This window comes from Aythya marila (assembly GCF_965140915.1).
Source record: "Aythya marila genome assembly, chromosome: 3".
Taxonomy (NCBI): Eukaryota; Metazoa; Chordata; class Aves; order Anseriformes; family Anatidae; genus Aythya; species Aythya marila.
In genome coordinates this window covers 60,915,634-61,201,986 of record NC_139044.1, presented here as the reverse complement: position 1 = coordinate 61,201,986, position 286,353 = coordinate 60,915,634, and the positions used below count along the sequence as shown (strand labels likewise).

General features: G+C 42.2%; 10 protein-coding genes and 1 long non-coding RNA gene across 32 annotated transcripts; 5 read left to right on the top strand and 6 right to left on the bottom strand.

The window, feature by feature from the left end:
- The first annotated feature begins 30,657 nt into the window (after positions 1-30,657).
- On the top strand, positions 30,658-47,569 carry AKIRIN2 (akirin 2). 2 transcript variants are annotated; one of them, XR_014317263.1, is made up of 6 exons: positions 30,658-31,195; positions 42,258-42,401; positions 42,956-43,105; positions 45,832-46,025; positions 46,868-46,939; positions 47,245-47,569. XR_014317263.1 is itself a non-coding variant. In XM_082757664.1 (5 exons), exons 1-5 carry the CDS (start codon positions 30,979-30,981, stop codon positions 47,253-47,255), a joined length of 594 nt encoding a protein of 197 aa, XP_082613790.1. In that variant the 5' UTR covers positions 30,660-30,978; the 3' UTR covers positions 47,256-47,569. The 2 variants fall into 2 exon arrangements, 1 of the variants encoding a protein (XP_082613790.1); XM_082757664.1 differs by lacking the exon at positions 45,832-46,025 and having other exon boundaries at positions 30,660-31,195.
- Positions 47,570-53,199: 5,630 nt separating this feature from the next.
- ORC3 (origin recognition complex subunit 3) lies at positions 53,200-88,465 on the bottom strand. 2 transcript variants are annotated; one of them, XM_082756624.1, is made up of 20 exons: positions 88,366-88,465; positions 86,257-86,311; positions 83,664-83,761; positions 79,431-79,575; positions 78,025-78,129; positions 77,107-77,258; positions 75,974-76,107; positions 74,327-74,486; positions 73,421-73,534; positions 71,406-71,539; positions 70,843-70,906; positions 67,417-67,533; positions 66,450-66,529; positions 62,583-62,716; positions 60,442-60,527; positions 59,858-59,955; positions 58,814-58,955; positions 55,597-55,713; positions 54,446-54,525; positions 53,200-53,410 (listed from the first exon to the last, which is right to left on the bottom strand). In XM_082756624.1, the coding sequence occupies exons 1-20, from the start codon at positions 88,387-88,389 to the stop codon at positions 53,305-53,307; spliced, it is 2,145 nt and encodes a 714-aa protein (XP_082612750.1). In that variant the 5' UTR covers positions 88,390-88,465; the 3' UTR covers positions 53,200-53,304. The 2 variants fall into 2 exon arrangements, with proteins under 2 accessions (XP_082612750.1, XP_082612751.1); XM_082756625.1 differs by having other exon boundaries at positions 60,442-60,524.
- Positions 58,809-67,231, top strand: LOC309876404. 2 transcript variants are annotated; one of them, XR_014317168.1, is made up of 3 exons: positions 58,809-58,948; positions 61,960-62,127; positions 67,093-67,231. It is a non-coding gene; the product is annotated as an uncharacterized lncRNA (long non-coding RNA). The 2 variants fall into 2 exon arrangements; XR_014317169.1 differs by lacking the exon at positions 58,809-58,948 and adding an exon at positions 60,449-60,563.
- Positions 88,466-88,535: 70 nt separating the features above from the next.
- Positions 88,536-139,093, top strand: RARS2 (arginyl-tRNA synthetase 2, mitochondrial). Of its 8 annotated transcripts, XR_014317167.1 has the most exons (22): positions 88,536-88,600; positions 89,124-89,197; positions 89,830-89,935; positions 93,224-93,307; positions 96,586-96,683; positions 97,933-97,988; positions 99,546-99,629; positions 103,296-103,372; positions 106,473-106,628; positions 108,523-108,629; positions 109,228-109,323; positions 110,727-110,787; positions 114,513-114,589; positions 115,897-116,021; positions 119,543-119,610; positions 119,684-119,793; positions 120,373-120,468; positions 122,006-122,080; positions 122,973-123,036; positions 124,175-124,292; positions 128,585-130,680; positions 131,190-131,782. XR_014317167.1 is itself a non-coding variant. In XM_082756630.1 (21 exons), exons 1-20 carry the CDS (start codon positions 88,562-88,564, stop codon positions 124,259-124,261), a joined length of 1,740 nt encoding a protein of 579 aa, XP_082612756.1. In that variant the 5' UTR covers positions 88,536-88,561; the 3' UTR covers positions 124,262-124,292; positions 139,046-139,093. The 8 variants fall into 8 exon arrangements, 7 of the variants coding, with proteins under 7 accessions (XP_082612756.1, XP_082612753.1, XP_082612752.1 ...); XM_082756630.1 differs by lacking the exons at positions 128,585-130,680; positions 131,190-131,782 and adding an exon at positions 139,046-139,093; XM_082756627.1 differs by lacking the exon at positions 128,585-130,680 and having other exon boundaries at positions 130,842-131,782.
- SLC35A1 (solute carrier family 35 member A1) lies at positions 124,908-138,181 on the bottom strand. Of its 2 annotated transcripts, none has more exons than XM_082756634.1 (8): positions 136,368-136,498; positions 133,746-134,016; positions 132,641-132,800; positions 132,263-132,415; positions 131,797-131,863; positions 128,121-128,297; positions 127,598-127,732; positions 124,908-126,311 (listed from the first exon to the last, which is right to left on the bottom strand). In XM_082756634.1, the coding sequence occupies exons 2-8, from the start codon at positions 133,787-133,789 to the stop codon at positions 126,181-126,183; spliced, it is 867 nt and encodes a 288-aa protein (XP_082612760.1). In that variant the 5' UTR covers positions 133,790-134,016; positions 136,368-136,498; the 3' UTR covers positions 124,908-126,180. The 2 variants fall into 2 exon arrangements, with proteins under 2 accessions (XP_082612760.1, XP_082612759.1); XM_082756633.1 differs by lacking the exon at positions 133,746-134,016 and adding an exon at positions 138,077-138,181 and having other exon boundaries at positions 125,310-126,311; positions 136,368-136,545.
- Positions 139,094-140,350: 1,257 nt separating the features above from the next.
- Positions 140,351-172,543, bottom strand: CFAP206 (cilia and flagella associated protein 206). 4 transcript variants are annotated; one of them, XM_082758333.1, is made up of 13 exons: positions 160,426-160,499; positions 158,523-158,602; positions 154,647-154,730; positions 154,227-154,317; positions 152,941-153,129; positions 152,532-152,690; positions 151,387-151,595; positions 150,319-150,438; positions 147,954-148,152; positions 147,087-147,224; positions 144,885-145,078; positions 143,706-143,849; positions 140,351-141,190 (listed from the first exon to the last, which is right to left on the bottom strand). In XM_082758333.1, exons 2-13 carry the CDS (start codon positions 158,598-158,600, stop codon positions 140,960-140,962), a joined length of 1,836 nt encoding a protein of 611 aa, XP_082614459.1. In that variant the 5' UTR covers positions 158,601-158,602; positions 160,426-160,499; the 3' UTR covers positions 140,351-140,959. The 4 variants fall into 4 exon arrangements, with proteins under 4 accessions (XP_082614459.1, XP_082614460.1, XP_082614461.1 ...); XM_082758334.1 differs by having other exon boundaries at positions 160,404-160,472; XM_082758335.1 differs by lacking the exons at positions 158,523-158,602; positions 160,426-160,499 and adding an exon at positions 172,421-172,543.
- GJB7 (gap junction protein beta 7) lies at positions 164,334-197,517 on the top strand. 5 transcript variants are annotated; one of them, XM_082758341.1, is made up of 5 exons: positions 164,643-164,656; positions 168,187-168,271; positions 190,071-190,132; positions 192,370-192,453; positions 193,842-197,517. In XM_082758341.1, the coding sequence occupies exon 5, from the start codon at positions 193,869-193,871 to the stop codon at positions 194,661-194,663; it is 795 nt and encodes a 264-aa protein (XP_082614467.1). In that variant the 5' UTR covers positions 164,643-164,656; positions 168,187-168,271; positions 190,071-190,132; positions 192,370-192,453; positions 193,842-193,868; the 3' UTR covers positions 194,664-197,517. The 5 variants fall into 5 exon arrangements, with proteins under 5 accessions (XP_082614465.1, XP_082614469.1, XP_082614467.1 ...); XM_082758339.1 differs by lacking the exon at positions 190,071-190,132 and having other exon boundaries at positions 164,334-164,656; positions 168,146-168,271; XM_082758343.1 differs by lacking the exon at positions 190,071-190,132 and having other exon boundaries at positions 164,607-164,656.
- On the bottom strand, positions 173,815-182,766 carry LOC309877166 (uncharacterized protein C6orf163 homolog). Of its 2 annotated transcripts, XM_082758337.1 has the most exons (6): positions 182,639-182,766; positions 181,210-181,235; positions 178,084-178,178; positions 177,410-177,517; positions 175,624-175,826; positions 173,815-174,335 (listed from the first exon to the last, which is right to left on the bottom strand). In XM_082758337.1, exons 1-6 carry the CDS (start codon positions 182,737-182,739, stop codon positions 173,837-173,839), a joined length of 1,032 nt encoding a protein of 343 aa, XP_082614463.1. In that variant the 5' UTR covers positions 182,740-182,766; the 3' UTR covers positions 173,815-173,836. The 2 variants fall into 2 exon arrangements, with proteins under 2 accessions (XP_082614463.1, XP_082614464.1); XM_082758338.1 differs by lacking the exons at positions 181,210-181,235; positions 182,639-182,766 and adding an exon at positions 180,375-180,924.
- Positions 182,719-185,257, bottom strand: SMIM8 (small integral membrane protein 8). Of its 2 annotated transcripts, none has more exons than XM_082758344.1 (3): positions 185,004-185,257; positions 184,155-184,320; positions 182,719-183,059 (listed from the first exon to the last, which is right to left on the bottom strand). In XM_082758344.1, exons 1-3 carry the CDS (start codon positions 185,165-185,167, stop codon positions 182,901-182,903), a joined length of 489 nt encoding a protein of 162 aa, XP_082614470.1. In that variant the 5' UTR covers positions 185,168-185,257; the 3' UTR covers positions 182,719-182,900. The 2 variants fall into 2 exon arrangements, with proteins under 2 accessions (XP_082614470.1, XP_082614471.1); XM_082758345.1 differs by having other exon boundaries at positions 184,179-184,320; positions 185,004-185,075.
- A 1,195-nt stretch (positions 197,518-198,712) lies between the features above and the next one.
- Positions 198,713-257,178, bottom strand: ZNF292 (zinc finger protein 292). Of its 2 annotated transcripts, XM_082758331.1 has the most exons (8): positions 257,003-257,178; positions 227,979-228,133; positions 226,837-226,915; positions 224,613-224,748; positions 214,875-215,077; positions 211,882-212,018; positions 210,054-210,195; positions 198,714-208,370 (listed from the first exon to the last, which is right to left on the bottom strand). In XM_082758331.1, exons 1-8 carry the CDS (start codon positions 257,159-257,161, stop codon positions 201,183-201,185), a joined length of 8,199 nt encoding a protein of 2,732 aa, XP_082614457.1. In that variant the 5' UTR covers positions 257,162-257,178; the 3' UTR covers positions 198,714-201,182. The 2 variants fall into 2 exon arrangements, with proteins under 2 accessions (XP_082614458.1, XP_082614457.1); XM_082758332.1 differs by lacking the exons at positions 210,054-210,195; positions 224,613-224,748; positions 226,837-226,915; positions 227,979-228,133; positions 257,003-257,178 and having other exon boundaries at positions 198,713-208,370; positions 214,875-215,014.
- A 22,569-nt stretch (positions 257,179-279,747) lies between these two features.
- CGA (glycoprotein hormones, alpha polypeptide) lies at positions 279,748-283,901 on the top strand (the record flags this gene model as incomplete). Its single annotated transcript, XM_082755963.1, has 3 exons — positions 279,748-279,850; positions 282,211-282,395; positions 283,824-283,901. Exons 1-3 carry the CDS (start codon positions 279,751-279,753, stop codon positions 283,899-283,901), a joined length of 363 nt encoding a protein of 120 aa, XP_082612089.1. The 5' UTR covers positions 279,748-279,750.
- Between the last annotated feature and the right edge of the window lie 2,452 nt (positions 283,902-286,353).

Here is a 286,353-nt window from a genome sequence, read left to right as displayed (position 1 = left end):
TACAGAACAAAACCATCTGAACCTCAGTCAGAGAATCATATAATGGGTTGGGTTGGAAGAGATCTCAAAGATCTTCTATTACCAACCCCCCTGCCATGGGCAGGGACGCCACCCATCAGGTTGCCCAGGGCTCCATCCAAACTGGCCTTGAATATCTCCAGATTTGGGACATCCACAGCTTCTCTGAGCAACCTGTTCCAGTGCTTCACCACCAGCTCTGTTATATTTCATCATTATGGCATTGCAGCATTTTGGATTTTTTAAAGTTTGAGGTTAACACTACTATAGATGGAAAATAGAGAACCAGCTTGAGAAACCATTTCTGAATTTAATCAGTACCCTGGAAATGAGGAACTGACTAAGTTTCTAGAGCTGTCTCAAACTACAGCATCATTTCCTATTACGAGCTGGTTCAGAGTGTCAGAACATCAGTGGGAACCAGACCCAGGTTTTGAGGCTCTTGCCAAATCCTACCATTCTCCTCCAACTTTCTGTAGCACAAGTTGCCATGACATGCTCTCTGCACACCATCAGCTGGACCACATAGAGCAAATTCAGACAAAGATGCTGTTAGTCCATCCCAGAAGACCACTAACCCATTTCTCTGGCATGAAGTTGCAACAATATTACTGAGCATAGAGTTAGTTTGATGATGAGACCAAACAAACCCTAGAGTTATGCTAGTGGGACTGGTAAAACAAGACATCCTCCTTCTTAGGGGTCTTTACGTCAAGCAGATCCAAGGGACAAAATTGTGTATAAGCACCAACCTGCAAATATCAGAGCCCTTCCAGGGTGTGAAAGCACAATATATTCCCCTTTGTCCCCATCATGCTTTCCCAGAGGCTAAGCATACCAGCCTGGCCATGATATTGGACTTCTCCAGCTGCTCTGCATCTCTTGAGCAGGAAATGATAGAACGTAAAACCAGAAACGTACCACTGTGACTATCTTCTCTGATCCTTTCAGCATAGCTCAGTGAGCCTCCTGGAAATGATCAAATGTCCACCTTTAAGAAAAGCAAAATGGATGTTAAGTTTCCTGTGAGGGAGGAAACTCCACTTCACTCTTGGTTGATCATTCCAACGGCTATTGCACTTACACCAAGAAAACACATCTTATTTTTTTCTAAATTTGCTTACTTTCAGCATTCACCCACTGTTTTTTTCTGTTCATCTACTAGAATGAAGAGCATTCTACCATCAAATATCTCTCCTCAACCAGACAATGGTAAGTAGTGACCAACCCACTTCTCAACCTTCTTTCCAATAAGCCAGATAGAGGGAGGCTCTTGGAGCCTTCCCAATGTGCTGCAACCTCTGTTCCCAGATCTGTGGCTTCATGTCAGACACATGTTGGGCAGATCATGTTGTATGTTTGTGCCCAGAGGAACATCTGATCGCCCTGTGACCTGAGCTCTTTTTTATCCACTCCTTAGCCGTTCTCTGATGCTGATGTTGTTCCACAACATCAATAATGTTCAATAGAAACACAGCTTCTGGATAATTATTTGTATCCATGCTCATGGTTTGATTCCCAGCAGTAACTGGAGATAAATCTATTGCTGTTTAGGCAGACCAGGAACAAAGAAAGTAGGTGTTTCATACAGGATGAAGGACTTTGTCTTGGAAGCAGTGATCCTAAAATGGACATGAGACAAGGAAGAAGGCTGAACACCAGTTCCTTGGGATGCTGTGACCACTGCTAGCCAACCTGATCCCTCTTTAATGATGAGAAAGGGTAGATCTTGCCCACCACCCTGGAGGTAGAAATCTGGCAGGGCTAAGCCTGAAGCCCTGCTCCCCTCATGGCTTCCCCTCAAGAACAACCCCTCCTCCCTACAGGCTGGAGACAGACCAACCTGTGTGAGGAGGATGTGGCCAGTGAGGTCTCCCCTGGCCTCTGAGGCTCAACACGCTGTTCCAGATGAAAAAATGAAGCCATCCCAGCTGCGGAAATGTCCCTCATGCAACTAGCAGTGTGCATGGAGGCTGGCAGCAATGGCAAGCAGCTCAGGAGGGAGGGGGCTGTGTTAGTGCAACGTGATGAGAGTAGGAATTACACAGCACCAAGCTTTGATGTCTCCCCTAATAACCTCTCAAAAACATTTTTTTTTCTGATTTCCTTTCCAGCACATTTACACAACTAGATTAGATTTTGCTTACAGACAGCCCAACCCAGGGTTTACCAAAACTCAAGGCTCTGTGAACAGGACACGCTGGAAGTTCGTTAGTGTAAGTTACACTTCAGCAAAGCTGAACATTACATAAAGCGCCTTTTTTTTGACCAGTGCTGAATCTGAATGAACTCCTCTTTTGACTCAGCTTTCATTCCCTGGAATCTAAGGCCTTATGTCCCTGTTTTTTTTTTTTTTTAAAGGACTTAGTTCCCTTTGCACTGAAAGTGAAATCAGGGCTGATTAATTCTGTTGACTTGGGTGTTGTACTGTGAACAGGAGATGTCTTTTAATGTAGCTCAAACTTCTTTTAAAAGTGTATCTAAGGAAGAAAAGTGAATGATGAGGTTGTTCTTATGTATTCTTAGTGTTGCTAGGGAAACCATTTCCTGCCTGTATTTATCCCAATTCATCTCTGTTTTTTCAGGGAGGGGAGGAAAACCTTCCAAAATAAACAGACAATACCCTGGAATGAAGGTGCTTATTAATGAGATGAAGTACCCATGAGATACACAGCATGGGATCTGGTACTTTTCCAGTTGAGGTCAACAGTTGAAATGCATCCCAAATTAATAGCTACTGAAAAGGAAAAAAAAAAAAAAAAAAAAAAAAAGCACCCTGATATAATGACTGATCTGTATTGCTGGTGGTCTGTGTCTAGTCCCTCTTGGACTGGGGTGTATCTGGAAAAATAAAAAGGCATTAATCAGTATTGGTGTGTGCAGCTGGCTCTGGAAGTCTGTTCCTACCTAGAGCTGGTTCTTCCAGACCAGACTTGGCAGATGTCTGGAAATCCCTGCCAGGGCTTGGCAGTGCTGCGAGCAGGGAGAGGCGTTGTGGTGATGGCCCTCGCCAGAGCACCTTGCGGAGGATCTGAACCCCAGGCAGGGCCCACAACACTGCTGCCTGCCACAGACCAACCTAACGTGGCCACGATCCTTATTCCTCATGAATAAACACAACATTTCCTTAGAAAAATACCAGAGAAGGAAAGAAATGTGTGCCACTGCCATTGGATGGGTGGGAGTGACCAGATTTGGAAAAGGCACCTACCTCTTTCTCTCTTCCCAATGATGAGTCCAGTGCTGCAGGGGGGTAGTTAGTGCCGTGTTTCTGGTATTAACCTAGGACTCAGTTTCTCTCTTTTCACGTGCTCTGTGACCTCAGGTAGTCCACGAAAGTGAGTAACAGCACTGCTCTGTCACAAAGGGGTAAGTACAGAAAAGACAGAGGCGCAGAAATATCTTCTGTACGACTAAAAACATACTTTCTAAGGCCCTGGCAGCAAGAAGAAGAATGGGATCCCCCTTTCTGGAGATCTGGAGATCCACCCAGTGCTGGAGAAAAAATAGCTGTGGGGCGCTTGGCCAGAGATGTGCATGCAAGCTTGGTGCAGACCCAACGTACGCTGCGATGTACATGAGCAAGCACAAGCATGAGGAACAGGCTACCACCAGCATTTCCTTTGGGGTCACCATGGAGTACCTCCGGAAGCAAAAAAGGATGGTAATAGGGCCAGAAGGAGGGAAAGCAGAGTGGAGAAAAGCTAATGATGCTTGCCCTTCTCATCTGTGTTTAGGTGTTCATCTCTCTCTGCTGTGTTTTCCATTTTGCTGCCTTAAACATTCCTTGTCATGTCAGAGCAGGAGTTCAGTGGGAAAACCCTCATCAAGAAGATTATATGCAAATACATTAAAATCAGAACAGATTGCTGGAGATGTATGTTTTGGATCCTGTGGGTGTGTTTGGCCCGTAGCTTTTCAGCTACAGAGCACTCATTAGGCTGAAATCCTAGCCCTGTGAAAGCCAGGGGCATTTTTCCAGTGACTATGGATTTGGGAGTTAGCTCTCCATGTTCAGTACCCAAGTACCATGCTCAAGTACCCAGCTGCTGATCTGGGAAGGAGGTGGCTCATCTTGCAGGCACTCTGCCTGGCAGCTGGGGTTTGCAGAACCCTAGGATGGGAAATGATGAGGAGATGATGAAAGTTTGGGGAGGAACAACCAGAGCACACCACAATTTCTTCTTTCCTCAAAGCGTGATCCGGTGCACAACCAAATCTCTCCTAGGCCTTCACCCGGCCATTGAAAGACAAGGTTCAGATGTCTGCAGGGGCCTTTTCTGTTTCTGGGAGGGCTTACTTTATTTGTCTTGATTGCCGGCAAATATAGACTATGTCTCATTAAGCCAGAAGAAGAGTGGCGACAGTCTATAAATGGTCAACTTTTCAAGCACTCTAAATGAAAAGGATAAAACAGCTTCATGGAGATGGGCCATCCATCTGCAGATGTCCCAGGCTGGGTTAAATCAGGCGGTTTCACCACACCCCTTCATTTAAGATAGCTCTGAGAGATAGCTGAACAAGTATTTAAACCCAAAACAAAAGCAAACACCGAGCTGCTCTAAATTCTGGGCAGAGGAGATTGGCCAAGGGTGGAGTTGCTGCACATTTTCTTGGAGGGTGAGACTCCCTTCCCATGCCCTGGGCTGGTGGTGGTTGCCCTAGGGCAGTGACCCGGGGCTCAGCAGGGGAAATGAGCAGCCAGGGGCAGGGGTGGAGGGGGAGTTTCTCAGCCTGGCTCGGTATGAAAGGGAATGCACAGGGTGCTGCACCCTGAGCATCACGTTGAGCATGGGGTGTGTGAGGGAAAGGAGCGGTGAGACAACAGGCAGAAGCAGACCTGTTGGACTTGGATCAGAAAACATAACCGGCTGTAGAGCGCTGCTGGCTCGGAGTGAGAAAAAACTCCTGCTTCCCAACCCAGACAAACCTGGGTGTGCACACAGCAACTTCAGAGACCTTTTGTCAGCTTATTTCCAAAGGAGATCATAGCCGATAGCTGCGCCGCAGACACCACTTTTGGAGACCTTGGCTGCAGTGCCACCATACCAGCCTGGCTCGATGCCGGGTGCTCGGGGGCAGACCAGGAGTATTCTGCTCTTGGGACCTGGAAAGGAAGCCTGACACGTCCTGAACCCTGGCTGTGTCTTAGGAAAAGCCAAGTATGCTCTTGTAAGTAAACATGAGTGACCTAACTTTATCGTGCTTTGCACCTCCTACCTACAACAACCTGCATGATGCTCAAGACTAATAGCTATTTGGATCCTAAACATTGTTTGGAAGGACGTGTTTGTCCCAGCTATAGCACTGACTTTGGTCCCAGCTTCTTATACCAAGGAACTATTACACTTACAGTGCAAGTACTTTGAGCATATAATATTTAACTATTCAAATATTTCTGGTTTGTGGTATTCAGAGCCTGTCTCTTGACAGGAGTATCTCTGCAACTTTCTGGTCAGTGGAAGGATGACATATCATTACTGCTTCTTGCCAACGTGCAGTATGATGCAGTTAATTAAAGAAACATAAAATTCATGTGTGATGCTAAAGATCACCTCTGCGACTCCGAATGCACACTAGCATTAAATCAGCTGCGTAATGAAGGGATAATTTCGTTAGCCATTTCAAGCTCGGGCTTATGCAGTCCATTATAAGAAGGAAATGTCATCGTGTGATTTAGCTGAAGGTGATGTCACACTGTATGGTCTATAATTTAGGCCAGATTTCCAATAATATTTTGATTTGATGTCTCTGACATATGGACTTGAATGGTCAGACTTTGGCTTCTGAGCACCATTAAGCATGGGAGTGCAAAAATAGCTGGAGATGCCAAGGGAGCAGCCGACAGCCTTGCTGCCCCGTACATCTCCTCTAGCTGTCAGAACAACTTTTGGGGTGGTATTTGCTGTATTTGCACAGGTAACAGCTGTACACACACAGCAGCCTCACCCTGACCAGACCCGAGCAACAGAGAATAGGAAGCGTGAGAGCAGGTGTGTGCCCCGCTCACCCCACCACTCTGAGGGAAAACCGTCAGGAAAACTGGCTTTTGAACGGGCAAAGGCGGTAGGGTAGAGTTACCCCCCGTAAACACACACCTGCAGAGAGACAGGCTGCTGTAGCCAGAGCATCAGAGGTTTAATGCAAAATGTTGCAGGAAACAAAACAAAACAAAAAGTTTGCATCACTTAAGCATGGCAAATTTAAGGTTCCCTTTGAATTAAAAAAAAAATAAAAAGACAAAACTTTCAATTTCACATTCAACTTTCAATTTAACATTCAACTTTCACTGGCTGTGCATGATATTATCACATAACAGAGGCATAAATTACTTTTGAAAGGAACAAAGATACACAAACCATGCACCAGCCACAAGACCTCAGAACTCAGAGGACAACATTTCACTTGCCCTCTGTCTCCATGACCTCTGCTGGGAAGCCCATTTCAGCAGTGTCCTGAACGCAACTGGCCTGTGCTGTGAGCCAGGGAAATCACTTCTAGGTCCTATATTCCAGCCTGTTGGTGCCTCATTAGCTATCAGTAGGGTTAACCACCTCAGACCTCAGTTCCCATCTCCCTACCCTGTCAGCCTTGCACACCCCAGCTCTCCAGCCTCTTGTATTTTGAAATCATGGGATCACAAAACGGTTTGGGTTGGAAGGGACCTTAAAAACATCTACTTCCACCACCCTCTGCCATGGGCAGGGACACCTCCCACCAGCCCAGCTTGCCCAAAGCCCCATCCAGCCTGGTCTTGAACACCTCCAGGGATGGGGCATCCACAGCTTCTCTGGGCAGCCTGTGCCAGGGCCTCACCACCCTCACAGTGAAGAATTTCTTCCTCATAGATAATTTATCATACCCTCTTTCCGATTAAAACCATTACCCCTTGTCTTATCACTGCATTGCCTGACTGAGTCCCTCCCCAGCTTTTCTGTAGGCCCCCTTTAGGTGCTGGAAGGCCTCTGTAAGGCCTCCTTAAGTCCGGAGTGCAAGCAAAACTCTGTGGTGAGGAGGTCCTTGCACAAGATTTGGAGAGGAAGAAAAATGAAAACCCACAGAGGAGGGGCAAGCCAGTCCACCACTGGGTGCGGGGTCAGAGCAAGAATCACCGAAAATGGGAGCGCTTCCAGAAAGGGCACCAGCCGCATCATTCATCCCTGACACAGTTATGCAGCTGTTACTTAAGCCAGTCCTTGTCATGCCATAGCTCCCTGATAGCATCAGGAACTGCACGCACATTTGTCAAAACAGGATGACATCTAAAGATAGCATTGAACCTAAGGGGAAGGAATTTAAAAGAAAACAAGTCACCATGGCTACGGGGTAGGGTAAGAACAGTGTTCCCCGTGTGTGGAAATCTGACTTCGGCGACCTTCGCCGACATGGACCCTGGAAGCAGCACCGATCTCAGCCCAGACAGCAAACGGGAAACGATGGAGTCCCAGCAACAAGTGAAGATATTTTAATGGTCAGGGTTGCACAACGCAGCTGGTGCAGGCCCGACGCTGCTGCAGAGGCTGGGGTTCAGCCCGGGGGGACGGGGACTTTTAGTCACGGCACCAGCGGCACCAGCAGTGCAGGTGAACACGCCGAAACCTCCACCCCAAGGAGAGGCACCTCCACCAGCCCTGCAGGCACCACGGCCAAGCCTCTGCCACAGCTCAGGGCCACGATTCAGCAATATCCCAAAGCCAGCCTCAACATGCCTCATGCCAAGCCAAGTGCCACACAGTGAAAAGCTTGGATAAATCAGCTCTGGCTGCTCATGTTTGTTTAAAAACGCTGATGGGTTAACCTTGCATGGCCATACCTGGTGCTGGTGGAGGCACTGCTTGCTCCTCACTCACCCCCTGTCCAGGGCAAGAGGGGAAAGTGTCAGGGATGGTTCACACCTTCCACAGCTGCTCCATCTCCTCCTGCTGCCACAAGCATTGCCGTGCTGCTCTGGTTTGTGGTCTCCTTGGTGCTTCAGTGGTCTCAGGTCTGACCTGGAGAAGGGTTTCTGACACACCTCTCAGTCTGAGAAGATACCTTACACCTCTCCACAACCCTTCAGCATCACAGGTAGCTCTAGGGGAGCACCTCAGACATAAGGTTTCTGGAACAGATGAAGCTGGCTGTATTACCAAAGTAAAAATGCATTTGTCCACACAGGCAAATCCAAAGCAAGTCCATCAGGAAACACTTTTTCCTGTGAGGGTGGCTGCCCACTGGCAGAGATTTCCCAGAGAGGTGGTGGAGTCTTCTCCTTGGAGACCTTCAGAAGCCACCTGATGTGGTCCTGGTCAGCCTGCCCTGGGTGTCCCTGCTTGGGCAGGGGTTGGGGCAGGTGGCCTCCAGAGGGCCCTGTCAGCCTCAGCCCTTCTGGGGTTGTCTTCTCTTCCCTGCCTGCTGCATGCCTCCATTTCAAACCTTGCAAGCACTCAGGTACATCAGTATCCACCACTCCTGTGTGATGACATGAAACACAAAACAAGGATGTTTAAGTAGGAACTACTGGTGCTATATGTCCCCCAAATTCTCCTGACCTGTGTGGCCAAGAAAGCTCTGCTTTGGTGACTTTGAAGAGAAAGTCCCTACAAATCCTCTATCTCCTGAATTTTTCATGTAGTGTTTTGGGTGGTGTGGCCTTCCCTGCCAAGGCAGCCTGTGCCAGGCTACGGCCAGATGGGGTTCCCTGCAAATTTTCGTAAAAGTGTCACTTCCACACCGAGCTCAACACACTGTCATGTCGCCTATAGCCAAACTGTGATGAACTGATGAAAGTTTGTTCTGATGATGTAATCCTGGCTGTGTTAGGTAACACTGAAGGGTGGCATTGCCATGGAAACACAGATTTTGCAATCCTCCCTTTTCTAGCTTACTCATGCACTTTAACTTAAACACAGCTGTATCGTCCCTTTTATTTTCAGTAAAGCCCCTCTTTGTGTTTATGACTGGTCTCTATCCTCTTACTGCTAAGGAACAGTACATCCCGAAAGTTTTATTTTTACTGCACACAGGTAACAGACAGAAACAACAGGCTGAGTATACAGCAGTGGAAAATTACTGTACAGAAGAGAGGGTTCACACTCGTGCCTTGCTCTGCAGCCAGCAGTGGGTTTCTCTGTGAATGAGGAAGGACGCTAAATGTGCTTTAGCTCTCTAAAATGTACCTCTGTTCACCCAGGCCAGTGCAGGCACTGCTCTGAAGTCCCACATCCTTTCTCCTAAATGCTAGATCATCATTTCAGCTATGTAGACATTAACCAATTAAAAAAACTAACTAAATAAAAAATCGACTTCAGCTTCAACTTCAAAAACCCCTTCAGCTTTCACTTCCCACTCTTCTGACATCATCCTTCCAGCCATCACAGAGTCCAGCCGGAGGAAGACCTAACAAATACAGAAACAGACAACGAACTTTCCCAGAATTTCTTTATCTGTTTCAAATAAGTCAGCCAGTAAAACGTGGTGGAAAAGGACCAACTTTTCGCTATGTTTTTAATTTGTTACACACCTCCAAGACATGAGTTAAAGCTACAAATGGTTATACTGTGTATAATGGAACCAAATGGATGACCGAGACCACAAACAGGTTTTATTGTTTACATGTGGGCACTGTGTAATGTAAAGCACCCAACCATTTATTTCCCCAAACCAGCTATATCAATTCATCAGAAGGCAGTGGGTATTTTGCAGTTGCTGATCATTTTTATTTTTTTTTTCAGAACTATGTTGCAATGCAGTTTTTAGCAGGGAAATTTATCAAAAAGTATTTACAGTTGGTTGAAAGTTCAAAGGGGCGAGATAGGAATTCAGATTAACGGGAAATCTAAACAAATGTAAAGGAAAATAAGGATTGGATTCCAAAAACCTTCCAGTCTACATTGCAAGCGTAACAAATGTTCTTGATTTGTGTTGGTTGTTAAAGAAGTGTAAATTCCAGGATAAATTGATGTAGCTCCTGGGATGAATAAAATCAATAATGTAATAACATGGAGTTAATACCAAGCTGACATTGATTAAGAATGAGTGCGTTGAATTTGAGGTCTCCTTCCATGCACAAGGAGATACTAGTAAATCAGAGCCAGATTGCCAATTAAACCTTGTTATTTCAGGGCAGAGCAGAATCAAATAATGCGTGATGAAGAGAGTATCCTGAGAGTAAAGCTATCCAGGTGGAAGCTGAGCATGCAGGAAGCCTGTGATTTCTGAGCAGCAGCATTTGGAGAAGTCAATAACGCTCTCGGAAGGCTTGCAGAGCCCGACTGTGCATAGTATCCTTTCCCATAGTTACTTGTATACAAACAGTGCTAGCGGGGTAGGTTAGAAGCAGAAGAACTTTACCCCGAAGAACGGGGTCCCAGATCACAAATTAGGCTTTGCAATCTGTCTCTTGCATTATTGCGTTCCCTTAGCGTACGGTGAGACTGGTTGATTAATGGGTCTGTTCCAGCTTCCACTAGTCCTGCTCCCTGGGTATGTTCAGCGTTCCTGCTGCATATACTTCAGTCCTGTCAGGGTGCAGAGTCAACACTGAGTGAGCTCTGATCCCCTCTGGGCACCCTGCTGAGAGCAAATGAGGACTAATGGGAGGAGTTTTTGGTTGCTGGTGTACCTAATTACACTTCAAATCCCCAGAAAGGTTTAGATAACTAGGTTTTGATGAGAAATCAAAAACAAAACCCACATTGAACATGCACAACAGAATGAACAAATAAGGCCTGATTTCTTACGTGTCTCTCTGTCCCCCTTTCCTCTTTCCCACTGGGATCCTCTGGTATCCGGCAAGACTTCTCTTTCAGCAGAGGTAATATTTGAAGCATTACTCACTCTCCTCTACTCAGTTCCCAGTTTTCTGGAAACTTGATTTGACTTTGATGTTACCGAAACCTCTACACTTCAGTGACTCTTGGCTGGAGCTGGGCATCAGGGTCACAAGTCACTGGGAGGAACAAAGAGGCAGATACACAGGCACAGGGCATGAACTGTGAGCCAGGTTTAAAAAAGTGTTCCCTTTATTATGATAAATGGAGCAGATTAATTTTGAGGCAGGGAAGGGGGAATGACTGTGGAAGCTCAGGGTGCTGTGGTGTCTCCGCAATCGCCTTTTGGAGCAGACAGGTATGCAGAAAGCCATCACTGAGCCTAACCTTAGACTTCTCGCTTCTAGCCCTCTGCCTCAAGAAAACACAAACTAAACTCTCTTTTCCTACAGCTGTAGGACTTGCACATCAGCTGGATGACTTCTCTGATAAAATGCATAGACATTTGTCCAGAGAGATCACAACCTCTTCTTCCAAAGCAAACCTCTCCCAGGCAGACCATCTGATCTCGCTTCCACTTGGATCCGCTTCAGGTTTGGTCCCCAGCTTCGGCATCAATGGGAGACGAACCCTACATGCTCCTCGGGGTTTCGTGTCAGATCCCAGCGCCTTCTAATTGCAGCTCACTGCTGCGTATAACGATAGAGGCTGGTGAGTAACGAGGGAGAGAAGATGTCAGACATGAATGCCCTTGAAATAGGCTATTCTAGCGCTATCGTGTTGGGATCAGGAGAAGCGCATTATCCTCAAGTTTGTGTGAATGAACCAGGGCTATTTGGCAGCTCTGTAATTCATTCAGCTCTTTTTTTTTTTTTTTTTTTTTTTTTCTCCTCAGAGTAAAACACCAAACTCATTCATTATAGTTGGCTTCAGGGCTCTTGGGAGCCACCCTGAAAGCTCTCCATCTTCAGCATGGACAGCTAATCTGGACAAATAATTTCAAACAGTTTAAGAAACAGTTTGACCCCCCAAGGAAAATAACTGAAGGTCAAAGGGACATCTCAGTGTGTATCTGTGGAGAATATAAATCGAGTTGTTTATTCCTTCTCTCTGGAGCCCAGCAAGGTTCAAATTCAGTTTATAAGCTTATCACCAAAATTCATTTTATACAGTACCTTAAACATAAACTCCCACTCAGCCCGATCAAAGCTTTTCCAGCACGAAGCAGCTGAGCTACAATCAGTCCCCTTGTTCAGTTGGCCAAGGCAGGGTTCTTAATCAGTATAAAAACACAAGGAGTCAAATGGGAGGTTTTAATAAAACGGGTTTGATCGACTTCCAAGGAGGTGGCAGAGGTCTGTGGAAAGAAACATTCCTGCCAGCTCCTCCAAAATGCGTGTGTGAGCCCCGTGGAGTGCCAGGGAGTGAGAGGACCCCGCAGCTCACTGGTGACTGCCCTCATTATCCTCGGCAGAGGGTGCACCCCCTAACCCTTCGCTCTAATCCACCTCCAGCCTCAACTCCTCGAGTTCCCTACTCCCAAAAACTCATTTATCTCAGCTCCTTCCACTGGGAAACAACCAAGCCCCTGGGCTTTGCCAGAGACCAAAGTGTGATTGCTCCAGTTGTCTCGGTTTCCAAATCTATTGCTTCTTTAGATGCCGTTGCTGCTTATTCAGACAAAGCAGCTCTGTGCTGAAAGGAAAGTCCACAGCAGCTGCAGATTAGAGACTGGGCAAAGTATAGGAAGTGATGCATGCAGGACAGCATCCTTCTCTCTTCCTGGATGTTCGCTCAGTTGCTTAAGTGAGAGCTGAGGTACCCCAGGAGCACCACAGGGACGTGGCTGTCCCCAGCAGCCTTGTTGGTGGCGCTGCTACAACGCTCTTCCAAATGCAGGACTGTGGATGATAGCCTCTGCTTGGTGGTGATGCCACATGCACCCAGACGTGCCCCGCAGACCCGTGCATCTGGCTGGAAGCTCTTGCCCTCTTTTGAACCGGAGTTAACATCAGTGGGGATGCATCGATCACCCTGAGCACACAGGGAGATCGGTTTTGTCAGGGCCCAAGGCTTCAGTGTGGTTTGGGGTTGTCACACAGCTGGATCTCCCTGCATTACAACATGGAAGAATCAGGACAACGCCGCCATCCTGTAATCGACTCCCTGGTGATCTCCCAGCCTTTCCGAATTTTCTGTGCTACAAATTGTGTTATTCCAAAAAATTGCAAGCACTGACTGCCAGAAACCATTTTGCTTCCCTAAGAATAGCTCAGATGTCTGTCTCTAAATGGCTAAAATAAAGACCGTCACAAAACATTCGTGGCACAGAGAATAAGAACCAGTGGGGAAAATGAGGCTGTAATGAAATAAAATGATTCTTTGGATTAGCTCTGGACTTCAAACATTTAGGGCCAGAAAATTAATGTGAATTAAATTCCGATCCATGCAATTAAGTTACAGTAAGAGGGCAGCAAGGCCATTTTAGATTCATGTACTGGTAAAAAGGAAAAGAAATAAGTAATGAAGATGTACTTCTGCATTCATGAGTCCTCTCCTCTCTCCAAAAGGCTGTCAGAAGAAGTTAGCAATAAAACCAATGTAACTGAGATTGTTTGAGCAAGATAGCTCGCTGACATGACCTATTCACACATAAAAGTCATCAGCAAACATTTCAGCCTAGAAAATCACTCAGATTTGGCAGGAAGACCTTTTCTCCCTTTGGAACTGTGCTTGAAACTAAGCATCCCTTGCAGGCATCAGCCTTGTTAGATGCATTACTGTCCCAAGGAGTTTAATCACTGGAGCTGTAATCTCTCTTTGGGATAATTTGGGCAGATTCTTCTCTCGCTGAAGAGCCATTGGAAGAAATCTCTAGTTTCAGGAACTACATGCATCATCTCCATTTTTGAAATCACCTCTCTGTTCTATTTCTGTCTTTATGGCATCGTTATCACTTTCATAAATAGAACAGAGTCTGCTTTTCATTGTTGCTGTTTGTTTGGGTTTGTTTTGTTTCAGATCTTCAGCAGAGAAAGTGAAATTGAGTAGATGCATATGGAAGTAGCCAAATCTCGTGAACCTCTCCCCGGGAGGCTGTCTGGCTGTCTGCTGGGGATCCGTCCTCTCTCCAGCCATGTCACCACGATGTCTGCAAGCCTACAGAGGTCTACACACAATGTGCAAAGCATCTAAGTGCTGCAGCCAGTGCTTTCGTATACAAAGTATTCTGTTTTAAGGAAAAGCTAAGTGAATTACTAGATAAAGAGATAGAAATGAAGTACTGTTATCTCTCATTTCTGCCTCGTTAACTGCCCATCAAACTTATGCTTCTTGTGCATCCACCTCTCTTTTCCCCACCCAGTGACAGGCAGCTCAGATTTCCCCCTGCAGTCCTGACCACCTTGCCCACATCACTGGCCTCAGGGCCCCGACCAGGTGTGATCTCCACCTTGGCACCCCCACAGCCCATCTTCATCCTGGTGCTTCCAACCAGCTTCTTCCTGCTTGCTGACAGAAGTGTTCTTCTGTGCAGTTACAACTGCCATGCTACTGAATCACTGACAGATGCAGGACGGGACTTGAGTCAGGAGATTTCTAGGAATAGCACATCTTTCCCGTGCTGCTGAACTGCCTCCTTCTGAATGCTTGTGAACTAGGGATTTGAAGAACTCTTCTGTTTTTTAATTTCACCAAGCAAGATGCATCCTGATTCTGGGTAATGAGATCTCACCATTCACTTTCCTAAAAATTAAAAATAAAAATGCCTTGTTCACTCAGTTCTTTTTAACACTACAAGTTTTGTGTGTGTGTGTAAAGTATTGCTCACCTGCATTTTTCACCTCTACATACAGTGACAGAAAATGTTTATACCGGGTAGTTTGCTGTACTGCCACTGAAGAAGGCAGCTGACAGCCTCATTCAGCTCCTGCAAAGCCTTGCCAGCCAGACTTAGAGATGATCAGTTTTGACGCACTGCTCAGTCTTAGTCACGATATTAATCGCGCTCCGTGTGAGATAACAACAGGTTTGATCCCGCACCTTTGAGAACAATGAGAGGTTTGTCATCGGTTTCTGAAGGAACAGGATGGAGGTTTCATTCTTTCCTCATTTTTGTTTCGTCCACGTGAGAGGAATCATGTAGGACAGCAAGTGGAGTAGTTCAGCGTAAAGCCCTCATTCTTCCCAGCTCATGCTGGTCACCAGTTGGTGACATGGTTAACTAGTGACCTCGTTATCAGTAGGACAGTGAGAAATGTTCACAGTGAATGATTTCATCTGTTTTACTACAGCATTTATGTAGTATATCACATAGCAGCCAGTGCTCATTGTTGTCTGAAGCATGATACCAAACTTCATCAGTCTCGACTAGCACAGCAGCCGATGGCTTCCTATAAATGAGGGCACATTTTTTCTTTGCCTGCCAGGCTGGATGCAATATCTGTGAGAATACTCACCAGCTTGCTCCCTCCTTGCAGCCTCTGCAAAAGTGAGCCCATGATTCACCCACGCTGGCCAAGCATGGGAATAGGCAGCCCAGGGAAGTGGTGGAGTGCACGTCCCTATTTAAATGATGTGTGGATGTGGAACTAAAGGACAAGGTTCAGTGATGAAACTCTGTAGGTCAGGTTGATGGTTGGACCTGATGATCTTGAAGGTCTTTCCCAACCTAGGTGATTCTATGATTCTGTGATTCGTGTACTTGCAGCGTGGTGCCCTGTCTTCTGCTGCGTGACCCCAGACATCCTGGGTTGTCCAAGGAAGCAAATTCTGGAGGGCAAAGCGCCGGAAAGGCACAAAGGAGACAGGGAAGTGTAGGGGTTGTCTCACCCACCATAAGGTCAGCTGCAGGGTTAGTGGTACCCGAGCTTCATCATCTGCAGGGCTGAGTGCTGTGTTCCTCCCCATCCAACATGGAGAGAGAGCTGCCCAATGCGCCACTGCCAAAGAAACTTGGGGGACCTGCACTTAAATTTGGACAGAGCAACTTCTCAGTGCTGGCTGGGGGATTTAGACACAAGCACGAGTAATTATGCAAGGGACAGGAGTCATGAGACCTCTGGTGAAAGAAGGAAAAGGAAGAATAGTCTGAGAACATAACGCCCAGATCCCAATAAGAGGATTGGATTGTGTTAATGTAGTTATGTGAATAGTGTGAAAGATGATTCAGGCATTTCCATGAGCCCCATCCACGTAACCACACGCTGGATAGAGCTGACAGATCTGTGTGTGGCTCTGTTGTGCTTTAGGGCATTGTCCCACCCCTGATGCTGTGCTGGGGAGGAAGGTGACATCCCCCCCGGGGGACGCCTAGCTTGTCATGCAGCAGCACCTATATTTTCCCAACCAAAGCCAGCACCAGCCACTTTGCCAGGAATGGGAGAGCCACACCCCATCTCCAGAAGAAGAGGGGATTGCAACAAGCATCCCTGAAAAAATGTGCAGCTCATAATGGCTGCAGGCCACAGCAGGCCATTTGCTATCCTTCAATTAGCGATCTTCCACATGAGTCACCAGCGAGCACGGCAGCAAGGGACCTGCAATCTGCAAGGGCCATATCTAAGTATTCATTGACAGGACTGGTAGCACCACTTTTTTTTTTTTTTTTTTGCCAGCCCTTTATCAGTTCCAAATCACATGTTTCAAGCTTCGTGCTCGCCTACAGCTCATTGCTTGTTTGTTGGGTTTGGGGGTTCGGTTTGGTTGAGTTTGGGGAGGATATTTTACTTTCTGTTTAACCAGTTCAGCTGTTTCCAAGTGTGATCTTTGTTTAAAAATAAATAAATAAATAAATAATCAGATGGTTTTCTTCCTACAATTGTTCCCTGTGGCAGAGTACTGATATTTATCACGTGGATGGTTCTCAGGTTGTGAATTTGTTGTGAAAGACCATGCCAAATGATCTCCTGGTGGTAATGAGATCACAAACAAGCCGCTGTATGGGGTCACAGTAGGTGAGTAGGTGACGATGGCCCTTCCTTACCATGGCTACTCCCAACCGCACCAGCAGCATGGGAGCAGCCATCTGATTGCAACTCTGAAAGCCCAGCAGCGAGGCTGTCCCAAAAAAAATGAATGAGGGAAGGCTGAGGAATCTGAGATGAGTGCTGGAGCAGGAGAGAAGGGCTCGGTGACTTGGGTCTTCATGCAGAAGCTGGGGACACACGAGTGTCTGCAAACCAGAGAGTGCACCCTGAAGGCATGATGTGATCCACTCCTTCCCTGCAAGGGTGAAGTCTACTTGGATTGAAAGAATGACCCGTGAGCCTGTCGTTGCTATCTGCCTCTGTCATCAGCTTTCTTTTAGTTCAGAGAGACGAGCCCTGCCAGCTCCTACAAACTAATTTAGAAGAGGCTCTAACTAATTTCGGGAGGTTAATACGTTCCATATGCTCCGGGCAGATACGTGAGAATGATAGGCATGTGGCTGCTTTTCGGACCTGGGAGATTGTTGTGCCAGAAAGCCACCATCAATCAATCAATTAGCATTGATTAATTAGAGGGGAGATGAAGGACAGGAGAGATACTGTAATCCTGTTTTCTGAACAATGGATCTGAGCACGTGTTAGGTCCGAGCATTCCTGAGCCAGGAGGTGTTTGGAGCAGGGTCAGAGACTGCCTGTGGTGGGAACAGCATCTGAGGGGAAGAGGAGGTGTGTCTTGGAGGAAGAAAAAGGGATGAGGCTTTCTGCAGTGAGATCAGGCAAATATAAAGAGGGAACGGGTGGTAGAAGAGGGGAAAGGAGCTAGAGAGCTAAAGATAGGGAAGGGGAGAGAGTAAAGCAAGGGGGAGATAGATGGGGGTAGAGGTGGGGGGCAAGCCTGTCCAGTTCTCACTTTTCCCCATCACTGACTGGAACAGGACTAGCTTTTCCTGCCTCCCAGTCCCAGTCCCACCTGCACCGTGTCATACTGGTGGGCCCCTACCACAGCCAGGCTGCAATGGGGAGAAAGCAGATAGCAGTTCACAAATCCCCCCTTGGGGTACCTGCTGGTCCCCACACCTGCACAAGGGTGTGATGGGATCAGCTTGGACAGGTCTTTGCAGCACCAGAGGGCACCAGATAGCAAGGAGCAGGTGTCAACTGGGCCCTTGGGGCTACAGGGCTGAGGGGGACGAGCTGGAAAAGCAGACATGAAGCGCAATGTGCCACAGGTGGCAACGTCAAGAAGCATACCTATTTTTGCATTTGTTCTTTTGAACCAACTTGGAATAACTCTCAAGGTGCGTGGCTCCTGGAATTTCTCTCTCTGCCCTGTTAAACCAAGGAAATGAGGCTACAACATAAATTTAACTCGACCTCCTCTGAACTGGGCATGCCTATAACGCATGTACCCCAAACATGGCTTTGCAGAAAGTGTAAAACACTTTGAAGAAAAGGAAACCACCAGAGCTACTTCTCTTTGCAAGCATGGTGAAACTTGTGCTGCTGATCTGTATGGTCAGGACTCATTTACAGCCCCAGAAGCAATCAGACACCTGGGAAAACCTTTCAGCCTTTGCACTGTCTCTTGCAGCCCCCTCAGCCCTATGCAAAAGACACCATCTGCACTCTGGGGGTGTCTGTCACTGAAAACATCGGCCTCAGTCATTTTCCTTTCTTCTGTTAACAAGCAGGGTGGCCAGAGGGCCCAGAGGCACTCCAGGTGACACACATCCAATACCATCGCTTCAGCTCTGGAAAAATCAGGCTTCCTTTTTTTCCCTCTGCGTCCTTGTACTTCTGAAATTAGATCTCCTTAGATGTAGGGTAATTAATATGAGTCCTCTCCTCAGAAAAGGCACTTTAGTCAGTCTGCAGACCTAACTCTCCAGCTGCATGGCAGAGACAAGCATTACATCTTTCATACACAGCCTGCTCCAAACTGAGACTCGGGACTCTAATGGACTCTTGAAGAGAAGCAGCTGTGGACGAAGCAGGCTCCCAGCCTGCAAAACAGTCAGGGGAAGAGAAAATACCCTACCTGGCATGATGATTTATGGATGCGTTCAGAGCAAGACTTTCAGCTGTTCCCCAGCTACACAGCTATCTTCTCTATCTCCTCTACAAACCGTATCTTCTAAATCCCCCAGTTAGCCTCTCTCCCCCTAAGCTCTTTAGTCAGGTCAATTCATTTTTAGCCTTGGGTTTTGTCACAGCGACTGCTCAGAGCAAGGGAGGCCTCCTTTGCAGAGGTCACCTCGGTGTCTTTCAGCCAAATTATCTGCTGTGGCTCTGACAGCTCCTCATTTAAACTCAGTTTCCTATTGCTCTGCTTGAGCTTCACAGCAAGCGGGGCCACCAAGAGTGAGAGGATGTGGTTTACCAATCACATCAGCGATTAGAAACACCTTGTTTTGGAAGGAAAACTAAGAAAAACATGAGGATGCTGCTGAATAGCAATAAGCACTCAGAAAACCTTGATGTGTCATCTTAATCATCTTCCTATTCATGAAAGCACTTGAAACCTCTTGCAAGGTTATGATAAGGAGTCACTCACCAGCGTTACCAGAAGACAAAGCGTTCTGTTTTCTCAGAGCAGCAAGTTACAACACGCGAGCGAACGCTGTGTGCCGAACACTTTTCACCTCCCCGTTCCCATCCAGAACTGTATTTACCCCTGATAAACGATGAACTATGTCCTGCAGCTGCGCTACATATTTCAGCCTCACAAGGGCAGGAGGAAGGTCACCGCGATTCTAGAGCGCTGTCTATCGAGACAAGGGGACTTGGGCTGGATCGTGTGCTCTGTGTTTTGTGCTGCCCAGCTTTCTGCTGTTTCCCCTGTCCCTCGTTTCCCTGGGGACATATCAACAGTTTACGGGCACTGCTCTGCTGCTAGGCTTGGCCAGCTCATGCGCTTCTCCCTTCTTCTGCCGAACACTGTCTTGTTCCTTTAAACCCTGCTTAACCTTGCTTTGGTTCCTGTTTCTGTGCAGGGCCCGCACGTCAACAGAGAAGTGAAAGCAGCTATTTCTGCTTCTTTTCACAGCGCTGAGCAGTGTCTCTGAATGGCTAAAAATGAGTAAGGGCCAGAGACATCGCTGAGAGGCTGAGTGGACTTCCAGATCCACCCAGTTCCAGCTCAAAACGAAGGGGACCCTCGTAGGGACACTCTGGTGCAAAGCTTCAAGCGTTCCTCTGGTAATGGGAGGTTGCTTCACTGTTAACAACACATGGGCAGGCCCCAAGGGAGCTGAGCACCCAGGTGGGCCTCACCTCGATGAACACAAGCTGTCTAATAAGTTCAGGTCGTCATCGAGGCCTCCTCTGCACACAAAGCATGAAGACAGAAAAAGAAAAGCTCATCACACCCATTTTGTGCTTATTCTGGGCTGGAACTAACTGTTCCTGGAAGGTGCCTCTTTGTCTCCACAGGGAGTGGAGACCAGCTGAGGCTAGATGGCGAGCTATCAGATGGCTGGGGTTAGGCGAAAGGAATCTAAACCATCCTGAATGGCTGTGTTTATCTGGGTCTTCTGCCAGTCCACGCATCTGTATTTAGGATCTCCTGGTACTGTTACTTGCAAGGCATCCAGAGGGGGGTTAGGTGGTGCCTCCAGTGACCTGATGTCTCTGTTGCTTTCTGGATGGTTTTGTTCTCTGGGACTTGAGTCCCTTCAACCAGGAACGTAATTCTAAGACCAAAGAGGATGGAGAAGAAAGAGAAGAGGTTGCATCTCCCCTGTTCTTAATGGTGTCTGTAGAACTAAGGCCCGAAAGTGCCTTAAACAAGTGAAAAGTGTATCTGGTGACTCCTGATTTCCTATGGATTTGTGTTTATGACATATTTCTGATGCCTAATAGTGTACAAATGCCAATTAGAGCTTCTCCCACACTTGGGGAGGTCATGATGTTCCACTCCCACATAAATTGTCTGATGTCAACCACGGGTTCTGCTTGAGCTTTTCTGCCAGAGGAGGCATGTGCAGGGTATGTCTCTTCTAGAGAGCCAGCTATTTTTCTGACTGGAATTGGCCTTTGAGTTCAAAGATCTGGGCAGGATGGCAGAAATATCTAGCTAGACTTCCAACAAGTACAGCAAGCCTCTCAAAAACACAAAAAGGGCCCGTTTGCCCATTCATACTGTGAAAAGTAAACAAAGAATGCAAATACTATTTCCCCCGCACAACTTCCAGAGAAAAGATTTCTTCACCTCTGCCTTTTTTCCCCGTTACCTCACACCTTCGAAGGCATGGGCTTGGCATGTGGTAGGAAGAGAACAGTTGTTTTTGTTATTTAGATGCAAGGGAACTTAAAGTATCCTAGTTACTGCTGAGTTGGGTGGAGAGGGCTTCCGGATGGAAAATAGTGCCTCCCTTTCCAAAGGGGAAAAAAAAAAGGTAGGTACTTAGAAAGGTAAAGGGCAATTCAGTCCTTTGTGTGCTCATATCATAAAACTGAATAAGAAATAATTACCATAAGTGAGGCAACCAGTTCCTACACCCTCTGCAACCTGGATGACATCCTTCTGTGTCATCGAAATAAAAGTTACCTGCACAAAACACATTACTGACTACCTTATCTCAGTCACCTGATCTCGCGCACACAAAAGGAGAAGACCAAAGTCTTCTAAATCATGTCTCTATGCAAAGAAATGAATTACAAAGGTTTGAACTTCATTTCTTTCTCCCAAACTATTGGCACTAGGACAGGCATGTGATTTTATCCCTAAACAGGGTGTTCCTTAGGCTCTTTGCCAATTTAATTGGCTTATTCATATCCTTCCCTTCCAGATTACCTCAGGGTGATTTACATGTTGGAGGCCTATAAACACTGATGATTCAGTGCATGAAAACCGAAAACATTGTTCAGTGCCTGACAGGGTCCTCACCGCCTTTTGCCCCCAAATTAATTGTTCTTATTGGGACAACCTAACTAATAATCAACCTCTGACATCATCCTAATGTTATACAGAATAGTTTCTAAAAAACAATGGGACTATTGTCATGTTTGTTGTTGTTGTTGTTTGTTTGTTTGTTTGTTTTTTTACTGGTGTTTCTAGGTACTCTGCAGGAGCAAACAACAGTCGAGGTTGTCAAATGAGGTGCTCCCAGCCCAGCTTCTTCAGTCTACTGGACATTTTGAAGATGGCCTTCTTTTGATTTTCCATGAATAACAGTTCGGATTGAGCTCTAAAGAGACGCAGTCGCAAAGGTAATTTCATTTTCTCTCCCTACAGAACATAACTTTCCTTCCAGCAGTTCAACAGACACTTAATATGGTGTTATTTAGATTGAGCAGGTGGACATCTGTCAATTTGAAAACAAATTTCCTTCACATGTTGAACCTGAACTCTACATTTAGGAAATTTTTTGCAGGCCAGTTCATGCCAACTTTACCTTCAACGAATAACAAAACAAGCAGAGGTTTATATTCTTGCACAAAGAAAAGGCTGAGAGAGGTTTGTTTTGCCTTTGTGCTGATTAAAGTCTTGCACTGCCATGTACCTTCTTCTTCCTGCAACATGAACAACTTTGATAAAATGCAGCAGAAAACTTTACAGGACGCATCTCTCTACGTTTTTGGTAGCAATTTACTATTGTTTCAGTACTCTCACAAGAAACAGTTGCTCAGTCTCCCTTCAGGGGGAGATTACTACAGTCCATATTCTAACAACCCCATTCTCTTCTCATGCTGCATAGCCCTGCAGTGTCTTTCATAGGAAAGCTCTCTGCTTCTGATCTAACCCTACTACCAGATACATGGATACTGATGCAAATCCACCACCCCTCCTGTACATTTCCATTTTGGCACCTAAAAAACTCTCTGTGCTTAACACTCAGCTCCCTGGGACCATCAACCCTCTCTTTTTAATCCATTTCCCAGTAAGATTTACATGTCTTTAAACCCACAGCTCGCCTCATAAGGCAGTCTCACTGTTCAGATACCTGTTTTCCCAACGTCTCTGGTATATCATCTGCTAATAAAGTTTGTATTCTTTAATAACAGAGTTTATGCACTTAAATACCTGCCGGAGGACGAACACATCTGCACCATGCCAGCTGAAGTATTTCAAAGTCCAGCACTTTTAAATCAGCTCAAATGCCTTAAAACTAGTTTCCCTGTTTGCACTGACAGTTGTGGTTACAGGTGTTACGCACTTAAAAGCTCTGCCTAGATATTAAAACTTGCACACAGCTTCATTCATATTTGCAATCACTGACTGTGTTTATCTATGAAGAATCTGCAATACATTTGTCATGCCCACACTGCCTTTATATAACATGTTCATGCAGAAGTTCCAAGCAACATCACAGAATCATTACCGTCCACATATGTAAATGCAAGCGAACCAGTCCACAAGGCATTTAATATATAAAACACAGGGAGAACGAGCATGTAATGAAATGGTGGGAAGAACGAGGGGTGAACTCCCTGGAATTAAAGCATACATGTGTATAATTTTTGTAAATGCAGGAATGCTTCACTCCTACTGAATGCTTTTAAAATATTTATACCACATACAAGCCAGTAAATAAGATTCAGATCTCATAAGAAGTCCATTATAGGACCTGATCATCTAGAGTGTTTGAGAGATTGCCCAACAGAGAGAACTAAGCCCAACCTGCACCAGATTCACTGCAGGAAACTGGCGAGCTGGCAGCCCTGAGAATTCCACCTCTTTGATCCACAATGAGCAAGGATAATAAGGGTGTATGTACTCACCCTCCTCTACTTTTCACTTTCTTCAAGGAAAAGAGTTCTGCTGATTCAGGGCTCCGGCCATGGCCTGAGAGAATTTTGTTCTTACACTCCCCACACATCAAACCTCTACTTTTTAAAAAGTTCTCAAGATTTTCTGGCTCTTTACTTAATTCAAGCAATTATGGTAACAGGCATTTCTTTGTTGCCTGTCACCGAAGTATTTTAAGCGCTTTGAGCCCTGTCTCATTTTATACTTCTTTCTGAAGGAGTCAGTTCTGGCCTTCAGCTCTTTGTTTTCTTTCAAAACCTTATTGAACGAGCTGTGCTCCTCTGCGTTCACTTCAAGGACAGATTGTTTTCTTTTGTCAGGATAACTCCTATTCTGAAATGTCTCAAACTTACGATCGAATGCAAAAACAAAGTTCTCCCTTCCATTTATTCCCGCTAAGAGCATCCCGATGATGGCTGTGCCTTTCAGATAACCACTAGAAACTACATGCTGCGGGTAACAATGTAGGAAAGAACGCTGAATACTCGCTCAGGATAACTCAGGCAGGAAAAGTCATCAATGCACTTTACTTGGGTATGCCCAGGTTATGTTTTATGTTACGACAGGGCTGGAAGCTGCAGTAGGTTTGCCCCACTTATCCGCATTGGTGCTTTCCCCCAAACCATGAGGGTGAGCATGTGTCATGCCAGTGCAGGTATTGCACAGAAAGCCGGCTTCCACCGAAGTCAACAGGAAAACAAAACAGCCTAGGAGTCAGAGCTTCCCTTTCTTTACTCTTATTTAAATGTCAACCAGCGTTTTATGTGGTTGTTTATTAAATAATAATAACACAATAATGCCCAGAGGCTCCAATTAGGACCGGGAAGTCGCTGCAGCCGGATTGTGCAAATACCAGGGAAGGGATAGAGGGCTGGGAATTGGACGCCTCCCCAGCAGCTCCTCTCGGCAGGCGGGGAGAGCTTCTCCCAGGGCTCCCCGGCACCGGAGCAGCTAATCCTGTTGTGTGCGTGGGAGTTTTATGCTACTTCAGTTTTTGGGGTTGTCTTTTTTTTTTTTTTTTTTAACGTCAAGATATAGAATAACCAGGAAGGCATGCCAACAAGGTTTTCTTCAAAGTGGCCGAGCCCACAAAGGGAAAAAAAAGAGTGCATGGAGATGTATATGCTAATTCTGATTAATTAAAACCAGAAAGCTGGAGTGAAGCTGGGCAGTCTTTATTAGCTAATGTTAAAACAAAGGGGTGATTCGCCTTCCTTTCAGACGAATGCCATCATGGCAAAGTTCAGCTCGCTGCAGTGACTTACTCCTCCTTGCTTTACACCAGTGCAAGCACGGGATCCGGTCAGGCCCCGTCAGGAAGGACTCGGAAACTGATAACAAAACAAAAGGACAAACACGAGGCACAAGGGGAGGACAATCCGAGGAGTGGGATAAGAGCGAGCATGTTGCTCTTGGCAGAAAGCAACTGGCAAAAATTAATCGTGTACTCAGCCTCTCGCTCGGTTCTTTTTGTTTTGTTATGAAACAGGCTTTGTTTTTCTTATAGAGGAATGGGATGTATTTCAGCAGAGCAATCTGAGCTGGGTAGGCTTTATGGCAGAAGTTTGTTTTATAGGGAGATTTGACTTTAGACAAAGCGGATTTGGTTCACCAGATGAGTGCAGTTGTTCCAGGCTGGAGTGAAAAGGGCGGCATGAATGAGAGCCGTCAGAGGAAAGCATGAGGAGGTAAGGAAGGAAGTGATCAGAGGAAAGCTGAGGTGGACCAGAAGCACAGACACAAACCCTGAATTAAAGCCGTGGCAGAACAATGCAGGACCACAAAGGCAAGGCCTGAAGCTGAAGAGAACATCACAGCCCAAGAAGGGGCACGAGGGTGGCGAGGTGCTGCTGCATGGCAACGAGAAACAGGGAGGAGGGTAGTGAAAGCTTTATCTGCTGTGATGGGGAAAAGAAGGACCCTGAACAGAGAGCAAAGAATTTAGGGTTGTGGAAATAGTGGAAGAAGAGCACAGCCCTAAAGCAGCTTTCACATGGGGAAGAAAAGGGAACAAGGAGCTGGGAGGATGTCACTTTTCTCTGCGGTGGTGGAGAAAGGACAAGGAAGGGATTTGCCAGCACAAGGGAACAAGTTTCTTGTTGTGAAACAAGAAGAAACTTTTGTGAACAGAAAATGTACATTCAGTGAGGGGTAATGCATGGGACTGGCAGGGCAGGTAGAGGTATGGAAGTTCAGGGGTGGATAGATGAGCAGAGGAGAAGAAGGTTAAGCATTAGATGTGGCTAGATGGTACAGCATGCATATCACCTGTAAAACCAGGGAGGATGCAGGGAGGATGAAGCTGTAGAGGAAGAGGAGGTTTTTGAGAACAAAATGTAGCCAGATACTAAGTGACAAAAAAAAAATTAAAAAAATAAAATAATGGTGAAGACTGAAAGATACTGAAAGAGAAGTTGAACACTTAGTAAATGATCTGGGAAAACAAGAGTTTGAATTGAAGACCTTGGTTTTTCATTGTTCTTTGTAGAAAACTTGAGTTTAAAAAAGTAAAATTTTCAGCTGGCTTCCACGCAAAATTTCCAAAGAAGCAACAAGTTTGCAACTACAAGTATGAGCCCATTTCTTCAATGTGCACACCAAAGTAGAGGACTAGGTGTCGTGAGTGAACAGGATGGAAGGTGTCTATACTGATGAAGGAGCCGTGTGGTTTCTTCCACCTGAGGAACATCCAAGCATCTGCCTACCAGCCTCAAGGTTAAACACACTTCTGAAAAATGAGAGTATCCCCAGAGTTTACAGCTTGGTTGATGCTCTAAGAGGTCCCACTCCTGTGCCTAGTCCAAGTAATTAGTAGGAAATGGTTAATAAGTCTCAGTTGAGACTGTATCTTACGCTAGTTTGTTCACTAACATATTTGCGTGGAAGAAAAGCCCGATCTTCACATCTCGGCCTTAAACAGCTGCATAAGGTCACGGAGGATCTGGGCTCCGCCCCACCCCAACAATTGAGACATTGACAACTCTAACCGTGTTTAACTTCAACAGCCCATAGTTCACACGTTCGGTATTACTCATCTGATTAACATTTGGCCTGTAATTTGTTTCAACATTCCAGTTCAACGTATTTTTAGTTGACTTGATTCTACTCTCCAGTTAATACGCAATCCCATACTGCTCCCTTACCAGTATAATCATTGATGAGCAATTGTCTTACAAAGATGTAATCAAGTCTTCTGGAAAATGCTTTGTAGGAAAAAAAATGTGGTTTTCATTTCTGCTGAACACCGTGGCAGCTGCTTTTGTTTGTTTGTTTGAAGATCAGGAGGAAAGCAGAATTCAGTTCGGTGCAGTATTTCTCCAAAAATGCAGTCAGGGAACCTTTTACATGAACTTTCAAAACACGAACTCTTTAGGAGGAGACGAAGGAGGGAAGATAAGAGATAGAGGTAATGCAAGCATTGATTTTTAATTATTATTTTGTTTAACTATTGACAGTGGAGTGTGAGGGTGTGCAGGACACGGGGATGTAATGCATTTGTTCTTCAGGTTGCAGTAACATTTCCAGCACCTCACAACACTGCCCTCCCGATACCACCTTACCCCGGTATTCAATGGTATGATTCACAGCAGATGGAAAATTGTTCCACCTTTTGCCAGTGGTGACACTTTCCTGAAACTGTAGAGGTAATTGCAGTAGTCAGAGCTGCAAAATTTTACTCACTGCTTCCTAATTATTCTATATCCAGGTCTGCTAGCACAAGTCACACTTATACACCAGTGAGTTCAGTAATTTTCTTTTTATAGCCTCAATGTATTGTCCTGAATATAGGTGAACTGACTCAAATGGGTTATTACTGTTTCCCCTCCTTGCAAGTAAAAAGTTCTGTTTCACTATGACTTCATGGTTGCCACCTTGCATCACAAAACGACTGTGAGGGCTGCCTGGGTCGTTGAAAGCAACCACACCACAGAAACCCTTTTCTTAAAGCATGAACCCTCATCTAGAGATTTGAGTTTGATTTTACTTTCACCCATACCACTGTTACTGGAAGAGTGCTCTGGAATCTCATTCCTCTCTGACAACTAAAAGTCTTTTTCTTATTTCCAGTTTGGGTGAAATAACTGCCAGTTCCAATGTATTCCTTATCACTAAAACACACCTTAAAATTTACCAAAATATAGCTCCTTACACTTTTAGAGAAAAAAAAAAAAAAAAAAAAAAAAAAAAAAAAAAAAAGATGTTAACAGTTATTTGGGCTAAACATGTCCTAATCTTTTAGTTTCTCGCAATAACCACATTTTCTACTCCTATTTTCCCAAGCAGCCCACTCACCTTTTTCTGGTGAAGTTCTGGTTTTAATTAATCTTTCCTGAATACGTATGAGTGGAATTATACACAGTATTTCAACTGAAATGTGTTTTCAATGCCTCTCATGCTGGCAAAGATACTTTCTGCTAGAAATACCTTAATACCCCAGATCTGAGAAATGCATTGTCCTATTGAAGGTTGTTCCATTTTGCAAGTTCAGGCCGTAATTTTTGGTACATTTTACCAGCGTAAGTCAGCGCTGAAATATGCACAGGTGACCTTCACTGACCTCTGGCTTTCATTCCTTTTCCTTTTTATCCTTTTCTCTTGCCAGCACTGTGCAACTGTGTAGCAAAGCAGATTGAGAAAATCATTTAATTTTTCTTTCAGCTGATTTTTTGCCTTGCATTTTCTGCACTAATTCCCAATTTTCTTAACTAATCTTTTTTATTATTTTTTTTTTTCATTCAGCGCTACATAAACACTCCACTGAAATCCTGACAGATAAGTTTTTCTGCATTTTACCTACACAATCTGCAAACATGGTGAGTGCTTGATACATCAGTAAAAAACCTTCAATATGTATGACCAAATTGGAGCGGAATGATAGAGACTGCTCAAGATGACTTTTCCTCACCCAGGGTGAGATGGAACAAGGCCTCGAAAAGAGCTCAGCCAACTGAAGGTCACTTGCTCGTGAGCACAACCTGTTAATGAGAAACGGGACACTGTGAAGTGGGAGGAATACAGTTAGACAGCACAAAAGAAAAGGACGGTGATGTGGACCCCGCATCAAATGAATAAAATGTCTCAAGGAAAAGGAAGAAGCAGAGTCAAGGTGAAGTTAAAGAGAATGAGAGGAAGACAGGGAAAAAAAAGCAACCCCAAAACAATGGGGGAGTGGAACAATTGCAGGAGGAAGGGGAAGATAATACTCAGTAATACTCAGACAACTGAATTTTTACCACAGTGCCGAAGCAATATAGTGGAAGGGCTACTCCATTCCGAACTGCATGAAGGTCAAAATGTTGTCCTGCATTTGGACTTGTCCTTTCAGCAGGTGTCATGCTTGAAGTGCGGATCCAATAAAATTTAGTACAAGCACTGGCTGTAAATAAGCTCTTCCATTCCCAGTATTAATAAAATTTGTGGATGTTATTTAAAAACATGCCCATAACAGGGTTTAATTTTAAAGGCACCCTACGTGGCACATAATGGGACACTGCAAATTGGTTATATAATAAGTAAGTAGAAGAAAGAACAATATAAACAGTGGTTTGCAGCCTTGACCCTATGGTGTTTCCTGCCACAATGAAAGTAAAAACACATGTTCTCTGACAACCATCAAACACTTTGTCACTGCTGTTGGACATTTTGCTGCCTTAGGGCCTGTCTACATGCAAAGCTACATTGGTTTAGCTGGGTTTAATTTGCTGCAAAGGGACGTGTGAATTCTTATTTTGACTTAAATCAGAATTATTTCAGTTTAGCTCAACAAATTAGAGGTCAGATAAAGCCCGAGTAGCTCTGTTGATTAGGACAATCATGGTTCTAATCAATTGCTTACAATTACAGTGCTGCCTGTGCTGGCAAAAGCTTGCTTTCTAGTAGCTTATCTTGATGAAGTTTTGCCCGATTCCTCAGACTCTTAATTGACTTAAATTGTGGCTGAATGGTCCTTAGGATCTGGCGTCACATGAGTTAGCAGAAACCAATCTTCTCTGCTGGGGAAGGCAGAATATCTACAGAGATATCTATACAGAGATAAAACAGCACCAATTCTAAGTGGGAAAGTGGTGGTTATTCTAAAATTGGGGTCAACTTTTTTGGTATTGCACCCAAATGCAGACAATCAGCAAACAGATGATGGCAGAAGTTGCTGTGTCAGCCTTGTGTGGGCTCAAAGCGCTCTTGGCCTCATTGACACAGCGGGAGACACGCAAGGTTTGCTTAATTCAGAGTTTGTAGGGAGAACTTCGCCTCAGCCTTCCTGGGAGAAACGCTTTGGTGAGAATACTTAAGACTGTTGCATGAACACAGGGAAACTTATCTGCTTAGGGAAATGTAAATGGGAATTAAGAACTAAATGAATGGAAAACCAGACATCATTATTCCTAAGAAGAGCATCTGCGGAAGGAGTTATACCGGTAGAGTAACAGGAGGGCAATTACAACATAACAACAGCCCTGCCTCTCCTCAGCCTCGCTATGGAGCGCCTCAGCTGTAGGAAAGCTCCTCAGCACCCTCCTTCCTGGGGAAATACTTCAAGCATTCCCTCCGCAGGGGCAAGGACAGCAGTCGAGGAACCATTTTTGCTATTTTTTTGCTATTTTTTTTTTTTCTATTTTTTTTTTGCTAACTGTTTTTAGGCCAGGGCAAGCCGGGTAAACCTAAGGAGAGCGTCCCCTAATTGTCCCCATGCTGTTATGAACTCCTCCGTCACAGAGAACGCAAGCCATTAATTAGTATTTCTATTTTTATTGGATTTTTTGCTGCGGGAAGGCTCTGCCAGGTCACCCCAGCGCTGAAAACCTGGGTTACACCGGGCATCACCACACGGCCAGGTGCCACCACAGGCACGGCGCCGCGTGTGAGCGGTGATCAGGGGCTCATTGAGCTCGGGCTACCCGCCCCAGGCCGCTGGGGGGCTGCTGCCCGCGCCCTGCCCTCATTTCGGGGCTCAGCCGGGGTTCGGGCCCCCCGGGGGCGCCGCCATCTCAGGGCCGGCACCGCCATCCCCCGCCGAGGGGGGATTTAAACCGGCACCCCGGAAACCCCGCGCGGGGCACGCCGGGATTTGTAGTCCTCACAGCAGCACCTCCTCCATTGCGTCAAACGGCGGAGAGGGGCGGGCGCGGACTACACCTCCCACCTCCCCCCCCTCCCCCCCCGGCGGCGCGTGCGCGGTGCGGCGGGCTTGCCGTTTGAATCCGCGGCGTTGTTATTGACGCCATCTTGCCGGCTGCGGGAGGCAGGCGGGCAGCGCAGCGCAGCGCCGCCGCCATCGCCCCTCATCGGCGGCCCCGGCCCGGCTGAGGGGGCCCGGCCCCGCACCCGGACACCCCCCCGGCACCCCGCTGCCCGCCGCGGCCGCTATCGGAGCCGGGGGAGCCCGCCCGGCCGAGCCGCAGCCCGAGGAGCCGCGGGGGGGGCCCGGGGAGAGGCCGAGCGGGAGGCGGCGGAGGGCGCTGAGGCGGCGGCCGCCCCCCCCCCGTCCCCGTCCCCTCACCGCCACCCCCACCGCCACCCCCTCCCCGGCGCCATGGCGTGCGGCGCCACGTTGAAAAGGACTCTGGATTTCGACCCGCTGCTCAGCCCGGCGTCGCCGAAGCGGAGGCGATGTGCGCCATTGTCAGCCCCGGCCTCGGCCGCCGCCTCCTCGGCCTCCTCCTCCTCCTTCGCCGCCGCCTCCTCCCCGCAGAAATACCTGCGCATGGAGCCCTCGCCCTTCGGGGAGGTGTCGTCGCGGCTCACCACAGGTGAGGGGCTCGGGGGAACCCCCCCCCTTCCTTCCTTCACGAGTTTAGACCCAGTCTTTATTTTTTTAAGGGGAAAATGGGGAGGTTGGGGTGGGCGCGGCGCCCCCCCTCCGGCCATTTTGTGTCGCAGCCGGGGGTTGGGTTGGGTTTGGGGCTGGGTTTGGGGTTTGGGGGTTGGGGGGAGCCCTGCTCGGCTTGGCACGGCGGCGGCGGGGAGAGACACAATAGAAATGGCCGTTTGCAGCAGCGCAGGGGGAGGAGGGACGGCGAGGAAGGAAAGGAGGGGGGCGGCGCGGGCGGCTGGGGAAAGGGGAAAGGGGATTGGGATGTGTGGGGGGGCGCTGGGGAAAGGGGGACCCGAAAAGGGGAAAGGGGGGGGGGAGGGGTATGGGGTTAGGGGGTGGGGGGAGGCTTGAGCCGGTGCCGAGGCAAAGGAGGGGGGGGGGGGGGCTCGGCAGGGAGGGTTGTGCTTCATTTATTTATTTATCTTCCTATTTATTTATTTATTTATTATAATTACGGCTCGTTTTATCTTACTATTATTTTTTTTATTTTTTCTCCTGGCCGGCAGAGCCGCAGGGGCGAGGACTGCGGAAATGCCTTGGGGGGGGGGCTGGGGGAGGGGGCGGCGGGGCCGGGGCTGCCGTGGGGGGAGGTTTGGGGGTTGTGGGGGGGCTGTGCCCGTTCCCTGGGGGATCCCGATGGGTCTGGGATCCCCCCCACACATCGTGTCCCCCACCCCCGGGGCCGTTGTAGCCGTTCCCGGGGGCCCGAGGCGAGGCGCGGCACCTCCTCCCCGTGCCCAGACGGGGGGAGGGAGGGAGGGAGGGGAGGAAAAGAGGGAGGGAGGGAGGGCGGCCTGTCATCAATCACCCGCAAAACGCCAGTGGGAAAAGGCAAAAGGCAGATAAAACAAAGGGGGGATTCCGCTCCCAGCCCCGCCATCCCGGGGGAGCCGTCCTGCGGCATCCTTCGAGTTCCCTGCGAAAAGCGAGCGATGGGAGCCATCGGGTGCTGGTGTGAGAGTTGCCTTTAGGGCAGAGAAAATGGGATCGAGCAGGCTGCTCGGCTTTCCCAGATGCTGGGCGAGAGCGAAACCCTTCCCCGAGCTTAACGTGCGAGAGGGATGATGATGATGATTCAACTGGTGGCCTTGAAAGCTTCGGGTCGGCTTGTGTAATTGTGTCAATTAAAAATCAACCGAGTTCGTTTTACCAATGAGTAGGAAGAGAAGAAAGGACTGGATCTTGGCTGGGCACGCAGGGCTGATTGGCCCTTCCTCTGGTTAGGCTAGTGGGTGGCTTCCAGTAACGCACTTGAGAACGTTTCTGCTTGCAGCCATGAGTGGTTGCAGCGATGAGGTGTGGGTCTGTGTCCTTTGTGTGCAGGAAAAAGCCCTCTGTAATTGGTACAATGGAATTCCTTCTGCTTTCGCATTCATTACGCCCTTCTGTACAGAAGTTTTGCCCCAGATAGCTGCCAGTGTTGACCAGGCAGTAAGTCTGAATGCGTTTTCAGACTGTCATCTCCTCCGTGTGCCTTGTTTCTGTGTTCCTAGTTCTGAAAGCTGTACAGGAGAACGCTGCTTTTTCTTTATGGGTTCACAAAAATGAAAAAAAAAAATGCTCTGAGGGAAGTGTATAGAGGGCATACAAAGTACTTACACTTGGCATCAGCGCGTTGATATTTTTTGAACCTCTAGGAAAAGATCTTGAATGAGTCAGCGGTCTGGGATGAGAGCTGTGATGGATTGCACTCCCCGGTACAGTGAGGCATTATACGTGCTTTGAGATAGACCTTTCACATCAGAAACCGTTGGATTCTTTCTAGAAGATAAGCGTCGCTTCATTGCGATGATTTATTTTGGCTTGTTTCTTCGGGATTTGGAAAGCTCAGGCGATGAATATTTAATATAAATATTGTCTGGCCAGTGCATGTGCGTTGCTGAAAGGAGACAAATCAATAAAATTTCCAGCAGAGATTATACCTACAGCAGTATTTGGGGTAATGCCTCCGCTCTTAATGATTGAAGCCCTTAAAAACGAAATCGTTACTGCGCTTGAGCAGATACAGGCCTCTCTTGAAAAAATCGGAGGTGGAGGTTGTAATCCATGCGAAAAGGTGGTTCTGCACCGGCGAGGATGGTTTATGGAAGGCAGCATGGAAAGTAATGAGAAGTGAAGGGCACTGAAGCAAAATGTCTCACAGGGCACCGATTGCTCCTGAGCGAGGCTGGATGTGTGTGCAGGTTGGGCGCATTTACGTGGCTTTTGTGTAAAAGCTCCCTCTGGTTTCTGTGACAAGGGAAAAAAAAAAAAAAAACCTTTATACAGTGCTAGTGCAAATGTCACCGTAAAGGAGGTAGCTTGCTTTTACCTTTCGGTTGAATTCAGGGCTGTAATGACATTGGGTGTATTTAATTTCAGCCATCAGCGGACAAAATAAAGCTTATCATTTGAAAGGGGCCGCAAAGATTCTGCGGGATTGGTCCAATCTAATTTTGTAAACGTCCATCTGACCTAATAATTTGTGGTCTTCTTGATAGGCAGTTGGAAGACATAGATGGTTTGTTCCAGGGCTCTGCCTGGGGTTGAGGCAAAGCCTGCTTTAGAAATATGTATGGCTTCCCATTGACTGTAAAATGAATTTATGTGGCCACTTCTGATGCAAATGTCTCCATTTGGGTCGGATAAATCTTGCCCTCTGTCTGAAAAGAATTCCAGGCTGATTTTCAAAGTGTTCCGGGCTGAGTCACTGTTTTGTTCGGTTTTATATTGAGAAATTCAGCAACAATAGCCAGAATTCAGTTGACTTCACTTAGGGTTTTCTCGGGGTGCAGCTGTAATGCTAAGATCACCGACACTTAGCAGGTATCTGTCTGAATTTTATGCAAGGAAAATCACTTCGGTATGAAAACAGAGGTGTGGACATAAGGCCAGATGCCAGTACTTCATTTTAAGTTAATGTTGAAGTGGTTTTTTCACCCTAATACCGTGCCGTGGTACTGTTTAACTTGTCAGCACCAGAACTGCTTAGCGCACGGTTAATCATTTCAGGAGCGAATTATCTGGAAGCAGAATAGGGATTGATCGGGGGGGGGTGCTGAGAGCCACGAGCGGTGCGGGCAGTCAGATGAGAAAACAGCTGTCTTTGTGGAGTGCTCGCAGACAAATAAACGATAAGGCTGCCTGAGACAGGGAAGGCTTATTCAAGATGAAATTTATCTCTCACAAGAGTGCTTTAATATTTTGTGGTTATTTGAACAGCTGTTAGGTCACTTCCAGTTTCTCAACGAAGCTGGCAGCCAAGCTGTAATTGTGGCTTCGCCATCCATGTTTTCTGTGGGGTTGACCTTACGCCTACAGGAGCATGCTCCGTGAGGACGTCTGCTAATTTTTGGATGGCACTGTTAGCATCTGGAGTTATCTCCTGCAAAGTACGCTCGCCATGGGGAGGGCCTGATCCCGAAGCAGTGTGTCCTCTGAGGAGTTTCCTCCTGGTCGGATCCCACAGATGAGTTTGACTTTGGTGTAAATCCTGGCTGTGGGTTTACCCTGAAGAAAGATTGCAGTCTGGGCAAGAAAACTTTATAAACATATGAATAAAATATTTAATTTGAAATAAGATCCATATCAATACATGAAGAAATGACATTCGAGGCCTTTCTTGAATTGAAAGGCACAGGAAGCCTGCATGCCTGGGTATTTCTGAGACAGAAGCTGCAGTGGGAAACGCAGTCCAGATAAAACCATGCGGCCAAGGGTGAGAGGGGATAATGTTGGCAGGAGCTGAAATCCCCTTGTCCGTGGTACACAGTAGCTGAGAAGGCAAACCCAGCCCAGCAGCTTTCTTGCCTACTGCTATTTCAAAATCTGAGGTGAAGTTGCAGCCAGAACCTTGTAGAGTCCAGAAGAATGCTGCATTTAAAAACAAGTTTGTGAAATCTCTTAAAAATCCCCAAGCAAGCTCTTGCATCTGCGCGTGCGACGCTCCTCTCCATCTGAAACATCCGTCTGCTTGAACGTTTCCCCAGTAACTCCCCAGGGTTGCAAACCCAAAACTGCACGGCTGGGGTTACGGAGAGAAGTCTTCACCTCGGGTCACCGGCCGAAAGCCAGGCGGAGGTCATGTCAGGAAGGTGGCAGGGGATAGGAATGGGGGAATTGGTGCTTCATGGCAGCCCCCTGGCAAACCTCTGGTGGGAGATGGCACAGAGAGGGAGGTGGAAGAGCCCGCCCTCTGGGAGAGGACCCAAGATTTACAAACAGAAAATAGAGAAACATCTTCCATACAAGGCCTTTGACAGAAGAATCGGAAAAAGTGGCCTAATTAGCACTAATTTTCAAAGGTAGGCAAGAAGATAGATGACTTTGACCTTTTGGAGTAGGAAGAGCAGTTGGCCTGCCCCGTGGGCTGTCCTCCCCTGACCTTTCTGTCGCCCTCTTGAGCAAACTCAGAGGGACTTCTCTCTGAAACTTGTGCTTGGGTAGCGGCCACGTCCAGGTTTGCATTTTAAATGGACAAACGTAGCAGCCTCGCAACGAGGAGTGTAGGTCCTGCCGCATCGCTTTCTGCCTCATTTCTGTTTTGTTAACATCTATTGGCATGTGTATTTATTGCTAAATTGCCATGGCAAGGTGCCAGGCTTCTCATTGTGCTCCAGTTTTTGCAGAAACCATCAGGATTTTAAAAACAAAACATTCCCACCCCTTAAAAAAAAAAAAAAAAAAAAAAAGGCAGGGGGAAGGATCCTAATGGCTGCATCTGGTCTTGATCATTTAATTTATATGAGAAATTTCTGTATAGATGCCTGTGGTGTCTATAAATGTTAAGTACCCTTGGACTTAGATGTTGTAAAATGTCAAAGCAGTTTTTTCATTCCAGTGGCGAGTCTGATAAACGCAACGTGACATTTTCTGGTGCACGAAGAGGAAGACCTAATTGCTGTATCTAATACATTTTGCGTTGCTTGATTTATTTTTCGCTGCTCAAGCCCTCGATCGGGAGAGCTGGGATTTCCTGAAATAGCGTGCTGGCAGGATAAGCTCACGGCTGCTGTGGCAGAACCAGAACCTTCATCGGGCTGGGAAGGAGAGTAATTGGATCTCGCAGGACCCGGCACGAGCTGCTTCTGGAGCTGGAAATGCCGGCTGTGAAGTGTCAGCACGGACCCGTTACAGGGTTTTCTGTCTTGGAGCGTGTTCCTCTGAGACGAACGTGATTTCCAAAAGTATTCGTTCGATTACCGGAGCCTACCGCACCATGCCTAATTAAGAAACGTAGCTGGAGTGATGGATGGCTGTGACCAGAGCGAGAAGAGGAGTAGAATAGCTGGATCATTTTAATTTCTCCGCCGTGTCTGCGGACACTCTGTATGAGATAAAACAGTGAGGAACGCTGTGAACCCACCGCTCTGCGGCGGCGCTGTCCTTAGGGGCAGCGAGCTGCTTCAGATCGATTTGGTGTGTCAGGAGTGCGGTGGGGAGATCACAATGAGGAACGTGGTGGCAGCAATGAAATGCTGAGTAAGGGAGAGGAGGCTGAAGTAGGGCACTGGTTATACTTCAGGACCCAACGCCCTTAAGATGCGCGCTGCTGCCGTGGGGGTAGCGCTTGATGGATTCGCTTGGAAGAAAGCTCAGGCACGGTTCAGGTCCGAACGCGTACGTTGAACGGGGACACTGCAAGCAGAAACCCGAGCTGCAGGTCCCATTTCAGGGCAGGAAAACTGCTGCTCTGATTGCAGCCCACTGAGTCACCTCCCTCCCTGTGCTGCCAACGTTTCCCTCAGCTAAACGAGAGAAGCTGGGAGCTGCGATGCGAGACTGCCGGTTTGAAAAGCAAGCCAAGAAGAAAAATCCTTCAGGGGAAACAATCAGCACCTTTGTAGTTGATAAGAGGTTATTAAAATGGAGAAAATAATTGTTTGCCTTGTTACCTTTTCAGATTGAACTGCTGCTTCCCTTGTACATAATTTCTGGGTAATTACAGGTCAGGATGAAGTAATTAGATGACAGAACTTGGGGGAAAAAATAATTTCTCGTCTTTTTGTCATGAATTAGAGGAAGTGAGAAGTAGACATCACTCCCAGGAAGTAAATATTTGGCTTGGTAATGCATCAGTGTGACAGATCATATTTCAGTTGTCAAACGTGAATTCTGAATTGCCCCTTCAGCTTTTCACCTCTCGTCGTTGCGTGCGAAAGCAACTGCAATGTGTAATTCTGTTTCCCTGAATCATAGCTCGGATTTGGAAAGGAGGCTTGGGCGAGTGCCATCCGTCACCCGAACGCGAGATTCCATGAAGAAAGATTTCACATGATGCTCCTAGCAGGCAGCACTCCGGATGAGAGAGAGTATCTGTGCATTTCATTGTGTTCCAGGTGTTTGTGGCCAAATCCCCGTGCTGTGCACAGTCACGGTGGCCACAGCAGTCTTATCCTTTGTCCTGGCATTGAACCCGGCCTTCTAGATGAGGGTGAGAAGGGAGGGCACGGTATGGTCTTGCTTAACTGCTGGCTTCCACAGTCCTCTTGAATTGGGAGCGTCACTTAGGAGTGCTGCTTCATTTCAGCGTGGACTTGCCTTGCTGCTGCCCTGCCTTCAGCAGGCCCAGCTTTCACTTTCAGCCCCTCTGCCTGGGGTTTCCTGGAGCTCTCTTTGTGCTTCCGGAGCTACCCCTAGCCTGTGGGAAACACCGAGCATGGGAGAGATGGTGAAGTTAAAATGAAACCGAAGGTGGGCCACCATGCTGTAGGTCTGATTCTGTTAAGTACATTCCGTTTGTTACCTCATACATAACATTGCTGCCTCAAACACAATGAACTTGTGTCCAACTTGAACTTCAGCACCAATAAGATGGATGCAAGCGTTGTTTAAAACACCTACCCAATTCCCATACACATGATTCAAGTTCTCAATTCTGTTTTACAGTCTTGGAGAAGCTCTAGAGAAGTCTTAGAGAACCTTAAGCTTAGGTTTTCTCTAATTAGTGCACTTTCAGGTTCTAGATTTCTACGTATAAAGAAACTTGTTAATTAAAATGCATGCCGTTGTTGAAAAAGACGGTTTGGGCCTCCATATTTAAGGAGCAAACCTGTCGGGTCTTTGACACCAGTTAAATGAGTGCTTTAATTTAGTTGTCAGTGCAGAGAGAATAGCTAGAGCTAACTGGAAGTGAAGAAACTGGATGTGAAAAGGCAGGAAGGTTTTCTGGAATCCAAAGTAGGTTGGAGAATGAGATCTGCTAATTTTTAAACTTAAACTGGGCCAGAGTTTTAAAGGGCTTGACACTCAGATGTCAGCTTTGTAGGTACTGTTCAGAAGTTACTTGCTTCTCGCTGCCTTAGGATTTCCTGGCTGCTTTCATGTGCTGATGCTCTATAAAAACTGCTCTAAAGAAAATGTTTATTCCTCAGACATATTTGTCTGGATTTTTCTAAGCAAAGCTGTAAATGCTGGAAGTGGCTTGATGCATTTCAACAGCTACTTTTACTTTGCTAGGTTCAGTTAAAATAAATACATTTTAAGGTCAGAATCATGCTTTACACTTTATGTAGTGCTTGTGTAAATGCACTCTGGCAAATCCAGAATGCTTCATTCACTTTCATAAACATAAATGCAAATTAAGAATGTGAATAAATGTGTGTTGCCTGCATTACCTCTGTGAATTTGGACATACTCTTAAGTCTTCTATGCTTTTCTAAAAATAATGCATTAGCCCATTAGTTGCATCCTTCAGTAGTTACTTCAAATGTTTGTTCTTTTTACAAACAAGTGTAATCTAGGCCAGTTTTAATCCAATGGTTTAGCGACTTCAATTTGTTAAGATTTTCGTTTAAGATCAGTTGTGAATGTTTGCAGGTTTACACCTCACAGTGAAGTCCTTTAGCTTGAAGTCATGGATTTTATGCCTCTGTATGCTAGTAAGGAATGTACCAATGTGGTCCTGGGTGCTGCAAGAATGTGCCTGTGTAATTTGAAGTATTACTAGTCCAGACTGAGCGGCTTGACGGTGTGTTAAAGGAGCCTCTTGGTCTCCATGTCACAAATGGTGGAAATGGGGAAGCCTGAGGCATTCTCACTCGCTTTCCTGTGCCCTATGCACTGACCAGCGGGGCTTTAAATCCCCCGTTAGACCAAATAGAGGAGTGCTGGTAACCCAGGGAGCTCAACTGCGTGCTCACGTGTGCAGCCGGGACTTCAACTTCCAGCCTTTTTTTCCTGCTGGCTGTTTGCAGTGCAGACAGTGCATTGTCATTTCTTCTTAGTGCTCTTCTCCCTCCCGTATTTGTTTAGTTTTAGCCCTTTCCCTGAAGTTAACAGCTGTGCAAGCCATCAAAGCAGCTTTTTATTGAAGGGGGGAGAGCCGTCCCACTGTGCCTGTCAGTAGCTTTTCTTAAGGCTTTTGGTTTTTTGGTTGTCAGAGCAAGATTAGAAGAAAGTGAGTTTAAAAAAAAAAAAAAAAAAAAAAAAGAGTATTGCCAAATTAGAAGTAGGTGAAATCAGTCAATCAGTCTAATATCATTGAGATTTCTGTGCACACTATTCAAAAGAATTTTGAATAGAATTGTGTGTCCTTGGTGCGCAGCCCTTCATTTCCTGGCCCAGTTGAAACTTTTCCCAAAATCAGCACATAATTTTTATTTTTTTTTTTCCCCTGCTTGTATATCTTGCTTTTGATCCTTCTTTTCTGCCTGTCATTTTTAATATTTTCTCTGAATTATTTTCCCTTTAATTTGTAGAGGTTTTTAGGGCTGGGAAAAACCTTGCTGATGATTGTTGCTTTAACTCTTGTGATCTTGCTAAACAGACTCTGGTCAGTGGAGTTCTCTTAACAAATTTGGAGGTCAATCTGGTTTGAAAATACATCTGCGTAAATATAATATTAAGAAGAGTTAGATTTCTATCTTTACACCCCAAATTCGGCTTACATTTTTGCAGTTCATACAGAATTTGGAAAGCCTGCCCGAGACCACGCAGTCACAGTGAAGGCAGCACGTGGCGCGTTGCGTTGGTCTGTTGGTGTAGATGCAGCGTGCGGCCTTGCGGTGTGGACATGCTTTAGGACAGATGTTATCTCAGGAGCTAACTCACTTCCCGCTCACAACTAAGCAATATCTCCTTGGCTAGAGCAGCACAGGATTACGAGGAAAAGTACTGTTTGGTGGCCATAATGCTGTTGAGTAAAACATGGCAACGCTGCCTCTGAATGTCTGATGTGGTGTGTATGCACGGGACAAACCCTACATGGGATTCTGCTTCGTTTTGGAAGCCGAACTTTGTAGTGGTTTAACCTGATTTACCTATTTCTGTACCACAGTGGAGGTATGTATATATAAATCCATCCTACAAGAAGTATAAATCCTCCAGCCAGCCTTGAGTACATTTCTTCCCCCCCTTCCTCGCTTTCCTTCATTTCCTGATTGTATTTCTTTATTATGCCTTCTGCAGCTGCTGCTGCTTTCAGCAGAGTTACTGTTCTCCCTGTAGGAGGCTGGAAATTGGGCAGGCTCTGTAGGCACAGGACTGACAAGGCAGAAATTGCAGGGCTCTTCACCAACGAACAAAATCCAAACAAGCTTCTTTGCTGAGAAGGCGCTGATGTTCCCGTTGACTGCAGAAGGTTTCCTCTCTAATAAACTGGGAGCTCCTGGATTGATTTATGGAACTGGAGACCCACCACAATCGTTAAACCTCGGATCTAGGAGTTGGCAAACATTTGCTTCTGCTTGTGCTAGCGCAGGCTTCTGCCACCAGCTGAAAAAGCTGTGTGCTGAAGTTAACCTGCTTCGGCTGGTTGCTTACTGGGAAATGTGCAAACATGGAACCTCAAGGACGGTCTGTTCTCAAACGCTGAAATTTGGTAGAGAAATTTCAACAGTATTGGTGAAATGAACAGAGGCAGGAAGGAACCAAGTGGAGTCCTTTGTAGCACTGACACAACGATGCTGATTCGTGTGGCTGTGAGCTTTGGAAAGCTGTCTGCCAGAAGCCTGGATGCTCAGTCCCGTGGAAGCAGATTGCTTAGGGAAATGATTTTTCAAAATGTATTTGAGTGGTTAAGAGCTGTCACAAGGAAGAAGTCTCTTTCTGTGAAGGTCCCCTGGAAGGTGAGGGGGGGTAGAAGGCATTTTAAAAATATTTGATGTAGCCAGGGGATATCCGTTCAGGGCACTGATGTTCCCGGGAGCTTTTGTCACGTGGAATTGGAGAGAGAAAGCACGCAGGGCTGATGGTTTTATTGCAAGGGTTGTTTTTACCTTGACATTTCTCATTTCGACAGAAATGAGGTTACTGAAAGCACCTACTGCATTTTTCACAGTGTGATCAAATGCTGACCTACAAATGGCCATGCTTCATTTAAAAGAGGCTATTGATCCATCCACAGGGTTTATTTGAGTAGATCTGGGGCTATGAAGAAACATTGAGGAATATATTCCTATTTTGCCCGTTGGTTTCCAGTTCTTGGAGGTTTTAAGCAGTAGTTGCTTTAGATATACTTTGTCTAAATGGTTTCCCTCTCTCCTTTGCTGCCTGTGTGGCAGTAACTGCACAGAGAGGAGTGGGATTTCTTGGAGATGTGTTACTCTGGAGTCTTCTGTTCCCCGTAGCTCTGTGAGTGATACCCGTGGTGTGTGGAGGAGAAAGGTGATTGCAGATGAAACGTTTGGAGGGCAGGTGATGAATGCCAGTGGAAGATCCACAGCTTGTTTTTTACCCACGTGTGCCGTACAGTTGATGGTTCCTAAATCTCAAAGTTCTGCTGTTAATTTTTGTTAGCAGTACTCTGGCACAGATGTTTGCCCCTAACTAACAACACACTTTGCTAGTGTTTTCCTTGTGAAAACAGTCTGGAGTTACCTTCCTTTCGGTTAAGTTCCATTATTTGGCTTGCGTCTTAGGTAAAATGGTGTCGTTTTTTCGGACATGTTTTTAAGAGTCTAGCTCTTATCATCTGTTGGTCATCTACAGTATTGGGCGTTTGAGTGGAAATAAACTGAAGTAAAATCCTGAAGTGTAATTATTTTAGCCTTGTAATTCTTTTATTGTTTTTCTTCTAGAACAAATTCTGTACAACATAAAACAGGAGTATAAACGCATGCAGAAGAGGAGACACTTAGAAAATAGCTTCCAGCAGACAGATCCTTGTTGTTCTACTGATGCACAGCCACATGCATTTCTCCTTACTGGACCAGCTTTGCCAGGTACCCAGAAAATTCTGTGTAATTTTCTATATGTTTTCGGATTCTAAGTCAATAATTTTCCCTGGTTGTCTCATGTTCTGTGGCACCTTCTCATCACTCGTTTCTTTTTTGGGCAGTACTCGCATTGATCTGGAAGATTGTACCCTCTTATTTTAGCAGTCAGTGGGATGCAAAGCTTTTAAGGTTTTCAAGAGACCATCCTGCTTACCCTGCAGCTGATCTTCTAATAGGCTTTTGTGGAACAGCTGTCTTTGCAAAAATATGCCACAATTTTAATACAAAGCAGGAGCTTGAATGTAAGGGGCGGTGGCCATTTGTGTAGCATTGTGGAACAACACTCCTGGTGTTTCGATACCAATGCCTATTATCAATCAGAGAGGTCTTCCTTTTGAGTGTTCAGTTAAATTTTACTTTAATGTGTGCAAATGACACAAACTTTTCTCCAAATGTTTTGTAAAGTTTCTTTAATATAAAAGATGTGATGAAAACTGATTATAACGGTGGTTCTGAACTGCTTACAAGTGGTAAATTGGTATACCCAAATATTTTCTTAGGTACTTCATCTGCAGCATCATCACCATTGAAAAAAGAACAGCCTCTGTTTACTCTCAGACAAGTTGGAATGATCTGTGAACGTTTGCTGAAAGAGCGTGAAGAGAAAATCCGTGAAGAGTATGAAGAAATTTTGACCACAAAACTTGCAGGTATTTCATAGTTGAAAATAATGTGCTAGGATGGGTTCAAAAGTGTCATTTTTTTTTTCATTTTTGTGATATGCTGTGTTTTTTTTCTGACCTAATCTGATTAAGGAATGAGATTGTATATGGGACAGACAAAAAAAAGTGTAGTCTCTCTGATAGGATTTTCTCTTCTATGCTGCCTTGGATAGAAACAGTGACTCCTGGGTATTACCAATCAATGGAAACAGAGGTTTTATTTTGGATAGAATTTTCTCTTGCTATCATGTTTGAATTGACCATTTCCTCTTCATGTTTTTTTGTCAGAAAGACTTTCTATTTTACTGACTTAAGAGCTCTTTGTGAAGGACTTTTTTTTTTTTTTCCCTGCTTGGGAACTGACTTCCTTTTTCTGGAATTTGGCAAGAGACAGTACCTAAGATTTCCCTTTCTCTTCCCAGTTACTCACATTTTGCTGCTGTCAGTGGAGTAGTTTGGTTGCTGCTCGAGCATCAGTAGTTGAGATGCATTTCTGATCCTGTGTGTTGAATTCTTGTACTTCCTACCACTCAGCTGATATTTTTGGTGCCTGATGCCAGCTTACCTTTTGTTAAGGATCATGTTCATGTCAGCACTGAAAAAAGGACCTTGCTTTAGTTGTCATTTTCCTCTACTTCTGAGCATTTTTGGTAATGTCTGAGCACCTAAATTCTGGTGCATTCAGAGGTAGGTGCCTTCACAATATGATTTGGTGTCTAATTTAATACTTAGTGGTTAGTGTGAATACAGCAAGTATCTTCTGAGTGCACTCTTTGGCAGCAAACCTGCTTTAAAAAACCCACCCACCACCATTGCGCATCCCACCTGAAAACACCTCAGGATTAAAGTTTGCAAATCTATCCAGGCACGGGAGCAAAACCTTCTGTGGGTATGGCCACGCAGAAGGTCACCAGGTTTGTGGGTTGCCCATGACAGTATTGTCTCTGCACCCGAGCCTGTGTAAAAACTGGCATAGTTCGAAGCCCCTCTTAAATCCACATCTCTTTAATACATAACTAGCCTTAAATACTTAATTTTCTTTGGGCCTAATGTTCCATTTCCACATTTTTCTTTTTAACCTGCTTCAGACTGGTGAACTAGGATTCTGTAGAGTTTTCTTCTAGTCCGTGTGTTAGGAATTGGATAGCTTCTTCTGTTCTCTTAAAAGATCTTTCTGTTAACAGATCTTTCTGTCTCTTCCAACCCCTTCAGTTCTGTGATTCTGTGATTATAACCAGTTGAAGAGCAGATACGTTTGTAGATTTGCCCCAGACACTTTCTGACGCTTTCTGTATTTCTTTGCAGCAGGAACCCTTCTGGCAAGTTCCTTGCATGTGCTCTTTGTGTCAAAGTCACTTAGGAAGGAGGGGTGGCTTCTGCTGGGGGGCATGGGGCAGTTTACAGTGAGATGAGATGAGGTGTATTTGTTTTTACAGTCACTGCTGACAGAGGTCAAGTTGCTGCATCCCATATATCAAGCTGTTAGTAAATTTTGAGCATTGTATAGGAATTTAAAGAGAGACTGCCAAAAGAATTTAGACTAATTCCTTCCTTAGGCAGCCAGTAACGTTTTTCTGCTGACAGGGTGATTATATGCTTTTCTAAACTTTGTGCAGTAAGGTGATCCTCGTTCTTACAGACTAGTGAAATCAATGGAAATGTAACTGGAAATTCAGTAAGGGATCTTAATTGAATAGCTTCTTTCAAGTGACTTAACCAAATGCTTGGATCTCAGGTATTTTCCTTGTTTCCTGTCTGAATCACAGTTTTCTTGTAAGTAGTTAGCCAGATACTGCCTTTTTTCCCTCTCTGCCCTGTTCTTTTTGAGCAGGGCCTTTCTTACAGTTAGCGTTTGATGAATGGAAAACTCAGATCGCTGTAACGCCCTGACTTCCCCTTCTGTCTCTGTTACTCAAAACCTCTGTGTTAGCATAAAGTTGGGTTTGCAAAATCCTTTGCAGGTTGGAAAGCCAGAGGAGGGAGTGCAAGGGGCTCTGTGAAACTTTAGCTTGAAAGCTGTTCTAGAATCTGCTTGTGAAAAATGGCTCTTCAGTACTGTGGTTCAAGTTCTAGAGTAGTTAGTCTAGCAATAACATTTGTATTAATTGTCTTTTTATGGCCATCTTTTGTCTTAAATTGTTAGAACGTGTGCTATGGGATTCCAGCTGCACAAGCATCTTTCCAGTTGTTCACTTTGGTTTTCAAACACTTCAGTTTAGTTCGCTCTTGCCTTTGGGTTGCTTAACTTCCTCAAGCTGAATGCCACAGGAACGGGGATTTTTAGTGACCGTGGACTCTTCACATTGCCAAAGCCATGCTTTGACAAAGATGATGCTACAGGAGTGGCAGTATGTCTTGACTTAAACCATTCAGGAAGAAAGGTTGCGAGATGGTTTCTGGCCTTTAATACATAACTTTTAGGAGAAGTTCTGGTTGCTGTTGTTTTTGGAAATGGTTTCTGGGCAACAACTCCTTCAATCTGCTCTTTGTGTTTTTCTGTTGTTTGGCCAAGATCCTCACATGGCTGCAGCAAAGCCATCAGTCAGAACTGCACTAAAGCAGAGCTTCTGCTTGTGGGCAGAGGGGAAGTGGCTGCCGTGACACTGGGCCCGCTCAGGCAAGGGTGAATGTGCTTAGCTCCCTGAGTCAGGTCCGTAATGGGGCTGCTGCTGCTGCACTACTTGCTGATTACTGACACGCTGTTTACTTCAAAGGTGAAGCTCATCCCTGCAAGAGGATGGGGACTTTAATGGGGCAAACCTGTGGGACTAGGAACCACTACCAATGTAACTGCATTTTTGGTTGAAGATTGCCTTCTTTGACCTTGCCCTTTTCTCAGAACACCCCACATTGCTGCACATGTATTTTTCCACAAGGGAGGAAGGGGAATGGAGAGGAGCGGCATCTGGTAGATATTACTCTCCTTGTTCAATTTCCTAATTCTGAAAGGTGATATCCTGCTGATGAGTGCAGTATTAAAGCTGAATAAAGTATTGCGAGTGTATGTATGCGTGTATAGAAATAACCTGTCTGGGAAAGAGCAGTGCTTAGTCCAAAGCTAAACGAATGTTTGATACCCGAATTTCATTTTGGATCACGCAGTAGCTGTTTTCATGAAGTCCACAGTCAGCTGCGTGTCTCCCAGCGTGGCTGCTTCTGTGGCTGGGATTAGCCAAGTGCTAGTCACTTAGCAGCTCATCCTTTTAGTTTGCCTTTTGCTTTTCATTTTTGGGTAGTGACCATAAAGACTTTCTAACTTTGTAGCAAGTCCCTTTCCTGTACTACTTTGTTTCCATACCATTAAATTAATTTGGGTCTACATCTGGACAGGGCAGGAGCAGAGAGAAGTTATGTTTCCAACCCTAGCACTGACCGTAAGGCTGTGTGTAACTGCTCCACCCCTGTTAGTGTCTGTGAAATGGGCGTTCTCAGTTACTTCAAAATAAGATTCTGACACTTAGCATGTACTGGGTGTATCAAGGTCTTTGTGTCTGTGCAGCACAGTTATCCTTGGTAATATTAACTGTTTTTCTAAGGGAAATTCTATTAATTAAGGGGACGTGCTGCATTGTTGTTCGTGGGGGATGGAAAAGAAACGGCAGCTATGAACTGTGCAGAGTCGCTTAAAACTGCTGTTAGTGGATGTGTGTTTAATTGATCTGATTTGTACGGTATAAAAAGTAGCCTTGACTATTTTTCAGCCTGAGTTAAACGTAGTAGACTCACACTTCCTATGCTTCATGCTTGCAGAACAATACGACGCGTTTGTGAAGTTCACGCATGATCAAATCATGCGACGATATGGAGAACAGCCTGCCAGTTGTGAGTATCTCTTCCTTCCGCTTCCTACAGCAGCATTGGGTTACCAAATGCTCAATGGTTTAACTGGCCTTTGTTCATTGTTGAGCTTCGACAAGGCCCCAGGGCAAAAATACTTCATGTTGGTAGTATGGAGGTTGAAAAGATGTGCGGTAAAATGCAGCTTTGGTTTTAAAACACGCAGAGCTGTCACCCGTTACATGCTGGTTTTTGATTTTGAGCAAGGTTTTGGTGTTGCTGTACCAGGTTTGTGATAGCCCTGCCTTTTGTTACCTTCACCACTAACTCTCGTTTTTTTCTTTTTTCAGACGTTTCATGAATCATACTTTCTGCATACGTGGGCTGCCCTATACACCCCGTTTTATTGTTGCAAGCTGTCCCAGTAATGACTTGCAGCAATGCCATATTTTTTCCCCCTGTGAACACAGGTTATTTCAAGCTTTTGTCAGTGGCAACCACTCTTATGCAGCAACTGGTTTTGGAGTGCTCCCTGATGTCAGTACCACCTGGATGTGGACCTTTGCTACCTGTAATAATACCAGTGGCCTCATTTGCTGTATCATTACAATTTGGCTTCTTATGTTAATAAGTTTGAAAAAGTAAAGGATTAAAGCTGGTGTTCTAGAAGTTGCCCTTCACTGGTTGTGTAAATAAAAATGTAGAATGACACTTCTGACTGAAGTTAGTGTGGTTTTCATAACTGTGCACTACAACAGAGCTGTAATCACAGTTAAATTAGAATGTAATCCCAGGACAATTTTAAGCAAATAGCCCACAGTACTGCCTGTGAAATAGTGAAGGAGGGCATTTCTGTATTCCATGACTTTTTTTGGGGGTTAAGAATGGGTTTATATGATTTCTCATTTTTGTAGTTTTTATTTATTCTATCAGTCTTTAACAAATGTTTATTGCTGCAATTTTTCAGTGTATCATTGTTTTACTGCCCTTGTAGTACTGGAATTTAGTTGGAAGAATAAAACATTTACTTCTAATCTGTTTGTTTTTAATATGCAGGTGGAACTTTTGCTGTGTATGAATAAACTTAAATCTGAGTGTTTAAATGAAAGCTGTATTTACTAGCAGTAGTGGGTGGGTCAGAATTTCAGGAAAGGAAGTGGATGGAAACCTCACATAATTCTTCAGAGGCCAAGAAACGCTTCTTAGATTGGCTGTGTTGTTTCAGTTAGGGCAGCGTGTTTGAGACACAACTGACACAATCCTGATTTAACTGCAGCTGACTCGAAGCAGCTGTGCTCGTCTTCCTTCAGCCTGAAGTGACACCAAAGGAAGTCTGGTCCTCAGATAGAGCAGGCGCTTGCACCACAAGCTGCAGCTCCCTAGGTGTTGGAGGAGCCGAAGGCGTGCAACCTCTGTGTGTTCTGGGCCTAGGAGTTTGTTGTTAGATACGCTCAGCTGTTCTCAAACTGCTGTGTAAGCGGTGGCTGCTGCCGCCTGTGTCATTCTGAGTCACAGCACGAGTGACTGAAACGTTACTGCATGGTAATTCCAGAGCTCTGTGCCACGGGTAGGAGTATTGCTCATCACCTGACTCGGATTATCTGCTTTGGGGACTTACAAGCAGTTTTAAAGTAATCCTTCCATTAAACTGCTCTCTAAATTAACTTACCTAATGTCAACTTCTGCTTAAGTGGAAGTCTGTGTGTACTGGATCTTCGTACCACTTCAAATGAGTGGGGAAGTTCTACTTGAAATGTCATGGAGCCTGGTAGATCTGTGCATTAATTGGCTCATGCTGTTGGTTATGATTTCAGAGGAGCCCAGCACGTTCTAGCTCTTAGTGAACTTCCATTCCGTTGGCAGTGATGGAGTCCAAAATTACGCATGTAGCTGTGCTCTCTGAGGATTTTCTGCACGCTTCCCTGAAGCCTGCCTGACCTTAATATTTGGATTCCTCTTAACCCGTATTTCAGACTGTCAGAGCTCTCTGCCAGACTGCTCTTGTGGCTCTTCCAGTACTGAGTACTGAACGATCACGGTTCTGCTAACCTCAAACCTAACTTCTGTCTGCCTCGGGGTTCTCAGCCCCACTCCTTCCTGCTCGTTTTGGGGCCTCCTCCTGGTGTTAACTTGCTGAGGGCAGGAAAGCCCTTGCTTCTGGGTGGACCACTACCCAGATTCCAGCCTCCTGATGCATCTCCTGTATCTCCAGTGCTCCAGGAGATCTTTGTTCTGGCTTGATAGGGAAGAGTATGTGCCTAACTGATAATTGGAGGTAGAATTAAAATACCAGCCATTGTGATTGCCTCTCTGTCTCGGCTTATCTTATCCTTCGGGATATTAAAAGTTATTATAAATAAGAAGTGATGTCATGCTAGCACCCAGTCATTCCTGTGCTGCTCCAAATTAACGCATAGCAAACAGGCTTCTGGCTGATTAATGCCACCATGGGTGCTCATGGCTCACAGCCGTGGTATGCCTAATTTGTGCCTGTTTTGAAAATGAGGTCGCATTCTTTGAAAAGTTTCTTTTTTTTTTTTTTAACCTGCTGCTTGTTGTTTGATTTCAGACTGGCTCTTTCTCTAATCTCAGTGATTAATGTCTGATGCGATGGCTGTCGCGTGAAAGGCTTGTTCTAACAGGTAGCTTGTTCTTCAGTGGGGAAATGGTTGGCTGCTCCATTACTGTTGGGGGAAAAAAACAACATAGGAAATCTCAGGTTCTGTGAGGAAGTAGGGTGGTGCTTAAAAAAAGCAACACCTTCTTTGGAGAACCTTTTCAGAGGTGTTTTGGAGGGCTTAGGGTAAAGCAGAAGTGGGTAAGACTCAACAATTAGTGTATTCTTGGCACTGGGTTTTGTGGTTTCCAGAGCTTTTGTTGATGATTTTGCAATTTGTGTGTAACTGCAGTCCAAAAGCAAAGCAAATTGAGGACAATTGACTGCAACTTTACAGATGGAAACCAAAGATCTTGGTTAACCTGTTTTTAAGATAGTGACGCTTAAATTCTTTTCAAGCAGATCTTGGTTACTGTAAACTGAAAAAGCAGCACATACTGTGTGTGTGGATTTTTGTCTAGATAGGAAAGATACAGCCAGGAGGTTCTTCAGCATTTTTCAAGGATGAAAAGGAAGGAGATTGGTGCAATCTGGTGTGCTGATGCTTGAGATCTGCTCAAGCACTCCAGCACAGCAAGACCATTACCAGATTCTGGGTAGAGGCTGTGTTTTTGGAAGGATTCTCTCCAGTCCTCAGTTGGGAATTGGGAAGGATTTATCTGAGCGATTCTGCAGCAGGGAAGAAAAGCATTTAAATTGGAAAAAATATTAAGAGCTTATGCTCTTGTGACCTTTGCATGGATGTAATGCGATGAAAAATGTGAGGGTGAATGTTTGCCTTTAACACCAGGTTTTACTTGCTGTTGTAGTAGGCACCGTGGATCTTCTAGTTTCTCTTAAAAACTCTCACGTTCTTGTTGTTTGAAACCAGTAGAGGTATCAGGAACAAAAAACTTGATATAGAAGAACAGAGAAAATAGGAAATGCTTCAAACAGCAGTTAAGTGACTTCCAGTTTTAACTTTGGGCCACGCTTTTGTTGACAGCTGAGGGTGCTGAAGAACACCGTACGGTTACTGGTTCAGAGGTGAGCGAGGTTTGCGCTTAGTTTCAGATCTGGTATCGCAGTGCCAGCTTTGGCCTCGCTTTTCACGAGCACTGCGCACAGGGAAGGGCTCCTGGGGTGGCTGCAGAATGTGCTACTATGCAGGCAACTGTAGAAACTAAATTTTTTAATTACATACATACAGTCGATTCCACTCTTCCTGTATGTATTTCAGCTAGGGTATGCGAGGGTGAATTTGGAATATTTACAGCAAACAGTAGTAAAATAAATTGAGAGAAGCCCTAGACCCCTAGCACCAGGGTTTTGTTCAGGGTGACAGTTTCACAGCTGTACCATCCCTCTCTTCCTGATGTTGGTGCAAGATTCAGCAATGTTAATTTCTGTGTAGGCAGCTGGGATCCTGACTGTGAAACCAGCCTCTGAACAGAGACAAACTGGATAAGGCTCACAAATTTGGTCTATTTTTTTAAATGTCCAACCCTCCTTGCGGAAGGAAATGAAATATTACTCCTTACATAATTTTAGTCATCTTTTTCCCTTTTATGCATCTTTCAGTGTATGAAGTGCCACGTACTGAAGGATCTGATCCCAAGCAACCATAAATAGCATGGGTGACTTCAAGGTTCTGAATTCCTCTTGTCATTACAGGGAAGAAATGGCCATGAACTATTAATTTTGCTATTTATTTTTGATGTCATGTTGCCAGCTCATTTAGTGGTTAAACATCACATACTGTGAAAGCTTGCTTCGCTTTGTTTCCAAATATCCCAATCCCTAAAAGCTCTGAGAGATTGTGTGGTTGGATTTTGAAGGATCAGGTCACATTAGGGGATGGGAGGCTGCAGGAGGTGGCTGAGGACAGGTGTGGGGGGTGTTTGGCTGCTCATCCTGCTGACCAGTGAGACATTTGGCTGTTTTGCTGCTCGTGTTGGTATTTCAAGCCTATTTCCAAAATAAATAGGTCAGGTTCAGAGCAGAGGAAGCCTACGCCGCATTCTCCTCCTGAAATTAGTCTTTCCTCTCTGCTTCTTGGAAATGAAAAGACTGTGGAGCACATGTAGGTGCCCCTGGCTTGTCTCTGGAATGACGCACAGTTGAGTTAGTTTACCCCCATGTCCTGGCGGAAGGGAGGAATGTCAGCACTGCTCCCGTGAGATCTTAAAACTTACTGTTCAGAGTTCCTGTCCTTGCCTTTCCCAAGTTGTGTGTTTAAGCAGTAAAGGCTGATAAGCTCATCTTCCTCAACCTTTAATTTGCTTGACACCCTTTAGAGCATACACACAGCAGGAAGCATTTCTTTTGTCTCTGCAGTTAGAATGACTGGAAAATACACTCCTACTCTCCAAGGGTATTTAACACAAACTCCTGTGTAAATAGCTCGTGAAGTTCCAGCTTTTTGTAAGAGGACTTATCCTGCCCTTGTAGGGCTCTGTTTTACTTACGTGGTACAAACTTCAGAGCTCCAGGCTATCGTTATCAGCTGCTTTGGGTAGGAAGGCTGAAGTGCCACTGCAGCTAAGTGGGAGCATCTGGCTTCTGTTTGCGCTCAGCTGCCTCCAACCAAAGGAGAGTGACGGCACTCAGCTGAGGACAGCTGGGAGGTTTTCTTTGGTGGTAAACACAGTCTTTCACAATAAACCCAGTCATTCCCACCCAGCGCAAAGTCTAAACACTTCTGGAGCAGTGCAGCCGGTCGCAAGGTGATAAGACCGACCTGAGGCCTCCACCCCATGGCTGCAGAGCACGAGCCACAGCCCGGGGCGGGGGGGGGGCAGATTATCAGCGTGGAGCAGAGGCACTGTGCTGCAGGGGAAGGCTGCTTCCATGGTTGGAAAACACATTTGCTGCCCAAACAGGGTGAAGGCAAAGCCTAATGCATAAGATGGGCAGGGCAGCTCTTGAAGGGCAAAGAAAAGTCTCCTTTCTTACTGGTAGTGCTGCCTCTACTGCTGTGCTCGTTGATGCGGTGTCATGGACTGGAGAGCTGTCACACAAGCAGTGCTTCCATGCTCTCAGCTCTTTCTTTTGCTTGTGTAGAATACAAATCATCAGCAAAGAGAAAAAGAGATGGTGTGTGGATTTTACTGCCTTCCTGTAAGGTGTGTGAGCGCCGTATTCTTATTTGGCCTTTGTTGACACAAATTCCCCACAGCTAAGCTCCTACTTACCCTCAGTACAACAAGGGAATGAGTCAAAGTTTGCATTTGCTCTTCTCAGAGAACATAACGCTGTATCGTCAGACGTATTGTCACTTTCTCTGCTTCAAGATCAAGTTTTTCAGGGTGCTAGGACTGGTTCTGCTTTGAAGGACACGCAGCAGATGCCAAGCACAGGAGCTTATTGTCTTCCTTAGCATACTGAAATCTGTACTTCAGGGAGGGGGAAGGCATTTTATACTGATGATTCAAATGCTATCAGATCGTGAGCAAGTTAATAATGCTGCTTCATCACTTCTGCAGCTGACACATCCCCTGTTCTCATTTTGGCTTGGCATCCTGAATTATATCAGCACAGCGTTAAGTATTGCACATCAAAGCTGATGAACACTGGCACACCACTACAGTATCTGGAACACGAGCAGCAATAGAGCAGCGCATTACGATATGGAGGCAGGGTGTTAAAAAACAACATTGTGACTGCAGTTCCTCCAGGCACTGGGAATGCAGCTCAGCGTTCAGTCAGCCTTGACTCGGACTCAGCTTGCTAAGTCAGTTAAGACTAGTTTAGTGGGAACACAGCCATCGCCCAGCGTTACAAAGAACAGCTTTATTAAGGTTCTGGTGGCACATTAACAGCCTCCCCATGTCAACCTCGCCACGTGATCGGTTTTCTGCTTGCTGGGCTTGATGAAACCCAGGAGTTCCAGTTCCGAAACCGCTCGAATAAAACGAGCGCTGGATGTGTCAGTCAAGGAAACTGAAGACACTTTTAACGACGATAACCAACAGGGACACCATCATCTCCCAGAGGGGAAGATTGTTAAGTTATGGTAAGCATTGATTACACAAAATGTGTTGCACACTAAAATTGTTGGAAAGAGCATGCCTGGCCTCCGGAAGCACAAATAATCTAAACAGTGTTTCTTTTTGCTACCTGAAAACAACGTGGCAACAAAGGAACATTCCTTTTCACTTGAAAAGAAGCTTTAAACCTATGAAAATACTAATTTTATGTCTATCTGAAGAATTTCCACTTATGCTCATTGAAAGAAAATGGGGAGCAAGATCCTTGCAGAGAGATTTTTGGGGGGGTTCATAGAACAGCAGAGGTGCAGTGGCACAGCATCACCACATACACAAACTCATCCTCATACCGCTGTTCAACCCTGCGGCAGCACTACTGCTGTAGCCATGAGTTGTGGTCCCAGTGCCCGTCCTTCAGATCCTCTGAAGCGAGAATCAGGACCGAGCGAGAAGCAGGATGGATGTTTAGTGCAAGCCAGGAGCCTCAGCTCTGAGGCAGCAGAGCTCATGGTTTCTGCAGAGACTGCTTCATAAGCATTTCCTCTGCTAATGCTTTAATTGTCCCCATAAGAGTAAACTACCAACTCTTTCCATCTCCTCTCTAGGTCACAACTGTCCTGCCTCTTCCTCAGTAACGCTCTCCCCCTGCATAAGCAGATGTACCAACTCTCAGATGATTTAACTCAGAACAGCTGCTTCATCTTGTTTCAAGCTCCGTTGCTTCTATTTCAGATCCAAAACGCTCCTCTGGACAAAAGCTGCTCCCTTACCTCACCACTCCCAGCCCAACTATTTCACATGATCCAGTTCTGTGACTCTGCGCATAAAGACTGCTTGAGCCACTTAACTAATCCAGGAAAAATAAGACATCAGTGCACAAAAAGCTGCATTTTAAAAATCCTGGTTCACTAATCCCATAAGCATTTGAACGTCAAATAAATTTAAGACCGAAGTGAGAAAGGATACTGGATAACATCATCCACCTGGTCTGAGGAAGGTGCATCTGCATTTGGTCCCTCGACTGCTGTCACCACAGTTGAGAAAGCCTAGAAAGGGAGAAGCAGCACAGATTTAACACATTTCATGAACAGGCAGAGCTGCGTGTAAAATAATGAGCTCTGAGCTAATCACCGTCACTCAGGGGGAATGAGATCTCAGAACGGTAACTCTGACAATGTCAGTTTCACAGCAATCCAGAGAGCAAGCAAGGTCACACATTACCAGGGAAGGCACACAGAATGAAAGAAGGTGACTCCCTGAACTCACGACTACATACAAATACACTTCTGGTTCCTGACCCGTTCTCAGAAAAAAAAATTCAGAAAGCGAGAGTCTGTAAACCATCTGGAAAAATTAAGCTGGCTGCAGAGAGATCTATAAAACTGAGTGACATCAGGAGGCTGGATAGGGATCTGAGGTGCACTTTCTCTTCCAGTACACAAGCAAGGCAGCAGCAAATGAAGCACATTCAGAGAAGAGGGGTGTTCTGTGCACGGCATGTAGTGAAGCTCAACAATTCTTTCCCACAAGCTGCTGTGGTTCCTGAAAACTTGCACTGCTCAAGTAATCCACTTAGACTTCATAAAATACAGAGAAAACATTCCAGATTAGGAAATAGTGGAACTAAAACATGGCTGTTGGGAAGTACTCAGAGAAATGTATCATCTTGATGCACATTCTCTTCTTATACTGCCCTTTGGCCATGGTATGAGACAGGGTATCGGGCTTGACGCTTTGCTCTTCCCTAGCGTAAGCATTCTGCCCCAATGCCCCATGCTTCAGTGGTCTGTTCAGGCTTCCCTGTCTCCCTGAAAGCGTCATAAAATATTGAAAGGGGGAACAAGGTAGCTTTGCGAAGCGTAACGTCTGATCTGCAAATGTGAAACAGAAGAATTTCATCACGGAGTAACAATGCTGGAAATAAATGATTCACAGCAGGCGGGAGGGAGGACTCTGTGGGCTGGGGCTCTGGAGACACCGTGTTCTTGTGCAGGAGGGACTGGGGCCGGCAACGAGTTGGTTGTTGAGGGGCACACCAGAAAAGCAGGCACACAGCAAAGAGGTAAATCAGGAAAATACTGGGAGCAGCTGGAGGCACTGTTTGCATCCTTACGTACCTCCAACCAATCAACGAGATTGATTAATCTGCCGCACTCCAAATGGAGCTTGTAGACTATGCATATGTCAGGGGCTTTATTAGAAATGCTTCCTCCATCGCTTCTCAAAGCTTGACTCTGATGAAAGACAAAGGCAGTAACCCCAATCAGTTCTTAATCCTCAACAATCTATAAGGCTAGATTAAACACTGCACCAGGAAATTCACACGGTAAGTATTTTAACCAAATATTTACTGCTTGTGTGTTTAGTGCTAAGTTGGTGGTGCAAAGAAATAAATAGAACAAACAAACAAACAAACACACTATTAAAAAAAAAAAAAAAAAACAAACCACAGCTCTCCTAGGTACTTCGCTCCTTGTGGTCCTTCTACCATCTTTTCTACTTACTCAAATGATTCTCTGCTTGAGCTTTTTCCTGTTTCTCTAGAGAGAAATATTCTGTTCTGTGGATTCAGGAAAAGAAACCTCTCATGATTAATCTCAGGCCTTACAAAGTAAGGCCCTCATCCCCCCTCAGAAAGGAAAGTCTTAGCAAAAATCTGTCACATGGGCTAAAAACCAGAATTGTTTCTTTCATCTCAGAGTTTTATCTTTGAAATGCAACAATCATTTCTCTGGCTTGAAACTCAACACCTACAAAGGCAGAAGTCTGATTTCTCATAAACTGTACTGTGTCAGGAAATCCAGGTCATCAGCACCAAACCATTTACTGTGTAAGTAAACCAAAAACCACTGGAGCTAGAAGAAAGTCTCCGCACGGCTGCAGAAAGTTATGATATTTCACCTCAGTTCATAATTTTATTCAGTTTTCAGTCTCACATACTCTTAAGAAGCCAGCTCCTCTAATAAAACAACTTTGGATCATTCCTTTCAGTTCCTAGAAATTTTTACTAAAATGCTCTTACATGGCAGTAAAAATACACCAGCAAACATGCCAGACTTGGGAAGTCTATAAAGCCCTAGCGCCTAGTCCTACCTTCATAAATAAAAGCTTTTCAAGATAGGAAAGAAGGTTGGGCAAAACCCACAACTTTGATCAGGAATCTTTAGCTTATGTTTTATCTATCTCAGTTCCTGCAATTTGTGAGGCTCATGTTCAATAAAAAAAGACCTCTCAGATGATCAAGTCCAACCTCATTACTATGCTACCAACTAGCAGAGGCGAAGTTACACCTTCTGGGGGATCTAGTGGCTCACCACTACCCACGGGGGTTGCCCTACACTTCTGTCCTCTCTGCTACCGCTCCTAACCCCACGGCTTCCAACCACTCACCTTGGTGCTAACTCTGGTGCTGCTGGACACTTGGCATTGAATCCTAATCTTTCAGATTTTGTTTTTAATGCCAGCCTAAAGCTTGTCCGTTCACAACCTGAATCGGTTTAGGAGAGCATCCAGCAAGCACCAGAGCAACCTCAGTTGTCCCTGGAAGGAAACTAGACCAAGAGGCAGGATGCAGCAGGGCTCACTCCTTGAGATCAATGTTACCCCACGGTCAAGAACAAAATTTGCATGACCACCTAAACCCTGGGAAGACCCAAAAATGACATTTCCTTGAGCTGATACAACCCTAAGCAGTGACTTGCTGATATTCCAGGTTATAACTTGTTGTGTTTTCATGAGATCAGCGAAAACAGAATTGTACTTCTTTTTGTGTGCATTGTTTTTTCAGGATAAGTATGCTCTTCGGTTTGGATTTAGCTAAATAAATAACCAGACTAGACTCTTGTAAGAAATGCATCACATTATTAATCATTTGCTAGTACTCCACCGAAGCAGATCCTCTTCGGTCCTATTCTTGTGGTAGGAACAGCTCTAAAAAACCTTGCTCTGGTCACATCCCAGGAAAATACAAGCCATACAGAAGTCACAGGTACAAGCAAGAAAAAGATTTGACTCACACGGGTTAAAATGCTAAGCAAGGTACTCAGCCAATACTGCTGCTACTAGAAACTATGTCAAAACCTTCACAATTTACTCAAACATCAAAAACATGTTGAAGTACGTCACAGAACAAAGTGCAGGATGGCAGAGGACTTTAAGTCCTGTCAGCTCATCAAAGAGAATACTCATTCAACACGTTAGCACCTGGATTTTGCTAACTTTCCTGATCTTTACATTTTTTTCTACAGCATAAGTTAGTGATGTTCACATTAGGTTTCCTCAGTGGTAGTCCATTTGCTGCTAACTGCGATTTTCACAAATCAGACCAAGCAATTTTAGACAAAGTCCTGCACACAGCAAAACCCTCATTCAAACAGGGGCACGGTGCCAACAAACCCAACACAAACTGGGCTGTGGATTTCAAAGACCGATCTTTATTAAGCTTGGTTTCTGGTAATTAACTGTTGGCTCCGATTCAAGTACCACAGAAACACACAGATACAGCTATAACCAATGTCTTCTTCAAAACTGCAATCATACTTTTTAAGAGAAATGTCAAGGCACAAGGATAACTCCAAGTAGCATACATATTCCATATGCTACAAGCTATATTCTATATGCTACAATCAAGGATAAACCAGAGAAATGTATGTTCACTCCTGCTCCAAATCGTGTGCTTCTCCTTTCTTCCCTTTCACGGGTCATCCCAGGAATTTGATACATGAACGAACCAGGGAAGGGGCTGTTTTTCTTCTCTAGAAAAAGGTCAGGCTCGCTAACAGAATCAATGACAATCCTTTTCTTGGGCTCAGGAAAGACAGGATGTCAATACACAATGGATACTGAAATTAATGTAAAAAGAAAAGGACTCCTTTAAATATGCTTGTATTTAAGCTATTGTAAATTTCCTCACTATGCCTTCACCTCACAGCGAGCCTACACAGTGAGGCCTCAGCACCAGCACTGCAAAGAAAGTCTCTGGAAAAAGCCCCTGACACAATTTTTTTCCCTTGGACACAGTCCTCCCATTCATAATGGAGGACAAAATGACTTTTCTGCTACATCTATAGAAGATCACAACTAGAACAGGCTCTGGAAAACAGCTTTCCCATATAAAACTCTTTCCATAATCAGCCTCTTTATTTCAGCCAGCCAGATTCCCTAGCTCTTAGCAAAGTCCCCAGTTGCTTATCAACACGGCCGTGCTGGTTCTCTGCAAAACATCTGAGCACGTGCCAAGCTTCATGAAACAGCAAAACTAAGACTTGAACATCATCCTCGTGTACAGCCTTCCGAAACTACTCCAGCTCTGCAAACAGCTCACTGGTTTCTTACCTTCAGGTAGGAGTATGGGTTATTCAGAGCCGTGTGAAGTGCAACCCTGGGGGCAGCGTTCAAGTGCTCGCGAAGAACACTGGCTGTGTTGAAATACACTATCTCATGCAGCGTCTTGTGGTCTGCAGGAACAAGGTAATTTCTGAAAAAGCAACATGAGGTACGGGGCGAGGAAGGGAGATACAAGCTTTACCTTAAGGGAAAACAACAGAACTTCACTGCAGTCAGAGACTGCGATAATGTATTTCAACCAGTACTGACAAATCTCCCCCCCCAAAAAAGATGAACAGGACCAGAATCAATTTTTAAGCAGGGAAGTCAATAGTTAGCAACTCTGCATCTGAGGGATTTAACTTGGAATTCTAGCTGGGCCAGACAAACTAAAAAATAAGGGCATAAATGCTAACACCAGCTAGGTACTCTACTCCACAAGTCCTACTGATCCATCTTGAGGCCATCCCTATCTTCATATTTGAAGCTTTTTTTGGGCACTTCTGTTAGCTTCTCTTCCCCCACCCATGCCAACACAGGCTTTCAACCTGCCACCTCCCTTCACTAAGGCTGCACAGTTAACAAGTGCCTTCATCTCTTACCCCACACACCCCAAGCCTTGCAAATTTTCATCCACAAAGCTGCCTCCAATACCTTATTCGCTATGCCTTACTTGCCAAAAATGGCTAGGATATCACACTTGGCATCTAGAGTTTCATAAATAGAACAGACCAGCAAAGATTAGAGTAAAAACTCTTGACTTTATTTCATAACGTACACCCAGCCCTCCCCTCAACTTCACTCTGCAGACAAAGTAAGTTTGTCAGTTTATGTGCCAATTACTTCTAACCTATGGAAAACAGGTTGTATTTTTTTTTTTCAGAGTGCTCAACCAAAGGAAGAATAAGAAAGGGGAAAGAAAATAGTGTACTTCATACCACAAGGACTAAGACATAATTTTGACAAGATTATTCCCATGTTAACTTGTTAGCAAACTTTCTGTTTTAACTTACGATGCAAATTAACACAGGAATATAAAATAGAGAAGCTCACCTTACAATGCTGTCTATATAGTCAACAACTTCAAAACGAAGCATTTCAAACTTTGTCAGTTTCTTAGACCGCCTTGATTCCTTCAACTCCAACAGAGTCTTTAAAAAAAAAAAAAAAAGTGGTGCATGAAACTACCTGGGAAGTAATTATTCTCCAGAGAACACAACGTGTATGTTGAACATGTAGAATTATTTTTTGCTGGCATGTCTTCACTAATGATGATCCCAACTGTGATCGTGCAGCTATTTTTATTGAAGCCAGTGTATTCAGTTCTCATACTTGTAGGAGTTAGGTTAAATCTTCAAGCCTCAAGCTTGAAGAAATGTGGGTTAGGCAGAGTGGAATTTACAAGTTCAACCCAAAAATACAAACTAATTTGCACTTTAAAATCCTAGTTGCTATTATTTTCTATTCATCAGGTAGGACTGACATACATGATTGTTACTATTCGTTCATTTTGAAGCAAAGTTAATATCCGTAACTGTTAGGCAGAGCTCCAGCTAGCAGGGAAGAGCTAACCATGGACAAATACACCTTAAAGATTCAGTGAAGGAACTAGTCAGTAAAGCCTATGTAGGCCTGACCTTCTGAAGATGATAAAGGTCTGTCTTCTTCTGGAGCTCCTTTTGTGACGATACGGACTCATCTTGTTCTTGGCAAGCTTCTGCTACTAGAACAAAAGGGAGATTTCATCTACAGATCACAGGTAAAGCTCTGACCAGCAGTAACAATCATGATCCATAAAAGCTTTCTGGTGACCTACATAGAATGAGCTGATATTTTACTGCTCTCTGAAGAGGTGTCAACATCATTAAAAATCATCACCGTAACTCCCTTAGTAGGAACCGAAAAGATCTAACAGAAAACGGCAACAAAATTATCTTTTGTAGTTGGTGTTTCAAAACACATCAGTGAATAGGGCAGGACTGCAGACTGGTGCCAAGTTTCAGCGTTACAGAATCTTGATTTGATCAGTATCTTGCAGGGCTGATCCATTTCTCCAGTTCTGGAGAAAGAAAGCTGACTAGCTAGAACTAGTAACTTCAATTTTTATTGAAAGTTATGAAAATGCTCAGGCCCATGGTATCAAGTAACTCTCCCCTAAAAGCTCAGAAACAGTACTAAGAACTGAAGAGATCGTTAAAATGTACGTTTAAAAACAACCTCATCTTTTTCTCAAACACTCAACGTCAACAGTACCCATATACAAGCACACACTGCACAAGTCCTGGAAGACCTTTTCCTAACACATTCACTAATACATTTGCCAATTCATTCTTTCTTCTTCTGAAAAATAAAATAAAAATAAAAATAAAAATAAAAATAAAAATAAAAATAAAAATAAAATGATGCTATCAGAGTAACATCAAAACAGAAAGGCTTTTAAAAGACCTCCAGGTGAATGAGCAGCAGAGACTTACTATCTAGCTCACTGGAATTTTATCTACTGTTTGCATTTAGTTAAAGATTTCAAAACAGAGAACTTCCTCTCTTCACTGCTATAACTTGAGGTATTTTAAAAATCAAATCCTTCTGCTCAAAATAGATTGAACATATTTTCTTTCCTCAAGCCTCATGTTTTGCTATTTTCCAATTCATCAGAAAGTCTTGAGAAGATGGACTGTTTTTAGAAAACACACCACCACTAACACAATATTTTAGACTATCCATTCACCAGAAGAGAGCTTTGGGTACCTAGTATTGTTGGCAGACTTCTGAAAACTTCTGCTAAAGATCAACACAACCAGAAACATACAGGAAGAAGTCACCTAACTCGGCAATCTATTCATTTCAGGCTTATTTTAATTGCCCCACTCTTGCTTTTTGATAGTACCTTAAATCCTTTTTGAAAACAAAGATCATTCTGTTTTAAAAACTTCTTCAAATCAATATTTGAAATCAATACTGCCCTTCTTTTTGTTTTAAAGTTCTGCACATCTCTGAATTCCTTGATTATTTTTTTTTCCATTTTGATTTGATTTTATTTATTCCTTCAAGGTAGGAGTCCTAATATTTTATCCAATACTTCTTTTATCCAATACTTCTGCATTTTAAAGTGTTTCTTTTCTAAATTAGATGAACCTTCCTGTTTTCCAATGCAGTTCAGATTCTTCAGTGCCAGCACCTTCAGTGACAAATACAGCCTCTTCGAAAGGATCACCACATTGCCATACCACAGCCCCGATATGTCCTCGTACCGTGGATAACCACATACAGGGTACAGGGGCTCGACAGGTTACAGCACGGCAGCAGAGCCAGGACAACTGACAGTGGGTGTCCTTGCTTTCATATGAATCTAACTGAGGGCGCGGGTAAAATAACATCTATACAAAATATAGAAATAGCTAAATCTGGATTAAATACTTTCCATAAGCAAGCCTGCTTCTACTTATCTTTCAAAATCTGTTTTTACTTGTTAAATGTTTTTAATGATTGCAACATCTGGTAAAATGCTCAGAATACACATATGACAGATTTAGTGAGTAATGTTTGCTGATCTGTCCAATTTCTTATCTTACATCACTCTTCTGTATTAGAAGAGCAGGAACCACAAACCAATAAAACAGAAGTGGCATATTTGTGCCTGTGTATTTAAAAACAATCCTGAAATGTTTGACAACTTGGTACAGTACGAGAATATACCACAGAAAATGATACCCATTTGTCCCATTATAGAACAGCTTCAATTTAATCTGCAAAGGAACGTATGATAATGCACACCCACCTTCTAGTTTCTGAAACTGGGTCAAGAACTCCTTCAACTTCTCTACTGTCTTATCAAACTCCTTTCCAGGAGATGACACAAGAATTTCCACACATTTTTGAAGCATGGTTACCAAATCACACTTATTCAACATCCTAAAAGACACAATTGTTGACACAGAACGATGAAGTGTCTTTCAATGTCCTCAGCTGGAAAAAAAAATGATAATTTGAAAAAAAAATCCTTTAAAAAAGAGAAAGCCTCCAAAATTTCAAGCATTCAGTCTTGCTGTAATTTTTCTTGATGTCATTATGATTAACAAACAAATAAATCCACAACAATTCAACTTGGATAGATGTCAGAATGAGTTCTCAAACTAAATTTAAATTACTGCCTTCTGCATTTAATTGGTATGAATTTAGCCACTCTTAAAATCACAGATTCACTTAGGTTGGAAGGGACCTCTTGAGATCATCTAGTCCAGCCTAGCCTTTACTTAGTTCTAAGGGCATTTTATAAATGTCACCATTTCAATGCTCAGTTTCATTCACAAGTTATCAAAGCAAGTTCTTAAGTGAACTACAGAATCAGTCACTGCCCCAAGCCAGCATCTTTCCACATGCACTCCCATCACTTTTCATGCAGTGCAAGAGATTCCAATCAACACACCCAGTGGTTCTGAACTATCTCACATTCCTAACAGCTGCAGTTACTCACAGCCCTACTCAGCTTATTCTTGTGCTTTTGCTTTGTCTTTAAGAAGCACAAAACAAAGATGCTAACAGTTTAAGGATTGCAGAAGACTGCAAAAACATGGATACACAAAGAAGGGACTGTAACACAGCAATGAAACGATGGGAGTAGGTCTCATGTCAGCTACCTAAACATTGTCTCAGAGTTTCAAGGATGCATCAGTAAGAGTCTAAGGTGGCTTTGTCGATGTCTGGAAGGACAACTGCAATTCAGGCTGTAGCGTCTGATTGGCAGTTGATTTTTATCTGATTTATGGTTATGGATTTTCACAAGTCAACAGTTGCTTTCAGATACATTAATTTTGTACAGAAAAGGAGCAAGAGCTAACAAAATGAAAAGGTGACCTCGAACACAGAAGAGTGGTCGTTTATTTTAGTAACATTTTCCATTATTTATCTTAGTAGTATTATTCAGAAAGAACCTGCAAATTCTAGAAGAGTCTTGTCTTGGATACAAGAGCCTAGAGAAGAACTTACCTGGGCTATGAGGCCCAAACAACTGGCAAAAGGATGTTATATATTGAGAAACAGAAAAGGCTCCCTTTCAGCTTTTTTTTGTGCCTGAGATTACTGCAAGGTATTCCAGGTATCAGAGAAAGTTATTAAGCAAGGAAGATCATCCAGAGACATCCAATAAATGTCTCTTATTACTCAGCGATGAGTTATGAAAGAGAAGAAAGGAAGCCAGGACAAAGTCCACAGAAACTCCCTCAGAATGCTGAAGCAAGGATCATCTGAAGAAGGGATAACAAGTGAACAGCAAAAGGACATGGAAGGGCAGGACCGTGACAAGCAGCAGTACGTGCCCAATGACATCAACGATTCGAAGGCAGGAGCAGAGTATCAAGACAGAAGATAGGTCAGATCATCCTCAAAAGTTTTATCACTTAAAATCTTGGCCAGATGTCCAAACCAGTTAGACCCCTAGAAATTAATTGTTTGGCGTGTCATCTCACAACAAACAGGACTATACTTTTAATATGCACTGAGAAATTATATAGCTAAGTGAGACACACCAACATTTCTCAATTATCTTTCTTCTGATTGGACTGATTACCTGCTACACCTCACGCACTCTCCCTCTCCCTGTGATATTTTCAGGGCTCTAGAAAACTGGCTTAACGTAGAGTAACTACTTTCCAGATTGCTGAAGATAGATCACCTGAAAAATTAGTTTTGAGGACAGCACTTCTGGATGAATTGAAGGGATAAAAGCAGTCTAAGAAAAGGCTGAAGTAGAGAAAACTAACTAACCAAAAGCAAGAAAAAGGAACTCAGGGTTCCTTTTTGAAGAGCAAAAGTGAGATCACGTTGCAAATTGAGAAATAAGCTGATCAAAATGTTCTCAATTTTTACTTCCTAAATGAAAAGAGATGTGCTCCGGAAAAAATCAAAAAGAATAATGGAAGGGTGAACATATGGAATACCAATAGGTGGCAGGGCCCCTGGGAAAGCAGAGATATTAAGGAACAGTCAATAATTTCCATAGGCGAGCATAGGAAGGTGAGGGGGAGACTGTGAGTAGAAGTACAAAGATCACATTTTATCATTTTCTTCTAAGAGACAGCAGCATGATACTACGCAAAAAAAAAAAAGATCAGAGATGAGAAAATGAGTGTAAAACAGAGAAAGGAGTTAAAGAAAAAGCTGAAAAAATACAGTCACAGCTAGAATTCTAAGTATTTTAAGGAATTTTGTTGAAGGAGTTAAGAAAATGACAGAATACCTGAATTAGAAAAAACAAAATGAATTTATGAAAGCAATAACCCTGATCACTGCTATTTCTTTTCTACCTTTTATTTTCTACCTGGTATTATCTATTCTACCCTGAGCAGTGCTATTTCTATCAGAACCTCCATAAAGTGGGTACCAGGATGAGAGAAAAAGCAGGAGAAAGATATACTGGTAAGAACAAAGAGGGAGCAAGCCAGAATCTGATGATAGTATCAACTAGGAGGCAGGTGAATTCAGAGTGGAGGAAAACAAATGAAACATAGGAGGAGAAAAGGGAGAGGCAAAAATGACCACGAGTTACTAGAGATTACAGAACAGACAGTACAGGAAAGCACAATGACACATTTGTAGACATGGGCTGATAAGTGATTGAGCCCTGTCAAGATTCAAGAGAGTCAGAAAAAAATTAAGAAGGAATGACTGCAGAGATGGCAACTCAAGCAAATAATCCTTTCAAAGCAATGAGGGTAAAAATAGAGCAAAGTGATGGTGTGGGAGAGAAACTCAGTACGGCGAAGGTACAGGATGGAGAGAATGCTTCTTATGAGTATGAGCCCAGAGAGCGATCCTCCACCCAACACTGACACGGTTTTTCTAAGCAGTTTTCCTGTCAGACATCAAACCTCACAAGGCCAGAGGCTCTTGCGGAGGCAGTTATGGTAACAACTGTTGTATCAGCTCCTTGTGTGACAGAAACAATGCATTATTTGAATGAATGCAGCCATCAGGAAACAGTCATTTGCCATGAGAAAGCATGTTCAGAAGTCGGAAGCTGCAACACTGCAACTGAAAGGTTTTCTATTACGAAAATTGCCTTAGGTGACTTTTCTATTGTAAACACAGATGGACAATGCAAACGTAAGCTCTCCTAAAATCCTAAGCTCACAACAGCACAAAAAATTAGCCCAACCCCTGTACAAACTGGTAGACATGCTTATGAAAAGGAAAAAAGCAGTAAATAAGAAAGGCCTCAACTACTCATTTGGAACAGATTCTCATTTTTAAGAATGGGTCAAAATTTAGGCAAGCTAAAACAACTTTGTTGGTCAACTGTTAATAAGAAGGCCTTAAAAAACACAGCACAATAATGTACTGAAAGAATTTCTAACACAATCATACTTTAAAAGACAAAGTCCAACCGATGTTCTCATTCACACAAAGGCACCTTGATGCCTTTGGCACAATTACACAGGGCATAAGAGATTTTAGAATCTGGCTGAGTTTCACAGAAAACAGTAGGAACAGAAAATGAAAAAAGCCATTATACTTGCAAACAACCCCACAACTAGCTGCAAAGCTTCCAAACAGGTAGCATCCTCAGCTTCAAGTTCTAGGATAACAGATGACTGATATTCTATACATGTACAGTGGTATTAAAACAAAATGGAAAGGAAAAAATCACCTTGCTAGCTGAAGAAATGACTCATACTCCTCTGTCTCCCACACACGGTTTTCCAAACATGCACAGTGCAGCTCCCTGATCTGTTATGTGGAAGGTAAAGAAAGAATAACATGTTTTTTTTGTGTGTTTTTTTTTTTTTTTTTTAAACAAGCAAAGCAATGGGGAACTCCTACAACAACCTTTTCAAAGTAACATGTAAATCCTTTGGAGTTTGTTTCCCAGAGATGCAAAATGACCACAGCAGAAATTGAAATTATTTAGTACCTTACACAACTAACTTGATGGAGTCTATATATATAGATCACTCCGCACCAGGTAACTGCAGAGACCAGAGAGGAACTTGAATCAAATGCTCTGGCTAAAACATCTCGCAAATCTCAAATACAGGGACAGTTCAATCCAATGTTGTAATTAGGGCCAGACTCTAATAACAGTGTGTAATAGATTGAGAACTAACAGACAAATACACGTGCACAGAATAAATTAATTTTTTTTAGTGGAAGAAATTGCTTTGCATGAGAAGGTAGATTTAATGACATTAGAGCAATATGGCTATTAAGAACCATTATCACTGTTCCCTTGCTATCATTTTTTGTACAGGTTGTTAAAACTCAGTCTCATCCTCTGAATTTGACTCTTTTAGGTGGTAGAAGAGTACACATCGTCTGCAATACATACAGAGTGTTCCAGATGCGGGAAAGTCAACCTGCCAATTCTCTTGCTGATCTGTCCATCTGCCTCCTCCTACAAACTCCTTCCTGCTGACTGATGAAGTACCATCCCCACCACTAAAGATAAGACGTGCTGTTTCTCCCTGCCCATAGCAAGAAAGAATCTGCCTCCGTTTGGGAAGCAGAGGGCAAACCAGCAGAAGAGAACATATAGAGAAAAGAGTAAATACTTGTTCAGATGCCATACCATGAAACAACAAAACATGCTTCACTAAAATGGAGTAACAGTACCTCACCTGCTTGCCTAAAGGATACTTTGGAAGCGAAGATGTGAAAACATGAAGACATCTCAGAACTGGAAAATAATTTTCATGGTAAACATTCAGGTCCTCCAGCAACTGCTGTACTGTTTCCTACAGTGACAGAATAATTGCTTTGTAAGTCATTCTGACAATCATTTGTTTAAAACTCTCATGAAGTACTTAAAATGACTCTGGGGTTTTGACATTCTGATGTGCTGTGACTTAAATCCCCAGTGTGAAATTACGACCACCATGTAGAAAAGTTCTATTTCAACAGTTCGCTGCAATCACGCTGCATATTTTAAACTTTACTTTCCTCTTCCATCTCACTGAAGAGTTGTTATTGATTAGCATTATTATCTTATCATTTGCAACTATATTTAGCTGTTGTTTGGCGTGTCATCTCACAACAAACAGGACTACACTTTTAATACGCATTGAGAAATTATATAGCTAAATTTATTCAAATCCTTGCTATTTGCATTTTTATATTACAAATACATTTTAAAATATATTTGTTACATTATGGGTGCTTCCTGCTTTTACTAGGAGGTATACATAAAAAGAAAATTTCATAGGAAAACATTCTAGAGTTGCTGCTTCTATGTGCTCTTCAGTTGGCTTGCTTATTCATAGATTGAGATCTTCAGAAAAAAATAAATAAATCATGTATTAGGAAAAAGAAATTATGAACTGCTGCTATTGAATTTACCAGATCGCACTTCATTATCACTGACTTCCCTTGGAAGGATATGCAAGACTTCTGGAAAATCCTACTAGCAATTTCTGGTAGCTGCATTTAAGTATTTTAGGCTTATTACATTTAAGTTCATGAATCAAAAAATCTTCTCCCATCTGATTTCAAAGATCAAAAGAGAAAAACAGGGCTGTCTACATTTTCAGTACCATTTCCATCAACTCAGAACATGTTATTCCAAATGGAGAGAAAAAAAAAACACGGAACAACAAAACAAAGAAAAAAAACACACCCAAGCCACTGAAATCCACTAAAATTAAGCTGAAAATACCAATACCAAACATAAAACATATCAAAAAACCACAACAATAACAACAAACCAACCAAAAAACAAACAAACAAACAAAGTTACGTGCTGCTGGCAACACAAGGCAGACTGAAGTGGAAATATGTAAGTATCATCCTGCAGGCTGAAAGTAACACAGATACTTGGTGCTGCAGAGAGCTTTCCAATGTTAACAAAGGTTTGAGATGATAAAAAGCGTGAAAATGTTGCTCTCTGTAGACTTTTTATCTATTAAAAAGTAAAGGTCATTGGTTTAACAATTTAAACGCCTTCCAAGTCCCTAAGACAGACATTTGTAAGTTTATAGTTAGATTCTAAGTAGGATCATTAAAAGAAAAAAAAAAATCTTCACCATAAGAAAGCCGAGAGAAGGTAACAAGTTCTGTTTTATGCTGCTAAATCAATCTTATTCCCTCAAACTGCGAGCATTATAGCATCTATACTTCCCTCATCTGGTTTCTCAGATCAAAACTGATGAGGTTACATAAATTAAAACACAGTAAGACTACATATTTTGCCAAATAACAGAGTGGAAAGACAGTCTGTTTCCCTCCTTATTTCTGTTCTAGATGAGGTTGAAAACATTATCAGAAGGCCACACAACATACTTTCCATATAGATTGACATATTTACATAATTTTAAATGAAATTTGCCATGAAAACTTTCAGACAACATTGTAATTAATTAGGATGTAAAACTGCCGAGAGAAAATTCATTTAAACCCAGATTGTTTTAAGTATGTTGAACTCCTCCCTAAATTACTAAAAAAAAAAAAAAATGTGGTAACGACATGGGAAGGAAATGCAGCTGTTGGGTTGCTAAGCCTGAACGGCAAGTTTACCTAGTCCTGAACGTGAACGGTAAATTTATAAGAAGTACAATTAAATTTATAAGCAGGTAACACTATCAGCTTGGCAATGCAGTAACAGTTCTATTGCTATAGCAGAGACTACAACTAGTGCCTTAAGGTACAATTGGTTGGGAGCATCATGTGCACATAAACACAAGAATTCCCACTGTTTTTTTCCCAAACTTCCATGGTGGGAATGGACTTACAAAATAAGGGATATATTATACTTTTTGAACATACTGATGGGTATTAAAATTTAAAGTAGCAGCCCATTAAATGGTATTTGTTTAAAGAAACAGCCATTGCTGCTCATTCCCACTCCTTCCTTCTTCCGTTCCTGTTATTTCAGCGGAAGCATTTATGCACCTGCAGAGGGAACAGGCTGGGGAAATTATTCTGCAGAAACAAAACAGCAGAAAAAATCCACATTTTGGGTTTTTTTTTTTTTGGTCAGGTTACTTTAAGTTGGATTATTTCTCTGATTATATTCATGGTGCAGCCATGCAAGCTGTTGTCCTGGCACATCTGCTGAGGTGTGAATAAACAGCATGGAAACAGCAATAGCTTAAGCTATTTTTGACACTGAAGACTGCAGATCATAAAATCCCATATAAATCATCTTTAGCCTTGACTACTAGAATCGCATTGCACTCACAAATTTGTCTGCTCTCTTCCAACCATTAACAACGTTCTTCACATCTGAAAAAGTTCTTACAGACCAGGAAGACCTGCTAGGATACATTAACACAATCACAGAACAGTTTGGCTTGGAAGGAACCTTAGAGATCATCCAGTTCCAACCCCCCTGCCATGGGCAGGGACACCTCCCACTAGACCAGGTTGCTCTAATAATAATAGCCTTATCTCTGGTCGTACCATTTGCCTGACAGGTTAGCTGTACTTGAGGTGAAGTTAAGAGAAATGCATCTACAGGGAGTGGTTCAGCTAATGATAATTACAAACGCTTTTACTGTATGATGAATTCCTGAAGTGCTCACAACAATAGCAGTAGCCTGACTTTAATCACTTGACAAACCTCCAGATAAACATGCAACAAAGTTTTAATCCTGTACAACATCGAGTGTGAATGTGCACCATGGGACCCGGTCTGCCCTACTGAATTCAATCAGAGACTACGGAAGGGTAAGAGCTCATGAAGTAACCTCGAAGATTACTTACTCATTCTTCAACCACTGCACTCTCAGTCTGAGTAAGCATTAAAAGACCAGGCCATAAATAAACCTTGTAACCTTCTTTTTAAGCACTTTTATTTCTACACATAGCTAAAAGCTGACGTCAGAAAAGCTGTGCAGCTTGATATAAAGGTATACCCAGCAAGCCTAGAGATTTCAAATTCTGACTTGTGGATTCTCATTCTCCATTACTGGATATGAAGCACAGTATGCACTGTACAAAAAATGTTTTACAGATCTGTACATCTTAATCATATAATTTGTTATCTTTCACATAAGCCAATACATTTGGAAAGTTACTTTTGCTCTCCAAATGCATTCTTAACATTTTACCTTTAAGAAACCGTCTGTTGTCAGCAGTGCAATCTGCTTCTCTGATGTTTGATTTTCTACGTACCTGGATGGCAAGGAAAAACAGGAGCATAAAAATTATGATGTAAACTGTGCTTAAAAGGTCATAAGGTTAAAAATTTCAAAACGTTTCTGCTAATATAAGGATTTACTTGAAAAGATTCAAAAAGGGACAGCCAGATCCCAGCAAGTTGAAAAGCTACAACTAAACCCAAGAGATTATGCTCCGTATCAGCTTAACAAGTTGAGAAGTGATTTATGGTTATTTGTCATAATAGCCTGTTTCTGTATTAAGTACAAGAGGAAAAAAAAAAAAGTCCAAACGATGCAACAGATTGCAAACCACATAAGCTGTACTCTCTATACCAGATGACAAAGGGTGCCCGAAAATATTTGGAACTGCCCTCCTTTTGATGAATTTACCCTTGTTATACAAACATATGCTCAAGTAGCCTACAGTTATCAGTTAAGTTTATAGGTTCCCTTTACCTTTTCCAATGCTGACTAAATATGGGAGTGTGCCAAAATTTATTTCCCCCTCTTACCTTCTAAAAGAGGGCAGCCTTCGAATGTTTTCACACTGATTATGTGATAAAGAATTTATTCTCTTCTTTACTTCTTCTTGATGGCAACACAGTACACTAAGAGGCTGGGTATAGAAATGCTCCACAATGCAGAGCTGAAAAAAGCAAGAACCAGTGACGTTAATAAAATTCATCCTCCCTGCTATGTCTACCTTTTAAGGCTTTCTTAATCCCTACAGTGCATGTTCTATAATGGTAGTAATGCCATTCCTTTAAAAAAATTCATTACAGTTCATATATATTCCGCAACTCACGTCACTACACCACACTGATTATTCAGTTTTAAATACAGTCATGTAACCACCTTTTTGCTCTGTGTGCTATTCATGTGCAGTACCTCATTGTTTCCCCTCCTGCAAAACCATAACTACAGCTTGTCAAATATTTCCTATTCATTTATGGAAATTGCTGCATTCTTTAGGTTACATATTCAGCTCTAATGTTCACAAATAACAGAGTACATTTCAAGATATGAAAAGCAACTGCAATATATAAGCAAACTTATCGCTTGTTCTCACTTCATCTTCTGTTTCATGTAGACAAAAAGACACTGCTAAATTCTTCCTATGCACAAATACAAATATGCTCTATCATTGATTTCATCTGTGCTGAATATTCCTAGCACCAGGGCCTTGCAAAACAGCAGCATATCTCAATCACATCCAGTCTTAAAAACCCAGCAAAACAGACAAACGAACCACCACACCAAAACCATTTAAAATTAAAACCAAAGGGGAAAGACATTTCCTGTCAGAAATGTTAACGTCACTCCTAGACATAACTGAGGTGGTCATCCCTTGTAAAAATCACTTAGGAAATCTGACCTGAAATTGCTTTTTTGCACTTTACTTGAGTATTTTAAAGCACAAAGACACAGCCACACCCTGTGAGGGCTAGGACTTGTACTTCCGCATCAGGCCAGCGGGGAATCATTAAATTATGGCAACTCTTTCAAATAAGAGGAATTGAAATACACAGAAACCCACACAGGTCTGTCTGAAAGAATGGGTACTACTGCAAGGATATTTCTCCAAGCCACGTGCAATCACTGAATCTTAAAAATGAAGAAACCCGAGACACTCTGAATGAGTAGGGCTGTAAAATGGCAAGTTTTACTAACAGGTTCCTTTGTGGCACCAATCAAAAAAAAAAAACAAAACCACAATTTCACCATCCTGCATTAAAAGATTCCTCACAAAACTCTTGTCCGCAACCCAGAAAAGCTACATAGAGACTCAGACATGGAAATACATCTAGATACAAACATAAGCCAATAAAAATATACTCTGCATGGACTTTTTATTATAAAGTTTATTAAAAATTAATAAAGTCTTCCACTTTGTCTTCCAAGAGGGTAAATGTAACCCTTCAATTGCTGCACAGCTGCTTGGAGCACAAGAACCATCTACTCTGAGGCACAAAGCAAGAGGCCCTAGAGCACCTATTTCTCTGAAAAGGTAAGCAGTGTGCATCCAGAAATTATCTCAGAAGAGTTCCAGCAGGAAGCGAGGAAGAGATACTGGTGTAGCCTACTCACATCAGGACAAATTCTGTTCACAGCCCAAGAACCTGGTACAGAGGAACAAATACAGGAACTTGCTACACAACCAACTGGAGAGTTCTGCCAGGGGTGTTGGAAGCCACAATTTAATCCATAGCAATAAAGAGGCCTTTCCTACCCATTAAGGCAGGTCACCTTTTTAAGTTCAACTTTTAAAAACAGCTTTCTTTTGTGGCAAAATAAGCTAATAAACTGATTTTTAAATGCCTCCTTATACCTGGCCCTGTAAGTTTTTCTTTAAACCTTTAGCAGAGAAACACCCACCTGCTCACAGAACCAAGATGTTTTCAAAGGGCATTTTTTTCATCCACGTCAATCACAGCAAGAATGGGATCCAAAAAAAAATCTTTCAATGTCTAGTAATAACGCTTCATTTTCAGCACCCATTACTTGAGATTTTGTTACCATCACCTACCTGAAAGCCTTTGATAAAATTCTGGACAGAAAAATCATGGTACAAGAATATGTTGATGAGAACCTGAAGAACTTTCTCACTCAGTTTAAGTGGAAACTGGGTTGTTAGAAGTACCTAAGGGAGACAAAAAGGAAAACATAGCCATAGGAGAAATTCTTTCCTTAATTCAATTTAGTAAAATTTCTAAGTACAATTTAATACAACTCTCAGCGTATGTTAACATGCAACTAAGTGAGTTACTAAATACACTGCCAACTTGTAAAAACTGTATTTCTACTAGAACAAATACCTGTGCAAAGACTTTCAGTTTATTTCAATACATTTTTCTAAGTTCTTTTTACTAATAAGCAATGTTTGAAGTTAGTTTTAGCTTAACGTTGTTTTTGTATAATTTTTTAAGTTACAAATAATAGAAAATAGATCTCTGTAACAACCAAGGATGTCACCGCTTTCAGCATGTTCATAAATCCTGCACAAAGTGGTATACCAAAAACCACAACGGCAAAGTGTCCATATGAATTAACCATTTGGATAACTCTGCTAATTTTTGACAAGCAGCAGAATTAAAGCTGAGCTCATTTATTTTAAAGACTATCCTCTTCTGAACAAAGCCAAACTTGGATCAAAGCACTTGTCTAATGAAGATGTGGGAATGTCGAAATGTAATTGTCCCAGTATGTACGTACAGATGTGAATGCAAATCAAAGATGAAAGCAGGTGTCTATTAACGTAGAGAGGAAGCTCTTGGCATTAATAAGCTGCTCTGCAGTTATGAGTAAAATTTCCCAAATTCACAGCTCTCAGGAACAGATTCCATTCCAAAAGCTTCAGAAAAAACTTGTTTGTAGAGGCCACACATGTACACTGTCCTTGAATACACACACTCCTATTTAGAAAGGGAATTACCTTGTCAATTATAGTAGACAGGTGCTCCTTACAGGAAAGGGACTGGAAAAGCTCTATGCACAGCAGAGAGGAAACAGAGTGAGGAAGTAAGCCGTGGATAATCATTGGAGATGTAGCGATTCCAAAAACCAGTACTAGAGGTAATTCATGGATATGCTGACTAGATCATGGGGTGGGGAGGGGAGAAAAAACGTTAATAATTACATTATAGAAAATCATAAATAAAACACATTCTATTAATACTACAGCACTGAGCTCAAATGATTTACATGGAAGCAATGGACCAATTAAAAAATTTGTTGCGAGTAGTTTTGACGAGGAGTAAAAGGGGAAAAAGAAGAAAAAAAAAAAAGAAAAAAAAAAAAAAAAGGAAGCTACTTAAACCCTTAAAGCCCTAAAGCAGAAAACCAAATTAAATTATATTTTAGGATTCAAATTTCAGGAAGCAGCAGAAAAAGCATTTTCAGTTATAGTATTGCACTGACCCTATCTTCCAAAAAAGTTATATTCAAAGCACTGAATCTTAGCATATGACTTTCTTTTCCAAAGAAATAAAGAAAAACGAGAGGAGACTTTGACAGCTAACAGTCACAAGAACATTTACAAATTTTACACAACTTAGTAGCAGCAAAATAAATATGAAACCTCTCTGAAGTTCTATCTTCCCGTTGTACTTTAAAAAAAAAAAATCAGCTTCTCCAGATTCCATCTTCTACAGATAATTTGTTTTTAGTATATGCTTTGAGAACTGATGGCCAGGACTGAATGTTGATTTATTCATGTTCTCTTTGTTTTTATGACAGCCACACTTTTTGACCTTTCAGTTGTCATCCTACAATTATTTCATTTCTCTAACTCCTAAAAAGTCCTTTCTATGGAGTTAAATATGGGGGGGAGGCTTTAGCAAAATACAGTCTACTTTAAAAATGTATTTGCAAATAGTAGACCGTGACAGACCTGAACTAGACTATACTGCATTCCACATGCTCACGATGAGGTATCTATCCCTGCTACAAAATAAATAAATAAATAAATAAAAAATAAAGCAGAATGCTTAAAAAACAATTAAAACCTCATCTTCCCCTGCCCTACAGCATAATTATTTTGAGATGATTATGATTTCTGTTTTTACATCTTGAAATGTTCCCCGGAGAACCCATCTGCCAGATTTAAAGTAGCAAAAAATTTTATTGCAGGCCTCACAGCAAGTGAAACTGCTCAGCCGTTTTTAGAGGTGATGTCAGACGTGCATGCTGCAACTGAATTAACTCTACAGCTGCAGCTCTGATCCTACTGTAACTGAACAGAAGATGCTCTTTTTGGAGAGTAGCAGGGGTTATTGACTGAAATGCTGGAGATGATATTAAGGAGAACAGTATTAAGGAAGGACAGAAGCACCAGAGGTAGTCAGCTACTCATTACACATCCTGGTCAACACAAACTATATAAAAATCAGAGAATTTCTAGCACTTCCATTAGTAAGCTAGAAACCTTTAAACAGTTTACATCAGTTATCACAGATCACAGAATGGCTGAGGTTGGAAGGGACCTCTAAAGATCATCTAGTCCAACCCTCCTGCAGTTCTAAACAGTTGCAAATAGAAAATGGGTAACAGAGTGGAAGAACAAAACTTAAAGTCACATTACCTGCTGATAACTATGAAATCTTGAAGTACTTTTGTGGTGAAACTTTCCATATCTTTGAAGATAACCACAACTGGAGGAGACTGCCAGTGTCTGGAGGAAGTTCTTTTTTTGCTTGGAGTCTCAAAATCCGTTTTCTTTAAAGCCAATGGTTACACATTAATAAACAGAAGACAGTAAAATAAAAAAAGATTGAATCACGCGTACAATGTTATAATGCTCCAAAGTGATGTGGCTGACTTTTTTTCTTCATATTTTGTACGAATTTTGCTACAACTGTATGTATTACAAGCATCTAGAACGCAAATGTTCTTCTTTCTATATTGCATAGCAGGAAGTGCAAAGAATAAATACATTTTTAAAAGCTAAACAAACAACACCACATTCAACAAAGACAAGGATAGCTCTGTGGGACAGAATAAGTAAAAGTGTGTTGCGATCGAGGATAAAGATTTTAGTTGGGTACCTGGAAGTTGCCCATTTTCTATACATTTACACTGTAATAAAAACTGCAGGTACTCATTAAACTTTTATTTAACACACTGCTCGCAAAATCAGTTCTAGCTTTTATTCATGACAGAAGAAAATACTCGAATAAAACATCATTAGCTTTATTAAATAAAAGGATAAAAACCATTTACAGTTATTTTGTCACAGCTTTTCAACGTAGTAAGGGTTGCAGATGACACACTGCCACTAATAACATGATGATAACATGATAACAAACATGATGACATACAGCACTAAAATGGTGCCCCCTCCCCAGATGGCTGTTCTTTCTTGAAGTTTTGTTTTAACAAGCAAAACATCTCAGCGCTCCAGGGAGAACAGCATCTGGCATGAAGTTGATACTGCATTTTAAGCTTCTGGTTCCCATGTAAACATATCATAAAACAGTACTTTACTCAATTTCCAGAATGCTGACATTCATACCTCATCAGAAACTAACTCCACATCTGTTACAGATTTACTTTCAAATCACCTCAGTCTCGGTCGTTTCTTAGTATTAAATGAAAAGCTAACCTTTGGCGTTCCTTCACTACTGCATATAAATCTGAGGTATTCAATTTCCCTTTTAAAAGAATCTAAAGGTCAGACATTTTTGTAAACTGGTGATACAAAAACCAAAATCATACCTTTGTTACACTTTCATACCAGGTGATTAGAGAAGTCATTGAACAACGTATTCTATTCTGGGAAGTCTGCACGTAGTCGTCTTCCTCTGAGTCCACATCTACATAGCAGTTCATCAGCTGCCCCAAGAGCTTCTGCATCAGATTTTTTATACCTTCACAACACGTTTTTAGACAGACAATAAAGATGTTCAGTTAGTTGCCTAGAATCTTAGCACTTCCCCAACTCATGCTCTAAGAAATTTCCCCAAGTTATTATTTTTCACTTTTCTTATTATTCTCCTCCTCTCTCCAGGACGCACATCTCACGCTACATAATGCTTCAAAGTATTCATGGCATGAATGTTGTTAATGCAGTAAAATGTATCCTATTAAGTTGCAGAGATAGCAACAACTCAAGTTAAGATGGTGGCCCTGCACCTTTCCTGAACTCCCGAAATGCTATCAGAGTGGCCTAAAAATAAATGAAAAGGCCGATCAATAGCTTGGGGAATGCTGCTGAGTGATTCAAACCTTTTTATTTAAACAACCTTCTATATTTAAATAAAGAGCAGGGGAGAAATAATTTTTTACCCATTTCTTCGGTGTAATTAAGCAGATAAAAATGAAATGCATACATACATGATCTGATCAAAAAAGGGGAAAGCCAACCTTCAATATCAACATGCAGTACACAAAACAGCACACTCTTGATATTCATAGTACAAATTATTTCAATCTTCGCTGTCTTAAACAGAACCAGACAACAGAACTGGACACCTCTTAAAACATAGTAAGCATTACTGTGATGTTAATGTAGGATTGAACAAATCTTTAGGAGGCGTTCAATATCCCTCCATCCTATTATTCTTACCTTTGGGGCAAAAACTAGTTAACTGACAACTTATTCAGACGAAGAAGCAAAGATACTGCAGTATTTACCTGGGCAATCTTTGGCTTGCAGCAAGGCTACATAAGGAGTAACTCTATTCTGAAGGACTTCGGAGAGACTTCTGAAAGTCAAGTCATGATCTGTAACATTTACACCTAGAAGAAAGACAAACTAAGTGCATTTTGCTGTGACTTGCGACCACAGTGACGGAACAATAAAATGGACAGAAGACAAAAAAACAGAAGATACCACAAATATTCAGGGAAGGAATGAAAAGCATCATATCATCTATGAGGTAAGATGAAAAACTAGCATAAGATTAAACATGCATATTCATACTGGCCAACTGAAAGGAACCGGGAATCACTTTAAGGATGGCTCATGTAGTACTTTGCCTTATTTTTTTTTATGAAAGATTTCTCAAGGGTGAAAACCTGCAGGGACTGGGATTGGTTTTCTAGCTTCCCTGCCTCTCATAACTGCCGAAGACATCCACAGTCATCTAAGCACCGCAGACAAAAAGATGAAATTTGCTTTCTCTAGAAAAGCAGCAGTGCAGACACCTGAGACCTGGATCCTCACGAGGCTTATGTAAGGGGAGGAATTACTGAGTTTCAATGAAACACATTCTGAATTTATTATGAACTACTCAACTTTTACTGCCTTTGTGAACATTCTTAGTCAAACAAAGAAAGAAAAAGTCTCTCCAGAGGGCAATTCACAGCTTCTTCCACAGAAATATTCAAAGCAGGAACTTTCTGCTACCTACAAAAGCAGACTAACCTTCCAGGCTCTGTTAGTGTTCACATGGTAATTCTGCAGCGCAGGCCTAATTTTAGGTTACCTAACATGATCCAGTAAAAATATAATCAGGTTGTCTTGCACCCGGTTCAGGTTTAGTTATAAAAATTTGAAGAAAAAAAAAAAAAAAAAAAGACTTCTGACCTCTGCTACTTTCAGTACTAAAACCTTCAGCTATTTTTCTCACCTTCTGCTCCTTTTCCAAGATAATGCTTTTCATGTAGAAGACTACATGAAAAGATGCACTGCAAGAATCAACTCTTTAACAGTTATCAGAAAAACAGGCTGTATAATCCCATCGTTAGTCACAGAAACCACCAAAGAAATTAGTGCCAAAAAAGAGGACAGAATCAAAGCATCTCTGTGGTATCGGCGGGGGAGGAGGGAGGGAGGGATCATGAATGGCCAGTTGTCTAAGACACACCTTAAAGGAAGGTGTTCCTTACTGCGTGACTGTGTACACAGACAAAAGGCAAGCAGGTCAAATCTTGCTTCCTTCTCCCAGCCCAATCTCTTCTGTTAACATTTCTGAAAGCTGATGTTGCTCACACTAATTGCTGGAAATCAGCAATACAATTTCTTTGATCTCTGTATCAATTTTAAGCCTCTGTATGAGAACAAATGGATATAACAGAATGCATCTTTAAAAAGTTACCTAAGACAAGAGCCGCAGTAGGGATTTCTCTGGACTTCATCCGACAATTCCATTCTGTTGTCTTCTTCTGGAACTCGGAATGAGACCGCCTCAAAAAACTCACGAGGTTATCAAATAACTGCTTATTCAAATCTTCCTCTATTTGCTGTAAAGAAGCAGAGAGTTTTTATTTATAGAAATGTGGAAACACCAGTATATCTTAATTTTCCTACCCTTTCCCTGCATTGGATTGAATCCTCAAAACTCCAGTGCAAAATCTGATGTAACACTAGTGGGTTTTTTGTTTGTTTGTTTTTAATTAAAAACATGCCAGTGTATTCACTATGTGAAAAACACAGACATTTCCCATCTTGGAACTTCTGGTCTAATGTCTCAACAATAACCTGTACAGCAAATGAGCTTAACTGTTACAACACCACAGGCTTTAAAGGAGACAAAAATACACAGGCAAAGCAGAAGTGACACAGAAGGAATAAATATAATGAATATAACGAATGTTTATAAAAACTTCTATTATTCCCTCCTAGGTTAAAAAAACTCCCATAAGTTCTCTTCTGAGAGATCCGTATGAGAACTAACAATCAGGTCCTTCAAATTTAATTCAAATTGAAGGGAAAAAAAAGAAATGATGAAACAAAGCATTACATAAAAAAATAAATAAATACTAAACCATGCAACTGCCTCATTTGCTTCACTGTCTTTTGCCCTTCAGGATGATCTTCATACCAGAATATACTGCAAGGTGAGAGATGGGCAGTGGGAAAAAAAAAAAAAACAACTTTTAAATGCAGATATATACTAGAAACATTTTGTGTTTCTTTTATTATGTATGTGCCTTTGAAAATCTGTCTCTAATCCACCATATCCCTTCTGCTAGAAGAGCCAAAAACATGCTCTGAAGTTTAGAATTATCAGGACATACTCTAGAAGGCTGATGAAAATTAAGCCCCTATTCCCAATAAAATCATGATTGAGATTTCTTAGGAACAAGAAGTGACACACCCCGCTGTGAACTTGATTTTAAAAGGAGCCACAAAGGTTGTCTCTGGCAGTATTGCTGAGGCAGCTACCAAAAGAGTTACGAACACATCTCCAGGATGTGGAATATGATGCCTCCTCAAAAACCTGAGCTCCGTTTCTATGACAGAGAAGAGTTCCTACTGCACACTTCATAAAGGACTGATAAACTGACAAAACACATGCAAAATAGTCTTCATCTTCTCACCCTCTACTTATTCAAAACTATTCTTCTGTCTTTTTGACGTTGATTGTCTGTCTCTGAGCTCACACCAGGTAAATTCTATGGCAACTGAGAAAAAACTGTAACATTTCAAAAAGTACAGTTTATGCCATCAGTTTATAACAGTATCATAAGAGCTTCTCCATTACCATTCATCCCATAACAATCATCAGAGCTTCTGCTTCAAAATCCATCAGGCCTTGAGCTTCTGATTATTACCATACAAGTTTTCACTAAGCCCATCTAATAAGATTCTGAGTCCTCACATTGCATAGTTCCACTTTCTACTATTCTTTTCACTGTGCGTTCGTGAAGATCGAATTCAGTTTGCCGTACCACTACACATTTGCTTAGCTTTCTTAAATCCATCAGTCTTTTGTGAAAATAACTTCATTATTTGCACTATTCTGGTAGTTTTCCACCAAGTATTTTAGGCTGCTCTGCATCTCAAGTGACCAACTCATTTACTTGCATGACACTACTCTGGAAACATTGAAAAAAAAGTTGAAAAATTGATCTGGCAATTCAATCCCTGTTACAACACTAACACCCAGCGAGGTTTTGCCACGTGTGCTCTGAAAACTATTATTTGCACCTTAGAGCTAAAATTACCATGTTACAGCCCTGCACTTGGGATTTGTGTTTCTAACCTGGATTCTGGTGTAACACCTAAAATTTGTGACCTTACAAGAAGAGAATGTTTCTGAAAGCCCTCAATGAGATATATCATAACAAGAATATTTGCATGACCACTGCTGAAAGCAGGGGTCAAGCCCGGGATATCCTGCAACAGCGGAACAAAGGAGGTCAAAAATTCACATTCAAAAAAAAAAACAAAAAAAACAAGGACAAGAGCATAATTCCTGTCGTATTTTTGCTAGCTTTTCATGTTGTGAGAAGCCTGAGAGGATGTCATCACCAAATGCCACCACTGCAGCACAGTTTGTGATAGACATACAAAGGCCGAGAGTGTTCCACAACAAAGTACTTAGAGGTCAAATCCACATCAGCATTCAACACCTCAGACAGGTTTCAGAGAACTGAAAAAAGACCAACACAAGCACATAGCATGACACAAAAATGTCGGGTATCCTGGCAAACACTTCAGTGAACATCCTACCCTTAGTGCAGTACTACTTAGTGCCCTAGAATAAAAGTCCAAATCAGCAAGCCATACACTTCTCAGGTATTCTACCACAGATTGGGTTTGCTACACCAGGGCTTCCAAGTGCAAAATAAAATCCTGACTGGATAAAGCTCTCACCTACCTGGCCTGACCTCACAAAGTGATGCTGCTTTGAGAAGCACTTCAGAGACTTTGAAGGACTAGAAACTTTCTAAGATCCCTTCTAAGCTGAATTGTCACATCTAAGTAAAAACAATTATCACCTCCAAGTTTTCCAACAGCAGGACAAAAGGACAGAAATTCAAAATTCTGTAAGAAAACATAACAGATACCCCAGAAGCTTAGTGAAGAAAATTTGATGTATGGCATCAAAAATATCTACAGATAATCTGTTGTTGGGTAAAGCAAACTAAGGCAAGGCCGATGCCAATTTGTCAATGTAGAGATGAACTGTCTTCCACCCAGAGGAGAAAAAAAGAGACAAAAGTATTTGGTGAACTCCTAGCAGCATTCAAAAAAAGAAAAAAAAAAAAAAAAAGCCACCAACAGCGAAATATTTAGGACAGGAAAGAATGATGATTTTCCAGATGGCAATGATTCTGTGCTTCTAAGTAGTTAAGGGAGGCTTTTACCATGATGGGTTGTGCTGGCTGCTCTTGGACAAATATTTGCAGAGCACTAGGAAAAAAAACACTTCATCAAGTTGAAAATCCTGCAGCCACTGTTGGCTATCTAGAAGCATAATTTCAAAAGCCTTGACAACACTGTGCCAAATTAAGAAGACAAGAAAAGGTTTTCCAGAAGTGACTACAGATGTCATTGCCCCTCTAGCCTCACTGTGTAACTGACAAGGCAGTTTCTGCCAGTGCTGGTGGCTAACCTGTCGGGCTGAAGCAGCTAGCAGGATGATACCAACTACACCTCCCAAAGCTTCTGTTCTCTGGGATCAGCACTGCGGTGTTGCACGCTGCTTTGCGCACCCTGGTTGTTGCGGTTTGAGAAGTGTGCTGACAAGTCCAAGAGAGCTGGATCATGGAACAGTAGAAACAGAATTAGAGGAATTTACGAGTTCAGCCCAAGGGTCCAGATCGTAAGCTCCATCCAGCTGGCTCCTACTGTATATCCCAAAACAAACTCGGGGAAAAAAAAATCTCATAATGTTTAATGCCCAATAGCAGGCAGAGGAATACGGAATACTTGCCCAGAATCCTTGACACCAAATAGAGGAGGAAATCCCTGCTGTACGGAAGCAATTATTCATGCTATAATACAAGCCAGCTGGCTACTCAGACACAACAACAGCATGCCATCCACCACACAACAATTAGGAGGCCACAGTTCAGTACGAAATTAACTCCTATCCCCACCAGACAAACCCACTGACACTGTGGGTACTAACTCAACAGACTGAGCTTGCAGCCTTATGTTTCACTATTTGACATCCATGCACTTGTATTCACATAAATCCAGTGAATCTTGGGCTGCTGTGAGTTCCGTAACACTGAGGTCAAAAGCAGCCTGAAGTCCTCAGAGGGCTGGCAGACACAGAATAGAATTGGAAATAGAGAAAATAAAAAGTATGCCAGGAATTAATAAGAAGGTCAATTAGCTAAAACAGCTTAGAAGAAGCAGCTTGACGCATCAAAAGCATGTCGTTCTGTGGTAAGAAGTAATGTGTAACTGATGGATTTTTTTATTTTTACTTTTTTACTTTTGTACACTAGAAAAGGATTTCAGTCTTGGTCAGTATTTCTGGCCCTTTTATTGCTTTAACAAATTGTTCTTTAAGTGTGTAAAAAGAGACCTCCAAAAACAAAGAAGCAAGCAGTGGTGTTGTAAATGCTTTAGTATAAGGTGCAAGACTCACCTCTGCTTCCAATTTCACGTGTTTCCATAATGACTGACAAGTAGCAAACCGTAACTCGCTATCCTCTGCATCACTGTTTCCTTCCCTGAAGTAGTCAGCTAGAAAGCAAAGGGAAACACAAATATTATTAGAACAAATCATTTTTTCTTGAGAAGAAAGCAAAGTACCCAACTGAATCAAGAAGATCTATAGATAAAGATATCTAGATAGATGTATCTGTTATATCTATCTATACAGGTATAAGGGAGATGACTTTTCTCTTAGCCAGTTAATTAACTGCTGGTATCTGGTAGAGTAAGTGACAGAATAAGCAGAATCTACTGCCCAACTATACAGGCTTCAGTCAAAGAGCTGGCTTCTACCTCAAGTCCCAGATGAGCTAAAGGCAAAATCAGGGGAAAAAAACAAACAAACAAACAAACAAACATTAGGTATATACATATATATAATATAATATAATATATATTTTTCTTGCTTCAGAAAGTTTTGTGGGTCCTTCACTATTACGGTCTGATACAAATCACAAAGGCTTGCAAGAACACACGCATAAGAAATCCTTTCTGTCTTCCTGGAAAGATGCAGCAATACCAGCTTCCCAAACAAACAAAAAGGTATTCTGGGAAAGGACTGTTAGGTTACTTGAAACACAGATTTTTTTTAAAAAAAATACATAATCTTAACTACCATAACTATCACAGCAGAACTTTTATGCACAAACCAAACCTGTATTTCTGAATTATCTCTAAGCTGCCTCTCACTTCTACGTGAGCTGTTTACAAAGAAAATGAAAAAAAAAAAAATCTGAGCCATAAAAGCCACAAATCCTTCAAAAATCAGCACCTTTTCAGTACCACAATGTCTTGGCACATTTTTGAATGCATCTGGCTTCGCAGGTGCTCCTCTAGCTGACAGATACGAGTACAGAAACTCTCTACCAGCTTCCCAACAAGGACAGCGATGAAAGTAAAGTAGCAGCCTGAACAGAACCTCTGAGTTACTTTTTTCTTGTTTTCCCTCCCACCTTCACACAGTCTACATTTCATAAAATAAAATGGCACAGCTTTGGAACTGTCCTGCTCCCAGCATACCCACACCTAACTCCCAGCTGGTGTAATGTTAGAGAAGCCTTAAAAGCTATCTGGAAGAACGCAAAGGCTGAAGGTGAAGCAAACAGCCTATTGTTACCTGTTGCTTGCTACAAGGCAACATTAAATATTACATCTAAATTTTTCTAAAGACACCTCATTTGTATCCCTAAGAAAAATCACTTAAAGACATAACACACTTTGATGACACAGGCTTTGAGTTAAAGACCATCCAGCCACCACACTGTTATTATAATCAAAGAATAAAATTCTTTCTATACTACCAAACCTCAAAATGCATGTGCAAATGTGCACAGAAGGCCTTTGTGAGGTGCAAGAGTATATCAACCACACCTGAAACTTCACATTTGTCAGGTTTGGCCTTCCAAACTCAACATATGCACATCAAAGTCATGTTTATTTAGAACGCCATTTGAATCAACTGCTGTTAGCAGTCAGACTAGCTCCCTTCTGCTTCTCTTTTCAGAACAGCCCAGTCAAATTCATTTTTCTGTGACAAAGTACGTGCTAAGTGGAGCAACACATTTTTCCGACCATGATTTATAAATCCTGCAAAAACATACTGTTCAGTACAGGGTAAAATTCCAGTGTGGCTTAAGTGCACAGGTCTTGGTTGTTAGTTTATTTATCTTGCAATGACTTGAAATGACAGACTGGATTATATCTGCCTACCTCTCGTTCCCTGAGCCACAGATGTGCCAACTCTCACAGAAAAAAAAAATAATTTGAGATTAATTTTAAAGCAGGTGCTGTTTTAAGTCCCTCTGGTAATGAAGGAGCCTGTGATGATTTCCAAAGCTTTATTACTTTCCCCTCCACTTTTTTTATAATATATATTTTCAAACTGTCACACTTCTTGACAGCTCTGTCCCTGCTGAAAAAGTTTAACTTGGGAATACGAACAATTAGTTCCCTGACCAACTCTCACACAGCAACTATTTGAGCGGCCTTATTTATGGCTCCAATAAGAGCCTGTCCCATTTGGTCTTCCTCAAATGCCCCGAGACTTGTATACATGCCTTTCGGATTGGAGAAAAGAACGTAAATATAACAACAAAAGTTAGTGAACACAAGCCAAGAGGTGTTCACAAATGGCTTCTGCCAAAGTTGTTTGAGGAAAAGAAGAAAAACTACCCACACAGGGTAAGAATTATGAATGGGATATCATTTCTGACTCCCATAGCTTAGAAGTGGCTCATTCGGACTCTTCAGATAGATGGTTTGTCAGTTAACAATTTATGGCAGTATAGGAAAAAAAAAAAAAAAAAAAAAAAAAGCAAAGACAAATGCCAGCTATACATTCTTGATCGTTGGAGATGAAAAAACATTTATGCTAACCTACTACTTCTGAAGAAATGAGTTTTCGGAAATACTGACATCAAGGAGCAACTGAAATCCTCACACAGCTATGACAGAATTCAATCAGAACCAAAGCTTCCAGGATTAACCCTCCCAAAGCACAGCAACATACATCAAAATGCACTAACCTGTTTTTTGAGACACCTTTCTCTTCTTGGGACTTGGTTTAAAAACAAAGCAGCCCTGGAGAATAACAAGAAAAATATAAACTTCAAAACGAGCATCTATCTGACTGTGACTCCTAAGGCCATTTTATTCTCTTTAATCGCAGTGCTCCATCACCAATTTAACCAAATTGCCAGCGTCTTAAGGATACCATTAGTTGTGCTTTTATTGTCCTGTTTCATTCTAGAAAAGCAACGGAACCAGTATTCCAGCACAACTTCTATTACCCTTCCATTATGTTCTTCAATTCATCTATCAGCTAGAACAGCAGCGAGAGAGGAATCGTTGAACTCCTCATGTACCTTCATTCAATAGATTTAAAATTAAGAGGAAATGATTCCCTGGGGACACATCAATAGTTTCCTCAATACAGATTTAGTTAAAAGCAAAACAAAGCGAGAGACTGGGATGCACAGAAGAGGTGATCCAAAAGCCAGTGACACCCTGCAACTGCAGAGGACAAGAAGTCCATCCCAACTCAGAAAAGTAAAGATGGATAAAAGCAGGATGACAAATGCTTGGGAAAGGTTCAGATAAATAAAAACCCTGCCTACAGAAGTCCTCCAAATATAAGTCATCTCACAATTAGATCTGATCCATCACCAAGAAGGATGAAATCAACTGCAAGCATTAAGCTTTGAGTTCTGGGAGGCTTTTCATTTTTCTGTAGAAAACCTGAAGTTTCTCCCATCATCTTCCCAAATCAATACTCATCTTCTTTTTGTGATTTCCTTTATACCAGCAATCGTACACTGTCCCCAGCTCTCGCTGTAAGGTTCTCATGCCACAGCAAGAGTGAAGCAAAAACACAAATGTTCAAGGTATTTAAACAGACTGATTCAATCCAGTATTTCCCACAGAGATGCTCGCATAAACAAAGATTATTGAACTTAAACTGAGACAGTTCAGCCACCAGCGTAAGAATGATCTAATAAAAGTAAAATTCTAGAAAGATGTTCAATTTTGATTACAGAGACTAGTTTTTTGGGTATCTTCGGACACATTATTTCCCTTCTGATTCAAATAAGGATCTAAAGTCAAACACTGATACCTATATTGTCCCCTTCTGAAAAACTGCCTTAGGAATTGGAGAAGTTCTTGGATACTTTTCATTTTAATAAGTATATTAAAAACCATTTAAAAATAGCTGGACAGAAGTTGTCCAGCTGTGTCGTCCATACCCTAAATGCTGTGGAACAATTCCACTACAAAAATATTTGATACAGGCTTATTTACGCTGCATTACACACAGTAAGTCAGCACAGTCATTCCTGAGAGGACAGCTGGAATTGGCCCAAATTACTCAGGGGATGATGAGGCCCTGGCACAGGTTGCCCAGAGAAGCTGTGGATGCCCCATCCCTGGAGGTGCTCAAGGCCAGGCTGGATGGGGCTTTGGGCAACCTGGGCTGGTGGGAGGTGTCCCTGCCCATGGCAGGGGGTGGGACTGGGTGGGCTTTAGGGTCCCTTCCAACCCAAACCATTCTGTGATTCTATGAAAAGAATTGTATAAAGCGCATAGATATAAGAAGAAACGATGTTTAAGTCTAATGAAATATAAATATTATTTAATGGTTTTCATTCAATGTAGTAGAGATGAGCATGTAAAATGACCAAGTATTACATTTAAGACACAAGACACAACAGAAGTACCCTTCACTGCCCAAATCCTTAAAAGCAACATTTTTAAAAGGGAAACCCACCCGATCTGAATTCAATTTTAACTTTGTTTGGAAGCAGCTCCCTGCCCCCCTGAAAGCACGGCCACTTCCACACCGAAGGACGCAGACACACGCCTGGGTCCCGTGGAAAACAACACGAGGGGAAGGATTTTTCCTGAGGTAAAAAAAAAACTTCCCTGCGCGCTGCAGCCCGCGACACAGCCGAGCGCCACACCACACAGCGCGGTGCCCTCACACATTTCAACCGAGGCGCCCTGCCTCCTCGCTATCGCCCCTGGCCGTGAACCAAACGTTAAGCTTTCAAAAAATAATAAAAAAAATAATAATAAAAATCACATAAATTTAACGCTTAAACGACGGCAAACGCCACCCCCCCCCCCCGCCGCCTCACCTTGGAGACGGAGCCCGCGCTCATGTCGCCCCCTCCCCCCCCGCTAACGGCTCCGTGAGGTAACGGCCGCGCGGCCCTGAGGGGACGGGGCCACGGCGCATGCGCAGTGCGGGGCCGCGCGGCGCTGACAGGGCGGGCCGAAAGACGGCGGGCGGGGGCAAGGGGCGGCGCTGACCTCCCGCCCCGCCGCCCGGTCATGGCAGCCTGCGCCTTCCGGAGGAGCATCGCCAGCCAGGTAACCCTCCACAACCCGCCCTCCGGTCACCGGGAGCGGGGCTGCCCCGAAAACGGAGCCGCCCGGTTTGAGCCCTCTAGCCGGACCCCCCCCCCTCCGGCAGTTGGTAGGGCCGGTTGCCAAGGGGACCGGCGCGGGCTTCGTTGGCCCGCCCACCCCTAATGGCCGGGGGGGGGGTGGGAGGGAGTCCGGTCATGGCGTGCAGGGGCTCGAGGATAAAAATAAATAACTAAATAAATAAAATAAACGTTATCCTGTGAAATAAAGGACCTGTACGCGATGTTTTGTCTTGTCTTTTATTTTTTTTCCTCTTCCTTTTATAAGGTTTCTTTACTATTCCCTGCGTTTGCGTTGCAAATTGGAAAAAAGCAAGCTTAAAGTACTAAATAATTATTTATTTCCTTCCCCTGAGAGGAAATTTACTTGAAAATCCCTCAAATCCCTCACAAGTATATAAGCAGGGAGCAGTACTTCTCCTGGGTCTTTTTCACTTAAGCCACTTTGTTCTTTATTTCGAATTTAGCTTTCCAAAGTTTTGGATCTGCCGCCAGAAAAACTAATAAAGTCCATATCTGCAGTTCCTGTCTCCAAAAAACGGTAGAGTTTGCACTTTATCTTACAATATCTTGTCATGTTATATTATTTTTGGTTGTGTTTGTTAGTGCAATGGCTTAACAGGGCTTCAGGGAAATAGAAATACAGAAAAGCAAACCGAAGCTAATATACCAGTCCAATTATAAGAAGATACCTAAATCTAATTAAACCACTCTGTTTTTTGAAGCAAGCTCAATACAAATATAATTGCTTCAAACATATAAATAATATGCACCACTTGAATGGTAAATGTTTCAGTATTAATAAATTAACTAAATATGAAACTGCTTAGAACTAATGTGAAGTTACAGATTTTTTCCCTGTCATGCTTAAGAGGTGTAGTATTTTTGGCAGATAAACTACTTTTATTCATAAGTATAACATTTTTTTTACTGTGAAATGGTTATTTTACCATATGTATTTTACAGTTGTATTAGAGCAAAGGTAATATTTAGCTTTCTACTGCGGCTTTCTAAATGTAGCTTACTTTTGGGTACCAGTGACTGGGTTATGCTTGCCAATTAGACTTGCCATATGCAGAGTGCAGAGTCAGCTTGGATTTGTCAAATCTCCACATCATTTCAACACTTTTTTCCCTGATTTTCATCTGTTCCTTTTTTTTTTTTTTTTTCCAGGCATGTTGCTGATTTCCAGCTTTCTGTTGCTTCTGTTCTAGAAAACCATTCTGGTGATTGCTTAGCACAAGATCTTCAGCTTCAAGCTCAGAAGCTAGCTGAGAAGGTATGCTAATATGTTAATTCCATGTATTTGACACAGTAATGAACTTACAGACTAGGGATGTAACAGGCATCGTAAAGTAAATGGTATTCTTTCTTCATATATCTCTTTGGATCAGAGGACTGTAATGACTGCACCCATTGTCATTGTACACAGTCTTCACAGGTAATCAGAGGAGCAGTTTTAGTTAAGTTTCTTGTGAAATTGTGGTTTTAAAATAGTTTGAGAGTAAGTCATGTTTGTGAGTTAGGAAGCACTGCCTAAAAGCTCTGCTTTGGTCCGTAGTGTTGACCAAAACTAGAGGAAAAAATTGAGTACGTAGTGGCCTGAGAAATCAAAGATGGCAAACTCCAACACTAGAATCACAATGAAGAAACTTAACCTGTTGGTCAAACAGGCCAGTCTTCTCACTAACTGTTTGAAATTGAGGTTTCTTAGAACAGCAATGTTTTCATGGCCATTTCAGGCCATGGGAAATTGCAGTGGCTGAGTCATTAAGGCTAACTACTGTAATAAAAAAGAAGCAACAGGCAAAACAAGATATACATAAGTGACATGAATCTTGAAGAAACAAAAGGTACACGGAAGAGAAGAAAACTTCAGAGAAGTTGGTATGTATAAAGTTGAAAGAGGGATCAGAAAGGTGATGCTAGGTTTTGAGGGATCATTAGAGATGAAAAAAATCCTTCAAAATCTAAGAAGTTGCTACTGGTGCTGATGAAGAGGAGTATAAACTAAGAAGTAGTGACAATGTTAGCTGCAAAGAGGCAGTAGATCAAATAATAAAAGTGTAAAAAAGATGCTTCATCTGCCTCAGAAATAATAAGTTTGAGAGGGAATCAGTAGGGTTGCTATATGATCAGGAGTTTAAAAGGACAAATAAAAGAATTTGTTACTGAGAAGCTAAGCTATTTCCTCATTTCATACTTCACTGCTGAGATGTTGAAGAGAACCATACTTTGGACCCATTTTTGTAACACATGAATACATGTATTCTGTCTCAGGCAAAGGAAGAGCTGATGGTGCACAGATGTACAACCAAAAGTTCTGAAACTACTTTAAGATGATCTAGCATCATAGAATAATGTAAGTTGGAAAGGGCCTCAGGAAGTGATTTGTTCCAGTCTCCTTCTCAAAGCGGGTTATTGAGGGGTTTTGGATGAGTTTGCTCAAGACTTTTGAAATCCACTGTGGTTTTATAGGCCTCCAAGGATTTAACAGCCTCTGTGGGCATTCTGTTCCCATGACTGTAACATCATGGTAGCGATTCTTTTCCTGGTGTCTGGTCTGTCACTTTAAAAACAACTGCTGTTACCAGTGATGTGAAAGCTACAAATGTGTCTTTCTCTTTTATTGGTTCTGGCTCATTAAATAAATCTTGGCCACCGAGCCTCACATCTTTACACGGCAAAGCGGATGTAACAGTAGAAAAGAGCAAACCATCAATATAAGCTCAGAAATTGAATACACCACGCTGGTTAACCAAAGGAGGGGGAAAAAAAAAAAAAAAAGAAAAAAAAAACTTCTAATCTCTTAGAATCATTTTTGTTGGATATTGGATAAAGGCAATGCATTTATTATGATTTGTTTAGACTGATCATGTCATCCGCAAAGGTAAGCAGTATAGAAATACAAATATGCAGAATATAACCATAATATCAAAAATTAGCAGTGAGACAGAAATGTAGGCAGTGATCAGTGTTTGTCATGATAAAAAAAAAAAAAAAAAAAAGTTGATAGAGTACCTCGAGTTTCAATAGCATGCTCTTAGTCACTGAAGAGGAAATGGGTCACAATGTTTGAAATACAGATATTTAGGTTAGGCAGAAGAGACTGAAATAGTTCCCACTGACTAAAGTAGCCAAAATAATCAGGCAACATGATGCCAAATGGAACATAATATGCTAAGATACGCTGAGATTTGTCTGTCATTAAGGTTCTAATTGTCTTGTTTCTGTTGGCTTTTGATTTTATTTGGGTGGCTGCTTCTTGCTTCATCTTTCAACTGTTAGTTCTTGGCTGAGAGGGAACTTTTTTTCTTTTTATGCCTTTATAGGATATTCTGATACAGCATTCTGATCCAAGCCGTAGGCATGGGGAGATCTGGTTACTAAAGAATGGTTAAGTACTTGGAAGAATTGATACAGCTATGGAGAGGACAAATAAGCTCTCATATTAAAAAGTTGAAAAAAACACTGAGATGGTAGTGACAGATGATGTAGAAAACACTTAGCAGAACAAACAGTATGGAGAAAGTGCAGTGGGAATTTCTGTTTTATATCTGCCCCATAACATGGGTGAAATGGGCCTTCAGTAAAACAAAGAGGAAGGAAATTCAGAGTCAATAAAAGAGATATTTCTTTCACATAGCTTATGAATAAACAATGGAATTTGTTGTTATTGGAGATTGTTAAGGTTAAAGAACTTACAGGCTAACAGTAATTACTCCTGTTTGAGGTAGGGTCTAACTACAAGACCTAGAATGGGGATAGAATTTCTTCTTCGTGCTGGTGTGCTTCAGTAGGAATGTGTAGCTTGCCTCTTTCAAAGACCAAGTTATAAGACAAACAAAAAGCAACAGAAGATAACTTGTTTGTTTTTGTTGTTTGAGAAAATGTCCTGCCTATGAAAGGAAGCTACTTTAGTGAAAACGAAGCCAAAACTCTCAACCTGTAAAGAGACTAAAATCTGTGTAAAGAGGAGGTTGGCATTAGAGGAGCTTATACATTCCTTACAGCTTCAGAATTTTCAAAACACGAGCCTTCTGCAAATTGTAAATGGAATGTTTAATATATAAACCTTTAACATCTTTAGTTTATATCACTGGCTGCTGCAAGGCATTGTAGTTCAAGTCAGGAACTTTGAGAAACAGCAGTCCAAAGCTTGTCTCAGATTTTCTTTAAGACATGGATCTTTTGTTTGTTGTTGTTGTTGTTGTCACACACACTGTGTGAAGCCGTCAAATGCATCTCAGCCTTTGTGTGTACAAAGAGATCATCTGCTGCTCGTAGCCAAAATAAATTAACACAGCCTGGATACAAGCAAGGACTGAAGCAAAACAAGTGTGTGACATTTCAGTGAGTTCTGTTCAGAGCTAGTAAGCGTGGATTAGAAATAATAAAATCATCCTTTTTTCAAATGGATAGATTAAATGATCTGTGATTGCTTCCAATCAGATAAAAATCATTTAATATTTATAGTGGATTAAATTAATATTTTGAGTGGATTGAATTAAAATTTTCTAATTTACCTGTTTTCATGGAGAGTTGCTGTTCTGTTTTGTTCTTATAGCTAAAATGTGATGCTGTGGTGAGTGAAATCAGCACTGGTCCAGGAACAGTGAACTTTACGATAAACAGGGAATTACTGGCAAAGGTGAGTACAATATTTCAGATGTGTTAAAGTTCCTCGATAAATTCCGCAATGTAAAACTCTAAAATACTTAACCATAGTCTTTGATACTTTCTATACATATCTGCTTGTTTTTCATCAATTCTACTCAAGGATTCCTGATGCTGCTTTGTTAGGTAGGTCTAGAATTGGGAATGAGGCTCACAGAAGTTTATCCTCTTGAGGAAACAATGCATCTATCCTTCAGTTACAATCCCTCTCGTTTTCTTTCATGTTTCTGCTCTGAAAGGCAGACTTCACGTGTTCTTTGTGTTTCTGAAGTACACAACTCAAAATTTTGGTCTTGCATATAAATTCTTGTGTAAAATAAAGAAGAATGGTAGAAAGATACCTGAAATAAAAGTACCTGACTTCAAATCTACCATTATGTACTTTGTTGCCAAAAATTCTGCAATGTCCAATCTGACTGGAATGGAAAATCCTAATTTTGTTAAACCAGTAACTTAGTGAAAGGAAGATACCACTCGGTCCGTAGAAGTAGTGTTTTGGTTGCACTCGGTCTGGATTATTTTCAAGAACTTGCATTAGGATGGGTGGCTGGCTGGTGCTGTTCAACTGGGGAGTGAATGAAAGCCCTGCTAAGCCAGCTGAACTAACCTGGGTTGCAAGCTACGTTGTGGTGGTGTTCAAGGCATTAATCTAAGCAGCTTTTGTGGAAATAACATCGTGGTCTTAGAAAATGAGCCACGTGTGATTTGGGCAGGAAATCAGATCTTACCTCATGCTGGTGAAGCTCTCTTCCTATCAGGGCTTCCAGTGAGCGAGTCACTTAGGCTTGTTATCATCTTCTCTTGAATGATAGGTCGCCTTGTGAGTTGCTAATGCCTAGGCATTCCTATCTGCTTTATGTATTGCGTGGAAACATCTTAAATTCTCATTAACTAGCTGTAATCCATCATGATAGGAACATAACACCTGACTATTCACTGAAAGAACAGTGTTGGTGTTAAATTGTATTCACGGGCAGGATTTGACAAGGTGCTTTGTCTGTAGGGATTTTACTCAGTATAATGAGTCAAGCAAAACCATGTGTCTGGCCTAGTAGAATTTTGCTGGAAGAAATGTGGGATTAGAACACAGACTTTTGCATTATATCACTGAGGAGAGAGGAGGAGATAAGACCTAGCTGTGACTTTCACTAATAAGGAGAATAAGGCTGTGATAAATTTGAGGATTTGTTTGTGTGCCTGGCTTACCTTCTAAGGTGCCATAATGAAAACAGCATTAAAGGTTTCTCTACAGGCATAGTTCCTTTTTTTCTACATCTGTTATTTCTGCTGCATAAGTGTTTTAAGGTGACTTTTGGAAAAACAGAATCAAACAAACAACTTTCCACTGAATGGAATGAGATTTCCACTTCAGCTCACATTGCTAGAGGCCTGTACTATCTTCAGGAAGTTTGTCCGATACTTACAGCTTTGTGTATTAGTTTTCAAAGTGTATTGGCATCACTGTGACAAACTGAAGAATGCAAGGTGTATTTTGCTGTATGATTGCAGTACTGATAATCTAAGCATAGGATTCCTCTTTCCACAAACTACATTCATGTTGTTGAGGAAATGTTTGAATTTTAGATCATCTCCGTGCTTTCAAAGTAGACGTGCTTTTGTACAAGCCATTCTCACAGACTCGCAGGTAGCAGAAGGGGTGTTTAGACACGTGAAGACTGAATAGTTGGCTTTCTTTGGTGCTAGAGGTGTAGAAAGCAGGCTGGCTTTTGATGCCTAGGAAAATCTAGCAGTCTTAGTAGAATGTGAGTGTTGGGGGTTGTTGTTTTTCTTCCTGTTTCGGAGTTAAGTGACTTGGTGATTCTGAGGAGGCTTAAATTCTTGCAAAAGTCTCCTGTTTTTCTGTTTCCACTTTGTATGTGCATACTCTCATCCAACAGGAAAGGAAAAGAACATTAGGCAGATTCTATTCCTAAAAAAAGATTAATGAAGACATACAGTGGGCAGTGATGTTAAGCAACTGGAAAAAGCTAGAGATGTTAGTCTGCCTCATGTTCTAGAAAGAACAACGAAAGCATTTGTATTACTGAAATCAGAAAAAGCTAAGCCTCTTTTGTCTGGTTTTTCTTCACTTAAACCACTGGTTGACGTGTATGTATCCTGTTATTATTAAGAATGATCAGACCATGAGGTATCTTCCATAAGCTGTTGTTTCAGTCTACTTGCAGTGAACTGATGGAGAGCATTCTGCAGTTTCGTGCCTTAGGCTGGCTTTAGTGGTAGTCACAAAGGCTAGAAATCCTGAACTTTTGTGTTGGATTTCCTGAAAATAAAAACACGTCCATGTGCTGTTGAGGTGACCTGGATAAGCACAGTAATGCTCGTGCAATTATAGCACGTTGGATTTCTTGCAGGCCCTCAGTGACAAGGAGTGTGTGGGAGATCTGATGTGTCCCTAAGGGCTGGACCTCTGTGACTGGGTTGTGCTGTGTGCAGTGGATGTCCTTTATATGCACACGTTGACAAAAACTTTGGATCTAGGACAGGACTCATAGGAATTTCATTCCAAAGTCCTCAAAGTGTGCCTTGATAAGATTTATTCATGGGAAGAATGCACTTTTGAAGAAGCTCAGAGGTATGCTATGTAGCTTTTCTTTTTAAATCAAGGAGAAAAAAAAAGCCTGCTGAGAACATCTGGCTGCACAATGAAATAAATTCTCTCATCAAGTCTACTGCTTATAAGCTCTCCCAGTCTTTGATCAAAATCTATGGTCTAGTTCTACAAGGTAGCTTTTATTTTAAAATGTGTTACCTGAATTAGGCATGGCAAGGGTCCTGGTCAGACAGAGTAAGGTAAGAGTCGTATTTACATGAGAATGCCTTTATTTTATAGGAGGTTACTATTTTACCCACATTCTTGGGCTGACTTTCCTTTCCTGCTTACTGATTACCTCTGGGTGACCCTCCAGCACTTTGATGTTGTGTAACTAAACAGTTTTAATGAGATCTATGCTTTCTCCTTTTAAGTTTTTACCAAAATCAGCTTAGATTTTCACCAAAATCTCTGCTTACAATTTGTCTAACTTATTTAATTGATCCGGTGCAGCTTTCAAAAGTTAATGGCATTTCCATCTGCATGTGATACCTTGTTTTCTTGGCAGACCAGCCATCGAACTGGTAATGTGAAAACCAGCTGTGGGATCAGACTCCTGTGTGGTTGGTGGATGGTTTTCCTGATCACATTTTCTGTTGTTGATACTTATTTTCCTTCATTTTATCTTCCCTGTGCTTCAGACTGTGCTGCAGCAGGTGTTGAAAGATGGCTCAGAATATGGAATTAAAAGTGAACTTTTCTCGATGGTGCCTAGACAAAAGGCAGTGATTGAGTTCAGGTAAGCACTCGCGATGAGTCCTTTGAGAATACAGCCTTGTCTGCTGATTGATATTCATTGCTGTAATGCGCGGTGCCTGTGAAGTTAAACCACATTTATGGGATTACATTCATCTGTATTTAATACTCTGATAGATTTGCCAAGTAGAATATAAGTTTTATTTAGGGAATTGAGGCTTTTCCCAGAATGTATTTTTGGTGTTTGAAGAGTTCATGCCTCGTTCTCCTTTAGTGCATAATAGCATTCAGTTTCTATGTAGGCCTCTTTTATCTTGTTATCAAGAGGCATCATCTGAATTTTCAGCCAGTAATGCACTTCTTCTTCCACCTGGGCTTCAGTTTCCAAAGCTGTTACTTAGCTGTCCTCACTACCTTCATCCTTGACTTGCTAGAGCAGCCAAGCATTTATCTTGCTAAATCTTCTCAGTTGCTGGCCCCAGAACTTCTGGCCAGTATCTATTTTATTTGTGGTCACCTGTGCAGGGAAAGAAAAGTGGTTGACTTGGATCACTTTTTGTATTGAAAAAAAAGTAATAAAATTGTTCACCTATTCTCCTTGTGTAGGCTTCCTTAGTCAGAAAGTCAGCACATGCCTTTAATTTGGAGGGTGGATGTTCATAGCTGAAATTTAATTTTGTTTTTGAGGGCAAACAGTTGTGGGGATTAATAATATGCCACTATTGTAAGCTTGAAGTGAACTAAAATACAAACAACAAACTAAACAAAACATCTGTTCATATTATAAAACAGCGTTGGAGGTGTGGTTTTTGTTTGTTTGTTTGTTTGTTTGTTTTGCATAACGATATGCCATTTACAAGTTTTGAAAAGGACATTGTTGAAAGAAAATGTGATTTTAGTTACTGATTCTTGTACACCAAGTCACCTGATCTGGTACCAGATTTATGTCTAATAAAAGTCTGAAGAACATGATTCTTAAGTCCAATAAATGTGAAAGTGGGACATTAGTGTAAGTCCTTTGTCACTTGTATATTTGGATATTGGGAGGTTCTTTGGTGTGTTTTTTTTTCTTTTTTTCTTTAACACTGGCTGCTTGCTGATACGAGAGGAAAAGTTGGTTTGATATCAAGATCTACTTGGAACAGAAACTAATCAGAGAATTACAAGGGCAAGGTGAAAGTTGTGGTTTAATTACAGTTCTGCTGCTGTTACTAATGAGTTGAATACTTCTGAGTTGGAGATGTGGTAGCCTTGTACATTGAACAAATGCTATTTGTGGAAATTTGTTGCAGCTCCCCTAATATTGCCAAAAAGTTTCACATAGGACACTTGCGTTCCACAATAATAGGTGAGTATGCATTTCAGTGTGTGTCCTAAAAGGACTTCTTTGTCTCCATGATTCACTTGACAGGGGAATTCGGCTAACCTTTCACTCCTGGTGGAGTGGCTGTGTCAGGCTTGACTTGCTAATTAAAAGCCTTTTCCTCATTATACAGTGAAGAAAAGAGCATGGTGTGTTGCTGGCAGATTTATTAAGTCACGCGTAATATAGTTTTATGACTGTGAACATTAAATGAAGTACTTTAAAATTGTTCCACGAAGACACCCATGGCAGTTTTCATTGAGGTGTTATGAAAGTCCTTTGAATTTTAAATTTCTGATTTGTGCTGGACTGCAGAGCAGATAGTTATGTCTTGGTGGCTGTCTTGCAAGACATTTGCTTTTATGTGTTAATTCCTCTATGCTACTATTACTGACACAGTTGCTGTCATTTGTCATGGAATAATTAAGTAGTTTATTGTGCAGTATTCTAATAGCATATGGAAAACATCACTTCTCCCTGCCTTTGCCCTGTCTCATTAAAATTTGTAGGTTATTAGCTGAAGACCCTACAGCATCTGTTGAGCTAATAATGCATTATTTTTAATTATACTAATGTATCATATGTAATTATCAGTTACATAAAATTAATAAATCTGCCTCTTCGTGGACTGAAGGTTGAATGGCATTACGTATTTTTGGCTTGCATTTCCAGGTCCTTTGTTACCAAAAAAAAAAAAAAAAAAAAAAAAGGAAAATAGTTCTATAGGTGGATGTTCATCCAATAGAAACAGAATGAATTGATGTCAGGGAATAGGAATGGAAAATGATTGCAGACTATAGTATGGCGTTACAATAAAGGAAAAGATAAAGCTTTTTGCAACCTTTTATATCAGTATTGTAATTAAAAGGTACCCTTGAAGCACAGAAGAATAGGGGAAGGGCTGCACTTATTTCTTGGTTGCATGTGTTACTTCTTTGTAATTCTATGATACAGCCAAACTCAGGAGAAAGATGAAGGGTTTTTGTTGTAATAACAATTAGAAACAAGATGTTCCTATGTGATGTGGTAAGTTTGGACCATATCAGACACACAGTGTGTGAAGAGTTCGGTACTGTTCAAGTACGTGGAGTTGTTCTCTGTTTAACTGCACAGTTAAGAGCAGTTTGTGAATTTCAGTCCTTGCTTAACCTCCTGGTATGAGGTTTCCTGGCTTTGAGAAGGGAATTATGGATACTACCACGTATTTGTGAATATACGAGAAGTCGTACATGGCTCCTTATGAACATAAGGGTTTTTTATAGTCATGTACTTTCCAGAATGTGCATGCACAGACAACAGAGACATAAACATATGGATCTGCGTGAGACGCTTTATGGCACCTCTCAAATGCAAAGCTGCTTTTTTTTCCTGCTCAAAATATTATTGCTTTAAGTTTGGAAGTATTTTAGCACATTGTGTAGAGTAGTTCACCTGACTGATTTGCTTTTCCTTTTCCTTTTGAATATGACAAAACCATAAAATTGATCGGTTGAGGTTGACCTACAACTTTGCATAATAACACCAATTTTGATTCCTTACCAGGGAATTTTATAGCAAATCTCAAAGCTGCACTGGGACATGAAGTAATAAGAATAAATTACCTTGGTGACTGGGGCATGCAGTTTGGTATGTTTTGATATTTGTTTCTCCTGTTCACTTTTCAACTGTATAATGTGGTCTGGGTTTCCAACTTCAGTTTTTGCAAGCACATTGGATTCACCCTGAGCTCATAAAGAACAGTATTGTGTTGTTAGTCTCCTTAAGACAAAAACAAAGCAATCCAGAGTGATTCATCAGTGGTATGACGTACACTGCCATGCAAGAAATACAAGAGGAAATTTGCCCAATGGTTCCTCAGTAGCTCTCAGATTACCTGTGTGTTGCTTGAGGTTTATTTTTAAAGCACAGGAGAAATATTTTGAGTGTGGTGGTTGTACTTGTGGTGCTCTAGTAGCTGAACAGGCTACTGTTGCTGCCTCCATACATCACAAATACATGATACCGTATCTGTTGCATGTCAGTGGTGATACTACTGTCCTCCTTATTCAGATTTTGCATGGGTAATAGGAATAGTGGGAGAGTAAGTTTGTTAACTTAGCTATGCCACACCTGTATGCATAAGAATAGAATGATTGTTTGGGGAAAAAAAAAAAAAAAAAAAAAAAGGAAGTTATATACTTGTATTTAGTTGTCTTTGTGTGTGTCTTTATATTTTTTTTATTGTTTTTTTTTTTTTTTTTTTCCCTGTGGAAACAAGTTTGTTATTCACAGAGTATAACTAACTTGTTTAGCAACAGCATTTTGGTAGGTCAATGTGTTTGAGTGTTTGTATTATTAAAGGTATCCCAATACTTCCCCCAAAATATTCAGTTTGCCATTAAAATGGAGCAAAAGTAGAGGTGTGTAGGTAGAGAATGTGCAAGTGAGTTCTTAGAAGACCGTCAATCTTGCCTGCATGTGCATTTGCTTGCATGCATATACACACTGCTACCTCCACCAAAATGTCCATCAGGTAAGCGAGAACTGAGAAATCCTCTCATGCAGTCCTGCCTGGCTGGTATTTATTCCCTGACTAGAATTCATTTGTGTCTGCTTGCTAGGTCTGTAAATACTGTTCACATATGGCAGTTGACCCATCCATAGGATTCTCAATTTTGTTTTTTTTTTATGTTAATCTTGCATTTTAAATTTATCTAAATTCTCCCCTTCTTTTCTAATCCCCCACCTGAAAGCTGATTTTGACCTATTTTTAGGAAGAAAAAAGAAACACAGCCATGCCCATTTTCTCATTCTTGAAAACTGATTCATTCATGGAAACTATAGAACTGCCACACAGTTTTTGCAGTGGGGTCTGGAAACAGCATTTATATTTATTTTTAATTGCCAAACACCAAGTGAAATGTCTATCAAGCAGTCATTTTAGCTCTTTCCAGCCCGTATACTGCCCCCTTCAGTTGAGCTGGTTCAATGCTTCGGGGGATTTTAATTAATCAACTTTGTGAGTAAAACTGGGTTAAAAATTTAGCAGAAATATCCTACTCTGTTTATGTATTCATGTTCATCAGTAATGATGATACGCCTAAAAGGTATTTAGTTCTATCAGCTCTCCTTCTAGAGTAAATTCCTGGGTTGTAGACAGTTGGGAAAAATACTCTTATGACTGTGAGAGCAGTAATATAATTTATTTTATTATTTTTTTTCTTTCCTTTGTCAAATTATTTCCTCCACAGCTTGTCTGTTCTGATCGTGTTTCTAGTCAAACCATAGTTTATAGCAGTTTCACTTTACTTAGGATTTCTTGTAAGAATTGAATACAAAATGAGTTTACATAAAATTAAATAAATTTCATCATTACGTATTTCATTCATTTTTACCCCATAGACATTATTTTTTATCACCAACACTTGCATAATGAATGTGGCAATGGCAATTAAGCAATAAAATGCAGAAGGCAAAGGGCTTCTCAGCTGACCTCATTCACTCTTTGGAGATAAATGGTAGTCGTAAGTCTGAATATCAGGAAATTTAACACAAAGTTTCTAGAAAGAATAAAGATGACTGTGTGTTATTTACCTATATTCCTGTTGTCCAGATCACAGCTGTTAAAAATGGTACCACTGACAGAGCAGTCCCAACTGTAGCTTTCCAGATGGGTGCTCCCTTCTCTATTTGGGCTGGCTCAGCTCAAATATGTGACAGGCTTTATAACAAATAACACAGTCATGCTTCACAGAATTATAGCATAGGAATATTAGTATATTAGTCCTTTCCCAGAAGCGGTGCTATAATTAACAATCTGTCAGCATTTCCATTACAACTCCCATTGTTGAAGGCTCTAAAAAATAATAATTGAAAATGTGTTTTGCTGAAAAATGGCAGAGCAGTCCTCAAGCTTGAAGCAGTTTTGGGGCAGGTTTCTTCAGGTAACAAATCTCAGGCAGTTGTTCTGTCTGTCAGTCCATCCATCTTCCTGACGCTCTGCTCTTAATAAATTCTGAATGCATTGGGCAACCTCAGCCAGATCTGACAAAAAATATCCCGGAGAACAAAGTTCTCCTAGTTTTGTGACAGCTGGCGGACGTGTAGGGGTAGGAATACAATGTAGTGCCTTCAGGGAGAGAAAGTTAACTTCTGAGCTCAGCCTGTCAGCTCACCAGTCAGCACATCTCAGTCAAATTGAGTCCCAGTTCGTGCTACATCTTGCCAGTAATTGGGGAGTGTAACAAATATTTAGGAGAAGACAGAGACACGTTGAAGGAAGCATTTGGGGTGAATGAAAGGTGGAAGCCTTGCTGGGGGTTGGACTGTGAAACCAGCATGGAAAAGTGGGGTGTGTATGTACACTAAGAGAGATCATTAAGAAGCCAAGCCCACAGAACCGGCTATCATTAAAGAAACACCCTCTCAGTAGGATCAGACGCATTTTGTTTCCTAAACTCTAACTTATTTTTCCTATCTAAATCTGCTACAGCTTCTATCGTAGTCGTTGTTTTCAGGAGGGAAGTTCTGGAGATAGCGCTGTTTGCTTAGCTGCTGAGGGCTTTTCAAAGGGGTGCCCGCATTCCTCAGATGCTGTCTTTATATCAGTCCAGGTCCTTGTTGGCTCAGAATGAAGAGATGACCTTAAAAGCAGCCTCAGATAATCCAAGAGGCTATGGGGTTAATATCGCTAGATTACGGAATGAATTAATGGGCTCTTTTGACTTAGACAATCAGTTGGGGAGTTGAATTTCTTGCCCTTTCAGATGGCTTTCAGAAAGTGCTGAAGCCAGATCAGATAATGTGAAGAAAAGCTGCACATTCTCAGCATTTAGCAAAAAGCTCCCTTCAAAGTACTGCATGAGTGGTATGTGAAATAACTGCATTGTGTCCCAGTTTCTACTGTCCTTGAAGTGATAATGCTGCTAAGGGAGGAAGCCAAACAAGGGGGTTGATTATTCTGTTTGCTGGACAGTTTCCCCCGTATGGCTTCGTGTTTTCAGCTGGTCACTGTGTAAAATACAACTTTATCTGCAAGTCTAGAAAGAAATTCCATTTATGAGGAACTGTAAAATTGACATTATATTTTATACTAATTTCTAGCTGTTAAAGCTTTTTTCATACAGCAGAATAAAAGGCTATGCTTTTGATCTCTTTATAGCCTGCACTTATTACATTGTTTAGATATGTAGGCAATTTGTCTTGTTACATAGAGTGCTAAGACAGGGCTTGCTTATTAAAACAACTTAATCAGCAAAACAATACACTCTGGGCTGGGCTGTTGTCTAACTCTGTATTTAATTGTTTTTCAAGGTTTACTGGGTGTTGGTTTCCAACAGTTTGGCGATAAAGAGAAGCTAAAATCCAGTCCTTTACAGCACCTTTTCGAGGTAAGTTCAGAGAAGACCATTTGGGTACTTCAGAGGATAATCCATTTAATGTCACTGTCAGTTTTGTACAGGATGGTGCCTCTGCAGGGTCACGAGGGACTTCTGCAATCATGTTGTATTTAAACAACTTCATTGAAAGACAGCTGCCCGTGACAACAGGGACAGGTTTCATTAGACTGAAAAATACACCTCCTAAGGGAGGGAATTGAATGGGTCCTCGGGTTGCATGGGGTGCTGCTACTGCCACAGCTTGACCAGTATCAGCTGTCCTAACTCGACAGCAATGACCTCTGAGCTCAGCTTTGGTGACTGTTGTGTGCTGGTTACCAAAGCTGTGTTCAGTTACACTGAAAGAAGTGGCATTAGTGGTATAAAAATGTTCTTGTTGCCAGTATTTTAGAACAAGTAATGTTTCATTTCCATTGCTCAGTACACAATTCACTATGGTTGGGGGCAGGTTATCTCTGAGGTGTTTTGGAGCTACTGTGGAGCCTTAACATACATACAGGTAGCGAGAAGAGACTGTCACTTTTCAGACTGCTGTTCCAGCCCTGCAGATTGTTCTTTCTTTCAGCTGTGTGTAAGAGCCAGGACCATTAGAAGGTGCAATTTCTGTTGGCAGGCGTTAATGAAAAGCCTTCCAACAGCAGGGAAAGCTGTTTAATTGCAGGAGGGTGCTCTCTTGGTTGCCCACCATGCCTGCCTCGGCACAGTGCAGGTGTCACAGTTTGCATTTCTATGCATCAGGGACAAACGAATTCCCTGGAGTCTCCACACAGACTGTCATAGTTTAACAAGTCTTCTTTTTACAGAACTGATAGGATTTTGAATGTTCTTTTGCTCCATCCAAATATGTGTAATATCATGCAAGTTGGTATTTATTTCTTCCTTTTTACCAGTTCCTACATTACTTCTTGTTTCAAACAGTGCAATAGGCAAAAAAAAAAAGGCTTTTATGAATCTTTTGATACTTTTAAGTTATCTTTGGTTGACCGTGTGTGTTGTACCCATCCAACAGCCACAAGGATGCTGAGTTAAGCTTTACTTTCCAAGCTGGATGTGGGAACTATTGCTAATGCAGGTGTTCAGGCAGTACGTCGGGCTAACCCTTTCACATAAACCTGCTTACTGGCAAAGGAACAAAGTGTGGTTGAAAGCTTGGGCACTGTACAACTGAATACATATTAGGCAGGTTGTTTATGTGGCAGAATAGCTTCTTCTGAGTTTGCCAGCCTCTCTGACATAGGAGTGTTTTGTTTTCTCGTTCCCTCCCCCATGAAGCCTGCTCAAGAAAATTGATAGATTATTAGCGTGGATGTGTTTTAGAGCCTTAGGACTGATTTCCAGAGGGAGAAAGTAGTAGTCGCATTCTTGTGGTTATGCATTGATGTATGTTATATAATTCTTATTTATAATTTCATTCCATTCTTAGGATTTAAAATTTGCCTACTTGAATTTTACATTAAAGCTTTAGCTTAATGCAGCTTTACATGCTGCTGCAATAGATTGCAGCAGCACGTAGGCCTTAGGACCTTAAAAATTGTCTTTAGATTTAGTGAATAGTGTTCAGTTGAGCTGTAAGATTCTAAAGCAGTAATTGTTTGAAACCAAATTACAGTTCTCAAATATCCCCTATTTTTAACTGTTTGTTCAGCTGTGTTCCTGGACTGTATCAAATACAGAAGCACGTTTTAAAGGGGTGTTTTTCTGCTGTTGTATGAAACCAATCTTTCCTATAGCTACATGAACTTTAAAAATTTCCGTGGCACCGTCTCTGTATAAATAAATATGTGGATGAACGTATCTTTCCAAATAGCTTTGCACCTTATATTTTGGCCAAGCGTCAGATTCAAATATGTCTTTTGCATTATATTTGCACTACAGCATCAGAGATGGGGAAGGGGTTAGAGTGTGTGAAGCCATTGTTCGTGGGAGGGGGAGCATTGTTCTTGGACACAGTAGAATTTTTCCTCTACTTTAAGTTCCTTTTTTGTGGCAGAACTAAGCAAACATTAATCTTTGAGGCTTGTCAGCAATACTCTAAAAATCTTGGGGCATGAAAGGAAGGGGAAAAGTTCAAGAGTTTTGCTGTGAAAGCTTTTTTTTATAGGCAGACCCATTCAAGCAAGGTATTCTTGGCAAACTCATCTGAACATTGCAAGAGTGAAGTTTATATTATTAAGATTGCAGTGATTCGGGGATCAAAACTCTCTTACAAAGACTTGAAAGTTAATCCACTTTGAACTCTTTGGGTCTAAATACACAGTGTAACCACTGGTCAATGTTATTATTTTTACGTAATACTATATCTTTTTAAAAACTTTTCAATCAGCTTTCAAATTCTTACACATGGAGACAAGAGAATCACTGTCTGGTGAAATATTTGGCCTCTGTATAGAAAGGAATTTGTTTATGAACAGGAGAGCCAATTTTGGTGTACCTTGGTAAGATCAGCTAACGAGTTAGTAACACTTCTAGCTAACTATTAGTGCATGTGCCTTTCTAGTCAGGTGTTGACATTCGTATACTTGACTCCAGCCACAGAGAGGCAGCAAGTGTTAGTGTAGATACGTAGTACTATAAGTATGTGGCTTTTGACTCAGAACTCTTGGTGGTGGTGGTGGTTTGGTTTCAATTTGTTTTTTTGTCATTTATTTTTGATACAACAATGGCACCACCTAGGGTGCTGCTTCAACTGCCAGCTAATTTCTAGGCAGTGCAAAGTATCAACTTTGTGGTCCTCTGAAGAAAGGTCTCTGGTTTAAAAGTGTGTGATGATTTCCCCTTCATGCAAATTATTTCTTCCATATTCTGTTGCTGTGGTTGTTTCAAGGTTATGAAGACACTGGTAGGAACAGCAGTAAAAAATTATGACATTAGTCTTGTTTCAAGATAAGCTAGCTGCACATTTTCCTGTTGGAGTTTAGGCTAGTCGTTCATCCTTTAAATAGGAAATGTGTTCCTTTAACACAGCTTTAACATTTTTGACATTAAAAACGTCACCTTTAGTCTGTTTGTTTGTCTTATTCTTGTAGAACTTTATTTTTGTTTGAGGAGAGCATTATATTTCTTCAACAATTTCAGTGCCGTTATATTTTAGGTGTATGTGCAGATTAACAAAGCAGCAGAAGATGAAAACATTAAAAAGCTGGCTGCAGATTTCTTTAGAAAACTGGAGGAACATGATGAGCAGACGTTGTCGCTTTGGAAACAATTTAGAGGCTTCAGCATTGAAGAATACATCCGAATTTATAAGGTACAAATAATCCACTGCTTTTTATGTGTTGCTGGTAAAATGGTCTCCTTTTATCTGTTGGTCCATCAATATAATTGACAGCACCTTCTCATCCAAGAGACTTCGACTTAAGACTAGAGGCTGATGTAATGTTGTGAATTCATTGCCTTTCTGGTAAACTTCACACTGTCGAGGGGAAGATGTTTCTAAATATGCCAGGTTATGCTCTGTTCTGTTTGGAAAAAGCACAGTAGTTGATTAAACATCAAAGTGGAGAGTCATTTAGTTTCTGGCAACCTAGACAGGTTTTGTTTAACGGGGTCCATCTAATTGGACTGTTGACTAATCCTCCATTCTCAGGAGCCCTGAAGCCAGGAGTATGGCACTCAGCAACAGTGCAAACCAGCGTTAGCTAAATATCGTTCAGTTCTGCTTCACGTTTGAAGTCAGCAACAATCCACTAAATTTAAGTTTCCACGTTATAAATTTTATTGGGAGGTAACTCTGTTTTCACATTTCTGATGTGATAATGTAGAGTTGTGTATGTCACACATTAAATTGAGTGAGAGAAATCATAGCAGCAGGAGATTACAATAGTAATCAGTGCGTAAGTACTCTGTAGGTCGAGTTGAACTAACATACAGCCATCTGTTGTATACTGTAACCTCAAGAGTGGAGCTGGTGTCCACCATTTTGTGGGAGAAGTTTGCACTATTGACCACAAAATCGGTGCTATGAAATTGTGAAACGGGAGTGGAAATAAACCTCCTGTCACTGAACCCAGTCTCTTGGTATTAATAGGACATAGTCTTGCTCCAGAACCACCTGAAGCCATCTGAAAACAAGCTAGTGTTTTTCTTTCCTACATTCTTGCAATAAGATTCTGGAGTGGGTGCCTGATTTTGAACTGTTTGGTTGTTTATTTTTTTTTTCTAACTTCCAGTTCTGAGGAGTTTGTAATTAGTTATGCAACTGCCCTCTGCTAGCATGATTCTTCACTTCAAATAGCACTTTTCATCCCCCTCCTCATGACGTATTTATAGACGTGTCTTCTTTCATCTTTGTTTTGCGAAGTTAAAAGAGAAGTGGCCTGCCCTACCCTCAATAATCCAGATAACCTCGCTGTTTCTTTAATTTCTTCCCTGGAAGGTATCACTGGATTCATGCCTAGCACCCTAAGTTAAGTCTCCTACATGAGGCACAGCTTTGATAATTCTAGTGGGAACCTGACCTGTTAGGGTGAATGGAGTGTTGGGCTGTGTCTGCAACTGCATCGTGATGGTTACTCATCATCCATCACATGATGGTGGATACAGCTAGATCTCGCTCTCCCAATTCCTTTTCAAACCAATAAATATCAGTTTTTCTTATCCTCAGTTAAAAACCTCATCCCTTGTACTATTATATTATATTTCACCCCGTTTTGGCAGTTAGTCATCCAGGTTCTCCTAGGTGTACTTTCAGCCTTCCTAGCAATGGTGATTTCTGTGTGCTCAGCAAAGTTTGTGAGCAGCTCCTGCTTTTTTTTTTTTTTTTTTTCCTCCTTTAAATCCTTTAAAATAGGATTGGCTTCAAGGCCAGGTAACTGTAGTCCACTGGTTTTGCCTTTAGCACAGCAAGTTAATTACATACCCCAGAACTTCCATAGTAATCACTCTCTCCAGTTTATTCTTAATTTCTCTAACGTTATATCCAACATTGCATTCAGCTCGGGGAGATTAATTCTCATGCAGAAATTGATTATATCAAAATCCAAATGTATTTTCCTTTTAACAATGAAGTGACATTTCTTGGAATAAAATCCATTTTTGCTCTCTGACCCATGGCACAGATCTGTGATCTAACTTAATTGGAAGAAATGATTTGCCTTAATCTAACAATGTTTCTTTTCTTTCATATTCTTGGAACCTTTCAGCGCCTAGGAGTCCACTTTGATGAGTATTCTGGCGAATCATTTTATCAAGAGAAATCCCAGGAAGTTCTGAGGATGTTGGAGGATAAAGGACTCCTTCAGAAAACAATGTATGACCTGGTTTTCAGTCTACTGGTGTGGTTTATTCAACATTTCAGTTAAAAGATAAGATGACTGCGGTGTGTATGTAACCTACAGGAAAGTGTTTTCTTTATATGGTTTCAATAGCTGTTCTAATAGAAAACCAACAGGGCTTGTGCAATCATAGAGAAAAAATGTTTGCCTTTTTTGTCACTAACCCTGAAGCCTGACCATGACAAATTAGGTGCAATGACAGCAGTCAGCTCCTAATGGCCTTTTCAGCTGTTGATTAGTTTGGTAGCTGCGTGTGTCAATTAACAAGGAGAGTCAGAGGAGATCTTTGCTTCCGCGTGCTTCCTGCCTGAATGGGGAAGAAAACTATATTCACAGAATGTACCAGAATATGAGGAGGTGGTTCTCTGACATCACCAGTGGTGACAACAGGCTTGGAGGAATGGTCTTTGACAAGGCTTCTGGGAGGCAGTCATTCAAGGAAAGATCAAGATTGTTCAGAGTGGATGGGGTCATATGGCAAGAGGCCTTCTGGTTTGTTTCTGTCTTACCTGAAGTTTACCTGTATTTTGAATCTGGACTGCATTTACTTCAGCCTTTTCTCTCATCTTACAGAAAAGGGACAGGAGTTGTGGATCTTTCAGAAAAGAAAGACCTCTCGTTGTATTCCACAGTCATGCGTAGTGATGGGACATCTCTTTATATAACAAGGCAAGTAAGTTCATCTGTGTTTATTAGGTTTTATTTGGCCAGTAAACTTTTGTGCATGAGCACATTTGTAACAGTACAGACTTTGAAGCTTTTTATTTTTGTGATGGAACATATTGGCTAATGAGTAATTGTAACTGGAACTAGCAATGTAACTATGATGGGATGAAAATGACTGGGGAAAAACAACTGTTTTTAAATACTTTTAATTCCCTTAGCCAGTCTGTTAGTAAATCTCCCCTTTCCATAAGTCATAATACTTTCTCCAGCTACTAGCTTTGAAAACAAAGCCAAGATCTCTTCATCTCATAAACACTTGACAAATGAAGGTTTTAGAAAAACCATTGCTTAAAACGTTTATTTACAGTGTGCTGCTGAAGAAAATGGCTTGTTCAACCATGTCTTCATTGACTCAGTGGACCACCAGCACTGCACCATCAATTTTATCACTGTTTTTCTCCCTTCTCATCAGTAAAATTCCTCTTGGATATTTTGATAGGGAAGTCTTAAAAGCTTATTTGGGCCAGTAATGTAAATCAGATCATCAGATGTCTAGCCCTCGGGATAAACCATACATTTTTTCAGGAGAAGAGTATTAGGGGCTGCAATCAATCCTGCACATCAGGTAGCTGCTGAATCTCAGAGCCTGACAGAGACGAGGCTGCCACAGTTCCATGCCCATAGGCCCAACCAACCAACCAATACCTGGGTACGTGAGCCTCCAAGGCCATAGGGCAGCTCCAGTTGCTTGTACAGACACAGCCACGTTGGATTCCTCCAGTAACTGGGCTTAGATATGGGGTCCATCCATCAGCTGGCCCTGGATCCTCACTTTCTTCTGTTGCCTCCTACACAGAGGCCCACACATATACAGACGGGTCTCTCAGTCAACCCTGCCAGCCCCACAGTCTGGTAGTTGGCGTGGACCTCCTGTTATCTCCAGTAGCCATCTCCTTTGGTACCCCAACCTTGAAGACACACACCTACCTGGCTCTGAGGGTGCTTCAACTACCTGCTGTATGACCTGTAGCCCTTAGTTCCAGTGACTGACACGTAGACCTGCAAACACTTGCATATGCACAAAAGAGAGTCCCTCACCCAGAAGAGTTAGTAATGGAGTTTAAGGAGAAGGCAGGACAGATTGGACTGACCAGGTGCAAAGCACGGCGAAGCCCAGACAGACTTCTTCTGTCCATAAAAACTGGTTCCTCGGTAATTTTCATAGGCAGTGGTTTAAAAAAACAATTCAAAGTGCATGTTGTGAACAAAGCACAGATGTCCTCTTTTTCGCTCCAATATGGCACTCCTCTCTCCTTCATAAGAGTAGGTAATTTTCTGAAGTGGCAAATAATGAGGCTTGTTTAGTTTGAGTAAAAGTCCAAATAGTTTCTTACTATCTCTTTCAGAGATCTTGCTGCTGCTATAGACCGAATGAACAAGCATAGCTGCGATACTATGATTTACGTGGTAAGTAATTCTAGATACATGAACACTTTGAGCCTCTCTCCAATAATCTGGGGGGATCTCTTGCTCCCAAATACAACTTAGGCACGTGGTGGTTTTGGCAGTAACACAGATTGTCTTCGTTTCCCAGAAGCTATGCCTCAGTCTGGCAGTATTTCTTGGTTCTGTTTCAGTTCATGACCCACAGAATGGTTGAAAAATTATTCTCTGTTTTAGAACAGCAATTCTCTGTTTTAAAATTTCATTTTAATTTGTTTTAAAGAAACCTTTATTCCATTGGCATTATATTTTCTATATTAATGTAGTAATTAATATTTAAACGAGTCAGAAAAAGCTTTTAGTGTTATAAGGGGTTGTAATATTATAAATTAATGTTCTAAAATGAATCTAGATTTATTCTAAAGTCCTGATATGTTATCTGTGATGTAAATTCTTCTAGTGTTGAACAGTGCCTCTATTTCATTATGTTAGAATTTATACATGAAATACTGTTTAATCAATCTGAACAAAGCAGTTGTAGGCAGGGAGCCTTTTTATATTTCTGTGCTTGATTGTTTTGCTTTTTAACAATTCCAGCAGTGTCAGTAATAAGCTGTAGGGTTATCTTCTCAATTATGTGGAACTTTTTTTTTTTTTTTTTTTTTAGCTTCATAACCACCAAGGATGGATCACATGATGCTTTTAAATGTTCTTTTTTTCCCAGATTTAGAAAAAAATGTTTTGAAAATCATGTTCTATTATAACCAATGAACAGTCAATTAATGACCTGTGGAAAAAAACGTACACATTCTGGCATGTTCTTTGTGATGTGATAATGCCTGTGTATTTTCTCTGGTACAGTTTTTTCAAAAGCCAATATAATGTTACAAATACCACAATTTGAGGGAGAAATCAATAAACATAAAAGTAAATACCAACGTAGTTTAAGTGGAACTTTTCATTAAGTCACATTCCTCCTTTTATTTTCAGTCTTCAGGAAATTTCTGCTAGCTTGTCATTCCAACATGTGATCACAGAACAGGTTTTTGTTGTTGTTTTATTTTTCTTGGTTTGTTTAGTGGTGCTGTGTTTTTTTTTTTTTTTTTTGCCTCTGCTGGCTGCGACATGCTAGAGTCACTGGCATCAAAGAGCAGTGTGGCTGTGAAAGTGCAATTCATTAGGAGTTAAGGAAGCTTCCTGCTAGTTCATGTAGCTAGGTAATTATCTCTATTTGTACTTGTTATACCATGAGCTAGTGGGGACCAAGGGAGAAAGAACAATTAGAAAGAAAATTACTGGGTATTCTGCACAAATCAGGATGTGCGCTGAATGTTAAGCTAATGGAGTGAGCACATTAGCTCACTCCATTAGCTTAACGTGTGTGGAAACAATAGTCTCATATTAACAGGTTGCTCACAGCTGAATTGGAATAACTGAATTTTTGTTTTCATTAGGTCAACTTGCTTAAAAGAACATTAAATTGGTTTAGTAGCTGTAAAGCTGTAAATCAGTGGTTTGTAGTAAAATAATCCTACTTATTTCATAGAAATGCAGTGATTTGAGCAAAATAGCCAAAACGTTATAAAATGCATGACACTTATTAAAAATGTGAGGAAATTTCAGCTGAATGTTGCACGCAAAACAGGAGATGAAAACTCTTATGTATGAAAAATAAATCATAATCCCTACTGTCAGACAGCAAACTTCTCCCATAAAGCTAACCACTTGGATTACATTTGGACGTGTATAGTTAGGGGCTTGTACAGGTTAAAAAAAAAATAATAAAAATTCTTCATAATACAAATCTTCTTAAGCATTTGTGTTACTATTGCCATGCTGTGAAGCTGTGCAAAAAATGTGGTGTTTATGAAGTGGTAGTGTCTGTGGGTTCGTCTTTTTTCCTGCTTACACATCCGTGTTTTGATTATTAGTGTTAGGCAGAGATAAAGCTGTGTGGTACTCCTAGTACTTATTTCCATCTTTCTCAACAAATTTGGTTTTCGTGAAATTTTAATTAGGTGATTTGTTTAAGCATAACAGTCACTGTTATGCTTCTTGCAGTATCACACAGCTTCCAAACCACAGGAGTCGATGCTTCATTTTCAGGTGACCGGCTGAAACCTGGCACTTAGCTTCTACTGCCTAATAAGTAGTCTTAGCTTGGCCTCTCTTTTCATCTTCTTATTTCCTTGGTGGCTTACAGGACTACAGAAATAATCTTTTAGATTATTTTCTTTTAATGATTTTAAACATTGCTCTGTACATTGTTTTTACATACGTAGGTCCTACAGGTAATTACAAACTTAAGTTCTGCACTGTGAACAGTCATGAAGGAAGTAAGTGGTAGAAGGACTGGCATCTTTTGATTGCTTACAGAAGACTGCAGCCCTTCAAAGAGGCTTTTAAATGCTGGCCCAAGTGGTAAGGGACATGCTCTTGTACACAGAAAACAAAGCTAGTTGCTGTCACAGAATGTATAATGTCTCATAAAACAGGAGTAGAATTGAATTCAGACCTAATGTGGAGCAGAGGAAACAGCAAGGCAGCGTTGGCCAGTACAGTGAGCAGCCCTTAATCTAAGCTTCATAAAGTTTATTGAAAGACCTTTTAACAAGAGAGATCTTGCTTTATTTCATGTACTGAGAGTTTTTCCTGTATGTGAGGTGCATGGAAAAGAGCTCGGAAGGCCTTGTTTGAAATGCGAACCACCACTGTCCATTTATTTATTAGCCTTGCTCCTCTGCGGGAGAGAGGTGATGAGGAGCTGAACAAGTTATGAGGAACTGTGAAAGAGGAAGCAGGTGCTTTAGGCTCAATGCAGTGGTAGAGCTGAGAAAAAAACACAGATAAGCACCTCACCCACTGCTCACTCCCTGTCTTGGAATGCCAAACAAATAAGGAAATACTGGTTATTGAATTATCTCAGCACTCTTGTCAGCTGTGTGTTTTAGGGAGGGATAAAGAAGACTCTTAGTGGTGTAGACAAAGCAACTAGGTAGAAAAATGAACTTTATAGCAACAGTTGTGGCTAGAATACTTGTGAAGATCCTTGCTAGACATAAAGAAACTTCATCAGAAACTGCCTTAAGTCCCAGGAGAGAAGAACTGGAAATAGAAGAGAGCACAGATGCATCATTAATATAAAAATGTTATTGTTTATGCTTTATTTTTTTTGAAAGCTCCACAAGCCACACTGCAGACAATGGAAACTAGTGGATTCTGGAGACGGTTTTGTCTGTGGAAAGCAAGCTGCCTTTTGGCTTTCACTAGGAGCTGTGTTAGTCTATGCAGGTACATCACTGATACTGTATCGTTATGTAGTTGTATCACTGACAGGCTTCAGGAAGACTTCTCTTCCCGTGTTAAAGGATCCTTGAGGTCTGGTGATGTAAAACATGGGAACATATCAAGAGCAGCAAGGCTCTGCATTGAAAATAGAGGCATTTAATCTGATGGGCAGGTAACATAACATGAAACTAGAGAACAACAAGGTTTCATTCTAATTCATGGCTTTGCATCCAAGACCTAGGAATAATCATTTTTTAAAGAGGTTATTTCTTTTGTAACAATGCAAAATCTTGTTGCCACGTGTTTCAGCTGTTAGAGTTTTCAAGTCCTGTCTCTCTTTGCAGGCCTTAATTCTGTTTGTAGTGATTTATTGGCACAGCATCAGTGGTGCTGTGTGCGTTAACGGCTAATTCTCACCTAACCTGAAGTGTTTTCTATTATGCACCAATTCTATTTTTTAGACAGATAAAAGTCAAAGTAGTCACTTCCAACATTTGTTCCAAATACTGAAGCTCATGGGCTACGACTGGGCCGAAAGGTACGTATTTACGAGTTTTGGTTATGTACTTTTTTGGGTGGTGGAGAGGGGGGAGAGTGGAAGAATTAGTATATGTACAGTGGAATTTCAGTGGGGGGCACTTTTGAAGAGTATCTCCTGATTGTGCTCACCTACCACCATGCTGTAGCACCTCATGTATACATTCTGGATGAAACTTAAGCTGTAAGATCTGTGACAGGTGAGCAACTATTGAACTGCAGAGTGCAAGCAGACATTTGGCCTGTAAGACCCAACTAATACTAGTTCAACAAGGAGGAAAAATAAGAAAACAAGACCCCCAGAGTTGTGTGCAGTGCAGGCTCAGGTCCTCAGCACCAACTGTTTCATTCTCTAACTCTGCTCCTGCTTTCCTTGCAAGCGGAGATACCACCACGTGTTCAGGATGCAAAACCCAGTAGCCTTGTCCACCACTTTTTGGGGTCTTCCATAACTGCTTGATATAAAAATGAGAGAAAGGAAAATAGTCTTTCAGAGACTTTACGGCATAGCTTCTGGGATATTGTATGATCCCTTGTTAAATTATTGCTTTGTGAAGTATGATATTTTAGGACTGATCCGAATCTGAGTTTGAATCATGCTCCAGGCCTGAAATATCTATTGCAGGGAAATGTATCCCCACTGTTACTCATTTTGATTAGCGACCTTGTTAGCAAGTTGAGCAAAGGTCAATAACGATCTGCAGACTAAATCATATTCCTCTCTGATAGACCGCATGCCTTTTGTAGTTAAATATAGGATTTTAGCCTTCAGGAATATTAGCCTGCCTCCTTCCACACTCCTTACAGTTGCACTAAAATTACCTTAGGTTGTGGATCCAGGATAATGTTTGGGATTAGTGTGAGCAGAAGCAGAGAATGTTTTATTATTAGTGATGATTAATTACACGTTTAGTTTAATGTGGCCACAATAGAGTTATTATGACTCCCTCTCTAATCTTATTAACAGGTTTGTGTTGCCACAGTAATTTGATCTGTCGACATCCTGCCTCTCATCAATTTATTGCGTTGAGCCCTCTGTACTAAAGCTAGTAGCAGGAGAGGTTCCCAGGAGCGCACAAATGAGCAGGTTATCATAGTTCTGCTCGTAATTTTCTCATTATATAATATGTATGGAGTTTTGGTTGCCAAAATGAGAGTTACTGATAATATCACCCAGCTTCCCACATTGGAGCGCTATTTATTCAGCTGTTACTGCTGTTTTCTGGTCAGAACCCAGCTCTAAACAAACACTGCAAACATTTCTGCTGATTAAAATGTAATTTTAGGTCCTGCTGCTTGTTCACACAGGTGCCAGCATGTGTCCTTTGGGCTAGTTCAAGGGATGAAGACGCGGAGAGGAGAAGTTGTTTTCCTGGAAGATGTTTTAGATGAAGTTCGTTCGAGGATGTTACAAAACATGGCTTCTGCAAAAAGTTAGCTATTTCAGGTCTTATTCATTTCTTCTGATGTTCTGTGTGATCAGAAACCTGTTGTCTTTTCTGCCTTTTACATTCCCCTGAATCAGACTAATCATAGCAATGTGCTCTGACCTGTGTGCTTTTCCTATCTACCATAACTCAAACAACACGATAATAATCCTTTGCAACTCTGTGAACCTCCCTAAATTACAGACTTGCAAATCTTAGCATTCAGAGGAATTATTTCATCATGCTCTTGCACTGGAAAGGATGTACTTGCCCTTGGGGGACAGCCATTGATTGCTTTTTCTGGAGGGGCAGACCAGTCAATAGTAGAGCTGGGGCTGGAGTTCAGGGAACAATAGATTTCATCCAAAGGATTTGTAGCTCTGACAGTTTTCTCTGGCACGATTGACCGTACCTTGTCTGCAGCTACTGCCTCGCCATCCTCCCAGCCTCAGGACTGTTTCCAGAGTCCCCAGGAGGTCACAGGTCTGCAGCAGCCTGCTGAAGGGCACGTTTGCCTATACCTGAGGCTGCGGAGTTGTTTTCTCTGGAAGCAAATAATGATGCAAGCAGTTCCCAGGGAAATGCTGCCCCCTCCTGTGCTTTCTAGAGTTGCATGCTAAATTGAGTCAGTGATCAACTTGGTGTGCATCCAATTTTGCTTGAAGAGCAGACAGAGAGGAGGGAGGCGGGCAGAATGACAGAAGGGTGACCATCTATTGCAGTCAGTTTTACTGCAGAGAGGAACGGATCTCAGAGCTCCAGTTTAAAGGTCAGTATTACAGCTGAGTGCAAAGCCAGTTTGTTTTTGTGCTGGACTGAACTGGCATGGCAGGGGTACAAGCAGTGAGCAGAACAGCCAAAGGAAGTGATGTGTTCAGATGGCACCGCAGCATTCCCCAGAGTTTATCCATTAGATCAGTTAGATCCTAAATCCTACCAGTGCTTCTAAAACTTTTTCCCCTTGTGTTTGAATTCCTGCCTTGCTTCCCTTCCCTAAATTAGAAATCATAAATCCCTTGCTCATAGCGATACCTTCGGTGTTTGAAGAGTGTCTGGATGCACAGTGGAAGATACTACACATTTGCTTGTGGTACCGAGATGCCAGGCTGTCACTGAAAGATTGCTGGAGCTGGGCATCTAACAGCCAGTGCTGGCTTTAAAAATCATGCCTATGCGGGATTGAAGCTGGTTAGCTAAATACCCTTGTATAAACTGTCTTTGCTGTTAGCTTCACACAGGTCTTCTGCTACTGAAGTTTCCATTTTTGGCATCCTTTTTCTTTCTACTCATCTCAGTAACCCTGCTGTCCACAAAAATCCTCTCTAATGCCTACTTCCTTTGCTGCATAACTTTTGTCTTAGATGGATTTGTCTGACATTTCTTTGCCCCCACACTTTTAAAATTCAGTACTTTCTAAATTTTGCAAATAACAATGAGTAGTATGACCTTGCTAAAGTTCTCTCTGTTGGCTTTGCTGACCTGGCATGAAGAAATAACAAAGTAAAAGACAGAAATCTAAGTGTACTAAAACTGTACTGCAAAACTGATTCCACTTAAGTGGTGCTTTAAGGTAACAGATCAGTTCTGCATCTTCAGCTGTTGGTGGGAGATCATCTGGGACAGCAAATCATAAGCTGAACTTGGCAAATTTAATAGACCACATATACCACTATCAAAAAATGTACTTGCTCCTTGCTAAAGGGGAGCAAATTTGGATTGCAAAGACATAAAAATCCTCCTTTCAGTTCAGCAGAGACAAACTGGAAGAGGGGAGGAGGAGACCCTGACAGAGAGCACTGTGCTCTGAGTTTAAAATTAGTTTTAGAAGGGTGATGTGTATCAGAAGGATCGCTTTTTCCCTAGGCGAGGTTGTGAGTCCAAGCACAAGTCTGATTTCCCTGAAGATCCAGCATTTAAAGTGCTGTTAATGCAGGCAAGGGCACTGTGCTTCTGATGAACCGGAGCACCAGCTTGGCCCTGTGACCTTCCCTGTGTGAAGGGAAATGAAACTGCCCCTTCGGTGAATTTCTGTACGCAGCAGCATACTGCTGAAGTATATTAAGGAGCTGCAAAAAAGCTGGGCACAGCTCTTAGACTCTTCCAGATGAATTAGGTTTTGCAGTGATAGACATAAGGTCAGAGTATTTAATCAGAAGAGCTTTAGAGAGGCTCTTGTCATGTCTGCTCAGGAAGAAGGTTCCTTGTAGGAAAGTGGTTTTAATCAAAGAACTAATAATGTCCAGTGAAAGAACATGAATTTAGATGAACTGCAACGGAAGTATTATTCACACACCAATTTTAGGCTTGTAACTTGGATGTTCCACATTGCCTTCACCCATCTGAGGCACTTGGTATCTTCTTCACCTTGCTTTTTTCTGGTGAGATGTGCTCTCAGGAAACCCAGGTCCTGAGGCCAGAAGCAAAGTCTGAAAGAAGAAATACTTGCCCTTGGAGGAGGAGGATCGGGTTAAGGAGCATTTGAACAGACTGAACTGTGCACCATAAGTGAACAGGGCTGCACCTATGAGTGCTGAGGGAGCTGGCTGATGCTGCCTGAGGCCACTCTTGGTCATCTCTGAAAGGTCTTTGTGATCAGAAGAGGTTTCTGAGGACTAGAAGAAAGCAAGTGTCCATCCTGTCTTCAAGAAGGAGGATCCAGTTAGCTACAGGCTGGTCAGCCTTACGTCAGTCCCTGAGGACAACGAATCCTGGAGTCCATTTTCAGAAGTGGCAGCCCAGTGACAGAGAAAGAGCCAGTGGGCACAAACTGAAACACGGGAGGCTCTGTCTGAACATCGGGAAACACCTCCCTGCTGTGAGGGGGACTGGGTGCCGGAGCAGGTTGTCGAGAGGTTGTGCAGTCTGCATCTGGGAAGATGCTTCAGATCTGTCTGGGCACAGCCCTGGCAGGCTGCTGTAGCTGCCCCTGCCTGAGCAGGAGAGTTTATAGACAGCTTCTGGAGGTGCCTCTTAATCTAAGTGATTCTGTGACTGCGTGTGCAGACAGCACTGGTTTCCTCCTGCGGCTTAAAAGTGAAATTGGAGCACCCAGCTCAGGTTGTCTGAGTACAGCCAGTTTAGGTGTCTGCAGTGGAAGGCATGAATACTCTGTAAATGTGCAGCCGAGTGCTCTATTAGTCACTGGAACAATTTGTCTTTGACTGTTTAAGCCTTCCTATCACTTCGAGTTTTTAAACAAAACCCGAACGCCTCTGTCATTCTCTCCCTAGTTTTACAGATTGGCTGTTTGCATTACAAAGAGGAACGCAGTGTAGTCTAGATTGGTGTAATGAGCCAGCCTTAAAATCTGTATTAAACAGAGGAAGTGGGAAAAAGCCTGTCTGAAACAGCTGTATCTCCCATTTGAAGAAAGATTTCTGTCTTGGACTTGCTGTATGCATCCTGACAGTTTCTGTTTTGCTAGCTCACAGTTCTGAAAGATCTCATGTTTTACTGACATCTCGAAGTCTGAGCAAGTCTTTATACTGTTACGGACTTGAAATTTCTTTTTCTCTGTTCCTTTTCAGCAACCAAAGAGGTAGAAGACCCTATGGAGACAGCAGAGAAAGTTGGTCTTGCGGCACTAATAATTCAGGTGAGCCTGAATGTGCAAAGCTATAAATGGAGATGGAGATCCATACCTAGGTAACATCAAGTTCCTGTTGCAGGACTTCCGAGGCCTTCTGTCATCTGATTATCAGTTCAGCTGGGATCGAGCTCTTCAAAGTCGTGGAGATACAGGCGTATTCTTGCAGTACACCCATGCCAGACTCCACAGGTAAGAGGAACATTGGTATGCAGAAATACACTTTGACACTTACTTTAATTTTATTAACTTACCGCTTTGTCAATAGTAGAGTTAAATAGTAGTGTTAACTCCTTCCCTAAATAAGGCACATGTTCACTCTTTCAGCAGGGGTGTGAGTTTACAATAGGAATTGCCAGGACTTCCCAGAAGAGCAAGACAATTAAAATGAAATTTCCATCTCATTTCTATAGGGCTGAGCTAAACAGTCCCTGTACTTTCACAGTTCTAGCTACAGCCTTTGTGTGTGGTTGGTGTCAGTGATGAGGAATGATGGCATGAGGATTAAGGAAACTCATGTGCAAACTGAATTGCCAGTACTTATAAAATACACCAAGTTACAGAACTTAAACTTTTTTTTTTTTTTTTTTTTGGCCAGTCCCTTTTTAAGCTTGTTGGTACCAAATGTCTAGCAAATCATGGATTAATTTCATTCAGCTCAAATAAAAAATCCCTGTCCTTTCTTCTCAAAATACAAATTACTGTTTTTCTTGTTCATCTTTGCTAACAAGTGTTTTCATTCAGCACCTGTTTTTGATTCTTGCATTTTAGTTTAGAACAGATGCATGGGAATGAGCAGCTAACTGATGTTAATGCATCGTGCTTGCAAGAGCCAGATGCCATCTCTGTTCTTCAGCATCTTCTCAGGTTTGTCCGGTTTTCTTGGCAAATACCAGTTGCCTTAAAATAAACGTTTTGATTTGCTGCCAGCCTGTTGAGGACACACAGATTGCACAGTCATAAGAGAAAAGTGGCTATTCTGGGCAGCAGCTTGTCTGTTGGATCATAATGACTGCAACAGTAGCCTTCTAGGTAAGGCCAATGGTATATTACTTCCCCAGTGAAACTATTTCACAGAAAAAACGTGTTTTTTCCTTGGGCTTTATCAGATTTGTGCATAGCTGCCCATCTTGTGTGTGAAAACTGACAGGGTGAATGTATTTCAGGGTACTTTGCAGGGACTGCTGCATGCCAGGTGTGCATCCATTTTCAAATAGAGGTTGTCACTCCACTGCGGGGCTCTTATTTTTAGAGAGCTTCAGGTCTGCTTGTTGTAAATGCCTTTGAGTCCATCCAAATAGCATGTGGAACCTGGGTGAAACATCTGGGGCCTTTACTTCCAGCAGGAAGCTGTATTTAGGCTATCCGTGAGGCCAGGCAGTCGGTGGCTAACAAACTCATAGTTGAACATGTCATGATTTCAGGAATAACAATTATGATTGTCCTCCCTGTGAGTTGCCAAGAATAGATTCTTCTGGAGAAGTTTCCATAATAAACACTTCTGAGCTGTCAGAAGCCTGCTTCCCATGGCTCTGGTTCTGCTGCTTGAAACATTGGCCCTCAAAATTAGCTGGCCAGTTCTGAGTATCAGTAAGAGATGTTTGTCTAACTTCCTTTCTGGTAACTTCGTTACCAGAGCTCACTCCACAGTTCCCCTACAGCCAGCTGTTAAAGGAAGAAGATCCCAGGAAGTTCGGCGTGGCCATGATGGTGGGGATGGGCTTGGAAGCTAAGCAGAGATCCGGAGGCCCACTCCTCACTTGGAAATCTGCTCAGCCTGAGAGGTCTGGGTAACTTGCTAGGGGCTGTGAAAAAAAAGAGGCACGAGCAGACAGCAGAACCCATGAAGTAAAACTATGGATTTCCATGAATCTGCTTGCATTTTCCAGTTGAATACTGTCTTACATAAGTGTGTTTTATTCCGGGGTTATGTAAACCCACTTTGTTTTTGTCTTTTCTAATGTTACAAAATTCCCTTTAGCAACTTAAAATTCTAAGCTGCATTTATTAAAGGCAGCATCTAAGGGACTATTTTGTCTGCCTTGGTTATTTAATACATGTTTTTTTGCTCCTAGGAACTTACAATTAGTGTTGAAATGTAAAACCAGACATAATGTTCCAGGAGCAAATATAGCTTTTGTGTTCTGTTCGCTATCGTGTGCCCCTCCGAGCTCTGCAGCCTACAGTGTTTGCATGACGAGGAGCAGAAGCAATCTCTTTCCAACAAGACGTGAATGAGGAAGAAATAAGCAATTGTGTGCTAATTACATGGCTTAGGTCCGGCTCAGACGGCTATTTTGGTTAATTCTGCAGTTGTGTTTGTTCTGGTTTCAGCAAGTCTGAGCCTTTTATCTGAGGACACCTTACCATTTTTACACCAAGCTGTTGTTTTCTGTCTTCACAGGTACGATGAGGTCCTGTATAGATCTTCTCAGGATCTGCAACCCAAGCACATAGTCAGCTACCTCCTCACACTTTGGTAAGGCGATCGCTGATACCGGCATCCTCCTCCGGGGAGGACAGGCAGTGCCTGTCTTCCCAAGCTGGCTTTGCAGCCCTAAATCTGCACTGCTTTGAAGAGAAAAATAGTGGGAAGATGTAAATTTGTGGGACCTCTCTGGAGCAGAAAAGATATCAAGTAGGGTAGCAAATGATAGCATAAGTAGTTGAGATGAAGGTTGGAACCAGGAAAAAAGGAGTCAGGAGCCTCCCAAGAAGCTGGCTGCTTTCAAGAAGAATCCTTTGACTGTAACCTGGTGCCTGAAACCAAAATCATAACAGACTAACCACGTCTCTAAGAGGAGATTTGAGCTGATAACATGCTCTCAAATCTCAAAATTTTAGCTAGGTTGTCCAAAAACCTTGTAGCCACTGATCTCAGCCTGTGTGTTGAGACGGAAAAAGCATGTTATGGCTCAAAGTCAAACTGGGCACGCAGCCGCCGTAGGGAGGGTCCCCCGAGGGACCTGTGTCAGGACAGTGAAGCTCTCGGGTAGGCTTGCTGGAGGAAGCTGTACAGTCTGTGTACGGGGAAGGCTTTAACAAGTCAGAAAAAACTGCGTAAGGCTTTATGCACCTTGGCAATGACAGGCTGTGTGGCTCTCGGGGATCTTTCCAGATCTGCTTGGTTGGGGACTGGGGGAGAGGCTGCTATTTGTACAAGCACCAAGCTGTTGGTGGCATGCCCAGACAACACGCAGGCTCCAGAAAGCCATGACCACCCTCAGCCAGGTGAGACAGGCTGTAGAAAATACAACTGTGGCACGCTGCAGTGGTGGCTCTTCCAGTTCTGCTGCTTTCTGTAGCCTGCAGACTGCTCTTGCGGAGCGATTTGCTCGATTTGCTCCTTCTCACCACCTTTTCTGTTTCAGCCATCTTGCAGCCGTGGCGCATAAAACCCTTCCCGTGAAAGGCAGCGCACCTGAACTCGCCCAGGTATGGCACGGTGGAGGGGCGATCTCTTGGGGCTTTGCCAAAATTAGCAGAATGTGCCCCCGCAGGCTAAGGAGCCAGCAGGCAGGCGGTCCCACAGGGTGACACCACGCCAGGAGCTGCTGCTCGTGGCTCTGCCTCATCTTCCTGGAACACAACACCATAAGGAAAACTGCTCCCGACCAAAACAACTCCCCCCTACTTTTCCTCTCATCACCTTTCCTTCTGAACTTTTAAAGGAAATACTGAAGTCTGTAACTCGCTGGTTAATTCCTGACAGTTTTCCTTCAGTGGTTATGTGGGAAGGCAGAGGATTAGGAGAGAAGTGAATTTCTCTCCTCCCTCTCGCCACCTACACATCCCAAGTTGTCTAAATTGCCGTTCTGGCTAAAGCAGCGAGGCTGACAGCTGTTGATGTGCAGTTCCAAATCGATGCAAACTATTTTCTACTAATCTCCCAGGCAATGTTTGACCCTGTAACTGCTCTATAAATGCTATAAGAATTGCACTGCCTTTATGTTCTTCAAGCTATTTCAAAAGCAGTTCCCTGTCTGGTTTGGGCAAGAAGTCCTATTTAAACATGGAGCTGTGCTGTGGGGGGAGACAGCGCTGTGGACTTGATAAAGCTCCATGCTATAGCTTAGTTGCTGTAGGTTTTCTGCCTTTGAAGATGGTTCCACGCATTCTTCTAGAGAACTAAGACAATTCGAGCTACAAGGAGCATTGCAGTTCCTTATCCTGTAAAAACAAAATAAAAAACAAACAAAAAACCCCCTGCCTATCTTAGAGTAATAGCTTTCAAAAGCTACTTTTTATTGGAGTAAGCCCTTCCCAGCCAGCCAGTCATGGAACTGACAAGTGAAATTTTCAGAGCAACCTCGAGTTAAGTTCCCTGACAGCCTCCTGTCTGTGCCCAGTGAGAGGAGGGATTTCAGCAGCGTTCTTGGCCTCTAACAGCCTGTGCTGCCGCTGTGGTGCACAAATGGTTTTTACTTTTCCGTAGTTGCTGGCTCTTCTGTGAGCATCCCCTCTGGTCGCTGCCATGAGGTTGTGGATTTGTCCTCCCCTCTCCCAGGCAGCTCCTCGCTGCTCTGCAGCAGCACCTGCTCTGGTTTTGCTGAGCCCTGCTCTTGTTTTCCAGGCCAGGCTGTGTCTCTTCCGAGCGGCGCGCTCCGTTCTAGGCGGCGGGATGCAACTCCTCGGCATCACCCCCGTCACGCGGATGTAACAGCTGCGCGATGTCAGCTCCTAGTAAAAAGGTATTTTTCAAGAGAACATAAACGCTCTCCTGCCAGTCATTGTGAATGCAGGCTGCAAACTTGGCTCTCGGAGGTTTTGTTGCAGAAGAGCATGATGGCACCGCCATTTGGGGGTGCCACTGCTGCCGTAATCACTTTCTCCCAGACAGTAGCAGTGTCCTTGGTAGGCCCCATAAAAGGCAATTTTATGGATTTACCTTTTGTAAACATCACGCTTCCTTTTGAAGAGGGAGGGGAATTACAGCGCCCTGCCCTAAGCAATGAAAATCCCTTCCTGCGTCGCCCTCATGCCTGGTGGCAGGACAGGTGCTCCGTGTGGGGACACACTCAGTCAGACCCTGCCCTTCTCTTGCGTGTGTCCTATCGCGTTCCCACCTTCACGCACCGAGCCCCACTGCCAAACCTGTCCCGTCCTGCTCCTCTGACCCGCTGAGGAAGGAGAAGGGAGGTGTGCTGCCCAGCTGGTGCAGCAGGAACCACGGCACTCCCTCAGCAGCCCCGTGTGGCAGGCGCTGCCCGGCAATTTCACAGCCACAACGCTGCTGAAGAGAGGTGGAGCACCAGGCGGCAGCGCCGGTGGCAGTGCCAGCCTCTGAAATAGCTGACAGGGCCCCCTGACCCTAAAGCCTTGGCACTTCGGTGACGTGCTCCATCCTATGTGCACAGAACGCTTGGCAAAAGGCAGATAGGAGCACCTTCTCCCACTGGAACCAAATTTAAGCATTTTGTTATTGCTGTGCTTAACATGCCCCAAGCTGAAGTAAAATCCAGCTGGGTAGCTCAGGTCTGAAGGAATTTAAACGAGATATAAATCAAAGTCTGATTTTTGACTCCACTGTGGATTTAAACAAATGCCCCAAAGGCAGTTTTCCCTAAATGCAGTTGCATTTTCCTTGAAGGGTTGAACTGAGCAATGCCCGGAGGCAGGGAGAGAATTTTAGTTGGCACTCTAATTAAATTGAAGCCTAACATGCATCACAGGAACTGTTCTCCAGCATCACTTTGCTGTGCATAAAAAGGTTTAGGGAAAAAGTGTAAAGATGAAATTCCTCTGGTCCAACGCTTGTTCATACCAAGCTGGAGATACAACGTGCCTGTCTCTCCCTGCACAAGTTTTAAGAAAATCTGTAAAAGAAGAGGCCAGCTCTCCACCAGCTACAGCAAGTGGAAAATAAAACTGAAAAGCAAAAGAATCTACAACTTAACAGAAACACTAGATTTTCATTATGGATTTTTAACCCAACAGCAAGCGTTACTTCTAATCGCTTCTGGGTAAACGATGTTTGAAGTGTGCTTATTACTGGGGGAGACGTGGCTGACAAGTGAGACAAGTGCATAGAGGAAAAAATACTGCTACACCATCACAAAAACTCTAGCAAAGTTCTCTGTTTATCTGATATGTATTATTTAAAAGAGAAACTCCCTGTGGAGAATCAAACTGCAATTGCCAAGTGGTTTAAGAGAAAATGCTGGCAGTAGTTGCCCTTTTTAATAGATTTGTTTGAAGCTTTGGGGCATTTTTGCCCTCAAAGGGCACAACAGTTTATCAAATACACAATATTTCCCATTTCCCACTTTCCCTCCGTTATGTACATTATATACAGGTGAGTGTTCAGTTCCTTCATTCTCTTTTCCTTGTAACTGGGACTCTTCATTTTCCATCACGACTGAGTAATGCCTTCCATGAAATACCCATCCGGCTCCTGGCCATAACGGAGCCTCAGCAGCAACCTTGGGTAACTTCTCGTGTAAAAAAGAAAGAACTTCTGGTTTCAGCCTATCCCACTTAAACCATTTCACAACTAGCTAAGGCTAGGTTTTTAAAAAATGTAGTTTAAGTTTTGAAAGTCCATTTTTTCCTCCTGTCTGTCCATTTTTAAAGACAATGTCACACACTGTCAAGTCTCTCTTTTGGGCTCTTCGTCTCCGCTGGCTGAATTCTTGTGGTGTCTTGCCGAGGGAATCCATAGAAGTAAATAGAAATACACACCAGGGTAGCACCCACCAGAAAGGTAGTAGCTGCAAGGGAACAAAGAGTTCAAAATAAGCACCTTTGTAAAAGAAGAAACCACCTTCAGAAGACTGAGCTACATAAATTATGATGATGTCTGACAGACAGTCTTAACGTTACTCAAAAGTAAGCAGGACAACAAGCTGTTAATTCACAGAACCTAAAATCATACCCTGTCACTGAAAACTCCTGAGCATTTACAATCCGAAAAGCATTTCAGTTAGTTTCCTGTCACAAAAACGTGGTGATGGTCAGAAAATCAAGTGTGAAACACCCTCTACAGTTCCAGAAGTGCTCTGACAGCCTTTTGTTACAATAGCACTAAGGTAAAGACACAGTGGATGTGATAGCATAGCCTGTGATGACACATTTCGTTTGCCTTTTCAAATTTAGACACACCTGAGAAATACTGTTAGTGAGGCTTTCACAGAAAGCTCAGCAGTCCAGGTTTGATTTGTGTCAAACAGCAGGAAAGCATTCAGCCCAGGTGAGTTTTTAAAAGCAGTTGTTTTTCATCACTTGATTTAAGGCCCTCTTTTTCAGCTTGTGATGGTTTTCTTAGACAAACCTTTGTTAAGTTTCGCCTCACTACACCAAATCAGAACCATTACACCATCCCAACTCTAAATTCTGGTTACGGTGGGAAAGTCAAAAACCATACCAAAGTACTGAGCAGGAGTTACTTGATACTTTATCAGATACTTTATCAGGGAGAGAATCCTTTGTGGCTGCAGGCAGCCCCCAGCACTTTGCTATTTCCCCTCAGAAGCATTCACCCTGGTGGCTGCGGGATGCGCTCTGGTGCATGGCTGGGCACAGCAAGCGGGAAGGCAGCAGCAGGTATAACCTAACAGGATGTGGTGAAGCCCTCACAGAAATAGATGAGGAATTAATTTGGCACTGGCTCTATTAAAACCAGCAAGAAAGGGTACCTTACCGACAACTCTCTCAGATAAACAGCTCCAACAATTTGCATACTGAACTGCATTAGGAAGCGATTGGTGAGCAGAGCTGTATAAATCAGTAAGCTGTTTAAACTGGAAAGACCCTTTCCCTGTGAAGTTATAGGGTGCCTCTACAAGACCAAATCATGAATGCCTGTGAAAGCAGAGGATGGTCGGGTACCTTACGGAACACAACACAGATTATACATTGATGCACAGCACTCCTGGAGAAGGCTAAGTTAAAAACAGAAACATTCAAAGGAGGCACAAGCGATTGCCTTGGTGTACAGTCTGCTACCGAGGATGGAAACCTGTCCTACAGTCAGATCAGGTGGCAAAAAGGCACTTACTTAACTGGAGGCCAAAGAGGATGACCGATGCCACGGTAGAAAGAACGATGGCTGCTGCTGCAGAAAATCCTTTCATGATGTTGTCCGTGTACTTCACGACCACAGACGTGTAGAGGCCGCCTACGCTGGCGAGAACTGGAAAGCAGACAGCACCTGTCTGTTAGCAAAGGTGCAGCAGGTTCCTCTTTAGAGCCATGCATTTTACCCCACTCCTTGTTTGGGCAACATCATCCTACTTGGTGATCTAACACAACGTGTATCAAAGTGGCACATCTACAATAGCATCTACTAGATCAGATGTGACTCATTTGAAGATGCTCTACCTGCTGCTCAGTTATTTGGAATATTCTTTAAGCACGATTTTAAGTTGAATAAACTAATAATTTTCAAGACAACAGTATTAGAAAAAACACAGTAAGAAACAGTGGGTCAAACTGTATTTGTAGGTTCACACAACCAGTTACACCAAAAGTTAAAAAAAGCAAAACAACATAACCTGACCATAAAACCATGAGATACTTACGGATGACAAACCAGACGTAGTGTGTATAGCCATAGAAAAACCCTTTCTCGAGAACCTGGGCTCCATCTGACACGTACACACCAAATAAAGTCACTGCAATCCCCGATAAGTACATCTGGATGTTCCTCACCCACAGGGATGTATCTGAACTCTTTAATACCTTCTCAAAATAAACTCCTAAAAAAAGAAAAAAAAAAGTTTTTTATAAGATGAACAAAGCATCAACCTTGGTGATTCCCAGCTCATGGTGCTTTAAAGCTAGACACGACTACTGGAATCCTCTTGTCTTCCAGAATTGTACATTTCACAGAAATTCCCAAAGCAGAAGTCCCATCAACACGTCCTGCTAATGTACGTCTTCTGGAGCAGGTGTACATAACATCAAAAATAGATTCTGTTTCTCTTTACAGTCATTGTGATTGTTGATGAGCTTCATTGTTAAACTATTCCTCGTTTATGTTTAGTTTTCCCAGACTTCTGATACCAACACAGTTTCTCCTCTGCAATTTACACCAGAAGAAAAAGCATTTCACCTTGGCACCTGGTATTTTATCCCCAGGACACTATTTATGCATTTCAGTACAGTGTCGACCAATTTGTTCCTCCATCAGGATATTTAGAAGTGAAAAAAAATAAAAATGAAGAAAATAAAACGAAATCAAATAACAGTAACACAATATCCAGCCTCCTACAGAAGGGGAACTTTGTTACCTCAGTACGGAGACTGAGAATTCCTTTGGAAACCTTGAGTTCAGAGCGCAGACATGTTCTGAAATCACAGCTTCAAAGATTATAAGAGCGAACCAAAACCTCTGCTTTCCGCTAATTGAAACTACAGGCTGTTTTTGAGGAAAAAGGAATTCATGCTAATCTAAAGCTCTTTCACGGTGCCACGCTGACCAGCATGTTTGACTTTTTATCCTGCATTACTGAAATTCCACATCTACTTTTCCATGACTCAGGAGGTGTGTGTCAGACTCAACAGCCTCCGTTTGACAAGGCCATCGCTAGCTGCCTCTAACTACTGCTCCCAGGGCTCTGCTCGTATCTGGAATTTCCTCTGCAGTCCAAAACAGAGACATTTCACAGCATTCAGACATCTTCTCAGCCATTTGTGTGAGAAGAGTTGTGTGACCACACTTCCTGGCATGAGTCCTACTGATTAAGTGTTTATTGCTCCTTAACATCACCCAAGATCCTTGAAAAGATAAGGGAGAAGTACACCAAGTGACAAAGCACAGCGAAAAGACCTATGGGTCAGACACCCTAGACATCCGTTCTTCCTCCTGAAATGACTGAGTTCGCTCTTTTGCTCATGAAAAATGCAATTTATAATTTATAATACAGTACAGTGAGGACGTACGGTGAATCAATTACCTAGAGAACACATGTATATTTCAGGTGTTTAAATTATAAAAGCAAACAAGGGAATACTATTTTACATGAAAACTATTTTAAAAGTCTAATCAACAATATAAACAAAAAACTAGTCTTGTTAATGACTGTAGTGCTTCGAAGAACCCACAGCAGTCTATCTCGAGTTCTGTGCCCGCTGAGAAGACCCAGGGAGCACAAGCAGATAGAATCGATATACCAGAAACTTGGCTGAGCATGACCCATGTTTATAAACTATTAATAAGCTAAGAAAACAGTAAGTAGGGCAATGACATGATGCTGTCAGTTCTGAGAATGCATAAAAATCACTGTGCTAGGAAAGAAAATGTACTGTTTAGGAGAAATTCTTTAGTAATGTTTCAAGTCACAAGGGCTCTGCCATTAGGTATTTGTTTAAAACGCTTTTATAAGCATTGTTGTGCCCCCAAACCTTTGCAAATTCCCACAGGAAAAGGGGTTTGAAGAAAGCTTTTTTCCATCTCCGAGGGACAAAACCACCTAACTTTTTGGACTTTGCTGAATAACATAAAACAGTTAATATGGTCAGTCCAGAAATTGAAGGTTTAATGCCAAGAATAACTAATTCATTTTGTGGGCGGGGGAAGGAAGTAGAAAGAGGAAAGGAGTCTGGATAGGACTTATGTTTTCAACATGTAAAGCCTCAAGGGCACAAGAGGCTGCGTGGATGAAATCTCCTGTCTTCCCAGCTGCCTCAAAGCTACGGCTGTCAGCGAGGAATCAGTGGGAGGAAACACCCCAGCTGCAACCCTTCGGCTGGAGAAGAAAGCCGCATGGGTCTCTAATCCTCTAGAGCAGCCCTCTCCAGCCCTTTAAAAGGTCAGGATTTGCAGGGGCAGAGCTATCCACCCACATCGTGAGGGCGTTACAAGGCTCTGAAGGCTTCGCTGTGAATGCTGTACATTGTCTCGTGGCTTGGGAGCGTCTGTGGAAATGAGTAAGTTTTGAACCTTCCAGGAAAAGCTGCTTGAGATCTACAAAGCCTTATTTCCTGTTTCTAATTCAAAATGCCCATTTCAGTGAAAAGACACCAAACAAAAACCTCACCCTTCTCCTTTTCCCACCTGCTAGCTAGAAGGATTTCCACAAGTACCAAGCAGGTATGCACAGCACAAGATGATTCCTGCATGATTGCACGGCACCAGAGGTCAGTGATTACTCCTTTCCTTACAGAGGGAGAGGGGAGAATCCAATCTGCAGCCAGGAAAACATGCCCCTGTGAGCCAAATTTCAAATAAAGTAGTAATTGCATTTCCTTATTTCTTAGCACCAGCTCATTTGTCCTCCAATCCTGGTCTCCTCCTACAGGAGCCAGAGAAAAGTGACTGTTGCGAGGAAAAGCTGCTTGAAACTGAAGTAACATAACAAAAGCATCACATAGCTTATCCAGGCTTCCTGCTACTCAGCTTCCTCTCTCCCACATTGAGATGCAGGGGGAGATTTACCACCTATGACCATGGCAATGTGGATTTTGGGGCTGAGCTGCCACAAGAATTAAGTGAGAAGCTCAGCTCCCCTTTAAAAAAAAAAAAGGCAAATTTTTCATTGGATCACCAAAACAGAGCCATTCACTGTAAAATTAACTTATAAAATTGAGGGACATGAATGAGTTGTGCTGACTGGGTCATTCTGGAGGTTCCCTTCACATTATTCTAGGCATTCGAAAGGCGCTTCCTTCCACTTGCAAAACAGCCTTCCACATTGCATCATGTCAAACCAACAGTACGTGCTGCCAGCCATTTGTTTTTACAACTGGAGCAATCACGTCGCGAATCTGGTTTGTAATTACTGCGAGCATAAGATAATTACAGGCAGAGGGGATAAAGTCCTCATTTATCTTCTAATCAACAAAGATAGCTAACGAGTAGCACAGAATTGAACAGTTCTGTTGGCGGGGACCTACACAGACTATTAAATCCAGCTGCCTGACCACTCCAGGCTAACCAGGAGTTACAGCACGTTAACGAGGGCGTTGTCCAAGTGCCTCTTGAGCACTGACAGGCCTGGCGCATCAACCACCTCGCTGGGAAGCCTGTTCCCATGCCTGACCGCCCTCGTGGTAACAAAATGTTTCCTAATGTCTGGTCTGAACCTCCCCTGGTGCAGCTTTGTGCTGCCCATCAATGTGAAGTGCAGGTCATGCCGATGATGCCATGCCCAGACCCTATCAGCGCAGAAGGTATGAAACAGAGAACTTTCTGTTTGAAATGTCACGAAATATCAGTCATTTTGGCATGAACTGCATGTGGAAGCAATACTGTACCTGCAAATCCTGAACACAGCACAGCGACAGCAATCGCTCCAAACCCCAGCCACGGATTCTGCTCCACCTGCAACATGGAGCGTTGTGTTAAACGGATACAACACCGCAGCCGTTTACAAAAACCCCATGCCAGGGCTATTTCATTAAGCGCATCACAATCGGTGGCATTTCATTACGGTACAGATTTGACTTGCTAGAGCTGCCCCGCAGATTAGCTCGGCGTAGTCGTGACAAGCTGACCGTGGCGCGGAGCAATGCTGCAAGCCTGTCTGCACGGGTATACAACAAATCCGAACACAAACGATGGAGCCAGTGTTTGCGGTGCAGGTGAGGTGGCTGGAGAGAGGAAATGGGTACTGCTGGGTGGAAGCTACGAAACATTACCTGAAGTCCAAGGTGCTGTGAAGTGAAATGCACAGTGCAAGGCGGTTTATTCTTCGAGAAATGGCAAAATGGAAACTCTCACCTGTACTTTGGTAGCCTGAGCAGGCTCCCACTGCACGAGGGTAACACCGCCACACAGCATGAAGACCGAGAACCACTGCAGTTTGCTGAGGGAACGCTTCAGCATGAGGACTGTGCACAGAGCTGTGCAGGGGATCTTCAGCTGGTACGTCACCTAGAGGCACGAACACGTGGCTGTACAAATTCCTCCCAAACAAGCACACAGGAAATTCAACTACAGAACGACGAATAACATCTTATATTTGTCGATTCCCTACAGAACTTGGCGGTGTTGTACCGTTTCCAGTGCCTGGGCGAACAGGTAGCTAACATGCACGCCTCACAAAACTATGAAGAGAAATATATTTATGGATCAGTTGCTCACAAAAATGTGCCTTACCTGGTAGACTGCCGCATCTAAGTTGCTAAGAGCCACAAAAGCCATGTTGTTTTGGAGAGCGTACACCAAAGATGGAACACTTAATTTGAGCAATTCCTTGGGACTTCCAAATACATTTTCTTTCAGAGATGCTATTAGCCTTGACAGGCTTCCAGATTCTCTGCAAAATAAAGTAATAATGTAGCTGGGAGCCATCCTGAGCTGATATTTGAAAACGGAAAACAAATCAACAAATCTGTTGGGATGGCTGAAAATGTGTTCTTAGTAATCATCTTACCTTCTGCTCATCAAAGGAGAGAATTAGTGGGGAAAATCAGTGATGTTATCAGTTACCACGTGCACGAGAGCCGGCGATGGAAATGTGTCACTGCTCTTAAATTTAACACTCCTTTTTGCTTCCCTTGCACACCCATACAAACGGCTCACATCCTCTTCAGCGCCCCAGAAAATCAACTTCCCACATTTCCACCCACATCCCAAATTCTTTCTTCCTACAAACATACACCAGCTACCTACCCCAAACTCTTCCTGTGCAAAATCAGCAACCTCTGTCCCAGGCTCCTTCATCAACCACCTCACTCCTGCATATTCCCCAGTTCTTGATGCCCCCCTCTTTCCAAACTTTCGGGGAAACTTTGTGTGGGACAGACTTGCTGACACTGAGCACGTCACAGAGCTGTCTTCTGCAAGACACGTCTGGCCACGGGCCAAGCACTGATACAACAACGTTTGTAGAACAAGGAGGAGGAAGAGTTCATGCCAGTGCACTACGGCTAATTGCACAAAGCACTATGAGTCACTGACATTATAGGCAGAGTTGTCGGTTTATTTATTCTCCAGAGAACTTATTTCCCAAAGAACTTTTATTGCCTGGCATTGGGAGATAAGATGCAGAAGAAAACAGTGAGCACCAGGTAATCACCCAGGTACAGCTGGGCTGAAGTGCTGCTCTTCCAGATGTCCAGTTGTAAATAAAGTGTAATTAGCACATTGAGAGAGCTCTGCTCGGTGATAGTAAGAAGTCAGAAGATATCACGTGGTCATGGCTTCTATCTGTCAGTACTAAGGTAGGCTGATGAACACGAAATTAATACTTAGCCTGTACCTTATTCTGTCCCAAAACACGCTCGGTGACTTGGCTGATCGCATGCCCAAAGTGAGATGAGAACAGCAACTCTCAGTGGGCTGGTGCCCACAGATTCAGGCATGGGGTCCTGCAGTGAAGAGTAACAGCTGCCCAGCAGGCAGCTCTTCCACTTCAGCTGTTGAGAAGGAGATGTACTGCGTGGTAGCTCATCTCTGGGTGGGTTCTCTTTCTGAAGCACGTGCTACCAAGAATCTCGAACCGAAAGCTGAGGTCAGTACAAAGGGCACATCTATGCAGAAAAGAATTTCAGAAAAAGCCTCTGTGTATAGCTTGTACTGCAAAATAAGCTGCCCAAAGATGTACACAGCAAAATAAATAAGAAAATAAATAAAAACCATTTAGCTTGAATTCAGCATTCCTGATGTTTATCTACATTTGACTTAAACATGTATTCTGTTTCTACATTGGTCTGAACAGTTGATGGATACCCGTAAGAATCAGTTCTGCAACGGAAATATTCAGCTGTTAAAAAAGCCAAAGCTAAAACTAGGGTTTGCAAATGAACTTTTCTTTATCCACTGCTAAGAAACTAAGTACCATCTAAGAATCTGGATGTTGTAATTGCCAAAGGGTGAGCTGGACTTCAAATAAATGTGAGAAGTTGAGTCCTTTCCTGTAACAGTACGGCTGAATAAATAATTACACAGCCTCAACCATTGTAAGCTTCCTTTTGGAAAGGAAATCTGTTGGCGTTCATTCACTCCTTCAATATGCTTTGCAGGAGAAACCCAAAAGGTAAACACAAGGAAGGCGTAACAGAAGAAATGTGCAAGAAAACAAATTCAGCAGCCGGAACAGCCTGGGTGTCATACTTCAGGATCCTGTATGTTGTAGCACGCAGTACTGGCTGCTTCAGAAGGACAAGGTAGTGAAACGTATCCAACCGTACCGAGCAAATAATTGTATTTTATCTTTTAACTGGCAATTAAGCTACAAAGGCACCTTGCCTTGGCAGGATGGAAGTCTAAAACTGGAGGAAGCCGTCAGGCAGACACTGCAGGAAAGCCATGCTGGAACTCGCACTGTTTGCCGTATTTGTAAGTGATCTAAAATGGAAGGTTACTGGGATATCGGCAAAACTTGCTGATTATACTAAACTGTATGTGGTGTCCAAGAGAAAACTTTCAGCCATTGCTGAAAGGGCCCCGCACTACACCCAACAGAACTCATCAGGTCTTCTGCCACCCGAGGAACAGCTCAGTTATCAGGGCAGCAAAGGCTCAGCTGTGCTCAGAGAAAGGAGCTGTCAGGGATCCTTAGGAGAGGATCTGACACCCAGCCGGGCGCTTTCTGCACCGTTCCCTCTCTGCGTAATGCCACAGCACGTTCACACCTTGAGTGCTGCATGCAGCTCGGGATCCTGATTCACACGGGATGCTGTCAAGAAGGGCACCAGGATGATCACAGAAAGAAATTAGATAAAACACCTGGCTTAGGAAAGAAATGAGCGGTGAAAAGAAAAAAAGGATCTGCAGAGATGTGAAAACAAGGGTGGTAAATATAAGGAAGGAAAGGTTATTCATGATGTTTTTCAATACATGATGACAGAATACAGTGAAAGTGTTCATAAAAGAAGCACTTTTTCCATATATACTGTGTAATTATATTGCAGAACCCATTTCACAGGCACAACAGGGACTGGCAGTTCAGAAGGAACCCAGACAGTCATGCGGAGGGCAGGATCATCACAGGCTGCAGCCACAGCACACCCGCAGCCTCCAGGGTGGGAATCCACGAGCATCTGCCAGCAAGCAAGGGAAGCGCAGCCTGTGCTTGCCCTCTTGCTCCTAAGTGTCCACTGCTGGCTACTGGCAAGGGCCAGGTGGCAGGCTACACGGATTTTTGGCCCTGCAGGGCTGTCCTAAAAAAAAGGCAATTACTTTTGTCTCAGGAGTTTAATTATTTGAGTCAGAAACGACCATTCGCACCGCTTACCCTGCTGGAAGGCTGCGAGGGGTCTGGGTCCCACAGATCTGAGAAGTTACCAACCCACAGACCCTTCACTGTTCACAAACATGGGCTGCTGACATCGCCAGAAAGCAGCCTGGGTCAAGGTGTGCTCTGGCGACAACCCGGTGAGAACCACAGTGCCGTTTTTAATGAAAAGTTAAACAGAAGGCCTACAAATCCGAATACTGGCTCATTTCTAAAGCAACTAAAACCACCTTTTTGATGTTAAGAAGAAAAGATCTGATAAAGAAGAAAAAGAGGCACCCCATGTGACTTCGCAATCCTCTAGCACAAAACAGACGGCTCTCTGATGTATGAAAAGCCACAAAGACACACAGAGACCCTGAAAGAACAAATTCTGCCAAAACAGCAAGAGCTGGGCTTTGGAAGAACCCGGAGAATACAAGCCCTTCCAAAGACGGATGCAGCACGGGGAAACCAAGGTAAGACAGCACATGAATACAGAAAATATGCAGAAAAGACACACCTGAATATTGAGCTGTTTACAAAGCAGTCTCAGCTGAGCTAACCAGCCAGACATTCACACAGATCTGCGCTTCAGTAACTGAGAGCATGGGGTTAGAAGTGGCGATTCGTTCCCAAAACGCCAATTAGCATCCCCATACTTACTGAGCCAAGATGCCCACGCTCAAGAACAACTTGATAACTTCGGTGATGCACACGGCTGTGGTAGAAAAGTAGAGCTCTGTCTGCACTGTCCTCGTGTACCTCAGCGCTACCGTGTACGTTGCCACAACCAGGGTCATCACAGTGAGGCAGTACAACTTGAAGGGTAAGCTGACATTTTCTGAAAGAAAACAAAGATACCAACTTAGCACGACCTTCGCTTTTATTTAAGAACTGAAGCAGGGTGTCCTACAGCCCCAGAACTGTGCCGAAGACTATACAGTGTTGTGAAATGTTTTGTACGAAAAGTCTAAGATAAACCTTAAAGTCTCTTCTCAACAAAGACAGTACAGAAGCTCCAGGTGTTTGACAAAAAGCCATCTTCTTGCCCTAACAGCGATCCTTTGTTGTAGAAAAACTAACCATGGACTAATATTTGTCTTTCTGTGCCTCCCTACCCTTAAGGTGACAGTACGTGCTTGCTCTGGAGCGGCAGCCTGTCCTCGCCTCGTTCATTGGAGAAAACACTAAAGTTACGTCTATTTGAGTAACCTGAACCACACAAGGACTGCCTATCATCGGTGTAGCCCCTGCATCTTCCCTACCCCGACCACTGCTGCAATTCTGGGAACAGCTGTGGCCCAGACCGATGCTATTTTGCAGTTTGGGAGCTGGCCTGTCCCAGGCCTGGTGGCAGTAAAATATCCTCGTTCCCTGTGGCACCCCATGGGCGCCCGCTGGTGCTTCTGCAGCATCTTTTGAAGCATCGTCTGCCGTCTTCCGAGTGTGTCAATTAAGCTGTGTGTCGTTAGGAGAAGTTTATGTTCCTTTGCTGATAAGGAGATGAGCTAACAGATAAGCTCCAGGCAGTTTTGTAGTAACTTTGTTCGTTTAATATGGGAATTAATTGCCGAATCCAGCGCAAGCGAGGCTTTGGTTCGTTTTTCTTCGCAGCCAGCGCTGCCTTCCCTTGCATAACCTCCTGCTCCTCCTCTCACCACCTAAATTAGCGCTCCCTTACAGGTAACCTCTCCCCGCCTCAGCAGCCACTTTTCAGAGGTAGAGCCAATTAGTTTTTGGAGTAATGACGCTCAGAAGTGACTTACAGCTATCAGATGGTTTGAAATTTAGACTTGTGTTGGGGAAGGGGGAATTTGAGGGCACCGCTGGGAGGTGAGGTGAGCCCAGCCCAGCTGTATTTAGCTCAGGTGAACCAAGGGCACAGACACAGGTAAATAGCGGGTGTGCTCCCTGACGGAGGGTGTGAGCACCGCGGTGGCACCAGCGCAACTGCGGGGATTTCATTTTTTTTAAATCTGTAAGATATTACGCCAAAGCAGGGGCACGCAAAATCAGATTTAGCATTTGCCTACGATAACTACTCATAAAAAGGGGGACGAGCTGCGTGCCCCCACTCAGCAAAAGGTCCCCCAAGGGGCAGCCCCCGCCCCAAAATGGCCCCCGGGGGTCCCCAAGATGGCGGCCGCCTCCTCCCGCCGCGGGCGCCCTCACAGCTCCCCCTCCCCACAGACCTCACCCCCCCCGCGCCCGCGGTGGTCGCGCCCGCCGCCGCTCCCCCCCCGCCAGCCGGGCGCGCCCACCGCAGCCGCGCGGGGGGGGCGAGCTGGGGCTGCCCCCCACACACACACACACACCCCCGGTGCCGTCCCGTCCCGTCCCGTCCCGTCCCGTCCCCCCCGAGGCGCGCTCACCCCTCGCAGCCGACATGGTGCCGGGCCCATCGCACCATAGAGAGCGCGGAGCCGGCCTAGAGCGCCCCGCTTCCGCGTTGCACCGTGGCGGCGGAGGAGCGCCGCGCCCAGAGCGTCCTCCCGCAGAGGGCGGGAGGAGGGGGGGGCGGGGGGGGGGTGTTGTGGGGGGGTGTTGCCGGCTGTGTGGCCGCCCCGGTGCCTTAAATCATGGAATAAATACACGGAAAGAGCCGCAGAGTGCGAAGTGTGTCGGGGAAGTGGTGCTAGGCTGAGGGAAGCCCCGGGTGGAGGGGTGGGAGGCAGGAGAATCGCCTCACGGCGCGGGGCTGCCCCGCGGGGCTCCCCTCAGCGCCCCCCTCAGCTCCCCTCAGCCCCGGTTCCTTCCTCAAAACTCTCGTTTTCTCGGCTCTTTGTCAAAAGTGGTGTTCAAGCAACTCGCTGTGCTCCTTGCGGTGAGCTGCGGTCCCACTGGTGCCAAGTGCGGACAGGCAAATCACAGAATTTCTAGGTTGGAAGAGACCTCCAACATTACCAAGTCCAACCTCTGACCTAACGCTAGCAGTCCCCACTAAACCATATCCCTAAGCTCTACATCTAAACGTCTTTTAAAGACCTCCAGGGATGGTGACTCCACCACTTCCCTGGGCAGCCCACTCCAGTGTCTAACAACCCTTTTGGTAAAAAAGTTCTTCCTAACATCCAGCCTAAAACTCCCCTGGCACAAAATGGAGCACCCATGCCCACTGGACTCCATCCCCTCACACCAGCACACCCCTTCGTCCCGATACAAAATGAAAGCACCAAAAGGAGAGCTGGATGCTGCAAGGTGTGTGGCAGGGCCCTCTCCACAAAGGTTATGGCAAGAGGGAAGCCCACAGCAGCACGAAACAGTGGTTTTACTAACGCTGCTATTACGTGAACATTATTTTCTAATTTGTATTTACTGAACGTATACACTGTTCCTTGCAGTTTCTTCCTACAAGGCTAGGTCTTGCCTGATCTTTCCATCACAAGCACGCTCACCACTGCACCAGGAAGAGCTGCTGAAAAGAAGTGGAGATTCAAATAAAGACAAGCTCAAGTTCAAATGGGCATGGACTGAAAATTGTCTCCCCTTCCACGTGAATAAAGACATTCTGAAAAATAATCTCTCCTTTTTTTTCCCTGTACTATTTTAATGGCAGTAACGCCCAGGAAGCAACACTCTCACACACCTCTGTCACTGCCAGTAGTAAACTTTTCCATGCTGACATGTTTCTGCTTTGTCAAATCTGAAATTGCACATATTCCCCACTATTTCACAACACTGCCATAGCTTCCACAAATGTAAAAGAATAAAAAGGATTTTCACTCATCAATTTTCTTTTATATAAGTGTATTTATATATTCTTAAAATACCAGCTTATTGGTCCGAGGTAAGAACTTCAACATAAAAGGTTCAAAGTAAATGATGATAAAAATGTACAGAACAAAAAGTACTGCATTAACCATCAATGGGCTATCTTCTCTGAATTAAAAAAGCTGCAAGTAATAGCACTCATGTATTTATTAATAAATCTGAAAATCAGTGCCAGCTCATCATTGAAAAACCTGGAGAAGCAGCATATCTGGCTGCTACTGATCCTTTCCTTTCCTTTCCTTTCCTTTCCTTTCCTTTCCTTTCCTTTCCTTTCCTTTCCTTTCCTTTCCTTTCCCAGATGTTTAACTTTTAAAAAGTGAAGCCAAATACACCTTGGACAGTTACACAAAAAGAGAAAGTTACCCTGCACCGTACCACAGGAAAGCCACATAGCAGCTCATATCTCCACACTTCATTATCACAAGCTGGTGTGCCAGTGGCCCAGGAAAATACGATGCACCATGGTGCACCTGACCAAAAGGAGAGTTACAAACCTGAGCCAATCCCACACAGTCCCACAGGTGCATCAGGATAATTTGTAGAAAATAACTGGTGGAGCTTTTTGTTGTTGTGAAAAACATTTCTGCTTTAATGTATTCCCTGCTTCGTCTGAGAAGATTTTAAAGCTCAACTGATTCAGCTTTTCACAAAGAGAAATAATAGCTGCTGTTGAGCTTAACAGACCTGGCACATATTTCAGCACCACAGTGAAACAGAGATAAAAACCTTCTCCTGTTGTGCTTTAGTTTTTCTAAACATAAGTGAAACGATGCCTCGAGTTCCTATTGTTTGCTGTGTGCTGGGAAGCACACGTTTTAGCCAACAAACACAGAAATTATTGGAGACCTCACATGGCTGCCAGAGCCATCCCAGACAGATTCAGCCCCCTGCCCCAGCCTCTGCTCATCAGGCCCGTTACTTGCAAAGCCCTTAACAGCAGCACGAACGGCCAGGCCCAAGAACCCAACCCGATTTCATCTCACTGCTTTTACCTTCTGGGCAATTACGCTCTGCGGGTAGAGCTGTGACATCTGGGTGACTCTCTCGGGATCAGTTTTACTTCGCACCACTGAGCATTATGCCTCTAGGAGCTGCGGGATTGGCCCTGCATCTCATAAAAGCAGTGAGTCTAACATTTTGGTTTTCATGTACCAAAGCCACGTCTCTTAATTGTAGTGTTTCAACAAGCAGTCGTATTAGAACACCAAGAAAATCTCAGACCCACTCTACACATTTAAATGTTAGTTTAAGTTAAAGTTTTCAGGCACGTGTCCACTCTAAATTGCTTTTTAAACTCTGTGTGTTTCAGGCTCTTCATTTCTATCTCTTAATGCCATTCAGCAGCCCTAGCAGGTAAGACAAATAAAGTAAGTCAACTGCTCCTGGAATCAACAGACACAGAAAATTATTTGGTAACTTCATTCAGATATATATTGGGACCTTTATATGTATTTAGTATATTTCTGTAGGTTTCTCATTTTCACTTAGGTTTCATCTATTGGTCTTGTTAAGTCCACTTTGACCATACGAGTAGCAGCAGATGATCCTCCTCGGAGACCTGCCAAGAAAATCTGTGGTCTGGGTACATTGCTGGAGTTCTCGCGCTTAGTCTGGGTGCTGACGTCTTTTGGCAAGTACACCTGGGTGGAGTTCTCCCTTCTCAGATGGCTGAGATCAGTCTGCATGGCATGAGTTAACTTGCGACGCAAATTGGCCTAAGGACACAAAAAGAATCACATTAAGCAAAATTTTGTTTGAACATTTTAGCAGTGGGATTTGCTTAGATGTTACACGTTCTGCATTTGCATATTGTACCTCTATGGGCTTCACAAACCTGTAATGTTGCACGCTTCTTCCTACCTTAAATTCATTGAAACTAACCCCTGAAGCTAACAGAATGTGTGAACAAAACTGTATGCAGCCCCACAATTTTAAAATTTTAAGTTTTTGTTAAATGCTGAAGATTTTGTTTTGTTAGAATGAAATGTCATTTTCATGTTAAGCTCTGCCAGGGCTTCAAGTTTATTTCAATCAGTTGGAAAGTACACTGAATGCAGTGGAAGGCAGATTAACCTCCTGGTATCTACAAGCTAAAACAAATCTGAGGATCCCAAACCTTGTGGACAATTAAGCTACAGGATCTAGCCTTTGGTTTCTACCAAACGTGATGAGATTTGGTCATTGGTGTCACAGAGTATCAAATAAAAGGGCAAAAATGCCTTCTTTCGAGGCATTACTTGTTAGTCCCTTGGCAAACAGCACAAGATAGCACAAGATTTATGATGGTAATAATGAAGCCCTGTTTAATAATGAATTTACAGAAAAAATGTGATGGAAAGAAAGAATATTTTATTATTAGTTTTTCTTTTTCTTTTTTTCTTTTTTTTTTTTTTTCCAATAGAGGGTTCTGTTGACAATTGAAACGAGTGAATGCTGAGTGAGTGCTATTGCAAGGAATAGTGCATGCTTGTACAGAGAAACAAACGTGAGCTGAAAATTTTACTGCTAACATCAAATAAGGCTTCTTAAAAAGTCCTATTTTAATACCTCAAGTTTTCTGTCTAAGCACAAACAACAGAAAAGAAACCCAAGGCCTCTGAGCTTATCCTGTATCAGAACCTACAGATATGTCCATTGCTCCTCTAATAGTGTCAAATTTACAGAAGCATTGGTAAGCTGCATCTGTTATTTCAGCACTTTGGCTGTAAATGTTTTATCAGCTCCACATTACAAATTCAGCATAGGCAGTGCAAAAGCTTTTGCAGGTGCCTCGTATTTTTTGTTCCAACCCCACACCGCCAATCTCCCATACGGACAGCTGATGCTGAGACACCCCGAGTACTTTGCCACTAAACATTTCAAACGAATGAGCTTGTAAGCTCTCCAAGCTCAGCTCTTAGAAAACATACACCTTTGCTTATGCTAAAGATAAGCAAGCATAGCCACTGAACATGTCTTAGCACTTACTTACGTCCTTCTGTCCACTAGAGAAGCAAAATGAGGCTTCAAGCTAGGCCACTTGTAAACCTAACTGGCTTATTTTTATATACTTCATTAACACCTATTGCTTAGAAGCCTTTGTAAACCAGCTCATACTGTCAAAAAAATCCCACTCTAAAATTTTTGTTTCCCTTTTATAATGTTAGAAAGTTGATGGCAAGAAGGATGACAGAAAAGAAACAAGCCTGACAGCAGACCACAGGCCTTCACAATGCATTTGTTCACAGAAACAAAACCCAAAACCCACCTCCCTGCAGCATTCTGTGTCCAGTTTTTGTTGGTAACTGCAGTGTGACCTACACAAACGAGTTCCTTTTGACTGAATTGTGAAAATCAGGTGCTACACCTTAACAACTGCATGGGCTGGGAAAAGAAAAGCTCCTAGTAAGCAGCTTTTTAAATATATGCTGTTACTTTAGAAGCTTTTATGTATGTCGCCAACCCTCTGTGGGGCTGTGATTTCCAATCCAACAGCAAATCATCATGATTTATATATAACAACCATTTCCTCTGGGTTACATACACAACAGAAAAGCTATTTGCTCTGTTTCTTACATATCTGGATTGGTCGTACATGAAAGAGGGGAATTTCACTTTCAAATAAAACCCAATGAGTTGGTTTTAGCAAACATGAGGATTCAAGATAAAATGAAAAATACCTCACTATGCAAAAAAAAAAAAAAAGAGAAAAGCCTCGTGCTTTGATTTCTTTCAAGGGTGGATAAGTCAGTTCAAAGAAAGCTTCTGCAGGGTGAACCACATCCAAAGGTATTCCTGACTGCTCTGTCTGCCAGCTGTTACATTTTTTCTCCTCTTACTTGACGGTGATACTAATATAAATTGTTCAACTTGAAATAAAGTTTTGCTTGACACAAACCCTTCTGCAACCCCGTTTAAAACCAAATAATAATAATAAAAAATACAAAAACCAATGTATATAGCAATATCTTAAAACTGTTAAATTTATTTGAGTGTAGGGAAACAACTTTAAAATCCAGTGCTAATCAATAAACTTACCACTTAAAGAAGGCAGATGAAAAATTAAGAATGAATCGACTTAGCAATGGAAGCACTGCTTAAAAAATGGTGAAAAAATGATTGAACCAGTTCTAATAAAGGCATGCATCTTTGGGTAAGTTTAGACTCATCCTGCAAAGTACAATACTTTGTAATAATTTAGTCTGAACTTTGTTATCCAACACATGAAAATCTGGTAGTAACAATACGAACCAGTTTTATAGCTTTTCTTCTCAGTTCCCACTCATTCCATTCATAGGACTTCACAATAGACGGAGGCAAGATGTGAGTGTCAGTTTGAGTGCTGCTGTCACGTTTTGTGGTTGGTTTCATCAAACTTTTTTCTGCACTTCTTGCCTGGATAGAGGAAAAAAAGCCAAAAAGCAAGGCATTAATGAGGAGAATACAGGCATCTAAGACAGAACACAGATATGCATGTTCTTAAAAGCAATAGAAATCTGGAAACCTGTAAATTGCAAGCAGGCAATGATTTTTACATTCAACAATATTTTTGTTCCCCCAAGCCTGCTGAAAAGAAAAGAAACCAATCAGAATTTGCTGGGTTTAATTTCTGACAGAAAACCCTTTAGGTAGACACCACAGCTGAATTTCAGACTCTCACATCCTGCATAAGTGCTTAATCACTGGACTTTGATAAAAGTCCATGGGCAGTATTTTATGAGGCAGGCATCTCAGTTACCTTCAGGAACAGACTAAAAATCATAAATAATAACCAGGAGAAATGCCTACATCTCTGCCAGAAGTAGGATATAAACCATATCTTTCTCACCAAGGGTCAATTCAAGACTACATACTCTGTATAGCTAGGGATTTAGAATTCACAATGTGTCACAGAGAAAAATCTATACATCAAAATCAAGCCTTTGGATTTCACATTGTAGCAGCGTGACGTTCATTATTAATGAATCCCCTTTTGTTCTGCAATACGTTCCATAAATCCTGTCCCCAGATATTACTACATGCTCATCCAGCACACGCTGATGAACTCCTGAGCTAAAGCTCTAGTTAATGTGGTATCTGGCTCATCTTCTGCTGCATTTACTTCCTGTCCCTTTAAGCTAGTTTTGCAATAATGGGGAAAAGAAACATCAGACACGGGATCTGCCTAGGATAAGGATGAGCAGTTTTCATCACTGCCATAATCCTTTGGCACTACATACTCTCCTAGGAAGAGACCAGGTGAGAAGAAACATTTTCCCCTTCTGCTGTTAGCTACACCACGATGGTCTGGAAGAGAGAGACCATCAGACGTTCTGTACGATAGGCAGATTGTTATATTTCTGGGCATTATCTGTTCCCTTTATGTTCTGGAAAGGACAGATCAACCAGTGATCCGACAGCTCTTACACAGGAGGCAGGGGCGTTGTGTACCTGTGTGTATGGAGCAAGGTATTCAAAGTGATGGTGAAGCTCGAGCAGATGAATTAGCTCTGCGTGTTCTTTTGCTTTTTCTACGTTCAGCTGAATGAACTTATCTGGGTCTTGAGCAAAAATGTAAGCAGATTCTTTGGAACTGAAAACGTAGCATCTGTCCCTATGCTTCAAAATCCCAATAGCAGGATTTCCTAGGGAAAAAAAAAAAAAAACAAAACAACAACAAAACAAAACAGAAACAAAACAAAATAGTAAACAGTATGATATCCAATACAAAAGACATGTGATCTTGATTAAAAATGTTTCTTTCAAGTCAGCTTCATTTCCTTTTTTTTTTCTTCCTGAAATCAGCATAAATCCCTGAAATACTTTTAAATACAGAAAAGTATATTCCTTTAGGCCAATACAACTGCTTTTGATCAGTTTACATCCAGCATGCTTTAATCAAGATCAGATTCCATGTTCGTGAGAAAAACTATGGATAAAACACCCACAGCAAAAGAATAAAAACAAATGTCCATCCTCAGAAATGTTCCCCTTATAATCTCCAGCAAATATCGGATTGTAGATCAGCAATCAATTTATACCAAGGGGCATTACACTGAAATTATGCAAAGGGGATGAAGCAGATGAGAAGCTGGACAATAAGTTAACAGAGAAAATTAAATGTCAATAATGGCCAAATAACTTATCGAGGAAAACAAACTGAGCTACAACGAATGACCCTCTTTCAGCTGTCATTGTCTAGGAAAGACTCAGAATTATCACAGACAGTGTCTTGAAGATACTGAATGGCACTATTCAGTGGCAATCAAAAAAAGCTCAAAGAATGTCAGGAATTAGTAGCACATGAACAGAGAAGGAGAAAAAAAAAATATAAAATTATAAAAACCTATGTGCTATGTTTGCTATGCTACATTTTGTTCCAACCCCTTAAAATAAGAAAAATAAAATTAAGTGAGCTGGGAGTTATCAGAGGCTTGAGTTACTCTTCACAGAAGGAAGGGTTAAAGAAACAGTCGTCTCCAGTATTAAAAAGAAGCAACCAAAGAGAAATAATATGATTCAGGATTAGAAAACCATGAATTGCATGCAGAAGTTCTGATATAAAATGACTATTTGCTGATTTTCCTAATAGAAAAACCATGAGCTGTGATGAAATTACCAAGCCAGAGCTTAAACCCAGCTCAGAAAGAGGTACTTTTTCATATTATACATATTTACAACTTGTGGGACTTTGACAATTAGAATATCCCATGGTGAACTCTGAATGGATTCAAAAAGCAATTAGATAAATGAAAAACCTCTGACAATGATTATTTAAGAGAAAGGTGAAAACACAACATTTCTCTGAAGTAATCCCATAACCACTGGCTGCTAGAACAGGGAAGGATATTAACGAAGGAAGGACCACTCCTACGTGACTTCTCATGGTCAGATGCAAGGCTAGAGAGACCTTCAGTCTAACCCAGGACAGCTGTTCTCACGCACAATACTAAGTAAATGTAAGATATTTACACTGCCATTAAGGCATACACTTTTTTAATAATGCCAAGAACTGGCCACATTTTCCTCCCAGCCTGCTGTAGGTTTAAAATAGTTCTACATGGACAGGTTCCATAAAACACTGGAGGACAGGATACAGAAAAACTGGGGTAGCTGAAATACAATTTGCTTTCAAGACAAATGGCCCTGAATCAAACCAAATAAATCCTAGCATTAGCTGACCACAAAGTGCAATTTTGCACTATTCCATTCAGAGAAGACTTTTGATATTTTATATCCACTGCTTAAAGCTGTATGTAGGCATGTATGATGTAGGCACGTATGGGTGTGTTTCAAGATACACAACATAGAAGGAAGGACCACTTACAGGTGACTGTATGAAAACACATTAACAATAAGCAAACCTGCATTCAGTTGCAATGTAGGTTATAGAGATGCACAAATAGCAGGAGGAAACATTTGCCCATTTTCTCTTGAAGCCCCCCTACCTTCTATTTTGGGCAGTTTATCTGGGTATTTTTTTAAAGAAAAATACTTCAACGGGGGAAATAAGTTATCTGGGAGTGAAAATTACACACGTGAAATTACAGTACTCCAGATTTGACAAAAAAAGAGGACACATTCAGAACATCTTCACATCTTCTCTTGTACTTGTGTACACGTGAAGTAAGGAGATCTAACTACAGAGCATACCTGGAAGGGTGAGGCCTTTTACACCAATTGCGTATGCACAGAAACCATGGTACTGGATTAGCAACTGATCAAAATCAGCAGCAGTCTCTGGAAAAAGCCATTCTTGGTTCTCGAAATCAGAAATGTTTACTCTTGTTCCTAAGAAACGATTTAACAAAGGAAGGATTTCATTAACAAAACATCTGATGTTTAAAATATAATCATGTTACAGGATAACCTGATTACTATTATTTTCCCAAACTTCAGGCCTACCTTAGAAAAGATCCTAAGGAACAAGTCCTGAAGGACTGAAAAGTCAGTCCTGCAGGATCCTTTGTTAAAAGCGTTAGTTTTTTTTGGAAACAGGACAAAAAAGGAAGGTAATATCTTATGGTCCCACTTTGGTTTCACCCACTCACACATTCTAAATCTCCTTCAGTATAATGTGGTCATTAGGGATAGCATCTTCACCAAAAACACACTTCTAGCAAAAAGATAAAGCCCCATTATTTAGCTTTTTTATTCCTCCATTAACTTCAGAAGTTCTGAAAGGTGTAAGAAGTCATAAACTTACAAAACTTAAAAAAAACTCTCAGAAGTATTCTTTCTTCTGACAATTCTGAATTTTTATAAGGCAGTTTGTAGCTACTTTATAAGTAGCTAGTTTATAAGTAGTTTGTAGCTACTAGAAATATTCTAGTTTTATATATAAAAGCCCAAACTGTACATGAAAAATAAATCCACACACTACAAAGGCTGTGTTTTAATTTACTGTGGACATTTTAATTATTAAAAAATCAATGTGTAGTTCCTTCTGTACGTAAAATTTAAATTATAAAATCTTGAGATGTGAAAGAAAAGGAAAAAAAAACAAAAAACTTTCAGTACCCATGGTTTCTCTTATCCTTTCCTCATCGGTTTTCACAGTCACTCCTTCAAGAAGAGATGTTAGCACTTCCTCAGGAAAAAGCTGCGATTGTGCTTCCAAGAACTGCTGCAGATTGTGAGTCATATTGGAAAGAAAGCTCAGGAGTAGTATCTCATTCTGAAACCCAGTCCACACGCTACAAACTGCAACAAAGAGAGGCTGTAAAATAAAGAAAACCATCTGAAGTCTTGAGTTGTTTTATGTCTGCAACATAACCCCAGTGCTGTGCACAACAATCCCTAACATGAACAAAGCTGACCCACAAGGCCTCCAGCACCCCAAAATCCCAGGGCGGGGGGCTGTGGGGATTTGAAAGTGGACATCCCATCACTCCAGGCCCCTATATCCAACCTCAGAGAAGTGCAGGGTTTTGGACAAAACTGGAAGCTGCAATTCCCAGCAGCAATGCTGACATAAATGTGCACTCACCTGTCAAAGAAGACCCTCAGCTTTGAGTATAAATGCTTAATTACAGTGATACTAAATGCGCCCTGTTGCCTTTAAGTACGTAGCATTTGTGGGAAGAGATTCAAGAGATCTGAAACTCATGCCAACAGCACTGTGTTTTATGCTTGTTCCTGACGTTATTACATGAACGGTCAGAAGAGTTGGCTCTGGAATTCATCAGCATCTCTAATGCTGTGGATAAGTTATGGGTATAAAAATGGAAGAAATGAAAGGAAAGGAAGCAAGACCAAAACCATTCTTACTAGAAAAAAAAAAAAAAAAAAAAAAAGGATTAAAAAAGTGTTAATGAAATCTACTATGTTCATTAAAACAAAGGCTTGGTACAAATATAGTCCAGGAAGCATCCAAGAGCAGACAGCTTCTAGGAAAAACGTGGATTCAGAAAGGCTAAATTCAGATCAGTGAACTGAATCTTCCTAGGCTCCTTCTACCACCCAGGGGAAGAAACAGGCTTTCCCAGAGAAGTCAAAGAACCTAAACTGGGCTTTCTTTTCTCACGTGCCTCTCAGAAAAGCCTACTCATCTCTTCCCTCTGTCTTTATCACTGTACTAAAGTGTGTATCAGGCACTTAAGCCCCACGAAGATACAGAAAAAGAGAGAAAAACTGCTTTAAGCAGCTCAGTGAGCAAGGTAAATGTCCTCCAAATGAGAACATCTGGCTTATAAAATCACAGCACACATAAGCTGAAATGTCAGATCACACCTGAGTTGCACCTCAAAGTGCCATTGCCATGAGTTTCCAGCACGGATACCCCCAAGGGAAGTGCAAAAATACTCTAAGTAGATGGGGAATGATCTGCCTTCCTCCCTCCTCCACATCAGGCTTTATTTTGCTTTTTAATTATTTGTTCTGAAGGATGAAATAAAACCTAACATATGTCTAAAGGGTATGCTAGTTCAGCAGCTACCTATGTGGAATTAAAATGGTAGGCACATCACACAAAATAATGAGCTCTTCCAAGAAAAGTATATTTATGGAAGCCTGCTTTCTGACGTCTTTCTCTCCCATATTCTTTTTACCACACCACCATACTAATCCCAGGTTTTCATAGCGTAAGCAGGCACCTTCTTTAAATATTTACAGTTCACATCACTCATTCTCTCTTCCCCCCATGTCCTGTAACCACCAACCAAGCACAGAACATGGATTGCACAGAGGTATGTGTCTGCTCACTGGCCAGATGGCTGGCTGGACTCATAACTGTGGCATTCCCGTTGCAGAGCCCTTAGAAGGGCTCTAATTGTGTCTGTCCAATTACTTATTTTTCAGAGAACTTGCAGAAAATGACATATTCCAAGAGCTTTGGGCTCTGACAAGTTCAACTGAAACTGGCCAACGGATTCAGCAATTATTAGGAAGGGCAAAAAGATTGAAATCCCTATCACAGTAACCCAATTTCTTTAGAAAATGTTACCAAGGAGCCATACTGTAATTGCAGAATTGCTATCTGAAAGGATTTCAAAGCAATCACATTCTGATGTGCTGTTATCAATATGTCCTAACAATTTCTGCAGGAACAGGAGAGAATATTTACACAAAACAGGAAAGTATCACTGTAATTCTACAAATACCAACAAACCACTCGAGACACTTACAGAAAAACAGTATTTAAATCCTTCCCTCTGTTTTGTACCTTGCTTTCCTTGTACCTTGAGATCAAGTCTGATAGCTTAGTCACCCCTTGAAAAACTACCAGGAGTGCTGTTATAAAAGAGAAAATAATGCAGCCTTTTTCTTAAAGCAAACTACGCAAAAACACACCTGTAAAGTATTTTGTAATCGTTTCCCTTCTTTTTCTTCTTTTTTTTTTTTTTCATAATTAAAAACAATTAAGTTTTCCATTCAAAATACTTACAAAAACTTCTTTGGTATCTACAGAAACCTTATTCTGGACGGTGTTTTTTAACTGCTCCATTGTTGTTGCAAACTGCACGTTCATCTTTTCAACTTCTTGAGCTACCGTAATTGCATCAGACTGGAAAGAGAATGTACTTCAGGTAAGAAGTATGAGAGTCAAAAAATGAAATATTTAGCAACAAATATTTATGTTGACCTCTTTGTTCAACTACTTTAAAGAACAAAATGAACCCTAACTTTCAACAAAATGATTTTTTTTCTTGAGTGTTTAGGTATAAGACCAGGCACTTCTCTCAAACCAATACTAGGAATTTTTACATAAAACCTCAACTCCTTTGAAATGAAAAGAAATTGAAAAAAAAAAAAAAAAAGGAGAGAGAGAGAGAGAGAGAGAAACAATTTCTCAAGCTTTATGATGTACAGGAGAGTAACATAATTGTTGTAACATAAACCCAGCAATTCTTAAAAGACAAATAAAGACAAATGAAAAGGTCTTCATATGCAAAACAAATTTCAGGAATTTAAGTTGTGTTCTTACGACTTCTGATGACTCCATGTGTGCTACGGATGTCTACAGCCTAAATTTGAGATGATTTATGTATTGAACAAGAATTTTTCTTTCATGTCTCTTTTGGGGGAGAGCTTCTAATGGAAACAAATCTTCCTGTTACACTTCAATTTTATTCAGATACAGAGATCTGTTATTTCAGGTAATCTGGCTTTTCTTACTTGGTATTTTATTGCTGAATCCCATTTTATATTCTCCAATCATCTGCAAAGCGTCTAAGTATCAGCATACAAACAAGTAAAGCCCTACCTTTTTAATTCTTTGGTGATGAAATTAAAGCTCCCCAAAAAGGAAAGCTTCAGAAATGAAATGGAAGTGCAGTCACAGTGAAGTGAACAATTAATTAATTTTGTCTTTTACCTGACAGTAGCAAACCCCAGCAAGTTAGGCACAAAGCTCAGCATAACAGGTTATGCAGTCTCTCATATTCTGAGAAAAATCTGATTTCAATGATTTCTGAATCTTTTTTTTTTTAAACCCAACAAGATGTTGTCTCACCATAAGGATGCAGAGGAAGGCCTCGTATTGTCTCACGTTGAACAGTGCTTCTTTTAGTTTGAAAGAACTGAGCTGCCTGTGTCTGTGCTGGTCTTCATGCATGGATTCCAACAGGGCTGTGTAACAGTGGGCTAGCTCGTGGCAAGTATTGAGGCTGTCTTCAATAGTCTGTGTAGCTGATGGAAGGACTTCATTCAGAATGGCTGGCACTGTTTATATAGAATGAGAGATACATACAAAAAGAGTGATTTAAATCGTTAGCAAATGGTTTCAGTACAGTATAAGGGCAAAGCAGTTTCCCAATAAAATCTTGATTTCTAACCTCTATCATTATACTCCCAACTGCTTCTGTATAGATTCAGCCACCTGACTTACTAGTCAAGTTGTTCCAAACAGTCAGAATTACAGGTGTGGAAATATAACAGTCAAGTCAAGGATTGTGAGAAAACTTGCTTTATAATAGATGCAGCTCAGCTGCTAACACTGACATGGGTTTCCTGTGAGGCTGTAGGCAATCTGTGTAATTTTCAGTTCTCACTTTCCCCATCTGTAAAATACAAGTAACAAAGGAAAGTCCTGCCCTACTCTGAATATAGCTTTGGAAAAAAAGTCCAGGATACCAACTGACATTTCTTACCATTAAACAAGCAGAAGGATTAAAAATCCAGAAGATTTTTGCAAACATGTTAAGAATCTGAAGGGGTTACTCTAAATTATCAGAACACAGATAACACACCAGCAACTTTTAAGAATTCTCATTACACTTGCTCAACAGAAAATTGTAATTGGATTGACAGTGTTCCTTCAAGATCTTAATTAACTGCTTTTTAAGGCAAACGTTACACATTTAATTCACTTAATGGCCAAGGATCAGGGAACAAGTTATCACGAGGTAAATTAGTGCATCAAGTTAATGCATATAATCCTTCTACATAAACCACACCGGATTCTCTTTTAGCAAAATAGCAGCAGCCTACATGGAAACCTATAACCAAATACTGAATGTGTATATTTCCTCCAGGTTTACAGGCCCTGGGTCAAAGCTGTTTATCTAGAGAGATGGGACATTACTGGAGCCACTCCAGCACAGAAGGCCAGGAACAATTAATTGGGAATTCACAACCCAAAGGCAGGTGTATACTTACAGTCATCAATACCCTTTCCTCCTTTCCCGCACTCCCTGTTGAACAATCGAATCCCCGTGACTAGCATGGCGAGATTTTTCAGCTGTTGCTCTTTTTCCTTCTTACTGAGCGAGATGAAGGCACCCAGCGCTGTCTGGGGGAATATACTCTGCAGGGCAGCTAGAACCATTGCAAAAGGTGAGAAAGCAGAAAATAAAATGATTAAACAAGCAAAAATAACCTCTCCTGAACAACAACTGCAGAAAGTAAAAATTATGGCAAATTTAGACTTCAAGGCTGAGCTGTGACAGTTCGGACAGCAAGCATTCATCAGGGTTTATCACATCGATATCTAAAGATCAGCAAACAGAAGGTAACATTTTATTTTTCAGTAAGAAAAGTCCCATCTCACAACTGGGAATTTACTGACCTGTTACCTCCCTGACAACCTCAATATCTGTCGGGGATCCCAGGCCAGAGCTCAGCAGCATGTAGCTAACAATCATTTGATACACTTTCATCATTTCATCTTGCACACGAGGACGGCTGTCTGTGATATCTCTGACCAGAGGAGCCAGCCTTCCCTCCAGAACACGATGCTGCTCTCTGAGTAATTCAGCTAAGAAAGAAGGGCAGTTAGAAAGAGAAGTCTAAATCCTTTGGAATTTGGCTTGTACAGAGGGTGCAATTCATTACCACAGTCAAAGAGCCACTTTGAAGGTTTCTGAAGCACAGCTATGTGGAAGAGATGTTCAGAGCACCATACCTTTATAATTAACAGCAGAGGAGTTAAACTTTAGTATGATTAGCATCAGTCAGTAGAGGCCAGAAAAATATCCAGGCCAACTTGAAGCAGCAACTCTGGCTTTCTGGGCTCCCCTGCTTGCAATAGGACACAGAATACCTAACTCTCACACACACACCCTATAGTTACACACCCAACTCTGAACACCACCCAAGATCTCAGTAGTCCTCTTACTGGAGTTATTGAGCTTGTTGAGTCCAGAAGGCTTTGGAGCCTAATTCTACTAATTTTTGGTTTTAGTATATGCTAACAAGAGAACGTTTTCATGATGCCCCCTGCCACCTCAAACATTTACTTTCCATCTATGCCTGATCTGTGTTTTCTGTGTCCCAGCCAGTGCTCACTGTCCCGCTGAGGTCTGAATTTACAGCCAGAGCAGAGACTGTAACCCCATATCACTTTGCTTCCGCTTCCACATTTCCACTTCGAGACCATATGAAGTCACCACTGATGAGACCAAAACAGACTTGGTTAAAACTGTGGCTGTTCAGAATTATTCATCTCTCTTAATTATCGATATTGATAGAACAACAGGTTCTCTTCCGGATACATGAGTGAAGTTCTGGGTAGTTTCTTTTTCAGATACGCAGGTGCAGCCCAAGCTTTTCTTGCTGAAGAAAGCTAGCCAGTGTGCCTGAGAACAGAATTGTTCTGAAGTGATCTTATAAGCTCAGTAAGTCTCTCAGACAGGAGGAGGCGAGCGTACTCTCAAATGTAGTGCATGTTTGTTCCCTAAAATATCCACACCAAAACACTGTACTCTTGTACAGTACATCTCTCCAGGGATTTTTATTTTGCTTTGCTGCCAGCAGTCATTTAACAAGAATCAGTATTAGTCCCACACAGAGACCGTAAAATCTAAACTCAGAATCAACTTATTCTACTAAAACGTTTATTTGTATTGAAATTACCTCGGTTTGCATAGTTCATATCAAAGTAAACTTGCATCTTAATTGTGCTCAGGGATGGGTTTGTTGTGTCAAGCAGTCTGGTAACACAAAGCTAAGAGGAGAGACAGAAAAGAGAATTCCTTCTAATTACTGGAGAAACTTCTGAACTGTTCAGGTCTATACGACAGGTTTCCTAACAGCAGCAGAGCCCTTCCCTTTCATTCTCTAGATATGCAATAAATACTATGAAGTATAAGGCATTTATTAACATGAGGGAACACATAGTCCAGTCTTTAATGATACTTGATTCTCACAGCTCTGTAGCTAGAGTTTTTTAAGTGTTGGTATCAAAATAAAATGGCAATATAGGTACAGGAACAGGTAGCAAATAACGGTATGGTCTTAGCTAAGTACTGACACTCACACTCATGTCAAAATTACCTGGATAAGATGTTGCACATCTCTTTTTGTAAGGATTTGGTCCACATTAAATTCATTTCTTGGATCTAGAACAACAGCTTTCACCTAGAAATTGTCAAAAGAAAGCTATTAATTTATATCTCAGCATACACTCTTTGCATTTAGCCTTTTAAGTTCTGAAAAATCTCTGGTGTAGACAGCGTTTCCTCAGCTTTAAAAGGAAATAATTAAAGCTTAAGTCTTTTAACATTAACTTCACTTCCCCTTGTGATTTATCGACAGCTCGTGTTCCTGTAATCACCCTTCTTTGCAGCAAACCAGAACGCCACATACCTGTGAGACTTCCAGATGGAGTGAACAGCTTTGCAGGAGCAACTGTTCACAGTGACTGGGTCCAACGTTTAGGGAACGCAAGGCAGAAGAAAATCATTTATACATTTACTGCACAGAAGGAACTATGACAATTATAATTCAAAGTGGGAATCTGAAAATTTTGTTATCTGTAAGACCACTAAGATACTTCATATTATTCAATTGTGCAAAGAATTACTTGATACAATTTTAAAAACAAATATATTTTTTATTATTCTTTAGTTTCATTTCAATCTTTGATAATGAAACAATGTCAGTCTATTTCGCTTGTGTTGCCAGTTTCAATTTCAGTTCTCAGACATAATGGAATAAAAAATCTATTTGAAAAGAAATACTTTGAATAGAACATTTTAAATTACAGCTCCTTTAAAAATGTCCTGGAAATATATTTTTCTAAGCAAAAATTTATAACAATTCATTATGTTTGTTTACAGACTTCTATGTTGGTGTTGAATGCATCAGTATAAATGCTTGCCCTTTGGATAAAAAAAAATCATGTTCTGCATACAGGGAAATATTTGCATGCTTGCAAATGGTATTTATGCTGAGTGTCTTGCTAGCCACGTAAGTTTTTATCTGATTAAAATTTTCATGTTTAATTGATTAACACTGCTTTTGAACTCAAACTTATTTTTAAAGACATGATGTTAACCTTTAGCTAGTTAAAAACAAGCAAACAAACGAAACAGCTTATTGCTGTGAACCAAGAAGAAATGCCATAGTGCATAATGGTTTTTAGGATATTAATAGTTGAAAAATTGTCCACCAATGACAACACAAAGATTGATTCTATTTCATTTCTAGTTTAAGCGTGATCCAATGTACAAAAGTGTGACCATATACAAAACCCAACCCTGCCTAAACTCAGGAAAATAAAAAATAAAAAATAAAAACACACATAAAAGAATCCATCAAAATAGATGGAAGAGGTAAATCACAAAGAATAAATATATCTGTTGCAATGAACCACCTATGGTATCATACCTTTTTGTTCATTTATGAAAGAGGTGGAAGAAATGTTATTAAAGCTCAGAAACAACCCTCATTTGCACTTTGGAAAGAAAAAAAAAAAAAAAAGAGTGGTTTATCTGCCTACTGAAGAAAAATGAGGGAGAACTGCTCTGTGTTCACAGAAGTCCCACGGCTCAGGACCTACAGCCTTTTCAGGGCCTTAAGTTCACAGTCATGGCATTTCAGACAAATGAAATACTTTCCGAGGTTGCTAAGACCCCATACTGAAAATCACCAAACTTCTTAATGTGGACAATCAGAAACTGAGACATTTCAAAATTAAAGTCACTCCGGAAAGCCTCAGCTGCAGCCACTCCAGCTTTGGCACCCTTAGTTGAAGTTGGTATCTGACGTTTATTGATTTTTAACACCATAGAAAGATTTATTCCCTTGCAACTTTCTGCTCAGTCAGATAATGACAGGACAAGAAGAAATGGTTTTAAACTAAAAGAGGGGATATTTAGATTAGAGGTTAGGAAGAAATGCTTCACTGTGAGGGTGGTGAGGCCCTGGCACAGGCTGCCCAGAGGAGCTGTGGGTGCCCCATCCCTGGAGGTGCTCAAGGCCAGGCTGGATGGGGCTTTGGGCAACCTGGGCTGGTGGGAGGTGTCCCTGCCCATGGCAGGGGGTGGGACTGGGTGGGCTTTCAGCCATTTTATGATTCTTTGATCATTCATTCTGGGTAGCGTCAGCAACTTTGGGGGAACTACTTACATTATGTAAAGTTTAAGATCCTGCATCACGCAAGCCTTGACAGGAGGTTTGAACTGCCAAGCTACAAGCAGCCAGGTTTGGAAATGCCATATGCTCCTTTAGCCATATACAGGGAGCGGGATTTTACTGACCATAACAGAACCTGAACGTGGCTGGCGAAACGCCCAGCTGGATTCACGAAAACCCTACGACAACCCACTTGCTCTTACCATGAAAGCTACCAAGGTTTCGGAAACAGCCTGTCCCTTGGCAGCACACTCTTCTCCGACTTCGCAGATGATGAACTTTATGACTCCTTCGGTCAGCTCGCCAGACATCGCGGCCAGGCAGCGCCCTGACGGGCTTATATGGCTTCTCAGTGCCCTGCTCCCACTGCACCACGGCGGGCAGCGGGGACGCTTGTACCACGGCCTCCTGTGGCCTCTTATTTTTGGGCACCGGCGGGCTGCTAAGCGCTGAGGCATTTCCAAGCGGCATTTACCCGAAGCCGCTGCCCGTTCCCGTGGAGACGGAACCGCCCCAGGGCGGGCCCGGGCCGCGGGGGGTGTAAAGGGGGGGTCTGGGGGCGTGCGGTGCCTGTGGAGGCATGGAGACATTTGGGTGGGAAGGGTCTTACGGCATCAAGTCCAGCCTAACCTAGCACTGACAGGTCCACCGTGTCCCCAGGCACCGCATCTGAATGGCTTTTGTATACCTCTGGGGATGGTGACGCCACCACCTCCCTGGGCAACCCGTCCCCGTGCCTGACTGCTCTTTCTGAGGAGAAATCTCTCCTCATTGGCAACCTAAACCTCCCCCGGCCATTCCCTCTGGTCCTATCACTGGTTATCTGTGAGCAGAGGCCGACCCCCAGCTCCCCACACCTTCCTTTCAGGCAGCTGTAGAGATCCATGAGGTCTCCCCTGAGCCTCCTCTTCCCCAGACCAAACACCCCCAGCTCCCTCAGCCGCTCCTCACAGGACTTGTGCTCCAGGCCCCTCACCAGCTTCACAGCCCTGCTCTGGACACACTCCAGCACCTCGATGTCCTTGTAGCGAGGGGCCCAAAGCTGAACCCAGCTCTCGAGGTGCAGCCTCACCACAGCAGAGTACAGGGGGACGATCACCCCCCTGCTCCTGCTGGCTGCACCATTCCTGACACAAGCCAGGATGCTGTTGGCCTTCTTGGCCACCTGGCCACACTGCCGGCTCACGGTCAGCCAGCTATCGATCAATAAATACCTCCAGGTCCCTTTCCATCAGGCAGCTTTCCAGCCACTCTTCCCCCAGCCTGTAGCACTGCATGGGGCTGTTGTGCCTCAAGCACAGTGCCCAGCACTTAGCTGTGTTGAAATTGAGCCTCACGACATCTTTGTAGTCCTCCTGAGCAGCCTGCCCCTTCCTCCAAAGGTCATAAACCCTTTTTTTCTTCCTGAGCTCTAGCCACAGCTCTCTGTTCAGCCAGGCCAATCTTCCACACCAGGTCATCTTTCGGCATGCAGGGACAGCCTGCTCCTGTGCCTTTAGGATTTCCTTCTTGAAGAGTCCTGCCTTCCTGGGCTCCTTTACCCCCTGGGAATGCTTTCCAAGGGATATTGTCTCGTAAGTCTCCTAAACAGGACAGCCTGCCTTCAGGAAGTCCCAGACATCAGTTCTGATACACCTCGTCCTTACTTCTTCTAGAATCGAAAGCTTTTATTTCATGATCACTATGTCCAGGACAGCAGCCAACCCTCACATCACCCCTGTCCACATCAACCCACATCACAAGTCCTCTGTTCACAAGCAAAAGGTCCAGCAGGAGCGACCTTGGCTCACTCACCAGCTGGGTCAGGAAGTTCTCTTCCACACACTCCAGGAACCTCCCAGTTTCTTCTCCGCTGTGTATATACACGTGCATGTCTGCATACATGCAAAGCATATGGATGCAGAGGCATAAGTATAGATGTGCTTGTGTATGTAAACATCAACAGGCAAACCGTGTATATAGAAGCGAAAAGCAAGCAGGCAAGCAAACAAGCAAGCAAGGCAATTATACATTTGCCAAAGAAAAACATGGTTTCAGGAGAGGTTTGCAGTCTCTGTTAGACCACAAAAAAATCATTTAGCTTGTCACTAAGCTACTGAACTTGCAGAACACTATTTCGCATTAAAAACATTTGGATTGCTCCCCCATAATTTGTGTTAACTTTAAGTTTTAAACAGAGTTTCTGGAAATGGAGGCCTGGTTTATCCAGTGTTCTTGTAGCTAGAATTAAAGACCCATATTCCCTCCTCAAAAATCCCCTATGTCAGCTACATAGAGCCCGTGTCATACTCACTTGAAAGACAGATAAACTATTCCCTCTAGTGGTGTGTCTGAGCCATTCACTTCTAACAAAACATGCACAGTAAAGAGATTCTTAGATTTGTGGTGGAAGGATTTTAAATGTTAGTTTGCAGAATCATTAGAAACAACGCAGTAGTTTTAAAATTACTGCAGAGGTTGAGACCCTGGTCCTTTCTTCAAGAGAAGGCTTATCACCTGCTTGACAAGTCTGCTTGCAGCTCAGTTAGCTTCTACTTGTGCTCAGGCCTCCTTTGCTGGGTGGCTGCAGAAGCAATGCAGGGCACCACCTGCGCCTCTCTGAAGATGCACCCAGGTGCAGGAATTTATAAGACAATCCAGAATGCAAGCAGAAGTTGAGTTACCATTTCTTTCTTCATCGTTGAAGTTAAAACATGAGTTATGCAATGCAGATTTTTGTTTGCTACATTTCAGGGTCCTGAAGCTACCTTGATGCAGAAACTAATGTGCAATTGGTTGCCTTTCCATCTGAGCATCAGGAAGCACTTCTTTCCGTGCAGCTGTCAGAGCACTGGCACAGGTTGCCCAGAGGGGCTGTGGAGTCTCCATCCTTGGAGATCTTCAAAAACCATCCAGACGTGGTCCTGGGCAGCCTGCTCTGGGTGGCCCTGCTGGAGCAGGGGTTGGAGCAGGTGGCCTCCAGAGGGCTCTGCCAACCTCAGCCACTCTGAGATTCTGTGATCTCTGCTTCTGTCAAAGGAGCAGTGCAAGGAAAGCACAAGAATGGAAAGCCTGTCTCTTTTAAGAGAGAAATGTCTGGCTTTTAATATTTTTATAGAATCACACAGAAGTCTCACAGTCAGAAATCTACACTGTGAGGGCAGAAGTGTGATGCCACCTTCCTGAATTTGTCTGTTCACAGGAAAACTGCTTTTTGAAGCTGAGAATGTTTTGGTGCATGGATTTTTATCCTCTCTTCCTTCTCAAGCCTGCACATCACCAAACGGAGACCCTGTCCTCATGGTACCCTGCTCAGAGCACACTGGGATGCCCGCAAGCTGCACTGACCTGCTCTGCTTTAAGGACACCTTCACACAAGAGCATGCAGCACTATTTTAAGTTTCCAGGACTATTTTAAGTCCTGGAAAGCTATGCAAGTGGTAGGTATACACCCATTTCAGCCTCTTCGAGGCAAGATGCAGACTGCTTGTTCACATGTAAGGGAATCCCAGATGACATCTATAGCAATTATTTAAGGTATCATTAAGGGTTTGAGCCTCCCTGTTAAAATACAGTAAAGGAACATTAAATTGTTCTGCTCTCTTCTCCCAGCTCCATCATTTTGCTGCTGGGTATGCCTGCTCCATGTCTACCCCCAGTTCCCCTGATATCAGACTTTCACAAGTATGAGGGTACCTGACACGGAGCACAGCCTTACTCAGTGTACAGAGAACTCGGGTCAGGGAAGCTGATGCTTGTCCAGGTGATGAAAGAGTCTCCAAGGCAGCAGCATTTTGGTGGCCAAAGAAATCCAGTTTGGCTTTTACCTTGAAAACAATAATAAATAAAAAAAACCCTCCCAGATTTCATTCACAGATAGCACAGCACAAGAGGTTTACCCTTGATTTAAACATTTATAGGAAACAAAACAAAACAGTGATGTATAAACCCAGTTAACAAATACATTATTGTTAGCCAGGATCCTTTGGCCAGCACAATGGATGCACTGTACTTGCTAGGTTACAGAAAGGATGGGGAGCAGAATTATTTGTCCTTCAAACCTTTTGAGAGGAGGGAGCGGAGAGATTCCAGACATACCACCACTAAGTGCCTCAACTGGAAACTCCTGCAAAAGATGCATTATGCAGCTGCATTCAGATGAATCACTACCTAAGGCTCCGCAGCAACTTTAACATTTCAGTTAAGGCATTAATAAAAACAACACAGATCAAGAAATTTTTCCATTTATCATCCCTCTTTAAAAATGCTTTAAATTAGACCTGGGACACATACACTACTTGTTATAGATCAGGTAGTTGCCTTATATACCTTTTGAGTTATGTTTCAAAACAGGTGCAGCTTGGCCAGCAGCCCACGCTGGTATTTCATGGGTTAGCTAGCTATTAACTAGTTCTTATGTCCATACAGCTGATAAAAAATCAGTAACTTTAACATCCTTTTCACAGGAGACTACCTTCTTGCACAATGCTATAATGAGTCCTTGTAACAGTCCCAAATCCCACAAATATGCAAAAGCAGAAAAAAATGCAATACACTGATTTCCCTACAAGTCCAAGAGGTGTAAGAAACTGCTGCTGGGCAGCATCCCATCCTGATGGGACATATCAGGAGATCAAGGACTGGGGACTTTCTTCTTAGGCTATAGGAACCTCTTCCAGAGTCGTAGAAACACAACGTTCCAGCATGCCGACAAAGGAGGGAATTGTCTAGGAAATATGTAGTTATGGCTCTGACCCCATTAGTGGAGAAGAAAACTGCACTAATAATGGGACAGTAAAAATGCTGCAGTTTGTAAATCAACTTCTCACTCAGCTCACTCTTCCAATTACGGATTTCTCACTTCTGAGAAAAAGGGATGCTCACTTCTGTACAAGGATGCTCTTTATTCAGCTGTCAAAATATAAGAGCGTGATCAGTGACTCAGACTGGGAGGGGAAGAGGATTGTTATCCACACTACCCCAGAAACAGAAACTACCAGAAACTACCTTCCCTGCAGTGTTTTCCCCATGTCAAGACATTAGCTGGGAACCAACCCACCAAATGGATGGATGCCCTTGAAATTATGTACAAATTTGCAAATCTTTCTCCAAAATTCTGGCCTTTGTTGCCCCAAAGCAATTCTATTCCCAGTGCAGCTTCTCTCCCCTGCAGCAGCTATTAAAGCTTAAGATCCTGTAGATTTGTGATGAATACTTCAGTAACACTTTAGACAGCCGTGCCTGTAGCAACCTTCAAAAGGAGTGCTATAGACTGGAAAAAAAGTGATTTTTTAACATCGTGGGGTGCCTGGTAACTGTTAGAGAAGCAAAGAGTAGCTGAGTTAGCAGTTCTTACCTTTTACTTTAAAAAGTGAGTTCTAAGACTCTCCTGCAGATGCACAGCACTGGCCAGCTGCAGTTGTTTTTTTCAGTCTCACATGTCAGCTAATCTTGTTAATGGACATGGAAAAAATACTTAGATAGAAAATGCCACGAGGAGATAGGAATCCAATTTGTGAAATTACAAGTACAGAAAACACCTGACGTAGAAGTAATTTAGTAAAGTCATTTAGCCGTAGAAATAGAATATGATTGAAAAGGAGTTAGAGATGGGCATTAAGTCCATTTTGCTGAAACAAAGAAAGGAGTATTTTCCCTGGCATGCACAAATATTTAAGGACAGTTGGTTTTGCTTTGAATCAAAGGCACGTCGTATACGTATTTGCTGTCCTTGCAGTCTTGTCTAGGCAAAGTAATAGCATTTGTGCAAAGCAAATACAGTAGGGAGTTTTGATTCAAAGTAATCTGCAACACTAATGAACATGAGGCTGGCATTTCCCTGAGAATTCATTAGTTCAGAAGAGATGAGCTATGCTGGTTGGTATATGAGGGGCAGTCTGTATTTGGTGCTCTTGGTTTCCAGGAAAATTTAAGTGATCAGTCTCAGTGCTGAAGACTTGATGAAGCAGCAGGAGCAGGGACACCTTGAAAGCATCTCTACAGCCCTGCGGTGACAGACCTCAGCATCGTCAGCCTTGTGCTCTCCAGCAATTCAATGAGGCTGCAAGGCCTATCCTGTTAGGTATTCATGAAATATCCTAATGCTTAGGAATAATATTGATGCTTCGAGTGACTGAATGAATTAAGTCCCTATAATTTTTCTTCCTTCAAAGCTAGCAAATCTTTAGAAGCCATGCTGAGTCATTACAGCATGACCTAATAATTTGCCCCAAAAGGAAACAGGTTCTGAGATAGACTCATCCAGGACTAGTGCCAACAGAGACTATGAGATTTGATGTTGTACTTGTCAGCAGCCACATCCAGAAGAACTGTGAATGCTGAGGCAAAATTAGTAATGCTAGAGCTGCAAGGGTTTGTCTCAATGATGTGGAAGAAACATCAGGGAGTTATGTCCCCTTTTTTGCAGAGGTACATAATCTTTCATTTTTATTTGTTTTTTAACAGCTGCAGGTTCATCTTTTTGAATTTAATTTATTACTCTCTACTCGTGTGTCACCATCCAGCTGAAGTTTAAGCAGTGATCTGGAAATACTGCTCCTGGCTCAATTGCAAGCAGTTTCTCTATTCTTAAGTGAGTACAGTTCCTTTAGGCTCCCTATTATCAACTCAGTCTGGTGGTGCGAGCCTTGTTTTATAGCATTTGAACGACGGAGTCATTTGTGTTGATTTGATCTGCGTTAGTTTTCTTTAATCTTGCACACAGCAGGTTGAGAACACCCAGAGATTTCACCTGCCACCTCACTGGAAACCATAGCCTGAAGACAATTTAGCATTTAAATATAACTGTGAAGCTCAGGGTTTCACAACTTCTTTTCAAAGTTCAATTAGGGATAGGACGAAATTAAAAATGTAAGTAGCCTGCAGGCTGAGGTTTAGAAGACAACACACATTGACACAAGTGGATTTCACAGAGACAGAACTCAGGATCTGACCTACAACTGGCAATGTAGTTGGTTGTATATTTCTAAAAAGGGGCACTTTGAGCAAAGCAAGGGATTTCATGCCACCTCCACCACTAGTGGCTGCACTTGATGCAATTCTTTGCTTCAGAAGCTATTCCGCCCTTCCAGCAAGCTCTACTGCTCTGCAAAACAACATCCTGGTTTACTCTATGCTGAATAATATCCACTTTCTCTACAAATTTCCCAAGGAAGGCCTCACTGGCATTAAAGGCAGCTAATTTCTAACCTTTTTGGACAATTGTGAATGTAGAAAGTGATCTCAGAAATACCTGTGAAACTCTGGAAGGATATTTTGCTGGAAGACCACTGGACATTTCCTTGGGCTCTCGCTTAAACTTCACAGATAATGGACATCGAAATAGGTAAATAAACACAAAATTCCCAAAGCAAGCATGGAAGTTTACAGCCTGCTGAGATCTGTATCCTCCCTACATCAGCGTTGTAGGAGTGCCTGAACCCCAAACCTTGCGTTAATGACTCCGTATCAATGGGTATATCTAGCAGTAAACCTGTTTATGCCTCAGTCAAGCAGAGCGTGCTCAAGCCACACCTTAAAATATGAGCAGCAGATCAAACATTTACACGATACCAGACTGGAATGTTATTGTACTCAGGGCAGGCATGAAATAGCCTCGTGCTTTGTTCCTGCCCTGCACCCCTTGATGCTAATAAAGACAGATATTCCCAGCACCCACATCTGTGGTTATCTAGGGGGTGAGGCAGTCATCGGACTACATTGCTTATAAAAAATTTCCCATCCTGGTAGCTCAGAGCAGCCTTGCAATGAGCTGCAGAAGGGGCTTCTGACCAGCACGTGAAGGAAAAGGCTCTCTCCATATCCCATGAAAGATTTGGGTCTAGCAGGAGGCCTGCACCTCAGGAAAAGGTGCTTCCCTCTTATCCGTCCTGACAGCAGCAGAGTGAACAATTCCACCATGGGGAGCTGAGAAGAGAAAAATGCAACAGGTAAGAGAAATTGGCTACGCATACCTCTTGGGGTGGGGGTGAAATATGCTAAGAGTTGACTGTATATGCGTATAGTAATTCTTCCAAAAGTCTTGTTTGTTAGCTTTCACACTTCTCTGTGCTTGTTCTGGCTTCCCTTGACTCCAGTAGATCAGACAAAACCATGGCAATAGCTTTAAAATTTTAAGTTTCAAGTTTCATTTTAAGTTTTCACCCTTCTGCGTGAATCTTGTGTGCACACAGTGACGTTGCAACATGGTCGCTTCCAGGAGGAAGGAGAAAGAAACCACTACCAAGTACTGTTCAAGCTCTTGCCTCCAGCATAGGTTAAAGAAAGTCGCTCTTAGACTGTTCTCAATCCTTTTAAAAGCCTCCACAGATCCACCACTTCTCTGGTCCACGCACATCAGATTCGTTAGGATAGCTTGCAAGGAAAGGGGAAGGGCAAAGAGTTTTGCCAGCCTCTGTATAAAGTCACACTGATACCAGCTGACATCCAGCTTTTCCAGCACATTGAGGTCAGTATCACGTCTGCAGGACTTTTTACAGGATGGACAATTCCAATTTTTAAAAGTATAGTTCACAAGAAGGTGCTGCAAGAACATAAGCACTAGGAGTCCTGGAAGGAGGTTTGTGGTTGCACATGGAGTATTGCTCACAGTGATAAATCCACACAGCATCTTTGAACTTGGACATGCCTTCATGCCATGAATTGGTTTTACCAAAAGACTTGGCATCCAAGAGGAAAGAGGTTTGAGAGGAACATGTTGAGATCCAAGGAGAGGTCACCACCTACCACCAGCTGCTATCCCCCTGTGGGGTCGTGCTGTGTCTCTCAGGTTTTCCATTCCGCGTCCTGTGGCAGCATCTGGGCTGGTACAGATCAGTAAACTGCAGAAGCACAGATCTTTTTCTCCCACGTAATGCTGCAAGGCAATTAAAATAAAATGTATACTGAGTTTATGTTCAGTGTTCTAAAGCCAATTTTTTACTAGAAAAAAATGCAGATTTAGTATTTGCAGAGGAAAAGCGATTTTAGCAAAGGAAAACAACAACAACAAAACAAGCAGCAGGAACTTCAGAAGCAGCTTGTAGAGCTGAACCCATACTACTCACTTACAAATGAGCCCAGTTCTTTCAAGCAGTCTTTCAGCAACGTGAATGTCCTCTCTCTCTTCCAGCCTTTCAAGCCCCACTCCAAGTCACTCGGCATATTGCTGCTTAGACAGAACCCAGCACAGGAACAGATGAAGCTAAGGCTTTCAGGCTTTTAATATATGAGGAGGTTTTTGTTCAGGAGAATCCCTGAGCAGTGTACGTTCCAGCATCTTAACCTTGAATTTCAAGCTGCAAAGGCGGGGGGCATGTACTGAAAGACTTCTGCTGGTGTGCACAGAGAATCCCAGGCTATTTTCCTCCTGAATGGAACAAAAGGAAGTTTGGCCGTCTTTTTGGCGGCTCTCCAGGCATCCTCTGGAGGGATCACGCTGGTCCCACGTCACGCTGCCAAAGGGCTGCAGCTCCTCATTGTCCTCGCTGAAAGCCCGGCAGAGGACGGTCACCCTGGGGCTCTGTTCGGGACTGGCAAGCCTGCAGGAGCTTGTGTCAGCTTGTGCAGCGCAGGCACGGCTCGAGGTCTCGGTCCCGGGGCTGCACCTCTAATTGACCAGCAATAATCATGTCAGGCATTACGGGTCGTGTCCCCCATCACACCGGGTGGCTGATGGTGCCTGTAGCAGCGCGGGGTTTTCAGCAGTCAGCCAGGAGCCCTCCAGTAGCCTGCCAACGCAGCCGCTTTTGGCAGCAGAGTTAAAGGCACAAGACCTTTCCCTTGGCAGTAAAATCACGAACTCCGAGCTTCCACTTGCAAAGCTCGGCTTACTGAACTGAACCAAGTGCTGCAGCTTTTTCCATCCAGCCACAATGTGAAACAGTTTCTGTCACATGGTTTGTGAGAAGCACGGGAATTTTCTGCTCTTGACTACAGCAATTAGTTTCATCTAGCAGGGTGTGTAGCAGAGGGAACTGCTCACGTTTCTCAGCTCATGAGAAAGGTTCTTCTCATCAACAAATAGTTTTCCAAACCATTTAGGAGCCTTTGTCCAGGAGAGGTAAGCGAGTCATGGATGAAGCACTACCAGTTTAATAACCAAGAGATGGCCATTATTCAGTGCATTTATGTTCTTGAACGTTACTCCATTTCCATTCTCAATTATCTATAGAAAAAAATATTGTTTCTATTTAAGCAGCCACCAAATGAAATAGCTAATATAAGCAGGTGATGGAATAACAGTTTAGCAGCTGCTTTCTGATAGTGACTCAGTGCACTGAGGAACAGGAGAGGCGGCTATTTTTCATTTCCTTGAAGAGCCTCCTCTTTCCCATCACAGGGATGGAGTCTCATCTTTACTTTCTGCTTCCTCGTTATTAGCATCTCACCGCATTGTTTGCGTTGAATGTATTTATAGATCAAAGTCAGAAGTCAAACACACTTATAGTTTGTTTTATTTTCTGCTGGGGAATTTAAGAGTTGCCCTTTAAAGGAAGACACCCGAAGCAGTTCGTTTAAACCTAGCCTCATCCATGCTATTACTCTTGAGTGTTCACTGGCGTGACGTAGTTTCTAGTGGAGAAACAAGTTTTGTAAAACAAACAAAACAAAACAAAAAAGAGTCAATCCCAGAGATGAAAGAGTTTAGGAAGAGCTTACCACAAACATTGCCGCAGCATCCAGCTCTTCTACATTCTGCACGTGGCTGACGATAATGCATAAAACATGCCAGTGAGCATTTACCTTGTTCTCTGTTGAATCAAGAGCAAAGGTCCTGTTTCATTACAAACGCTGTTACATAAATCTGTGTTGTCTAAACTCTCTGCTCCCCCTTCTCAAGAGGAATCGGGTCCCTGAGTCAGTTCACTGCACCACAGCAAACAGCTGGGCCAAAATAAAAGAAGATGGGGAGAACAATAATTTAATAGTTTTACCATGGGGTGCTTTGTTTGGTGAAAATTTAGCCTTACTTGAAGATAACGCTAATGCCTATTTAACAGAGAGTGCGTACTTTTATCATCTGATTCTGAAAGGGAAGGGGAGAAATGTTTCAAACATGTAGCTCCAAGGCCAGAGTTATTTTCCTTGTACAAAACTCATTTTGTGTAAGTGGGGAGAGTCTGTACGAAGAGTTACCCCAAATGATGCTACCTTTAGCACTCCCTTGTAGCCCTGCAGTACCCTGAATGACATTGACAGCCGAGTTTCAGGGCTGGCCCAAGCCAGCGTTGAGATGCTAGCTTTGCCAGTGCTGGGACCTCAAACCTCAAGCCCAGGTCAGAGGTTTGACATACCTGGGATATGTGCACCCTGCCTCTTGTGGGTCAGTGAGTTTGCAGGCCTCTGAGATTTTCTGACGCTCTCCTCTTGTGTTTGCCAGCCACTCTTCATAAAGGTACTCTTTATAAGTACCATAAGCTACACTTCCCTTTTTCTAGGACTGCCCATCTTCATTCAGATAACTTGTGTGCATGTTCAGCCATGACAGCTCCTACGGTAGCCTGGCGAGAACCTCCACAAGTTTCTGCTATGGATTCTTCGCACCTTCTCTGCTGAAGTACCAGGTGAGCAGTACAGATTATTCATTTCTAACACCTTATCTTGCACCCCATCTGTGTTATTGTAAGGACTTCAAAGCAACTTCAGCCTTAGGGTGCCTTAAATATATCACGAGGCAATGCCCAAAAGCAGAAGTGCATTTTTTTTTTTTTTTAATCTAGCTAGACAAAAATTGAGAAAACATTGGCTTTGAGAATGCAGTTACACAAAACCTTCTGTGTTATGGTTTGGTTCCACTAACTAATGAGCTAGTGACAAGACTCAAAGAAGCATTATGATTTTGCAACACCTTTTCAGCGTTGTACCTTCCTCTTCCTCAAACACAAAATTACACAGGACTTTTTTCTTGTGTATCGCATTTCATGGACAGCTTTGACTTAAAGCAAAATTGGCTTCACACACATTCTCTTTGTGTATTAGGAGCACCTCCTGAATACCACTGAGCTAAGCTCTGAAACTAGACAAGATGGTTAAGGAGGCCTTCTAGTTAGTTTACCTGAGTTATCAAGTGCTAGCACCTTAATTCCTCCGTCCTTGCAGCCAGGGAAAGTCGTAAGTCAAGAAGAACAAGTATCTGGCAGTCAGAAATGTTAGACCTTAGAGGAATGTTCAAGAAACACTTTCCAAGGCTATTTAAAGCTATGTCTGTGAACAACAGCTCGTGCAGATCATTTATCAGCTCAGGCAGGGAACACAGGACAATAGGTGTCCTGAGGGTGTTGAGGCAGGCAGCTCTAAAGGTTTAATGCAATTAGATGCTCTAGCCAGGTTACCTTTCAAAGAACTCAGCTCCTCTTATTACAATGACCTTTATTTCAAAACTCTCCAGTTTTCCTTCCCATATAAAAGGAGGTCTTTATAATATGACAATATACGTAGTCATTTTCCTCAAAATATAGGAAAGGATACATGCCAGTAGAGATCATTATTGCTGTTAGAAATGTCCTTCCTAACTGAGAAATGAGATGAAACGTCTAGAAAGTTACCAAGGTGAGGTTCTTCAGCTAGGAGAAGGAGGGCAGCAGACACGTTTTATGGGTGAGATGGAACTGTCTAGTCTGTTGACTCAGAAATAAGCATTTTTTTTCAGACAGACAGACCTAGTATCTTAGAGGAATGTCACAGAAGGGCATTGGGTGCTCAGGGGAACAGCTAAGTGTCTCGTTATCAGAGTCCTTCAGATATAACAACGTTGCAAGATTTTTCTATGTTTCAGGTTGAGGGTCCAGGTCACTGACTTTTAAATCCACATTGAAAATCAGAACTAGGTATAAATCGGGATTATAAACCTCATACTAAAGAGGGATAACCAGAAACATGTCAAAGTAAAGGGACGGTTAACACCTTCAATATGGAGTCAAAGTAGCTCAGATGCTAGCCTCAGATTTAGTCTGTTTGCAGTACTTTACAGGTAAGGAAAACAAAAGAAGAAGAAAAGACAACAGAAAAATCAAGAACAACTGTGGGATGCCATAGATAGCACAGGGAAGGGACTGCACCTTCAGAGGCAGTGGTACCCAGAGCCACACAACTAATCCGGCAGTTTAGAGACTAATCTAGAGACTGATTTAACAAAGACCAAGACAAATTGCTGATGATACCTAGAAAAAGAGCCAAGGTTTGGGCAGGCCACGTCACAGTTGGGGTACAGCAGTTTTATTTACCCTTCTACATGGAATTAGTTCTCTAGCCTTTGTTAGTCGAGCTGCTTATCTGGCTCTTGGTTTGCTCACTGGCCCAAAGAAAGCTCGGGTGATGTGTTAACTGCTAGTCCCACGGTCTGCACTGGAAGAGGCACAGGTTTCCTCACCCTCCAGGCTGTTTCTGTCAGTGTTGTTGGCCCATTTCTCCTTCTAGCAGTTGTCCCTTGGTCACTGTTGTCACTTCCACAGCCCAAACCCTGTTTTAAATACCCCCAAATCACTCATATAATGTCCCTACTGGCTAGCATTAATGCCAGTTCTTCCAGAATCTGCATCTCCCACAGTCACTTGATGCATTTTGTGCTTAGTCACCCAAGTTCCTTTACTCAACCTGTATTTCAACTAGCAACAAACCTAACGCTGAGCTGTTGCTAACTGTAACTAAACACAACAAAGGAAATCACGCCAGTAACTTAAATCTCAGTTACCCTTTTATGTGTGTGTGCACAGGCTGGGTGCATTCGTTCTGCGGTCTGTCCCCTGGGAGGCCTCCTCTGAAGACACTACAGAGCTCTTCTGCAGACCTTTGAGGGGCTAATGAGCAAGATGTCTCCAGTTTAATAATTAGCTGCTTATCAGCCATACTCCACAGCTCCCTGCTAGTTCAGCTGCAGCAATTAGACAGCCCACATTTCAGTCTTTCAGAGCACTGCCATTGGCAGAAAGTTTCACTGTTCCCGAGACACAGAAACGATGGGACTTTCTGGCAATTTCAGACATAGCTTGAATGACTAATAGAGATACCCTGCTGTCTGCATTATTCATTGCAGCTCCCCATTCTAGATTTTGTCTTGTGCACTTGGCCGTCAACATGTGCCATCACCAGTACCCCAGTGCCCAGATGTTATCTGAAAGCTTCTTTATTTGCATCATCCAGGCACTCAAACCCCGTGTATTCATGCCCTCTCTGATTCAGAGTGCAAGTAAAGTGGGCAGTGTGATGTTTCAGTCACTAGTCCTTCTCAAGCAGCAAGAAAACCAGGCCAATGAGCATATATTCTCTCTGCTTCACACAGTAAAAGGCTTCCCTGTGTGTCTGAACTCCCCGTTTTTACTACTTACCCACAGCTCGTGTGCTCACAGATTTCACTAGGTAAGTATCTGACATGCAGGAACCTATGGAGCACCAAAAGCAGGTTTTATTCCTAGTTTACCAGTCACCCATGATAAATATTGTTCCGTGAGTACAACTAGAAGGGAAAAAATCTCATAAACCAGGCTTAGTTAGATACTTCATTTTCTAAAATATTTCAATTAAATACCAAATAGTGTTAATTGCAAATGGTTCTCCAGGTCCAACGCTGATCCTCCTGCTAGCTACCCTGTCTGTCCATTTATACTGCAAAGCTTGGCACTTACACCAAGCTGTGGTTCTTTCCATCTCCACACAGTGCAGGCTTAAAAGGACGCGTTGCTTCTGAGGAGAGCCATCACAATTTCAACTAAACATTTAGAAGCACTAAAAAAAAAACACACATTTTTTGCCTTTCCCAAAAGCTAATGAGAAGCAACACCACTGCCCAACAGGCTGTTATGTGCTGCACATACACTGGTGAGAAAATTCACCCCCAGGGCCTTGGTCTGGTCTGGATGGCCAAGGCTCCCAGGACTGATGTCCCCCCACAGGGTGCCCTGACCACAGGGTGCCCTGACCATGGTGTAGACAGTCCTGGTCTGTACCACCCAATTCACATATCACTACATCCCAGACAGAAGTGGGCTAACCCTACAAGACAGGGCGATTTCTCTCCCCCAGCCCCCTGCTTCTCACGCTGCCTCGTGCACAGACATGCATGCAACCAGCGTGTCTGGTAGCTGGACCAGGCTTACAACCTTACCAGCAAACCTCAGACCTCTCACAGTCTCCTCAGGCACTGGCTTCCATCTCCTGGTTCCTCAGTAGCCAACTTTCAGACCCTCTGTTCCTCTTCAGTATCGGGCCCAGGTTTGCAGCCTCTTGATCACTTGGTGCCTGTACCTCTCATCCTGTTTTTTGGCTAATCTGTCTCAATATTTGCTGGTGATTACGCACTGATTTATGTACCCATGCAATATGCACTCCAGTCTCTCCAGCTGCTGGCACACGGCCCCTGTGATCAGAGGTCCAGGATGACCTCCGTACACACACATGCACACAGGGAAAGTTAGCAAAGGAGTTTAATGAGAAGACAGGGCAGGCTGCACTCATCAGGTGCAGGGCTTGGCCAGGCATGACCAACCTGTTTACATGTGATCAGCGTCGTTTTCCCCCTTATCTCTCTATTTTCCCACCACTTTTCTTCTCCAGAACAACTTGATCTTTTGTTTTGTCCTCTAAAAGTGCCATGGTAAGCCTTATACAATCCCGAGATGCTCTTCCCTACATCCTAAGGAGTCCCACAGCTCCTAGGCAGCACCCACCCTCTCTTGGAGTCTGCAAGGTGCTCCAGAAAGCCTCCCCCATTTACTCACGGTGACAGGTCTCGCTCCTGGTCCGTGGGGATCTGCTGTGTGTGTGAGATGTGCCTCCAGCCAGCTAACCCGCCAGCACTCCCCAGCTTCAGCTATTTCATGGAGCAGCTGCTAGTGCTCCAGTTAGAGTATTTTCGTGGTACGGTTTCAAAAGACTTTTATGTTTATCACACATGTAAATGTTTTTATAAAATCAGTTGAGAGACTTTATGGAGTGTTTCAGGCTGTTGGAGAACTTTGAGATGTAAACAGGAGTTTTATCTCGGGCTCTGAGCAGTTTATGCATTCAATTAGACAACTGTGAAAGCAAGGCTTGGATTCTTTTCATCTGGATTTCAAGAGGAAAAGTGAGCAGCCAGCATTAGCTGTACGGAAGGAGCTTCCACAGTTCTGTGGGGTAAGGTTTTATAGGCAGCTAGGTTGGAAATAGTATCAGAACATGCCAAACATCTGCTCAAAGTGCTTCATGTGAATTAAGCTGTTCCACAACAAACCAGTGACTTCATTTGTCTTTGCTTCTTGGTTTGGTAGAGCGATGGATTTTCACTCAGATTATTTTTTTGTTTTGTTTTCTGGGGTTGTTTTTGAGCATGAGGAAAAGAAGGCTGCACAGATTAGTCTTTTAAATGTTCTATTAAACAAGATGCATACAGATTTCATGGTATTACACTTCATGTCACCTGCAGTAAAGGGGAAGACCGGCTTGTTTTCATTCCTCAGCTCACTCTCAAGGAGTGCTACAGAAGTTCTACATTCATAATGTATTTTTTATGACTGCCAGCTTTCTGTCTTCTCTATTCATCAACACAACGGAGGCGAGCTCTAAACCTGTCCTACCTCACTTCCCTCTAAGTGACAGCTCAAAAATTGTGCAATAATCCACCTGAACAGACAAGAGGATCCACTTTACAGAAGAAGCATGGGTTGGGTCATCTTGCATAATTAATTACAGAAAATTATCAGATTCTCCCAGTGAACCCTCATTCTCACACTGTACTGCCTTGGGCCGTTTTTACTCCTCCAAGTGACCAGGCATGAACGGATCCAGAGATAATGAGTGTTTTTCATTAAAATTGCATAGAATAACCACCATGTAAATCTCATAACAAAAGCCACAAGTGTTCAAAGCTTGTCTGTGTGACTCCATACATCAGTATCCAGGGCAGAGCCACCAGTCCTCAGCCCTAGTGCTGATGCTTCACTACGAGACAGATTTTCTGGACTCTCTTCAGGAAGGAAGGATTCAGTGGGAACCCCCTCAGGTGCTACATGTTCTAACCTCTTCCACAGCATTTGTAAATGAGAGATTAATGGATAATTTTTAAGGCTTATCACTCCTGATTATTTTTCTCTGAATCATTCCAACCACGCTCACGTAATGCACTGAACTGACATGACTTTATTTTTCAGCATCACCTACTTGAAGTTCTCTTTACCCACAGCTGTGAATCTCACACTTCCACTACTCCTTCTCTCACATTCCTTGTCACTTCCCTCTGTTTCTTCTGGGGTGTCCCTCTGCTCCAACGTTGTTCTGAAAGGCAGAATAAAATCCGCTTGTCCAGGGGACAAGTCAGGAAATGTGGCATCAATATACTTTTGAAAAGCTTCTCTTGTTGCTTGTATTTCATTTTCCAGGCTGTCCTTCCACGCTGTCATCTTTTCCAGCTTTTGCATGAGAGTCTTTACCTGTTCTTCTGCTGCTTTCAGCGTAGCCATCACTTTTTCCAGCTCATCAAGATGTAGGATCTCTGCTTCTTTGAGCTGCTTTTCAATCTCAATCTGATTCTCTTTTTGTTTGATGCTCAGGGCAATATTCATCTCATTACATTTTTCTTTGTTTAATTGATCTATTCTCTTACGATACAGTGCCTCAGCTAACAGGCTTTCTTCTTTGAGTTGCTCTAGGTGCTTTCTATTAAAAAAAAAAAAAAAAAAAAAAAGGAAGAAAGGAAGAGAAAAATGGCAGAGAACACCTGCTATTAAATATTATTAAAAAGAAAACAATTTAAGTCTATCCTAAAAACCTTTCTTATTCGACTACAAATATACATGAAATCAGAATTTATGTAACAAAACAGTGTAAAAGAAGGACACTGGTAATAGAGAAGGGTAGCTGGTATCCAGCTGCAGAAGATTCTGTTTCTGCAATTGCCTCCAGTGATATTTTAATCACGATTACTTCCAGATGAAAAATATAACTGAAAGGACTAGTGTTACATGCTTCATTCAGGTCTCTCTTTGAGCTGGCATTTAAGTTCACACTAATTTTCAAATAGAGATTTAGCAGTTCTGCCCCCACGGTAAAAATGCTATCTTGAAGTGAAATCTGAGAGCTGATTTCTAGACTACAGATTCATCCACAATTTTTGATTAGGTTGTCCTGACAACATTTTTGTACAAGCAGGTCAGTAATAAAGGGCAGAATGTATAAGCCAAAATATTACGGGTGCTGTTCACCAGAGCTGGTGTTCTACTAACATGAGAATTAAAGAGGCTAACTAGTTTATGCAGAATGTGATTTCTCTCTGCCAGGAAGGGCAGGTGTTAATAGTGAAAATGAAGGTACTATGAAGGTACTATGTAGTGGATCAAAATTTGAGTGTGACTCTGTCCAGACAAAGTAAAAAAAAAAAAAAAAAAAAAAAAAAAAAAAAAAATCTTAAAATGGAACACTCTGGAAGAACCAATCTTTTCACTATGAAACTATAGTTATTTTGTCATTTGTGCTCTCAAAAATGAAATGCATTCATTTTTGTGTATTGGGGTGTATTACTATTACAAAATCAAAACTGTTTGATTCACAAAACTTTTTCTATATTTGTATATCCTGCTCCACCCTGCAGATCTCCTTAGAAACACTTTTTTTTCCCCTCCAGTTTTGCACAGTTGTCAAGAATGGCACAACAGGCACATGACCCATTTCCAATTGACTGCAAATGAGATATAAAAAGCAAAACTTTGGGGTCCTCAATTTGATTTAGGATACTTGCATTTAGGAATAAAAATACGTTTCACTTTTACATGGAGTCAGTGAGGCAGAGAGAGCCTAGGACTCTTGCTAGTCACTTGATAGTTCCAAGTAGCTTTTTTTTTCTGAAGAGTCTATTGATCTTTTCCTAGAAGACCTGCTACACTGATGAATTTTTTGTTGTTTCCTTTAGCACATCCACCAGCCGAGTCAGGGGAAACACTAAGAGCACCTGTGCTGCCTGGCTGCTTCGTTCAGTGCCGCCTCCCGCTCCTGCTTCCTGGCTTCTGCCACCGCTTGAATCTTCTCCTGCGCGCACTCCATCAGGGCACACCGCAGCCTGTGCGCCATGCGCTGCTCTGCAGCTTCGGCCTCCCTCCTCTGCTGCTCCTCCATGTACTGCTGCATCTCTGCCTTCGCCTTCCTCACCGCTTCCTTGAGTAAAGTGAAAAGTAGGTGTGAGCGACAGGATTGTTCAGTCGTCTTCAAGCAAAGCCCGGCAGAACAACAAACAGCCTTCAGGGAAACATTACAGGGCAAGTGCAGTGCCTCGTTGCAGGGTCTTAGCTTACGAGTGGCCAGAGCTTAGTCAGCAGCTCAGGATTGTGGTGTAACAGGGGTAACAGTAACTAACATACTGCAATACATGCAACCCCAACATTTGTTGGGGCTGTTTTTTAAATGTTTTTAAACGTTTGGGTATCCTTATGACTGCCTGGTGCCAGATCTGGAAGTGAAAACTGCCATTTTAGTACCATGCTTTCCACAAAGCTTCCCAATTTCATGCCCTCTGCTTCCACGCAGCCCCCCTCACCACATCAGTCCCATTGGATATCTGCGTAACACCTTGCTTGGCATTACTAAGTGCTTCTCTGCATCTTTGATCTCCAGCAAACAGGGCACTAACGCTCTTGCTCTGTCCTTAAGAGCATCATTCCACATCATTCATGAGTTCAGCTTAAGGCACTAAAAGGCACTGATAGATTTTTTGTTTCAGCTGTAGAATTCTGCCTCTGCTCTGCACTTGTACTGTTTGTATGGGAAAAAAAAAAAAAAAAAAAAAAAAGCTCATGTTCAGACCCTGAGCACTCAGGTCTGCAAAGATATGTAATAGGCTTATGGCAAGTAATTGAATGGTTAAACACGAGGAACCCAGCCTCTGCCAACTATTGTTGGCAAGTGCTGTGACAGCAAAAGACAGAGCTGCCTTGGAAAGCAGCTCCATAAAAAGAACTCTGCCAGAAACTTCAGACCACTGTAAACCTCGCTGCTTTTGCTCTTGAAATGCCGAGCACACTGCTTTGACTGTCTGCAGCATAAACAGCTAGCTGTTTAGAAACTTGCACACGATAAAATTGCGAAGGAAAACGCTCCAGTGAGCGATTCCCTGGGGGCACTTCATCCACTGGCAGGTGCTGAGCAGTGTCTGGCCAAGGAGCTCGTGGATGCTGTGTCTTTGAGTCTTCTCTCAGACACCCAAAGAGCCATATAAAGCATGTGCTAAGTGTATATAGAAATATAAAGCTGCACTTGGTGTGCTTAATTTAGAAATATACATATGCTAGCAGTTTTCCTTCTCCTCCGCACCATTTAGGCTCCAAGTTCAGTAAATCAGATAAATATCTAGCTTTACAGGTACAAAGCTTCAGAACAGAGTTAAAGTTAAGCCTGTATTTAACTGCCCTTTAACAGGCACCTCATCAGCTTAAGCAGCTAGAGCCGTATGGGGAATTTCCAATAGGGCCCACAAACTTCATTCAATTACAGAAAAAAGTGAAACATGCTGAAAGTGAACTAAAAATCCAGCCAGCCCAAGCTGGCACAAAGGAAACCCAGTCATCTTTCAGGCCAACCACTTCACCTGACGTTGGAGTTCAAATCTCAAATGAATGAAGGTCTTGGGTATGGCAAGCATAAGAAATACGTATATTTTAACGTGGAATGACATTCCTGGTTGTCAAAAATGATTTTGTCATGATGGCTACTTCCGAGGTAATAAAAAGCAAAGCAGTTCATACCCTTATTTCCTTTCCAAGTTTTTGTTTAAGGTCTTGTACAAATGTATTGTGGTTAGCGGCTGCCTCTTTGAGAGCTTTATCCACTGCATCTTCTTTGTGCATTTCAGCCTTTAAAAGAAGTTATTATGTAAGTATAGCTGCTCGTGCTCTACTAATGTCCTATTAAGATAAAGCAGAGGTTATGTAATCAATAGTTCTGTATTTTCTCTTTAAAAAATCAGGGCAAGTTAAATTTAAAGCCAGACAGCAAAGCGCATTTTGGCCCCTCTGGCAATTTAATAAGAGCATCTCATTTAACATTTTAACATCTTGTTAAAAATGTGCTCAACAGCAATAGCATTGAGCTGCCACCATACGTACGTATAACACAAAGGGCAGTTTCAGAGTCTTACACAGCACTGTGGGGAACAGCGTTACCAACCATTAACTTTTGTGCTTTTTAAAGGCCATTTTCTGGCCAGATGTAAAATTTGGTGTTGATTCAGAGTAGGCTTTGTTGGGATCAGAAACTGGGGAAATATGTGCACAGAGAAATCTGTGAGCAAAGGATGAGCAGAAATTAATGACAGCTCTGTAGGAGTGACCTCAGAGGTCTCTATTAACTGTCCTTATGCTAGAGCAATTATTCCAAAACATCGTTGTCATTTAAATGACAATGGTGCAATTTAATTTACCTGAGACCAAAGTTCAGCTTTCATTTTTTCGATGCGCTCTTGTATCTCTGTTTCCTTCCTTTCATGCTGCTCTTGTTGAATGCTCGCTCCAATCTCTGTACAACCAACAGAAGCGAATCATGCTCAGTAAACAAATGGATGCTGAAAACTCTGCCCTGGCCCCTTTGGTCCCACAGATAAACACCACAACACTAAAAGGCTGAAACCCAAGCACTTTCATTTCACATATATTTATGTACTGGTAAATATATTATTGCTTGTGTAGTTCCACAAATGTAATTATAGAAATTTGGCTTTAACAAAGGGCCTTGCCCATGGGGTTAGGATAGGAAACACAAAAAGACTTAGGTCCTTGGCACAGGACTTCAGAATAATTCAGTCTTCTTTCTGAAGGTGCTAATTTGAACTTCTCAAAGCTGAGGAAGGTGCTCAGGTGCCTTCGTGCCACTCCTTGGGGCACATGACAAATATTCCTAGGTGGACATTTTTTGGGTGTTTGGAACAGGGCATGCACATACAAAACTCCTTCTCTGTCTTTGAGGCTGCTGTGCTCATGCAAGACAAGACCCAAGGAAGACCAAGTGCTGCGGGAGCACAGTGAATCCCTTCTGCAAAGGGGGACTGGAGCAGCATGGAAGCGTGCCAAGCTGCTTCACAGGGTCCAAAACACCAACTGCTTCCTTTAATATAGATGGAGTCTAAATAAAATAAATACCAGCACCACCATCTCTTGCTGCAGACACACTATGAAAGAAAGTAGGTAGCTCTTCTAACGTATTCTAAAGAATGGTCTTCAGCACTGGTGGTTGCCCCCCAGAGGAGAAGCTGCTGCAGAGGGAAGTGGGTAAAGTTGACTTTCTGTAACCCCAAACTCCCCCCCAAAAGTGGGATTTCAGATCCTCCCCTCCTACTCGGTGCCTGGCCTGAGCACTGCTTTGGATCCCATTCTCCGTGCTTAGTGGAGCTAAGAGTCACATACTGTTACCCTGCGTTATTAGAAGAACGAAAAAGCACCAGAGCCACGAGACCAAGCTCTCAAACAGCTACTGGAGGGCTGAGTCTTGACATCAGTCTTCTTCCCCACTCCACTTCTTGGGTGGGCAGAGCCCTTTTGTGGAGCTCACATGAAGCACACGCGGAATGGCAGCAGGATGGGGCACAGGGGCCAAGTGACTGCAATCAGCAAACTGAACAAGTCCAACAAGGCAGAAACCTTACCGAGCATGCTGGGCCCTGCCTGCATCGCTTTGCCCCAGTCCGATACGCTAAGCAGCAGCGAGAAAATAACCTAAGAAGACTTTCTGTGGCCTTCTGCATGTGGTTTACGTTGTGTATGTCAACACAGGGCTGAGGATTTGTCTCCTGAGGAATGTCCGGCATTCACCCAGTCCCTGGGGCTCTCAGCACACGGATCGATGATTTCTTGGCATTGTTTAAAGCACAAACCAAGCATACTCCTCGTGCACCACACGGTGATTAAAATGCACAATATAATTTCTACAAAACTTTACACCAGTGATCAGAAACCTCTAGGATAATTCGGCATAGCGTATGAAGGTGCTGCAGGCTCCTGTTAGATCCTCAGACATGGGACTCCCGCCACACGCTTCCCCTCCTCATTTTGTGGTGCCAGAAAAATCAACCCGCAGCTCTGGAGCGTGTTCCTATCAGCACAGCATGCTTCGGAGAGGTTTGTCAGCTGCTTACCTCTTTCCAAAAATTAAGACAATAATTATGCTTATTTTTATTTTTCAAGTTGTGCAATGTGTAACAGAAGACGGAGATTTAGGATAACTATGCTAAAACTAGCAAGATGAAGGATATTTTTGGTCCTTATTCCATCAAAACTCTTTGTTGACTTAAATACAGTTTGAACCTGGGCTCTTTAGAGGCTCAAGCGATGGTCAGCTGCCAGAATCAGGTGTGAGAAGTTAGGAATCGGGTTTAAACATCCCAGCTGTGTCCTGTTGAAAGATGAGGGGATGATCTTTGCAAATGCCAGACAGGCGTAGTTCTTTCCAAAGTATGTGAGCTTTGAAAAACATTTGCAAAGTCTTACAGCGAATTCTGTTTTGCACCTCATTATTCACAAATCTGAGTGCGTTCATGCACCACAGGACAGCTGACCCCGCCTCCCTCTGAACACGCAGCATTTATTTATGTTCAGGAGGTCAGTGCAGTTTCCTTACCAAGATTCAGGTGCCTTCAGGACTCTCAACAACACGTGGATACTGCCACACTTGGAGTTTTCCTAAATCTGAGCTCGCCAGGAAAGGAATTCAGAAACTCACCCAGTATATCACGATGAGTGTAATACCGTGTCCTGAAGGGCTTATACTCCCGGATCCGATCAAAAGTGGCGTTAGAAGGCGGCGGTGGTATTATTTTTGAACATACAGCGCAACAAACAAAAGACTCCAGATCCGGACTTCTAATCATTGTGGTGTTCTAAGATCTTTCTGTAACACACTCACGAAAACGCCAGGGCTCTGCTCCAGAGAGATCTCTTGCTTGCAGGCGAAACGCTTCTTGTTGCTACAGACAACACGCAAACCAGAGAAGGGAGACAAATCACCGGCTGGTGTTTTGTATTATACGAAGCTTTTGCCTTCAGATTCAGACTCGCGCATGCTGAGAGCTCGGTGGCAGGCGGGTGCTGCAGGCAGATGATGAGGGAGGCTGGTATGAGGTGACCCCTTTCAGCCCCGAGGCGTAGCAACTGTTACCAGGCGGGACTCGGTGCTCACAAAGCTCCGGCAGCGGGCTCAGGCTCTGTAGTGCCTTTTTTCGTTGTCGAATTTCCACGATTCCTGAACAAACCGTGTCCTCGGAGGAGGTTTGAGGAGCAGAAGAACAGCCACTGCTTCAGATGTTTTAATCATAGCGTGTTGTTGCCCTTACTGGTAAAGATGTGAAAGCAGAGATGATGAGGGACTGGCAAAAGCTGAAAAAGCCTCTGCCCAGGAAATCATTTTGTTGCAGTTCCTGTCAAGCCAGCTATCATGCCTTGTAAATATTTATTGCTATACTGAAAACTAAATTCAGAATCAGGGAGAAAACAGAGAAAACAAGGAGAAAACAGGGAGAAACAGGGCAAAAGAGGCTGTATCAGTGCTGTTTACTTACCCTCCAGATGCATAAGGGGAACTGTCCTGTTAAAGTGAACAAATTGTTACTGATGTAGTTTTGTTTGGTGTATTTTTTTCACTTAAATCCCAATTCACACACAGTTTTTATGTGCATAAATAGCATTAAGAGTCACCTGTGCAACAGCTACCACAAATAAATACAGAGAAGATACTTGAAAATATGAACAAGTCTCAATATTAATCCTTCCTCCAGTCTGGCCACCAAACATACAAGACTCGTGAATTTTAATGATCTGAAGGGAGCTAAAATCCTGTGTAACCCTTTTTACAAGGCTATTTGTAATGATCCATCACATCCTACCCCCAAAAACATATTTTACAGGTTATGCAGAGCATCTGATAGTTCTGGGTATTTAATCAATTTACCAGGAAATTCTTTCACCCATCACAAGGCAGGTAGTCTGCTCACCTGCAAGCCTTTGGATATGTCCCAGAGCCTTGCTGTTGTGATGTTTCTAGGCTCACGAAGGGGAATATGCTTTTAAAGGCTGCAAAATGCTTTTATACAGCTTCATCAAAGGCAGAGCTCACTTCCCTTCCTGCGAGGGAAGCAGCTAAACCAAGGCCAAGCTGAACTTTGGATACCGATAATTATAAAACATGGGCAGGAAGAAAAACAGCGAGGCTCAAAACAAAGGATTTAGATGGAGACAGAGAAATCCCACAGAGCTACCGCTGTACCTCAAGGCAGCCGGTCACCTTTTTGTTATCTTCAGTTAAAAAAAAAAAACACAACACAAACAAACCACTTTCCAAACAAAACAAAACAGAAACAAGTCCCAGAACAGGAAAGCAGATGCCCTTCACATCTTCTTTCTTCTTTGGCCTGACAGAAGCCACCTTGGCCAGAAGGGTTCAACAAGGAGGACTCTCGAGTTCTTGGCCACCTGTGGTGACGGTGTAAATAAGAGTTGCTGAACGGAAAAAACGCGACCAGAACAGTAGTAAGGGTGTGAGGTGGAAAGGGCCCGGCCTGGCACGCAGCCTCCCACCACGTGCTCTGCCTAGGAAGCTTCTGACACACCGACGTCGCTGGAGAAGCGAAGAAGGCCTCAACGCTGCAGCAGGAAAGTACCCACCCGTACAGTTGGCTCAAGGCGAAGGGAAGCAGGAAAGCTCATGCTGGGCAGCCTCACGTGCTAAGGAAACACCACAACTACTACCTTCCCTGCAGCCACCCTCACAGAGGCACCATTTGATAAAGATCTCTATCAGATCTCTCTTGCTTTAGAATTATTTTACTTTTAGCACTGCCATTATCAACTGTCAGCAGGTCAAGAGACCAACTTTTGCTTTTCACACAGTGCACTATATCCTCGTGCTTAAAAAATAAAAGACAAAGCCCCGCTTTCACTTAAGGAAAGAGAAATGACTTGAACCATTATATGAATTTATGAGGCATTTACCAGTCTAGACTGCACATCCAAGTTAATCGTGTCTCTTCTAACATACTGTGGAGATTGCAGATGACAATTCTTAAAACCAGTTTTATGTGTGTGTATATCATAATTACAATTTATTTGTACAGGCGCAGTATTTTATAATGGCACCTCAATTGGATTAAATGCCAACAGAGATATTTAAGCATTATTTTAGTGGGGAGATGAAAAAACAGTAGTTGCCTCGAAAAGTTCTGTGAACACTTTGCTTCTTTCCTTCCTTACGTCATCAGTCCCACTTGGAAGTTTTCCTCCTCATGTATCTGGACCCCTCACTGTCGACTGCTTCATAGAGCTCCTTTTTATTCTCTGCTGTTGCGTGCAAGTAACCAAGGTAGGCCACGCAGAGGGTAATTGCTACGAGCCCGAATGCCATCACAGGTTTGTTCTGACAAGAAAAAAAAAAATGCATTTTAAATTACATTTTTCATTCACCACAAACATTACGTTCTTCAATCTCAGCTTACAAATCAAAGAGTGAACTACTGTGATGTCTGCAACAATTACCATGCCTTCCTTCAGACTACTCCAAATGGCTTTGATCAGCAGCAAGAAGAGAGACACAATTTTCACAAGGCACAAGGAATTCCCTCTGAAAAAAAGAGGGCTCTCCATTTCTGGAACATCCCAGAACATCCCACTGCCAGTGCACAGGTCCCTGTGCTGCTTGAGCATGGATGAACTAGCCACAGCCAATTTCTAAGGGTAACTACTACAGACCTCTACCAGAATTTATCTGGATATACTGCTGGGACAACACACTCTGCTCCTGCCAAGTAACCTTGATTACATTTCTCTAGAACAAATCACTTATCATCACCAGATCTGTTATTACGTGCACAAAATTTCATCAGAGCTAACAATACTAGTAGATTTTCTAACAGCACAGAACCAGGTGACTCAGTCCAACAAAATGTGTGAAATAACTTATGCTACCTCTGGTCAACCAAGATGAAACTGACTATTTTACAAACAATTAAATTAACTCATTTAATAAATGAAAGAAAAACTGCATATACATAGACGGTAATAGAGTTTTATGAAGGATATAAGAAAGCGCACCAGAATTTTGGATTCCTGAAACTTTTGGCATATTAAAAACAGAGAAAAAGAAAAATCCAAAATAATGAAAAGCTACCCAAAAGCCCCTCCTTTCATATCAAAAAGTTTCCATTTTCTAATTTCTTCCTTTTCAAATATTAAAAAGGACTGCTGTGACTTAACCCGTCAAATCACGAGTAGTGACAAATTATTTTCTTCCTGAAGTAACTCAACTAGGTACTAAATAATCAGACAACGTAACAGTGAAATAAAAGCTGGAATAAACAATGCAAATTCTGGGCTCTTAACAATCAGAGTGGAAAAAAAGCAAAAATATTTTTAGTTTTGTTACTGGGTGGTTTGCATAACAAGAGAGTTATATAATGCACAAAGCACTGCGATTATTATTTTAAAGCAAACATGTCTCTCTAAGCACATTTACTTTCTCTCCGAATAAGCCTCTTACAGGTTTGATGAAAAGCTCGGGGTTCACAGCTCGGAACAACATAGTTGTCTGAACACCCCTCAATCCTGGATTCCTCCCTTTGGGTTTTTCATTCTCATTCAGAGGTTTACTGGAAGACATTGTAATTGATGTTGAACACTTCCTAAAAACAGAACGAAAAATAAACGTCATTTGCATTTTAGAAATAATAATAGAAATACACTGAGCATGACTGCTCACTCTGCTTAGCTTGTCTTCTTCCACTGTGAATTTTAATTTGTTTACGTAATACTGACTGCTTCTGGTGTTAGGTCTAAGATTCCCTGCTTAAGCACACTGATTTTCAATCTTGTCAAATTTGCACATCCTAAAACACACCTCTGGCAGCGTGTAGTTTTATATACTAAATGCATGCCTGGGCTTGTTTTTGTTTCTTACCTTTGGCTAACGCGTTAGCTACCTGCACCCCTAGCACCAGCCTACAAAACACAGTCCGAAAGAACCTTGAAAGAGCTTTGCCACGAGAAACAGTGTCATGGCAGATTGTTTTATTTTTTATTTTTTTAATCTCACGGGTGACAGGACAGCCGGTGTGGGGCCACCCCAGCGAGGCAGCCAGCCCCCCCCCCCCCCCCCCCAAGGAGCCCCCGGTCTCATTTCCAAGCACAAGGGCACGTCAGACTCGGCGAGAGGCCACCACCAGACCCTCGGCCAGGGTCTTCTCAAGAAAAATAAATAAATAAAATAATAAAAACCCTGTTGGAAGCGACGCCCCTCAGCGCCCCCTCACGCGGCGCCGGGCGGCCGTTAACGGCCACCTCCCCCCGCCCTTCCCCCACCGCTCACCTCCCGCCGCTGCCGGGGCCCTCCCGGGGCGCGGGGGGGGGGAGCGGGGCGCGCATGCGCGCTCGCGCCCCCTGCTGGGCGGAGGCCGCCCCGCGTCCCCTGAGGGCTGGGGGGGGGGGACACACAAAATGGCGGCCCCAAACCCTCCCCAAATTCCCTTCCATCGCCCCGATCAGGAATCACACGTGCCTCTGGAAGTGCAGTCCGTCTGAGCAGGAAAAAAAAATTAATAAAGTTTTGATTAAAGCTTCCCCTTTCTGTTATTTGGATCCACAATTTAGATTTTGGGCACCCCAGTGCACTGCGCTGCAGTGTTTTGTTAAAATTATCCATATTAAGCTTCCATGGTGAAAATAGGCAGGCAGAAATGCAGTGTGATGCTTAACATTGAAGTTTTGGTATCAGGAGAGAATTCAGTGGTTAATATCTGTGTTTTCTGTCAACATTTAATTCACAACATACCATCTGCTAATCTCATAGCTATTGTTTTGGCACCATATGCCGCACAGCTGATTTTGTTCAGAAACCACTGAGTAGAAAAAAAAAAAGTCACTCTGAGTGAAGATGATTGCTCTCACTTGTTTTGGTTCATGTGTAATTTAAAGAAGCTAATACCAAGTTTTAACATGACCCTTGTGTTTTGGGGGGTATCTTGCTTTCTTGAGGTAAATCAGAGTTTTTACAGTACTGCAGGAGACATTCTGCATAGATCTCCAAAGTAATCGACACGTTTTACGTGGGGACACAAAACTTTTACATCGCCACCATGAGACATGCTCCCTTATCAGCACATGCACCCCTTCACAGCAGGTCACGCCATTGACTGACCGCATCCATGCAGATAAAACTCCTGTCTCAAAGTCAGCCTGGGCCATTATAATATTTTCCAGGTCGTGGTAGGATGGGTTTATGCCAGAAAGTGCAGCCACTTGGCCATGCAGACAGATTGTTAGGCTGCTGGTACTTCTCTGGCGCTTCCCATCTTTCCTATAAGGGGCAGGTAGGTCCCACAGACATCGCTGATGGGGGAAGAAAGCACACACTGTACCAAGAACACCTCTGACTGGAGGGAAAATGTTCTCCATAGGATGAGTTTTGGGATGAAGCATTATGCATACAAAGAGAGGGGCTGAGAAATGGGGTTGGGCTTTGGTGTGAGTGCTGGTGCTCAGCATGCATTATGCAGGTGCTGAATATCCAAATTAGCTCTGCAGTGGAGGGAGGCTCGGGCTGCTTGCTGTTTCTAGTTTTGCTCCATGGCTGTGGAAAAGTGTTTTATTTTGTCTGCAGTGTGAATATTATGTTGGTGTATGACACTTCAGGAAGCTGAAAAGCTCTGTCCATCAATGCTTATAAAGTTGTCTGGCATCTTTTTTTATAGAAGGTGTTCTTTAAAGGGTAGAACTGTAAACATCTGTGGTATTTCTGAGTCCTTACAAGTCAGCCATCATCTTATTATCTGAGTATCTCTCCTGTAAAGTCAACGCACACACACAAAACCCTCCTTTTCAAAATCCAAGGCTGTTACTGAGATTTATTTTCCTTTTAAGCGAATTCCTTCGGGATTTCGCTTTCGCTATTGTGCTGTGTGCTGTGGCCATTCAGAACTTAATAGCAGCTCCTGCTTTTCCCGAGACTCGCATCCCCTTATCGTTTGAGCCGCAGAAGTCTCTGTGGAGGACAGAAGGGATCTGATAGCGCAACCCGCAGACATGGTTAGCATGCAGTAGCCAGCCTAATGCAGCACTCGGCACGGCGGCCTGCGCCTTTGCTGATTCACCTCACAGCTCCTACTCCTTTCAAGTGCCACACAAAGGGGAGAGCTCTGCGCTGTCTTCCAAATGAAGATAGGATGCCTCAAGCTGCCGATAAGCTTCGCCCTGTTTTAGAGACACACGGCTACAGATCTGCCAGGGACACAGAATTCTTCCTTCTGTATAAACACTGGGACTTCAGCACGGGTGTGACTTGCAGAGAGAGGCAATTTACACCATGAATTTGTTAGGATTTTTATACGTGACTGAGTACTGTGTAAATGCATGCCTGTTTTGCCTGCTTTTTGCAATGTTTTAGACACTGTGAGTTTATATTTTAATTAGAGCTGGCAATTGGGACCTTTTTTTTTTGTCAGAAAAAGCTAAACAAGTCTGGAGGAAAGGACAGTGGGTGGGAAGGAAAAAAGCAAAAAATTGGGAATTACAGGTACTTCCTCTGCCTTAGTCACTGTTAATGGCAAGGGGAACAATAATTTCACTCATATCGAGGAAATAAATGCTGAAGAAGAAACAAACCGATGTGCAGCTAGACAGAGGTGCCATTGAGAGCTCTCTGTGTGCGCTGCTCAGCTCGTGTCAGTCTCAAGAGCCCTTTCAGCGGCTGCTGCTCATTCGTCTCATCCTCGCTGAAAGAAAGCAGAGTTTTCAGACAGCAGCATGCCTCTGCTGGGCCCCTACCACTGGTGATGCAAAATAGTTTGAAGGCAATAAACTCTTTAAAAATGAGAATCTGTTAAAGGGAATCTTTTGTGTTTCATAGCATTATGTATGTGTCTGTTAAAACACTTGTTAACCAGCTTTGTCTCTAGGAGACAGAAAAATCCCCCAGCCATGCTTGCCAGCCAAGATTCAAGCAATTGTTATTCTTCAGCTACTGATCAAGGTTATAAGTCTGTTGAACTGAATTCAATACAGAAGAGAAAACACATTCAGTTGGGCTCTACTTTCATTAAGGAGTGGGCAAATTGTTTCCAGTTGGGAAAAGAATAAAACAAAAACCCAGACCATCCCCTCTGGAAGGAGAAAGCCAGTTTCTCCTGAAAAGGAGGGGCAGAGAAACATTCACAGAGGTGGGATTTTTCTGTTGCTCAGAGCTGGGCACCCTTCAAGTTGGAGTCAGGGAACGCAGCTCCTGGCAGGACTCTGGAGGGCAGGAATTTCGTAGGTTTAACAGAATAAAATCCATCTGTCTCCGTAATCTGTGTGCTTTTTGACTTTCTGCACCTTAGAGTTGTCTTTTTAAATACAAATATCACCGCATACCGAAACACATCGTGGAGCAGCAGTGCCTAACATTTATGTACTGGTTAGGTTGGAGATACAGCAGCCAGTGGCACAAGATACTTAAACAACTTTGACATTTAAGTGACCCGATCACAACCATGCATTTCTGATTAATAAAGAATGGGCTGCCGGGGCTTTTACAGCTTTCTTTTCCATCTCTGTAATTGCTCAGGTGCCTTTAATGCTGTAATAAAGTCTAGCTTTAAAGTTAAATTCTAGCTTTCTCGCTCCCGCAGCGACTGCCCTTCAGGTAATGACAATATTCGTGCCATCGCTCTGGCCTTTCAATCACTGATGCGAATGAAACTTGGCTTGGCTGGTTGTGGCTTTTGTCGGGCACCAAGCTGTGTGCCCGGAGGCTTTTCTGGGGCCAGGAGCATCATGCTAAAAGGCATGTGTGTTAGCTAATGACACCCTGCCTCCGCCAGCCTAAAAACACGAGGTGTGCAGCCGGAGAGTGCGCTCAAAGGATGAAAAGAAAGTTAAACAAATGCCTGGGTTTCCTGGCATCTCTCTGCTGATAGCGGCCGCGTTAGGGCTCGGGGTGAAGGGTGTGCTGGAGGAGGCGATCACGTTTCGCTGGGTTAGTTTGCATTGCCTGGGAGACGGGCGGTTTCCCTTCTCAAGGCTTAGAGCAGTGACTCCCTTTCTGGGAAATGAACCGCTGGAGGTTAATGCCACTAGAAAACGGGGGTCCAGCTGCAATCGCTCACAGCCACACAGGTGAGTTCGGGTTTCTTGTTATAAAATATAGTCTTACCAAACCAGGGGTTGTTTTTGTTTTTTTAAGGTTGAACGGGTTTGATAACAGCCTCGTGGCAGTGTCCCATCTGCCAGCATGAGACACCGATCAAATCCCAGTTTTGGTGCCTTGCTTGTACCTACTAACGAGCTGCAAACTCAGTGTAGCCACGGACAAATGACTTCGTTTCTAACACTTGCTGGTTATCTGTTTGGCATGAAGTTGATGGAAAATGCTCTACCAGTTGCACGGGTGAAATATGGGTGCCATTTCTTTTAAAGTCCTTTTGGCTTCTTCTGAGTTTCTATTTTTAAATGATATGATTTACCGAAGTAACAAAGGCAAGAGTGAACTGCGTCTGCCCTCTCTCAAAAAACATTCATCTGCTGTGGAGGAGAGACCACAGCAATTAGCAGCTGGCAAAGCAGCGCTCTCAGCAGCTGCTGGGTTATTAAGTGGGGTTTGTGGTTTTCCCAAGCACAAAACAAGATGGGATTTTGCCACTGCTGGCTGTGAAAAAGAATGCCACACATTCTTAAGGTTACGGAGCCTACTGAAGACGTAATTTATACGGGATGCTTTCAGAGAAGTGAGTGTTTGGCAGCTAAGGTAGTGAAGCCCAGAAAGGAAAGGGATTTGTCCCAAGCCACTCGGAAAGCCTGTGCCAAAGTCAGATGTAAATCTCCAATCAACCAGATGAACTTCTTTCCATCTAGCCTTTTCTTTTCCTTTTGTAGTCACTTGGCAAATAAATATCTAGGCTGATGTTTTTACACACCACATCTATTTTAAGCAGGATTTAATTGTTTACAGAATTCTGCATTTAGTATAACTTATTGCAGTACCCCGAGGCTTACATAGGGACACATTTCTTGTTCTGAGGAGTTAAAAGTTAATAATAGGCACGAAATAGTGAGAGCCTAAAATCAGTAAGCTAAGGAAGATGAAGGCAATGGACTGGGCTATGAGAGACCCTGGCTCTTTAGCTTTGCCCCTGATGTGTCGGGTGATGTTGGATAAACCCCCTCACCTCCCTTATGGACATCTCCTCCACAGCACAGGTTTTCCCTGTCTAGATTCTTGATGTTTTGAGCAGAGGACTCAATTTTTTATCAAGTTAATGAAGGATTTATGCCAGGGAAGTTCAGTCCAAAGAACCTACAGATTGATCTTAAGTTGATCTGCGAGAGGAAGCAGACGGGTTATCCAAACCACCCAAGGCTAGGTTTTCTGACCTCTATATTTTTTCATTGGCTCTTTCACAAGGACCTGGAAAACCACTCACGTCGGCACGCTGACTGTTGAGCAAGAAGCAAAGGCGCTGCAAGGTGAGTGACCTGCAGCAGTCGTTCTTCAGCTCCTGCTGCTGATGCTCAGCACCGTGAATAGCTGCTGCAGGCCCAGCTTGGCGGGGTGGCTTTGGAGCTGGGCTGTCCCTCTGCGTTCCCAGGAGGTTTCCTGCTGCCTCTTCTCCTGCAGCAGAGCGCTGGAATAGATGCACCACGGTAGGGTGGGAGCGGAGCTTCCATAAATTTCAGAGCAGGCTGAACAAACACCTGTCAGCAAGAGTTATAAGCATGACAAAGCCTTCTTAGGGGAACTGGTGAATCGGTGCTGCTCAGCCTGTGGACCTCAGTAAGGAAGCAGTGGGTAGTCCACGAAACAAGCACAAAGGATCAGCAACAGTAAAACTTCCTTATACCACCAAACAAAGAAAATAAAGGGAAAGTGAAATTACAAAACGAGAATCTGAAGTTAAGTTTCGTTATTTGTTTGGTCATTTACAGAAATCATCGTGCCAATGCTTTTATTCCTTTTCTCAAAATGCAGAGCTGATTGCTGTTTTAAAAGAAAAGGGCTGAGATTATGTTTTGTTTATATATATATATATTTATATATAAACCCTACCTATATAAAAGCTCCAGAGGATGACCTCTCAAGATTGCTACCAAGTCTGCTTTATTATGATCCGATACTCTGTGTTCCTCTACTACTGTTCTCTGCTTTATTTTACACTATTTATGATTCTTTCCTTATCAAAAAAAAAAAAAAGGAAAAAAATAAAAAAGACAAGGTTAAGCCATAGGTGCACCAGAAAGCTCCCATTAGCAATGTTTGTATCAGAAAAAGGAATTGACTTTCCATCTCTCAGCCCGCAAGGCTGGTTGTGTCCGCCTGTGCGAGTGCTAGACCCGCAGTGCCCAGACCCATCCTTTCTGCTCTTTCTCACCCTTCCATTTCCATTTCCACTAATGCAGCACCTTTGACCTGTGATGTGCCTGCTTGCTCCGAGCTGCCTGCCCCCTGTGTGCCTTTAACAGTGCGGATGCTTTCCCCTCTTCCTTCTTTCTGAGTAGGTGGTTTTTGCATTTTCATACTTTTTCCCCCAATTCTCCTCTACACAGAGATACCTTGTCTGCTTTTAACGTCATTAAAGTAGCAGAGCCGACAGAAATCTAGATGAACTCATTCTCTGAATGCTCTTCAGCGGATGCATTACTCCACGCACATTAGCCAACCTTCCGTAGACCTCGCTGAAGGATGGAAAGGATTATTGGGTATGTTCAGCAGCAGTGGCGTTACCAAACGCTTTACTCAATGAATTCTGTTCCTCACTCCTGGAGCTGCTGGAGCACTCGGCTTGCTCTGTCTGCTCGGCAGAGCTTGTGGGCAGGCTTGAGGCAGAACTGAACCTACGTCCATATCCGAGGGAAACAAGGTGTGCGAGAGGTCTTCTGGTCACCTGTGTCTCAGCAGGGGTGTCCAAGTCACATCCAGGACACACATTTTGTATGTGAAGAGGAGATAGATGTGAAGAGGGGGGATTAGCTGCTCCGGTTCCTGGCAGGGAGCAGAAGCAGCCCAGGAATTTGTTTTCATTCTCATCCCTGCTACATCAGGCAGAAGTCAGCAGAGCACGTCAAGGTATCTCTAGCCTTCATCTTTTGTCCAAGCTGGGGTGTGCGTATGTGCACGGGGAGTTTGAGTTAAATCTAACCTCAAATTCCTGCTCCTCTTGCCACATTCATCTTCTTGAGCACTTGGAGTTAATGATCTGACACTGTAGTGTCTCCTTTACAACTTCCAATAGAAGCTTTTCTATTTTTGGTGGTGGTCTTTATTTCCTTTGTGCCAAACAGATTCCCCTATGACCCATTTGTTGCTGTCTTTCTTGAACCTTTGACTCATTTAAGGGCCAGATTTCTAGGTGCCAGCCTCTGTTGCTGTATTTCTCAATAGCTCTGCAGCAATTCCACCCATCCCATCATTTGCCTAGCTGGAATTTGCCCACTGCTCAAGACCTGCTCAAGATTTTTGTCGAGGCCTTGACCACTGCAGTCCCTGGGCAGGGAGACCCAGCCTATCTGCAACTTCTGGCCTCACTCATTCAGCGGGGGGCTCAGGACTGGTGCACCTCCAGCCACTCTGAAGGTGCCTGTAAGCACGGGCTAGTGGGTGACACCGGGCTTTTGGCATCAGGAAAGACAGGCACGGTTCTTATGGCCATTAGCAAAAACCACACTGGTCTTCCATGGAATAATAAAATTCACTCTTCCCTCTGCAGTGCCTGTGCACATCTAAAAATCCCAGAAAAAGGCCTTTGAGGCTTTCCTTCTACAAGAAATCCATTCAGGAGGACAGCTTGTTTGTGAGTATTGACGTGGATGAATGCTTGTACTTGCTCGTGTGAACGCTTTGTTTCCTGGCCCATGCTTTATTGAATAGCAGGGTCGGTAGCATCTTCACCCTTTGCTACTCAGCCCCTTCGAGGCTAATACACATATTACTTGCCTAGAAATCGTTACAGGCATAGTGCTCATACCTCAGAGAGCTTGATTTAAACATCTGCTTGAGCTCTAATTGCAGATGTAGAGGATAGAAATAGCTCCTTAATGAAGTCACCAGTCTACCAAATATATTTAAAAGCATATGTCTGATAGGATACAAGCCAAACGGTATTCCTGTTACTCCTTTATACCCACAGCATAAAAGAGTAGTCTGGTAACAAGTCGTGGTGAGAACATCTTTTCAGCATCCTTCCCAGTGTGAATTGGCCGTATGGCCATTCCTCAGCTCCTCCAGGAAGTCCCCAGCTCTAATGGTGCAAATTATGGTGCTCTAAATCTGCAGCTACAGCAGTGGCAGGAGGGTTCCCAAACACTGGGGCAGCCATAGGTGGGTGCATTTTCTCTCAGTAGATGGGACGAGGCCATGAAGATCTAAAATATGGATCTGGAGGCTTCTCAGATTCCCCTCCTGATGTTTCCCAGCCATTCTGCCTCCCGTGGATGGATGTACTTCTTGCTCGTACGCAGGGGCATCCCTTCGCAAAAGAAAAGCTCCAGAGCTAGGGCAGGGGAAGACTCACATTGAAAAAAACCTGTTATTATTTTTTTATATATATATATATATATATATATATAAAAAATCTATAAATTCTGGGAATAAAGTTGTGCATTTCTTAAATGATAAGAAATTGAAAACAAAGCAACAACAAAACAGCAGTGCAGCAGTACAGGACTTAAAATACTGCATAAATTTACTGAGACAAAAAGAAAACAATTTGCATCCTGGTAGTCAATTTATTCTGGGATACTTGGCTCCTATGCATAAATCTGAAAGTTAAATGGGATTTGGTGATGCCTACTATTTGCAAAATGGATGGTGCTACATGGAGCGTGCCTTGGTGATGGAGCACTCATCTGAACTCAGCCAGGGATGCTCAGGAGGCCCTTAGTAAGAACAGGCACATCTACCTGCAGGGAGCACCGCCTGACAGAACAATTAGGCTTCAGCCTAATTGACAAGAGCCTACTTTAACAGCAAATAGTTTTCGTATGATAGCCTCAGAAGGTACAAGTTATTAGAGGTAGGAGAAGATTTGCTTTTTATTTTTTCCATTTTTTTCCCCCTTCCTTATTAATTGCTTAGTCAGTTTAAATTGCTTCAACTCCTGGCTGCATTTCACCTTGAACACGCTTCCCGTTCTCTTCAGCCAAGAGGAAGCATCTCTGATCTTGTGCTTCTTTTATACAGCACTTCCTTCCTCCCCCGAAGAGAAAGATGAGCTGGGCATTCCTGCGTGACCTGCTGAGTGGAGTGAATAAATATTCAACGGGAATCGGAAGAATCTGGGTAGCAGTTGTGTTCATATTCCGCTTGCTGGTTTACGTTGCGGCTGCAGAAAACATCTGGAAATACGAACACGATGAATTTGAATGCAACATCAAGCAGCCTGGCTGTGAAAATGTTTGCTTTGACCATTTTTTCCCTGTCTCTCACGTCAGGCTCTGGGCTTTGCAGTTAATCCTGGTCTCCACCCCCTCGCTCTTGGTTATTTTCCATGTTGCTTATCGAGAGAACAGAGAAAAAAAGCACAACCAGACACTTTACAAAAGCCCAGGTGAGATAGATGGTGGGTTGCTGTGCACTTACCTCATCAGTCTTGTTTTAAAAACAGGATTTGAAATAGTTTTTCTCATTCTGTTTTACAAATTGTACAACGGATTCAAAATACCACATCTCGTCAAATGCGACGTGAGACCGTGTCCTAATACTGTTGACTGCTATATCTCCAAGCCGACTGAGAAGATGATTTTCCTCTACTTTTTGGTGGCAACTTCATGTCTGTGCATTGTATTAAATTTAAGTGAACTGAGTTACCTCCTTTGCAAATACTCCGTGAAGTGTTATCTGAAGAGGTACACCAAGGAACATCGAGGCTCAGCAAGCGGCTGCCACAAATCGGGAACCATCAGTCACAGGAGAGCAGCAGCTGCAAGACCAGTCCATGACAGCCCCCTGTCCTTGCCTCTGAATGAACAAGATGGACAGGAGAATATCTCCCCACTGACTTGAAAGGTCGGACAACACCTTCCTGTTATACCTGCTGTATCTCGTGAATTGCCCTGTTCCCATCAGTGCTTCACAGAAGCGAAAGGAGAGTTATCTAGGAAGTATTTTTCCTCTATTAGTTCCTTCCCTCTGTTATACAAGCAAATAAATCCACTTGCATTATGTATGTCATGCATAGAATTACCTAGATCTGTTCATGTTGAAGAGGCCTGAAAATTCCACGGGGTTTTGATATCTACGCAAATGTTTAAGATAAATCACACTGAAACAACTGCTCGAACACCTGTGTTTTGCATATTACATGGAATTGCTTTGGTACAAGCAAAAAGGGGATTTTTATATCCAGAGATGGAAGAACCTGGAATTAAGATACCATTATTATTAGAGAACCTGCAATTAAGACATTGGACAGTGAGGGGATTTAGAGCGTTTCCCAGGTAGGTGGATCTGATAAATGTTGAGATAGTGACCAGAAGGTGTTGGCATACAACAGCTACTCGTGTCTCAAAGTAGGCTGGATCATCCCAAGCCCATCCCAGCTGTCCTCCTATGAAGCATTTCAAAAAAACGAAAAAATAATAAGGGGTAAATACATCTAGCTATGCCAATGGCGATAAAGGCAGAGCAGGTTATTTAGCTATTTGTGGAACACCTCCTCCTGTAGGTACTTGAGCCCTTTGCAGTCTGTAGGACCTTTATCAGCAGAACACATCCCATAAGAAAAGGTCCTTGCTCACACAGGCATTGCATCCTGGCGTGTGGATTTAACTCCTGGTCACCCACACCGAGCAGCACCCCAGCCACCACACACCTCATCTGCCTGGTGGTTGCAGTGGGTGAAGGAAAAAAATCTTCCACAGTTCTCTAGGATCCAAGCAGAGAAATGTAGACTCTGCAATGCAGCAAAATGTGGGCCAGCGGTCCTAGCATTCAGTAGCCCCAAACCCGGTCCCTTTGGTAGGGCTGAAAACACCACTGCTCCTTCAGCAGATACGTGCTGTTGAAGATGTGCAATGTAAAGACACTCGCAGCCTCCCATGGAAACTCAGTAGACAATAATGACTTACTGCCCCCCAAATTTCAGAACGTCTCTTGAACACTACACATCTCCGCTCTTTGTTACGGTTGTAACATGGGCTAACAGGAAAGGGACAGAAATGAGTCTTCTTTTGAACTCAAGGTTCGGAGATGATAGAAATCATTCCTAAAAAGACTTATTTCAGGCTAGCATTCTCCTTCCTTTGCCGTGATCAAAGACCTGACATCAGTGCTGAGTCTGATCAAAACACACGCTTTTAGAGAAAAAGCTGCCTGCAATAAGCGGAGCTGCCAGGATGTTGCACCGATTTCATTCCAGGATACAGGAGGAAACAGTTAGTGAAAACATGTTAACTGTTTTTTCTCTCCAGAAACTCCAGCTGTGGTTACAAAGCATTACTTTTATGAATACTGGGGCAGCAATTACACAATTAACTTTAGGAAATATTGAAAAAATTATGTACTTTTGACCATGATTTTCAAGCTCATGCGAGTTGGCTTTTTTTTTTTTTCTTTTTTTTTTCTTTCTATAAACCTGATTTTATAAGAGGTGAAAATACATTGCCTCTGCTGATCTTGCAACAGCAGCATGTCAGATACAACTAGCTTGCCAGCTTGCGGCCAGTTAAAGTTTTACATCTCGCACGGCGCGGTAGCAGCGTGTCTGTCGAGACAACGTGCTTTACAGCTCCAAACGTCTTCTGTTGAGTCTCTACATAGGCAGAGTGGCTCAGGAGAGGGATGCAATTACAATGTCTTTTATAACTACTGCACAAACCCCGTCAAGTACTGTGTGAAGCAAAACCATTGCTGGTCTGCTCCGTGTAACGGTACTGCCACCCTTTCAGTAACTGAGAAAGGAAACCAAAATTATCTCGTCCTTCTTGTACACTAATGCATCATCTCTTAAGACAATGGAACACTATCCAAATGAAAAATGCTGCCATAAAGACTATTTTGCAATTATCGAGGACAGATTTGAAGATAGCACGTTAATGAAAAAGCTCTTTATTTTTTAAAGCAGGGTTTATTTGAGAGCAAAAGAAGCAAATGCAGCTTAGCTAACAGGTTTCTGATTAAATTTGTCATAGCTGCTCTCTAATATAAAAAATATGTTTAGTCAGGGCTTGAAGGGCTTCAGAGCATCCCTCCAAACTCTGCAGCTGGCCAGAACTTCCTGCTTGGACCAAAAATTTTCATGTGATACAAGAACTTTTTAAAATGCGTATACAAGTTTTTATTTCTCGCTAATTTCTATCCTCAACAATCATGAAATAATAAATTATATTCCAGATGACAGTGTTTCAAGTCTTGGAAGACATTTCAGGTTTGATACAACTAGAAATTATTTCTCATGTAAACCACTTTATTCTGACAAGGTATTATGGACCAGCTGCGTAAGCCCTGACTCCCTGGTAGCAAACACCCAAGTGGCTTTTGCATCGTGCTGCAAAATGAGAGGAGTATTTAGCAGAGCCATTAATGTAAAGGAAATGAGCATCACACAAGGCAGCTCTGCCAGATTTTACTTAACACGAGAGCAGGAACTCCTCTACTTTCCGAAGCCTTGCTTTTGTCCAGCATTTGGTCTTTTACTGGTTCCCTTCCTACCCCAGCCCCATTCCCACCCTTATCACCTTTACATTCCTTCCTCTCTAGGTTAAATCTTCCTCATCCACCCATCTCTGAAGTCACTCATGCTTGTGTTTTTGGTTCAAATGAGTTTGTAGACTCAAAGCCTAAACTCAAATGGCTTTTTTTTCCCCCCTCATATATCAAACTTCCATGCTACCCAGACAAAAATACTTTTTTTTTTTTTTTTTTTTTTTTTTTTTTTTTTTTCCATTCTAATGCTGTATTTCTCTTTTTAAAAGCTAAAAGAACTGTCTCCTTTAACACACAGCAACTGGTAGGAAGCTGACCTCAGCCCTTACTGTAATGGAAAAATACCACAATCCCTCCATACACATTCACACAGAAATATTTACCTCATGCCTTTTTTTAAAACTTCTCCGCAAACATTGAAAAGTTCCAAACCTTTTGTAAACCCTCGTGTCCTTTAAAACCCAAGAAATCTTGTCTTTTGAGAGATAAGTTTTAAAAAAGTAATAGGGGAAAAAAACACTTCCCTATGTGCTGGTAGTTTCAGCACCCGCAGCCTCCTCGCGCCCTGCAGCTCCCCGGGGCCTGGTGCCAGTGCAGGTGGGACCCAGGCCCGGGGGCTCCTGTGGCACAGAACCCAAAGGCAGGAGTATGGCCACCTGCTTCTCCTTACCTGAGCTGAAATCTGCTTTTGGTGTTTCTTAAAAGCTTCTCTCCCTGACCTCATAACAGCCATGGGCAGGACGTGCCTCCAGAACGTCAATGTCGGCCATCCCAAAACAAGTGAGGACCTGCACTGCGCTCGATTAGGGCTCAGACAGTGTAAGAATTTCTTTTTAGGAACACAGTTAACCACAAGAGAGGCTAAAGGAGAGAGAAAGAGGTGGGAGAAGAATGGCGAGAGAGGGAGAAGCAGCAAGAGACAGGGATGGAGTGGGGAGAAGAGAGATGCTGAGGTAGAGAGGAGGCAAGGGGGAATCAGGGAGCGCTCTGGGCACCCCACAGGCTGAGGAGGCATCAATGGGGTTGGCCTCGGCCACCCCCAGAGCCCTGTCCTGTCCCGAAGGCACAGGTAAGGCCCATGGGGCCCTGAGGGGCTGCCAGTACGCTTGAGCAGGAGGCGTGATACATCACTCACGGGGAAAGGCCTAGATGCAAGCAGCAGAGAAATTTATTTCATCAGCAACTTTCGTAAGTGGCTTTAGCAAACTACAGTACCCTCTGCAGTCTGTGACATCTCATACCAAACCCTCCTTTCCGTCCCTGTTAAAATTATATATAAATATATATTAAAAAAAAGGAAAAAAATACCATACTAGATTGCCTGTTGGACAGGCTGTCAGTACCTGTCTAACAGGGAATGTGCCACGAAGCTGGCTATGCTGGTCCTCAGAAGTGTGGATTATTGGGCTAAGAGAACATTAAAAATTTACTTCTCAGAAATTCAGGTCCTACATTCAGATCAGAATTTATTTCTTGGATGTTTACGACATTGGATTTTTTTTTCCTTTTTTTTTTTTTTTTTGGTTCTGTTTTATAGTATCGTAGTGTAACACTATGTACCTAAATAGTTTTACGCTATTCTCAGTCTAAAAAGTGCAAATGGTGCAGTAACTCTAACCGGGGACATTACGGTTGGAAGTATTTTACTTACAGAACACAAAAAGGGATTAACATCTAAAAAATTAACAACTGTGAGGTCTGTCGACAGTGCCCAGCCAACTGCCTGACAGCAGCGGGTCTCACGAGAGGCTCCGGGATCCCTCTCCGGAGGTGCTCTGCCCTCTCCTCCTGCAGATCCTCTCCTCTCCACACCCAGCTGCTGCCATCCAGCAGGAGCCCGCTCCTGAAGTCCAAGTACCTACAACCATCTCTCCTAGAGAGAAAACCCAAGCGTTTGTTTCGCCTCTATCGTTCTCAGATGGCACTTCTGATTTACTGACTTGTTGGAGCCAGCAGGTCAGTCACTCGGGAGGGACTGAAAGTTGCAGCAGCAAACGGGCCCTGCTCGAAAGGAAGCCTGTGCTTTGTGGGAAGGCGAGCAAGTTAGCACCGACAAACAGGAGCTACTCCCGAGGCTGAAACGCTGCCGCCTTTCTGCTTTCAGAGGTAATTTTCACTCTCCAAACAAGTCACTTCGTGTTGTCGGAGGAATGTGCCCTCTGAACTGGTATGCAAGTCAGCTGTCAAGGATTCCAGGTGAATAGCTTACAAGCAACGAAGCGCAGCATTTAATGCAAAGCGTTACATGGCAAGACAAGTTGATAGAAAAAAAAAAAGCAAGCCGATCTCTCCCAAGATAAAGACTATTTTATATTACTGAAGGTAGGTCACATCCAGTAACGAGAATAATCCAACAAAAAATTTTTGGTACCGCACAATCCAGCTGGCTTGTCCCACGGGAGTTAAGCATAATCCTGTCCTAAAAACACCACGGCAGATTCCTGGATACCGACAGCTCCCACTACCGCCTTCGCTCTCTGGGTTACTCAGCCAACTGGACGCCTGTCGTTTCGGTCAGCAGCAAACAGAGAAATCACTCCAAACCCGGGTGCTTGCTACGCGCAGCGCTGCTTCTGGGGCTCCTTCCAGTGTGGGAAACACCGAGGTGGCAGAAGGGCTGCCGAGCGCAGCCAGCGAGAGGAAAAGGAGTGCAGGGAGAGCCCGTGCCATCGATAGAGCACAAGCACCTCGGTTATCTGTAAGATCACAATCTCACTTCCCTTTCAGAAAGTGCCTCGTTTATTCAGTTTGTAACGGTATGGCATAAGGACTCATGTATTTTATAGATAGATAGATACCAAAGTGGTATTATCAAAATAAACCATCTGTTTTATAAACCCACTATTTACAGAAACGGTTTCTGAAGGTTTTTTTCTTCTTTCTTTTTTTTCTTTTTTTAACAAAAATTAAACTATACACCAATCTAAGTTACAGAAACAAAAATAACCTTTATAAGATCACATGTATAAAACAAGAAATGAAATGTGATTTTATTTAAGGCAATACTGGGCTACTTCACAAATCACCACCTCAAATATATACACTGCTCCACACTACTAATTTTCTATCACATTCACAACGGATTCTTTAATACCAAATATTGTTTTAAATCTCCAATGTAGCAAACTATTTTTATTCACATTTCCATTTTTATTATGGAATCATAAATGCTTTGTATCCAATTAAAAGCAATGAAAAATGTAGCTATAAGAAAACTATTATATTTATGAGTTAACTACATATGAGTATCATCCATAGATACTGGATGTTAAATTTACAAAAATGAGTGTGTCAGTACGTTTAACCTATGAAATGTTATCTTATCCAGCTCCTCTCCTGTAAAGAAATGCTTTATGCAAAATAAACTGGATATGGCAGACTTACCTAGCTTTAGTTCAAAAGGTCTTAATTTAAAATGATTAAAGGACAGTTTTAAAAACTTGATCACTTAGTTACAAATTAAAATTCCGAATATAAATGTGTCATTTAATAGTTTAGACTTACAGACTGCTGGTGGCAGCAAATGATTTACAATAATAAATATATACAAAAAAAATGTATCTACAAATAAAGAGTACTGTTATACATGAGCAGTGACCTGGTGAAAGATACCAATCACAGACAATTCACAAAGATTTAGTTCATGGAAAGGACAATTTGATAGAAAGTTGAGGTTTTGATCAAGTATTTACAAAGCTGAAGCAATTATTCTGTTCTTCAAGTCCCATAGGGATAAAAACAAATAAGAAATTTACATGACTGATGCCATGTTTTTTGCTAGATTAGATCACTTCAAAATAAAAAGAGCTCCACAGTTACTAGCATGCTTGATGGCTTCCTATTCAAAATAAACTTTATTACAGATCACGGATAAACACACTAGGTTTTCAGTTTTGATTCCCCTTCCTCGTTACCCATAGCAGTTTCTTTTGCAGCTGTAACGTCTGGATTATTCTCCCAGCGTCCATCAAGTTTTCTCAAGCTGACGGTAGGTCTCATTTCCTGAAGCTGCTTCAACACGCGCTCAGTGCAGTCTTTAAGAGCCTTGTCCAAAACGATTTTTACATTTTCACTACACTGAAGCTGGGATGGATTGGCAAACTGTACAAGGGTTTCAGTTTCCGAACACGACCAAGTGACATTATTACTTGCTAGGGAGGAGGTCTTCTCGGTAGATTTCCGTAAGTTTGAATGAGATCCTTTTTTGGTTCCGCCGCCATGGTGGTCTCTTTCAGTGTTTTTCTTTTGCTTCACAGCAGACTCTTCCAGGAACTTGAGGAAGGAAACTTCAAAACCCATAGGCTTAAATGAACTCCAGTCGAAAGCTGCAGGTTGCTCTTCAGCTGTTTGAATAGCAACTGCAGTCTCTTCCTCCCTGTGCGTGCTACTCACTTCGACTGGCGGTACTTCCTCTGTTTTTTCGACTCTCCTCCTCTTACTCTGAGACACATTTTTCTCTTTGCTTGCTCTTTTTAAGTTGTTTGATTTTTGCTTCTCTGCCGGGCAGGAGTTGGTCTCCTGCGAGTCACTATTTACACTGGAAGAGATTTTTGCTTGGTTTTCAGCACTTGAACAATCCTCATTAATCAGTTTAGTAATGAAGAGTTCTGTCAGTTCGTCCACCTCGTCCTTCTCACCTTTTTCACTTTCATTTTGTGGTAACGTAGATGTGCTTGAATCATTATTGCTTGCTAACGGAGCCGGTTCTGCCTCTTTCACATCGCTTTTTTTATCAGTCTCCTCTTGCTCACACGGTGTTTCCTTTACTGGTGACACAGGGTGCTTTTTAGATACAATAAGAAGATTTCTGTGCTGCGAAGTAAATGCCTTGGACAATTTGTGACATTTATAATGCCGTATGATGTTACTTTCACTCGTAACCACAGACGAACATCCTTTAATCATACACGGGTACTGAGTTAGAAACCTGCTCGTACATTCCGACAGGGCATCGTTCCTCGCCTTTATTGAATACACGTGCTTGCCACGTTTCAGTGAATACGCCTTATTTTCTTGAATTTGCATTCCTTTGGAGTTTTTGTTTTCTAAGTTAATGTTTTTCTTTCGTTTTGTTTTCACCGACAGCCTGCTACTTTCTTTCCCCGATCTGTTTTTCAACCCTCTCTGTTTGGACTTCAATGGTTTCTCCTGATTTGCTTTGCTGGAGATGTTTTCCTGACCTGGCGTCAGCCTCCTGGGTCTTATGAGGTGATCTTTATGCCTGTCATTATGTTTATTAAAAATATGCCGGAGGAGGTTAGATCTAGTAGCATAAATACGGTCGCAACCTTCGCAGTCACACTTGAACACGCCATCATCTTCTACCTTGTTTGGCCTTATCTTAACACCATGTTCTGTCTCAAGATGCACGATGTAGTTAAAATACGCTGTAAACGAGGACTTGCATTGAGACTGATCACAAGAAAACCTTCCCACCTCTGGAGCCGCTTTCATGCTTCTGATTTCCTCAGGGGTCATGTTATGAAGCTTCATGTAATGCTGTATCAAGCTGGGCACCTCCTGGAATATTCGAGAGCAGTCGTTCACCTCACACCTGAATTCCCTGACGGCGGGTTTGGTTTCAGCCTCTTCCCGGTCCTCCTTGCCCAGCTCGTTCTCCTCCTCCACCTCAGCAGAGAAGGCAGGAAGGTCTGACTTGTGCACAGCTTGGTAATGAAGGATCAGGTTTTGCTGAATTGTAAACGCCGCGAAGCAGCCCTGATGGACGCATCGGTACGGTCTGTAGGGGCTGTATCTGGTAGGAAACTCCAGAGATTTTGCTACGGGCTTCCGACGTTTCCTCTCCTCTTTTTCCTTCCTGTGTCTCCTCGCTTTGCGCACTTTTGACTGTGCCTGGGAATTACCAAAAGCAGCTGCGTTAGGCTGCTCAGGCTGAACGGAAACCACTTGGGGAGGTTTTTCCAGTCTTTCGGGAATACTTTTTTCTGGTAGTAATTTTTCTAAGACCTTCACAGGCTCTACAGCTTCCTTTATCTGAGCTTCTTTCACCAAGGGAGCCGGAGTTTTGTTTTCTATTATTAGTGTCTGCACATTTTTTATTTCAACAGGGCGCGGGGTTGCGTTTGCGGTTTCATTTTGAGATCTTCTGCCATAAGGCCTTTTAATTTTTAATTTGACCATCTCCTCTGTTGTAAAGTGATGTACAAGCTGGCAGTGTGCTCGGAGGTTAGAGTTTCTTGTGAATGTTTTTGGACAGCTAGCGACAACACATTTAAAAGGAGCGTACTTCAGTTGATGCTTCTTAATTTCGAGTATCATTTCTGCAGTGTACTGATGAACCTTGCCATAGTGTTTAAATAACGCATCTTTTGTCATAGCACTATAGTTGCAGCCTTGGTCCTGACATACAAAGGGCTTATTAACTTTATCACTGAAGTGAATGTGAGTTGTCTCTGAGGCTGTCTGGACCAGGGGTTTACTTTCAGTTGATACAACAGGAACTGCTGGTGCTAGTGTATCTGCTGGAGGACACTGGGAAACACTCTCAGAGACCTGGATGGATGAATCATTTTCTAGTTTCAGTTTCTGCAAGCCCTCCAAGATTTCCAGTATTTGAGTATCATCTTTCTGAGATGTTTCAGACTGAGCAGAGTTGCTCTTTGCAGCAGTGGCATTGCCTGCATGCACTGCAAACTGTGCGTGAGTGGGCAGCATTACATTATTGGAAGAGTTTCCTGAAGAAGCCTGTGCGTTACTTACTTGCGAGTTCTGCCCCGAAGCAGTGCCAGCATCCTGAAATTCCGTTTTCACCTCGAGTATCTGTGAGTTCATGGCAGTTTTAATTATTTCGAGGGTTTTTTCAAAATTCTGAATAACATTGTCTTCTGAAATCTGTTCCTCCGAATTTGTCTGCGTACACGAATTTACAGCCACCATTTGGGAATCCCCATTTTCAGTTTTTACTGTTAATGGGGTATGAGTCTCGAGATTTGTTTTGAAGTTCTCTTTGATACTGGCCATGAATAACTGATTGTCAGCATTACCGAGTTTCTGTGTGAGATTTTCCACCACTGCTTGAGAGTCACAATTTGCCAGCAAGTTGGACTGAAAATTATCTCCCTGTATTTGCACATTTCCGTCAGTGCTTTTGGTTAGAAGTCCCATCGCTGTGATATTATTTACTGCTACTTTCTGTGCTGTGTTAGGTGCAAGCAAGGGTGTAGTTGCTTTTCTCTTCCTCTTTGAAGCACTGGTTCCCTTCTTATTTGAGTTACTCGATCCTGAATTATTGGGACTATTTATAACCGTAACTCGTGAAGTGTTCCCTGCAAAGGTTTGTGCTGCTGCAACAGCATTAGGAAGCGAGCTAGAACATAAGCCGTTTTCAATTGTCTTTAGCATTAAGTCATCTGTTGCAAAACCAGGCAAACTCTTGCACTCATTTATTGAAGGTATTTTGGCATTGAGGGTCCTGTTTTGGTCTGTTAGCAGGGTGCTGGGGTTGCAGACTGTCTGCAACAGAGGTGACGTGGTTGAATTGGGGAGAACAGCTGCATTTATTTGCGTTGTACCAGTGACACAACTTGTGGTCACTACATGTGGAAGTACTTCTGTGTTATCAAACGTACTTGAGATGCCTGCAGTTTCCAAGGCTTGTTTTATGATTTGATTCCCTTCCTCATTTCCACCGGTATTAAAGTTAGTCACGTTGGCCCGCGGAAACATCGTCTGCAATAAGGCTGTGGAACGATTTTCAGCTGCAAGCAACTGCAGGAAGGATGGGTCCTTAAAACACGACTCTGGATTGAAGGCTGACTCCTGGGGCTGCTGCAAGCTTAACGAATTTGAGGAAAGAATCATACTGGCGAGCAAAGACTGTCCATTAGCCTGCAGAGCTTCCGCAGAGATTTCTGACCCTTCCAGAGGCTTACAGTAAGACCTTTTGGATAAGTGACCACCGAGTGATCTAGGATTAGTAAAAACTCTGAAGCACCTACTACAGATAAATTTGCCATCCCTAATTATTGCTGGCCATTTTGCCCGCTTGTTATGTTTTGGCTTCCTTTCTTTCCCATTTGGGCCCCGGCCACGGTCCTTTTTTACCTTGTCTGAGGTTGGATGTTGAGAACCAGTTTCATTAAAGTTATTTTCATTGCTCACTCGCAAGGGAAACATTTGATCAACAGTTTCTTCTTTTGGGAAAGCAGAACTAGTGTTCCCTTCTAGCTGAGACGGAAAGTTACTTGAACTATTTTCCAGTTGTGAGAAGACTGAAGTTGGGGCAGTCTCTGCTGGTGAAGGAAAGAGAGACATAGAACCATTTTCTGCGGGCAAAGGAAGAAAAGGATCTGAACCACCGTCAATATTCAGAGGCATGACTGTTTTTGCCAGATCTTCCAACTGGGAAGGTAGAGTTGCACCTGACAGATTTTCCATTTGCGAACACAAAACACTTTCAGGCTCACTTTTAATACGAGTAGACAAACTTGGGTTCATCACGCTCTCCACTACAGGCAGCATAGGATTAGCCAGATTTTCTAAGTGAGTTGGGAACAGCGGGCTGGAGACATGCTGCACTTGACTGGAACAGGTGGGATTCACATTGGTTTTGTTCTGCGCAGTGAAAGCAGCACCACTGGGATTGCCTGCTTGCGGTGGCATCAGATAGACGATCTTCCCATCATTTCCCACGGTTGGTAAATTGCTGGACTTCCGTGGTTTCTTGTTTTTACGCTGCATTTTAAAAGCAGCGTACTGATCGGGGTGTGCTGCCTTCATATGCTTGCCAATGCTCTGCGATGAGTTGTATGTTCGAGTGCACCCCTCGACCTGACAATTGAATTTCTGAACTGGGGCTGCCGGTGAGGCAGCTGGAACTAACGAGCTATTTATGTTAGGCTGCGATGGAATGAACGTAATACTTTCTAAAGTTTTTAGAGGCAGGTTATATAGATTAGCTGCAGCTTTAATACTGTCTTCAATTTCAAGCTTGGAAATGGGTACGCTGTTTCGGTACCCTGCCTGATTCTGCACGCTGAAGGGATTTACAATGCTCACTTGCCTTTCTAAGCTTTTGGATTCAAGGGCTTCTGGTTTTAGTGTGTCTGCACTCACAGGAATATTTTGACTATTTTGGGACTGACTGAGACAATTCTCTTCCTTTCTCTCCTGGAAAACTGGAAGACAAGAATCAACTGGTGAGCACAACTGCTGGGCTCCAGGTTTAGTGGTATCTGCTTTACTGGTAGCAGCAGCCAATTTACCTCTTTTTACAAAGTTTTCTCGGACCTTCTGGTTAACAGCAGGCACCTTAACACTGCCTGCTGGAGCTGCTACTTCTGTCTTCACCGAACCTGCAGCAGACTGCTCTGGACCAGCATTTGGCAAGGAATCACTCTGCCGCAGAGCGCCTGCAGGTGCGCTTACGCTTCCATTCCCCACGGGTTCTGCTTTGATTGGATTCCAGATGTTGTTTTCTCCTTCAGTAAAGCCGCTGCGGTTGTCAGCCGGAGCAGATGTCAACTCCTCTTTAACAGCAACTCCAACAGTACTTTCATTAGCATTACAAGGTTGACCAAGATCAGATGGATTAGTCTGGCCTTCGGGCTGCTGCACTTTTTCAGGCTGCTTGTTGTGATCTTCAACGTGCTTTTCCAGTTCGTTCTGGGAACGGTACACTTTTCCGCAGCCTGTGAACTTGCAGGTATAGGTATTATAGTGTTGTGCTTCGTGATCATACAGTAAATAGGCTTCAGAAAAAACTCTGCCACATTTAGGAAACATACACTTGGCTCTGAAGACTTGATGCTCCTTCCTGTGAGTCAGCAGCTCAGCGTAACTGTTGAAACCAGCCTTACATTTCATCTGTATGCAGATGTAAGGCTTGCTGCCACAGTGCATTTGTAAATGATCATTCAGGTGAGTAACACTTACAAAATGTCGCCTACAGTACTGGCAAATCACTTTTTTGCTTTGCATTTCAAGAAAACGCTTAGCCTCCTCATTATCTTTATGCCCCTTTGCATGTGCTATTAGGTTTTTAAAATACTTAAAGCCTTTTTTGCAAAACGTTACAGGGCAAGTGAATTCATTAACAGGTAGTGGCTTTTGAACTGGCACTATCTCTGGTACATAAGGTTTATCTTTGTCATCATTTTCATCATCGGAGCCGTCATTATCATTGAACACAATGAAGTCTGTTGAATAGAGACTGTTCTTTTTAATGGGTCGCTGCTCCTGTTTGGATACAGAATCAGTTTTCTGATTCTCATTGGCAGTTGCTACTTTTGGAGGCCTTCCCAACCTTCTCAGTGGTTTCATAGCAGCCAGTCTCTCTTTGCTGGATTTTTTAACATGCAAAGTTACATGGGGAACAAAGTTTTCTTTAGAATTAAAATTTTGGGCACAAATAGGGCAACTGTAAATTCCATCTTTATAATGTTTCTGCGCATGCCGAACTATTCTATGACCTAGGAATTCTTTGTCGCATAACACACAATACTGCATATAAGCTTGCCAATTCCTAAATCTAGCTGATATGAAACCCCTCTCTCTGAGTTTTTTAATTTCTCTCTTTTTCTGCTTTTCGTCTCTGATACCCTTAAGAAGGCTTGTAGCGTCATCAAAAGTGCCAGCAAGCCCATTCACAGAAGTTTCTTTAGTCTCTTCTTGGCAATCCTCAACCTTCTCATAAACTTCGCTGTCGTTAAGTTCATCTATTGATGACACGATCGACGCCTCCTCTCCCATCAATGCCAGACACTGACGCTTTAGAGTTTTCCAGTCCCAGAATTCGGGATCAAAAGGCCACTGAGTTTTCAGTACAAGTAAGAGCTCACAGCGCAAGGAATTTGGTATTGGAAGATTCTCTTCATCGTACTTCTGGTCAGGCTGATTATAAAGCATTTCAACAGCATAATATGCATCCACAGTGGGTTCGAGAAGAAATTCGCTCAGCTGACAAGCACGTTTAACCTCCAAATCATCTGGAAGCAGACAGGAGATAGTCTTGCAAATAGATATCTTGACATCCGCATTTTCACTGGATTCCAAGCGCAAGGCTTTCACGCACAGCTCAATGCAGGTTGCAAGTCCAGCACCATCAATCTGTAAAGCAAGATTAAACTTAGTAAGTCAGCTTATCATAACCCTTCTTATATTTGTAAATAAAAGGTATCATTATTTAATCCTCAGTGTCAGGAAAATACACTTAGAGAATACTTTTTACTTTAAGAAACATGGTGGTTTATCTTTAGATGCTATTCTTTTAAGTTATGTCATTTGTCTTCATGCTGCTAAAAACCGTGGAAGTTTTCATACAACTAAAATACTCATCAATTTTATGCTCTGCCTAGTTTGATGACTTTTGGCTTGCATGGTAGGGGTGTTCAGTTTATATTAGAGAGCAATACTGAGACTTTTCTGTAACATAAAACCTGCCAGTTGTGTTATAGTTATTTGAGATAAGCTTCTATGGAGCACTAAGTTAACACTAGGTAGAATTAAATGATTAAAAGTGCTACAGCTACAGGAAGAGAAGCACATCATTTTCGAAAAACTCTGTAATTTGGAAATCCTTTAAGGTGTAAGGGTTTATTTTTGTTTTTAAAGATTATACCACTTCAAAATCAACTGACTATAATTGAACACAAGGGCTCATTCCAACCGAAAGTAGTAAGTATAGGTAAATGTTCTATCACTTAAGTGTTTCAAAGTTCATGTAGATAGCCCTTTATCATTTATGCCCTCCAGCAAAGAAAATTACATTTATGTTCACTTTACACTTCCTCTATGCTGCCAAGGATGCATAGAGAGGCCACAGTATACATGAGTATAAAGTCAAGTAAATTTATGAATGCATATGGCTTCTACACATATGGCTTCAAATTTCAGCCATCAGTAAAATAACCTACAGTTCACTAGGGAAAAATCAGTATGGCATGGAGCAGACAGCTCTTAATATCACAAGCCTTTTCAAAAATCATCTCCCCCCCTCTGATTTAGTTCAGGTCTAGAGGAAAAATCATCTTTAAGATTAGAAGCCCATGATGAGCCATGCCAGAGCACTGCAAAAAGAAAAAAGCAACTTTCATACTTAAACTGCATGGACTTACAGAAATCCTCCAACTAAAAACTTTTGGAAGAGTTAAACTTAGCTATAAACCTGAAATAATGCAACTACTGATAAGAAACTAGGAAAACGAGATAAAAAAGTAACTGAGATATATGAACTGAATTTTTAATGCAACACTGGCTCTAAGTCCACAAAAGGTAAGTACTGCATTTATCAAAACAAACCGTATTCTTTGTGGCTTTGGCTTTTGTGGGATTGACTTTTTTTTTCCTCTTTCAACGATTTTCTTATATATTAATACAGAGCCTTCATTTAGTCTCCATCTTTTAAAATATTTGAAATATGGAAAATAATGAAGGGGAATATTAGGACCTGGCAAAAAAAAAAAAAATTACCGGACATAGACAATTGCAGAAGTCTACAACTTCACCTTTACATTTTATTTCATCTCAGTTGTGGCATCCAGATCCTTTGTTTATCCTTTTTTTTTTTTTTTTCATTCCACTGGAACGAAGAGTTCTAATGATTTAAAATGAATCAACTTAGAGTTTACCTACGCGAGGAGGTTGCTATGGTCTTTCCTAAAACCAATTATGATTGCTCCACAGCTGATTCTATACAAAGAGACTGCATGTCTAAAAGCAGCTATCATTAATTTTCCTGCTTACAGTTCCATTTAAAGTCCCATCAAAATATTCTTTCAGGATTGTCCTTACCTCTGAATTAATTACTTTAATCAGGAAGAAAATGTGATAAACAGTCTTAGTTAACACAGAAAGTTGACGACATCTCTCTAGATACACTTGAATAGAAGGCTCTACCCTTTGCTGCAGTTTACTCCAGAAAAGAGTCAGTTCCCTAGAACAAGAGAACAATATTTCAAGGCCAGCAACACAACCACTAATCTGATCAGAAGAAATGCAAGGTTGAGAACAGTATCTATTTTGTGTTTGGGAAAATAATAATATGAATTTATTCACACCTTATCATATAGAGAAAAGCTTTTATACTCACATGATTAATATTTAACTTTCAAAACTATCACAATGGCTCAATTCCAGAAGAACAGATCAGAAGAAAAGCAGTAATGCCACATATTATGCTACAGAATTTGCAGACTCATGATGTTGTCTTGAAAAACATCTTGCAAAGTAGTTTATTCTTTACTAACTGGAATTTTATGCTTCTGTATTCTTAGTAATAACTAATAGCTATAAGAGGATGGCTTTTCTCTGTGGTACCAACATTTTTCTTGATCTGCTCTGCTTTAAGAGCTGAATTTTACTCTGTTTTAGTGAGAAATTAGTCAGAAAAGACAAACAGTAATACTGTATCTACATTAACGCACTACTTCACCCCTGACATTAAACATTTCCTAAGTAACAGGTCCTCCTTAGGTGCAAATACCAAGGAGTGCTTAGTATCCTACAGAATGGTGTAACCCACAAATATTTATTATTATCTGTTAATGCAAAATCCTGCATGCACAGGTGCTCTGCTGCTGCTGCACATGGAAAAGAGGTGCACAAACAGAGCACAGCAAATCCTTCAGGAACTGTACAGGTTTGGAAGCACAACCACGCTGCGAGCAGATGGGAGCTCAGACTAGCAGCTCCAGTATCTGCCAACAAAGACCAGTTATTTGTTCCCACATCACTGAAAGCAAGCCCTAAACAACAAATATTTTAATCTAGCTGCTTACTCCAGTTATAGAGTGAACAGCACCTCCTTTTCCAGAAGTTTGACAGAGGAAGAAATATTGTGTTATGAAATAAGGACAGAAGGGAAAAGTATTTATGCGTTAAATTCATCATAATGCTGACTAGCTGCCTGCAGATATTAAATTCCTCATTTCTACAACACAAGATTATTGTCAAGAAAAATGATTAGTCAGCTACTAGTATTTGTTAATGCCTCCTCACACAGTACAGCCTTCAACCTCCCATAATGGAAGCTAATCTGATCAAAATCTTTTTTTTTTTTAAAGTCTAATTTTTTTAATCATAGACTGGTTTGGATCGTAAGCGACCTTAAAGGTTGTTTAATTCCAACTCCCTTGGCATGGGCAGGGACACATCCCACCAGCCCAGGTTGCCCAAAGCCCCATCCAGCCTGGCCTTGAGCAACTCCAGGGATGGGGCATCCACAGAGTCTCTGGGCAGCCTGTGCTAGGGCCTCACCACCCTCTGAGTAAAAAAATTTCTTCCTAACATCTAATCTAAACCTACCCTCTTTTAGTTTAAAACCATTACTCCTTGTCCTATCCTTACACCCCCTGACAGAGTCCCTCAACACTCTCCTGTGGGCCCCCTTCAGGTATTGTAAAGTTGCTCTAAGCTGCCCTGAAGCCTTCTCCTCTCCAAGCTTTTTTTTTTCTTTCTTTTTTTTTTTTTTTAATTCAAACTTTCCAACAGCATTATCTCGTTCCTGTTTAGCTCAGATTTTATCAAATAAAGAATGTTAACCTATGGCTTAAGCATCAGTTCTATCTTCGCGAAATATTTTTTGTTGTTGCACTAGACATAAAACAATATTCAAACTCACCAGGCACAGTACATCTCTCCTTGCTGCAGTTGGCGAGACAAAAATGCTGCACATAAAATTAGAGCACTTTTTTCATCTCCATCAGATTCTAGGTTACAGATCATTTCTAGAGCATCTTTGCAATCTACTTCTGCAATCTGTGAGGAAAGAAAACAAGACCAAGACTAAGCAAGTGGTTTCATTTACAGACATAAATGAATCTAAACCTTTACAAAAAGACAATTTAGAACTTAGTGGGTAGTTAAATATCAAACTGAGATACATTTGAAAGCAAATCAGTGTGTTTCTAGACAGCATCAAAATTCATTATGCTAAGAGAAAAACTTTTTTTTTTTCCTGAATTGAATACAAACTTGTTTCTCAAAGACATTAGTCGTATGTCTGATGTCCCAGTTACTTAAACTTTTTGAAGTACAGCATTAGTTTTTCCTACATACTACATGCATATGGTAAGCGGAATAATAAGCAGATTTAGAACATTAAATCGCAGCCTAACACAAAAAGACTACTATTACCTGAAGTTCTAACCCAGTCACTGATGTTACTACTGTTTGAATACAGCAGGTGGTCGATAAATGAAGTTTAATGTGAGCATTCCAGTATTTTTTAAAAATCAAAGACTAAAAGAAAAGTGAAGCTATACAGCAAGGAGCAGATCAAGTAAATGCTTTCCTACAGGAATACTACAGTCTGCGCCATGTAATTTAAGCCACAATGTAAGCACTTAGTTTCATAGCACAACAAAGCAAAAACCAGTCACTCAGTAGTACTAGGCAATTGCATCAATAATGAATCAGCATCGTTGTTGTAACTACTACTGTCTATTTTGATTCTCAGCAGACTGATTTGATTACATCAATTAGCACATCTGGCAGGACATGCTGGTATTTATTCTTCGATGTTGGCAGCTGAAATTAAACTTGGCCATTCCAACAGCACTACCAAAAGTCTCTTTTGAGTAATCAGAAGAAATCCCAAAGCAAGAAACAAAAGCCCCAACCCAAATAACAAGATACTTTAGTACTTTGGATAGGGTGACAGCCCAGCTTGGTTTGGCATGATGGTTATCTAGCTATTTCCCCAGCAATTAAGCTACCATTCTGAAGAGTACAGCAACTCATTTTTTTCCTCTAAATTGACACTGTAAATCTGCTAATAACCCTTCACTGAACTTAGGCTTAAGAATCTCAAATTCATCTTCTAAAGAAAACCGTTTCTCTCAAAACCTCAGAGAGGATGGATAAACATAATTGTCATACCAATTCAGACTGAAGGTCTGCTTCACTCAGCACCCTCTCTCAGACAGAGACTCTCAGTTAAAAGCTTAGGGAAGAACACATGAAGCTGGTTTTAAAAATAAAAGGATTTTTTTTTTCTGATACGTTTTTCCAGCCTCTCTGGATTTATATGGACCCAGCTTCCAGCAATAGTCTGTACAGATCAAGCCACTAAGTCTGTCAGTCTAAGCACTTCAACGTCCTGCAGATTACAATTCTCCACATTTTTTAGCAATTTAAGATGAAAATGATTGCAAATGCAACTTTTCTGCCTATTCCGAATTGATATCAAAAGCTCCATAACGTTTCCAAGTGATCTGTGCTTTTTGTATTTACCTTGAATTTCCATTTTCTCCTACCATTCTCAGGCTATGGAAGGGCTACGAGCCCTTTCAGTTCAGAAGCCCACCTTGACACATTAATAGTGTACCTGCCTTCTGTTTGTAATACGTGAACTTCCCAAAACAATTAGTAATACTGCAAACAGTGCTGCCACTGAAGCTTCAAAGCTAAGCAAGCCAAGCTAAGCAAGCCAAGAAATACCTGCATTAGGTTATCTGGGATACCTCAGTTCTAACTCTTCTGTGTGCTAAGAAACACGGGATTCACGATTCATTCACTGACTGAGCCCAGTCTGCTTTGGGAGCGTGGCAGGGCTGAGTAATGAAGGAAGCATGTTTGCAGGGTCACACATTCCAAGTTTAGCACGCTAACACAAGTACAGTCCTGTCACAGCCTCTCCTACGGAGTTCCTGCTGGGATCACTGAGCCTGTTCTGAAATGGCCCCCTGCAGCCAGAGGTGGGAGTGTAAGACCGATCCTACCTCCGTCAGAAGAACATGCCCAGGGAGATGCTGTCATCTTAGAATTTAGTCTATATCTCGGGTAGGAAGCTCTTCCAACTCTAATCATTGCATAATTTTCATCCCTTTAAGACCAATTTCAACATGCTTAATACTTATTACGAACATAAAAGATGATAGAGACAAAAAACAGCAAAGAGATGCAGACAGACAAAAAACCCTGACAACTGAAGTTAGTTTTCCTTTATTTTCCTTTAAGAAGGAAAAAAAAAAAAAAAAAAAGCTCCAGTAAAATTTTGGGGTTGAGTGAGAAATGGAGATGTCACCTGAAAGAATGCAGAATAGCAAAGCTGTCATCTCTTTTTTGACTTTTGCATTTAAAAATGAGAAGAATTTTGTATTTCGAACCAGATCAAATATCTGATTTCACCTGCAATTTCACCTCCTATTAGAAGTAAATTGTGATTTCCTGACATGGGTCAAAACCATTCAATTCAGAGGAAGAATGTACAGTAGCACCTAAAGGGCTCCACTCTACGTGCTAGATATTATGCAGAAAGTTACAGTTAAATCAGTAAGAGTAGAAAAATCATTATCTCCACTTCAGGAAAAGGAACTGAGGTACAGATTTAAAACACTCTATGCAAAATTAAACGTAACGTTGTGGCAGAGGCACAAAATGCCTTCTAGTGACCTAATACTGCACCTCCACAAGCGTTCCAGTCAGGAATTATTTCTGATCAGTTTAGAAGTGCCTTAAACACAAAGAAAAGCAGAACACCCAAAGTATGTTAGATCATATTTTAAAACTAAACATCTTCTACATAAAAAACAGCCTAACTATATCTAGTGAGTTTATTATTATTAAAGAAAGAAGTCTAAAAAAAAAGTTCTTTATTTTTTTTTTACTTACTTCTTCCATTAGCTTTTCATTTGGTGATCCTGAACAAAGACAGACCAGGTAGGTTTGCTTGAAATTGCCTTTTGCACTAATTTCTGGATGATCAGAGCACAGTTTTGCCAGGGCAGTAGCTTGCATTAATTGCTTTGTTTTCATTAGGTGCTTAATACGCATATCCAGCAGGACAGGGCCTTCAAACACTAAAAATTCATTCACTTCAAAGAAAAACAAGCCAAAATGTTACATACACGTTTCATAGCAGATTACAGAATTAACAAATCACATTTACTCATTTGTGGTTAGCCCAGAAATTCTATGCAAATCATAACAGGTACAAAAGGTACGAAGCACAGACGATAGAAAATCTGAGAACTGTACTTGTTTATTTATTACAAGGACTCCCTGCTACAGCAGACTTTTTATCTACCTGCAGGTTCTAATTCATTCTAATTTCTTGGTAAACAGCTGCACACAAAACAGATTTAGGAAGCATTTAAAAATTAAAATGATTAGGTACCATTTAATTATAGCTCTACAGAAAGACAACAGAAAGTCCCAGCTCTCACATCCATCTTCATGCTTTTCTGCCATGCCATTGCTAAAAGTTGCTTTTTAAAGACCTTGATAGAAGGATGAAGGTGACAAATTATCTGAAATTCTCTGAAATGCTGTTAAATACTGCATGTTAAGCACTTACACAGTGCAGTCAAATTCTCTTTTTTTCAGTCAGGTTTTTTACAAAAAGAGGCATGTCTTGGATGCATACATTTGACTGTATATAGGTTAAAATTCAAAGAGACACGAAGGGCTCGATTTCATTCAACTATATCATGTAGATGCTCTGTTACCAGAGTTAAAACTCCAGTGTGCTGCTCATACAATCCAAAGCTAAGTGCGTCAGTGGAAGGCTTATGAATCCTACAGAAAAGGAGAGCACAGAGCACGGGTTGTTCCAACTCTTTATGAATACAGCTCAGGTGCCATCAAGGTCTTCAAGATCAAAATTACTCGAGCTCTGAAGCATGAGATATACTACTACTTCCAAAATATTTAAAGCTAATTATTTAATCTAGATATACACAATCAGTTTTATTTAATCCTTTTGACATCAACCACTACCCTGTGACAACTGTTTCCACAAGCCAGTTATGTACTGCATGATTTTTTTTTTTCAATTTCCCATATCTTAATTTAATGAAACAGCATTTTAAACAATAAACACATGCTTTCCCTAAATACCTCCTCTGTACCATTCTTTTGTGAAAAATTCATGATATTCTCCCAGTGTTAGGGTAAACTCTTGGTCTTTACTAAATGGGATTTTTTCCAGCCTTTGAGGATTTGCATCACCCCTTCCTGAAACCTTCTGGGCATTTGCAATGCTTATTTTTTGATACATATTGGTAGAAACATTCATTATATTCTCCTGAATTTACTTGCATTGAATTTCACTTGCATCGTGTAGCCCATTCACCTGATTTATTATATTCTCTTGATTTCCAATGTCCTGTTTGGTCTTGATGAAATAATTAAATAATTTCAGCATCTGTAACATTGATTAATTCAGTCTAGTATTTGAAATTTTAGTATATTGAACATGATGTTTACTGAAAGGAAAAACGATCCATCTTTTATTCTTTACTTCTTCCCATCCTAGTTAGCTTTTGATTCATGACTGTCTTTCATTTTATCTCATGATTTCTCCTTCTTCTAGCTGCTCATACAGGATATTACCGAAAGACTATCTTACAATCAAAATTAGGTCAACCATTTTTTTTTTTAATCATTTTAGTGCACAGAATTTTAGGGCAGGAAATACTGCCTTTTGCAAAGGGCAGGCCTGTTACACCCCTTCATTATTTTTACGCATGAAGATATCTGGTTGAATTATCTCAACCAACTTGGTAGTTATTTGTTCAGGATTCTTGTGCAACATGACAAATGATCATCCAGGGCTCACTGATGCGTAAGAACATTCAATCAAGTAAGACTTCTTTCTTCCCTTCTCTCTGTCGATGAAGATATAGCCAGTTCTTGAAGATACAGCCAGTTTTTTATCCACATGGAAACAAAGTAAGACTACGTAGCACACAACAGACAATTGATAGATGGTAGCCATTTTCATGTTTATTATAGTGCATTTCTGTTTTAAACAGCAGAGATGTTCTTTCAGTGTCCTTTCAGGTGCCTTATTACAAATGTTCACACTCTTGTCAACCCACACCTGACCTACTGATTAATTACAGCTGATAGGCTTCGCTTTGCTCTTCCTCCTACCAGGTAGGACCCGTAATCCCTTCACCCACAGTGTTTACGGTCAGCTAGTCTGCTTGGAATAACACTGGAACATTTTACCTTATTTCTGTAACACAATACAGGAAGACCATGGAGACTTTAAGCTAGGTTGGTAGCGCAGGACATTTCATTCTGATTTAATTACTACACTTAATATTTTAGAGACTTTGTTCTATCTACTAATCCTCAGTAATCCTTCCCTTTAGTGTTTACTGCTTCAGTTAGCTTACCTTACGTAATCATTAGAACATTTTCTGTTATCTCCTCAACAAGACACAGGAAGACCTTAGGGTTAAAGCTACATATTAGCTCTTAAGTCTTTATTCTAATCCAACTGATTATAATCATTACAGTTATGTTTTGAGTGAGCTGTCAAACGTTAAGTTTTAATTATATTTATTTCGTAACTGAATTACGTGGTGTATTTAAAGACAAAAGACAGGACCAAGGTTGAGGGAGTAAGTCCATGGTGGTGAACAGCCTCAAGTGTAAGATTTTATTTGTTCCTGGATTTATTTTTTGCATTTTATAAATGTGTTTTATAGTATGTTGTCTTGTTTAAAAGTTAGTGCAGACAAATTGCTAGTTTACTGTAACAAATATAACTTTATAAAAATACTCTGCTTTACATCTTTACAGGTCAAGGCAGTTAATCTCTGTGAGTACAGAACTTGAAGTATTTAATAAGAATGACAGTTTAATGATAGCATCATTCTTTGAAGAATTATTAAATGCTGTTTCTGAGCACTGTTCATTGAAATTCACAAACTTGTTTGTACAAGCCACGTGAAACATTCATTTAAAATATCCAGTTAACAGGAGAAGAAAAAAAACAAGCAGGTGACATCTGATGGATGGTACTCTGACCTGGGAACTCTGTCAAACCCGGTGATACTGGAATCTAACCTTTTGGGAGAGTTTCCCCATTATTCCCTTGCATGCCACAGTTGCTGTCTCAGGTCATACTACCAAGTGTTTCTACAGCAAGTCCACAAGAACTACTATGAGCTTTTATTACAGGTAATGCTTATAGCATACACACACAAAAAAAAGAGAAGAGGTAATCCTGAGATTAGTAGCACACAAGAGCGCACTAGCTGTGAGCACAGTTTTGTAAGTAAGAAGTTCTCCATGTGGACAGTCCACATGCATGTCACGTTTTGGCTGACTGGAAGACTTCCAGAACACAAAGCAATGAACATCTGCCTTAATCAAAGCACTCATAATCCTACTATCCTACCCTTTGCCAATTCTTGAGTAAGTCAATCTGCCAAAGACCTTTATTTCTTCTCAACCTCGCTCTGGCCAAGAAGGATGAAGGCAGGAGGTGAACGTACATGAGGACTATCCATCTCAAATCACTTCAGTTACTAGGGAAGTAACCTTCTTAGTCATCTTCAAGCATTAGCCCACGTGTGCGTTCACACTGGGGGTGACTCTGATCTGTACTTGATGCTTTGTTAATTACCTGGAGCTGAGTCTCAGAATCCTTCATGCAAACAACATCTCAGCACAATTCTGCTGAATGCAGCACCCATCCAGGATGCTTCTACGAGGGCACACTGTCTGATGAAAGGGTAGAAGTTCCAGGTGGCTGCTTTGCATATACCCAGGATGAAAACACTTTTTTTTTTTTTTTTTTTTTTTAAGTGATGCTGTTGGTATCATTTGACTTCTGGTAGCAGCGCTCTGATTACCCAAAATAGTTCCGTGCTGGCTATTTAAATTCTAGCCTGCCCTTTATCCACCTTGATATTCTCCAAATAGTGATGGTTGTGTCCTTGAACATCTCTTCAGTGGACTGTACTTCAGAAGTCTGCCTGCTACATTTAAATCTATGAAAAATTCAATAACTTCATTCTTGACATCAAGGTTTAAATCTCTAAGGATAATTGGAATGAGATTTAATAAATGCAGCCGCCTCACTTTCTGTACTGTTATCTCAGATCATTTTCCTCTGGACAATTCTTCCACTCACCCTCAGTACCAGATGAGGCGATACCAACGACAGTACAGCCTTAGGTTTTGGAGGATTTCATGATCACTGCAAGGAAATGACAACCTCTAGGATGGAAAGAAGGTTCATGCTGAAGAGCACAAGCCACACTGACAGAAACTGGTAGCAGAAGTGTAATAGTAGAGCATTTTTAGCCATTGTAAAGGTTATTACATAACTCAAAATACATAAGCCATATTTCAATTTTCAGTCTTTCAGACACTAAGCATTAAGACTGACCAGATCAGACATACAACTTCAAGAAAGGTAAATTCTGGTTGTGTAAATTCTAATTGTCATGAATTCAGGTGAGTTTTGATTCAAGACCAAAATCAGTACTGACCTAAAATTAAAATCAATAGTTCATTCAAAATTAAAATGGTAGTTCAGGAGGCAGTAAGACAAAGGACTCGCTATCACTTGAAGAATTAATACTGGACTGGTTAGGTAAGATAATGAAGCAGGGAAACATGAAAAATTCCTCACTCCAGATATAAACAGACTGTTCATCAGCATTCTGATGCAATTTCAAAAAAAAAAAAAAAAAAAGCCTTGCAGTTGAAACCTGTAGTAGTGACAGGTCCAGTCATCTTGAATTTCATGATGTGGAGGAGATTATATTTTCATGTCTAGTACGTATCTCCCAGTTTTTTCCTGCTTTGGTGCTGGGACTGGTTACTCCCATTATCTGAGGGATATGGGAACTGGTTGAGTGTTGGTCCACAGTAAAGAATGTTAGCAACACATTCACAAGGCATCCCTGAAATGTTGTATGAGAACACCGGTACTTTGCTATTGTCATGACCCAATGGGTTCATGTAACTCTGGGTGATCTCTGAAGTGTCCCCTTTAGAGATTATATGTACGTATGGTGCTACATAGCCAAAACATAAATTTGACGCATTCTTTAAAGGCACAGGAGACAGGTTTAGGTAGAAAAAGAACAAGAAAATTTGCATGAGGAATTTACAGATCCCAAGCACACTTTTAAGAGAAAATTCTCTTAAAGAACCACGATTTGAATCAAGAAGTTGCAGGGCTGTTTGTTGTGCATCAAACATTTTTGTGCGTCATTTTGGATGGGCAAGGCTCAGGAAAGAGAAGGAAGAAGTTTGTGGAACCGATGGGAGAATCTCTTTTTGGGCACTGAACTGCTCTGAGGGCAGTGGAAGATGGTGTGGGTGTTCTTCAAATGACTGTAGGTTGATTCATGACAGACCATTCCAAGCAGGTTCAGGAAACTCAAAAGGAGATTCTCACAGCAAATCTCATGTGACAGCCAAAAGCAGTGCTATCGACTCAGACGTCCATCCAAGGGGCCCCACAAATGACATCCCAAGTCCCTGTTGACACTTCGGTTTCTGAAAATAAGTTATCTTCAGAGTCACGGGTCAACAATAACAACAAAAAAAATATACCCCTCAGCTCATTAGGAATCCAAACTCCCATTTCCACCCTAGGACTCAAAGGCATAAAGAGAAAGCAAAAAGACAGTGTTGATGTTCCAGTTGTAGGAGGAGAGATTCGTTTTCTTCAGAAACAACTCGAGTGGGATTTCAGCATTGTAAGACTCGCCATAGAGGAGATTCTCTTTTATTTGGTAACATCTATCACACAGAGTATGATAGCTTGTTGACAAATTTGTCAACATTTGTAATCACCAGTGTGCTAACGAATTAGGGCAATTCCAATGTTTGTCACTCAAAGAGGTGACAAATCAAGCACCTAGAGAATATTTACAGTTTGAAAAGATTTTATGCATGTATACACACAAATCTGTACCCGTATCTCTTTTCCCAGGTGACAAGTGACAGGGCACAATAAAATGGTCTCAAATTGCATCAGGGAATTGGACACTAGAATTTCTTTGTGGAGAGGGTGCTCAAACATTGGAACAGGCTACCCAGGGAAATGGCAGAGTCTCCTTGCCTGCAGGTATTTAAAGACACGTGGCCATGGCCCTCAGGGATGTGCTTTGGTGATAGGACTTGGTAGGTCAGATTCATGGCTGGACTTAATGATCTCAAAGATCTTTTCCAACCTATATGATTCTACAATACCAAACAGATAAATGCTTACACTAATTGTTATTTAAAGACTGAACTGATCAAACTTGACAAATGATAACATCTCAGTGTAACAACACTTGGGAACTTCTGCAATGTTGCCTTCACTGTTTGATGTTAAGAACAAAAACAAGATCTTGTAAAGAAAGTTTACTAATATTCTGAAGATTGTTATACAAAAATTAATGTTGAAAACTGCTGAGAGGCAGCTGTCCAGTGAAAGAGTGCTAATTGGTAACCAGTGGGAGTGCTGGATTACAGACAAGAAAGAAAACTCCCTGTGTTTTTGAGTTTTTATATTACTAAAATATCCTTCAAATTAGCAAGAGAGCACAAAACAATGCAGTATTACAGAACAGCAGTAGCTAAAGTACAGCTTATCCATATTCTTGATATTCAGTTGATATGTAATATTACAATCTTGCCACTGATAGAAGAGATTAAAAAAAACATAGCAACAGGACCAAACGGTTCACATTGGTTAAATGGATGAGAACATGGTATAAAATGATGGAAGGCAGACTGACAATCACCAGACTACAAACCTACCAACCTGGACCTTCAAGTTGAACAGAATGAGGTTACAACATGAAAATAACTTGAGTTATACTAACATCTAGGCTTAACGAGTCTCAAAGCCATACAGAAATACTAGTACAGACGTCAAATATGTTTTGCACATTGGAATCATTACCTGAATGGGGATGCAAACACCTTCCAATACAAAAAAAAAAAAAGAGTCAGAGAAACTCATAAGCACCAAGCACACTATCAATGGCTTTTTTTAAAAAAATAATCAATTTTAACACTGAACAGAATTCAGAAACAGAAAAACTCATCAGTAGCTTCAGAATTCTCTCTCTCCTGAATGTCATGTACACTGCTGTTTGGCTTTCTTTGTGGAAGGGGTAACTCTTTCTTTTGATGAGATTTTATCATGACATGTAATCTTTTGTAATTTAGGTAGGTACCATTTTCTACCATCAAGACAAGTAATGACTAACAGGAGTTGCTCAAAAGAGCAGTCAGTCGTAGGAAGAGATGTCCTTGAGCAAAAAACGTTCAGGACTAAAAGGAATCCAGAAACATCAGGAGAAGTCTTCATAGGAAAACACTGATAAAATGAATACTCATCACAAGATTCACAAGCAAGTTCTAAAGGAACTCAAATATAAGACAACGATACACTAATTCCAAATTTCTCATAGAAGTACCCTATTGTTGCTAAAAGGCTCTTGACGTGAAGCTAGTAAAAAAACAGTATCCAAGGGGATTCTGAGAACTGTGTAACAATCCAACAACTGTATGAGGTACATAATAAATGATTAAGTGGCAAAATGCAAATCCTGCAGAAGACTAAATATAAGCTTTTTTTTTTTGATTTAAAACAGAATCGTGCTATACATTTATTGTATTTATCTGAGGGAGTTACGAGACTGAGGATAAGGAAGATCCAATTAATGTTCTAAGGGCATTAAAAGAAGTCCCTCAGAACCTGTAAATATACCAATCTTGTTATTAGAAACCAGATTGTTATATGGATAAACTATTAGTTAAATGAAAAAAAAAAAAAAAAAAAAACTCTCAGTGGGTTCTATGAGGATCTCTACCAGGACCTCTGCTGTCCAGCATTTCCATAAGTATTTGGAAAAAGGGGAAGAGTACAAGCTGACAAAATCTGCTGACAAAGTTTATTTAAAAAGTCTATTGCAGAAGACCGGAGGACCACAGTACATTAAGTGACATAATGCAAAATGCACAGAACCACAGAATGGTTTGTGTTGGAAAGGACCTTGAAGACCATCTACTTCTATCCCCCCTGCCATGGACAGGGAGACCTTCCACCAGACCAGGTTGCTCAGAGCCCCATCCAGCCTGGCCTTGAATGCTTCTAGGGATGAGGCATCCACAACTGCTCTGGGCAACCTGTGCCAGGGCCTCACCACCCTCTGAGTAAAGAGTTTCTTCCTAATATCAAAGCTAAATCTCACCTCTTTTAGTTTAAAGCCATTCCCCCTTGTTCTATCACTACACTTTTTGATGAAGAGTCCCTCCCCAGCCTTCCTGTAGGCCCCCTCTAGATACTGGAAGGCCACTATAAGGCCTCTCCCCAAAGCCTTTTCTTCACCAGGCCTAACAACCTCAACTCCTCCAGCCTCTCTTCACAGGAGAAGTACTCCAGGCCCCTTGACCATCCTTGTGGTCCTTCTCTGGACTAGTTCTAACAACTTGTTCTATCAACATTCAAATGTTAATAAAACACTAAAGTGATTTTTGTAGGGTAAAAACACAACAACCACCTTATATGCAGAAAAATAGGCTGTGTGTCAGGGAAAAAATCTAATACTGTAAATTAAATATTCAAGAAACAAAGTGGTACTAAACCATTCAGTTTTAAGAAAAAACTGGTCTCTTGTATCTCAAGCAAAAAGCAAGTCTAAAGTTAGGAAATAACATGACAGGAACACAGAACGAAGCAGGAATTCACTACATATACATGTTGACTCATCTCATTTAGAAATGGGACGGTAGAACTGGAAGACAGTATGAAAGACTGAAGAAACTACAGGAGAAACAGAAGCATAGGGATATGATAGCAGTCTAATGAATCATGTCTTACTGAAAGGATGCATTCATTAAAAGATCTGAGTAACAGTTCACTTTATTTTTTTTTGTCAGTAGAGAATACCACACAAAATAAGCAGGTGTCGGGCTAAAAGGAGGCTGACAGTAAGAGGAACTGCTTTACTTGATGTGAGAACTGTTCAACTCTGCCACAGACACTTCTGTATGCCAGTTCATACAGATTCTAAACCAATTAGGCAGCCTCAAAGAATCATACCAATCAGCCAAGACTCATTAACACAAGGATACCAACTCTGAATTGCAAATCTCTGGCACCTGAAATAAAACATTGGGAAAATATCATTGTACACCTAACACTGTTCCTATACCTTTCCCTTTTCAACTGCTGGGAGCCAATCTCAGAACTGTGCTGTAAATTAATTTTCAGTGCTATCCCACTTTGCATTTCATAGCTCAGTAAATACCACCCATTTTAAATATATTTTATGTAAAATAGTTTTTGAATACCAATACTGAACTAATCCCATCACAGAATAACCTATATGCAACCTCCCTTTCACGTAAGTTATAAAGAAAATGGCAAGAGATACCCATCTATTATTACATTTTATGCAAATTACTAACATGAAATTATTCGTACATTCTTAGGAACATACTGTTTTAATAATTCAAAGAGTCATACAAGTGCATTTTATTTAAAAAGCTTATAAATTATCACAAGCTATGTTGAAGATTAATTTAACAAAATAATATTCCAGAGTATTATAATAACGAGGCATATTTTTTTCTAATCATTTTGAATTTTACCTTTATCTGGATCCAACTGTTCCTGGGAAAGAATGCCACACAATATTGGGTTCTTCCACACTCCCTTCTCTTGAGTAAGTGTAGTTAAAATATGCAGTTCCCGGCTGCCATTTTCCATCAAATTTTTATGAGCCACCTGAAGGATACATTTTACAAAATGAAATGTTGTTAAAAAAAAAAAAAAAGAGAACATGTCTTTAATATTCCTTTATACCTTATGCTGATAACAAAACATCCACCCACCTACCAGATAAAGACTTGAATGTATATCAAAACTATCTTAACATTTATCCTATCAGTGTTACTTCTGCCTCCGCCTCCTAAGATTTAGGCAGAAAACCAAAGAAATGGAGCATCCCAAACTCACACTGTCATTTATCAACTAGAGATGCTACTTACATTTCTGAAACTAACTTTTGAAATATGCCCCCCTTTTGAAAACGGAGGTTGAGAAATCTCTTGCCCACATCTTTGTGTGGCATCAGCTGCCTCAACTCTTCAGCACTTGACTGTTTTTATGCACTGGGCACACTGAACAAAGTATTTTTGCAAAGGCAAAGTCTTAAGCTGTAAGACTTCACTTGATGGTTCTATACAAGGCAGACTGAATTCCTAAATCCAACCAAAATACCTTTTACTTCACTTAGATAGCAAGATTGATTCTGGAACCAGAGTTGTGTTTGGGAGCAAAGTAAATAGTCTAAATACTCCATGGATTAAATAGAAATGCGCAACTAACACTGGTCCTAGAATGAAGGGCTCATTTCAAGCTCTTCATTTTTCTTTTACTTCAAACCCGATCAGAAAGCTACAGAGCTTCCTGGCTCAAGCACAGCTCTTAAGAATTAATTTACATTAGGCAGATGCTAGTAAAAAGAATTGTTCTGAAAATCGCTTTGATTTTTTCTGCATTATTTAGGCTCAGAATCCTGTGGTAACCGTATCTCATCTTTTTCACTGTCATTATTTCATTCTCCTTACATCTCCCAGCCCCCATATTTCCAGCAAATTGCAGAATACCTTGAGTTGGAAAGGAGCCACAAAACCCCCGCACCCCTCTCTGCAGGGCTGCAATCAAGCCACTTGTACCCCAACCTACATGTACACATCCAGGATTGCACACCACCTCTGGTGCAGCATCTGGTATTTGTTCTTGGCAATTTTCATACAATTTGTTATTGCCCAGTGCTCTTACCTACCAAGATGTCACTCTAAGGCTTCTTTACCCTCAAGGGAATTAACAACTCTTCCTAATTCAGTACCTCCTAATTTAGGCACTCAAACCCAGTGTCCAGGTCACTGATAGTGACATCAGCCAGTACTGATGAGTACTGGCTCTAAAACTGAGATCCGGAGAACACAGTGACTGTCTGCAAGCCTGATCTCACCCCATTTACTACAACTCTGTGAGCCCTACCCATAAGCTAATTGTTCACCCATGATACTGCATGCATGTTTAGCTGTATTTTGGACATTTTATCTAAAAGGATACCGTGAGAGACAGTATCAGAAGCTTTGCTAAAATCCCCCCAAATCCATGTCCACTGCCTTCCCTTTGCCCACTAAGTGGGATAGTAAGATAGTAAGGCATGACTTTCCCTTCATGAACCCATATTGTCTTTAACTGATGAATTCAGTGTTGTTCAAGTATTTTGCAATAACTCCCAGAATAATCTTTCCCATAATTTTGCCAGGCACCAAAGTGAGACTGACAGGCCTATAATTACCAGGGTCATCTTTCTTGCCTTTCTTGAAAATTGGAATAACATTTACTAGCTTCCAGTCGACAAAAAAGCAGAACTTGCTTCAACGCCCTTCTCTGAAAGCAGAGCTCTAATCATTAACCAACTACTGCCCTGTGGAAGATCTAAAAATCCCGAAGCATCTTTCATTCATAAAATAAACCTCAAATGAACAACAGCAAACAGTAAAAAAAAAAAAAAAAAAAAAAATAATAATAATAACAACTTCCACAACATTCAATTTCTAACAGTGTTGAGAGACAAGCAGCTTTTAAAACATGACTTCCTTTGAAGCATCTAAAAATATTTTTTCTCCAAAGCTGCTACATGAACTATGACATAGAGAAGTGATATGATTGACAGCAATTGCTTTGGAGTACATTGAATTTATAGCTGAAGGGCTTGATCTTTATCATCCAACAGGAAACAAGTCTTCAGCCATATTACATAATGTTACATGACATTACATGACCCAAACTCACCTGTACAAAAGCCTGAAATTCTTCCCATTTAGTTTCAGGTAAATCAAGAGGCAGACACAGTAAAAGTTCAATACAGCTTCTGGAATGCAAATGTAAATATTATTTGAGGCATCTTTTTTAAATGGATACTAAAATAAAGAATTGTTGATCATACAAAATGTCGAAGTCACAAAATTATTTTTGTCTGAACATATAAAGAGAAGGTCCTGCGTACTCTTGCAGAACCTATAAAAGCAGGTTTTCTAAAAACAACTAATTCCAACAAAACAATGGATTTGCCACTGAAGTCCAACCCTGTAATAACCTTTGTAAATTGATGCATTTTCAGACTGCAGGTGGATCAGTAGCAACAAAAATGCTTCAAGCTAGAGATGCTGGCTTTTCCTACATCAGGGGAGTCCTTCTGCAGACAGCTCCATTGCTAACAACCAAAGACATTCTTTCTCAGATACACCATTCACCATGAGGAATGTTTTTGCAACTGTTATTATGCTGGCTGGGATAGAGTTAATTTTCTTCATAGCTGCTTGTATGGTGCTGTGTTTTAAGAGCTGTGACCAAAACAGTGCTGATAACACAGCCATGTTTTAACTATTGCTCAACAATGTTTGCACAGCATCAAGGCCCTCTGTGTTTCTCACTCTGCCTCCCATGAAGAGACCAGGGGGTGTGCACAAGGTTGAGAGGGGACACTGCCAGACAGATGGAGTGTTCCATGCCATATAATGTCATGCTCAGCAATACAATAGGAAAAAAAGGAGATTTACGTAAGCTAGTTGTCTTTTGCTGAGGAACTGTCCAGGCATCAGTCTACCAGGGGGAAGTAGCGACTGCCTTTACATCCCTTGATTTCTTCTGTTTTCTTTCTCCCATTCAGCTTTTCCTTTGCTTATTAAACAATTATCTTGGCACACAAGTTTTCTTGCTTTTATTCTTTTTCTTCTTCTCCTGTTACATTGGGAGTGTGTGTGTGTGGGGGAAGTCAGCAAGTAACTGTGTGGTGCTTAGCTGTCCAACAGGCTTAACCCACACCACCAACCTATTTAGATTTTTTTATAGATTGCAAACTGAACTGAGAGTATTTAGGAAGCAAAAAGTTAATACTATACAGGTTGGTATTAGTAACTGAAAAAAATACTCACAGTGCTAAACGTTCAAGCACAAAGGCTACATTTTCACACTCAGAGGTAAGATAAGGTCGTGCTTTGACATAGCTTCGGATAGCCACTGTATACACCTCTAAGAGGGGCAGAGGATCTTCTGATGTTTTCCATTTTTCTGCATATTCCAGCAAAGTCTGTTTAGGAAGAGAAACAAACACAAAATTCAGGAGCAATTACAGGTTTTTAATTTTATACTCCTCCCTAATAAAAAGTAACCATCAAGAAGGGTTATCCATCTCCTTAGTATGAATTACATGTTCTCAAAACATACTTTTTGCTTAAAATGTATTGTTTCATTAAAGATTGAAACTTAACCCCCACACCCCCTAAAAATTGTTCTCTGATAATCCAGTAATATTATGGCTGACACTTCCCCCAGTTGTATCACTGTGTAATTCAGTTTACATTCATTTTTGTCCAAATATGAAGCCCAAAGAGCACGCCTGGGAACAAAGATACTCCTGTCCCCACCCTCTTCAATATTCACAATTGATGGACTGAAGTGTTTTTTTTTTTTTTTTTGTTTTTGTTTTTTTGTTTTTTTGTTTTTTTTTTTAAAGACACTCATCTCTACAGTTCAGCTTCTAAAGCAAGTAAATAACTTCTACATTTTTGGTAAGTTTTAATTTTCCTCTCTATTGCCATTTTGTTAATATAGGTATTTTCAGGATATTGCTTTTTAGGAACTAAGCATTTTAAAGACAGCATATACACCTGAAACTCAGTCAAAAAGCTGTTTTCCTATTTGCCATGTGAATACCTACAAAGGATGACTTAGAAATAAAACTAATTACAGTGATGCATACCAAACTGCAAGAGATGGAATAGCTACCACCACCAGAAGTACAAAAGGCTTCCATTTGTTTCAGACACACGTTAAGTTGAATTAGGCAAGCCTCGGGCAGTGCCATCTGACTGCAAGCCAATTCCTACGCTGTTGCATGTTGCCAACTGATGTAGTAAGATGATCAATGTTGCTGTATGCTTCTTGGGGGTGTAACAGGTAGAAAAATCACAATTTAGGTTGTCTAACAACCTGCTCAAAGCAAAGCTATTAGAGTAAGATGTCTGGAGTAACATCCAATGGATCTGTGAGTATCCTGAAGGACAGACATCCTACAGCTTCTGCGGGCAACCTCTTCCTGTGTAGGACTAACATTTACTGTGATTCTTCCCCGCCAGTACCCAGATGCAGTCCCATAAACATAAAGGGATTATTTCCCTCAGCGTGCTGGCTGCAGTGCTGTTAACACAGCTCAGGGTGCAGCAGCACTGCTGTGCGGGCACACCGCTGGCTGTTCAGCTTTCTGTGCACCAGTTCTCTGGGGCTGTCCCAGAGAACTGCTCCCCAGGCTGCAGAAGCACAGGGCTGGGCTGTTCCTTCCTGCACGCAGGGTTCTGCATCAGCAATTCCTCCAGGCTGCTGAGGTCCCTCTCAAACAATATCCTTGACCTGTAGCGTACTGAGTGCTTCCACCTAGTCGGTATCACCTGCAAGCCTGCTGACAGCGTGCTCTGTCCCCTCAGCCAGTTCACCAGTAAGTCAGCGGGACAGGATTTTCACCAGTGTTGAGCCTTGACAGGACGCCACAAGTAGCCTGCTGCCATCTGGACTTCGTACTACTAATTACAAGTCTTGGAGACCCACAGTTCAGCCACCTCGTTATATTGCCTGGGTGAGCGGACTATTTCATGGTTTATAAGGAGACTGGGAGACAAAGTTCAAGGCATTGCTGATGTCAGGTAAAAAAACCCATCTGCTGCTGTCCCCCCATCTGCAGAACCAGCTGGTTCAGTGTAGAAAGAAATAAAGTTTGCCAATGTGAAAGCATTTTACATAGCTCCTACCATCAAGGCCATTTACCAAAATTCATGCTTTCCTTTTTTTTTTTTTATTAAGGTCACCTGTAATTAAAGCTTTTCTAGACAATATTGGTTCAACTCTGACAAGGTTTTTTCTGGCAAAGAAAATCAATCCTGTCAGAGCCCTCTGGGGCCCTCAAACCTCTTCTGCTAAAGAACCTCCCATACACCTGAGTAAAAACCAGAACCAAGTGTTTCTCAGCTAATTTGAAATATGCAAATATTACATTTTTATTTTAGCATGCAAATATAACAATCTTAATGAACTCTTTATGCCTGGGATATGATGCAATTCAAACTATAAAATCCAACTTCGAGCAGGCTGACTCTGGCATTACGTGTTAGAAGAGAGCAGAACATTAATTCTTCAGGAGAGACAAGTCCATCGCTTTTAAAGACAAGACAAAAGAAAACTAGGTTTATTCTAGTCTTCGACTCTACTAAATTGAGCATGAGTTACATTCAGTATTGCCTTGTCTACGTTATACATCTGCCCTCAGTTAGCTAGCAGTACTATTCAGAACATGCTTAAAATTCTTATTTGGTGGTATCCAAAACAAGCTCTCTCCATAAAAACTTTATCTGTATTAAATTCAATCAAAAAACCCACCCTGTTTAATGTGGTTATTTGCAGTCATTGTACCAAAGCCTGGTTAGAGCACAGACAAAACATAGACCCAGGGTATTCCCGTCAAGGATAACAGAGAAAAACATGCATTTTTTGGCAAACAGCTTCATTGAAACTGATTTTATCTTAAAAGGAAGCCTCAATACAAAGCCACCTTTAAGAGAAGTCACACACTCTACCTTCTGCTGCAACAGAAGATAGCTTCTGCAGCACCTAGTGCTCCCTGCTGGAACCCTGGATGCTACCAGAATATTGTCTGCTTTACGATAGCAAATAATCTGATCCTCTTACAACAGCAGCTTAAAGGCACCACAGCCCATGGCAGAGCAATCAAGGGAGAGCAAAACACTGCAGAAGCAAGGAAGAGGCAGCAGCAGAGGAGGACAGGATAAACGAGCCACCAGTGCTAGCAAATGTCTATTCCTGCATCATTTGGCAAATCTGATCAATGTACTAGAACAACAAGATCATAAGAAATCAGCTTCAAGGAATCAGAAAATCACAGAATCGTTTGGGTTGGAAGGGCTCTGAAAATCATTTACTTCCAGCCCCCTGCAGTGGGCAGGGACACCTCTCACTTGACCGGGTGCTCACAGCCCCAGGCAGCCTGTTCAAGGCCAGGAAGCCTGCACGTCCTTGGAGGCATTCAGCCTCCTGGGATCCACAGGATGGGTGCTGCAACCACCCACAGCTTCTCTGGGCGACCTGTGCCAGGGCCTCACCACCCTTTGAGTAAACAATTTCTTCCTTTTAGCTACACTAAATCTCTCCTTCTTGTGCTGGGGCCCCAGAGCTGAATGCAAGGCTCCAGGTAGTCTCACAAGAGCAGAGCAGAGGGGGAGAATCACCTCCCTTGACCTGCTGGCCACCTGCTTTTGGTGCAGCCCAGGATACAGTTGGCTTTCTGGGCTGCAAGCACACACTGCCAGCTTCAAACTTCTCAACAACCAACACCCCCAGGTCCTTCTCAGGGCTGTTCTCAATCCATTCCCTGCCCAGCCTGTATTTGTGCTTGGGATTGCCCTGGCCCAGGTGCAGGACCTTGCACTTGGCCTCGTTGAACCTCATGAGGTTCGCACAGGCCCACCTCTCAGGCCTGTCCAGGTCCCTCAGGATGGCAGCCCTTCCCTGCTGCATGTTGGCCACACCACACGGCTTGGTGTCATCGGCAAGCTTGGTAAGGGTGCACTTGATCCCACTGCCTGTGTCACCAACAAAGATCTTAAATAGCATCAGCCCCAATATTGAACCCCAAGGAACACCGCTCGTTACTGAGCTCCACCTGCATCTTCTAAGAAACTCCAGCAAAGAGTCTCCCTCTTCCCAAATACTCACGCAGCCAGACATACTGTGATTTCTATTACTGATTTATCCTAGGTGACACGTTTAAGGATGCCAGTGGTAAAATTGCAAACCTGAAGAACAAGAACTGTAAGAATATCTTTTACATCATTCACTTTTTGGGTCAAGGAGCAACTGTTTGGACAGTATGCACAACAATACACCCACCTAGTTGAGTTGACAGAAGCATTCACGTTCAAAGAATGAACTGGATCTGAAGCTTTATTTGAATGCCACAGTTTTGCAGAAGAAAATGTTTTCTCATTAACCTGTTTCTTTCTTAAGAACACATCAGAGAAATCAATGCAGTATTTTTCACAGAGTATTACAGTATAGCATACAACGCACAAAATTTAGAAAAAGCATAACTGTGTAATCCTTTTTTGAAAAGGAATAAACTTCTCCTTTTAAGCACTCAGCGATGACATTTTTGCACTAGAAAAAACACGCAAGCACTTTGCATTAAAAATGAACAATATGGCTTAACTAATTCTACACTTTTTTGAAAGAAGTGAATCTTCCTCTCTGGTGAAAATGTGAAAGTTGTTGGTGACATTATGAGTAAGTGAGGAACAAACATGGTAATAAAGCATCCAGCATTGCTTACTGTTCACATGGATTCTTAAATTAGCCAGGAAACTTGCCTGCATTAGCACTGAATACAACCTCGCTGAAACAGTGAGGCAGCTTCATAATTAGGGATGAATTATTAAAGCTAATGTTGTCATGAATTACATTCCATTTTGATTAATTTGAAACAAGCTATTTCTCCTTTGTTTTGACTTAGAGCAAACAACAACAAAAAAATACAACTTGGTGGTAATCACCATATCAGATCACAGCAGTAGCAGGTTGTCGTACCACTGCCCTTTACTCTTATTCAGCTGATAGTTTAAACCCTTTACAGCCAACTTGGCCAACTGCATCTTCAGAAGCCCACAGCAAGCACCAAGATTAACACAGGCTTTGACACAGGAAAGAAGAAAGGGAGTGAGGAAGCAGGGAGATGTAACTTAAGCAACTGTTCATCTGAGAAGCATGACTGGAGAGGATTCTGGCCAGCTGCTGCGAAGAGACAGCAACACCTCGAAGAAGAAATTAATTGTGCTGGTAGACAGAAACCGAAGCAAGCTATGAAAAGTGACCACGCAGACAGCCCTGTAACAACCAGATCAGATCTCAAGTTTCATGGGGCAGGAAAGAGAGAGCTTGTAGGTAATCAGGATGCTGACAGATCTCCAGTAGGCACTATCGCAGTCTGATCTGAGTCAGGGAGGGTATTTAAGACCGCAGGCCTATTATGACAGAGCCCGGCTGGGATTCTCCCAGGTAATTAGGAACTTCACAGAATTATCACGTAGTCATTAACACCAGAAAACTGGACTGAGGAGGAATCACTGAAGCACTTGCAGAACCTACGAAAGCCCTACCAACACTATTCCAGTCCAAGTGCAGCTTAATAAATTGAAGTAAAGTTTTATTTTGAAAAAATGAGGTTTATAAGTAATCAACCAAATTAGAAGTAGACTTCATCAACAAATTGGCAAGTTTCAAAAATTATTTGGCATATTGGCCATCTGTTACTACCGCTACTGTTCTTTAAAAGTAGCAAGTGCAGACGCACACACACTGCACAAAGCGAGCAGGGAGGCTTGCACTCTAACATAGCGACACTGATTTCAGCATTAAATAGTGTTATTTGTATCTCACGTATATAGATCACCACTTCCAAGCCATTACATGAACTATATTAAGCACTTACGCCCACCACGCCCTTCAAAAGTATTCTTCAGGATGACAGATTTCCTTGTCTGGATGTCCCCAGACTATACAGCACTGCCACTGTACAAAGAAAATCAAATACATTCTGCTTTGCTAATGAATCATTGTTGTGTTCCGTTTACGACCATAAAAAGAAAGAATTTTACCCCCAGCCCTGGGCCTCATTAAGTTATTTATCTCCCTAGTCAGGACATGCTTGTTAATCAAGCCAAGTGCTGTATTCAGAGCACAGCAGCGAAGTTTTGTTCCTCTGTGAGACCCAAACTGCATTTTATTTCAGCTGCAGCGTACACACGAGAATGCTCAAAAAATGGAAGCATTTCAATTTGTGCAATTAAAAAAAAAACAAAACAGAAATGTCCTATCTGTGATTTAAGCTGTGGAAAGTATTTAGCCATGGGTAACGTTCAGACAATACATTTTTATCTTTTCCAACCTTTATCAGAGCGCTTACACAAATGCTTGCAGTAGCAATGCACCTACCAGAGGATGTGTTTGTTTCTACTTCCAAATGTCACACTGGGCAACCTCCTCTGCTGAGAGCAGCCCTACAGTACTGCAGCTGTGGGAAAAATCCGTCCCATACAAAAGGAAGGGATTACTTGCTATTAACTGCAGTTCCACATGTGCAGTCCACACCTACATGTTTCTTCAGCTCCTCAGCTCGGATTCTTTCCCCTTGTAGACAGCTGAGTAAAGGCAAGCTTGCCCCGGTATGCAGGAACGTGCCTGGAGCTGCTGCCTCCATACCTGCCCAAGCCCAGGGGACTAACCAGAGGGGACACCAGCACATCCTTGCTGGAAAAAGAGCACAAGCAACAAGTCCGAGCAAACAGCCAGGCTGAAGGGTGACAGCAGCACTCCCTGAGATGCCCCAGACACCTTCCCACCACGGCAGGGCTCACCCTTAGCTGGCGCACCACCACTGACCTCTCCTCCAGCACGTGTCAGTCACTGGCTGATCCAAAACCAAAGCCATCTTCACAAGAAGCATCAGAAGGGGCTGATTCAAGAAATAGGGCAAGCTTTATTCATTCACAGCTTGTGTTGTCAGCCTGATCGTGAGCGAATTAGAATGAAGCATGCTGCAGCTGTAAGCGTGTGGTCACGGCCTGCCAGGTCCCACTGCTGGGCAGAAAGCTGATCCACGTGGGGCTTGGTACAAGAAGGTGCCAAGAGCTGGATGGCACCAAAGATCGCCAGCAGCGATGCCAGAGATGCAGCAGCTTGAGCAGGGAACCTAAGGCACTGCGGCAGTGACTCCTGAGTACTCGGTCTTGATGTCTCCTTTAGGAACGGCAAGGCCAGGTGAATTCTCCTTCACGTACCCAAATACTGAACTGGATGGGGCAGGGGAACAACCTCTAGCAACACTTCAAGGGTAAAGAAGTTTCTCTCTTCCATCAACGTGTACCTAAATCCACACACATGCAAATACACATGCAAGTGATCATATTAAGACAAGTTGCCTTTCAGTTACATTTTTCTTCATTTGGGACTACAATAATTCTGCTATTCTCAAGCCAGGCAAATTTGTTTGTTACCTGAAAATAAATTAATTTTACAAATGAGCTTAAACAACCACAGAAAGTCTAAGTAAATCTATCTTGGAAACGATTCTAATTTCTTAGAAGTCATAAACTGTGTTTTCTGTAAAGCATTTCTGTAATAACTCAAAAAGACTCGAGTCTTCGAGCTCCCCTACAAGCAAACTCCACTCCTTCTCCAAATCTCACAGTACCAATTACTCTGACAGATCAAAACAACCACATCTGAACATTTCTGGCTAACGTACCACGTGAGCAAAGCTCAAAACTACACTACTTGGCATCTGAACATTTTATACAGCAAAATACATACTCTGTGGTATGTAAGAAGCTAAGTTCAGCAATAAGGAAAAAGCCAAGCTAAACAGGGAACCATTTATTATTTGAAACAGTGCATACTACTTTGGTGGGTGAAGAAGAGGACTTGAGATGTTTATTGGTGGTGGAGACTGTAGGGATAAAGTATCTATAATAAGAGCATAAGAGAAATTTCAAGTTCTAAACTCTCTCATGGACTCCTATCCAATTGGTATGTTCTGGAGTCGTGCGACTTAGGGAATTCTTGCAAAGTGTTATATGAATGCAAGCAAAAAAATTCACACTTCATCTTCAAGCTGCTTTGCCAGTGCTCCTCCTCTCTCAGATACGACCGCTGTGCTTGCCCTCGATGTGGCAGGAAGCAATTTAAACCCCAAAACAATAAAAGTAAGGAATCCTGCTTCTTTTATGTGCATGGCCAAACCTATAGACACCACCATGGGATCCAGTGGTTAACACCTCCACTTATAAACACAAACCCCATCGTATCCACATGTTATCTAAGTAGCTACGGCAAGTAACGTTACATAATTATAAAAATGATTAAGATAAGGTGGGTGTGACACCCTAGGGTGTTCACTGACACACAGACACCTAGCAGGTCTGTGATGTACGTAAGCCAAGCTCACAAACTTTAACTTTGAATCCACTCAAATCAAAACTCATCCATAATTAAGTTTTTAAACAAACAATGTTTCTCCACCTGTCAGTGGGACCAGCAAGTAGCTCAGTACAGGAATAAATCTTCCAGACGTAAGAAGTATCAGCACCACAAAACTTACAGCAGTTTTGATTTTTTACACTATTCAGCTGGCAACTGAACGAACATTGGGTACACACCATTATAAAATGTGACTAATGCTTAATTTCTGATGTTGCAGCACTTCATACTTGAACAAAAACTTTTGGTCGACTGTCCAACTCAAAAGCCACCCAGACTTTGGGTATCTTGATAAATTTCCAGCTTCAAGGGACTTCTAACATTACAGCACTTATAGTTTATTATAAAGAATGCCTTGATTTAAGGATTAGCAAGTCCCGAAAATATTTGTTTTGCCACTGCTCATCTTTTCTTGAAGCTCTAGACTTGGAAAAGACTTAGGATTACATAAAACAGCGTATCTCAGAGAGGTATATAACAAGACATAGGCAACAGTAGAACAGATCTAATTTTTAACATGTATGTACACAAAAATATATGTAAATCCAGGTCTCAATACAAGGATCCAGCCCACAAAATTAACTCTGGAACCTGATCTGTGGGCTGTAAGCCCACAACGTCTTGGCTTCTGTTTAAAAGAAAATCATTTCTAGTTCTTTGATTTTTTTCCTGATGTTAGCTGATACAGTGGTGGCTATTTAACTCTTCAAATGGCATACCAGCCACCCTTCCCCACAAAACACCCGTACTGATCAAGGTCCTTGAGGCAACGCTTTGAATTCAATGAGCTCATTGCCCCTCTCTTGTTCTGCGGTGTCATCATGATTTCAAAAACAGAAAACCCAAGAAGTAGTGGGAAGGGGTACAGGGTATAGGTCTAAGCCAATAAATCCAGTTTCTTGCGTAGGGGAACATCACAGTCCTCCTCACTTGGTTTCCAACTCTCAGGGGTTGAACACAAAAACAAACCACCAAAAATCACCACCACCATGGCCAGCTCCCAGTACAGACCAAGTTACACAGAGCAGAGGTGACCCCAGTTCTCTGCCCTGTCTCCGTCTCCTCCAGTTTAAGGGCATGGGAACATCTTCATTCTTTCCCTGCTCCACATGCAGTTCACTGCTAGAAGAACAGCTTTACATAGGTTAATACAAACAGAGAAGGAACAGTTTTTCTCAGCATCACTGACACTACTGTCAATTGAAACAAGCAGCGATTCTGTGCTTACTAGCACTAGCAAGCTTTACTTGCACTGTATGCAGCCCTTTACTTTCCTAACATTCACTCGTTATCATCTCTTAAATACCATTTATAGGGTAAGGGTTGTTTGGACCTTGAGGAAATCTGTGACCAGAGCTAATCCTTAATCAGCGAGAAACAGAACAAGATTTAATTCCTATCAGCTCCCCAAATACATTCAGCGTGTAGACTCAAGTGCTTGTGCTAGCACAAAGCAAAGAATGCAGAATTATTTCTTTGGAGGAAAGCGTTGTCTTAAGACTCTTTAACTACTGCATGAAATCAGCAGGACAACATGGACAGATATATCTGATTTCTTCTCTGAAGAACACTAATACCAACTAACAGGCAGTGAGTTTCATGGTAACTGCCTTGCAGACTGTACACTTTCTGAAACTAGCGACCAGAATTTGCTCTGAAATTGAATGAAAATTAAGAACTGGCCACAGATGTTTCTGTAGTATGTTAGGTATGCTTCATATACCTAATTAATGAATTGAATAAGACCAGTAATTAAACTACTGGCCATAGAATTTCACTGGCCACAAAGTTAAAGCTCTCCTTTTGTTTTCTTTTAGGAGTCTTCTGAATTAATTTTCTAATTCCCTTCCATATCCTTCTCCCACCTCAGCATGCGACTGCGCAGCTGGGCTGAAGACCAGCGACAGTCGTACAGAAACCGCATGCTATCCTGAGCGACGCTCTCAGGCATTATTTGCAAAGCAACAAGCCTAGATACAAACACCAAAGAATTAATTCTCGTTGCACTGTACAGGCCCATTCTGGTTTTGTATCTTTCTTGCACCTGCTTCATTTCTCCATTTTTAATCCAATTGTGTACCTATACTGTTACATTCAAACCACTCCGATAAATTTTCATTTCTCTTGATTTAGTGAAACAATACAAAACATTGACCTGTGAGATTCTTTTTCCTCTCTAGAAGATTACAACTTAGGGAGTAGAAATTAAAGTGCACGGGAAGATGGGAAGCAACATATCCATGATTTTCCTTCTGTATTTGAACCTCTGAAGTTTGCCTTTGTAAGGCTTTGAGTTCACAAGACTGCTTTGAAAAAAATCTCAATTATTTTTGCCTTAGAGTTAGTTCAAAAACATCAACTGCCACAATCTTTATCCTTCTTTGTACTTTTTGTAAAAGGAGTTTCCTGTCAAAATCCTACATTTCAGATAGTGGGAAAAACAGACAATCCTCTTTATTTAGCTTTGAGTGCCAGAGACACACACACCTCATACAGAAACGCGTAAACCATCAGTCAGAAGCCTGAAAAAATTCTTTTCATTTGAAGGCTAAATCACTTTACTGTGGTGCTACTATTATCTGGCTTTAAGAGCAGCAGAGCATGCCACACATATGTATATGATTTAAATACATATTCGTTGGAAACTGCTGCCTTCTGTATTAGCTCTCATTATAAACTCATATTCATTGGCAGACACTGACTTTTGGAAACGCACAGCAAAAGTGAGCGGGAATATTAGCTGAAGTGCTGTGAACTGTTTGCTCCCTGTAAGTACTGCTCAAATGGTACTCACCAGCCGAGGCACTTTCTTTTTCCATACAAACCGGGGAAGGATAAAGGCTGTGGTATTTACTTCTTTCAGGTCATGAAATATATTGGCTGTGGTCAGCTACTGAACTATGCACAAAGAGTTTTAGTAACTTTAATACTCTAGCCTCCAGGAACTCCACATTACTATCTGCCTGCAATTATTTCACCTCTCGGCCTTAAATTTCATGTGTACTACCTCAATTGAGCAAGAACTGCCTTTTGAATTGACGCAGCTGCATTTTTAAGAACATAATGCACAATAAGGAGTCTAAGATGCCTCCTGCTTGTCAGTCTCTAAGTTACTAAAGCATGCACTGATGTGCCAGGTGAATTGGGCAATGCCAGATGACACAGCAGCTCTAAGGCCATGAAAATGCTTGTTGTGTCTTTTTGGAGTCTTCCTATCCCAAGTGACTGCTGCTGGATGTGACAAACACTGACAACGCAGCCATACTGACCTCTGGAGAAAGGAGAAAGGAAGGGATGATTCCAACCAAGTCTGTATTACCAGGACAACCCACTCTTTTGGATTACAAAGTTAAAATGTAGTCTTGAAAGCAAGCTTTAACACTTCTACCAAAACTTCAACTGAAAACAAACATCACCTGCTGTATCCCAATATCCAGTATCCTATGTGTCCTCATTCTAGCACTAACTGCCATCTTTTTGGTTTTGACACTTCAAAAATAATTTTACTGAAGCTTATACAAGTGAGATTTACTGTGTCTCTTTTTTTAAAAAAAATCATTTCTTCCCCTTCAAGTATCAGTATTTCATTTTTTTGCCTTTTTCATCCATCTCTGTACCTTGCAGATGATCATTAACAGAACGTAAGGATTTAGAAGTCTGACTAGGTCACTCCTCTGATGTATTTTTTCTCCGACAAAGGAACTGCGTACTATTCAGAAACAAAAAATAGCCCAGTTAGTACATTAAAGACCCCCAATACCAACTCCAAGGGTCTGCAACATTAGGGCAGTTTTCATTCCCCAAACCCAAATCTGCTTCTCTTTGAAACAGTATTTCCTACATGCGTGTTTCACGCTGATGACTTCCCTTTAGGTGCAATAGTTATGAGCTCCAACTAATTGGCTGTTTAACTCTGGTTCAAAAGAAAAGAGACCAGTATTTCAGACAGGGCAGCTGGAGCAGATGATCATTGTAGGTCCCTTCCGAATAACTCTCCTAAAGATTTTATTTATAGTAACACTTCCAGAAGTGAGCTATTTGTGCAGCAGGGAATAAGAATGCCACAAACCATTTGCTACACGGGTCTGCGAGACGAATTGTTCACCAGTGCTGGAAACACACATACAGGCACATGTCCATGCTCAGTCTTCAAAGTCTCTGCCAGTCACTTCTTACACGGTACACGTGGTCACTGAAAGCTCCTACATTCGGGACCAGTACCATAAACGAAAGACACTGATACATCTCAGAGGTACAGCACGGAGAAGGAAGCAGGGAGGGTAACTGAGCACAAACAACAGAGAACATCATAGTGCATATATTGGGATTCTGTGGACACCACAGCATTTTGAGATCTCAAGAAACTGGCAATTGAATTTCCATTTCAGCAGTTAAGCCATCATATAAAGAAGCTTCAAGAACAGTCTCTTGAATGTACAGGCTTATATGCTTGCTCCAAGATGAGATTAACATGTTTCTTTAAAAAATAAATAGAATGGTGCTTTTTAATACGGATAGATTCATTAGCGCAACACCTACAGGAAACCCATATAAACCCCAAGTACTTCACAGATTAATGAGTTAGAATATTTCAAACTATTCTATAGCATGCGAACAGCAATATGAAAATAAAGCTATTATACACAACAAACCAATTGCTTAGATCAGGGGCAGAGCAACATGGTGAGAAATAAAATGCCTTTATCAAAGGAGTGGAAAAACACTGAATGGCTGTTGTAAGAAAGACTTCTCTTTATGGGAATAAGTACACCAGGAGGAAACGCTCTCTATTCTTTTTAAGGATATTTTTTCCTCCCTCTTCAAGAGGGAATTTCTCAATGTGCAAGCAGAGGTGACAAGTCCTTGAACAGCATCAGAGCATGGGTAATCAAGTGCTACAAATTGCAAGACAGCCTAATTCCTGACAGAGCCCCTGAACCTAGGTGATAAAACACGAGGAACATAACTATATCTGAATTGATCTGCATTCGGATCGAGTAGGCAGCTGCTGACGTCTCCTTCAACAGTGGGATAAGAACTTTTTCAGGTAACAAAGCTGGTATCTTGCTGGTTCTTCCGAAGAACCTGAAGTTCACCAGAACCTCAGGTTCTTCTGTTCACCTAAAGGAACAACAGAACCATCTTTATAGCTGTTTAAATATCATCACTCTCAGACTTAGTGATGTACAGCTCCTTAAAGCTGAAGACCACCTTTCTTGTGAGCTGCTTTCTCTCCTCCTTGTTGTTCAGTGTTTTACCAGAAGATGGAGAACAAACCTTTCATCATGTATAAGGAGTCTTGAGAAGTGCTTAAACTCGCCTATGATTTGCAACTTGGGAGAAATAGAAGAAGTTGATGCTTTTAAAAGCATTCTTCAGTTGCGGGTCCCATGCATTTGGGTTTGCTGCTATGAGAAGGAAGCTAGAGGCAGCTAAGGAACTACTGGGATGCAACAAGCATTAAGGTGCACATTGTGTGAGCACAGACCACTGAAGTGAGATGTCAGTCAAATGGAATATTCAAGGAGAAATTTGAATAGTTCTTGAACTAGTTCCACACGTTGAAGAAAACTTAATAAAATAATATCTAATTCAAACAAAGTCTACCTCAGATTTCCTGTGAGACTTCAATATCGAAGACATTTAAACAAGTACTACGGCTGAGATGATTTTCAAGGAGTTTTAAAGAGCAAACTACACCTCTACATTATCTTGCCTATCCATCACATCTCTGTAATGCATTAACCCTCTGGATCAAGGTATTTTTCCCCTACCACCATCACTGCAATCCACCTTTCCTTTCATTTCACATTGCCTCCAACACAGAAGCTCACACAAACAGCCTGTTCTCCTTTTGCTTTTTCAGTTGGCATGCTTTATATGCAAAGGGATTCTAAGCCTAGCACAAAAATTACACAGAAAGCCATAGACATTCACAAAAGCTTCAGACAGAACGGAAACCTCTGACATGACCCAGCCCTCACAGATACGCCTAAATAAAGAACCAGATCATATCAAGAAGACAACAACATTAGTTTTTATCTTCATTATTTAGATCTGTGCACGGAGAGGTTGTTTTTACAAAAAGTCAGAGAACTGCACTTCTAATTCATTTCCAAACCAGCTTAATTATGGAAATTAAGACTTATACCAGTTAACTTATTCTGTATTTGTTTACCAATTTGTTTACCACTGTTATCTTAATTTTGTAGCTACACAAACACTGTGAGAGTATTAGCTCTTACCTGTTTGGTATTATCATGCCATATAATCCAGAACAGAACAAAACTGCAGCAGGTATGGAACACAAGACTGCATTTATAAAATAAAGGATTACATCACCAAATATGATCACCTCTTCTACTGTGCAGGTACTATCTAAATTACAGTTAGGATTAACACATGATGGAAGAACATCAGTTCCAATTTTTACTCAGTTTTTGTTTTCAAAACCTTTCAAAATTAAGTTGCCAATGAACTATTTTTATTTTGAGTGCTGCTTTTGAATTGTTTCACAGTAAAGTTAAGCAAAGCACAGCTCTGGAAAGTCAAGATGTCCTTGGCTGAAGAGTCAGCTGATGCTGCTTTAATTCTTGTGGTGATATTGACTTGTGCCCAGAAGGGAGGGTTGAAGCCAGACTCAATTCTATCACTTACTACGAGATTGCATTTAGGCAATTATTTTCATTCTCAGTTTCTGCAGGCATCGTACAGAACTATCTAATTTTTTCCTCATTACTATTCCTCTTCTCCACTGAAAGGCAGCAGTTCCAACACTCCCTGTTTTTACCTTTTCCTTCAAACAAAAAATTCCAGCTGCTCTACACCCCCATCCTTACACCATCAGCTGCTCTATCCTGCAGTTAAAAGCAGAGCAAAGTCAAGATTACTAAGCACTGAATTAGTGAATCCAAACACTACTCAGCAAAGTCGAGAGACTCATTCAGAAATGCAGGTTAGCAGCAAAAACTTCAAAACTATACACCATGGGAGTTTGCAGGTAACTGCTGGTCCACAAAGAGCTCACAGCGACTTCAGCACGATGCGTTGCAATGAAGACGGATCCACACAGCAGAAGAGCTGGTGCTGAGTCCACAACACATCCACCCGTGGCTGACTAAGCCTCTCGGGGTGGAATGTGACTGACCAATAAATCCCTACGACAGAAAAAGGCTCCGCAGAGATGGGCAAGGAGGATGTGCCCGTGCAGCTCAGGGAATAACGCCGGGTGTGACTGAGCACTGCTGCTGCAAAGAAGCTGATTTTACCTCAGCACAAGGGGGACTGGAGAGTGGCCTTGGTTTTAGATAAGCAGCTATGAGCAGTTGAGTGGACCAACTGGCTGAATAAATCTTCCTCCCTATGTTCATTAAGCAAGTGTTAATGTCTCCCTGAGTTAGCCAGAGTGGCAAGTTGGGGGAGAGAATACATGGCTCAGCCCAAAGCACAGGATAATATCTGAACAACTAGAAGAGCTCTGAACAGAGCAGTGGGCTTGAGCTTGCTTCAACCCACACTCCTCCCCAGCATCTGGGACACCCAAAATTGTGAAAGCAAAGCACAGAGACCAGTAACGGGCACACTTGTGTTAAGATCCTACCATCTACTGCAGTTGCTCTCTTGTGTTTGTATAGTTATTTCAGTGCACTGCTGTATCACTTTTCTAAATTAAAGCCCTGTGTAACATCATACATCTTCCAAGAAGAACACCTGGTATTAAGCATCCCACCGTCCATGCAGGGGATACCTGAAAGAACCTGGTCAGAGAGCACTGGACTCCGACAGCACCACCAGAGATCCCACCTGGGGCTGGCTTTCAGCTGGTTCCAGTCGCTAGATAACCTTGTAGTGGCTGAATTAGACCGCCTGCAATCACTTCTGAGGCACAGCTCCTGGTTTAGTTTCACCCCAAACGCAGCCAATTTCCACACTGCCAGAATGCTCCACGCTGTGAAATAATGTATGGTAAGCAGGGCTGCTGAGATCACCACTTTCAAAACAAAGTTCTGGTCTGAGCCACACTGCTAACGTACAGGCACCTGCTATTTTGGTGCACACAGCCTTTATGGATATGCTACGTTATCTGGAAGCTGTTCTTTCAGCCATTTACTTTCATTCATCTACTGAACACAGATGTTCACGACACTATTTTTGTTAGTGTATAAACACGTTTACATGCCCTTGCCTCTATTAATGTTTCTCCTTCTGGAACACAAACAGTCCACTCTGTACGCAGTGTGAAGTACCACATAGGTGATGGCACTGAGATGTTGTATGGTATCTGCTGTACCCAGACACGTAGGTATCCACGCTCTGCTGTAAATGACTGTCACTTCTCAAGAACTAATATGGTTAGGTGTTAGCTCAAGCACTTTCTACTTGCAGTTTTCTGAGCAGTTTTAAAGGTAATCCGTAAAACAGTATTGCAAAATTCCATACGTCTGCAAGCCTTGGGCAATATACAATATATATATTTTAAATAAGCATTCTCTCCTCACCACCCTCTTCGTTTTTCTTCAGTCTGAGTTTCCAGAACAACCACATAAAGCTGAATTGTTGTCTATCACACCAGAACACAAAGAATACATTGCATTACAATGGCACAATTTTCTTGCTGCAGAACTGCAGAAATAAGACACAGACCTAAGGTTTATGCTCAAGCCTTGCCATAAAGGGAAAAGGAGATGCACAGAAACAGCAGGAAATCAAGCCCTGTATGCTTATCTTGCAGTAACTCATTTGTATACCCATACTGAAGGAAAGCTCTCCTTCTGGAGATTTTCAAAGGCAACAGTAAGTTAGTTCAGAAAAATAACTTTTCCAGGAAAAGGTACCTGCCAAAGAACTAACTTCTAATTAATTTTCATGTAATAAAGAGAATTAGAATATTCCTGAAATCCAGTAAAGTTTATCAATTACCCTGCAATGAATGATTCACCTTCTCATTGTTTTCAACCCCTTCATACATCCCTATGTACAAAATATATATAATGTATACGTACATCCACTATATACAGTAGTTTATTATACAAAATAAGTTTCTTGAATATCATCCTATGAAAATTAAAAAATATGGAAATTGAGGAAGAAGATAAAAAGTCAATAATCACAGAATCACCATAGGGTTGGAAGGGACCCTTAAGGCCCACCCAGTCCCACCCCCTGCCATGGGCAGGGACACCTCCCACCAGCCCAGGTTGCCCAAAGCCCCATCCAGCCTGGCCTTGAGCACCTCCAGGGATGGGGCACCCACAGCTCCTCTGGGCAGCCTGAGCCAGGGCCTCACTACCCTTTGAATGAAGAATTTCCTCCTAACCTCTAATCTAAATCTTCCCTCTTTTAGTTTAAAACCATATCCTCTTGTCCTGTCATTATCTGACTGAGCAAAAAGTTGCTTTCCATCTTTTTTATAAGCCCCCTTTAAATATTGAAAAGCTGCAATGAGGTCACCCTAGAGCCTTCTCTTCTCCAGGCTGAACAAGCCCAACTCCCTCAGCCTGTCCTCAAAGGAGAGGTGTTTCAGCCCCTTGATCCCTCACGGCCCTCCCTCGCCCTGCTGGCCACACTTCTTTTGATGCAGCCCATTATGCCGTTGGCTTTCTGGGCTGCAAGTGCACACTGACAGCTCATGGAGAGCTTCTCATCAACCAACACCCCCAGGTCCTGCTCCTCAGGGCTGTTCTCAATCCATTCCCTGCCCAGCCTGTATTTGTGCTTGGGATTGCCCTGGCCCAGGTGCAGGACCTTGCACTGGGCCTTGTTGAACCTCATGAGGTTCGCACAGGCCCACCTCTCAGGCCTGTCCAGGTCCCTCAGGATGGCAACCCTTCCCTCCTGCGTGTTGGCCACACCACATGGCTTGGTGTTGTCTGGACGATAATGATAATTGTCATGAGCTACTTTTATTTTTTTTTTTTTATTATTATTATTTTTTTCCCCTAAAAACATACTCACAGATCTATTTAGGTCTTCTTCATGGAAGTCTTTTACAAATCTCATAGTTACCATGATCATGTACTAACTGAACAGCTTTCATTACTCCCGAAGATGCAGGAGTACAACCATTATTTGAACTCCCTCCTCCTTTCCCTACATTCGTTTCCATCATGTTATTTAATGATCTTGGTGGTTCTCTACAACTACATGATTATAGCTCACATCTCTCTGTTGCACATCTACGTGAAGGAGACTTAGGACTAATTGCAGGAAGAATCCATGCAATGATGATTGACAAAGAAACTCACACTGTGATTAATTTAATTTTAAATTCTTCTTAGAAGTCCATTTGTAAGGAGACGAGTGCCTAAGTCTCCAGTGCACAAGCATATGTAGTTAACCAGGCCTCTTACCACCTATTTCTACTTCACTTTGCAGGTAAAGTAATTGCCGTGACAAAGGAAAAGATTATCCAGCTGCATTTTCCAATGCATGCAACTTCACAGCAAATTACCACTGCCCCCAAAATCACTGATGCTAAACCAGGACAGATACAAGAACGCCACCGGAAGACATATTTACATTTCTAAGGCAGAGTCTGCACTGGAGCAGGGGCTGACAGAAGCACCTCAGCTGCCACAGAGGCAGAAACAGAAGAAAGGCTTGAGGGGCTCAAGGCTGCCACAACTCTCAGAGCCATAATTAGGCCGCCTACCATCACCAAGAAAATATCACAAATAAAGACAGCGAGGAACGGAGACGACTCTCTCTGGAAAGTTAATTAGCAAACACGGAACTTGCTGTTAATTGATAGAGAGATGCTTTTCTCCCCAGATATATGTTAAAGGAGCAAGCACGCTGTATGTCTTTCATCAGGGCACGCTGCACATACTTCATGAGCTCAGACTGCTAATTATTAAATTGAGAGAGGCAAAATAAAAGGTGCCTTTCTTCCCATTGATTTTTAGTCACTATTTTGATTATGATTTGAAACCCAGCTAGTTTTAGAAACAGAAGTAGAATTACCTACAAAATGAATGGCCACTCTCTGCTTAAATCCATAAACTGCTTCAAAAAAAAAAAAAAAAAGGTAATTACTTAAAATATCAGGAAATGACTTCATTAAGTCTCATCCTTTGTCACACACAGTAACAGAAAGCAGAAATTATCCTTCCTTAGGCTTGCCTTTAATCTTTTAGCATTTTGCATTCAATATGCTCTTTCTGATCTTGTCAGCGGTTACGATTTCTCTCTTGCGTCCTTACATAAGGGGAGAAGTTACAATAGTGCCAGGCTACATTTCTCTCTACTCGAGTTCTCATCCAGGCCTCAGATTAATGTTGTCCTCCCAACCTTCATGTTTTGGTGTGTTTAGTTAAAAACAACATTCAGCAGTTGGCTATTAAACAGGCATTTCAGGAATGTGGTGGGATGTTCATTACAGTAAACTTTTATCCACTGCCAGGAAATGCAATTTACCTATTCTTTTAATTATCAGACTGGCATATGGGCAGATTAAAAATAGGAAGACAGCCAAAAATAACTATTACTAATCTGAAAAGATGTGTATTTCCTGGAATATAGATGACTTGAACCTGTTCTGGTGGGTCAAGTAAAATGAGATGTTACAAATATTTCTGTAGTTCATCTGCTTAACATACTTGCATTAGCCGTCTATCAGCCGTATGCAACTTCTTCTAGCACTACTGAAGACCTTTTTTAATTCTGATGAGAACCTAATTGATGATCTCCTCCTCCACAGAAAGGTTACTTGTCATTTTAGCTTGCCTGTTCAGTACGGTCAAACTGGCATCCCAGAGGATGCTTCCATCTGATCCAAATTTCCTGTGCAAGAACAAGGCAACGTCTGCCTGATTCAGAGGGAGTCCAATAACCAAGCGTGTCCTTACAGCAGTGCCAAGGTACAGCCACTACGTCCACGTGTGAGGAAGGAGAGGAGCCAAGTTTACACTCTATCCCATTAACAAACAGCCCACAGCAGAACCGGGAGCTCCTGCCATCACACCAGTAGGATTTGTAAAGCCCACCTGGGTATCCAGAAGCAGGATTTAATTGCCACACCAGTTTCAACTAGATTGGTATGTAAGTTCCAGGGCTGCAGGACGTGGAGATGAAAAAAACGTACATCTTCACTATTATGTACTCATATGGATTTTTATCCCAGCTATTCCCTTTGTAACTATTGTCCCCCAACAATAAAAGAAACAAGTTCAGATTTTGTTTTCTGAGTTTCTAAATATTTTCTCTGCTTGTCCTCTTCCTTGTGTTCGTTCTGTTACAAAACAGCGTACTATCACAAATTCCTGAGGCAAGCAGCAATCACAGGACAGAGGAACTCCTTATTCATAATTTGATTTAATGCCTGGTCACTGAACGTACTTCACTGATTCACGGAAGTGATATTCAGTGCATTGTACGCATAAATATCCAACGTGATTTACCTGCTCCCCAGAATAAATAGCTCCAGACAGGGAATCATCAAGCCAGAAATATAACATACTACAAGACTACATAACCGCTATAGAAGAGAAGATAGAGAAAAAAATTGATTGGAATAAACCTGCAAAATTTACAGCCACGGTGTTTTTGCAGGTTTAGTCCTATTTCCTACTGGATGAGACTTATTGTCATGGAATAATTGTATAAAGTCCCATCACCTTTTTGATGTCACATATGCCTTTCTTTGTGAATGCCTTTGTTCTGCCGAGTACTAGGTATTATTAGATTAACTCTTCCCAAATGAAAGCAGTGCAGTTCATCCGTAGAGATGAAAGATCCCAGAAGCAATACCACAGAGTTGTCTTTAATGCATATTTGGAAAGGCAAATAGAATAGAAAAAAAGCATTCCACGCCTCAGAGAAACACCTGCATGCTTCTTAAAACACATTAAGTTCTTAACGTGTACAAAGACACAGACCTAATAAACAGGGCATACTATTTTACAAGGCAGTTCTAACCCACATTTTTACCTATTAACTTTCCAAGTCATTATACATCTCTATTTAAGAGATGCTGATGACACAGGAACTTCATGCCAGCTTCCCTGACAAAAACTGAAGCATTGTAACACCCTGTACTGTAACTGCTCAAGGATTTTCACAGAGACCTTTATAAACAGTACTAGTATAATAAAGATATAAAATCAATGCCTGGAGCACTATTTCCTGACGATATGCTCTGTACATACACAAATTTCCAATAGCATTTGTGGCTTGTGTAAGACTTCAGAAACAACATCTTGCTGCCTCCTACTCGTGGTACCAGTTTGATCCCTAATCCAACAAAGTCTTACAGAGAATCACCTGCTATATAGACCCTGTATGTATAAAGTCTCGAGTGAATATCCACACACAGATATATATCATTTAAATGGCAAAGCAAGTGGAAAAGGCCACATGAAACTCCTTGTTTCTCAGTCACAGTGGAAGTAAAAGATTCTCCTAAAAAGCATTTTTTTTTGCTGCCTTCCCTGAAGTTTTAAAGTCACGAGCTGTTCATTCTCTAACGAAATAATAAAAAGTTTCAGAAAGTGTCCTGAACAAAGAGATAGATGCCTTCCTTACAAGAAACACAACATGGGTGTTTTGATATTATGAGATACCTTACTGAACATTAATATTATCAAAAATACACTCCTTATACAGTCCTGCACAATAAAGATATTCAGCATTCATCATTTTGTGTTTTTTTAAGCAGGGAAGGCTAAACAGTAAAGCTTAGATAATTGCCCTTTTACAAAGCAACATTATTGATATTGCTTCAAAAGTGAGGTAAAAAAGTCTGGATTTGTGAGGAAAAAAACTAATGGCAGAAATACATTCGCCAGTACACAAGTACCTTGTATGTTTAATTACAGTAGTACAGATGCAAACGCCGCCACCTACTACGATTAAACTGAAGTCTACAGTAAGGTCTTCAGATTTTTATTTTTAAATAGCTGAAGGGTTAGGTAAAGCAAGATTCCCCCCCCCCCCCCTTTTTTTTTAAAAAAAAAAAAATAAAAAAAAATCTCCCCATCTTTGTAGGATCAGTGTCAAAGATGCTATGGAGCAAAATTAGCTAATCTACACTTCATACCCAGCAAGTATTCATTTTTGGTTGAAAGTATTTCCTCTTCAAGAAATGGCAGTTTGCTGATAGGAAGGATTTTCTTAACTCCAGTAAAAACATCACGTAACTTTAATCCAGCAAAAAATCTGCATCAGGGTAACTATGAGGCAGCCTTACATGGATAGTCACCGTCTTACTGAATTGCTTGTTCAGAACTGCGATGATTGGAGAAGGACTGAGGAATAGCTTTGAGAACATAAATGGTGCTTCCATCAGGAAAGGAATATGCTACTTTCCATGTCTACTAGGGATGGGATAAATCATAATAGTCTTAAATTCCCCCAAGAGATTAGAGATTAAATTTGGAAGCAAGGGAAACAAAACCTTTACAGACAAGCATAACTGAACCAAAACGTACGACCTATAGGGTTTGGGGAATCTTTCTTACCAGAATTTTCCAAGAAAAGGTTAAACAAGCATTTATAGTATTTACACCAAAAACTAATCCTGCTTTTGAATCACGGTCTATGTGACCGAGATCTCTTCCAGATGCGCGTTCTGTGTTGGGAGCACACTGCCAAACCCAGCCAGTTCAAAAGGGAAGTTTTCCAAATTGAAACACGGAATTATCGTGACCGTTTTGACTTAACTTCTACCTTTATTTGAAGAGTTTTAAGTAAAGAAGAAAATTTTATTCCTGGTTTTGAATAAATTGTTATCCATTTTTACACTGACAGCAAGTAAAAGGAACAATAATGAAAATACAATTCCTATTGCAGTAGATCTTAAACTCGTTTTAGTGGCAGTTTTGAGGTAGAGTCCCTGCCACCTGCCCAACAACACTATTAGAAGGCTGCTATTAAAGATTCAGCTCTTTTCATATGCAGTTTATAAAACACACACACATCTAAAACTAATTGCTCAAGTTCTAGTTGTCCAAGTAAGCTAGTAAGTAACTGGGTAATAATTCAAATAAACTACAGAAAACTACATTTTATAAAGGTGATCAGACTTGAGCTATAGCACAAATAAGTTAAGACATGAGTGAAATACACATTGAACTGAATGCACCACCTGAATGTGTTCGCTATCCCAAGAAGTCAATGCGTATCACATCCCAGAACTTCACACTCAAACATATTTGACTGAAACTATCATCAAGACAAAATAAAGGACTGACAGCATAGCAGAAGGTTTAGCATGAGTAGGAAAGCACATCAACGTGATTCTGATTTTCAAAGAGATTCACAGGTAGGAAAAATTAACTATTTCAATCACATCCACTTACTTTGATACACAAAGTTCTTATTAATTAAAAAAAAAACAACACACACCTTATTGGACAGAACTCAGAAGTTCTAGTGAAAATCAGCTCCTATCTGGCACAGTGCTAAGTAGCTCTGCCATTACTGAGGACAAAAACTAAGAACAATCAAGGTCATTGGTTAGACTTACCCTGAACTGTGAGGGTGCTCTTCCTAAGCACAGACACATTATGCCCAGATAAGCACCCATACCACATTTATCTGGAAAGATGACAATTCCCTTGACTCTTACAGTTTAACATAAAAACCAGGGGGTGTCTTTTTTTCAGGTCAGTAAGGTAGTATGTGACTTAACGTGGCAGGTCCGATAGTGATGAAAGAACAGAAATGTGCCTGAAGCAGCTCAAAGTCTGAACAAGGTTTTGCAGTGCTTACAGGTGCTTTTCTTTGCACCCTTGGGAACGTGTGTGATATGCTGCCGGTTAGAGGATTCACTGCGATTTCTGGAAGCTGTGTCTCCTGAACGGCAGATGACCTAGAGGTCACAGGGACTATTGTAAAACAGAAATATTAGAAGTCACGATGTGAATCTTACGCCCACAGTGGTACTGTACGTAAAGAAAATCTACTGTGAGATCAGGAAGAAACAGTGTGGTAGAAGCAAAAGCGCAGAGATGGAGACATCAAAACAGAAGCCTTTAAGGGTTAGCTCAGTGCAGAAATCACTCACTGGACTCTAAAGAAAATACTTTTCACATGAAAAATGGAAGAATACTGTAGAATTTGTGCATACTCAAAAGAAGATACAGAGACCTGATTACGCAGGAAATCATTAAACTGAAAGCTCAAGAAATAGCAAGAGCACAAACCATTCCACTGAAAATACTCTAGGCCACCGATGGTTAATGCATAATAATGTGTCTTCATAGATTCTGCTTACAAGTGAAGAACTTTACCTTGCCAGCATCCATCACCTGATTTCACCAAAAAGTCACTTTACTCCAGCAGAAAGTGACAGTATCATCCAAAGATCACGATTAGCTGTTGAGCTAAGCAAAATCAAGGCAGGATGCTGCATTTAACGAAGAGTTTGGTGAATGTTGTCTGGAGTAAGCAACTGGGCGTGCTATTAAGAAACAGAGGAAACGTCTTGTACTAGAAGAGCACCTGAAATTTTGCTGATGGTGTTTTTCACTGCCAGTGAATACTGATCATATGGTCTCATCAGGAGGAAGGACATCACACAGGTGCTCGATGAAACAGCAAACAAGTCCTTCAAAGGCTGCTGAGGTCTTCATACACACAATGACTCCTTGCAAGGGATCGTACTCTAACTCCAACAAGAAAAATAAAGACGCCTTCTGAAACACTCTTTTGTCATTAGATTAAGACAGTCTGGGTTTGGATAAATCCAAAAGTTGTAGTTGAAGGATTTAAGAAAGGCTTTATTTCCAACTTCTATGGACAGAACTGAAGATTATTTCAGTCATTTTGAGTCTGAAGAGAAAGCTAAGAATGTAGATACTAAAAGCAAGGAAGATGACAACAGTGAAGAACGTGACAGCATCATAACATTGTGAAGAAAGAGCCTGAGCTATAAAAACCAAACAACAATTCAGGCGCATGAAGAAAGTCAGAGTAACTTCCAGTACAGACAAATCACTGGTGATTACCTGTAATCAGTACGCAATAAAGTAATAAAGTTTTCGCTAATGATTATCAGATTAGTATTTCCCAACATTATCAAGACCTAACCTAGCACGTTAAGACATGAGCGGAGAGGAGGAGAAGTGGGGTAGGACCTGAAGGTATCAAGGTAGTTTTCTCATAACAGGCAGAAAACAGTGACAAGATAACCAACAGATGAGGCAAAAAAGCACAGGCTGAGTTCTTGAGGAAGGACAGCACAGCAGCCCAGATTATTTTCAGAGTTTTAATGTAACTCACTAGTTGTTGACAACTTGCGCATCAGTACAACAAACCTGACAACCTCTTAGCTCGGGAGAGTTTGTACCACAAAGTACAGCAGGAGAAAAAATATCCTCTGTAGGAGATTCAGAAAATAGATGAGAAGTCAAAACTAGTAACGGAGGGAAGACTGATAATATCAAAGATGCAACACACCAGCTACAGAAGGATACTCAGGGTAAGCAGAGGTACCCTCAAAGACCTCACAACTAATTAGCTAGAAAAGAAATTTTGTTACCAATTTAGCATTTAAGAAAATAAAGATTACCACGGTCAGCGAGCAGTGGAAAGGAGCGCAGCACTTACTGAATATGCCCCCTGGCATCATGTTCCCCTAGCTCTCAGGGGAAAAACAGATAAAAGTCATTTTGCTCTTCTGTAACTAAATACAATCAACAGATACCCTTGAAGAGCAAAGCCTGGAAAGAATCTAACCAGCTACGGCATGGCGACAAGAAAAATCCCTCCTTGGACCACTGTGAACTCTTGCAAAATTCACACTCTCAATTTCTAGTCGCTCCAGCTGAAGATGCTTGTTTTGTCTGCCCGTCTGCACACACAGTTTGTTGACAACATAACTGTTTGCCATGAATTTGCTAATTACGAAATTGCAACACAAGAGCATGAACCACAATTAAAAAGTCATTCTACATATATCCGTAACAATGAATTTGGCTTGATAACAATTAAAAATAATGCTCTCTACCGCATCTTGACAAGGGAGAACACAACAATTATGCAGATATGGTACGAGATCAAGGTACCGTCTATAATCCACTTAAAATTTAAGAATAATTGTAACGTTTCACTGTGCAGTCAGCTGCAAGGACAGAACCCAAATATTTATAGCTAATGGAATGCTTCATATAAAATTCATCAAAGTAAACTTTATTCTTCCGAGAGAAAAAAATGTTCTGGAATAACATTATTTTCCATCAAGGCGCAAGGTTTTCTAGTGTAAGGGTCCTGGTTTTCTGTGCTTCCAACAACTAATCTACAATGCTGGGTTATAATAGTTGGAATAGTTTAAACAGATTTCTAAAATCTAGATAAAGGATTTGGCTGCACATCTCCCACTTCATTTAATGAGAGTAGGATAGTTAAATCCCTCATTTCCCTTTGAATCCAAGTCTCTTTCAGTGCTCTACTGCAGATTCTTTAGCTTCCTCCAGTATGTAAATATGCTTATTTCTCAGACATTACGCTACCAACTTTATTAATAAAAAAAATCAATTTATGGCTACAAGCTATATGGTTGCTGGTCTCTCCAGTGTCAACACCTGGCAAAATCAAATAAGGACACGAGATTTCCAAGTAGTTCTGCGTACTTACTTCATGCCTAGAAACTAGAGCATTGAAAATAAAGAGAAACAACAACCCCAAAACACGTACGTGAAGTCACACTGAGATAAACACTAAAATGCTTTTTCAGCACAACACTTCCAGACTGTTAAGAGATGCTTGGTTTTATACATATGGTCAGACCAATTATTATTCTTGTACGTATACACATTAAAAGACTTTATCCTAGAAATCACGGCAGGTGCACTTAAACTTATTTAAAACACAGACTTCCAAGATTGCTTTTACCATTACATGAATCTTCTATAGCCTCTGTCACGTAGTGCATGCTCAGTAGCTAAGCCTACTACCTAGATCACGAATGCATTTTTGTGTTAGCTCCAATGAAGCATTAAAACCATCGAAGAAGCTGAAGCGGTATTTTGGCACTACCAGCACAGGTGAACAGATTAAGAAACCAAAAACACCTCCGTTGAACCAGCAGGAAAAGCCCCCACCCAACAGCATTACCACTCGTTACATCGAGCATCTGTTTAGACCTCAGCCTGAAGTGTGAAAAGCAGCATCTTTCAATACTGCCTGGCACGTCTTCACTCTCAGTGTTACACATCAGTCTCCAGCCTGCAGAAACACACACAGCCTTCCCACTAACCCTGGTATAGAAGTGACGGTAACACATCTCCAGATAGCATAGATTTTTATCTAAGTCAATGTCTACGTAACTTTTTGGTACAGAAGACTTGTTCGGAAAAGGTGCGAGTTTCAGAAAGAATTAACAAATTCAGGCCTTACAATGGACCTCTATTAGTGGCCACTAAAATTATAACCATAATAATTAGGTTTTGCTCAACTTTAACATCAAGTAACTACAATGTCACTCCTTAAGCACACGCAAGCATAATTTAAGCGATAAATTTGCTTTTGACACTGCTGATCTACTTGGTAGCAGTCATAAACGGTGTCTTCATTCCCACTTACCCAACCCCATCAGATCACGAACAGCTCATTCAAAAGTCAGAAGCGGGCCAGAGGCAGGAAAGCCAGATTTCCACCTCAGCATGTCCAAATTTAAGAAAGTGGTCACAAAGCTTGAGCAGGCTGAGAACAAACACGGCGATCTGAGCCAACCTAAACCCATCTCGTTCCCGTGCATCTATGCAGGCATCCTACCCCAGTGCAGCGTGATAAATTTTGGTGAAAGAGAACCTAAAACACAACTGCTGTATATGTGACATGAAATATGAGAACGGTGCATGCTCAAAATATTTAGTAGTGAATCTCCCTGGTTACCAAAAAGTAGTGCCCAGTTTAATCCAGAAGTGACAGACATGCAAATGAGCACGCTACAATGGCTACCACCAGGAATAAACTCTTTAGAAGAGGAGATATAAAATCACAAATGAGACAGGAGTAAAACCGATCTTTGAATTGCCTCCTGGCCATTACACCTTTTGGAAAGTTGTCTATGGACCACGAAGGGTTGGCCGCAACACGTAAATAGATGTTACCACTGTTATTGGATATGCTGGTTGTGAAAATTGAGATTGAAGCTGAAGCAGTTTTTGCAAATTTCAGTGCTTCAGGAGTAAAATACGTAAGAATTTGTTGTACAGGTTGTGCCATACCCAATGCTGGATGAAGAAGGATACATAAGAGAAACGGGGATGATGTTTAAGCGCGTAGATGACCAAATGGGAGCAGCCGGCCCTAGCAGCAGGCAACGCCATGAAGTTTGCTCAGCCAGGGATGCTCGGCGGGGTCACCAGTTCAGGAGAGGCACCTGCCGAGGGCCCTGCCCGGGGCCTGGCCATGCCCAGGCACCCACACAATGGTGCTGAGCCTCAGCCCCCAGGCGGGACCCGGCTCCCTTGACAGGGCGAGAGGCAGCCCCATAAACCTTCTGCTGTCCCCAGGGGCTCCAATTCAGCCCCCTCACCCGTTGGGGGGCGAGACAGGGAAGGGGAAGAGGAGGAGGAAGCAGCAAGGGGGGGGGGGGCTCCCTATGGCTCCTCACCCCCAAACCCCAGCCTGGGGAGGAGGAGGAGGAGGCAGGCGGGGAGGGGGGGCCGGGAACAAAGGGCCCTGGGATAAAGCCGAGCGGCGGAGCGCAACAAAGGGGCCCGCAGCCCGCCGGGGGGAGGCAGGGAGGCGGCCCGGAACCCCCGGGGGGATGAGGGGATGAGAAAAGGGGGGGGGGGGGGGGGGGGAGAAAAGAACCGTTGGGAGCCAACCGCCCCCGGCCAACCGCCACCACCACCCCCCCCCCACAGACACACACACACAGTGAGGGGAGGGCAGGGCAGGAGGGGGCCCCGCTGACCTGGCAGAGCTGCTGGCAGTACTCGCTGGCCGCCTGCACGGCGGGCTGGCCGCTCTCCCGCAGCCCGGTCTCCAGCTCCAGCAGCCGCTCCCGCAGGCGCCGCAGCTCGGGCAGGCCCCGCCGCCCGCTCTCCGCCGCCTCGGCCTCCTCGTCCGCCATCTTCGCGCCCCGCTCCGGCGCGTACGCAGCGCCCCCCCCCCCACCCCCACCCCCCCGCCCCGTGCTGCACCTCCCCCCCCTCCCTCCTCTCCTCCTCCCTCTCGGCCTTCCCGGCCCCCTCCTTCTTCCTCCTCCTCCTCCTCCTCCTCCTCCTCCTCCTCCTCCCCCCCCCCCGCGCCGCGTCACGTGATTACACAATGCCACGTTCCGGGGAGGGGTCACGTGCCGCGAGGGGAGGGGAGGGGAGGGGAGGGGTGGGGAAGGGGGGGGGGGGAGGGAGCGCGCTCCCGTCTGCCCGCCCCCGCGCGCGGTCACGTGGCGCCGCGCCCCGCCCTGCCGCCGACGGGTTTTGGCGGCAAATGGCGCCTCCTCCTCCTCCTCCTCCTCCTCCTCCTCCTCCTCCTCCTCCTCCTCCTCCTCCTCCTTCACCTCCTCCTTCACCTCCTCCTTCACCCGGCTGTGCCTTCCATTTTGTGCGCCCTGGGGAGCCCCCGGGGGGTGGGGAGGGTGCTGTGTCTGCCCCAACAGCCCAGGGAACACCCTCGGCTCTTGAGGACACCAGAAGTGCTCATGGTGTTCAGTCACGCGAGGGGAAGATGGATCCGTGGTCCCCAAGCTTGTGTGGATGTGTGAGAGTCACAGAATCACAGAATTTCTAGGTTGGAAGAGACGTCCAAGATCATCGAGTCCAACCTCTGACCTAACGCTAACAGTCCCCACTAAACCATATCCCTAAGCTCTACATCTAAACGTCTTTTAAAGACCTCCAGGGATGGTGACTCCACCACTTCCCTGGGCAGCCCGTTCCAATGTCTAACAACCCTTTCGGTAAAGAAGTTCTTCCTAACATCCAACCTAAAATTCCCCTTGCACAACTTTAGCCCATTCCCCCTCATCCTGTCACCAATTAGCGTTGGAGTCATTAGGGTTGGAGGAGACCTCCAAGCCCATCTGGTCTAACCATCCCCTACCACCAATGTCACCCACTAACCCACGTCCCCAAGCACCACATCCAGCCTCTCCTTCAACACCCCCAGGCATGGTGACACCACCATCTCCCTGGGCAACCCGTCCCAGTGCCTGACTGCTCTTCCTGAGCAGAAATGTCTCCTCATTTCCAACCTGAACCTCCCCTGGCGCACCTTGAGGCCATTCTCTCTTCTCCTATCACTACTTGCCCATGGGATGTCTTTATAGGACATCGTTCACAGTGTTTCATGCCCCATGGGTTGACTGCGTGATGGATGGTGTTGTGCTCTTCGCACTGCTGGTGTTACATGCAGGAAGGGAGGCAGGAATGCATTCCTGCAGGGAGAGCGCAGGCTGACACAATCGGGTGGTTTCTCCCAGCCAGCCAGCAGTGAGAGAAGGTGCACAAGCTAACCTGGGCATGTCACCTCATCTGGAAAACAAGGAATGCTCTGGTATCTTGCACTAGCTTAAATCAGGCTTCTCATTTGTTGTCTGAAAGAGACCATTACCTGCAGGTCCCTTGGCACTTTGTCTAGTCTTGCTCAGGCCCCAGTTTATTATGGCCTTCTACTAACCTCCTTGTGTGACCATCACACCGATTTGGTGATTGCATTCTCTTTTTCCAGTCATGAAAGGAAAGCAGCACTACCTATCTCTTGCATGCTGTTGAAAGCTGAGGTGTCTGATGGAATGAACACTACTAAGAGTTGGAAAGAAAAGAGGTTTGTAAGAGATTGTAGAAACTCTGGCCTGTAAGTGTACAAGTTCACAGTGATGGTATTGAATATGCAGAACTTTGGAGAGAGGCCTGGGGGTCATGCTCAAAATAGACCCCGTCTCAAGTCACAACAGTAAACCTGAAGTGGTATGTTTCCAATTTCCAAGATAAGTATCTTATCTGTGGTTATAAGCCTGAAAGTCTTGAACGCTTAGTATACACAACGGCCATTCAGTCCCAAGTGGAAGGGAAAACTTTCAGCTTTCACATTTTAGACTTACTGTGGTACCAGAAAAATCTAACAGCATGTATTCCTCACCGCCAAACTATGTATTGCACCACTACTGATGAGTGATGCAAATACTAGTAACAACTGTACAAAAGCCTACGTACTCTTTCTAAATCACTTAATTTCTCTGTGCAAGCTAGAATAATATCTCTTCTGGATAGCTCTTTCAGTCGTATATTGCCCTATTTGTAGTTATTTTCACTTATGGGTAAACCACAGTAGCCAAGTTCATATTCATAGTCTGTCATTGTTCTAGCTTGCTGTCTTGTTTCCTCTTTGCCCAGAGGGTTTTCTGAATTGAGGCCGGGCCAGGATGGGAGGAGAAACAGAGAACATGCATTTCTTGCTTATACAAAAGATTAGTGCTCAGAGAGGGTAGAGTAAGCATCGTTTGTTTTGTTCTCATCAGGATCAAGTGGAAAGGAGCCTGCCCTTCATCTGTCCTGCTCTGAAGAGGACTTGTGTAAAGGTCTCCGGGGGCCTTATGTAAGGGAGGACTCCTGTCTTTAGTCGTGGTTCAGAGGCTGTTAATTGCTAAGCTTACACCTAAGGGACCAAAGGAGGAGTTACTAGAAGGAAAGACCCCAAGCAGCTGTGAATGAAAGAGGGATTCTCCTTTTTTTCCTCTTTGACAACAATAAGAATATGATGTCAGCTACTGAGGCAAGTGTATCAGTGGCCTGAAGAAGAGGTACAAAGACCAGGTACAAAGCTGTGATGTTCATCCAGTCTTTGAATCCTGACAGAAGCTACAGTGTGGTAAGTAGAACTTATGGAAGAGAATAACAGCTGCCTCAAAATGGTAGGAGTGACAGAGACCCTACAGAGAAGAATGGCTTTTCGGGTACTCATTTTCTCCATGGACTTGGGGGGTAGACTACAAGACAGTAACAAAAAGGGGAATATAAGACAGAGGAGACTGGCTATTGCAGGGGAAGTACGGTCAAGGAATGGACTTGTTACACTGTAAAATACACAGAAGAGACAAACAGAAGAGGCAGAAGACCGTGGAGGGGGAAGGTACAATGAAATCCTATGGGGGAGTGGGTTGAGAAGAGTCCACGGAAGAAAAAGGGGATGGAGACTGTTGGAAAGAACAGAGTAAAGATGGAATACTGAAAAGGGAAGAACCTGAGTTTTGCACTGGTACAAAGATGGAATTTCTTGTTAAGAGGAATCGACAGGCTTATTACTAGGGTGTGCCAGAAATAAAGATTTGAAATAAGGACTTGTAGAGATTCTTCATCATCAAAAATTCATTTGGGATTCAGATATGCTCTTCCCCACTCTTGCCGCTTCCTTGACCCGAGTCAATATATGCACAGCGTGGTGTTTTCCTGGCTCCGTGTTTCAGTTATTGTGTCTCAGATAAACCCGTCACCAAGAAGAGGCATGCCTTATGGCTTTTCAGGTACTTTGGTTGTATGTTTTGGGATTCCTGATCTAAGCTCTCCTGCATGTAGATTATGTACTGATCAGTGTTTTGAAATAGCTTTAAAAAATGAATCAAGTTGTGTAATATCATAGAATCATTAAGGTTGGAAGAGACCTCCAAGCTCATCTGGTCCAACCATCCCCTACCACCAATGTTACCCTACTAAACCATGTCCCTAAGCACCACGTCCAGCCTTTCCTTGAACACCCCCAGGGATGGTGACTCCGCCACCTCCCTGGGCAGCCATTCCAATGCCTGCCAGCTCTTCCTGAGAAGAAATGTCTCCCCATTTCCAACCTGAATGTCCCACTATTGGTTTTAAAATGCTGGAAGAAGAAAAAGCCAAGTGAACAGGAGTACCAGAGGTGAAGACAATGGACGTCAAGGAGAGAAAGTTGTTTTACACAAAATAGCAATGAGAGTGCTTCTTAGATTGTATGTAGCTGACACTTGGGAGGAGAACTGTCAACTTTCCTAGGGAGAATGTCATATTGGCAAGGAACAACTACGATGTCTGTCTGTCACTGGAGCCCAGGAAACAACATTGGAGTGATTAAAACTGATTCTTAAACTAGGTCCTTTAGGGATACCAGAAGATAGGACAGACTAGAAATTGGGACAGGAGCACAAATAATAAGACATGATGTTTTGGAGGCAGAAGAAATTGTTAGAGGAATAGAATTTGCAGTGTGATAGGTGTTAAAGAAAGAAGCCATGATAAAAAATATATATATAAAGTCAAATTTGTTTGAATCATGGTTGGGGGAAGCTGGCAAAGACCTTCTGTTAGTATGAAGATGTGCCAGAGATGTTTCAGTTCAAGTCTGGAGATGAATAGTTTTCATGAGATTATTAGGAAAAATACCAACCTGGAGCAAAAGTAGGTTGATAACTAAAGTTCTTAATTTCAAAGGTCAGACTTTGAGAAATGAAGGGAATGAGTTAAGGATGACAACTGCATTTAGGTGGTTGAGGACTTGCGTGTGGAGAAGGCTTGGCATCTGTCAAGTCCCTGCAAAGCAGTATCTGCAATTCGTATCTCAAACAAGAGGGATGGCTGCTCCCAGCTGGATAAATAGCCACTTCAGAAGAGTTATTGGAAACAATCAAAAGCTTGAAGGGAATGGAACAAAATTATTGCTTAAAAATATGAAGAAGGGCAAGAACAAAGTGAGAATTGTCAGAAGCCCAGCTGAGTTTTCTTACAAAGGAAATTAAAGCAGGGGCTAATGAGAAAGAAGATATGGAAATGAATTTTTCCACATTTGAGATGAAAGCAAAAAACCTATCGCATACCCATCTGAAACATCAGAAGATATTTATTCAGCCAGAAACTGCCATTAATGATGTAGGTACAAAAATACGAGCTGTAATAATGAAATTTGCTGATGACGTGAAATAGTGAGACATTTTCAATAAGAGAGCGATCAAGACTGGATGACCTTGAAAACCTAAATAATAGTATGGGATTAATTTTAATAACACAAGGTACAAGGAGACTGATAGCAATACTTTCTGCAAAGGGAAAACTGATCAGTTGGGTATGACTGGATAGAAAGTGCTCATTGTGTTAGTTGAGAATGACTAAGTCATAGATATGATCCATGTGAAAAGAAAAACAATCCCCCTCAAAAAAAAAAAAAAAAAAAAAAAACCAAACAACCTCCACCAAAGCTAAAATCATACGAGATGACGGGCCACATATTTCCATTAGATATTGCAGATAAAAATAAAACAAAAACGTTGGTCTCATCTCATGCGAAACAGTTTGTGCAATCGTGGTCAATATTGTTCAGAAAAGATTAGATTGCACTGCAGGAGGTGCAGAGAAGGACTCTGAGGATGACAAGTAGAATGGAGAATGTGTTTTGTGGGAGAAGAATAAAAACAGTTCTTTTGGCTCACTGAAATAAAAGGTGAAAAGTATGATTTTCGTCTGGGAATACTAAGCCATTAGGACAAAAGGCTTTTCAAGCAAAGGATGGTACTGGGTGAAGAAAACTTGCCGTTAAGTTCTGAATGCGTTGCAACAGACATAACTATCATGTTAGACAATACATACTGCTGTTTCCAAGGAGCTTAATGTGATCCTCCACAGTGTTATAAAGGAAACTTTGTGAAAGAGTCAAAAGGCAGATCTGCGCAAGGCAGCAATGTAAAGGATCTGATGATGAGAATCGATTGCAAATAAATTCCAAAAGGGGAACAAAATTCATCCCTTGTATTCACATCTTCCTTACTGCTGCCGGCTGGGGCTGTTTTCACCTGTATTCAAAATCACCTGTGTAGGTTTGTGTATTTCTCAGTGATCAAAGCAGCCTAAAAGTCCCTCAGGAGGAAGAAAGTAAGTGTGCAGAGTCTGGTCTGTAGGTTGTCTCCAGCGTGAGCTGAGAAAGGAGAAAGAGGATGTTGCAAAACCTTTCAGATTGCCTGGAGAGTCCAACTTTCCAGAGGGAGCAAATTATTGATGAGAGAGGACAGCGCATGCAAAAAGCACAGCTGGACGGAGCTGTTTTCTCAAAAGAGAACCTCTCAAAACAGTTTCAGAGCTGTGTGAGAAGAAGGGGAGTGGTTATGTTCTCATTTTAAGTAATGTAATAGAAACCGCAGTACTGTTACCTGGAATTAAAGGTGCCTTTCTAGCTTTCCATTGTCTTTTCTGTTTATCATTGCTCACTAACTGATGCACACTGCCTGCATGCTCAATAGGTGCTTGCTGATCTAATGAATCTAACAGAGTTCTAGCTGTACTTGAAGAAATTACTGAAAGAAAGAAACGGTGTCCTGGAGACTGGTGTGTTTTCCCATCATTGCATGCTCCTTCGTTCCCTTTGCTATTTTGCAAAATAAACATTTAAATTAAGCAGGCTCCACAGAAACGCCTTTTTTTCTTCTTCTTCTTCTTCTTTTTTTTTTTTTCTTTTACTTTTTTTTTCTTTTTTATTTTTTCTTTTCTTTTTTCTTTTTTCTTTCTAATCGTTGTCTGTAAGAAGTGGATCTTTTTTCATGAGCACAGGAACAAAAGCTTCGCTGAGCATCAGGATGCGGCAGCTCTTGTGAACAACTTTGGGGAGGAGGAGTGAATGGGGAGTTTAAAATAATGACTGCCAATATCCTGCTGAAGGTAAAGGAAGCCTTTGCTGGCAGGTGTGAGGTCAATTAAAAGGTGTGACAAGTGTGAGGTCAATTACAAGAAGGTTTATTTCTTTATTTTGGTCTGCTTTTTGTATTCCTGATTTTGCAATTTAGCTCTTTTTTAATCAGCTTAGTACCTAGTGGTACACTACACAGCTCTTTGCTGTCATAAAGCATAAAAACGCTTCTCGAAAGAGCATTTTACAGCAACGTTTGTATTTTAAGGAAGACTATTTCTTTGATTTTTTTTTTCCCCAGCAAATTAATAAGTGAAAGTCTGTGGTGTAGTACAGATCCAAATGTCAACAGAAGGAAAAAAGAGGTACAGCCTGCAAAGGGCAGGAAGAGGAGGCAGAGGGATAGATTTTAAACAAGGGTAGTATAAATGCCCTGTAATCCCTTACCATTCTCTTACTGATGATGAAGTACATGTACTGCCTGTTACAGCAATATTGATTGCAATCAGATGATAAAACCATTGCACAGAGAAAGAAACCACTGCAGTGAAAATGAAAAGATGGAAATGTAATGAATTCTTGATTCAGAAATGATTTATTGGAATCAAATGAAAAAGTCATTCTTAGAGCTGAGAGGTAGTCATGGGAATAACAAAATGCTGAAAGAATATAGCCATTTTTAAATAAAATTCATTTCAAACTATGTATTTATCTTCAACAGCCATCCCACACTTTTCATCAACATTCCTTATGCTGCAAATTTTCCTCTCACAGCCTTAGCTTTACTTACAATTAATCCATTGGTATTATAGTGATGGAGATTCTTGCTGGAATGCATTAACTTCCTCCTTTAAATCCCCCCTGAGGCAAACCACTTGAAAAATATTTCCTTTGTCTAGGACACACAGTTTAGTAGCTCTCTTCTTACGGGGAGATAGCAGTTCTTTTGCAGTGATTTATGCATGCTATTCAAATACAAAAACTGCATTAAATTATGTTACATTAAAAGATCTGAGACACGCATGCCATTACTTAGGCACAGTTGCAGGAGGAAAAATGTAGGGCTGATCCCGTTGCCGCTCAAGCTCACAGAAAGATTGAATGATTGAGACACGAGCTTACTGGGAGTTGAGTAACTTTTACCTAGAGAGGCCAAACAATTATCTTTCAGACTCAGTGATGACCTGTGATGTACACAAATACACCTTTAGTATTTTTAGTAGTCATACATACGAGGTTGCTGCGTGCTCTTTTGGAAGATTTAGGATCAGGACTTCGGGAAGGAGGATTTCACATTCTCTGAAGTAGCCTGGTTTAGTGCTTAGCAATTCTGCTTGAATGTGTTGAATACCCAACTTAAACCTCGGCTGCAAATTGATCTGATCTTTGTCCTGCCTTTAGTTGTCCCCATGGAACAATGGCCGCCAAATCTTTTATGGCTGCTATCTACACTTTGAAGTGCTTCTACAGTGCTCCACCTTGATCTCATCATTTCCAAGTTTCCTGCTTTATTCCTAAATTCCTTCGGCTGTCCTCGCAGTTAGTATTTCCTAAGCTTTCCTTGCAGTTGTACGCCCTCCTTGGAAGTGGGTTGTCCCCCTGTGGGTTGTCGTTACCCTCCCCGGGGTGCAGTGACCAGTTCTGGACAAAGTACTGCTCCTGCTGGGACTTCGCCAGAGCTGAGTAAAGTGGAGTGATTACTTTTTGTGTCACACATTACATTGTCGATGCTTTAGTTTCTGATCTCCCACGTTGTTTTCTGCCTACGCAGCCATTTCCTATTCTATATTTAATTTTTGTTCCTCGTTAGATTTCTTTTTGCAGAGTGGACCACTTTGTAATTGCCTGGCTTATATCTAGTCTGGTTGGTTTTAAGCTGCTTCTTGAATTTCTGGGGCTTGTTTTCAGTGCTCTTTCCATCCTTCAAAGCACTTTGCACTTTTTCCCAACCTGATGTCATCACCAAACCATGGAAGCACACCCATGGTCCGTCATCCAAGGTGTACATGGAAGTGGTGAATAAAGCTGGCCCCAGGACGAACACCTGGGGCTGTCCTCTGGAGAAACCTTCCCAGATTGACAGCAAACCACCCGTTACTGCACTCGGAGAAGATTTTTTCATATGTTGCACCTACTGATTGCCTGTGAACATGCTGCCTCTCAGCAGACTGAGGAAGATGCTGTGCGGAACAGCGTCAAAAGCTCGTCATTGTCAAGATGCATCATATCTGCTACTTCCCACTTATTTGCTAGGGCAATTATCCTGTCAGAGAAAGAGCTTAGCTTCAACTGATATAATTCTTTTCTTGACAAACCCATTTCAACTATTTTTTTTTTTAAATGATTATCATCATCTTCCAGGTATTTACAAATTTTGTAATACTTTGTTTTGTTTCAAGGAGTAAAAGTCAGATTGACAGGTGTAAAATGCTCTGAGTCCTCCATCCTCTCTTTTAAAAGTAAGTATTGGATTTCTACTTTTCTAGGGTTCGATCCTTTCTTGCTTACTCTTATTTCTTGAAAATGATCATTAACAGTGCAAAGATTACTGCAGAGAGTTCTCTGAACACTTACTGGGAATTTTGTCATAGCCTGCTAACTTAAGCACTGATAACATTTTTTTTTCTTTCGTCTTTCCAGCATCACGGGATCAAGGCTGGGCTGTCTAAGCTTATACTCAATGATTCTGATGCGATTGGCCTGATTCTCGAGTGTGTGTGGTTAGTGTCAAAAAAATTGTGGTAATCAGCAAAGCATGTGTGCTTATGTACACCCCTGCTCAGCCGGCTTGTAAGTACGTGATTAAGTGCTGCTGAAATCCCTGGGACTTACTACATTAGTGAAGTTAATGAGACTTCACACCAGTAACTGCTCTGCAAACAATCACAGGCTGCTAAACTAGGGACCTGGTGTGATCCCATGCCCTAGGTCATGTTTGAATGTCTTCTTGTTGGAAACTATTTCTCTGCTTGCCCAGATGAAAGGAAAGAGTGTGTCAGTGGGGAAAGAGAGCAGAGGTGAGCACAGTCCCAGGTGAGTGCAAGCCAGTTGTGTGCAGAGGTGTTAAATTAGGGTGTGCATCTGCCTACCCTCAAACACTGCATCTGTGCTTCAGGCCTTGAGCAGATGGATGTGACGAGCTCCATGCCAGATGGGGAAGCACGTGCAGAGGCACCCATGTGGCGCTGGCTCCACGTATAGACATGATATAGATGCACCAGGACATCTCTGTGCCTCTGACGATAAGCCTTGCGTCACAGCTGAGCTTAGTAATTCCAGGTGGGCATCATGCTGCTGTGCCTGCTTCTTTTGGGACCAAGCTGGCATGTTTGTATGGGCACACCACTCTAGTGGACGTGCTGATGCAGTTCAGTGCTGGCCGGATGTGTCTAGATCCTGGGCTGATGCGCCTTGGCCTTTTTATATCTGCTTTCAGAATCTCAGTATGTTTACTGAGAAAAGTTGTTGTGGTTGAAATAGGGAATAGGCAAAGAAGATTCAGGCAGGATGTTAAAAAATGAGTTTGGGGGCTCCTGGGGCTTGCTGTGAGCTCTGTCTGGCCAGATGTAAGAATGTGCAGTGCAGCTGTAGATACCTACATCTGAGCTAGTTGTCTAGCTTCCCCTTAAAACCAAGGAGAGTGGTCAATTCATCTTGTCATGACAGAGCTGTCAAAAAGAGGTTTAAAAATGCCTTTTTTTCTCATTTGATTCTGAGGGAATCTAGAGAGCTAGCTCAGGTGTCTCTATGGCATTGCAGTTGCCCTCATTTGATCAGGCAAATCCCAGCCTTATTCAAGTCAGTTTTGCAGAATGTGTAGCCATACCCTCAAGGATATATCTCAAATATGGTAAACATGAAAGTATCTGTTCATTTTTTTTTTTTTTTTTAAACTTCTGAGCCCTACTCTTTCATCTGCATTCAATTTGATTTTGTTAGGCTTTAATTTGCTAGACTGATGAATCACTTTCTCAGTGGTTAGTGCTTGCTCATTCCTCATTTGTAGATGGTGCTGATTGCAACTTTGTACGTAGGATTTGGTTGAGTGCTGGGAAGCATATGCACAGCATTAAAACTTCTTGCAGACATTTTCTAGACCACCATCCAGATGCCTTGTGGCCCAGCAGTGGTTCACAGACGGCAGGGTAAGTAACTCTGATGTAAATTAAAGGCAGGCTCAGAGGACTCCTTTGCAGGGCCATTGGTACAGCCCAGGAAATTGGACCCATTGTTTGCTACATTCCCTGTCCAGCCAGGCTGCGCAGAGCAATTCTGTAAGCTGTGCTCTGAGGAGTACTGATCGTATCTATGCATGTGAGCCCTAATTCACAGTTTCCTCAGGACAGCCACTGGTGCTTTTTAAAGCTCTCTGTTATGGGTATGAGGGCTGAGAAGTTCCCAAGGACACCGCTTCCTCTGTTCCCCCACTCATTAAAGCAGGAAGAGCTACAGCAGTTAGGAAACTGTTAAAACAAAGACGTGGGCACCGACCTTTACTTTTCCCTGTCAGAGTGAGCTGATTTCACACATGCAACCCTTTAAACCAATAAATCAATGGCAAACTTGTGACCTTATTTGCTGTAATGAATCAGTTGTATTGCCATGTTCTACACCATATCAAAGAGCAGCAAATCTGGTTTAAATGGCCAGTGTGCTCTGCCTGCTTCAGTGTTGCAGTAAAGTACTGTTTAAAGTAAAAAAAAAATAAATATATATATATATTTACTTTTAGCTCGCTAAGGCATATCAAATATTAACATTTGTTACCTACTGGTACTTTACGTGGTAGTGCTTGTTTATAGCTAGTGGGAGTGACAAACTTATGCTCTCTCTGAATTTCCTACCTAACATTTAGATACGGCATTTTAAATGTTTAAAAAGTATGGAGAAAGAACTCTAAAGGGCATCCCAGGAAAAAAAGCAGTCGGCTAATGAATGGTGGTTAAAATACTAAGATGTTTTTATTGCTAGCCAAAAGCTCTGGCTACATGCTTGGAATAGTGTGCAGCACGCTCCTGAGAAAGAAATCAACACCCCGAATCTGGAACTGAGGCTTTGTTTGCAGAGGCTTTTGTGGCACTTAGGAGACTTGGTTTTCTCCAGTCACTGCGTTTAACTGCCTGTCCCAAATGCTCTAAAAGCTGAAGGAGCTCAATATGTATTTCTGTGACATCAAAACAAGTACCGTTAACTGCATTTTGTATTAGTCTGTGGGCTTCTGTATGCCTGCTGGGTCTCTGGGAAGTCAACCCTACATAGCAATAGCTCTGGGAAGGCTGTTATGCTCCTGAAAGTCTGCCTACTGTCATCACAGAAGCTGTCCTTGCAGCACCATCCTTTAAAAGCATGCGGTGCATTCCCTTCTTGGTATCCAGAAAGGCTGACTGTTGGTATTTGATAGTTAAATGTTCTAGGAGCTGTAGATACGGAGAAAGATAGTTTGAATGAGAAGATAGCCTTTGCTTCAGAGAATTTTCAGACCAAATGCCAAGTAAGACAAGAGATGAAAAATGAACACAGGCAAAGGGGAAGAACATAGGAAGCAATTAATAGATAAAGATCAATTCTCAACTTCCTCCCCTTCCTAGCCTCCTGGCTGGGCTGTAGGAAGTTTCAGAGAACTTGGGAAACAGCATGGACCCCAAATTGTCTAAGTGTGATAAAAGCATGATTATCTCTATTCCTTGTACATTAGCGATAAAATGAAAGAATCCTTGGGATGGATTCATCTGGTCAAGTGCGGACAGCTAAAAAGTGGGTATGACTGAGCCAGTTTTCTTGACCCTGTGGCTAGTTGTAAGGCATCACTCATTTCATGCTAAAAGGGTGCTAAGATAAGGTAGATAATGTGCAGTCTGAAAATGCCTGTTTCTTTGCATTGACTGTGGAGGTAGTCAGAGCAACCAGCTTGGACATTCACCGTCAGATGAATGACACCACAGATGTCTGAAGTTGGAGGAATTGAATCTGACGGCGTTATCCTTTCTCCTTCTGCACACTTCTGCAAGCGTCAAATATAAATGACCTGTACTTCTTGACAGACAGCACGTATTGAACATGCAGGTGATGAAATACATGATAACAGCCCTTTTGGGAAGAAAGATGAACAGCTAAAAAGTTGAATCTGGCTGGGCATTCGTATAATTTTGTCGTGGCTCTGTCCTAGCCCAGTAAAATGGCTTTTTCAAGTCAGAGTCTGTTTTGGACTTTCCTAACCACCAAATTTCTTACTGAAGCACATGTAGAAGTTTACATGAATGAAATAATACTCGAGCGCTGAAGCAGCGAGTGGTCTCCTGAAACATTTTGCACTGTTATTTTTTTTGTTTTGTTTTGTTTTGTTTTTTGTGCGTGTTTTTGTATCTGGAAGGGGGATGTAAGCACCATCTAGACCATTTCAAATAGGAGATTTTATTTAGTCCTATTTAATTTCTTTCATTTATAATCTAAGCTTAGCTTAAGAAATAGGATGGACCACAAAATAGTATCTTTTACATTTTTTGCTGGGTTTTGGATCTCCTTCCATGGCCTGTCTCTCCCCCAGGATGTACGGCTTAGACCTGTCTGGTCTATTTAGATAGGAACTTAGTTTACATATGAGACATTGCTATGGTTCATTGCTGTCCCTCTGATGACAGCCACATAATGTTGCGGGCAGAGAATGGCTGCTGTTCTGCCTCTTGATAGCAGTTAAATTTCAACAACATGGAAAATCAACTTCCAAAGCAGCTTTCTGAAGATATAGCCAAGTATCCAGCATTAATGCACCTTAAGGTCTCTACTGCAGTGTTATTATAAAAATGTAAACCCTTTTCATTTCTGAAAGGTAGCTGTACGGAGACAGGCAATATTGGCCTGCTTTGCTTTCCAGTATGGCTTTAATTATAATGCACTAGACCATTTTCCATGCACTAAATCACTAACACTGATAACCAAATGCCTTGTATAATTCCTTTCATTTGTTGCTCTGAAAGTCTGGCACAAACATGAAGCATATGCAATGCAGAGCTCCTCAGGAGGGGTTGGTGGCTGCAGAAAGGGATTGCTTAGATGTGTTGAAGAGACCACTGTGGGTATAGAAACCGACTTTCTGCACTACGTAGACCTAAAATCTCATCTGGAAATTTTGGTGAAGCCAAAAGGACTTCAGAATATTTCAGATCTTTTGTCTTCAGCCAATACCCAGGTGTCACCTGCACCTGAGTGGAACAGGAGTTGGAGGAAATGGCTTTATTCCTCCAAACATTAAATGAGACAATGAATTCTCCGGGGGGGGGGCATCTTTTCCTGACTTTTGTGCACAGGAGCATCATGAGATTGGCTGGATCGCTGGGACAAGCCTGCTGCCATCTCAGGCAGTGCTGGGCAGGCCCATGACTGCTAGATCTCGGTGTGGGTTTCTTAAGTGCTGCTGGAATAGGGATCTAAGCAAGGCGAGTTTGTTATTCAGCTGGATGACCTGACAGTCAGGTTTCTCTGTGCAGTGACAGCAGAGAGGCTAACGGCAACCTGGTAACAAGTCTCTTGGTAATGTGATAGAAAGAAGCTGTTTTCTTCAGTCTATTTTCAAGTTACGTTTTCTATGTCAGTGCATTTTTTTAAATATTATTATCAGTGCTCTAGGCTACTTCTTGCTTGCCACAATTTGATTGGAATTTGGTGGACTTAAGCATTTTTTTGCTTTCATCTGTAAAAAGCAAGAAATACAGCTCTATGAAACGGGAAAGCAATTTGTAATAGAAATTTCTCCTAGTAGAAGAAGTGATGCAGCAAGCATTTGAGAGTGTTCAGATTTGGGGCTACAGAGAGCTACTAGATAATTGTATGAACAATTATTTTTTGTATTAGATGGTGTGAGTCGCTGAAATTGTTAGTTGTATAAATGAGACATCCTGCATTATTGATCAGGCTTCTTTTCATTGGACTGGAAGTGTACATTTCCCTTTTACACGGCTACGTATCTGATCTGAACCCGACATGCAATGATTCATTCATATGTCTAGGGTTTTGTTTCTGTTTTCATTAAGAAAAGCTAAGTACTGAAGTGTGTTTAAAATAAAACCGCATTATCTGTCTCTCATGGACTACCCTTGCTTTGCAGGAGCATAGTCACTGACACAATCAGATCAGTAGTCTGTCAAATTTAGTGTTTTCCCTCTGAATAATAGTGAGCACTTAATGTTTCAGAAGTCTAACAAATCTAGTCAAATCTTCAACTGAGCAATGTTATACGTAAAAGCTATAGTCCTTTCTGACCTTGTAAGTTGGTTTAGTCACTATATGAGGCGCAGTTACTTCTATTAATTAAAAGCAGAGAAAAAGAATATTGAAATACAATCTTTAAAGGCCTTGAAGTCAAACCTGCATGTTAATGACATTTTGTTTGCTGTTCCACAATACTGTGACAGTTGTAATATTATCCATTTTAATTTTGCTCAGAGGAGTTGGATTTCAAATAAACCTATTTCAAAAAGAAGCATGAGAAAACAGCTGAACAGAAGCCATCATCCTATTAGTACCATGGGTTGTCTAATAAGGTGCCATGAATAAACATTTTGACCTTGACAAGTTACAGAAGAAAGGAGAAAAAAATGTAGGTATTCCTTATAGTCTTACAATTTTTCTTCAGAGACAGAATTCTTAGGTAGCTTTGGTGAAATCCATCACCTGTAATATTAATTCCTTTAAAAAGCAAAAAAATGCATATTAGTGAAGTCTCTTTACGCTATGGTTTTAGAATTGAGGAGTCTCTGAAGTCAATAATTTATGTGGAATAAATACTAAAAGCCTTATTATCTCAGAATAATCAATGTTTGGCTGAAGCTTGAGAACACTAATAGCTAATCTTAAAAGTCCAGATCCAGTTTCATTTGAAAAAATGGCAGAACTCTTATTGATTTTAAAGGAAGGAGGAAGAGGCCAAAAAACATTGCTTTGAGAGGTAATTTTAGATAATCTGTTGAAGACATCCGTAAAATGGCAGAAAACTTGACTTTGACTCTCTGCATAATGCTATATGATATATTTCAGCGGGCAGGAGGTCTTTGTGTTAGAATGCCATATATCTGTGTGAAGAAGCCTTGGGGCTTCTTCAGCTTCTGTCCTCCAGGGTCTCTTGGAAGAGAGACCTTGCCTTTCCTTATCCTTTCTGCTGTGGGTAAGGCACAGCAAACCTTGTATTGCCCTTACTAAATCAATTCTGTTTTACAGTGCATATCTTTGATCACAGTTTTTTTTTGGGGAGTAGGGACTATTTATCCATAGTGTGGACTGTCATTGCTGAGTGGAAGAATTTTTGTACTGAAGCCCTTTCTTTTGTACTGGAGCCCTTCCCCATTGTTTTACTGATGGAGCAGGAGGATACCCTGCAACTCCACAGAGTAGCAAAGAAGAAAAGCTTTCCCCTAGTGGGGAAAAGGCAGCATCAGGAAACAGCCTCTTGATAAGCAGATATCGCTAAGTAGGGAAGTAGGACAGATACCCTGAGACAGCATCTGGCAGAGACAGGGAGGAGACGTGAACCCTCCTTTCCAGAGAAAGCCTGAGAAGCAGCTGTAGGGATCCAGCTCCTAAAAAGAGCCTGAAGTTGTGAAACTCAGTAACACTTAAGTGCTGAGCTCACACTGATTTCAGTCTTAACGAGTGCTAAATTTAGTGTAACTTATGCTCTTTAATAGAGTCCTAGTCTAATTTAGGAGTATAGCAGCCTCGAAGAAGCTTGGAAATTTAAGCAGTTTGCTGCCTTTTTCCACCTCAGAATTACTTTTTTTGCTCCTAAAAATAGAAAACAAAATACTGATCTTGGCAAAGCACATTTGACGGTCAGTTTGGCAGATAGACTTAGCTGTCTTTTCATCCATTTACTTCTGTAAGCCATCAGATGGTAATATCAATGAAATAAAAACTGTGATGATATTGCTAAGTGATTTAAGAATACCCTCTTTAATAAACTGCAGTTTATTTTCTTCATACATTTAAAGTAGTGAGCGACGTTCTCTCATTTCTCATTCAGTGGCACATTAAGACAGATCTGACCAAGTATTTTTAGTTGGAGATTTGGAGCGGCTAAAGTCAGAAATCCTCTTAATAAAAATAGGAGCTTTTTTTAAACTATCTTTTATACCAGTGTAATTCCATTGACTCCACAAGATTTATTTCTAATACATTCTGATAAGAAAGGAGTAGCAGGTTGTGGGCACTTTTATTTTTCTTCATGCTTTGAGGGTAATGTCATCAGTGTTCCCGAATCATTCTAATGAAAGCACTATTTTGTACCACATTTATTTTTTCCTATTTTGATGGTATACTGCAATACATAGGTAAATAAGTACCAAATATATACAACACGTATTTATTTTCCTGATGATGGGGATAGTTTTATGCTTTTTTTCTGACCATCACAAGTTAAGTTGGGCTTCCCATAGGACTACAAGATGAGTTGGAGTATGAAATTGGCAGGTTAGAGCCAAGTCAGAGGTACTCTGTAACCTTCAGCAATTTTCATCAAATATTAAGCTTCTGTCTTCCAAGGAAATATTTCTTAGTAAACTGTGTTTACCAGCAGCTTTCGGATTTCAGCCTTATGCTTTTTTTTTTTTTTTTTTTTTAATTATTATTATTATTAAATGAAGCAAGGTTGTAGGGAGAGAGACCATCTTTTATTAGACCAGCTCACACTTCTGGATGAAAAACAGAATAAAAATCCATCTTCAGTTTTGAAACAGAAGTGAATTTCAAGCCAAATGTAGGCTGGGGACAATTGTTTTGGGTTTAGGCCTATGTCTCTTTGTTGACTACAGCGGCAGCCTAGAGTGAGCAACTCAGATTTAGGCAGGTAACTTTTAGACATCTGAAGTGAATCTTCCTCAAGGCTCCGTGACTAGCCGCGGGACCCAGGGCTATCTGCATTGCCAAGGCATGTTCCCAGGAGCTTCTTGGACATACACCTCTGCTTTGGGATGGGGAAGAGAAGAGCTCAGTGGATGCAGGCCCTGCCATTCTACTTGGTCTCGGTGCCAGCAGGCAGAGTGGGACCTGTCTTGTTTAGCCAGCATCAACACAGGCTCTGTCACTTGGGAGTGGGGACTTGCGAGTCCCTAAGCCTTAAAAATCTGCATCCGGATGCCATCTTCAAAAGTGCCTCCTTTGCTCTAGCTTGACTCTGAAAACAAGATGAGATCTTGCCCGACATCTGACCTTTAAAAGAAGTAATCGTTCTGTATCTATCCATGAATTTGGTCTCTGGGCATTAAATTCAAACAGAGATTATACTCTTAAATGTTTGTATGGATCTCTGCTGTTCTTTGTTATTCTCTGTTAAAACAATGCCATTGCTATAGATTTTTTCCCCTCTGGTTTAAGAAGCATTGGGAAACCTTAGTAGCTCTACCTTGTTTTAAAATGAGATTCTGTTCACTGCAGCAAATAACTAGATGCTGGATATCTGAGTTCCCCAGGAAACTTACGTGGCATTGAGTTTGTGCTTGCAAGCTGCCCTTTCTTTCATTATATAAGGAAATAATGGTCTCTATGAAAGTCAAGTGGAAGATAAGATCAGCATGGTGGGCTGGTAATTACATAAAGTGATGTTCAGTCATTAGACAAAATGTACAGTTGATCCTATGGCTTAGATGTGGGCGAGGAATATGATCTAACTTCACTGGTATAAAAGAAAGATGCAGCTTTTTCGTGCATCAGTTTCAGGAAGGTACATCCACACATCAAGGACAGCTTACATCGAACACCATCCTGCAGTTTCTCAGCTGATTCATTCTTGGTGAACAAGGGAGGTAATATATTTTTATTTTTCTGCTAAAGGGGAACAATTACATGCTTTTGACATCCTCTTCCCTCTCTCTACAAAACTTTTTTTCTCCTTCCATTCTGTCAAAGTTCTTGCTCTGAAAACTAACTGAAAAGGTTGTATTGGAGCTAAGACATCAGTACTTGGGGTTAAACTAATTTTGTAAGTAATAGAAAACAAGGTTGTAGGATTGCATGACAGCTAAATGGTGATATTTTGTGATTTCTGATTGCATCTGGTGATGCTTGATTAATAACCTGTTTTTCCCCTGGTCAACAGTACTGCTGTCAGATGTCAAATGTTATGCAGTTTCTGGTAATAACACATCTTTTAGAGTCTTTGAATTTCGAGTCATGACTAAACATAAAGGGGATAAAATGTTAGTCAAGATTTCTTATTCTTCAGTGGTTTCCTAACAGGTTGCTGCATACAAGTCGCAGCCAGAAGCGAGGTCCTGGCACTTCGTCATTGCTGTGGCACAATATGTCACTGCTGAGTGCTTTGGGAAGAAATGAGCACAGTGTGCAGAGTGTTTCGGTCTTGCTGGGCACAACATCACCACAGTCAGAATATACAAAAAAAAATATAGAGGGGCATCTCAAGTTTATGCTGAAGACCTGAGATTATTTCATATAGTCAGTACAAAGCAGACCCGTCTAACATAGCTCTCTGGCATGTCTCTGCAAGGATGCAGACCACAGAATTTTAGTAGGAATTCTGGTACCAGGGAGCATGACATGACTGTAAAGGCATCCACAAAGTCCCAAGTGCACGTGACAAGAAGACCTGTTTGCAGTCACTGATGATCAGCTGTCCTTGTTGTGATAAATGGTAATTTGATAACTTTTTTTTTTTTTTTTTTACAGAAAAATACAAGTTATTGTAAATAGTGAGGTGAGACTGACTGCTGGGGAACATTTGAAATTACCGTCTTTCCAAAGAGCTGCTAGAATTCACGCCTTCTATAGCATTCCAATGGCTTAAGACAATTAATAGGGCAAAGTAAAAGCTTGCTTTGATTTGATGGTGAAGTGGTGTGGCTGTTAACTGGGTTAGCAGCATGGGCACAGTCAGGAGAGCAAAGGGGTTGAAGAGCAGATGTGTTCCACAGAGCAGAATAAGTCCATCAGGCAAAATTGCTGTCACGTCGGAAGAGCAGAGAAGATCATGTCTGGGTTTTATTGACATGTATCTTTGTTGGTTTTAGTGTGAGCCTGACAGTCAAACTCAATAGAGGAAGTGCAAAACTGCAATTTCAATTCCCTTTTTGGTTAATGTAATTTAAACAACTTCCCTCTGGGATGGCCTCAAACCCTGATAATGTACCAAATCATAATGCTCTGCATTCTTAGCAAAATGAGGATGAAGAACGCCACCTTTATGGTGTGGGCAAAGGTGACTTTTGTCCAGGGAGGAAAGCGCAGAGAGCTGGCAGCTGCCTTTCAGGAACCTGAGAGCCCTGCTGAAAGCTCCTGTGAGGCTATCCTATCACCCACCCTTGACTGTCATTCTCAGCATGGCCACCTCAAATTCATTGGGTGGACACAGTCGGGTCAAGCTGGTTTGGGTCTGCCTTAAAGATCTGAAAGGAGGAAGGGGAGCAGAAAGCTTGTCTCATCAGAAAACCTGGACAAAAATCAGGACAAGTGCTGGATATGTTAAAATAAAAGCTGAGCCTGAAAATAAAAGCTGAAGCAGAGATTCTCACCTCACAGATTTGGTGGGCACTACCCTAGCCTGCCATGGCTGTCCCTTGGGATGCAATGTTGTGTTATGCAGGCTTTTTATTTTTGATTGTTTAAACATGCATCCCCAGTTTCCCATGGAAACTTCATTTCCTATGATTTTGCTAAGCCTGGTCAGGCAAAGGCTGTGTTCTCCTCCTCCTGCCTTTGGCCTCAGCCTCATCTGCCTGGGCGTGAGCTCTCTCTGACTGCTGGAAGCATGACGCTCTCCTTGATTTTGTTTCCTTCATTGTCCTGACTTCAAAGCTACATTTTATGACCGGTGCTCCACTGCAGGCTGACTGCTTCCTTTGATGACTATCTTGCAGCCTGTTTGCTCAGAGAACCAAGACATGCTGACCTGTGCCTAGCAGCCTCACATCCCCACATATCTCTGGGGATTTGTGGGGTGATGGGGCATCCCCCTGTTAATCCATATGCTCTTTGCACACACTCCAGTGCTCCAGGTTTACTCAGTTAGGTGATCATATCAGGCAAGGAGCTTCGCTCCTTGGACCCCCTCAGGTTTGCATCTCTCTCCAGACATGAGCTGGCATTATCTGAATCACACTTTCCCTTCCTGACTTTCTACTCTCTTTATTTCGTAGGGATGTCAGTGCCTTCTCCAATAGTTTGGTGTGCTTAAATAACCTCTACACCAAATCTCAAGATTAATGTCTGTGTTGCTGGCATGATTGTCCTTTTCATTTTCGGGGTGCTGTAGAGCCTGCCATTCAGACACAGCCCAAACCAGCACTCAGTTGGCTTCCAGCACGGGCTGGGCCTGTGACTGCAGGAGCGAATAGACCTGCACGATCAGATAAGGTTTCTGAGGAGGCAGGTGAACAGGTTGGTGGTTGGGAGCTGTGGGCTCTGTGGTGCTGTGGGCTGCTTGGGATCACTGCCTGGGGCACATTGCTGAAGCCAGGTTGGAGCAAGTGCATGCACTGCTGCATGGTCACAGCAAAACACCCTTTCTTTAGGGTGGATGAAAAGAGTGATGAGCACAGAGACCCTCAGGGGATAATCTGCAAGGGAATGATCTGTTGTGAGGCACTCTGTCTCAGCAATCGAAAGACCTTATAACTAAATCCTCCAGGAGAAAGCTGTCCCACGGCAGGCTGGTTGCACAAAGGGGTGCTGCCTGGCTCCATGCTCTGCTGTGCAACTGAGTACTGCAGCATCCTTTCTGCAGTGTTTTTTCTCTGTGCACCCAATTGCTTCCTCGTGGGATGTGAGTAATGCCTGCTCACTTCTGAAGGAAGGGCTCAGGTCTGTGGTTTGGAAGAAAAGTCAGTTTTAAGTGGGAAGTTCTGTTTTCTGAATGAGAGACTGGGCAAAAACAGTCTGATTGGACACTGAAATTGCCAGTCCAATTGCTCAGAGAGATCTGAGGTTTTGTGTCCTCCTCCATGAAATCTTACTGGGAATAATAATAATAATAGAAAGACAAGAAAATTCATTTTTAAAAATTGAGCATAGAAACTGAGATTATATTCATATGGCCATAGCTTATATGCACTACATCTTTAATGTTATTGTCCCCCATTTATTCATATCAGAGGGATGCATAACTCTGTGGCACAGATTTGATCTGGATCAAATACAGCCACACAACTGCATGCCTGTTTGAATGACCCAGAGAACATGTGATACGATATGTATGGCCACTTCATCTCGTGTGCTAGCTGTACAAGAACAGATGTGCTGTGCAGGAGATATTGCCATCTTGCACAAAATTAACCTACTGAAAAGATTTTTAAAAGTTTGAGCCAAGCAGGGTGTGTTTATACCAAACCCGCTTTCTGTACTTTTGATCTGTCGTTCAGAACTGAAAACCCAATTTGGTGTGTCAGTAAGACAAAGCCTGACAGAAATCTCAGTCCTTAAGGTAATGGTGACTCTGAACTCCCTGTGACTCTCCTGACAAGGCCACCATACCACAGAGGTGGCTCTGGAGCTATTCAAAGCCCTTCTGAGCTCCCCCTGGGCACCCTGTCCCCTTGGGCTTTCTAGTTTTCTGTCACTGTAGAGGTCAGAGGAGCTTTTTTCCACCAAGGGACAGGACTGTGTAAATCTGTTCGTGAGGTCTTGGGTACTAAAGAGGTCGGTATTTGTACAAATAATCTGACTCTTGGCTCAGGAAATTATGATCTAATGTGAAATTATTTCCCTGAAATGAGTCTTTCCATGGCGCAGATACTGCAGATTCTGTTGTCTTCTCCATAAGCGTTTGATGTCTTTCTCCACTCTACCATAAATATTAGGCAGTTATGATACTTGAAGTTGATGTGCTATGGTTTATGTTAATATTCAGAAAAGATTGTTAAGGCTAGAAGGAAAGGCACATTCTTGTTATGATGGTGGTGATGAAATCAATTTTCTGAGGCTATAAAATGCACATCAGTATAGCACGTTTTCAGTTTCTGATCCTGTTTCTAAATTGTCTCTGTGACTTGCACTGAATGCTGTATTAGTGTGTAGCTTAGATCCTGGTTCCATACCCAGCGTGAAATAGTCCTTTAAAATGTGTTTACTTGTATTTCCAGGAAGATCATGGATTGCTACGGGAAGTATGCAGCTGTCACTTTGACCATTTTGTCTGTATTTCTGCATCTTCTTCATTCTTTCCCTGATGGAGAGTTTCTCATGCAGGGTAAGCTGCTCTCAGTGTTCAGAAATAGGACAATTATGAAGAGTAGTAATTAAATTTGTTTTATAGATATGGTCATAAATCTCATCATTCTGTTGCATTTATTGATGCTGAGGTACGAAAATTTAATTAACCAAAATAATTTTGCTGTAAGTAACCTTCCTATTCCTTCTTTAAACGTGGTTTCTCCAGGTCACAAGTCTCCCAAATGACAGTGTCCTCATCTTGATGTGTGTGATCTTAATCCTTGAAACATTAATAAATAGGAATGTTTCATTTTGTTGTACTTCTGACATCAAAATGGCAACGTGACACCAGGAATAGTAAAACAATAGCTCCTCATCATGTATTTCCTCAGTAGAGGAATATATTTCCTCAGTAGATCCCAGAATATGGGATGTTGGGACTGTAGCATTCTGTAAAAGAAGCATATTAGGGACATTTTGGGGTGTCTGAGGGTTTGTTTGTTTGTTTGTTTGTTTTGTTTTGGTTTTTTCACTTCCTTTGTATGCTCTGTGCTAACGCATGTAGCACTCTGTTCAGCTCTGGGGCCCCCAGCACAAGAAGGACATTCACCTATTAAAACGAATCCAGAGGAGGGCCACGAAGGTGATCAAGGGGCTGGAGCACCTCGCCTGTGAAGAGAGGCTGAGGGAGTTGGGGTTGTTCAGCCTGGAGAAGAGAAGGCTCTGGGGAGACCTTATAGCAGCCTGCCAGTTCCTAAAGGGGCCTACAGGAAAGCTGGGGAGGGACTCGTCAGGGAGTGGAGTGATAGAACAAGGAGGAATGGCTTTAAACTAAAAGAGGGTAGATTTATCTTAGCTATATGGAAGAAATTCTTCACTCACAGGGAGGTGAGGCCCTAGCACAGGTTGCCCAGAGAAGCTGTGGATGCCCCATCCCTGGGGGTGCTCAAGGCCAGGCTGGATGGGGCTTTGGGCAACCTGGGCTGGTGGGAGGTGTCCTTGCCCATGGCAGGGGGGTGGGACTGAGTAGGCTTTGAGGTCCCTTCCAACCCAAACTATTCTATGATTCCGCGATTCTGTGAAATTGATCTCAAGCTTATAAATACCCTAGAAGTATGACCTTTATCCCTCTAGAACCTCTCACTGGATTCAAGGGTTAGGAACACTGTGGTGCAACCACAGAAACCTCTGCGTCACAGAAGTCACCCAGTACAGACCATAGTTACAAGGGGATTTGGCTCTGAAAGACCCAAATGGGTTTAGTGGGACAAAGCTATGGTGTACAATAGTGTATCATAGAGATTCCCAGCATTATGGAGGCTTCAGTCTAGCCTCTAATTCACACAATATGCTGAGCACCACTTCCCAGCAGGGACACGTGCACACTCCTCACTAACAAGGCCAGTGCCATAGAGTAACACAGAGAGAAAGTGCCTTTCCTAGCACCCACTCGTAAACAAACAATCCTCACACAAACATAAACACAACTTGATCCTGATTGTCCTCTCTGGCTGACCAGGACAGAGGTTTGTAGTGTTCATACATGTGGACACAGTATGGGTCCCTCCAGTAGATGGGCTTAGACCCTTGCTTTAAGCTCACCTCCATGTAGTAGCAGGTATCAAGATCTTGGTCTCCTCCAGTTGCACCTGAACCTACTTCCCACCAGGGCCATCAGACTATGGCTTTTCCTTTGCTGGTATTGAGAACTGAGTGCTCAACTTTCAATGACTAGGTTAGGAGGAGTTCCTCTGCCTGTCATTATTCCTCTCCATCACCAAGTTTCTGTGTTCAACCTTTAGTCTCATAATTTAACATGCAAACACTCTGATAAAAAAGCATTTTCACACTTTAAATGATTTAATCTTGTAATAGTGTCGAGCATTTGCCTCCTGCCAATTGGGTTTCTTTAATTAGCCTTGAACTGAATATAGAAAAATGCAAGCTAAAAAAACGTCTTGGGATCAGTAGGCATTTTAAAAATTCTTGATAATAGAGCCTTGTCTGAAGACAAGTGATGTCTGAGAAGCACTAGTTCTTAATCTTGCTGTTGCTAGCTAACTACCTTTAGCTAGTAGGTTTTTTTAGGGAGAACTAGTGTAGTAGAAATGCCAAAAAAAAGATTTGTCAACAAAATTAAATTGGAAGAATAGAAAAAAAGCAATGCTTGTGCCTTAGCTGGAAAGCCACACTCTAGTTTTACAAATAGGGGGTGTTGCAGAGTTGAAGGACCCTGAAGGGGAGAGCTTTTGTTTCTGTGCCTTTCTGTTTTGCACACATCAAACCGCAGAATGCAGCCAGTAATTCCTCTTAATGCTTGCACTTTCCCTCTCTTTTTGAAAATGAAAATACAGCTGGCCATCAAATAAAAGTCTTTTCTGTATATTTTTATGGCAGGTTGTCCAGAGTGCAAGCTAGGGGAGAACAGATTCTTTTCCAAACCAGGAGCACCCATTTACCAGTGCACTGGGTGCTGTTTCTCCCGGGCCTATCCCACTCCAATGAGGTCCAAGAAGACCATGCTCGTTCCAAAGAACATTACATCAGAAGCCACGTGCTGTGTAGCAAAGGCTTTCACCAAGGTGAGGATGTAGATGAGACCATTTAAGCTTGTTTTAGGTTGCAATTTTTAGCTGAAGTAGTGAATATAAATAAATACGTTTTTGCTGGAGAACACTGAACAGCTATTTGAAGGAAACATCCTTAGCATTATATCATCTGTGCTTGGGTTCATGCTTTTTTTTCTAAAGTGTTGGCCAGTACCAAGTCTGATATTCAGCTGGGATGTGGAAACTGGTGCAGTGCCATTGATTTCAGTGAAACTACTGTGACTTATAATGTGTGAAGGTCTGGTGGTGGATTTGTTGTCCCCTCATTTTTAACTCTCCTGGAGGTGTACCCTGTCCTTAAATGTCATACAATGTGGATTTTATTTTAATTAGTCATTTTCCTTGCTTCTTTCCTGCATAGGCAGGAGTCCTCTGGGAAGGTGGCTGGTCAATACTATCAATTGCATACATGGGAATGAGGGACCCAAACTGTCTGTGATTGTGTTTACTTTTGATAGTATAACCAGGAGGGAACTGTAAACATGTGCAACTACTTTCAGCATCTAACAGTCCTGGAAGGTTCTGCTATAGTTGATTGTTTTGGGAGTGATTCAGCTCCAGGTGAAGAAAACTTAAATTTGATGTAATCGATGGTGAGCTAGCTGATAGAAGCTAAGGTATCTATCATTGTGGTGATCTGACTCAGGATCAATGATTGTGTTGACTAGACACTCAGTTCAGTTACCCACTCACAGATTCGGTGCTATTTGAGATACCCTGGGGTACCCAAAACATCTGTGTATGGCTGGCAGACACAGGACCCATAAAAGACCTTCTGCAGTGGCAGCTGGAGGCTTGGTGGGATCCTCTCTCCCATCTCAAATGTCAATCAACCTTGTGGTGTGTGCAGCTGGATAAAGCCCTGGGTCTCCTCTGTCTGCAATGAGAGCTAAATACCTGACTTACCTATACACCCTTACAGCTGAACCCATCCTGCCTCATCATCTGAGCAGAGCACAGATCTTTTTCTAGGCCACCAACATTATACCTGCCCTGAAACAGCAAGTAGAATTTGGTTGAGCTTAAAAATAACTCACAGTGTTTTGTGGTCTCTGTTTTTATATTCTCCATGGGAAGTATTCTAAGGGCACTTCCTGATTTTTCATAGATTGGTTACTTGACATTTTTTGAAAAATAGGCGCATGAAGAAGTGCCAAATTAAGGACACCAGGCTGCATGTCGCTACTGAAAACCATCTCATTACGGCTCCAAAAGCCACTGATGATGCAGCTTCAGCACTGGTGTTCAGAGGCCATTCTAGTTCATGTGCTTCATAGAGCCTGCATACTACTTGGGGTTAAGAAAAAGGTTTCAGAAATCTTTTGCTTGAGAATGTGGTTTTAACTGTGTAGCTAATCCTAATTATGTTTTTACATGTGTGTGTTTTCTTTTTTTTTTAAGATTACCCTTAAGGACAATGTGAAGATAGAGAACCACACAGACTGTCACTGCAGTACCTGCTACTACCATAAATCCTAAAGCCTGTCCCTTTGTTAATGATCAAGGACAACGGTGAATGGAATATTTGTTTTTCAGCTTTTATAGCACTGCTGTGTAAAGTCTTATGTTTTCTGGTCAAGACACTGAGTAGGCCCTCGAATAAGATGGATGGCTGTTTTATTTCCTCTTTGCTTCTTCATGCATTTAAGTAAGTTTAACTATTTCTATTAGGGATAAAATATGGCACTTGCATGACAACCAAAGGCTCAATTTATTTTTAAAATAAACTGTCAGTTAAATTACCAATGTTTCTTGAGGAAAAACGATGATTTAATAGCTTAAAACAAACAAAAAAATATGCTGGAGTTAACTTCTAGATTTTTTTTTTGAGGGAGGGGAGAGGGAAGGAAGGAGGAAGAGAGGGATGGAATAGTGTGCGGAAAAAGAAACAGTAATTTCCCCTTATTCATTTAGTGATGTTTGGATTTTTTTGGAAGACTCAACATTTTGTTTTTGCTGGATCTCTTCTGTTTTTTTATTCTTTACCTTGTGGGTAGAAAGCTTAACAGTAGTTCATCTGTGTATCTTGCCCTGTCTTTCTCTGCCATCTTTGATTTTTCTTTGAAGGACTCTCCTCCTGTATAGATAAACAGGTGCAGAATGATATGTTAGAAAGAACCGTGCAGTTTGGTTTAGCAATGGTGGAAGAGGGGCATAGTGCAACTGTATTAGCTATTTAATGTGTGGCTGAGCAGCATGGTATTGGGCTTTAGTAATTCCCAAATGCAATGTGTCAGACTGAGATATACAAATAGGAAGGCAAGAGGCTGTGTTAGGTCAGAAGTGGACCACAGAGTATGTATTCAGAACACACGACCTTAAAATTGTAGACAGGGATTTTAGAGATAGCATTTGTTCAGTTGCAATGGGTTGGAGCAGGGCCTCTGCTTGTGAGTCTGGTGCCTGCCCATAGGAACTGAAGTAAATTAATTCCACTCCCTTAGCCCAAATATCTGGGATGCGAACATCAGTCCTGCAGTGATTGCTGGATGCAAGGATTTAAATATGCTTTCTCAAAAAGCCTCAGATGTATTTGCGGGGTATTTCACTGCAGCAGGTGCTGTGAGGGTAGCAGTAAGGATCCATCGCAGAGTTTCTGATGGAGAAAGGGGAGGCTGCCTTGGGGTGAGGCTGTGAGGGTGGCTGCTCAGTCAGGGGGCATGGTCATGGCTGATGTCTGCTGCAGTCCTGAGTGACTGCAGTGCTTTAGATAGACCTCTGGGGCTGAGCTGTGATGGGGCCCTGGAGCAGCCCAGGACTGGCAGAATCTAATGATGGTTTAAATCCACAGTACACCCACCCTTCTGTCTACCAGAGTGTAAATTCACTGCTGTTTTCTAATACAATCACAGGGCTTTGTGGTGAAGACTTCTCATAGATAGAGGAGATCAGATTCTCAAAGGTAAATTATTTAGCATATGTCCAGTAAATCCCATCAGCCTGATCCCCATGCCTTACCCCATCTGATTCAGTCTCACCCCCAGAACCACCAGTTTGATCCAGTCCCATGTCTTAGCACAGAATCAGATATACTGAGCTGTTCTTGGGAGCTGTTTTGCCTAACTTGCTCTTGAGCAAACTTCCAGTGGTTATTCCTGAAACTGCCAAAGAGACTGACCCTGTTGCTTCACAGTTGTTGCTATGCCAGAAAATATCCCTCTCCAGGAAAGGTTTTTTTTTTTTTTTTTTGGTAATGTTTTATCTGTGACTTGTTTTCTTCATTATTACTTCTGGTCAAAGGGGAGGTAGTCCAATAGGGTGGTCTTTAGGATGAGTTTAGTAACATCAGCAGAATAAGTTTTCATACGGAGAAGTCTGATTTCTCATTCTGGATCATCACTCAAGACATTACAGGAATACATGTCAAGCAGCTACTAAAGCTGACTCACAATTCCAACCTGTTGTGCGATTTTATTAAATGTGATTGATGCAGATACTTCTGCAGGGGAGCCAGGTCCCGCCTGGGATTTCCAGGCAACGAGAGAGGAGTCATCTGAAGCTGCAAGCCAACTGCCTTTAGGAATGGTATTGCTTTCTCTCATAACTTTGACAGGAGTGAGATGGAGAGCAGGGAGACGCGTTCTCTGAAGTCGTGGTGGAGATGTGCCTTTTTGCCCTGCCAAACCTCCTTGGACGGCCTCTTGCTCAAGTGAGCTCCTCTGGCAGCATCTTTTACTTGCTTGTCTATCCATTCCTGTGCTGTCCACGACAGCAGGTTGGTGATGCGATAAACTTCTGCTTGCACGTTCTGGAAAAAAAAAAGTTCATATTTTTCATTGTAAAACCATAGAAATATTCAGAAACAGCAACAAATTAGAGTGAGACCCATGCTTTAGAGAAGACATGGGATGGTGTAGCCCCGAGAAGATGGTGCAGCCCTGTGTCATTCTAGGATGCCTGCTCTATTTTTCACTCTCGGCGGCCTTTCTCT

Bases quoted from the DNA above. Each gene is read 5' to 3' on its own strand.
- AKIRIN2 (XM_082757664.1), top strand. From the start codon at position 30,979: ATGGCGTGCGGCGCCACGTTGAAAAGGACTCTGGATTTCGACCCGCTG. The intron at 31,196-42,257 runs GTGAGGGGCTCG...TTTTTCTTCTAG, and splicing joins GTCGTCGCGGCTCACCACAG to AACAAATTCTGTACAACATA. The intron at 43,106-46,867 runs GTATTTCATAGT...TCATGCTTGCAG, and splicing joins TTTGACCACAAAACTTGCAG to AACAATACGACGCGTTTGTG.
- ORC3 (XM_082756624.1), bottom strand. From the start codon at position 88,389: ATGAGCGCGGGCTCCGTCTCCAAG. The intron at 78,130-79,430 runs GTAACTTTTTAA...TCTTTCTTCTAG, and splicing joins TACTGCGGCTCTTGTCTTAG to GTGTAAATGTTACAGATCAT. The intron at 58,956-59,857 runs GTGAGCTTCTCT...TTGCTTTTTCAG, and splicing joins TATATAGACAGCATTGTAAG to AAATTACCTTGTTCCTGCAG.
- RARS2 (XM_082756630.1), top strand. From the start codon at position 88,562: ATGGCAGCCTGCGCCTTCCGGAGGAGCATCGCCAGCCAG. The intron at 93,308-96,585 runs GTGAGTACAATA...CCTGTGCTTCAG, and splicing joins ACAGGGAATTACTGGCAAAG to ACTGTGCTGCAGCAGGTGTT. The intron at 109,324-110,726 runs GCAAGTAAGTTC...TATCTCTTTCAG, and splicing joins ACATCTCTTTATATAACAAG to AGATCTTGCTGCTGCTATAG.
- SLC35A1 (XM_082756633.1), bottom strand. The intron at 131,864-132,262 runs GTGAGAGTTTCC...TCCATGTTGCAG, and splicing joins CTCAGGCTACCAAAGTACAG to GTGGAGCAGAATCCGTGGCT. The intron at 127,733-128,120 runs GTAAGTATCTCA...TCTGCTTTCCAG, and splicing joins CTACGTCTGGTTTGTCATCC to TTCTCGCCAGCGTAGGCGGC.
- CFAP206 (XM_082758333.1), bottom strand. From the start codon at position 158,600: ATGCACGTGTATATACACAGCGGAGAAGAAACTGGGAGGTTCCTGGAG. The intron at 153,130-154,226 runs GTAATTTCAATA...CTTCTTTCTTAG, and splicing joins TATGAACTATGCAAACCGAG to CTGAATTACTCAGAGAGCAG. The intron at 143,850-144,884 runs GTACACAACGCC...TCCTCTATCCAG, and splicing joins ACCTTGCTCCATACACACAG to GCAAGAAGTGCAGAAAAAAG.
- GJB7 (XM_082758339.1), top strand. From the start codon at position 168,179: ATGTTCAGCCATGACAGCTCCTACGGTAGCCTGGCGAGAACCTCCACA. The intron at 168,272-192,369 runs GTGAGCAGTACA...TTCCCTCTGCAG, and splicing joins CTTCTCTGCTGAAGTACCAG to TGCCTGTGCACATCTAAAAA. The intron at 192,454-193,841 runs GTGAGTATTGAC...TCTTTTATACAG, and splicing joins TTCAGGAGGACAGCTTGTTT to CACTTCCTTCCTCCCCCGAA.
- LOC309877166 (XM_082758338.1), bottom strand. From the start codon at position 180,522: ATGATTAGAAGTCCGGATCTGGAGTCTTTTGTTTGTTGCGCTGTATGT. The intron at 175,827-177,409 runs GTATGAACTGCT...ACTTTACTCAAG, and splicing joins AACTTGGAAAGGAAATAAGG to GAAGCGGTGAGGAAGGCGAA. The intron at 174,336-175,623 runs GTGCTCTTAGTG...TTTTTTTAATAG, and splicing joins GAAGCAGCCAGGCAGCACAG to AAAGCACCTAGAGCAACTCA.
- SMIM8 (XM_082758344.1), bottom strand. From the start codon at position 185,167: ATGGAAGGGAATTTGGGGAGGGTTTGGGGCCGCCATTTTGTGTGTCCC. The intron at 184,321-185,003 runs GTGAGCGGTGGG...TTCTGTTTTTAG, and splicing joins GGCCCCGGCAGCGGCGGGAG to GAAGTGTTCAACATCAATTA. The intron at 183,060-184,154 runs GTAAATGTGCTT...TTTTCTTGTCAG, and splicing joins GAGGCTTATTCGGAGAGAAA to AACAAACCTGTGATGGCATT.
- ZNF292 (XM_082758331.1), bottom strand. From the start codon at position 257,161: ATGGCGGACGAGGAGGCCGAGGCGGCGGAGAGCGGGCGGCGGGGCCTG. The intron at 228,134-257,002 runs GTCAGCGGGGCC...CTTCCTAAACAG, and splicing joins ACTGCCAGCAGCTCTGCCAG to ACTTTGCTGGAATATGCAGA. The intron at 210,196-211,881 runs GTGAGTTTGAAT...CTCTTGTTCTAG, and splicing joins GGAGAGATGTACTGTGCCTG to GGAACTGACTCTTTTCTGGA.